At 35.5% G+C, this 288358-nt stretch overlaps 1 protein-coding gene, 4 long non-coding RNA genes and 1 pseudogene across 6 annotated transcripts, besides 3 other annotated features; 3 read left to right on the plus strand and 3 right to left on the minus strand.

Moving 5' to 3' along the window:
- Positions 1294-76765, minus strand: MEOX2 (mesenchyme homeobox 2). The gene is made up of 3 exons (NM_005924.5): positions 75968-76765; positions 16828-17000; positions 1294-2693 (listed from the first exon to the last, which is right to left on the minus strand). The coding sequence occupies exons 1-3, from the start codon at positions 76482-76484 to the stop codon at positions 2469-2471; spliced, it is 915 nt and encodes a 304-aa protein (NP_005915.2). The 5' UTR covers positions 76485-76765; the 3' UTR covers positions 1294-2468.
- On the plus strand, positions 58029-72062 carry LOC105375166 (uncharacterized). The gene is made up of 4 exons (NR_134258.1): positions 58029-58378; positions 66102-66242; positions 67545-67729; positions 68996-72062. It is a non-coding gene; the product is annotated as an uncharacterized LOC105375166 (long non-coding RNA).
- Positions 75129-75961: an enhancer, noted in NCBI's record as "H3K4me1 hESC enhancer chr7:15724672-15725504 (GRCh37/hg19 assembly coordinates)". NCBI's record gives its function as "activates a minimal SCP1, AML or CMV promoter by ChIP-STARR-seq in naive H9 embryonic stem cells {active_cell/tissue: H9 hESC(naive)}" and the evidence as "EXISTENCE:reporter gene assay evidence [ECO:0000049][PMID:30033119]".
- LINC02587 (long intergenic non-protein coding RNA 2587) lies at positions 78460-86974 on the plus strand. Its single transcript, NR_110094.1, has 2 exons — positions 78460-78534; positions 84952-86974. It is a non-coding gene; the product is annotated as a long intergenic non-protein coding RNA 2587 (long non-coding RNA).
- RPL36AP26 (ribosomal protein L36a pseudogene 26) lies at positions 91467-91863 on the minus strand (annotated as a pseudogene).
- On the plus strand, positions 92165-118135 carry LOC101927558 (uncharacterized). Of its 2 annotated transcripts, XR_927057.3 has the most exons (4): positions 92165-92868; positions 105607-105657; positions 107794-107892; positions 115096-118135. It is a non-coding gene; the product is annotated as an uncharacterized LOC101927558 (long non-coding RNA). The 2 variants fall into 2 exon arrangements; XR_001745101.2 differs by lacking the exons at positions 92165-92868; positions 115096-118135 and adding an exon at positions 111950-112102 and having other exon boundaries at positions 104898-105657.
- A 7120-nt stretch (positions 118136-125255) lies between these two features.
- Positions 125256-193243, minus strand: LOC105375167 (uncharacterized). The gene is made up of 3 exons (XR_927058.2): positions 193006-193243; positions 183462-183610; positions 125256-126851 (listed from the first exon to the last, which is right to left on the minus strand). It is a non-coding gene; the product is annotated as an uncharacterized LOC105375167 (long non-coding RNA).
- Positions 171838-172584: an enhancer, noted in NCBI's record as "OCT4-NANOG hESC enhancer chr7:15821381-15822127 (GRCh37/hg19 assembly coordinates)". NCBI's record gives its function as "activates a minimal SCP1, AML or CMV promoter by ChIP-STARR-seq in naive H9 embryonic stem cells {active_cell/tissue: H9 hESC(naive)}" and the evidence as "EXISTENCE:reporter gene assay evidence [ECO:0000049][PMID:30033119]".
- Positions 223166-223460: a silencer, noted in NCBI's record as "tiled region #14985; HepG2 Repressive non-DNase unmatched - State 24:Quies". NCBI's record gives its function as "represses a minimal TATA promoter and a strong SV40 promoter by Sharpr-MPRA in HepG2 cells {active_cell/tissue: HepG2}" and the evidence as "EXISTENCE:reporter gene assay evidence [ECO:0000049][PMID:27701403]".

Consider the following 288358-nt stretch of genomic DNA (forward strand, 5'->3'; position numbering starts at 1 on the left):
AATTCTCTAATAAAGATATGGCCATGATACAAAAACCTCCCATTTCCCGAATGTTATATCTATTCGGAATCCCTTTTTCCTATTTCATTTTCTTACTACATTGGAATTCTTACGTCTATTTGGCTACAACCATTAGCTCTCCTTTTAGCTACTTCTAAGGGGTCCTTTTCTCTTATTTCTGGAAATTATTTTCCTGCCCAAATGAATTATCCTCCACTTTGTCCCTATTGAACTCAATTTGATTCATATCTTCCCACTTCACTAATTTGTCAAGATGTTTTGAATTTAAATCCTCTTCTACAGTAAGAAAGTCAGTCCACCCAAGTAGATGTCATCAGCACAAGCAGACTTTGTATTAATTCAGGTGATTAATGGAAAAGTGTCTGTTTCATGCCTGGGAGACCTCAATTCGAATGGTCTATTCTCAGTTAATTTTAAAATACTGACAACTACTGAGGTAAAATGTATTACATGAAAGGAAAATGTGATACAAAAAAATTATTTATTTCTGGGATACTCTCTATATATCACGCTAGATTAAGTTAAAATATATCAAATTAATTTTTGTCAGTCTGATCATTCTAAAGCAAGTGTAATCAATTAACTGATGGGTTTTTGGAAATTTTTACTGATTGTTTTTCTGTATTTGTTTCGGATTGAGGCAGGGGAGGAAGGCTGGCAATGTTTCCAAGCATTTCTGCTTAGAATATGAAACAAATGAAAAACAATGTGATAAAGCTATAAGTAGGACTAAGGCACCCCATGCGTGTGCAATCATGCATGATGCAAAATACATTATGTTAATAGCATCCTTTACTTCTTGCATTAGTCCCATTAGAACTGAGGACTCTGATTAGCTTCTTTAGCTTATATTTCACATCAGAGACTCTGCATATTCAGACTATAAAACCACTGTTGGATTAACTTACATATATCAGACATAACTTTAAAAATGTATGACTATTTTATTTTCCTCACTGTGGTGAATACTATTATTTAATACTTTTTTCCTACTTTTATCTGTGGCTTCATAAAACACACAAAAAAATCCATTCACTGTATTCTTCAAATTAGAGAAATAGCTTAATATATGCCCATTCTTAGGCGCCCTTTGATTACACAAGGATTTATTTTTTTCCTGCCATAATAAAAAAATTCAGAAATGAAAAAATGTAAATAATCCACTAATTATAATCATCTGGATTTGCACAAGTGCAGATAGATTTGAGACTTTGTTAATCATTGATATTGAAATCTATAAAAATTAAGAAAATTAATGTAGGGAGACCAAAGTTATTTACAAAGGATCATTTATTAAACACATTTTAAAAACAAAATACAAAGATAGTTGTTCTGCATGAATACATCACATATGAAAAAATAATGTGTTTTTACCGAATTTAATTTGAAGATATTCAGAATTTTGTTTTCTATCAACTTGAGCAACCAGTTTCGCTTTGCACCTTGTCTAACACTGTTGTCAATCAGGAAGAAATGTTTTCTTGTTAATTAAATCATATTCATACAGCTAATATTTTACAGAAATAAAATAAGACAATGTCTGTCATACAAAGCTCTTTCTGCAAGGTAACTGATTTGCCTATGATCCTAATTGTTTTAAGCTATAAGATAGGAAGAATTCAGGAGCTAGGTAAGTTTTATAATAACGTATTAGCAGCAGTTGATAGTAAATGCAACATAAGATTTGTTTTGTCTGTGGTACAAGAATATGTCCTATCAGACTCTACTGTATTTTTCTCTACTTGAACACAGGTAAGCACATACTGATTGTCTCTGGGATGACAAAATGTATAAAAAAGACAAGAAACTGGCTCTGGTTGTCATTGTGAGTGCCTATTTTCATCAGCTAATATGAATGCATTGCTAAATTAGTGAAGACAGGAAAATGACTTAAGGGTAATATATACAGAGTTAAAATACACTTTTTATCCACTTGAGTGAATTCAGGCACTGTGGCTGTTCAGGATAAAATGTTTCATGGTTTATTCTTGATAGCAATTTAATTTTCAGTGCAAGCAAAAGCAAATACCTGCCCACTGTAATACACATGATCTCACACATCTGGAATGTTCAATGCAAGTTCATCCTCGGCATCTTCACTCTGGAGACATCTTGAATAAAAAACCGTTCATAGTTTGCTCTTGATAGCAATTTAATTTTCAGTGCAAGCAAAAGCAAACACATACCTGCTCACTGCCATACGCACGACCAAACACATCTGGAATATTCAAAGCAAGTTCACCTTCTCCATCTTCACTGTGGAAGCTCTTTAATAAGTGGCACTTTGTGTAAACCCTCTATAAATCATGAAAAACAGATTCGAAATGCCTGGATTTAATAATATTAAACATCACTGCCATAGTCATCTCTCTGTGTAAACGATATTTGGGTAAGGCTTGCCATCACAACATTTCTTTCCTGAGAATGGAGCTGGTCCTCTGTTTATATCATAAGTGCGCATGCTCTGAGCTGTGGTCACTGTCGTGACTGTCTTCATTTGCTATAGAGTCCCCTGTTTGCTGGAGGGTGGCTGCACCAATTCCCGACAGCTCTGATGGGAGAAGTGTTCCCTTTTTCACATTCACCAGTTCCTTTTCCCGAGCCGCAGCTCCTTGCTGTCCACCCTTTACCCTCTTCCACTTCATCCGCCTGTTTTGGAACCAGACTTTCACCTTCAACCAAGAAAGGGAACAAACAAACAGAAAAAAAGAGATAATTAAAGTGACATTTTTTTCTCCTTAGTGTCATCAATGAAAAGAAGTTCCTCAAAGGCTTATACAAAGACACCATGAAGGAGTGAATAGAAAAATAAATCCACGTTGAATTTAATCAGGTTACATGTTCATGATAATAATTTTTAAAGTTTCAAAAGGTGCATACAAAGTACTATATTTGTATTTTACAGCATACAATGTAAAATATGGAACTAAACAAAAACTTTGTCATTTAAGGCACTCAAAGCACTTGCGTCTATAAAGAGCTTCTGTGAATTGGAGCTAACATAATATTTGTGTTGGTCAAAGCCCCCCACTCCTAAGTTCTTCTTTGATTTGACATCCAGCTGTCATTTCCTGAACCAATTTAAAACATGCTCCTGCAGCTACTGATTAAGCGGCATCTGAAAGGCCATACTCTGCCATCAGAAACTACTGCTGCTTTCACAAATCTTTATTTGACCATTCCACCTCACACTGAGCCTATCTTCTTTTGAACTCTTCTTTTTATTTTCTACCTTAATTCATTTATTTTACTTTGCAAATATTTGATCTAGTGATTTCTTTAAAATATGGTCACAATAAAAAATTCTCAACATTTGTTAAATGCTAACACCAAGATTATATACTACATCATTCACATCAGCTTTGTACAGGTATTTTCTTTTTAAAAGCTTCATTGAATTTGCCTAATACATTTAAATAAATATATATATTTAAATAACATATATGTATTAAAAACAAAAAAAACAGCAAACAGACATTAAAGGTCTATACATTATCAGAACTAGAATATAATTGGCATTATTGCATCTTGTTTAGGAGGAAATCTGTTTCTTTCACATTGCATTTCTCATAATTATAGCTTCTAGCAAGCAAAGTGTTCTTTTTACATTGTATTTCTCTGTCTACCCCACCTAAAAGTACCACAAGCCTGAATTTTGTGTGTCACCTCCAAGTCTTTCTTAAAAAAGAAAACAAATTTTTTTCATAACAAGTAATATTAAAACTATACTCTTTAATTTTATTTGTTTGTTAGGTTTATCAATGGAATGTTCCTAAGTGTAGGCTTTTTGCCACATCTTTGTTGATTCAAAAGACTCTATTTATTTATTTTTTATCATTGTATAATATTCCAAATTCTGTCAATATAGCACCATTTTTCTGTTCTACCATCCATGGATATTTGAATTCTTTTTTTTCTATATGTAATGCTGCTATAGACATTCTTGCATTTGTGTCCTGATAAGCATATCATGGGAACTTCCCTGGAGACTGCAGTTATATGGCTGCTGCTATCTATCTTCTCTCAATGTATGCTGTTTCTTTTTCCTTTTCTTAGAGTGTCTTTTGATGATTAGAAACTCTTAATATTAATTAATATGTTTAAATTTATCTATTGTTTCTTTTATGACTAGTGTTTTGTGTTTTCTTTTTCTAAAAAAATCTATTTTCTGAAGCCAGTAAGATATTCTATTGTGTCTTCTTCTAAGAGTTTTAAAGGTTGCCTTTTCCAACACAGTGGGACCCTGTCTCTACAAATAAATAGATAAAATAAAATAAAATAAAATAAAATAAAATAAAATAAAATAAAATAAAATAAAATAAAATTAGGTGGGTGGGATGGCATAGTGCCTGTAGTCCCAGCTTCTCAGGAGGCTAGGGTTGGAGGATTGCTTGAGCCCAAGTGGTTGAGGTTGCAGTCAGTGGTTGTTGCACCACTGCACTCCAGCCTGGGCAACAGAGCAAGATCCTGTCTCAAAAAGAAAAAAAAAGTTTGCCTTTCAAACTGAGGTACTTAATCAATGAAGTACTGATTTTAGTATATAGTCTGAAGAATAGGCTTAACTTTACTTTATTTTAAATGGATAACACATTGTCCCAGGTCCATTTATTAAATAACCCAGCTTTTTTCCAGTGATCACTGTTTCATCTGTGTTCATAAATCAAGTTTCCATATATGCATAGCTTTATTGCTGTATTCTGTTCTGTTCCTTTATTAATTTTTCTATAGTTTTGATAAAACCACATTATCTTATTAATTATAATTTTATAATAAACCTTTATATTTGCTAGGGATAGTTCTGTTTCATTCTTCTACGTTAGAAATATTTTGAATATTCTCTATTTTCAGTTTAGAAATAATTTCAATTTCTGTAAATAGTGCTATGGAGACAGTGAAGAAAAATATATTAAATTTCCAAAGACATAATTATATCAGTGATCTTCAAATCACGATGCTTCATCAGCATGCTTTCACAGTGAAATATTTAAACTGAGATATTTCTCTATTCTGGATTTTTCTTGGTCTCACTTAGAGCCATAGTTGAAATCATGTATCATATATTGCCCAAACATGTATTAATCAATTTGACAATAAAAAATAAGAAAAAATAGTACAAAAAAGATTCACTAAAAAGTAGTTGACGGGTGTTCACATATTATTATTACTTACTAAACAAAATAATCAGTAATTCCCTTTTATTATATACCTATGTAGGGATAGACAGCTATACTATTGGTGCTGTTTATACAGTATTCTAATACAGTTTTCCAGATATTATTACCATTATTCTTATGTTATAGATGATAAAGTTGAGGTAAAGGTTAAGTGACTTACCTAAGATTACACAGAAAGGAAACCCTGGTGCCAGGATTTAAACGTGAGGGCTGGGGTTTGTTTGATTCCAGATTCTGGGTTTTGTTTTTGGTTTTTTTGTTTGTTTGTTTTGGTTCCTGTTATATTTCAATCTCCTATTTTTAAAGCATTTGTAATAAAAAAAAAGCATATAGAGTATGTGGACGCCATCCATGTGATTACTATCATTCAGGTAATTCTCCCACTTGATATAATTAGGTTTGTAAATATGACACTATTTTCCTGTATTATAATTTAGGTAATTACGCTACTGAGTTTAATTACCTTTGCAAGCTTGACATTGTATTTTGCATTAGATCTATTCCACATGAGTTGGGTTCTACTCTTGGCTTTACTTCTCCATTTTGTGTGAATTTGAGAAAATTTTACTTCTCTCTACCTCAATTTTCATATTTCTAATATTGGAATCATAAGCCTTTCAAGATTCCCTATAGGGATATTTTCTCATGGACAATTCCAGATGGAAGAAATACATATGTCATGATCATCATCATTGTCACCAAGAGCTGAAACATTCAGTCTAAATAATCCTGGCAGAAAAAGAGGAGAAATATACTTTTAAAAATCCACATATATTTCTTTTTCTAGGAGAAGGGATATAGTAATTATATAATATCAGTATAAAACCTGTTATGGGCAATTCTAAATAAGATAATTCTAAATGTAAGAATATGGTATTGATTTTAGATATATTATGGCCTATTTTGTGTTGTTTTCTATGTCTATCGTTGAAATTTTACCATTTTATTTTTTAAAATAGATTGAAAAAAGACTGAATAGTTAATTGCCAACAGTAGCTACATGTATATACATATGAATAGATATAAACATATAAGAATATGCATTTGATTATATAGAATAACTCTAATACCTTATATACTATTTTATTTAAAACCTAGATTATATATTTGATACTGAAATTCTGTGATCTTAGCAAGGAAACAAAAAATTGCAACAAATACATAATGGGCATATCTTATAGAAAATAGAAGGAAGAATATAGAACTCTAAAAGTCAATATGTTCAGATTTATTTTCAAATATACTATAAAATATTGGAGTGAATTAAAATAAATGGAGAAGGATTTTTGGAAAAACACACATTTTTCTATTAGCATCACGGTATTAGCAATCCCCCCAACAAAATCTGCAAATTTAATTCCAGGTTATAAATCAATATTGTCATTAATGTAGGACAGTAGTCAATTTATAAATAGAGACTTCATAGTATAATTTAGTATCACTTTATTAACCCAGCTTTATTGACTGTAATGAAAAAAACTTTTAGTTTTTGTTTTTAAGACAGCTAAATTATCATCATCCAAATGCCTAAAATTTTATTTACTAAAAAATAAGTATTTGAATTATTTTTATTTAAATTTATAAGCACATTTTATATAATAAGATTAATTTATAAACTACACAGAGTACAAGAATTCTCACATTTCCTTGGTGACTTGGGATCTCTATTCATTCATTCATACATTTAAAAATATTACCAAATGTCCAGTAACCTGTACTGTGTTAGATCAAAGATGGGAGGTGTTGAAGCACAAATAAAACATAGTCCCTGCCCTTAAGGTATTCACGGTCAAGAAAATGGAGGAAATGTAAATGTAACTTATTTGGCCATCACATTACACCCTTTACCATGTAAGTTCACACCTGTCCTTTTAGGTTTCACAATATATTACCAGACAAAAGAAGTGACTTATGAATCTGTATTGTCACACAATTTCCTAAGGTGTCCTGAGGCAAATAGGTTGATAGAAAGTTGAATCTATATAATGCAATAACCCATATTTATGTAACACCATAAATGTCTGTGTTTTGAAGAAAAAAGCCATAACATCAAACATCTGGATGAAAACTAAAAATTTCAGTGACATAGCCAGATGCCTCTAAACATCTGGGATTTGTAGATTTAATATTCCAACTGTTTCCATTTTTATCTGGGCACTTGGAATATTGTAGACATTGTCTAACAAATATTTATTTATATCTTTGAGATGTGAAAACATGCAAAGGATAATTGTACAAATAAAATTTTCAGATTTGATCACATCCCTAGTGATTAAATTTGATCATGGCAGTGTATCTAGTAAATCCAAAGACTAGCCTAAGTAATTCATTAACAAAGTAGCTGAACTACAACTGATTTAGTAGTATTAGAATTAGAAGCAAGAATGCTTAAAAGTAAAGGTGAAAAATGGGGAAAAGAAAGCTTTTTTAACTCTTCCTGAATAGATGGATTTATATCTGATTAAGAGAAGGAATTCTTCAGCTATTTCCAAAAGCTTATTGGAGCCACTAATTGACTCTGTTGTTTCTACCACAATTAAAGGGTGTTTGTGTGTGTTGGGGAGGCTGTGGAGGGTTAGGATATACTTCATAACTGAAGGCTTAAGTCCTGTTTACAGGGCTGCCTCTCACCTTTATCCACTGATTTAGCACATTGGGAATCATTTTCCTACCTCTGTAATTTTTAGTTCTGAAGCCTCTTCTTTTTCTATTTCCAAGTCTTGTGGATCAGGCTCATTAATGTAATCATAACATTTAAAATTACACATTTCATATGTTTTTAAAACAAAATGAATACACATTAGCTATAGACAGCCATGGACAAATAACATATTGAACAAGGATTAACCCTTTCTTGGGGCAACAGATTAAATTCCCCACGACAGATTTGAATCTCACAGGCACAATTATGAGCCAACCTTATACTCTCACTCTTCTTTCCAAAAATGAACCGAAAGCAACCATTCACATGATAAAGCAAAGTGGTTCTATGATTGATTCCTTTTAACTTGGCCTTTAGTAAACCATTGTTTTCCTTTATACCTGGTAAAATTCAACTCGAATGGCTTCTTTCACCATATTTACAGTAAAAATTCACTATTCTTAATCCCATTTTTACAGGAGATAAAAAATAGACACACCTTTTAGTTATTTTAAGTAAAATATTGTTTACTCAAGTATTTCATGAATAAAAGACTATATCAAATTTAATGAAAATATCAAAACTAAATTAGGCACTTTTTTTCTTTATTGTGTTATAAAATTACTGAATAGCAATACCTGAAGACATGGAATTTGTATATTCTGAGCCACTACTTCATGCTTATCTTGTTCAAACTACTGAGACCAACTAGAATGATGGTCTTTGATCTCAACATCTTGCCCAATCTCTTGGCTCATGTTTAACAATAATTGGCAACATAATACCATCAATATTTTGGCTAACAGCTTCTAAGTATAACTTATCGAATATAAATATTTAGCTGAAACAACGGAACTAATCCTTTATATAAGAAGAGTAGAATACTGAAATATTACTATGATTCAATCTAAATTTATATTCTGATTTTTATTAATATTAAATTAATATTTTGATTATTTATGATTGTTTAAATTCTTTATCAGAATCTATGTGACACTTTACTGCCCTGGTTATTTCATTTATCAGATTTAGAGACTATCACCTTAGATCCAAGTTTATTATATAAACTTATAAAATTATTAGTTCTGTGTGAGTATACACTGACCCATAGAAAAGTCAATAATTTTAATAACTTCAAAACCGTCAAAAATTTAAAAATATACGTTCATCATAAAAAATTGGAAGTGACAAAGGGATCTGAAGTTCAAAGTCTATTCTAAACTGAATGCATCTCTGAGTTTTTCATGAGGAGACATAGAAATATGGAGAATAATTGGTACAAAGTCGTTTATAGTCAAAGTCTCTAGAAAATTGTCAGTTCTCTTAGGCCTGGGTTTATTATTGTATAGATGTCACAGAACATATGTATGTACTCTTCTATATAAAGATGTAGATAGTAGAAAATTTTCTTAAAATTGACAATGCCAACACAAAACTTGCACGAGCTTCTCAAAATATCTAGAAGCATCTCAGTTTTAGAATTTTTTTTAACATGAATAAAACTTATGGATGCAAGAATAGTGTAGAAAAGGAATGCTGGGAGTGATCTTTCATAGCAGAAGTCTCTTTCTTTAGCAGTACACTCTAAGTGATGATGCTGTGATGTAATGTATGATATGTTCCCTAACATTATTGTTAATTTGTTGATTACATATAAATTAATATTTTTGCTTCCCTAGTGAGGAAACTGAGAAACAAAAAGTGGAAAATTCTTAGACTCCTGGGAAGAATTATCTTTATCCTTTTATTATACCAGCTTGATGAACGTTTACAGCAAGAATCAGAGGAGCAAATTTCAGTAAAATCTCTAAAATAAAGGCTCATTTTATTTGTGTGTGTGTGTATATATACACATATGCAAACACATACACACATATACACAGATATGTGTGTGTGTATATATATCTATAGATAGATACATCTCCTTACCTCTAACTATACATATGTCTACCTATCTACATCAAAAGAAAGATAGCATTTTAAAAGAAAACAGATTATATATTCTTAAGGCCAGTTCAATAAAGGTAACGTTTATTTTTCTTTGGTTTTTAAAATATTATTTGAAATTTAAATATTTACATTTATTAGGGATGAGTTACTTATTTCTTAGTCTTTTACTTTATACAGGTAATATTTCTGAAAATTAATTTTAGGTTAAAACATTGTTTGCACCGAATAGATCTTGCTTTATTATTGATCTTAAGTTACTTTTCATGTATCATAACCTTTTTTGTGTGGAAGCTGAAGTAGTTTTGAGTCTAGTTTTTGATGCTTACCAATACTGTCAATATGTATTTATTTATTTAAATAAAAGCATTATCAGGAATGTCTCTTTATATTTAATATTAAAATCCCCTCTCATATCCCATCGTCAACTCTTTTACCCTTTACTCTCCCCATTTTACCAGTTGTAGTCAAATTATTCTTAATAATTGTCATATCATGAGTTAAGCAAATAAAACATCTTACTGTTTCTCTAGATGACTCCTATATACTGCTGTAAAGAAATAAAGAAATATTCTAAAGTGTGGCTACATAGGTAGACTTGAATTAACATGAATAGACAATAAGTCAACTCATGGAGACATAATTAGCTAAGTAACTAAATGTATACATTTGTAGAAATAAAACTATGAAGCAGAGAGATTGTGTAAAATAGCTGAGCAAAACGGGCGTGGTAGCGGGCTCCTGTAGTCCCAACTACTCTACTCGGGAGGCTGAGGCAGGAGAATGGCCTGAACTCAGGAGGCGGAGCTTGCAGTGAGCCGAGATCAAGCCACTGCACTCCAGCCTGGGTGACAAACAACAACAACAACAACAAAAAAGCAAAACAAAAAAAACAGCTGAGCAAAAGACAAAACCACTCTTTATTTGGCACACAAAATATTTCTCTTTAGTAGTCATCAAAAAAATGATAGCTATTTTGAAAATACTTGGCATTGGGCCATTTGATGATTTATGAGTAAAAAACAAAACATAATCCCTCTCATTTCCACCAATGGAGTATGATCTCGTTAGGTGGGATTTTCCATTTATCTTGGCAGAAGTATCATTAATTTAGTCTGTTTATTCCAGTAATCTTAACTAGTTTACAAGTCTACAACATTACACCTTTGATTAGCTCTGTGAAAAAGATGTTTTGAAGTGAAAGGATCTCCCATTCTGTCTATATTTGGCAGCCTTAACTCTATAAAAATGTCCATTTTACCACTTCTTTTATATGCTCCTGCAGCTGCTTTCTCTCGTCTTCCCACTGTGAGATATTAAAAATCTGGTGGGAGTTTTCTCCAAGTTTATCTGGATGGAGAAAAAAACGCCAGAATAAGCTTGTCCAAATTAAAAATACCTTGAAACTGGAGAGCCTTTAGACTGAGTTCTCTGCAAATCATTCGGGGTGACTCTGACAATTGAAGATTATTATCTGTTGATCTTGAAGGTTATATGAGAATATGTTGTAAACTAGAAGCTGTAAGTTAGAAGCTAGAAGATTTACTGGAGTGATCTGTAACTGTTCAACAAACAACATTATATAATTAAAATATTTGAAGCTCAGCTTCATTCTAGTTTCTGCATTTTTATTTAACATAAAATGATTTTCTTTAACACTTGTGTGCTAACATGGAATTACTTTGCAGAATGAGCCTCTTTTTTTCCTTCTTTGGCCAGATGAAGTTCAAACAGAATTATAGACTACCCTGACATTGCATTATGGAAGATGCAAATGTAAGAGTGTGACATCTTTGTGTGATTCCATGACTATTCTTCAGAATGGAATTTGGAAATTCAAGTCCTGAGTGATATTTAAGGATTTAATATACCTTATGTTTTTCTAAAAGGAAACCTAATTATTATTGCAAATCTTCATGACACATATATGAGTCATCATAAAATTTGTGTTGGATATACTGATCGGTGATATAAGTAAGGTAGGGGTAGCCACAAATAACATCAGTGATAGACATGCACATTTTATTGTCAATCATGTACAATTTCCACATGACAATATGTCTAAAGACTAGTTCTGATTGTAAAGTAAGTTTTCATTTAGGAGAAAATTATTTCTCAAAAACAATTCTGTTACAGGCCAGGTGCCATGGCTCAAGCCCGTAATCTCAGCACTTTGGGAGGCCGAGGCTGGTGGATCACGAGGTCAGGAGTTCAAGACCAGCCTGGCCAAGATGGTGAAACCCCGTCCCTACTAAAAATACAAAAAATTAGCCGGGCATGGTAGCAGGTGCCTGTAATCCCAGCTACCAGAGAGACTGAGGAAGAGAATTGCTTGAACCCAGGAGGCGGAGGTTGCAGTGAGCCGAGACTGCACCACTGCACTCCAGCCTTGGTGACAGAGCGAGACTCTGTCTCAAAAAACAAACACACAAACAAAAGCAATCTTATTATATAATTTAATATTTGTTTTCCCTGTTTGCATGATATCTTTCTTTTGATGTAGATAGATATACATATAGTTAGAAGTATGGAGATGTGTATATATTTATATGCATACACATACATATATATCTGTGTATATGTGTGTGTATGTGTTTGCATATGTGTATATTTACACACACACACATAAAATGAGCCTATGAGTCCTGTCTCTGCTTTTGAATCACACACCCATATAAAATGAGCCTATAAGTCCTGTCTTTGCATTTGAATTTCAAAAGACCTTGACAATGTTAAGGAAACTATTTTATATTCAAATAATTCTATTAAAGCTAAGGAAAATATTGAACAATATGAGGTTAGATGTAATATTCCTTGGTGTATATGTTTATTTTACTGAATCTCAGGTTATTTTAACATATGAAAAAAATAAGTCTTAAAGAATGAATATGAAAAGACAACATATCTATAATTAGATATTTTACATGTGGAAATCCTAGGGAAGGATGTTGTTTAAGATTATATAGGGTCAAGATATAGATTACATGGCTAAACATAGCATTTATGAGATTAATATAAAATCTAAGTAATGGAATAGCCATGCTATGGTCTAAATATTTATGTCTCCTCCAAATTCTTATGTTAAAATCCTAACCCTCAAGGTGACGGCATTAGGAGATGGGGCCCTTGGAATGAGATTAGGTCGTAAGAACAGATCTAGCATTACTCAGATTAGTGCCCTTATTAAAGAGGTCCCAGAGAGCTACCTAGCCTCTTCAGCCATCATATCAAGGTAGAATGGAAAAATGGAAGTCTATGAAGAAGTGTGTGCTCACCAGACACCGAATCTGCTGATGCCTTGATCTTGGACTTCCCATCCTCCAGAACTGTGAGAAATAAATGTGTGTTGTTTATAAGCCACCCAGTCTATGGTATTTCATTATAGCAGCCCCAATAGACTACAAGCTGCATTGCAAATTACAGAAGATGGATTTTAAAGTGTTCTGTTTGTAATTCTGTTAATAACTTTAAAACCCCAACCTCCAGAAAATAAACTGAAAATATTTCACTGGGATGAGAGCCCTGGCATTTTGAAAGAATATGCCATCTGACCTTCAAGAATAGCAAAGTTGACAACTGACATCATAGTATATTTTTTCTGATAAATTCAGCACAGTAAAATTCAGCCCAGAAAATACAATATAACTTAAAATAGACACATAATTTAAGTATGTGATTTTTTTTTATATACAGAGTCTCACTTTGTCACCCAGGCAGGAGTGCAGTGGTGCAAACTCAACTCACTGCAACTTCTGCCTCCCAGGCTTAAATGTTTCTCCTGCCTCAGCCTCCCATGTACCTAGGATTATAGGTGCCTGCCACCACGCCTGGCTCATTTTTGTATTTGTAGTAGAGACGGGGTTTCACCATGTTGGCCAGGCTGGTCTTGAACCCCTGACCTCAAGTGACCTGCCTGCCTTGGCTTCCCAAAGTGCTGGGACAAGTACAGGCTTGAGCTACCACTCCCAGCTTGATTGTTAATTTAAGATATTTTGTGCACAGATTCTTAATTTAAGAAACTTAAGATAATATGTGTGCATAGAAATGTTGGAATGAAATGGTGCAACCAGAAACATTATCCAATACAATTACATCATTCCTCTCCTGTGACATTCTACACTCATAACAATTGTGAATATTTGTTCAATTTTTACCTCTTCTATGAATTCTAACAGGTATTTCTTTAGCTTAAGATTTTACTTCCAGCACTTAGCTCAACAAATATTTGTGTTACAAAATGATTAATTCAACATGCTTTGCATAGCAAAGGTTTTTCCCACCTGGGTGATAATTCTGTTTTATAGTTTACACTAAAAATTATTTCATACCCATTATGATATACAAATCTACATAGAAGAAAGAGCAGGTTTTAATTTCCATTTTATGCCTTGGGGAGATTGTTACTTACTTAAGAACACACAATTCTAATCAGCAAACCTTGGATTTTTATTCAGATTTTTTTCATAACAATTAAATTCTTTTTGACTAACCCAGGGAGGCCCTCTAAAGCCTTAGTTTTGATTAGGAATTTAAATTCTGCATGTATACATCTTTTCACATTAACTTGCAAAACTGCACGTAGAGATTTATGGAATAAAAATATATTGTGCACAATAACAAATTTTCAATTCAATGAAAACTGAACTATCTCTCATGTTCTGTGTTAATTTCCCCCCTGTGATGCTGTGGTTAGATTATTTCAGGAATGACTTCCAATGAAGCGATCTTGTCCTACACTGACACTGAGTTTGGTCACATGGCTTGCTTTGGACAATGGGACACTAGCAAATATGACGTAAGAGGCCTGAAAAGCCCTTGCTCACCGGAGTTTTCCCCCTCAGTGCTCCTGGGAATGCTTCTATCACCATTGGAAGGATCCCAAGCTAGCCTATAAGAAGATGAAACCACAGCTGAGGCCCAACCATCTCTTTCTTAGTCAGCCCACCAGCTGACTGGAGCTCCATGAGGGTTCCATGTAGGGCCAGCAGTATTACTGTCCAACTAAGCCCAGTCAAAATCTCTAACCTACAAAACCTAAAGCAAATAAAACTTTGGTTATTATTTGAAGCCATTAAGATTTGGAGTGGTTTGTTACACAGCAAAGGGTAACTAACACAAAATGTTAAAAGAATCTTTAAAACAACATTAAAATAGTATGTATAGGTATATATAATTCTTGCATGTAATTCTTTACCAAGCTCCTGAAGTCAGTTAGAAAGAAGAAATATCCAAGACACCTTCAACGTTTTCAAACCAGATTTACAAAACTGCTTCTAAAGATAAATGATTCTGCTCCGTGGTCAAACAATGACAGATAACCGTAGACCACCCCCAAAATGTCAAGTACAGAATCTTGTTTTTCCTCTTGGCTGAGAGCACAGTACTGGATCCTGTCATTTCTACAGATTGGAAGCAAATCCTAGTTTCCTAGTTCCTTCATCTACTATATAAAACACGGTTGCATTTCCTAGAATTCACCATCTCTATATAAGAACATTAGTGTGTAATTCTCCCTCCACATACACCTTTTTATTTTCCGTTCCCTGTTTAAAAAAAATAATAAAATAGAGGTCTGATGATGTAGACTTTGGATCCTGCTTTCCAGCATGCCAAATGTTGAACCCATAGAGGGAATTTTGTATGTGAAGTCTAAGGGAAGGAAAATGCTGTGCTCCATAACATAGGTACTAGTCATAATATGTAATAAAATACAAACTGCCAATAAATAAAACCACAGAAAAGTGTTCCTCTGTATATTTCTACTACCCATAAATAACCTACCAAAGCTGAAATGTAAAAATTAACAGAAGGAAAGCAGGTCATTTAAGAAATTGGATAAAATAACTTGCTCTCTTAAGACATGCATTCATTTGTCCACACCCTGTTGATATTTCTTTGGTTCCAATGGGATCCTGGAGGAGGTACACACAGTGAAAGAGGAAATGAGACTCTAGCCCTAAGAGTGCCAATCATAACTGCACTGTCCATAAAGATGTTTGCATTTGCCTTTCAGGAATGTTTTTGTAAAGATTAGCAACTGTTAACCGGCAGTAGGCTAGATTCTCCTCAGGGAAACAAGAATCTGTACAAGGAATTCACTGGGAACACTGTTAGAACAAATCATTTGTCATTCAAAAAAAATGCAAGAAAGGGACCTAAAAAGCAATTAATTTAAAAATATTATTTAGGTCTCATTAATTGGAGTCCAAAAACATTAATAATTTCAAAGTATTCTCTGAGTGGGTAGCAGAATTTTGAATTACTGACACCGATACAATTTCAAAAATATTTTGGGTAAAGGGGCAGAAATATTTACCAATGATCTATGTGTCCTTGCCTTTCATCATTTCCCAGCCATCTTGCACCTAAGCCGCACCATTTGACTATTCTAGACATTAGTGTGTAAATAGAAGTGACATGGCTAATTTCCAGGTGAAAACATTTAAAGGTCAGTGCATAAACTTCCAATTCTTTCTTATTTCTTGTAGTTACCATGGACACCACATGTTGAGATGCTAAAGAGTCAGAATGGGTCTGTGAGTGATTATCTGGAATGCTGGACATGTAGAGTTTGTATGGAGAGTGAGTAAGTAATGAACATTTTTATGTTATGCCATTGAGATTTGAGGGTGAATGTGTTACTGCAACTTATCATGACCTATCCTGAGCAATACAGAAAACTAATCTGGGTTTACCAACTTTCTAATATGCCAAATAAGGAGATTTTAACATATAAGCATGCACAACTCCTCACTGTATGCCATCATTATGTAAAAGAAATAATATTTTAAAACCCAAAAATACAGAAGGATAATAATCATAGGAGGATTCTTTCTTCAACTCAATAAGTATGGTTTTCTTTCAAATATCACTATATTATTTTTAATTTTGTTATTTTGCTGGCAAAATTTTATCATGGAATAGTATAACTGTCTTCCAAATGGTATTCAAGAATTCTGGATCTAGGTATTTCAAATATGGCAAAGAAGACTGTGGACCCAGGGCAATTAAAAAAGATCATATAATGATAATGCCCAGCTTTACCTGTCTTTCAGTGAGATCCAGATTCACTGCTATCTCGTATCGCCTCAGTCTGGTGAGATAATTATGATGGGCAAATTCTGCTTCAAGTTCTCTGATTTGCTCTTTGGTAAATGCTGTCCTTTCTTTCCTGGGTTTGCTGTTGACTTCTGACTTGTAATTTCCTTCCTGGGAGTCTGAAAAAAAAGGGAGACAGAATTGGTAATAACTCATTTATTCAAACACATGCAATCATATTATTCACAGTTATTGAATTACTACTTTTCCAGGTACTGCGCTAGACATGGAACAAATAGAGACCAAAGACAGCAAGACTGACGGCAGCTCAACGGGGGGAGATATAATTCTTATTTTTTTCATCTTCCTTCAGGTAACTCACAGTCCATTTGGGAAAGCATGTAATTTTCTTCTTATAAAATATTAACAAAACCTTTAACTGCTTGTAGTATGATATTAAGATAAACCAAAACCTCTCTAGAAAACACTTTTAGATATGAAGTTCTGTTTCATAAGTTGTTGAACATACGTACTTGAGGTCTAAGTAAGATTGAACATAGTAATCCTTTAAAAAGTGGCATCTCAATATAGGAGTATTTGAGAAATTCAAACGTTTAGCAACTGGACCATAAAAAATTTTATGCTCAGACTGAGCGTATGTAAAAGTATGTGTGTACTTATTGGCTTTTTTATCTGTATTTAAGTAAAATTCTTGAGGGCAATAGCAATGTTCTTTTATTTTATATTATACTTAGTCCAACATGGAATCTATAAATGAAATTGTGTTCATATGACTTAAACTATGAACAGAGTTTTTAAATGTGTTTTTCATTATATATAAGATAAACATAAGGTGCACAACATGTAACATCAGTGATCCACAACATCAAATCTTATAATGCAGTGTAAAATACCAATAGCAATTTTGAGTATATCATTCCATTTTTCCTCTTAAGGGTTCAATACATAACTAACGTATAGAATTTCTTTTATCCTCATAAATACCCCTGAAATGTAGGTCAGAAGACATTCTTAATATACTAAAAAGCAGAACGTGAATCAATAGTAAACACACACACACACACACGTCAAGTAAAAAGTAATCATACCCAGCTCTAATAACTTAGGGCAAATTTATCCTCAGTGAAATATCAACATAATCAAGAAAAAAGGGCACATTAATGCTCTCCTGAAAATTATTTCTGGTATCTAATTATTTTTGCACATGTACAAACAAGCTGTGATATCTTTAAAAAGTGTGAATACACTTAACTCTTCTAGGAACCCAAATGATAGAAAATTGATGTAGAAAGATGATCATTAACCAAAGGTTTCAAAGAGTGACATTTTAATTGTTTTTTTAATTGACAAATATAATAAGGCATGGCTTATGCAGGATCTTTTTAGATTATGTTTTTTTTCATGCAATGATGCTTAAATATGCTAAGAAGTACAAAAATGAATTTTTTAGTGTTCTATTTCTTTCTGTCTGCCTGAGGGATGTTTAACTGAACTAAAGAGGACCCTGCATAATGGAAATTCACTAGACAAGGCACTTTAATGTAAAGACTTTTACTTTGATTCTTAGCAGTATCTAAGTGAGCCAGATGTAAAGTTTTCTAGGTCTAGTAGCAGCAGCAGCAGCAATAAGTTGCCTCAACACCTTGGCACACTGACCATTACTTATCCTCTGATGGATCACAGACTGTTTCACTCACTGGTGCACTGGCACTATCTAAAACTCTTCATTCACTGACCACGTTTCTGGGCTTGTCACTTATCCCTGTATCAGCTAGCTTCTCACCTTAGCAGGGTATGTGGGGCTTTATCCAGCACCAAAGTAGTTTGTGACATGTCATGCACAGGTTGATTGCACTTTATAGAAAGCCACTGGGACCAGGTGAGTGACATAAGAGATGATGTGTGTGCTCTCAGGTAGGCCATGTTTACATGGTGCCAACTTACCTGGCTGCAAGGATGGAAACTGCAGTCCATCATCCAATTGCCTCTAGCTACAGATATGTCAGCATCCACATTGGTGGAGCATTTAGCTATTCTGGCATTGTGTGAACAACATTTCCAAATGATTGATTTTTTTAAACTTTTCCGTGGGCTGTTCTTGCAGCCTGCAAACTCAGTCACAGTACAGAATATTCAGATAGCAAGACCTTCTCACAAGCATCCACGTTCTCAGGTGAATTGAAAGAACTTTTGCCAATTTGGATCCCTGCTTTGCCTAAAATCTGTGGCTGATTATTCTTTATGTGGAGACAATGCTCTTTTCCTTTCAGTCAAGCAACTCTGGAAACTGACAGTAAAGCCAGCACACTTTTTCTCATGAGCAGTTCAATTTGAATGATTCATGGTTAGCACATTCCCTTATGTAAGCATGAATGAACAAATTCAAATTCAGGAAAGGCTTTGACTTGTATTTATTTGAGTTTCTTTGAAAGTGATCTTCTTTAACTTTTGCAATATTCAAAAGTACTTCATAAATACCACACAGTCACACAAACAAAAACACAAAACATGGGCCAATTCTCAGAAGGACACTCACAGGTAATGGGTCTATATACACACTCATTGTAACTAGAAATATACAACAGGAGGTTTATACAGCCAGTGACTGGATTTAAGCTAAAATCTGGCTGTAGTTCAATATTTAAATCCATAAATTATTTACTGAATGCTTGAATACCAAACCAAAAATTGCTCACAAAGTGAAATCCAATGACTAAAATGAAGTAACTTGTGCACACTCATATTTATAACCACACAAAGAACCATTGAATTGTAATTAAATTACATTAAATTAGATGACAGAGTGGATGTATGCTTCTTGATATCACCTCCTATGAGAGAGAACGTTCATGTAGTTGAAGTGGCACCAGTGTTGATTAATCCAGCCACTACTTTTACCCTTGTAGTGTGGTTTCCATCACAACCCTCATTCTCTTTTATTAAAAACATGCTTCTTGGAATTGCATTTCTGGATTTGTATTTCCTACAGTCTTGGTTTTTTAAAATATTTTTACCTCTTTCTTTACAGTTTCCAAACCCTATCACTTGCTGACCCTAAGGCCTCTACTGCCATTACCCAGCTAGACTTTCTTTGGTAGAAAATGGATGGAAGATTTGCACCATGCATTTGACAATTTTTGCATCAGTTTCCATCTGTTTCCCAGCTGTTCTAAGTGAGGCAAAAGTCCCTCCCTTTTCTTCAACCTCCCATATCCTATGCCAAATGGTAGGTGCTGAGGGGGGAATCTGGACACTGCCTTCCTTTCTTCTCTACAACCACAAACAAAATGTCACCATCTGTACAGTATATTCCAATGTAAAATACTACAATTGTTGTTTTTCGTCTCAGATACTTTAATGCACCTGTGGGTCCATTCACACACTCTCTCAGCGCTTCGAGGAAATGTTGACTTATGTGTTCAGGTATGGTTGGCAGTCCCAGTTCCCTAACCTTTTGCTCCCTGGGACTACGCTAATGGAAGAAGTCTGCAATACTTCCGTGGAGGATAAAAATTGCCCTCCAAGGATCATTTCTGTCTAGCATTTAGAACTTCTCCACATGTGACTTTTTATTTCCCCTAGTGCAAGAGAATGCCAAAAGATAATAATGTTTTATTGAAGACAAGTAATGGGAGGGCTTGGTCTGTTCACTAGTGGCACAGAGTGCTATTTAGCAAAAGAGAAATAAAAGTACGATTGAGAATATTTTTGGCTACTCTGGGTAAACGTATTAGCTCGTTTAAATGAAGAACATAATTTACCTATGTCTGTAAAATATCAAAATGGAATGGAATGTCTGTATAGCTTGGACTAATATAAATTCTAGTTCCATATCCTGAAGAAAAATGAATACTAAGCCTCAGCATATTGCTGTAACTTTTGTATCAATGTTTTGTAAACTATTCAAAATGAGAGATATTTCATTATTTATTAACAAAACTGCACAAACCCATAGTTATGGAAAGCTAATAATTTTTACGTAGGCATAGGGATTGTGGATGGAGTCAGAAAAATTTATGAAATCATTCTATTGGTGCTAGTAATTTTCACATTTAAAGGGGAAATTGCCTTCTTTATGGGCACTTATCCAACTTGCTACTCCAGCTCATTAATGAGTGAGCATTTCAGCTTCTCAGTGTTTCTTCTTTTTTCAAAGTAAACAACCTTCTCCAGGAGTTCTTAAATCCTCTTGCCAATCCACTTTCCAGATTTGAGAACCACAGTCATAGCGAGCTACTATGATTCATGAATGTGTCGATTATACACTAAGGTGTGTGAGGAGTTAAAAATTGGATCGAGCACCACTATGTTAGATCCAGAATAGGATAGCCAGAAAACATCTATTATTTCTTGTACCTCTTTGATAGCTATAATAATACATTCTCTTACAAAGCAAACCCAAATTTTACATACCAAAAAAGGAATTTCCATCGAGTTATAATTATTATTGTGATAGTTTTCTTCAAAATGCAAAAAAAAAAAATCATTGTACCTGCTGAGCAGTGATTATCAATTGGCAGATGTACTCTTTTTCACTATCTGTCCTCTCTGCTCAATATCTTGATTATTCTTGGGTTTGTCTAATATGCTTTCGGGGAGGAAATAAATCAGATAAATCCCAATTTAGTATTATTGAAGATAGATTATTTTTTATTATATTTATGTAGCCAATTATATGTCTTGAACAAATAATTTATAGAGGATATCCTATTTATTCCTGTTAAAGGCATTTAAGTTCATATATAATGGTCTATATTGAAAGAGTAACTGTATAGCTAAAAGTTTTATGTAATAGTTTTTCAATTTAAGTTTATAGACTTGACTTTTTCTCAATATATTTAGGCTTATGTTTACACCACTCATTCTTAAAATGAGATTGATGAAAATTTTATTCACATGATTGCATCAGTATTTAGCAATAGCTACTTACATAAGAAAACATTACAATTGCTAACTTATAATTTATGCTGTACAAAGCAATGATATAAATGGGAAAGTATGAAGATTTGAGATGCTTTATAAAATCTATATATTTTACATATTATTTTAATATGAAAGAGAATTTTAATTTTTGGAAATATCATAAATTTATCACAGGCTATAAAATTTTACCAAAAAGAAAAGAGCAAGTTAAGCCAAGGTTAAATGTGTGTGTGTGTGTGTGTGTGTGTGGAGAGAAAGAGAGAGAGAGAGGAGAAAATAGCACAAGATTATTCTTAAATTGGTAGAAATTTAGCAACTTAGCATGGATATGGATTTGAAAAATTTGCAAACACATATCTCAGAATTTATACAAAAATAAAATACTTAGGTCTCTAAAGTCCTCCATACCTTAGATGTAGACGTTTCCTTGAAGTAGGTAATAAAATTTCCTTGGCATTGCATTGCATTGCTGGAATAAACTGGCTAGTATTAGAACAAAGTCTTTCTTTTTGCTTCCTCCTCTCTTCTCTACAGTTTTGAGGTGATGGAAGTTACAGAAATTTTAGCCATTTTAAAATAGGTGCATAGTACATAACTCATTTTAATTCCTTATTTTTTGTGCCCATCAATATATGAATTCAGTTTTACCTTACAGCCTGTTTAGTGAAGACCCTTATTTTTAAATGATGAGATTTTAATGTGTCATTTTGTTTTAATTTTATCTTTCCTTTCCTAGAATTTATTATTATGTAATGCTTCCTCATAGTAAGAATATGCCAACCCAATGGTTCTTCTTCCATGACCTAAGTACAAATTCACAAAGAACTAAAAATGGTGATGAAATTAATGTCATGATTAATGTGCAATTCGAAAACAAAACAAATTTTAACAAAATTAACAAAAACAAAGTATTTTTGTTAAAAAATATTTTTAAAGGCCAGAGACACATAAAATAGGAATATAATGCAATTTACTTGCGTCAAATTTGACACAGATTTGATTCTTCTAACTACCAACTTCAAAGCACTTAACACAAAAACAAAACCGGGACAAGTCTTCTGGGTAAAAATAAACTTTGTAGATTTTGCTACACATTTCTAGGCTTAGAAAGAGTTTACAGAGCCCAGAATTGACTTTATGGCTCTTGCTATAGTCCAGAGAGAAAACATAAACTAAAGAAAGATCATGGCTATCCATCCAACAAAACAAGGCACTTGTGCCTGGATCTGTCTAATAGCAAAGGACTTCTCAAAGGTCATCATTTGCACCTACAGTGGGACTAAAGGCCCTAATTAAGACTTTTTGACATAAAGCATTCCATTCCATTTTCCCTGATTATATTAGTTTAAAGAGGGTACCACTTCTGTCAGCTCCCTTCAAACTCCTTTTGTTCCTTTCTTACAATGCTTACCACATTATGTCACTGTACGGATGCTTTCTCTCCTATACTAGAACGTAAGTGTTTGAGGCCAATTCTTGTTCTAGTTTATTCAGACACTGGAGGTCAATAAAAATAATACTTGTTTTCACACTTAATTTTAATACACGCAGAAGCAATAGGCAAGATAGTGAAGAGAACTCAAGCTTCCACATGTGTCCCCCATTCACCTCCTACTCAGCTCTTATGTCAGCAAATGGCCTGGAATTACATGGTATTACTGCATATTTGAGAAGATGGGGAGGGAAAGAAACTATTTTCACAAATTAAGGACAATAGTAACTTGGCAAAGGCAGAAAGAATTGTGACATTTCTAATTTACAGCTGTCAACAGGGCAAAAAGGATTGAGCCCTCTTATGGCATCAGATAACACCATACAGATTTGCAGTGTGATGCCAGAAAATTCAGCACCAATTCTGCCGGTAGTGCAGTAAAACCCTTGGACATGCAACAGGAAAACTTCCATGGAGTTTTTTATTTATATTATGAAAGACAAGTCCACACCTTCTCAGAGTGTAAGGACTAGCATTTATGCTGTAATTCTGAGCCATTTCTTTAGCAAGTCATCATAGTCGCTTTAATGTATTTTTAAGCAGTGATGTAGAAATTATTGAACTTTTCATTTATTTTCATGTCTGCTTTGCTTCTCTGGACTCTAGACTCTGGGTAACTTATGAGTATGAATTTTGTCTTCCTCATCTTTGTATTTCTAATACTAAATACCTACTATTCTGCTGTATCTTTGACTTTACGATCTGATTATAGATTATAATTACAAAGATAACCCTAAGGAGCCTTGTTCTGGCATAGAAATTTAACTGACCTTCAGCTTAGAAAAAGGAAAAGTATCATTTATTATTGCTTTCTATTAACTTTTAAGACATGTTTACACATATCTCGTGTAACTAATGGCAGACAAGTAATGTTATCTTCATTCTATATTTATAACGATATCTCCAAACATGTTTACATAGAAAAGTACCAAATCAGTCTCCCTATTATAAAATTTGAAACCAAAATCATTGAATGTTATACGAAGTGAAGGAACATATTGCCCAGAGATTATAGTTCTGAACCTCAGCACTATTGACATTTTGGATTGGATAATTCTTGTTACATTTGTATTCAATGAAACATAAACATATTCAAAATAAAGATGTCCTGTGTGAGGTGGGGACAGTTCTGGGCTTTGTAGAATGTTTAGAACATCCCTGGCTTCTACTCACTGGATGCTTGTAGCAAACCTCAACCCTAATTTTAGTGTTGTCAGATAAAATATGGTTCTCCCAGTCCAATTTGAATTTCAGACAAACAATAAATAAAGTTTTAGTATGTTACAAATATTACACAAAGCATACTTGTATTTTAAAATGTTTATTGTTGTATGAAAATTCTAATTCAACCAGATATCTGTAGTTTAATTGGTTAAATCTGGCAATCCTAAATTGCCAATGTACTCCATGGGGAAAAATTGCTCCCAGTAGAGAATCATTGCATATAGATAATATTTGGATGAAGACATCAATAACTTTCAGTTATACAACTCTTTTTAGGAATGACCAACATGATTCATAAGTTGCACGCATTATTTATGTGTAAATAATCCCACCTTTATACTGTGGTCACGCCTTGTCTCCTCCAAGCCAATGACGAGATTATTTGCAGATAAAATTGTTCAAGAAGAGATTTTGTCAGTGCTAATTCACCCAAAATATAACTGCAGAATAAGTGACTCTAACTTCAGAGGATTATCCACATGGAACAGTAAAATGACACATATGGCATCACCATAGAAATTACCATGTTCCTAAGCCATCCCTTAGAGGTGTGAGAGTTTCAGTAAATTTCAGAGGGAAGTATTATGTTTCTACAATGCATCAAAGCACATAAGCACTAATAATAAATCAACTATTTGATTACATCCATATCATTTAATTAAATACTGACTGAATTAATAAATATTAACTTTGTAGGCATGCATTTTAGAAATTGAGGAGATTCTTACAAACCGTCTATTTCCACCTGCTCTCTACCTGAGAAAAGTGAGGCTCAAAGTGGCTGAAGGGCTCACCAATGGTCACAGATAGTCACAGAATGTTCCTAGGCCTAAGTGTCATTCAGCTTCAGAAACCAACAGGAATACATTTTATGAACTCCTGAAATATCCTTTACCTACTGCATGGCCTTTTCACAACAAGGATTTGAGGACCACTGCCATTTAATTGTGATACTAAATATGGTTATGAAACCTAAAATACTCAAACAGAATCTTGAGTACCAAACATTCCAAATACACAGATATTAAGAGCATCCTCTCTGCTCCTTATCTGCTTATTCAACCCCTATTGTCTCCCCTGTGCTCATCTTTAACACAGACTTTAAGTGAAGAGGGTTAAATTAAGCAAATCATGTAGAACAATGCCTACATATTACGGGCACTCAATAATCAATTGTAAACTCTAGCCGTTATTAGGAGAGGACTGTGGTCCAAGGCCTTAGCAATTGAAAATTATGCATTTGATAAAATCATGTGTTATAATTAGTTTTTTTAAAATGTAGGAAAATTTTGTTTTTAAAATGGACCTCAATCTAAAAATCTAAGAATTTAGGAATTTACACAGTGACTAGCAGAGTTCCACTTTACATTGAAAAATGGTTGGGCCCCTAAAAGTATCTATGTGTTATTTTTGGCTAATGTACAAACGAAGCTGAAAGTTTAATTACAATTTTCCAAGGAACCTGGGGAGGTGACACTTTACAAGGCTTAGTGGTATCAGTGTATGAAATTGTATTTCCTCTGCAAGTTTTATTTGGAAATTCAGTGAAACATAACCAAACCTGGCATACCCAATAAAACGGAGTCAGATAGTGTGCTTGTGTTTGTGTGGGTATGTGTGTTTCTTCTCTTTTAGAGTCCTGTCAAACAGGTACATAAATGTAGGAAGATAGGAGTCACATTCTGCCTAGTGGTTAAAGTATTAAAAAAAGTTTAATTAATACTTCTAAATGGATTTTTAGAAGACCAAGATAAGAAGTATTTACTGAAAACACTTACAAGCCGATTCTCTTAAATGTTGTGCTGTTATTTACTTAGAAATTTTCTCTAATTATGAGTTTCTTCATATAGAGGGTTTGAGAAAAAAAATCCCTTAGATATTTTTTCTGAAATAATCATATCGGAAGATTAATGACCAAGAATTTATAAATTGATTTTGCTTTGGTTTCAAAGTATAATAAACAAATTATAAACAATAATAAATAATGCATAAAGGTAATGAAATAAAACTTATTATAAAATACCAAACAACATAGGGTTCTAGCTCAGGCATCAGTTTCCTTTTGACTGCGCTAGTGAAGTTAAATTCTTGTGATCTGTTACATGATTGTAGCTGTATTGGCAAGAAGGAAAACAATCTCAGGCTGACGAATCTGCATTATAATCAAATTGTGATTGTTTTTTGCAAAGATTTTCCCAATTAGAGAGCATCTGAATCATTTCTTTGGAGATCTTAAATTCAATTATACATGCCATATAGAAATTTAAGAACATAAATGTAATTATTATCTGCCTCAGTCCATTTTGTGCTGCTATAACAGAATACCTGAGTGAATAATTTATTTTAAAAAACCAGAAATTTATTTCCTACAATCCTAGAGGCTGAGAAGAAGTGCACGATCAAGGCAGCAACATCTGGTGAGTGCTTTCTGGCTGCATCCTTAATGGCAAAAGGCAGAAGGGCAAAAGAGCGTGATCCCATTCATATAAGCCCTTTTCATAGTGGCATTAATCCATTCATGGGAGTGAAATCCTCATGACCTAAACACCTCCCAAAAGGCCTCACCTGCCAGCACTGTTGCCCTGGGGATCAAGTTTTCAACACGTGAATTTTGGGAAACACATTCAGACCATAGAATTATCCATTTATTTATGATATTTTAGAGACTAACTTTAATATTCTGTTGGGTAAATTATACTAGGAAAATAATTTCACTGAAGTCTGAAATGTTTTTTAAAATCATACTTAATTTCATATTAGTTTAAATGTGAAAAATGTCCTACACCTATTTCTGATCTCTGCCAAGATAGTATATAATGATACGGCATTAAGTTTCTGTGAATGTGAAGCTTTCATCTAGGTCTTACAGATAATCCTTGGGTTGTAATTGCATAACAAATTCAGGCACTCAAAACTCACATACGTCATAGGTTACATCTTATAATTTCTGAAATGATTCATAAGTTTCTTCCAGTTAGATATTAGATAGCATTCAGTATTCCATTACATGGTGGAGAGAAAGGGACTTGAAGCATACACATTTTTGTTTTACTGAACACGTGTGCTACCACCCACAAAAAGAGGATGTGCTTACTCCTAAAATGTAATTTTCCAATACACACACACACACACGCACACACACACGCACACACACACATAAAACATACCATCTGCTAATCTTGCAATACTTCTCAATAAGCAGAAAAATCTTAGTAGTATCCAGTTTTTAAAGTTTTTCATTGATTAAACAGAATTGTAGTTATAATTATAGCTCTATAACTTGTACAGTTCTGTTTACAACTCTAGTTATTTAGAAGGAAAGAGTGGCTGGGGAACATATCGGGGCTTTGAAGCCAGCAGACTTGGGTTGGATATCAGTTGTTGCTACTTACTGTGTGGTCTTCTGAGGCTGGTTTTTGAAATTCAGATTCCCCATCTAAGAATCCACAGGATTGTTGAAAATAGGAGAATTAGAGAATTTAAAGTGTGTATATCTGAGATATAGTATCAATTCAATAATACAAACCTACTATTAGTAATATTAAACTTAAAATGTACCAGGAGTAGGATGGTACTGTTACATTTATTAGCCTTTTCTAAGTCAAATTTATTAGTTTACATATTTCATTTGAATCATTTAACTTTCATTTGACACGTAACATTTAGTGAAATACACCTTTATTTCATTTTTAGTGATCTTGAACTTAGTAAAAAGATGATTTTTATTTTCTAGCTCTTTCCACCCCTGTGTATTTTAAAAGATCCACAATCCTCATAATTTCTTTAAGCAATCAGCAAGAGTTGTGTATGATTACTTTTTAAAAAGTTAATAGGTTGTGAAAGTCTGTATGCTTTTATTTCTTTCATGTTTTATAGCTTTGCTGCTAAAAATTGCAGTCTAGTTTAAAGCATAAATTATTTTTCTGAGTGCAATTAAATGGCATTATCTTTTATTTATGTACGTTTGTATGTGCATGGGCATATATATTTACAGTTAACACACTTAAAATACTTTGTTTTATTTAGTCTTCATTGGTCTCATATGCATTTAGTCTAATTCATGCAAATTTTGTGCATATGTAAAACATTTCTAGATCTTCTTTATTTTTTAGGTTCAGAGGCGTACATGTGATGGTCTGTTACGTAGGTATATTGCATAATCGTAAGGTTTGGGCTTCTAGTGAACCCATCACCTAAATAGTGAACATGGTAGTATTTTTTACCCTCTCCTCCTTCTCTCTCTCCCCTTTTGGAATCCCCAGGGTCTATTATTTCCATCTTTGTGTCCATGTGTGCCTATCGTTTAGCTTCCACTTGTAAGTGAGAACATGTGTATTTCATTTCTTTCTGAGTTATTTCACTTAAGATAAAGGCCTCCAACTCCATCTCTACTGCTGTAGAGGACAGGATTTGATACCTTTTTTATGGCTCCATAATATTCCATGGTGCATATATATCACAATTTCTTTACGCGATCAACTGTTGATGGACATTTAGGTTGATTCCATAAATTTGCTATTGTGAATAGTGCTGTGATAAACATGATAAAAACAGGTGACTTTTTGATACAATTATTCCTTTCCCTTTGGGTAGATACCCGGTAGTGGAATTGCTGGGTGAAATTATAGTTCTTTTTATAGCTGAGAAATCTCCATACTGTTTTCTATAGGATATAAGCTAATTTACATTCCCACCAACGGTGTAAAAGTATTCACTTTTCTCCACATCCTCACCATCTGTTATTTTTTTGACTTTTTAATAATAGCCATTCTGACTGGTATGAGATGGTATCTCATAGGGGTTTTTATTTGTATTTCACTGATGATTTGTGATGTTGAGCATGTTTTCATATGTTTATTAGCAACTTGTATGTCTTCTTTTGAGAAGTATGTGTTCATGTCCTTTTTCTACTTTATAATGGGGTTGTCTGTCATTTTCTTGTGGATTTGTTTAAGTTCTTTATATATTCTGGATATTAGTCTTTTGTTGGATGCAGAGTTTTTGAATATTTTCTTCCAGTTTCTAGGTTTTCTGATTATTCAATTGATTGTGTCTTTTGCTGTGCAGAAGCTCTTTAGTTTAATAAGTCCCATTTGTCTGCTTTTGTTTTTGGTGCATTTTCTTTTGAGGTCTTAATCTAAAGGCCAGTTTCTAAAAAAGTTCTTCCTAGATTTTCCTCTTTTTTTTATAGTTTTGGGTCTTATGTTTAGATCTTTGGTACATCTTCAGTTAATTTTTGTATATAGTGAGAGATAAGGTTCCAGTTTCATTCTTCTGCATGTAGCTAGCCAGTTTTCCCGGAACCATTTATTAAAAACGGTGTCTTTTCTCCATGTTTATTTTTGTTGACTTTGTTGGAGATCAGCTAGCATTAGGAGTGTGGCTTTATTTCTAGGCTCTCTATTCTGTTCCATTGATCTATGTGTCTATTGTACCAGTACCAAACTGTTTTGGTTACTAAAGCCTTCTAGTACCCTTTGAAGTCAGGTAATGTCATATCCCCAGTTTTGTTTGCTTTTGTTTTTTGTTTGTTTGTTTTGCTTACGATTGCTTTGGCTATTTGAGCTCTCTTTTTTGGTTCCATGTGGATTTTAGAATTGTTTTTCTAATTCTGTGAAAAATGACATTAGTAGTTTAATAGGAATTGTGTTGAATCTGTAGATCACTTTGGGCAAATATAGTCATTTTAATGATATTGATTCTTCCTATCCATGGGATGTTTTTCCATTTGTTTGTATTATCTATGATTCTATAATCAGTGCTTTGTAGTTCTCCTTGTAGAATTCTTTCACCTCCTTAGTTAGGTCTGTTCTAGGTTTGTTGTTGTTGCTGTTTGGGGGTTGTGTGTGTGTGTTTGTGTGTGTGTGTGTGTGTGTGTGTGTTTCTGGCTACCGTGAAGGAGACTGGGTCATTGATTCAGTTCTGAGATTGAGCACTGTTGTTGTATACAATGAAATTGATTTTTATACATTAATTTTGAATCCTGAAACTTTATTGAAGTTATTTTTCACATCTGGGAGTTTTTTGAAGGAATGTTTAGAGTTTTCCAGATATAAGATCATGACATCAGTAAACAGAGGTAAATTGACTTCCTTGTTTCAAATTTGAATGCCTTTTGTTTCTTTCGCTTGCCCTGCTAGGACTTTCAGTACTATGTTGAATGTTGAATAGCAATGGTGAGAGTGGGCATACTTTTCTTCTTTCAGTTATTAAAGGGAATGTTTTCAAATTTTCCCCATTCCGTATGATGTTAGTTGTGGGTTTGTCATACATGGCTCTTAGTATTTTGAAGTATGTTCCTTCAATGCCTGGTTTGTTGAGGGTTTTTATCATGAAGGATGCTGGATTTTAACAAATGCTTTTTCTGCATCTACTGAGATTATCATATGGTTTTTGTTTTTAATTCTGTTTACATAGTGAATCATATTTATTGAGTTGTGTATGTTGAACTATCCTTGCTTCCCTGGAATTAAACTAACTTGAACGTGATGAATTATCTTTTTTGATATGTTGCCAGATTTGGCTTCTTAGGATTTTCTTGAGAATTTTTGCATCTATGTTCATCAGAGATATTGGCTTATGATTTTATTTTTGTTGTTGTTGTTGTGGGTTTGCCATATTTTGATATCGTGGTAGGATGAGTTAGGAAGGAAACTCTCCTCCTTGATTTCTTGGAATAATTTCAGTAAGTTGGTACCACTTCTGTCTTGTATGTCTGGTAGAATTTGGCTATGAATCCATTTGGCCCTGGGCTTTTTTTAATTGGTAGATGTTTTTTATTACTGATTCAATTTCATAACTCATTATTTGTCTGTTCAGAATTTCAATGTCTTCCTGGTTCTCTCTTGGGAGATTGTATGTTTCAGAAATGTATTCATTTGGGTTGCATATATGTTTAGGGTAGTTAAATCTTACTGAATTGAGTTGAACCCTTTATTATAATTCAATGTTCTTCCTTGTTTTTTGTTTGTTTGTTTGTTTGTTTGTTTTAACTGTTGTTGGTTTGAAGTCTGTTTTATCAAACACAAGAATAGCAACCTCTGCTCTCTTTCCTTTTCTGTTTGCATCGTAGATCTTTCTCCACTCCTTTACTTTGAGCCTGTGTCATTACATGTGAAGTGGGTCCCATGAAGGCAGTAAATGGTTGGATCTTGTTTTTTACATCCAGTTTGCCAATCTGTATCTTTTAAGTGGGGCAGTTAGGCTATTTACAATCAAGGTTCATATTGATATGGGAGGTTTTGTTCCTCTAATAGTGTTGTTAGATAGTTGCTTTGTAGTCCCAATTGTGTAATTGCTTCATAGCATCTATAAACTTTGTATTTTCATTTGCTTTTGTCCTAGTAAGTTTTGTCCTTTTATTTCCATTTTTAGAACTCCCTTGAGCATTTCTTGAAGGTCTAGTCTCATGGTGATAAATTCTACTAGTGTTTGCTTGTTTGAAAAAAATATTTTATTTCTCCTTCATTTATGAAGCTCAGTTTGACAGGATACAAAATTTTTTGTTGCCATTCGAAAAAAAAGGCTAAAAATGAGCCCCCAATCTCTTCTGGCCTGTAAAATCTCTGCTGAGAAATCTTCTGTTAGTCTGATGAGATTGCCTTTATAGGTGATTTGACTATTTTCTTTATCGGTCTTTAAGATTTTTCCTTCATGTTGACATTGGATAGCCTGAAGACTATATGCCTTGTTGATGTTCATCTTGTATGGCATCTTGCAGGTATTCCCTGCATTTCTAATTTCTGGATATTTACCTCTCTAGCAATATTAGGGAAATTTTCTTGAATTATCCCTTCAAACATGTTTTCCAAGTTAGTTACTTTTTTGTCTTCTCTCTCTGGAGAGCCTTCAAGTCACAGGTTTGTTTGCATCACATAATCCCATATTTCTGGAAGTCTTTGTTCATTTTTTAAAATTATTTTTTCTTTATTTTTGTCTGACTGAGATAATTCAAAAGTACAGTCTTCAAGCTCTGAATTTCATTTTTTTCTGTTTGTTCTACTCTACTGCTAAGTTTGCCACAGTGTTTTGAATTTCCTTTAGTGCATTTTTCATTTCCAAAGTTTCTATTTTGCTTTTCTTTAATATATCTATCTTGCCTTTTGTCTTCTAAATTGATTTTCTGGTTTCTTTGTGATTATTTTCAACTTCCTTTTGGATCTTATTGATCTTGCTTACAATCCATATTTTGAATTCCTTGTCTCTCATTTCAAAGTTTTCATTTTGGTTAGGAGCAATTGCTAAAGAACTAACATGGTCCTTTGAGGGTGTCAGAGCATTCTGTTTCTTCATGGTGCTAGAATTATTTATGCTGGTTCCTTCTTATCTGCAGAAGCTATTACTTCTTATTTTTGAACTTACTTTCATTTGAGTGGAGGTTTCCCCCTCTTGAGGGTGTAACTATTGCATATGCTGGGTAGGTCCCTTTAGCTTTGTTTCTTTGTGCTTTTAGGGGGCCAAGGCTCTATATGATTTCCTTGGCTGTAGAGAACCTTAGTTTAGTGGTTTTCTTAAGCGCTATTTGTTTGTACGTTGTAGTAGTGATGTGCAGTGCTTGTGGTCAAACTCACTGTCTCCTACAAGGATAAAGTGTTGGAGGTCTAGAGAGGCTTATCTTGTTCCTCCCTGTGCAGTTCTGTCAACAATTATATTGGGTCATGCAGTTTATGCTACAGGTCAATAGGTAGCTCTTGCAAGTAAGAGCCAGTTGAGTTCCCTACAATCATGCCAGAAGTTGTGATGGGACATGCAGTTTGACCTCCCAGCCAGTAGGTGATGCTTGCAGGTGAGAGGCAGTTGCACTGTTGGCAGTGGGATTTTTGCTTGGCCTTTGTTGATCAAAGGAAGTATTGGTATGTCCCTGGTGAAGGGTGGGGCTGGGGCTCCTGGGGGTATGTTCTGCACTCTGCTGCCAAGGTAGCTGGAGGTGGCAAAGCTGGGTGACGCTGGGTCAGGCAACTCAGCCACCAGGCTCTCCAAGGCAGGTACAAGCACTGACCTTGGTCAAGGTCTAGGGGCAGCTCTCAGGCCACTGGGCCAACCCTTCAGTGGTGTCCCTCCTGTGCCACAGAGCTCCCATAGGGGAACAGGGGTGGGGGAGGGGGCTGCGGTTTGCAGCCCAGCAGACAGACATGAGTCATGCCCAGGGGAGTCTTCCTCCCATGTCCAGCCCAGCAACAGGCCTGAGCTCATCCCAAGGTGTCTGTTCCAGGTCACTGAGCCATTTTAGGCTTTCCAGACTGTGGGACTCCCAGAGGGAAAAACTGCGGCTGTCAGGCCACACACCCTTCACATTACAGTTTCATGAAGGGAGGGGTGCCCAGCCGCTGTGCCCCTAAACAAACCTGTGCCACACTCTTCTCTGTTTTCTAACAATGGGGGCTCCTCCTGTAGTCAAGATCAAGCCATAAATCCCATTTTCATGCCCCTATGCAGTGTGCTTGTGTCCTGGGGCACTGGGACCAGACCAGCAGTTTTGTCCTCTGGCCCTCGGGGTCAAGCATCACCTGTGATGGGGTTGGTGAGCTGCTCCCAGGCCACCAACAAAACAAGACAATGCTGTGGCCCCACTGCAGGAACAGTCAGGCAGGCAGTCTTGGTTGCAGGGGTGGCTGGAAGGCAAGGCAATATGTGTTTAAGATGCATCTTGCTCCCCTGACAATGGCTGTGGACCTGTCTTGGGTGCATGAGAGTGTCTGGGCTCTGTTTTCTCCTAGCCTAGCAGACAGCAGGAGCTGCAGCTGTTCAGTGCAGGATGAGGGCCTTGGGCGATGAGCACTCAGAGTCACATTTTCATTGTAGCTGCCCAGCCCAGTAAAGCCTTCTGGGCCTACCTAGGTTCAAGCAGTGCCTCTATATGTTCTCCATTTGGCTCCCTCTGCCAATCCAAAGGTCTGTAGGGGTTGTGGAAATTCCTGTTCCTGTAGCTAGGATCTCAGAGTTCTGTGGCTAAATATGGTGCCTGGAGTTTCCCTCTTTTACCCCTTATGATAGAATTTCAGTGTTTTCTCTCAAAATATTTGTTCAAAGTGTTTCACAAGGAATCTAAAAGAGCAAAATCCTTATATGCCTGAAACAGAGGAGGATGGAGAAGAACATAGACCCAAGAAAGTTCTCCAAGAAAAGGTGAATCTGCTCCTGCACCTTGGACAGATCTGCAGCACAGCCTTTCCTGAGATGTCACTTTCTGCAGCTCATCTCCTTGCTCCAGGATTTGAGGGAGGTGCTCTGGACATGATTTGGATAGTGGCAGAACCCAGAAGGATGAGAATGCAAACCCGGCCTTGAAAAGAAAATCCAGATTTTTTCTATTGTCAATTACTTATGCAATATATGAATCTTTTTCTGGAGTAATGTACAGTGAATTATACCCAGTTGTGTGCTGGTAGGAGGGAAGAAATGCTCGTTTTGTACAATTTGCCACTTCCCATGAAGTAAATACACCCACCAAAGGGGATTCCAAGCCAGTAAGCTAAGGTGACTTCAAGAGGGTTACAAACTTCCTGAAAATTTAACGGTCAGCTTCCTAGAGCCTCTACTCACTGGCCCCAGAACGCCCACTGCTGTAATACCTTACTAGTTCACAAACTGAATCCTGGTATTCAGAAGCTGTCATAAAATAATAGATAACAATCTCCTTAGTGATAACCTAATAAAGAAAGAAGATTAAGGTAAGGAGGTATGATTAGCTAATTTGAAAGTTCTCTCAATGACTAGACAGCAGTATTGAAAGTGATATTCTAAAAGCTCATCTATAAAACTGATAATATTTTTCTGATTCATTAATAACCTTTCTTGTAGTGTTAATCTGACAATCAATTCACCAAAACAGGTAAATCACAGGGGCTATGCAAATGTCATTGTAAGGAAGGAAATTGCTAGGAGTAGCCATAAATAAGTACAAAAGATTTCTTTTTAATCATGTGCATTACATAGTAAGCAGTGTTCTTTAAATGAAATAACAGCTATGACAAATCTAAAGCATTGAGAAAAGATATCAAGGAGAAACCAAACACCCTTTTATATCCAAATACCGAAATGTAAAAGTATAGACATGGGCTCATACCAGTGAAAAGAAACACCAAATTCGCCATGACTGCAATAATATTTTTCTTTTAAGATGGATGTTGGAATTATTTTTTATTGAAAATATTTCTACATTGAAATTACTTAAGGAATTTACAGCTTAAAGCAAACAGAAATGTAAAGAATTGGTTGGTAAAAAACACCCTTGGTAGTTATTGAGTACCTGAATTATCTGGGGACTATTAACAAAGAAAGAAGCATTTCTCAAGTGGTATCTTGGCTGTCATGCTATTTTTAAGTACTGGACAATGAAAGTAAAATATGCAGAGTGCCTGACCTCTAGAGAGAGTTGGCTTACCAATAGTAAACAGAAGGGAAATGATCACGGAAATATATATATACCTTGTATTCTGAGAAATGTGTATGAATATTTTTGTGCCACAAGCATTTGTGTGTGCATATGTGTATGTCCTTGTGGCAGTACTAAAGGAAAGTGTTTCTGGTTTATATCTTCTCTTTAAGTACAGGATCAAAGGAAATCTTTCATAAGTAGATGCCTAATACTCAAAATTAAGAAGAATGTTTATGTGATAATATGTAAGTTAGTAGCCACACAATAAATGCTAATTACTCTGCATTAAAACCCTATATTTTGTGGTGGTAGCTATGAAAATAAGAATAGCAACAAACTTGGCATAAAAACCTCTGTTCTAGTCCCTGTTTATTTATCTGATAGTTTTAACATCTCTCTACTCTTAGTTTACTCCCTGACTTCCAAATTTTTGTAAATGAACAAATGGGATAATATACGTGAAAGTATTTTATAAACTCCCCCATAAATAAACATAAATTTTCTTCTTTGGAAACTTCCTATAGCACTTATATCTTCACAATATAATTGTGTTTTTTCCTTCCCAAACCTCAGTTGAAATGACATTGGCTTTCTATTATTCTACTATCATCTCTCACATAGCTACACAGCTACTTCTTCCTGCTCTGGAATATATGATTTCTCAACTGAGGGAGATCCTCTTTGTAACATACAAAAGTTCAAAATTTGAGTTTGACAAAGTATAGTCAGTAAAATCCATGATATTAAAACTCTGGGTTACTGAAAATATTAGTTGTTTGATTATATTTTAAATCCTTATTATTTTACAAACAGAGCTCTATCATACTTATCTATGAAAATGTCTTCTTAAAAGAAAGTACTTCAAGGAACATAAGAAGGTTTTCATAATGGAAGAAGTCTCCATAATTCGTAATTACATTTAATCACATATTTGAAAAGAGCACCAATATTTGTCACTTAAAAAATCACACTGACATAAAACTAATGTTCAGAATATGAAAGATTGATATACTAATTAATGAATGAGCATTTACTCTTCTTCTCTAAGGTGACAGTTGATTTTAATTAATGTTTTCTATTTATTAATATTCTGTTATCTTCAAGACACTATATTGGCTGTGTTTAAGTGCTTATGTCAAAATATATTTGCTACATTAAAGGCAATTTATATACAGTATTATCTACACATCCAGTGCATTTATATATCTGGACATACTCCCCCAAGAAACAAATATAGTAAGTATATATTTATTATGTTAAACTATAGCTAAAGCTTGCATTTTGTTTGATGCTCATAAGACTCATATATTAGAAATATTCCTTAATTTAGTTATTTCAGTACTTCTACAGGAAGAAAGTTTTTATTAGCTAAGTACATTTGTTTTTGATAGATATCATGCCTTAAAAATATTAAAGTTTCTGTTGAGAAAAAGGTAATCATCCAATTCCCAGAAATCTATGATACTCAAACATACATAAAATGAGTGTTGGAAGAACATCACAATTGCTTATTTTTACCAATAATCCAAGTTTGCCTCATGAACCCACCATAGCAGTATCTCAGAGAGGTTCCCATGCTTTCAGCATTAAATGGTAAGATATTTCCAGACATATGGCTGCAAGCTACATTTTAGTAAATTCTCTAGCTAAGCTCAACAAGCATTAAGATTCTGCTTATTATGCAAGAGTCTACTTTGATGGTTCAATTTCTTTGTCTTCTCATATTACAGTATTTCCTTTTCTTAGCAATCTTATGCATTAGCATAGACATTCTCAAGGATAATGATCTAGGTTCTAAAATGTAAAGACAGGAAGCTCAATTTTATGGAACATGAAACTAAAGCTGCTGTGAACAGTCGCTGTATAATAATGGCAATGCTAGATGGCTGAAACTTTATAATTATTTGTAACAGCCAACAACAAAAACAAATCATGAAAAGTTTTATTTCAATTTTCTTGAAATTACTAAAACGTAGTTTCTCATTTTAAAAGATAATCATTTAATAAAAGAGTAGGACTTTTAAAATTTAATTGACCTTAAAAAATGATCACTGTTTCTAGGATTACCATGGAGGCATTAGCTCATCTTCTAATAAAGAAATGACTTCAGAACTCTCCTTTATTTTTAAACTTCTCAATTTACAGACCATGTTTTGGATCACTTGTAAGAAAAATTCAAATAATGGAAACATAATAGTTTCAGAAGCATTTCTTTTACTCATTGAAGTTGGGGAATCTGGCCTTCAATATGCTGAATATTAAGATGTTGATACTATCAGGCTAGAGATAGTCCCATAGCATGCAAATACGTCCTTAATGACATATATTTTTAATTAACAGGTATTTAAAAAAAATCAAAAATAGACAAGCTTTACGTGTTTTACATTTTTAAGTTTTTAAGATTTAATGTAATGTTTGCTTCTCTGAATTATTATGAACAGCATGAATAAATATTTACAGATAAAACACAGCTATTTAAAGAAGTAAAACTGAATGAGCATTATTTAAATGAATAAAAAGCAATTTTAACCCTACAATCGTAATAAACGAGATTGCTTTTTCCTTAAAATTGTAACCAACTATACATAAAAAATAATTTTATGCCGGTGCGGATGAAGGAATAAAAAGAAAGCGTAAATTACATCCCAGAGTATACAAAAGAGAGATTGTATCTGGAAAGTTTAAGATGGCTCTCTTTTGGAAACTGTATAATCACTGCTGGGATACAGAGGAAAGGATAGCAGGCCGGAGAAAGGGATCTGGGTCCTTTATTGTTACCATTAAAGTCTTACATAAAACTGTCTCCACATTCCATAAAAATGCCATGGTGCTTCAGGAAAAATACGGACCTGAGACAATAGTTTATTTTGGCTGGGACTGAGGTTCCAGAACTGAAGAGTTACTGCCAGAAATAGAAACCAGCTTTGAGAAAAAGTTAACTGAACTAGGATGTAGCGAAAGTGCTGCAGCATCAATAACCTAGCGCTTCAGAATCTGAATCAAGGGTTCTTTGTTTAGAACCTTGTAACATAATTAATCACCCAGAGGAAGTAAAGAGATTTGAGGTTGGAGTTTAGTTACCCAGGGAATTCCCTCTTCCTTTGGCACCCACTTGCCAGCACGACTATAAAACAGGAGCAGAAATGCCTCACTCCATAAATGATTAATAATAGCTGATTTACATGAAATTAAGTTGTTCCCTTGCTGAGACACAGTTGACCTGAATTCTGGGAGGCCCTCCCACAACTCCCTGAGTAACAAAGCAAGTCACCATCTCCAGGATTCCTCATCTCTGTTTCCATTACTCTTTCTTCCCAAAATGGGAAATTCTGCAATAGCCATGCATATGCTGATCTTTTCTATAAATAATTTCCATATCTTAAACATTTCACGGTTTTTAAATTGTTAACTACCACATGAATTCCACTCAACAAATACAGTATTTATTGAATGCTTACAATGCAAGGTATTGTTTTAATAACTAGGAAACAAATTGTAAGTAATATATTATGTAACTTCATTAAGGAGCTTATAAAAATAGTGTGCAGTAAGGGTGGGGGGAGACATCAGAAATGGACAAAAATAATTTCAAAAATAGCTAAAACATCGAAGAACATACTTTGTACTAGAAAAGAGATAGAAGCATCTATGGATGATGAAAGATGGAAAAATCACATAAATTGAAGAATCATGAAGTTTCACAAGCAAATTACATTTATGATAGTTCTTCTAGAAAGGACAGAGTTTCTGCTATGGCAGAAAAGAGCTTTCCAGATGACAAGAAAAATAAGAACAAAGACTTTAGGTTAGGGACTGACTAGTCAGTGCAGGAAACAGTGAGTATCTGGAATATAAATGGGAGAGATGGCAAAGCTCATTTCAGAAACATGGTTAATGCCATGTCGATGCCATGAATGAATGACAAGCTGAGGGACGAAGTTGAACATTTTTGAGCAGAAAAACTGTTCTGTGACAGCAATGAGTATGGGGTATTGCAAAAGTACAGATGTCCAGGCAATGGTATCATGGGGCTGAGTAGATCAGGACACTATGCTGCTGATAAGCCATCAGGAACTCAGGACAGGGGTCTTGCCCTGCAGAGAGCTTATATTTTTGGATAAGCAAGGCAGAGGTCTCCATATTAAGCCAACGCTGTAGAAATTAAGCAGAGTGCTAGAACCATATTAAATTGCCACAAAGCAATTTGGTCCAAACTCACAAAGTTGGTGACCAGATAGGCCCAAGCCTATAGATCAAATGTTTTAAGGATCAGTAATAAATAGAGGTGGATCTCAGGAGAGTTCTCACCAGTCCAGCTCTTCTAATTGCCTACTGGGAAATTCCACTTGGATGTTTGGCCATGCCTTACAAGTCAACTGGTTTAGAGTTAAATTCCTCTTCACAAAAACTATACTTGCTTCCTTTTCCAACCTCTCTGTAAATTGCACCACAATTTTCCCAATTGTGGGCTCAAAATCATTAAAGAGTTCTACTGCTTTCCACTTTTCTCCATACCCCATAACTTAGTTGCAATGTTCTGTGTAATTTTCCTTTGAGATGGCAAGCAACACCTGCACCAGATTCAGCATCTTGTGCTAAGATTACTGCAATAATATCTTAGTGCAATTCACACTTAATTTTTTACCTACCTTCTAGGTACCTTTCAATTTGCTTTTACTGTTCCTTTGAAAATTGTTTCTATTTTACCTTTGTATGTTTCATACGTGCAAATAATGCTGATCTCATTACATATTTCAGACTAATGCCATATCTTGTGAATATATTATTTATAAATGTTTACTGAATGCTTCCTATGTGCCAGTAACTGTGCAGGGCACAAAGATAAATGAGAAATTGTTCCTTCCCTTAAGGATCATATCATTGTATACAGGAGAGAGAAGAAATAGAGGGAAAAAAATTGAGTTTTTTTGGGGGGGAGACTTCTCCATACTTTTAAAATTTTGAATTATAAAAACAATTAAACAAAAAAAGTCAATGCAATGAAAGAGTTGCTATTAGCATGGAGGGATTTCCACAGTGATTTAAAAAGAACAGGCAAGAAGACAACAGAGGCACTCGATCTGCCTGCCTTTTATTAAAAGGGACTCCCAGAGAAGGTAAATATGAATCAGGACTTGGAAACAGAGAGGAGTTTGTCTAAAAGAGAAATGAGGGCAGATTGCATTTACACAAGTGAACAGAAGACTGAGATAGAGCATGCGGAATGTACTGGGAACACTTACTTTCTGAAAGTGCTGGAAACAAGGACGTGGAGCAAAGAGGAGAGATGAGGCTTGGACCAGCCTGTGAAAGTCCTCGATTTTCATACTGAGTATTTTCTCTTGTTAATAGGAAGCCATTGGTGATTTTTAAAATTGAGAGGGAGTGGGGAATAAAATAGGTTTGAATGTCTAACTTTGGTATGTATAAATGAAATGTGATATACTTTCCCTCAATACTGCTATGAAAATATCCACGCTCCTTGGATATTCTGAGAATTTCTCCTGCCCATAGTAATTAATATATATATCCAGTATTGTCGCATTGTAGGTATTGAATAAAAAATAATCAGTTAACTCTGGCATGTTCTTAATGGTCTAAAAATTGTAAGAAATTTTCTCTGATAAAATTGCAATGCAATACTATTTCTAATCACTCAAAATAAAAGAAATTATTTTAGAATATAATGTAATTTCTACAGGGTTCTTGATATTGACATAATAATATCTAACCTCTAGAGTGCTGATTATGCACCAGGCTGTATTCTAAGCACCTACATTTATTTACACAATCCTTCATTTCAAGAATGAGGAAACTGAGGCACAAGAAGTCCAGTAGCACATGCCAGGTCACACAGCCAGCAAAGGCGGGGATTTAATTCTGAGAAATCTTGCACTAGACTCTGTACTCTTGATCAGTGCTCAAGAGCCCCTTGTCCAAGTGTTCTATTTTGAATTCATAGTAAGAAAGACTCTACTGAAAAAAAGGAAAAATAAGGAGGAAAAAATATGAACAACATTTAATGGCTTCTACCTTCCCTACTGAAAAACTTCAAAGCCATACATGATTTCAACAATCTCAGGGTCGTCAATTACACAGGTGACCACATCATTAACAGACTGACATGATTACTTAGTAATTTCACTTCCCCAACATAAGACAACTGAATGTTAACAAGCATATCCTGAAAAGGAATGATCTAGAACCATTCAATGATTAACTCATCTTCTTCCCAGTCTTAGACTCTACCAACAAAGGATCTGAACAGCTTACAAAATACCATCTTTAAAAGAAATAATCTTTTAAGATAATAGGGATTTAAGACTCAATTGCTTTGAACCTATAGGCTTCTCAGCAATTAATTCATTTTCGTTTGACTTTTCTGAAAATGTGTTTTCAAATGCAGTAACATGCTTTTACTGTTCAAAAGAACTATTAGGTAAATTAGTTGTGACTGATTTATAGGATATTTTGAGATGCCTCTTTAGAACCCTGTCATAAAGTAGAAAATGCATATGTAATTACTCATGCATTTTGAATACTCTCATTAAGTAATCTATAATATTTTTAACAAAATGTACGTGGCATAAAAGCATGTAATATATGTCACAATATCTTTTGTAAACACCAGTCATATAAGCAGGTCTTCTATTCTCAGCCAGAAGTATTTTCCATTTTGAAAGCAGCAATAACACTGCCACATTGGAAAAGAAAATATCTAAGAAGAGTATAAAGCATATCATGGCCCATTATAAATAGTAAACATATAAATAAATAAACATATAGTACAAATAAAGATATTCTAAAAAACTAAGCCACTATCTTTTTAATTAGGTTAATCTTTTTATTTTGAGATAGTTGTTGATTCACATGCAATCTCTATTTCTGCAAGTTCTCTATGTCTGTAATTTTTGTCCTCTAGAGAATGCTATTTATATGGAATAATACATTGTTAGTCTTTGGGGAATGACTTTTTTCACTCACCATAATTCTTTAAAGATTCATCCAAGTTGCTATAAATACATCAACAGCTCCCTCCTCTTTAATTGCTGAGTGGTTTTCCATGTTATGGATGTACCACTGTTTGTTTAACCATTTGCCTGTTGAAGAGCATTTGCACTGTTCCAGTTTTTGTTTATTATGATTAAAACTTCTGTGGATATTCATGCACAGATATTTGTATAAACATGTTTTCATCTCTCTGAAATAAATACTCAAAAGTGCAACTGGTGAGTCATATGATAGTTGCATGTTTTGTTTTTTTAAGAAACTGTCAAACTTTTTTCCAGAGTGGCTGGGCCATTTTACATTCCCACTAGCGGTGGTGTCTGGATGATCCAGTTTTTCCACATGCTTGCCATCATGTGTTAGAATCACCATTTTTCAATTTTAGCTCGTATGATGGCTGTGTAGTGTCATAACAGTGTGGTTTTAATTTGCTCTTTCCAAATAGCAGATAATAATGTTTAACACTTGTCATGTATTTATTTGCCATCTTCATATTCTGTTTGATAAAAAATCTCTTTCTATCCTTGGCCCACTTTCGTATTTGATTTTTTTATTGTTGAGACTTGAGAGTTCTTTATGTATTTTTGATGTTCGTCCTTTATCAGATATGTGGTTTGGTAACATGTTCCCCCATTGTGCAGCTGGTCTTTTCATCCTCTTAACAGGGTCTTTCACGGAGCAAAAACTTGTAATTTTGATGAAGTCTGCTCTATCAATTTTTCCTTTTATGGATCATGCTTTTGATGTCAAGTCTAACAACTCTTCACCAAGCTCTATGGATTCAAAAGATTTTCTCATACATTTTATTCTAAGTATCATAAGTGAATGTTTTGCATTTACATCCATCATTCCTTTTGATTTAATTTTTGTATAAGGTCTGAGGTTTAGATCAAGATTGTTTTTTACCTATGGTTGTCCAACTGCCTTGGCACCATTTGTTGAAAAGAGTATGCTTTCTCCACTGTTGATTTTCTATTTTTTCCATTAATATATGTTTCTGTGTCTCCACCAATACCACACAGTTTTGATTAATGTAGGTATGTAATACATCAAAATAGAATCCGCTACTTCTTATCACTTCATTCTCCCTGTTCAAAATCGTTTAGCTATTCTAGTGTCTCTGCTTTTCATATACATTTTAGAAAATCCCATGTCTACAGAAATTCTTGTTGGGAATTTGATAGACTGACATAAAACTTACAGCAAATTGGGGGAAATTGACATCTTTACTATGTTAAATTTTCCAGTCCATAAACACAATATGTCTCTCCATCTATTTAGATCTTCTTTGATTTCCTTCAGCATTTTGTAGTTTTCTGCATGCAGATCCTGTGAATGTTTTGTTAGATTTATACCTAAGATATTTCTGGTTGAGCTATTGGAGCTCGAATTGTGTTTTAATTTTAGAGTACATGTGTTAATTGCCAGTTAACAGAAATAAAATTATGTAATTTTTGTATGTTTATCTTTATTCCACTACTTTTCTGTACTCACATATAAGTTCTAATATTTGGGGGATTTTGTTGGTAAATTCCATGGTTTTTCCTTGAAAACACATGTATCATCTGCAAATAAGAACAGGCTTTTTTTTCTTCCTTTCTGATCTGTATGCATTTTATTTCCTTTTCTGGCCTTATTGAATTGGCTATACCTTTCAGTCTTATGTTGAATAAGAGTGGTGAGGGAGGACATTCCTGATCTTAAGGGTAAAACATTCAGTCTTTCATCATTAGTATGTTAATTGTAGGCTGCCAGTAAATTTATTTTTATCAAGTTGAGGAAGTTTGCCTCCATTTCTAGTTTTCTGAGAGGTTCTATGGTAAATGCATCTTGAAATTTGTCAAATATTTCTTCCGCCACCAACTGGTTTAATCATGAGAATATTTTTGCTTTTAATATGGTGAATTACATGGATTTTTAAATATTTAATCAGCCTTGCAACCCTACAGTAAACACTACTTGATCATAGTATATAATTATTTTTATATACTACTGAATTTTATTTGCTATTATTTTAAGAATTTTACATCTATTTTAATGAGCAATATAACTCTGTGGTTTTCTTCTGTTATACTGACTGTCTGCTTTTGATATTACAATAATACTATCTTTATGAAGTAAATTGGAAAGTACTCTCTCCTCTGCTATTTTCTGGAAGAGATTGTATAGAATTATGTTAATTCTTATTTCAGTTTGGTAGAATTCTCAAATGACATCATATGGGCCTGTATATATTTTTTTTGACATTTTTAAATCATAAATTCAATTTCCTAAATAAATTTAGAACTATTCAAAAATTTTTTTCATATTGGGTGAATTGCACTAGTTTGTGCTTTTTAAAAAGTGGGTCCATTTCCTCTACATTGTCAAATTTATTTGAGTGGAATTAATCATGGTATTTTCTTTTTGTCCTTTTGATGTCTACAGTATTTGTAGCAATATCTCTTATATAATAACTAATGCTGGCATTTTTGTGGCTTCTCTGTTTTTCATTATCTGTCTTCCTAGAAGATTATCAGTTTTAAAAATCATTTCAAAGAACGAGCTTTTTATTTCACTTATTTTCTTTATTACTTTTATATATTTTCAACATCATTGATTTCTGCTCTTATCTTTTCTATTTCCTTCCTTTTGCTTGCTTTGAGTTTATTTTGCTCTTTTTGTCTAGACGAGAGATTAGACAATTGTTCTGAAACCTTTTCTGTTTCCCAATGTTCATTTACTGTTATAAATTTCCATCTTGGGGCTGCTTTAATTAGATCCCACAAAATTAACAATGTTGTATTTTCATTTTCTTGCAGATCAATGTATTTTTTATTTCTACCAAGATTTCCTTTTTGACCCATAATATTTAGAAGTGTGTGTAATTTCTGTGTTTGGAAATTTTCTTGTTATTAATTTCTAGTTTAATTTCAATTTGGTTAGAAAACACATTTTGTAAGATTCCAATTCTTTTAAGTTTGTTAAGATTTGTTTTATAGTTCAGGTTATGGTGTACCTTGATATATACTTAGTGAGCTTTAAAAATATGTGTATTCTGCTGTTTCAGGATAGAATATTCTATACATGTCCATTAGGTCTTGTTGGTTTATGGTGTTGTTAAGTTTTTTTATATCCTTGCTACTTTTCTGTCTAGCTGTTTTATCGATTGAGAGAGGGATATTAAAATCTCCAACTATAATAATGGGCTTATCAATTTCTCCTATTAGTTCTATCAGTTTTTGTTTTATGTATTTTGAAGCTCTGCTTTTGGTGAATATACATTTAGGATACCTACATCTTCTCAATGAATTGACTTTTATCATTTTTAATATCTCTCTCTGTCTCTGGTAATTTTTTTCTCTAAAGTCTACTTTATCTCATATTAATATACCCACTCCTTCCTTCTTTTGATTAAAGTTTGCCTGGTAAATCCTTTTTTATTTTAATTTTCTTTGCTCCCAACCTAGATTTATGATTGTATTTAGAGTGAGTTTCTTGTACACAATAAATGGTTGGTTCATGAAGTTTTTTAAACCACTCTATCAATCTCTGACTTTTAATTGCTATGTTTTTAGGCCACTAACACTTAATATAATTATTGTATGCTAGAGCTTACATCTGCCCTTTTACTTTTTGTTTTTTCATTGTTTCCTTGGTTTTTCATGTTTTTCTTTTTTTTTTTCCTGCCATTCCCTTGGTTAAACATTTGTTTAGAATACAGTTTTGATTTGTCTCATGTTTTTGAGTGTATCTCTTTGATGTTGTGCTGGATATAAATAATCACAGTCTACTGGTGTCTTCATTTTATCAGTTTGAGTGAAGTGTAGAAACCTGACCTCCCTTTATTCCTCTTTAACCTCCCCTATTTATAAAACCATTATCTTAAATATTTCCTTTATATTCATTTTAAAACCACATCAGACAACATTATAACTTTTGCTTTATGTAACAATAATAACATAAAACTCAAAAGAGAAAGACAATGTATTGTATTTACCTATAATTTTACCCTTGCCATTGTTCTTTTTCCTTTTGATGTTCTAAGATTACTTCCTTTATCATTTCTTTTTTGTCCAAAAAAAAAATTCTTTAGTCATTCTTTCTGGGTAGTCCTGCTAGGAAAATTCTCTTAGTCTTCCTTCACTTGAGAATGTCATGATCTCCCTGTCATTCCTGAGAATATTTTTTCTGAGTACCAAATCCTGAGTTGACTGTTCTTTTCTTTCTGCACTTGGAAAATGTTGTACTACTTCTTTCTGACCTCCATGGTTTTTAATGTGAAATTTACTATCATTGAAAAATTGCTCTTCATTGGTATTGTTTCTCTTTCACTGATTTAGACTTAATTTTATTTTCTTTGTCTTTAGTTTTCAGAAGTTTGACTGTGATGCGTTTAGTGTAAATTTATTTGTGTTTATCCTTTTTAGGATTCTCGCAGCTGCTTGTTTTTGCAGGTTTATGTCTTTTGCTAAATTTGGAAAATTTCAGCCATTATTTCAACAATTTCTCTGTCAGTTTCACCCTCTTTCTCCTCCCCGTCAGGAATTCCAATTACACAAATATTAGATTGCTTTTGGTCACAGTCTCACAGATCCATATGGTAAAAATTTTTTTTCAATTTTCTTTTTATCATTCATTATGGATAATTTCTATGGTTCCATCTTCACATTCTCCAGTTTTTCCCTTTGTACTGTCCATCCTGCTATTAAGCTCATCCATTGAGATTTTATTTTGGCTAGTATATTTTTAGTTTTATAATTTCCACTTGGTTCTCCTTTATGTCTTCTAGAGCATTGTTGAATTTTTTGCTTCTTTGCTGAGATGTTCTATTTTTTCATTTGTTCCAAGCATGTTTGTACTTAATCATTGAAAAGATTTTATGATTATTGATTTAAAACATTTTTAGCCAATTATGACATCTAACTTCTCTATTATCTCAATTTTAAGATGCAATGATGGTCACTCTTCATTCAACTTTAGATTTACCTAGTTATTGGTCAGGATCTGATGAGTGATTTTTTAACTGAAACCTGGATAGTTTTAGTATTATGTATGGTACTCTTATTTAAACCTTCTGTTTCAGCAGCTTCTTTTGACACTGCTGTGATAGTGAGGGAATGAGGGGCAAGGCAGGTGGAGCAGGCTCCTTAGTGCTACCTGAAGTAGAAGTTCCCCACTGAGCCTCAGTTTACATCAAAAGTGGAGAAGGTTCCTGATTACTGCCAGCTGGAGGTAGGATTTCTAGCTCCCCACTCGGCCTCTGATAATGCCACCTTAGCTGGCAAGGATAAGACTAACTTTTTACTAATACCACGGAGTGGGTAGGTGGAGTCGTCCTCGTTAACACTGTGTGGTTCTGAAAGTAGAGACTTTCTACGAGGCCTCCTTTGAAACCATCCTTTTGGGGAACAGGATGAGTAACTCATTACTGCCAGTTGGCTCTGGGTCCTTATTCAGGTTTCTCTGACTTCAGCCTGCAGGGGAGGTGGGAGGAAGATTGGGGTTCTCATTAAAGCCTGGTGAGGGTGGAAGTCTAGGCTGTTCACTCAGCCTTCACTAGTGTGGATGCAGAAGCAGCCATGGGATTTTTTCCTACGGTGTTTGACTGGAGTAGAGGGGTTGCTGTCTTAAATTGTTATGCTTTGTGAGGCTCCTCCTTTCCTGGATCTTTGTCTAAAAACAGCAAACATCTGTTAGACATTTTTTGTGTGTATATATTGGTGTGTTGGATTTCTGGCTTCTTCAATTCTGGTATTAATGAGGCAAAAAAGCAAAAAGAGAACTCACGATCTCAAAATCCTTAGCTGTTATGGACCAAAAGTTTGTATCTTCCCCCAGTACGTATGTTGAAATCTCTAATCCCCAATGTGATGGTATTTTGAGTTGGGGCTTTTGGGAGGTAATAGGTCACAAGACTGGAGCCCTGAGGAACAGGATTTGCACCCTTATAAGAAAAGATGCAAGAGAAATGGTCTCTCTGCATGTGAGGACATAGTGAGAAGAAACCATATGCAAATCAGGAAAAGGATCATCATAAGACACTGAATCTGCCACCCTGAACTTAGTCTTCCCAGCCTCCAGAACTGTGAGAAATAAATATTTATTTTTTAAGACAACCAGTCTGTAATGTTTTGTTACAGTAACCTGAATTGACTAAGACACTAGCTATTCTGCCTCATCTTTCTATCTTTCAGAAATTCCTTATGTTCGTTTTACATATAATGTCCAATGAGCCAGTACTTTCTTTTTGTAAGACAGGGTCTCTCTCTGGCACCCAGGGTGGAGTGCAGTGGCATGATTATGGCTCATTACAGCCTTGATCTCCTGGGCTCAATCAATCCTCCTACCTGAGCTTCCCAGGTAGCTAGGACTACAGGCACATGCCAGCATGTCTGGCTATTTTTTATTTTATTTATTGTTTTTGTAGAGATGAAGCAGAAGTCCAAAAATTTACTTTAATATATAACTTATTTATAAACTAGGCAATGTTATTTTAAAATATGAAAGGTGTGGAAACCATAATGTTGCATCTTTTTTGCAACCAATTTTCATATATTTATATGTAAGCACAGGAATTAGTGGTAGTAAAAAAACAAATGCTTTTGCAGTCGGGTGTGTGCATATAAAATGAAAATTTTATATCTGTGTCTGCTATGTGTCAAAGTATCTGTAATGTCTAAACCCAGAATTTTAAGCACTTGAAAGCAAAGAGGGCCCGGCGCGGTGGCTCACGCCTGTAATCCCAGCACTTTGGGAGGCTGAGGCGGGTGGATCACAAGGTCAGGAGATCGAGACTATCCTAGCTAACATGGTGAAACCCTGTCTCTACTACGAATACAAAAAATTAGCTGGGCGTGGTGGCGGACACCTGTAGTCCCAGCTTCTCAGGGGGCTGAGGCAGGAGAATGGCGTGAACCCGGGAGGCGGAGGTTGTAGTGAGCCGAGATCGCGTCACTGCACTCCAGCCTGGGTGACAGAGCGAGACTGCTCTCAAAAAAAAAAAAAAAAAAAAAAAGCAAAGAGGATCCAGCTTAATGATTTTTAGCAGTTTTATGCGATATAGATTCTTTATTCGCTTTCCACAATTATTCAAATATTTATTTTATTCTTTTATCAAGTACTTGAGTAATACTCTGTACCAGTCATTGTCTTAAGCACACAGAACTACAGACTTTGTCTCTGTAATCAGGTTTAGGAGACAGAAGTTAATAAATGATTACAATGCAAAGTGACTTATTCAAAAATAAAAGCATGTGCAATGATCTATAATATCATTGAGAGGAAAAGTGAACACCTTTCCTTCTTGAATGAGCTAAGGATGGCTTCTAGGAGGAAGTGACTCCTGAACTAGATCTTAAAGAATGAGTGAGATTTCTGTAGATGCAAAAATAAGGGTATTCCACCCAAAGGAAATAGCAAGAACACAATCTAGAAACACAAAAGAGCACAGAATGTCCTATGGAAAATCATACTCTTCTGGGACTAAAACTAGCCCATGGAGAACACCGGAGAATGGTAGAAAAAATTAGCAGGAGAGTGTAGGCTGTGAGCAACAGGGAGTATAAATAAAAATCAAGAATTTTACTCAGCACAGTATTAGATGAGTATGCCTGAAGAATAGAAACCTGACCTTATTCTTTAAATCCTGTCCACCCTACTCTCTCGAGGATTTTTCAGCTTTGGCACTATGGACCTTCTGGATGAGGTAATTCCTGATGGTGGCGCACTGTCATTTGCATCGTAAGATATTTAGCAGCTTCTGTGGTCCCTAATCACTAGATGCCAGTAGAACTATTCCCGCCTCCGACTTGTGACAATTATTTGTCTCTAGAGATTACCAAACACCTCCTGAGGAACAAAATCACTCTGATTTGAGAACCACTGATCCCATATTAAAGGTCCATGCCTGTCATATAGTGCTCAACGAACAATGGTTAAATCCACGGTCACCATTGCTTTAAAAATGAGAAAGGAGCCAGGCGTGGTGGCTCATGCCTCTAATCCCAACACTTTGGGAGGCCGAGGCAGGCAGATCACCTGAGGTCAGGAGTTCAAGACCAACCTGGCCAACATGGTGAAATCCTACCTCTACAAAAATCAGCCAGGCATGATGGCGGGTGTCTGTAATCCCAGCTACTCGGGAGGCTGAGGTGGGAGGATCACTTGAACTCGGGAGGTGGATGTTGCAGTGAGCCGAGATCATGCCATTGCACTCCAGCCTTGGCAACAGAGCGAGACTCAGTCTCAAAAAAAAAAAAAAAAAAAAAAAAAAAAAGAGAAAGAGAGAGAAAGGAAGCATTAGGATACACTGAAGAGGGGTTGTTGTAATGTCACAGGTGAATAATAGCATTTCTAAATTAAGAAACTGGGTTAAGGGAAATATTAAACAGTTGCCCAGAATGTAAAATTGGTAGGCTTTGATAACTAAAAACATAAATAGCTTTTCTGTTGATAAGTGGCTATCTTTTTTCCTTACCAAATCTGCCATGACCTATAGCTGAGCTACTTCACATAATAAACTAAGAACCGTATTCACTCACATCTCTAATTTTTCTTAGCGCTAAGCTAATTATGGTTTAAGAGAGGGATATTCAAAGTTTCTCAATTTTCTTTATGATTGGTTAATATATTAGCATATTCATGAAAATGACTTGATCAAATAGCTACCTACATAAACTATGGGGCCTGAATTTTGGAATGCGTTTTGCTTTTAAAATCAACCACATATGTTTTTAGAAGTTCATCACTTTGCCAATGGGAGGGACTCAATATGCACTTTATAAGTGACTGAATGACTGAAGGAGTGGGGAGATGAATCAATCATCCTAAAAAATATGATCAGCCATTTCAAAGTGGCATTCTTGATGCGTTTTCCTTTTATGGCAAGGCAAACACACAAAGTTCCCTGTGTAAGACAGAATGCATTTATTATATGGCTGGTAACGATTAGGGCAGTGCTATATAGCCACGAAAGAAAATCATTCTCTGAGAGAAGCGAACGTTCAAAACCTAAGCCTGTGGTTTTGACATTATTAGTACCACTCTACCTGCTTAAGCATTGACAAATTATTCAGTAACAGATAATGACTGGCTGGGGTGGCAAACATAGATGCTACTACCTCCATAATTGCACAACTACATACTGTAAAATTGCATTATGCAATGGAGTCAAGTTAAATAGGGTATAATAAAATAAACTTGTTTTGTATTTAGACAGAACTTTGCAAAGTTAACAATTTCATTTTCATCTGAAGCAAGTCCATCCTTACACCCTGGAATTAAAATGAAAAAGATCAGTGTTCCCCCACCCCCCACCCTACCAATTCCATTTATTCTCTTTACTGGTGTTGACTAGGAAAATCTCGAACAGAAAATTAGCACTACTACTGCTAGTTACATTTCAGTTAATTTTTGAGAAGGAAAAATAAAATCAGTCAAAGTCCATTATCTAGAGAATTCTAATTTAGCAACTTTGAGGTCTTCAAATAAGAATGTAATATTAATGTCATACATAATATATTTTCTTTAGGGATGTGTATTAGTTATAGGGGTTTTCAGTTCTCCATTTTCTTAAACTAAAAGCAATTAAGTAGATAGGGAAGGAAAGATTGAGACAATTCTACTTATAGTTAATTTTAAAAATCTGTATACCAAACTGCTCCAATAGCATGAATATCAGCTGCACAATAGTCTAATGAGATTTGAACTGTCAGCAGAACAGAACTTTTGAATGATACTAGATTCAAAATAAAAGAATAGAGACAAAAGGACTGGGAAAATTAAACATATTTTGTAGTTGCCAGGCAATATAATTTTTCAAGGTTGAGTAATGCATTCATCCCCTATAGGAATAAGCAGACTTTTAGTTTCCATAGTGTTATAAGCCAAATTTTGATATTTTTGGCTTAGAACAATGGAGCAGGCCCCCATTCCTTCAAAGTTTTTCCACATCCTCTTTAAAAGTGCAGTGACTGGGAGTATTTTTGGTAATTTATTTGTATTTCGTACTGAGATTTATAAAAAATGAAACCACTCCAAAAGATTCATGACTGAATGCAGGACATATGAAAATTTAAAAGCACAGTTCATTAAACCAATCAATGATTCCCATGATTAGAAAATAATCTAACAGACAGTGCATTTTGTTCTGGAGGTCAAAGTCTAAGTTATTACCAATACCCTGGGAACAGAAGCCCCACAATTAAGAGGCCTCCATACCATTTTATCAAATAATTCAAGGATGTAAGTAGCATGAAATATACTAACATAGTGGTCATTCTCACATCTATAAATAACCAATCTGTAAATCTATTCTACAGATAGAACACTAGCGTCCCTACTGAAGTTCCCAGTGACTGAGGCCACACAGAACACACAGACATGACACTCTTTCACAGCCACAAATAACATTTTATTTTAAAAATATCAGAGATTTCTGAAAATCAATATAATTATAAATTCATTATTGAAAATTAATGAGTAAGAAGACAAAATTTTCCAAAAAGATGTAAGAACTCATCTTGTGGCCAACTGTGTTAATGTCAAGCAAGAGAAATTTCTGTAGTAATCTTTTTTTTTTTTTTTGAGACGGAGTCTCACTCAGTCACCCAAGCTGGAACGCAGTGGCACGATCTCAGCTCACTGAAACCTCCTCCTCCCGGGTTTAAGCAAGTCTCCTGCCTCAGCCTCCTGAGTAGTTGGGGTTACAGGCGCATGCCACCACACCCGGCTAATTTTTGTATTTTTTTTTTTTCAGTAGAGATGGGGCTTCACCATGTTGGTCAGGCTGGTCTCGAACTCCTGACCTCGTGATCCACTCACCTTGGACTCCCAAAGTGCTGGGATTACAGGCGTGAGCCACCGCGCCCAGCCAATAATCTTTAATATATAAAAATGACATAGCACTAAACTTATTTTTTGAAAGACAAAAATAACATGCAAGCTTTCTGAAGGTTGGGACTATTATAAATTAAATTAAACGCACTGTGGCAGGCATTTAAAGAGAGAGATGGGCATAAGGCTGGCAGTAAGAAGCAAATCATAGCTCGTAGTAATAGCATCATTCCAATCACTAAGCTGCTGGAAGAGACAAAATAACTTGTTATTTGATCTCCTAATTAGGCTCTTGCTCTGTTCAATACTATCTGTTTGAAAATGTATAGATAGATATAGATAGACAGACAGATAGATGATAGATAACTGATTTGAGAAGTTTATCAAATCTTGAGAGAAAGAAAATTTTGAGTTCAAATAAAAATTTTAGTTCAGATCAAGTTTTGTTTTTGTTTTTATTTTCTTTTAGCATCATGATTGTTAAAGCAAATATGAACTACAGTTGGCTGTACTTAAAGACCCAATATATGTGAAGGAGATAGGTTAAGAGGGATTTACTCTGCTATTGAGACACATAAATTCATTAATAAGAAATAAGGGATTAAACAAAAATATGCTTTTAAATTTAATTTTGGGATATGCTTTTGGTCTTCCTCTTAACGTCTGTTTCTTCCCTTTGTGTTGTATTTGCTTTTTGATCTTTCTAGTTGTTGTGGCATTTGGCTTCTCTTTTTCTTACATCTTACCTGACCTTGTATTTCCCTATTAAATTGCTAGTGAGAATATATGTGCAGTTACTTTGGAGGTACTCATTTATTTTGATTGAGGTAAACAACAATGAGTCATAGTTCTGAAATTTTCCAACATCAAATATGCCAGCAAACAAACAACAAAAACTCTCAGCAATAGATGCTTGATGTTTACTCCTCAAGCAAGACCCCACCTTTCTAGTAAAAGCTCCTATATAGGGATCAACTACCATTTGATTTAAAGTAGAATATGAAATAATTTAAAAATAAAAATACTTCAGGGCTAATTCATTGGGTGGGGGACACAACCCTCCAGCTATAATTCCTAACATTTTCTCTTCAAACGTCCTATGTTCCCACAAATCAGTCTTTCTAATTAAGAAGTTTGCAAGGGCTGTACAGATTTATTTCTTGGCTTAGTCTCTGCTCTTTTGCTAAATGTCAAGGTTTGAGATTTGTTAGAATTCGTGCTCTGTGGATATCTGCTGGACTTTCTAGCAGGTGTGAAGACCCCACCACTCCTTCTGTTGCATCTCATTTCCACTTATTAAATACTTTATCTTGGAGGATGAAGCAAAAGTGACTTTTGTGTTTCCTGGCAGTCTCCTGTTTCAAAGGACTTAATAGTGATTTGTTTATTTCAGAGGAAATGAACACCAGTCAGTGATGACAGATTTATTATTAAGTGGACATCACACACACACACACACACACACACACACACACACACACACACAAAGCCTCTACTTTTCTTACAGTTCAGGGTTCCTTCTAACCACACTCTAAATGGTCAAGACAATGTTACACATTTTGGCAAACCAGAGCCATGTGATTCAATATCATCAAATCTGTGAATCTATATGATTTCCTCCAGATACATTGCCAGAATAACCCAGGGAAAATGAAATGAGCAAAGAAAACTAAGTTTACCTTAAAGTATGAAAAAAAAGCACCTTAATCAATCAGCAGCCCTAATTATCTTTTGGAAAATACTTGAAGGAATATTCAAAGCAAAAAGAGATTAATTTCAGGAATTCAAGTAAGATGTCTGTTATTTAGAAAGAGAATACAAGAAAACCCTGAAACTCCAGATCCTGAAGTAGTTTTAAGTACAACAGCACTATAGATTTACTTGTCATTTTAGTCACTAATGAAATATATTAATGTTAAGTTGAATTTTCAAAATAAATTTGAAGAATAAATATCAACTCCAGAATGGTCCAAATTATTCTTCCCCCAAAATGACCAATTTTACCATGTAGTAAATATCATGCAGGTCAGATACTGAGATCTCATCAATAAGAATTACATCCCTTTTAGATTCCATTTTAAAAATACTGGCAAAGTAATTTGTAGTATTCATTCAGATCAAGTGGACATCAGTAATGTAACATTAATTTTGCTAGACTAGGAAAGTAGATTTATATGCTATCTTTACCCTTATTGCTGAAAGCGCGCAGCTGAATAATCCTCAAAGGTAAAATTTCAGCTACTTGACACCTTAATAAACAAAGAAATTAAATGTTCAAACAGCAGATTATAGAAGATACTCAATGGGATGCTATTATTCCCACCTCTGCATATATGGTTTTAGGGGTGCCACTTTCTGAGCCTCAATTTTCTCAAATTTAAGATTGAGAGGGTGGTTTTGATGGATTCTAGAACCCCTTCCAATTCTAACATTCTGAGAATGTGTTCAAATGTAGACTGCAGGAAGGTATTAACAGCTCTCAAGATAAAGATGGAAATAAAGGAAGAAATGCCAAGACCAATGGAGGGAAACTCAGAAAGGGCTAAAAGTCACATAACTTGTTTCATAATTGTCATCTAAAGTCAGTCCTCGAAACATGGGAGAGCCAATACAATGTCATGCCTATAAATGTAATTCTCAATGACTTCCATAGGCCTAATCCTCCCTTACCTTATCAAAATGGCATTGATTTCATGCCAAAAATAATAAAGCTTATATATATTTAACCAGCTATGAAAATCTCCTGCCTTTCACTGTGACTTTATCTAATGATGTCCTAGGAATTGTATTTTTGAAATACAAAGTTTAGTAACCTTGGATCAATTACTGCTTCACAAACCTTGGTGCATGAGACAAAGAAATATTCAAATGGGGCCGGCTGAGGTGGCTCATGCCTGTAATCCCAGCACTTTGGGAGGCCAAGGCGGGCAGATCATAAGGTCAGGAGTTCATGACCAGCCTGGGCAACACGGTGAAACCCTGTCTCTACTAAAATACAAAAAATTAGCCGGGCGTTGTGGTATGTGCCTATAGTCCCAGCTATTTGTGAGGCTGAGGCAGGAGAATTGCTTGAACCTGGGAGGCGGAGGTTGCAGTGAGCCGAGATCGTGCCACTGCACTCCAGCGTGGGCAACAGAGCAAGACTCTGTCTCAAAAAAAAAAAAAAAAAAAAAAAAAAAAATATATATATATATATATATATATATATTCAAATGGTAAAAATTGAGGATATGAACAAGAATATCCTAGGAATAGATTTTGCACAGGATTCCAGGAACCCAAAAGCCACACTGAATTAAATATCCTTATTACTTGACAAGGTCCCTTATGTTTTTCTTCAAAATGATTAGATTCTGGCCACCATCTACTAGATATTCATGTACTCATCAGCTTTTAGAAGTAGGAAATAAGGCTGGGTGCAGTGGCTCACACCTGTAATCCCAGCACTTTGGGAAGCCGAGGAGGACAGATCACAAAGTCAAGAGATCTAGACCATCCTGGCCAACAGGGTGAAACCCCGTCTCTACTAAAAATACAAAAAATTAGCTGGGTGTGGTGGCACACGCCTGTTGTCCCAGCTACTTGGGAAGCTGAGGCAAGAGGATTGGTTGAATCCAGGAGGCAGAGGTTGCAGTGAGCCAAGATTGCACCACTGCACTCCAGCCTGGCAACAGAGTGAGACTCTGTCTCAAAAAAAAAAAAAAAAAAAAAAAGTAGGAAATAAGAGGTGAGAGGAGTTGAGGCAGCTGCCACCCTTTTCCTGGAAACTCCCTGGATTTCTCTGAATATTTGCATCATGTTTGCTGCATTATTATACCCTCTGTCACAGATTGTCACCATTTGTTTCCATCTTTGGCTTCCCTATTGTACTGCGGACGCTTCCAGAAACCTCAAGGTGTTCTGTTCGTCTTAGTGTACCCAAAGCGTAGGGCCAAGTCCCTGGAACTTAGGGAATTATGTACAAGTTTATTAATTATGATGCTGCTGAAACACCTATTGCATTGGTGTGTGTGTTGGGGGACCTAGGGGAGGTAGGCTACAATTTGAAATGAATAACCATTTATGAAAATCATCCTTTTCTGAGCTCCTCCCTTTAAATAATTCATCTTGGGCTAAAATACTAATGTGCTTCCTAAGGTTAATAAGTGATTTTAAATGAAGTATATTTTCATTAAGAGATGTAAAAGGAGAAAGTTTTTACAAGGTATTAGAAGTGTAGAGAAAATGTGAGGAAGTATTTATATCTGACCTGAGAATAGCTCAGCTACTTAATGAGGAAAATCCCTTAATCACATTGTGTGTGTGCCTCTTGTGTTAAGCAGTCCCTCCCTAGTTCAGCACCTCTTTAGGACACAGTTAAACAACAGATCCACTTTATTCCATCCCCTTGGAATAACATATTTAAATTTCTTATTGGTTTAATTCGTTTTTCTCACATCCCGAGTTTTCAAGGTAAAGCCAAGTAATGTGGAAACTACCTATTTCTACTGTGTACTAACATGCATTTAACTACAGTTGACCTTTGAACAACAGGGGGTGGAAACTGTGTAGGTCTACTTATGCATGGATTTTCTTCCGCCTCTCCTACCTGAGACAGAAGACCTTTGCCTTCTCTTGCTCCTTCTGCTCAGCCTGCTCAACCTGACGGTGATGAAAACTGAAGCCCTTGATGATGATCCACTTCCGCTTAATGAATAGTAAATATATTTTCTCTTCCTTATGATTTTCTCAATAACATTTCTTTTCTCTGGCTTTACTTTATTGTAAGAATACAGTATATAATACATATAACATTAAAAATGTGTGTTAATCTACTGTTTATGTTATTGATAAGACTTCTGGGCAATAGTAGGCTAGTAGTAGTAGTTAAGTTTGTTTTTGTTTTTGTTTTTTTTCTTTTGAGACAGAGTTTTGCTCTGTCGCCCAGGCTGGAATGCAGTGGCGCTATCTCGGCTCACTGCAACATCCGCCTCCTGGGTTCAAGCGATTCTCCTGCCTCAGCTTCCTGAGTAGCTAGGATTACAGGCACCCACCACCACGCTAATTTTGTATTTTTAGTAGAGATGGGGTTTCACCATGTTGGTCAGGCTCGTCTCGAACTCCTGATCTCAGATGATCCGCTCGCCTCAGCCTCCCAAAGTGCTGAGATTACAGGCATGAGCCACCACACCTGGCCAGTAGTTACGTTTTAGGAGACTTGAAAGTTATACATGGATTTTCAACTGCACATGGGGATCTGCACCCCTAACTTCCACATTATTCAAGGGTCAACTCTACTGCAGTTAATTAACATAAATTTAATTAGTGTCTCTAATAGGGATGCTATACATACGCAAACTATTTCTTCTAAGTGGTTTCTATTTAAAACATCATCTCTTACCTCTCCTTACTATGTCCACGGAAAAAACAATAGCACCATTTCTTAATTTGCAAAAAGTCAGATTTATTAATCTAAAGTAAAAAACAATTGGTATTAATAACACAATTACCACATCCACACATTTACACACCAATGACACCAATATCGTACGAGTAAAGTTTCAATATAAAAGTAAACTCATAAATGTCACTCAATGAAAACTACTGAAAGGTTTTCTCTACACTTCTTCTATACCGCCAGTAAAACTTTACTACAAATTGTATTTGGTCTAGACTTATTTCTGTTCCAAAACCCCTTGTGAATAATGAGAGTTGCCTGGGCACTTATTTATATTTGGCTCAAGTGCTATAATATGTATATTTGTTTTTTGTGTTTCTAAGATATCCTGATTGCAATCATTAACACTTTTTCTACATTTTCATACTTTAACGCACACTCTCAACTCATAAATTCTAACGTGAATATGTCCAGTAATATCTTTGCCTAATGTGTAGCGTTAATACTACCTTTTCTATCACAAATCACTAGCAGGTTAATCCTCAATTAATTCCCAATTAATCTTTATTAAAAATGAATTCACTGGTGAATAGTCCTCCTGCTTCCCACATAGTCAAAACTCTGCAGTCGTGGCAGCTGAATTGCGTAATGTATGGCCACGGCCAAACAGGCCCAGATGTTTCACGGTATAGACAAGAGACTCCCTATACGTCACTCTTTTCTTTTGCATTTGCTCTTTTCTAATGCCAGGATGAATACTTTATTCTCCTTCTAAAAAGTTAAAAACTCCTCTAGTAGCTTCTGTTTCTCAGCTACCTGACTTGCGATTCTGGAATTCAGACCACGGATTTCTAAAGACTACATCTATTGAGAGGCTTTAAAGGTTAATGATTCTAGGTCATTAGTTGCCACTGCCTGATTCGATTAAGTTTTCATACTTTCCCCCTGGAAAATCTAGCCTAGTTCCTGGCGTGTTCCCCATCCTTTCCCAGAAAAATGTCTCCTCCCCATTCCTCAAGAGGCCTGGAAGAATCTCCCTAGTTGACCTTACATTCTTGAATATGCTTTTATTGTTTGCTTTCCTGCTTCCAAAATTCTACTTTTTTTCTTACATTAACTTCCATTGTTATGTTGTGCTTTACCTCATTTTAATTGGGTATCTACAATTCAATGATTTCATATTTCTGATTTTGCTTTTATTTTGATAAGTCCCCATATCTTACACATGTGCATTATGTTTAATAATTATTTTAGGATGCACTTTGTCCTCTTCAAAACAATGAATGCATTTTATTTTCATAAATATTTGGTTGATAGATGCAAGAATTTATCCATGAAGGCATTTGGTAAAATACTACTCTTTACATTTCACCTTCAGATATGCTTCAACTTTTCATTGTAATTGGCTTGTTGTGGTATTTGAATCTGATAATCTCTTTGTCCATTGAGGTGGGAGAGGGATCCCATCCTTGATGCCTCCTTCAGTAGCTGAAGGGTAAGAAAATTTGTCTCGTTGTTTAGAATGACTGTCCAGCTGGAGTTACTGACATATGAAAATGTTCTATATTTGTGCTGCCTGATACATTCACTAGTAGCCACATATATCTATTGAGTACTTGGAACGTGCTTAGTGGAGCCAAACAATTGAATTTTTAATTTTATTTAGTTAAAATTTAAATTTACATAGCAACATGTGGCTTTACATACCATACTACATGACATAAAACAGTGTTAAAATAATTGATGCTGAGCATATATGTACAAATGGTCATTTCTAGCACATCTGTAATATTTGTTGAGCAACCCTGTCTGACATTGCTCTCCAGGTGCAGAAAAAGATCATATTTAGACTACGGGGTCCTTGACTCTCAGAACTTTTCAACTGAGAAACAAGACTATTCTAAACTGGTAATTCTCAACTTTGTCTATATATTGCAGTCACCTGGAAGCTTTTTTAAAAATACTAATGTCCAGATAAAATAATAAGATATCTGAGATGTTTTCAAAATAATTGGGACACTATGAGGCAGTAGTGGGTTGGCACAAATAAATAAGATTTGCCATGTGTTGATAAACATTGAACATAATGGACACAGGGAAGTCCATTACACAATTCTCTCTATTTTTTAAATGCTGTAATTTTCCAATATAAAAATTTTTAAATGCCAGCTCCATTCTAGATGAACTTAATCATATTCTATGAGATATCAGTATTTCTTAAAAATGCCCATATCACTCCAATGTAACATCAGTGTTGAGAATTACTAGTCAGAAAAAAAGTAATTTTATGATAAATTAAAGAAGCATGGAGAGTCTGACAGTAATCTGTTCTTATGAACTAAAGAAATTGCTAAAATGGAATCAGTATCAGAGTCATTGGTAACCAAACTGATCAGATTTAACAGATTTTTTTAAACCTATCAAAATGTGTTGCAATATGGATTGATTTTTACTTCCTTACAGAAATAAATGCTAACTCAATTGCACAAGTAAACTTATTGCACACTTTCCTTTTATTAGACAGTTTACGTGACTAAGCCCAGACCCAGAGCTGAAATGACTTTATTAGCTTGCCCACCCCTCACTATCATTTCTCCTTCCTTACAAGCCAGGCCACAGTGTGGTTACTTATCAGTGTCTCATAACTACACAAACAAACAGCATTGAGGAATATGGTTAACCAGTCATACTCAAATCAGAGTGACATGACACAGGTATTACAGTTTAAATCAGTATCATTGTATCAAGGTCCTCATAAAGGAGATTTTTCATTTCTTTTTTAAAAATTGGTCAATTTGGGCTGGGCATGATGGCTCACACCTGTAATCCCAGTGCTTTGGGAGACCACGAAGTGCTTATCACTTGAGGTCAGGAGTTCAAGACCAGCCTGGCCAATATGGTCTCTAATAATTGTACATCTCTATTAATAATACTAATCTCTACTAATCTCTACTAATAATACAAAAATTAGCCAGGCATGCTCGTGCATGCCTGTGATCCCAGCTGCGTGGGTGGCTGAGGAAGGAGAATCACTTGAACCCAGGAGGCGGGGGTTGCAATGAGCCAAGATCGTACCACTACACTCCAACCTGGGTGACAGAGCAAGACTCCGTTTAAAAAAAAACAAAAAAAACAAAAAAACAAAGTGATCAATTGAAAAATTTGAAATTAATCTATTTTTTATTTTCAAATCACCAACTATTTTCGCCATTATCCATTACTACAATGCAGATTGCTTGATATTCCTTATGTTTCTCAGTTGTCCAATGATTCCATGTTTTATTTAATGTTTTGTCTCTATTAGACTGGCATATTAAATACTATGTTTCTTGACTGTATGTAATGCTCAGAAGCTCAACAATGTATAGCATAACTGCACAGAATGTATATAGAATCTTATGTCTTACTTAAAAATAATGTAATGAGGCATTCTCACATGTTAGAAAATTAGGCTTGACAGTTTCCAAATTCTTAAAAATATAGACATCTTACCTTTGAAATTATAGATTGTTTTGCTGGTTTATGCTAAACTTTTAAAAATGCATACTTATTTTTGTCCTGATTAATCCAATAATAGCAAATATATCACATACAATCAAAGGTATTTCACTTTAGAAAGTATCCGTAAATATTGGGCAGGTCGCGGTGGCTCACACCCATAATCCCAACACTTTGGGAGGCCAAGGTGGGCGGATCATGAGGTCAGGAGATCAAGACCATCCTGGCTAAAATGGTGAAACCCCATCTCTACTAAAAATACAAAAAATTAGCCGGGTATGGTGGCACGTGCCTGTAGTCCCAGCTACTTGGGAGGCTGAGGCAGGAGAATTGCTTTAACCTGGGAGGCAGAGGTTGCAGTGAGCCGAGATCGTGCCACCGCACTCCAGCCTGGGCAACAGAGCGAGATTCTGTCTTGAAAAAAAAAAAAAGAAAAAGAAAAAAGAAAGTATCCATAAATATCAATTAGACACAAACACAGATAATTAAACTTAACCTGGACAGTCATTCAACTCTCCTACAGATTGCCCAAGCATCTTCGAAATTTGCCCTATTCTAAAAGCCTGGAACCAAGACCTTCAAAACACCCCTAACAAGGAGAAATCATTCATTATAAGGGAAGCATTTCCTATGCCAGAAATAGGATTTACCAAGAACTGTGCACCTAAGCCTATGCTGGAAAACACACTAAAAGAAAAAGAAAACACTAATTTTTCCTTAGGGAGTGCATATTTCTGATCCAAGTAAAAAACCAGAGACATGTGAACTAGGCCACAAGGGGAAATGTAAGTGTAGTCTTCTGCACTTTATAGATATTATATGGCAAGGGAAAAGTAATGATTAGTGTAGGGAGGTAGTGATCTTAAAAGGTGTAACCATCCACATTTTAATGAAAATGATGCATATAGATTGGGAAAATATATTACAGGCTATGGGATAGAAATAAAAAATAAATCTGGCAGGCGTCATAGAACTAAATACACACACAGAAGTGCATATAAAACAGTGAAATCTGAATAAGGGCTCCTTCTGTATTACTTCTTACAACTGAAGGTGAATTTACAATTACCTCAAAATAAAGATTTTTTTTTTTAGATGAGGAATAGACATAAACAAGTCTATCAAAAAAAAAAAAAAAAAAAAAGATTGGTCAGAACAAAAGCAAAACCAACATCAACAAAAACGGTCCTAGCTGGTCAATAAAGGTTGTACCGATTAAGATGAGAGATTGTAGACAGAAATCCATTAAAATATAGTCTAAATTCTTTTCTGAGGAGATTCGATAGTAAGGCATAACATGTCACTGGGGATTCTTGACTAACTAAGAGATGTGGAAAATCCTGTAGAAAACTTGAATGTAGCTAAACTATAAACATTTAGATATTCACATTAGAAAATATCAGAACATTGTCTTAAACTCCTAACATTAAGCATCATATTCCAAAGACTAAGTGAAAAGTTCACTTTGCCACAAAAGCAGTGCTCTAAATACACACACATACGCATATATGTGTATGTGTATATAGATAGATAGATGATAGACAGATAGATATAATAATACATACATATCTATAGATAGATATAATATTAAACAAAATTTGGTTACACACAAAAGCCAGTACAAGTAATATCTAATAACATATTATTGATTGACATTAGCCGGTCCCTGTGTCATGTGTTTCAAAGCCAATAATTCAACATTTGTATTTTAAGTGTAGAATAATTTCAGGTTATCATAGAATTCCACAAACAGAAATGATACGGTCAAAATAATACTACATGTTGTATTATTCTGCAGCATTTAATTAGAGAAGAATGACAAGAGATAAAGATGTTCAGAGAATACTCACTTTGGGAGTCCTGGGGGAAAGAACTAAATTAAGTGCAAGAGACCTGAAAGTAGGCAAAGGGGAAAAATATAGAAGAATATGGAATAGAACGGATTTGAACCATGCTCTGGTAGGATGAAGCAATGGAACTCAGTCTTAAATATAAGTCTAATAGAAAAGAAGAAATCATCAGCTGAGACTATAAATGTGAAAGCATTTGGCAGTAAATTAAAATTAATTAGATAAAAGATTCTGTGTGTGTGTGTGTGTGTGTGTGTGTGCATGTTTAGAAATGGTGTTGTCTTTAGAAAACAAAAGGAAAAAAGTTATGGAATAATTAACTGTATTTTTGATATTTAATTCTGTGTTTTGAGAGTCTTGTAAGAACTAAGGATCTGAAATAGACAAGAATGGTCAATGTTAGACTGCTCCAGAGGTTACACAGTTCATTGTATTAGAGAGGAACAGATGGGTCTGGTGTTTACACATTGTGGGGAAGATGGGTGTGAACAGGAGAGGAGGAGAAACAAGGAAAGCATGCCTGGTTAGCATAAGAAAAATGACCAATCATTAATATTTTTCAGCATCTTCTGTGCAAAAAGACTATATTAAATTTTTTAAAATCAATGGTTTTCTAAAACTGGGGATAAAGTTAAGGACTTGAGATAAGGGAAGGTTTCCTGGTGTTCTGCTTGTAGTAATGTTTTTTATTATTTTATCCAAACACAAAAAAAGGCAAATACAATATAGGTAATGCTCAACTTAACAAAATTTACTTGGATTAAATGTTAAATTTTTAAACAAAAAACAGATACTTCAATTCACAAATAACTGCCTAAAATATGATTCTGTTCACATAAATATCTACTATTTACAGCAAAGCCCATCTGCACATTGCCAGCTATTAAACTGTGTCAAATATATTCAGGTACTTTGGTAATTGACCACAAGAGCTACATCATTAAAAAAATTAAAAATTGAAGCTAAGAAAGTTGATCACTGTTTACATTCATAAAACAAAGCTGAAAAATGTCTGAGGTAATCATGAAATCAGATTCTGGGAGAGGTAATTTACACTCAAGCAAAGCACTTTGTCAAATTCCATTTTGTTCACTTAAAAGCAGTAGTCAACATTTTAAGTGATGCTGAAATTTATTTTTATTGGGAAGACTAAAAACTTAAGGCTTCAAAATATTTTACGAGATTTTCCTTTTAAGGGCACTAGGCTGAAGTCAGGATATGGAAGCTCAGCTGCCACTACTTGGCTGAATGGACAGACATTACTTAACTTCTCTGGGCACATTCCCTCATCTAGGAAATACATTCATTGAACTGGGTAGTGCCTTGAGGCTCTTCTAGTGTCTTGATTATTTTGATTCTAATCATCTGTTTAAATATTACAGGTTACAATTCATTAAGAAAACTTTGACAAATCAAGCCTCCTCTAAAATCAAAGAGTCAACGCACTGGTTGATGCCGTTGGACCCTTCTTGTCCCTGCTGTGTATTATCGGACATTTAATATTTTGCTCTTCTTCCTGTACTCTTCTACCTACATCCTCCCAGTTCTTCTATTATCTAACAGAGAAACACTCTCTGTTCCTTTAAACTTCTCTTGTTTTAGGGATCAAATTGCTATGGATCTGAAAATGCTTAAAAAGTTAACTCTGCATTTGTGATTTTAATATAATGCTTGATTCTATTATTTATTCAAAAGGCACTGTAGAAGTCTCGCATATATGATCATTTAAAATTTCGCTGAAGTCATGTCTGAATTCTGCACACTGCCTTATGGATGTGGGAGAGGTGACTAAACTGAGTCAACGCAGTCAACCACCCAGGACTTGCAATTCCAGGGGTTTGTTGTTCTCTTTTATCTCTATCTAAGTGATATTTCTCAATAACGTATTAAATATGCAAATGTGAACAAACAAATAATTAAAATATGTTCTTTGTAAAAAGAAATTATATCACCAAAATAAAATTCTGTTCATGCATTTTGTGTGGGACATACATGTTTTCAGCTTTTAGTAATATTTGCACATTTGCCATTCCTAAGGGTCTGCAACTGGAACTGCTAAAAATAACAGAGCAACAATAAGAAAATTCTCTCTGCAATAAAGTTTCTAACATAGCAGGAAAATGTCATTCCCACCCTCCTAGTTAACAGCTAAAACAGAGACCCAAAATTTCATTGTCATATTTGAATTCCTTTTATTTAAATTCTGTTTCCTCTTGACTAAATGCCCTGCCCCTCTGTACACTCCTTTTAAAAAGTTAAGTTCTGGCCGGGCGCGGTGGCTCACACCTGTAATCCCAGCACTTTGAGAGGCCGAGGTGGGCAGATCACTTGAGGTAGGTAGTTCGAGACCAGCCTGGCCAACATGGTGAAACCGCGTCTCTACTAAAAATATAAAAATTAGCGGGCGCCTGTAGTCCCAGCTACTCAGGAGGCTGAGGCAGGAGAATCACTTGAACCCGGACAGCAGAGGTTGCAGTGAGTCAAGATTGCGCCACTGCACTCCAGCCTGGGCAACAGAACAAAACTCGGTCTCAAAAAAAAAAAAAGAGTCCTCATTTTATTCTTTATTTTGCTCAATATGCACTCTTCCTGAAAACAGCTTTTCAATGGAGAAGTAGCAGGAGACCCAAGAGAAGAGGAAGTTAGGAGAGGTCCAAGTAAAAGAGGCTGTGGAATGGAAATCTTAAGGGTGGGAAAGGCAACTTGAGCCTCTTACATAACTTGGCTAGAATTCACCTTACATTTCAGGGAAATTTCATGCCGTTTACAATTCTAAGGACAATGATTATTTTAAATCTTTAGTAATTACTTAGGCAAGTTACATTTCCTATAGCAGTATTTGTAATAAAATGCAAACAGGTAGCATAAAATAGATTATTTTCAGATGGTGCATATGCATTACATAATTGTACATTCATTGATAGATGATAAAAATAATAACTGACACTTTACTAAGCCAGACATTGTTCTAATTGCTTTGTGTATATTAACTCAATTTCCTTTTCAGAAACGATGGTAGAGAAAAGTTAAATTTGTGGCCAAGAGGTGACAATAGTAAGAGACACAGCGGGGGTTTAGCCCTAACTATTGTGTTCTCCCAGATATGCTTGCCTCATTTCTTCTTCGGTTGACTCTTAGGGTTGCATCCACCTAACCCTCCGGGGTTCTGGCTTCGGATAGTGTTTGATCAATGGAAGCAACAAAAGAAGATTGGAGGACATGAAGACAGGTTACTGGATGATATTCGACATGAGCTGCAATCCTCCATCTGAGGTCCCAACTTTTCCAGAAGGCTTCTGTCCTGTTGCGCTCATTGGATTCTGGTAAGAGGTCCCTGCATTTACCCTCTCAGGTTAGGGGTGCTAATATATTCCAACTGTGGACAGACCCTGGGGGATTCATCATTTCCTGTGGTTTCCCTACATTCTACTCACCATCAAATTGCCATCATCAAACTCTCTTCAATTATCCCTTTGAGTGTGACATCTATTTCCTTGTCTAATATGATAATTAAGAAATAGGATAAATCTTTTATGATTTATCAACTAATGGCTAAATATGCAAAAGTGTTGCCACTTACTTATACTTTCCTAAACATCTGGGTATTCTAGAAAATAAATTATACAGCTCTACTTCCAGGAGCAAAGAATAGTTCTGGAGGAAAAATTATTTATAATTCCCTGAATTTTGAGTGTGGACATTCACAAGACTGTAATCTTAGAAACATGGGTGGCAGCAAGCCTCCAAATAGGGATGCCTAAACTCTGACTTTCCTGTCATTTTAATATGTCTCAATCATTTTTACATCTACATTCTGTCTAGTTTAATGCATCCAGATCTGTTTATACTTCAAATAAGAAAAAGAAATTCCCACGTAAGCATAGCCTATAGGTGAGAAAATTTTAATTGTTAAAGGCACTACACATACTAAGACCTCATTTTATCTTTGAATAATATTAAATAAGACATCACTTGATTCCAACCTATGCAGTGAGTGCTAAAGCATTATTTATATGGTTCTTTAAATGTGAAAGTTATTTGCTAAATTGCTGTTGTTCTACAAAACCAAGCTAGTCCCCATTACGTTTCGGATAACACATATTTATTTTTCTGAATAGTTTCCTGTTTGTGTTACCTACCAACATAAATCAATGATTTGCAAAATTTGCTTTGCATTCATTGTTAATTTGATAAGAGGCATGCCCATTTAATCTTTTCAACTAATAAGAATACACCTCAGTTTAGTTTGCTAGTTTTTTGGGTGGCTAAGAATAACCATCCAAATGTTTACTGTGCAGTCCAGACAGTGGACAAGCTACCTCAACAGACTCTGAATATATTTCACTACTGCATTTGCAAATAACTATCACTTTGCAAAAATAAGTTTTCATTTGGGTGTCATTTCTGGCAAAAATTTAAGGCTATATTTTCAAAGAGTAAAATTCTAGGCCTTTAAAATTCTACTGGCATCTGCCAACCTAAGCTGGACCCTCCTCTAGGTTTTGCGGAGCCTGACAGATGATTTCACCTTAGTCATTTTCTTGCCCACAGTCACGTAAGATAACTGCGAATTTGTTTTTTCCTTGTAGCATTATGGGATTCTCTTGAAGTGTGTGAAGAATAATGAGCTAAATAAAGAGGAAAAACAAAAGAAAACAAAAACTGCAGGGACTTTTATAACTATCATTGATTGCCAGCTTAAGCCTGCTGGACTCTTCACAAAACTATATATGCTTCAAGCTTAATATTTAATTTTGTAATTGGAACATTTATAATCATATTATGCATTTAATAAGGATGCTCTAATTCAGATTTACTATTATCAGGAAATTAAATTTGGAGTTACAGTAATGCATGCATATATATGTGTGGGTGTGAGTGTGCATATACCTATATATGTATATACATATATAAAGTAAACGCCTTCTTTTAACGTGTGTTTTAAGTATAGCTTCCATGTCCTAGTTAATTCAGCACCCTCCCTTTTATCCTTTCCTTGCCATTGTCCTCTCTACTAGACTACAATAAAAACAAAAAACTATGAAAGTAAGCAGCTTATAATCATAATTTTAATCAATGTAGCCTATGCAAGCTTTAAGAAACATACGTCTAACATCTTAGAAAGAAAGCTTATGAACACAAACAGCAGAATACTTAAATACATTTGAAACATTCACATTGAATTGATTCTACAAAATTTTGAAGAGCAACAGCTTTTGAATTTAGAGCTATAATCAGTACCCTAAAGTTTTTACCACTGAGTTACTACCTAGTAAAAATATGTTATATTTGCAATAAAAGTACACATTGTAAGGACATAAGAATTGTCATCAAGGTACACAAACATTTTAGAATTATTAAACATTTAAATAAATGGAAATTTTAAAAATAAAATAACAATATTATCATACAAGTTAATGATCCAGTTTATTAATTTCTAATTCTATTGATAAAACAAGGGATTATTTTTGAAAGGGTTTTTCTATCTTTCATACAAACCCTTTCCAAAAATGTATAGATACAGTACGGATTCTACCTGATCATTCTTGTGCATATGGTGATGTAAGAAACCAAAAAAATGTAAATTATTTTCATAACACTGTGAAAACCAATATTTAAAAATACAGTGCACAATTAGTAGTGAGTAACATATATAAATTTAGAAATATTATATTTCTGTACACAAAGTAACATTATAAATGAAAGCTTCAGGAATAATGAGCTACTTATTATTCCGGAAATTATATATCAAAAATTTCAAATATAGAGGAAAATTAAAAACCCACTCATGACCCATGAAAATTAATAACCCATTCGATCATACACTTACCATGTAACTTTCTGTTAATTTGGTAATAAATAATGTCAAGAGATTTTAAATGAAAATACTTATTCTGAAACATAAAAACAACATCTGAGATGAGCACAAATGGATCAATAGATACATTATTGATTATTTTGTATCATAAAATACTATCTAGTACAACATTCTTTAAAAAATTCAATATTTTTATAATGTAAGTAAAACGGGAAGAACTGTTAGAGAAATGGGCATCAGATTTAGATTAATTCTGCCTCTAACGCAAATTGTAGGCTGAGCCCTATATGTTCTTGACCATTCTAAGTTTTACTACATTAAAACACATAAAATATTCTGCGAGGTTTTCTCCAATGGGATTTTGAATCTCACTGATGACTGTGATTTAGGAGTAATGTAGAGAGTTTTGCAACTAACTTTACTTTACACCGTTACTCCTTTTCTACTTGGGGGTTCAGTTCAACACGCTAGTAAAAGAAATAGTCATGAGAGCATCCTAAGGAAAGTAGGCAAAATGTTAGTGCCTCATTATATTTACAATCTTTACAAAACATGTATGTCAGTAAACCATATTAACATCTAAAGCACATGATATGTAGAAACAAATTGTGACTACAAAATGTGTCTTGTTTCTTAAATATGCTAAATAGGAAATAAATCACATCTACTTCAATTTTTAATCTGTGGACTTTGGCCTTAGTTTGTGTTTTATTTTATTTTTTTGCTTTTGATTTTAACCACTGAAATCATTTACCAATACTATAAGCCAGGAAATACAATGTAACTGGCCAGTTGAGAATTAAGCCTTCTCTTTTTATTATTACAATCAAGGGGGGAAATGCTTATATATCTTCCTGCACAAAATGTTTCATTTATCAAAAAAAAAAGTGAGAAAAATAAAGAAAATTTGGGTGAGATAAATAATCCACAACTATTAATTCAACAGATATTATTTAAGAAATTCCTACCTGTAATTTATTTTCTAATATTTCTGCATCCTTAGTATTTATCGCTCAAAGATATTTGCAGCCCTCATAGCAGTGCTTGGAAAAGAGATTTGCTCTGAAAATTTAGAAATAAATTCCTGAGGTGAATACAGTTCAAAACTAAAATATATTGCTGTATTATATTGGTTTTTCTCATTTGAAATTAAAATCTAAAAAACCTTCATATTAGGTTGTGTGTGTCAAGCTGCCATTATAAAAACACTAAATGAATAAAATTTCGCAAGCAAGGCAGCATTATCAGGCTAAGTACATGTAGTGGGCTTATATATGGTGATGTTTTACATAATTCAGCTATTAATTCATCTATAGATTTACATTTCTTAAGTGCAAAAAAAAATGTAATTATTTCATTACATATGGAATTCACCTCCCAAATTTCTCAGAATCTAAGAGAAAGGATTGACATTTTCTGATATTTCATTTTTGCTTAAAATTAAGTTCTTAGGATGTTTAGATTTTATTATAAATATTACAACTTAAATTCCAGAGTTATAATGAACGGTCTATGTTTTGAAACACAGAGGGAGAATGGGGTAATGACTGAAGTACTGTTTTTTCAGTTTATTAGTAAAGATCAGCTTATAAGATGTCATTGTAAAGGTTTCTATTGATAATTACCATAAACAAAGATTAAAACTTTAAATACTAAGTTCTGGATTTCTAAGCCCGGTGAAAGTTTGTGCAATACCATGCCTTGCATTTATGATTTTTCTTTTAAAATGAACTATAAATGAAGAAATTTACACAGAATTGGAAACTATTCCTACTTTTATTTGCATTCTTCCTTCCATTCATTGCTAATGTTCAACAATAAAGCATTTTAATTCTAAAGGAATTGTTGCTTTTAACTTGAGTGTGATTATTTTAGATCACATTTTAGAGCCCTCATGTAGGTCAATGATACTTAGAATTTTTTATGTCAGATTACCATTTTTAAATGTTCACACCTAAAATTAGTCTACCAGTCCAAGATAAAGAATGGAAGTTTTTTTTTGTACTCCATTTGATTTGTTCAATACTTCACTTTAATCTTCAAGATCCAGTATATTATTTTTTAAATTCTAAAGCAAATGCTGAAAAGCCACAATCCAGTAACACAGAAATGAATAATAACACTAATTTATTCCTTTCAGAAAACACAATGATTGAAATATCTTGGAAATATTACAATATCATACTGAATGAGGTTGATAAGGTATTACTCTGAGTTTAAGTTCCAACTTATTAAATGTAATATTTGCTAGTCATTCTGCATAGTCAAGCATATAGACAGACATAATTTGACAGCAAAGGTTTTATGACATAGTAGCTATAAATAAAATATTTGTAATTTTACAAGAATCTAATATGATTCAAAACCTAGTAAAGTCTACCTCCCCAAATCGCTCTTTTCTTTTTTGATGTAATTTCTATTTTTTATAAAATATGTATCATAAATTTGAATAGAAAATATCTAGATATGTACACTGTATAACCATGCACAAAAGCTAAAGTTCGATCAATGAATTAATTTTAGTTATTTTAACTAAAACTGGGCAGTTTATTCCTACTACTAGATTGCTCAAAGAGCAACCAAATGTAATTGAAGCCAAGCAATTCACACTATTTATAGACATTTTTCAGAATCACCTGCTTTGTAGTGATTTTTTTCAGCAGTTGTAAAGTTTTGATTTTTAAGAGTCCCTTTGAAGACGTGGCAGATGTTGGCTTTGCTAATAATGCTGGAAAGCGTAGCAGGTTCAAAGTTACAAAAATGTTTAACACATATAAAATATAATGGTGTGTTTTTCTATTAAATTTGGTTATTTTCAATTGTCAATAAACTTACATAAAGGAAGCCTAAAGTCCATAAATATTTGCTTCCAAAACATGAAGCTGCTAGAGTTTGCATATGTGTGTGTCCATGTGCATTTGTGGAGGGAAAGTGCATAAAATATATGCTAGAGAAGCTTACGTATTATAGTTTTAAATCGTTACTATGAATAAAATTGTAAGGTTTATAAATATTTAAGCTGTTTTTCAATACTTTCTGGTGCTTAAAATTCTATTAGAATTTAACACGGTAATTAGAATTAGCACATACACATACAGTCTAAGTATTAGATGCAGGGATACAGAATTTTGGTCCTGACTTTACCCTGGATTTATGTACTGAATTTTCTCTCAACCATAAATGCAAAGTAATTATAAACTACCTAACAAAATACAAATGATCTCACTATATAGGATGACATTTTTATCTAATACAATTTTAAATTTCAGGAGTTCCGAAATCACTTCAATTTTATATTTTAGAAATATTGAAATACTAAAATGTGCTATAAGCAATGAGAGATATACGTATTAATAGCATACCAGGATCATAATCATTTTCAATATTGTTTTAGTTTGTGCTAGATCAAGATGTCTATGAAATAAAATATCTTTGAAGATAATTTATGGAACACCTAATGCAATTGTTACACGAGAAAGATATCTTTAATTTAAATCTATCTCAATATCTGACAAATATACCTTCAGCTGAAATTGGCAAATAAAATTTTATTTTCAATAAGTGTACATAGATTTAAACAGAAACTATTGTGATTTTCCTTTTAGTCAATATTTCTTCAACATATCAAAGGAAAGAAAAGCTCATTCTAAATCCCCAGTATTTTTATCCTTGGTGATGACTAATTGTACTTTCCACTGAAGTTTTAATCTGTTAATAATTTATGTAGCTGACACAAACACTTATATTTGCTTGTTTTTCCAGTACCCTCATTATCAGCTTCAAAATGTAGAAATGAATTTAATTTTGTTAAATGGTTATTTCCCACTAAGTTGGGGGGGAGAGATAAATTAGTTTTGTTAAATTATTCCATTTTTTAAAAAAATTATTAAAATAAATTAAGGGAATCAGTTATTGAATTCCGTTTTCTCAGTTTTCCCCAAACAAAATAACATGTGCTTGTATGAAAATTGTTTGCCCTGAGAAACTTAAGGGCAATGGCTCAGTTCAGGAAGCATGAAGAACAATCTATCATGTAGGTTTCTCATTGCAAGAAATAAAATGAACCGTAAGAGCTTATGGGAATTGCAAGAGTACGCTCATCAACCCGAACTGGGATCTGCTTCCAAAGTTACACTGATATCAAATGTTCAGTTTATGAAATTGTCACTGCATTCTAAAATCGACTGTTTTTCTAATAAAAATTGAAACCTTTTTGCTATGATTAACCTTTCAACTCACTATCTAAAGAGAGTTTCACTTATAGTTAGGAAAATACATTAAATATCAGTGACACTACTGGTAATTTTCTTATAAAAACTAATTTGTGATGGAACATTAAAAGTTCACCCCCTGACCTTGGAAAATAAAAGTTAGCTTTTGAGACCGTGAGAGAAGAATCCATCCTATAGTAACGCTGAAGAACAATTGATATTGCTGTGAATGGTGAAGGAATATTAAATATGCGGCCAATCATTTTCATTTATGTGGCATCTTACCTAAAGCTTTACACACGATCAACATTTTTCCAATCCTTCAAACCAACATATGGGATTACCTTCTAGGACTATTATTAACCCAATTCCACAGAGGAAGAAAAATATGCAAATATTATATTAAACAAATGACACCTTCCAAAAGTATTTAATCCAGGTTGCACTATACCCACGAAAGAAAACTCACAAGTCTCTTAATTTTAAAGTATCTTTTAACAATTTTATAAAAATACAGGTAGGTAAGAGCTTTGAAAACTTGTCTGGAAACTTTGAGTTTCTCTGGATTGCTACAATTTATTCGGCACGTTGTGCCTTCAAGCACCAGAGGTCAGGAAGGTTCCCCTTTTGCATGGCTGCTCAAATTATCCCCACTGAAATCAGCGCCTCCTGCGCGCACCCTTGCATACCCCTTTAGACACGTATCTAACTAACAGTACCCGAGTTGCTGTTGCTTCGCAGTATTTGTCTCTACTAATACCCACTTGGTAGAGGGATTTATTTTCCACTTTTGAAACTTAGGTTCTGTAATTAGCTTACACCACATGGACATGTACTATTAAGGTTCGTCTTTCTTCCAGTGTGAGCATCTATTTATTTACAATTCTCTGACACATTCCTTAAAATCTGAATTCCTAGATAATGTCTTCTTCCCCAATAAAGGGAAAATTTTACCATTTGAAATAGGGTGCTATTTAAAGAACGCTGAAATAAGAATGTTAAAAAAAAAAAACTGAAACTTTTTTTTCTCATGCGCTCTGCCAAGTTCCATTGCAAGTTCCAAACATTGTGCAATAATTTGGAAATCCAGTTAACGATGGGAAAAATCGAGCCACTCAGAGTCGGCAACTTGCAAGAGAAAAGTCAAGAAGCGGCACCCGCACGCACGCCTGCCCAACGGACGCTGCATCCCTGGGCGCACGCCCCTCCCTCCCCAGCGCTGGGATGGAAGGTCACGCTTCACAATCGATTTCACAGCCACTTGTCCTTTTTTATCAACCTTCTGGTAAACTAGTTTAGGACTTTGGAGGGCTTAGAGCTGCTGGCTGTATACGCATTGCTCTCGAATAAACACGTGTCCCCAAATATCAGGACCAAAGCTTCACCGCCGAATTTGGCCGCAGGAAGCCACAGAGGGCAACACATTCCCATCTTCCCTGCTGCCACCCTCCAGTGCGAGAATCTCCCCTAGTATCTCTCCGCCCCTTTTCCAGCCCGGCGCGCACTCTCGAGGGTGCCTGGCGCGCCCTTACCTGAGCTGTCGCTTTTCCTCTTGCCGCCGCTTCGCTTCTCCGCCTCCGCAGGTGACAGTGCCTGGCGGCCGTAGTCCCCCGGCGCGCACGCGGCCCCAGTCGGGGTGCTGGAGCCCAAGCTGGAAGAGTTGGAGCACAGGACGGGCGGGCTGCTCCCCAACTCTGGGGGCCCTCCAGAGTCGGGCTGGAGGCAGAGGCTGTGCCGAGCCGCACTCGGTGGGGAAGACATCTGCGGGAGGTGCCAGTTGGTTTGCAGAGCCTGGTGCTGCTGCTGCTGATGGTGGTGATGGTGGTGGTGGTGGTGGTGGTGGTGGTGCCCCCTGTGATGCTGGCTGGCAAACATGCCCTCTTCGTTGGGGTATCCCGCGATTATGCAAGATGAGGAAGAAGTAGAGAGCTCGGGGTAAGACATATGGTCAGATCTTCCATGGAGGGCGAGAGAGGATTGGGAGAACGGGTGCAAGCCTTGCGCCGTGGCGTGAGGGCTGCGCAGGCAGCCAAAGAGCGGGTGTTCCATAGCATGCAAGTTTCGGGTTCCAGGCAGAAGACTTCACGGCGGTTCCAAAGGCCACCACCCTCTGTCACTTTTTCACTGGAAACCGTGTGATTTTTTTTTTAACCTCCCAAAGCAATAGCGGTGCACTTCTGCAGAGCTCGGATAATCCCGGTCCTGAGCCCCAGCGGCCAGTCTCCTTTACATATGAACAGTCGGACCTGGAAGAGCTTCCCTGAGCTACTCAGATGTCAAGAGTGGGAGAGGTTGAAGCCAAAAGAAGGTGGTCCCAGAGAACTGCTTTCAGGGGGAAATGGCTCTGAGAAGTTATAAATAGAGTGTAACGTGAGCTGGGGGCTGGCTTAGGAGCCCAGAGTTGACCACATGCAAACTCCCTCCAAAACTCCCGCTCAGCCTGCGCCACGCGCTCCCAGTTCCACTTCCTATCTCCTGCTGGACGGACGTAGAGCGTCCACGCCCGCCCAGCACTGCCGGCTGCCAGGACTACAAGCGGCACGCCAACGTCTAAGTCCCGCCCGGGAGGGCAGCAGCTCTGCCCTCCAGACTCTGGAGGCCTGGGCGCGGCGCACACCACCCCCAACCTAGCACCCTGATTCCTACCTACTCACTTTCCTCTCGGGGAAACGTGACTTGTCAGTGTCATTTGGGAACTGTCACCTGCAGAAAAGCTAGGGATACGCCTATCCTTTCAGGAACACGAAAGAAGTAATAGGGTTAAAGGAAAAGACCAGAGCTAGTTTGGCGCACCCTCGAAGTTTTTCAAACTTTGCATCTTCCCGTGCCCCGGGCGCCGCAGCGCGCCTAGGTTTTCGCAGCTGGTTTCTGTCGGTGGGTTGTTAATAGGCTGGGACGCCAGATCTGAGGTTGCGGGGATGAGCACCATGGCCTGGAAAAGGCGGTTCTCAGTGCAGAAAGAAGACGGACCTGGTTGGGTGGGTGGGAGGAAGGCGTGAGTCTGAAAGGGTTGCAGATGCCTGCTCCCTGGCATCCTCACGTGCGATGCCAGGTGGAGGCTCCCTTCCCCCTCTTTCCCGGTCCCGCTCAATTTCCTAGCCACTTGTCCACCAAGAAGAACTTTTCCTGGGTCAAGAATATTTCCAAGCGATTGTGTCCCGGTCATATGAGATGTGTAGATTGCACGCGCATTTCTAGCCTTTCCCCTCAGGAGCTAGCCCAGATCTCCTCGGTTTCCTCCAGAAATCCACTCTCTTCTGCTCAAAAATAAATCCGCTAATGCATTCCTTACCACCAGGGTTCCATTTACTGAGAATTCTTACATTTCGATAGCTCCCAAAATTCACTCACCGTGGGCACTTGGTTACAATTTTGCACCCCTGAAAATAAAATAGAAAACTCGCCTCTAGTAAGCATGCGAGAGCGAGGGCAGGGCTTTGAAGCTGCTACTTGCTTGGCGGGCGACAGGGTCCGCTGGGGGCAGAGTCGTTTACACACAAGTGAGTGGCGCTGTAATGAGCAGGAGGAACAGTCATGTCCCATCTGCGACCTGTCGCATCAGGAGAATATCTGTAGTCACCTATTCTGCCCGGGGCCCCAAATGCGCCACCAGCAGTGTCGCCCCGTTTTTTCATTGTCTCAGGTGTCCAGAGGATGATGACCAGGTCTTTGAAGTTGTTAGTGGGATTAATGGGTACAGCAAACTGGGCTAGACATCTGGTTTGAATTAGGAAAAAGCATTGATTAATCTTTGAGAGGTGTCCCCAAAGCAGAACCTTTCCCCTCCTCTTCCAGTCCCCTTGCTTAAGCCTCACTATCTTCTTTTCTTTTAAGTCACACTGCAGAATAGTGGCTTCGCAATAACATCCGTGTGAAAGATCGAATTGTTTTCTATTGCTCAGAGGTGGGGTGGAGTGGGGGTTGATCAGGAATTCTGAGATTTGTAAGCGCTGCTTTCTTTAACGGAAATTGAGCTCTATTTTGAGGGAAATTAGTTTTGCAGACTTCGTTTAAAAAAAAAAAAAAACTAAATCTTTTGTTCACCAGCTGCTCAGCTTTTCAGTCTGGGTCTGAGCTGAAACCTGCTGCAAGTCTGACGGTAAGACTTTCTTTGCCGATATTTTGGGAATCTAATATTGTTTTAGACTTCGAAAAGGGGTGTTGTTCAGGTTGCACGTTTCTAGGGGCTTTAAGCACTCGCAGGATGGCGTCCAGGACTTAGATCTTGAGAATATCTCTTCCTGCCACTCCCCACGCCCTTGGCTCTTTAAGAATAAAAAGAGGTGGGGGAGTTATAGTCCTCCAATATCGTCGGAATATTTTTTTGTATTTTCATTGTGTTTATGGTTTCAATATGTGCTCTGATATTAAAAGTTAAAGTACAAAGAGCAACACTAAACTTCCCCAACTCATGTAGCTTCTCTATGGATTCTGGGTGAAAGCATTAAAGGCTTTATTTAAAGTGAGATTTAGGCAACCACCTCAATAAACCTAACCAGAAATATTTACATAATATAATGCTGTCAACTAAAAGCATTGTGGAAAATGTCAGACAAGACAGACTAAAATTACTCATGATCTGCAGACATCAGTACAAAACATCCACAACGGTCCTTTTGGTTTGCATTACATTGGTTTAGAGGAAGCTAAGCAATTACTAAATGAATGGATTTGAATTTAACCAGTGTGTTGCAGGTAACCAGCAACAAGCACACACAAACCTTTCATCTCCCGAGGCTGCCACTTCTTCTTAAACCTGCCCAGTGACTGTGCTGGATTTTTTCTCACTCACTGTGTCAGATGTTAACAACCTGTCCAGAAGTTTCTCTACAACCTGCCCCAGTCAGTCAGCCTCTAGAACTGTGGGGCCAGAAACCTGGGAAGAAAAATTTAAGAAAGGTTAGAAAAGGAGGAAGTCATTCCAAAGGCATGCAATGAAAACAAAGCTAGCAAGAAAGGTCTTTTTAATTGAAGACACAGAACATTTAATATCAGCAAAAATTATGATGTCCAGTTTTCTTATAGAAAACAGAATATAAGGAAAATATTTGGAAGGAAAAAATGAAGGACTAAAAAGGACGTCTTGGTGAATTCCAGAATTAAATATAACTTTAATTTTCTCTGGATTTCTAAATATGTATTAATCATTACATAAAGATTTTTAAATTTTATTAGAATATTTGGAATAAGATAGAATATTGAATTTTATGTTCTAGGTTATAGAGAAATTTTTAAAATGTAGTAACAACGGGAAAAAAATCCCTAGCATTTCCTATAATAGCTACTTCAGTGTTCACATCCATAAAATCCAATATTGAAAAGATGCCTTTTTACCTAATGATATCAAGAAGAATGGTAAAAATTATAAAATTTATTATAAAATTTCTATATAACAATCATTTACAACTATGTATGATATAGTATTTATCCTACATTTATAATATACTTGAGTTTTCCTGAAGATAAGTTATATTAATGCCAACATTTCATGTAAGGTTTCAATATCAAGTAACACATTATAAAGAGGTTGATTCTGTGAAAAGGTAAGCTACTTAGCTCTTGCAGGGTCCACAGCTATAATTATTTTAAACGTAGGCTAGGTTCTTTAAACTTGATAAGTGTGTATATCTATTGTTTCCTCGGCTTAAATAAAATGACATTCAAGAGTAAAGGCAGAGATTTCTTTTTATTAGGACTATTTTATTTTAAGGGGACTAGAGCTCATATTAAGCAATACAACAAAATTGTATTTAAATTTTACTTTAAGATTCACAACGATTCTTTTAAAAGTTGCCATTCTTCTGCACACGTGTGACATGAGTTGTCATGGAACTTCAAATATTTAAAATTAAATAGGAAACTCTACTTTGAATTTTACCTAATAGATAAATTTTCCTTGGTAACATATACTCATAATATATGAACTAAAGGGTGGATAATTAAATTAATGTTGTAATTTGTTTCTGAAAACTTTATTGGGTATAGAAATATTATTTCTGCTATATTTTGCCAAAAAGTAGCAGTTATGTCCTTCAGTTGGTTCTTCTGAAATAAAGAATTTTGAAAATGTATCCAAATATGCTAAATACCCAATGGTAATTTATGTGATTTATGATGTACATTATTTTATAAAACTAAGGAACTGATTCTCCCCAGGAACTATGCATTATAAAGTTTATGGAACAATTTTGCTATGGCTAATGCATGTTATTTAGTGATTCTGTATACTTTTACACATTTTTAAAATGTTATTATTTTTATATAACATTAATTGGTACATTCACAGTAAAAATTGTTACATTCATTTTACATGTACCAAAAGAAATGAATACTTAAAACCTTACTTCTAAACTGTAAAACAATCCAACGTACTTTGTTTTTCTAGTTTCTAGGTCTTCCTGCATTTAAATTTATTTCTTTCAGGAATTAGTGTTTTTCTTCCATTCAATTCCGGTATAGTATAATCAATGAAATTGTTCTCAACGCTAAATATAACTCTGCCTAAAGCAATAAGAGAGGAAACAAAATATATCAAAATTAGAACTATTTAACGGATGATCTTTAGAAAGCCAGCATGCAATATAGATTATGACTAATAAAATTAAATCTAAAAGATTGAATTAAAAATTCAAAATATATGCATTCTTTCATAATATGTATTCACACTTAATAAAATTCTAATGATCTCTTGTCTTTCTTTTTCTTTTTTTATTTTGTGAGGCGTCTTATGATTGGGAAGACATAGATTGCCTCTCAAATTTCAAACACTTCCATCTGGACTTCCTTTTGTTCACCTGTTTTAAATCCATAATTATTTGATAGTTAACTCATAATAATGCTAATAGACAATAATTAATTTCTACATTTTCATTTGCATTCACGTTGTATGTTATTTTTATTGATAAATGTAGGCCTTTTCAAAATTTTGTCATTGAAAATTATATCCTTTCCATAACAGGGAGAGGTACAGGCAAACTAATTCAAGAGAATTCTATAATGAAATGCTCTATATTATGTTATATTTTCTATAGCATCCAACTCATAACCATTACATTTCTATCCACAATTTAAGGGAACTACACCGTTTATTTCTCCCATGTCTTAAAAAGCAAGGCTATCCTTTTATATGAATTGAATTTAGAAAAGTTCACAAACCTCAGAGAAGAAAAATTGAATCGAAAATACAGACAGGAATTATAAGTAAAACCTTAGTCTTCTGTTTTAAGTTTTCCAACTTGAAGAGTTCAACATAACCAATGTAACTTTGGCACTATGATAAGTTTTTCTTGTGTGTTTTTATTTTTCATACTTCATCAATTTGTAGCAAGTTTTATTCTTAAAGTGGCTTTTCCATTTTGAGCTCAGGTTTATGATTTGGATTACTAAAAACCTCTGTGTTTTAGCTGTTAGTATAGTTCTCCAAAATATTTAATTGCACACTCATATTTTATATGATTCAGACTCAACAAAGAAATACCAGCTGCCTTTTATGTCAACTTTTTTTTTTAGGAATAAAGGAAAAATGTTGTATATTTGTATACCAAACAAAATGAAAAGTTAAGGCCAAATACAAGATCTCTTATAAAAGCATATTTTTAAGAGTTTAACATTATAATAGTACTTTGATGGAGCACAGGTTTTTTTTTTTTTTGGAAGATTTTGAGAGTGATATGGAGTATTTCATACAAGGCAATGGCTTTATGGAAATGGATCAAAACAAGGATGAAATGATTAAATGACAACTGTCTGCCCATGTCTTAATTAACATAAGAAACAAGAAAGGTAACAGAAGGTCAGAATGGGCCAAAAAAAAAAAAAAAATCAGAAGAGTATTTAGCAGGTGAAAAGACAGAAAGTGAGACAAGCTTAAAGATATTAAAAATAATTTTAAATTTGTTAATACATAAATTGTAAGCCACATATGATCATGGTAAAAAGATTCCAGGTTCATATCTCGGTTTAATTGGAATTTTAAAAATAAGTAATCAGAAAGGTTCATATTTAACTGCACGGCATATATACTGTTGATAGAAGTAATAATGAAATATTACTATTCTGAGAAACAGTTTCAAATAATTAATGTGAAATGTGGATATAGATGTGATCAATGCTTAGACATGTGTAGGCTATTGAATATCTGAAGTTCTGAATAATCACTACCTTTTCGTCTTACAAATTTGTTACCTGAAACTCATTGTAAGCAAAAGGTTTTTCTAAATTTCATCTATTTTTAGAGGATGATTTCTGCTAAGTTGGGGTCATAGTATATGGGAAGGGAATAAGCTGGTTTTCAACAGCTGTTAGTGTCTGAGGAAAAAAAAGAAGTCCTGGGCCAACTGCACTGTAAAGCACTTCAAAGCACAAGTAAGGAAATTCTGTACCAAACACCAACCAGAACCCAGGAGGAATACCAGCTCTGAGCTCTAAGGCCCAAGACAAGGCAATTTCTCATACCACCAGCTAACAGTTGTTTTCATCCACAAAAGGGCCTGTGATCAAAACAAAGCTGTCTCTATATTATATAAGATTGTATAAATACTAGATGCAACCTCTTCAACCCTTAGAGTGACTAGAAAAGATTCTTTTTTCCCCACCGGACACGCATTTTGCATGACCTTTGTCCTATAAGCTCAAAGTTGCGGGACTCTACGTTGGTCCAATTCCACTTCTAACAATTCATTCTTGAGGGTATAAAAAAACTAATGGGTAGAAAAAGAGCACAGTGACTGAAAAGGTCAAAATAATCTTGTAATACTTCATGATAAAATAGAATCAAACTGACAACTGATGTTGAAAATGGACTTTATGAGTAAAAGAAAACTGACAGGTTTTTCCTCTAATTTAGGACATCTGTAGTAATCTGAAGCAGCATTTCTGCAAATAACTTATTAAAGATGATTAAGTGTGCTGGTTAAAGTGATGGTAATGTTTCTCTGAAGATATACTCAAGGTCAAATTAAATAGACTTGACCCATAATCAAATATAATAATACCTCTATTTATTGCAAACAATTTTAAGAACATTCCTTTGCTATAGTAACTATAGAGCAATAAAAATAGCACATTTATGACCTTCCATGTTAATTACTTTATTCATCATAATTATCATCTGTGGGCCAGTAGTACCTGTCAATAGCTTGTGAAATGTTTGAATTTCTACACATTTTGTTCTTGGTTACCTCTGATATCCTACCTCTTACAGTTAATGATGCGATTTGATCAAAGTTGAAAGCTGAGTCATTTTGGGTTTTAAGATCTGATCATACCTTCATCAGATAGACTCCACCAGGCAAAGGTCTCAGGCCCAGGTAGCACCACTTGGAATCCTTCCAGAACCAAAGACAAGCACATAAGTTTTAAAACTGCAAAAATGTTCACTGTTGCACATGTGGTGATAAAGCCTATTTTTAGAGAAGTGTGTATTTTTAGAGAAGAAAGATATAAAGAATCACATAGAAGCTTGTAAATATTATGCACTGTAAATCTAAGGTTATTGAATTAGCTATTTCTCTTTCTGTAGCAGTATTAAAGGCTTGCTAATCTATGTCTAGTTCTGTTATGTGAACAATATTTTTCTTAAGAAGCAATTGTTAGATCACTGTAATCTGGCATTTGTGTCAAATATAGCAATGGCTAGAACCAAAAAAAGTGGGTTATTTTCCTTGTACTGTACTAGCAATTCCAGTGATCAAACATTGCTAAATCTCAATTTTCAGTGAGCAAGTCCCATGTCAGTCTCTCTCTAAACAGCCTTATTGACAAGTCAGTTGCTTAAGTCAGAATTAGGAACCCACAATTGCCAAGCCCCTCCTTCCTTCTCCTTTTCCCCCATGCAATCAATCATCAAGTGAAGTATTCCCAATTATACTTATTTAATGTTCATTAACTCCATAATCCTCTCCACCACCAGTCAGTACCTTATTTGGGGGCCTCACTCATCTTGTTTAAATTATAGAGGGGTCCCATGATCCTGTAGTTCCCTAGAGCATTCCTCCATCTTCAGAGCCAGGGTGGAGAATTGATTTGGATCTTAGCTCTGTCAGTTTCTAATTCTGTGGATATATTCATTTGTTAACTCAAGAGAATATTACAATAAACAATTTCGACAATGCTGTGAACATACTTACCATCATGACTGGCATAAGCTCCACAAATGTTTAACAAATTTAAGTTACATCTAGACCTCACTGTGGAATGCAGATTCGTGTGGTTGTTGAGCACTTGAAATGTGGCTTTTCCAAATTGAGATTCATTTTAAGATTAAAATGTATACCAGATCTCAAAGACTTCTTGTGAAATTAATGAAGGTTTTCATTGACTACATGTTAAAATAACCGTGGTTGTATACATTGGGCTAAATAAAATATACTATTAAAATTAACTTTCTTTCTTTTTTACTTTTTTAATGCAGATGCTAGAAAACTTAAAATGACCTATGTGGTTTACATTGGACAGTGCTAAGCTAGAGGGTGTCATTTAACTTTTTCTTTCTTTTATTCCCTCCCCTTGCAAATAGGTACCAAATTACATATATATCTGTCAAAATGATGTAGGACCTAAAGTCTCTCTGTAAGTTGATCCTTTTGACCCCATGATTAGGAGCTTCACAATGTGGTACCACACCTGGAAACCTCCAGAACAAGATCTCAAGGAAACACAGGAAATTCCTGAAACAGCAAAACCCCCTATGTGAAGACGTCTGTTATTCCTTTGTGTATCAGGAGCATCACTGTTAATTAACTGTTGATACACTTAAAACAGCTTGGTTGGCAATGTCCTTTTTGAATAAAGAAGAGCCAGGTGTGTTTTTCAGGATGAACTAGACAATGCTGTCACAAGTTTACCTCTACATCTTATTGCCTTGGAAAAATTTCCTGCATATCGTGGCACAAGATGGTTGGCTCTCCAGGCAGCAGTTGGCGTTGTGAATCAGTCATCTCAGCATGTGTCTCCAAGATCCCACAGCAGGGGGAAAAAGAGGTGGAGGGTCACATGCCTGGTGTTACATACTTTGAGGCAGAGGTGGTAGGTGCCATTTCTGCTCACAGCTCATGGACCAGAACAAAGCCATGCATACCTGAGAGAGGACCAGAAAATATTCTGAAGCAGATGGCTATTTGGTGAGCAGTAAATGTTTCTGTTACAACAGGTCTTGACAAACTTCAAATGTACTCCTACTAGGCCTACTTCACACCACTAAACTCTGTACTTCCTGTTGCTTGATGGCATCTTATGCTGATGTTTTCTATCATAGTGTCCGGCACAAAACAAGAGCTCAATACATATACTTAATAGCGCATTTAGATCTAAGAGTTTCACTTTATCAAAAGATTTTAGTACCTACGTAGCTATTGGGCCACATCAGGAAAATGTAACTGCTTCTACAACTGCAAAGAAAATTTAACTAATTGTATGCTCATCCCAGCTTCAGGTTTTTGTTTTGTTTTGTTTGCTAGCTTCTTTTTATTTCATAATTTTTGCTTTGTTTTCTGCCCTTGAGCAGAGGTTCATTTCTAGTTTTCACTGGAATTAGAACAACAGTTGTGTCCATATGCAATAACAGTGTTTCAAATTCTTTGGGGATTTGCCCACAGTGTCTGCAGTCATATTGTGACACCAGTTGTGATGCCAGTCTCTGTAAATCAGACTTATTCCCAGTGAGACATTATATATTTTTGCAGCCAATACGATCTATTTTATAGCGATTTATAGCATTGTCTCTGAAAAGGATACTTTGATTTGTGTCTTGTTTTTGTCAGTTTTCAACACTTTGATTGTGGCCCAGGTTAATTAATATTTTGTGTCTAGGTTTCCTCATCTCTAAAATAAAGATGTTTATTTCTATAGCTTCATGTTGACAATTAAATTATATAATTTATGTTACTCAACTAGCAAGTAAATTGATGTACAGTGTATTTATAAATGATAGATACTATCTTTATGTTAATTTTTATTATTGTCATCATTATCATCAATTTTCAGGTCCGTGTTCTGACTAAAAGGAAGCCACACTCTGTCGAAAACAAGCTTTGTAAGAAAATTTTGAAGTATTTACTTATATCTAACCATTCATTCCACCTTTTCTCCCAAATAACACTCTAATATCTTGAGACATCTTGTCTAGGGCCAGATTTCATAAATGCTTGTGAGGCAGGAGAATAAGTTCCAGAGGCAGTTCACACTGCCTAAAGCCAATTCACACTGACTTCCTATAACTAAATCTAAAGGAAAATCTCAACTTTCCTCGCCCAAGTAACAAAAGAATCAGAGGTTATACTCCCTTTGCAACCTGCCCCTTTTCTGCCTGGCAGATGAAAAATGAAAAGTACCTATGACTGGTCCCCTCCCACGACCAGCCAGACTGGTCACGGATCACTACTTCATTTACATAGGGCGTAAACCGAGTAACCAATGGGAAACCTCTAGAGGGTATTTAAACCCCAGAAAATTCTGTAACCGGTGGTCTCCAGCAGGTTGCTCAATCTTGCTGCCACTCTGTGGGATGTACTTTTGTTTCAATAAATCTGTGCTCTTCCTTCGTGGTTTTGTTTGTGCTTTTTGTCCAACTCTTTGTTCAAAATGCCAGGAACATGGACACCCTCCACAGGTAACACTTGTTGATCAAATAAATAATATGCTAATGATAAATGTAACTTTAGTTATCAACATTTTTAATTAAATGATTATACATTTAGGTTGTACATATTTCACTTGGCTTTTCCACTTCCTTCAAAGTAATAGTAAAACAAAGACTCTTGGCATATAAAACCCGGAATTTGAGATGCCTGACAAAAATGCTTCATATGGCCAAAAGAACTATTAAATTCTAAAGAAAAAGCCATATGTCATTTCTTACCTAAAGCACTTTGGATAAATTTACAGTGGAATTTGATTTTAGGTTGTACAGGATCTAGCCATTAGTTCAAAAGTAATGAACTGTCCTGTAACAACAGAGGTTTAGTGAGATTATAACTACGGGACTAACCCTAACCTCAATTATAGTGTAATATGCAACTCACTTAACTCCAAATAAATAAGCATACTAACAATGAAATAAAATACTCATAAAATGAATAACATAGAACTTAAGATTTTACATCTATTTACATCATTTATGCTTGACTCATATAGTGAGTATATATAAGCTATGCCGAAAATAAGCTCAATGTACTGCTTAGTGCCAACTAAAATGTACATTCTTTTATAATTGAATTCCTATTTCCAGAAATGTTTTGTGGTGATTTACAGTACAATTTGGTAAAACAAAATGTAAATGTAGAATAAAGACTATAGATTAAATAAACACTAAAAGTCAATACATTATAGACTAAAGTGTAATATAAAATAAAGACATGAGAACCTTCTGAAGGAGAAGTTTCCAAACCTTAAATATCAGAAGAAACCTCTGGCTTTTGTTTGTTTGTTTGTTTTTAGGAAACACATTGTAGCACACAGCTACGTAAGGACAGTGAGAACCAGAGCTATCAGGATGGACACAGGTCAGGGGCACCAAGCACCACTTGCTCAGTGTATTTTCCCCTCCCCTTACAGCCCACGGGCTCATGAGTGGCACCTACAAAGAAACAAATGGATCTTGAGACACAACCTAAAAACCAAGCACTAATTTCTCCAATATATGTAATACAGCCGGTGAAATGGCCCCTCAAATGCCATACCTGTGTTTTCTTGGTCTATTAATTCATTTGATAGGTACATTCTTGGGGTAAATATTTGAGCAACTTTTTTTTCTTTTTTTTCGGAGACAAGATCTTCCTCTGTCAGGGGTGAAGTGGTGCAATCATAGCTCACTGCAGCGTCAAACTCCTGAGCTCAAGTGATCCTCCTGCCTCAGCCTCCCTGGTAGCTGGGCCTACAGGTGTGTATCACCACATTCAGCTAATTTTTTAAAATGTTTTATAGAGATGGGTCTTACCATGTTGCTCAGGTTGGTCTCAAACTCCTGGCCTCAAGCCATCCTCTCACCTTGGCCTCCCAAAGTGCTGGGGTTACAGGTGTAGGCCACCACACCTTATTTTCCTTAATTTTTGTCTTCAGCTATTTAGTTATTAATTCCTTCCAGTTTTCTAAGTTTTGTTTAATATATAAATATAGATTTCCTACAACTATAAATGTAGAAATACTTCTAATGCAGAAAATTTAATCTAATACCCTTGTATTTATCAAGAGTCAATTTTCTTTTAAAAAAAGGGACATCTCTGTAAGGCCTGAACAGCAAAATGTTACTTAGTGGAATCTAGAAAAATCAAATCCCCATAGAATTCAGTGCTAGAAAAACAGAGCCTAACAAAAAGGGAACAAAGGACATGAATTACTGCATTATCAAAGTAGAACTATTTATGATCAAGAAATATTAAACTACTGGAAACTTACTTGTAATAAAAATGAAAGTTAAAAAAGATAGCATTTTCCACCTATCAAATTGATAACCATTAAAAAACAAATAGGTTATGATGAAAAGGATTTTGGAAAATAATAAATGTTTTACACTTCTGGGAAGAGTGTAATTAGGACAGATTATCTAGTGGAAATTTTAGGAGTAAGTAAAATGCTAACTTTAATCCAATAATTGCAGATGAATTAATATAGTGAAAGGAAATAATTAGATATATCAAATGACGTACATACAATTGTATCTCTGAAGTGATACTTATTATATTGAAATATGTCAAACAATAAAAATGGATTAAATAAATTATGGTAAATCATGATAAGTACAGCCTATTAAAAATCATTTTCTAAAATAATAGAGAATATGAAAAATCAATCATGATATAATGCTGAGAAAGAAAGCAGGTTACAACCATCTGATTCAAACACACTCACACCATACATGTTTTGTTGTATTTATTATATATATATTTGATTTCAAAGACACACTCAAAATGACAACAATTTGAGCTTATTAATACTATCTCTAGTTGGTGAGATTAGTGGATATTTGTATTGTTTCTAACAGTTTCAAAATAGTTTTATAATTGTTTATAGTGAATGTGTACACTTTATTATCAGGAAAATGACTTTGTTATTTCTAAATATTTAAAAGACGTCCTATATATTAGAAAAAAATCTGTAGTGGCTGAAGTCAACTTTTCACATGTTAAATAAGTCCATTACGTATAGACACCATCATCACGTAATTATTCATTGGCCAGCAGCTGTGTTAAAGGCATTGATTCTCTTTAATGAATCTTTGCCTTTGAAACTATTGTTTCTCTTTCTAAATAACATCCATTACTCTAAAATTGTATTGTTGTGCTACCTCCAGTTTGGCACTAATCTGAACCAACTCAAATGTGAAGGATTCAATGGTCTGCCTCTGCAGTAAGGTGAAGCATATGGCGTGCATTACACTTAAGGTCAAGAGTTTATACTGGCTGGTTGGTAGTATCTGGGGGTATAAACCAGGGTGTTATCTTGGACAAATATAGTTATTTAATAGTTTGAATTATGGTAAATTGAAACCAATTCTTCTCCCATGTGTAAAAGTTGAGACTGGGGCAGGGACATTTTTGGGTTTTTTGCTATGATAGGGTCTAATCTTTAGTGGGAGTCAGAATGGCAGCAAGTGTTCTCAAATGAAGGGATGACAAGGAAAAGTTCAGAGTATCACATGACACCTTCTATTACCTATGAGGCACGGGCTGCTGCAGTGCTAAAGCACAAGTTTACAGAGTTTCAGGGTCTTGAGATTTTTACACCAAATTTCAAACAAGACTCATAGTGTTACTTTTGCTCCTGAGTTGATACCATTTTGCAAAATACAAATATTTAACTAACAATCCAAAAATAAGCACATTCAAATTTCTAATACATAACCAAAGAAATAGTTTTTCATTAATACTAAAAATATTGCATGAAAAAAACACAGTTTAACATCCGTTTGTAGTAAATATCCTCTTCCTCTCCCTATCCCTATCCTTATCTTCCACCCTCTTATTCACTTACCTCTTCTCTCTCTCTCTTTCTCTGGCAAATGACTTAGATACTGTTATTGATGTCTCTAATATGAAAATACTCTTGGCATAATGAGAGCTTAAACTGTACTTAAAGTCCACTGAAATGTAAAGTTAAAAACAAATCTTAGACTCAGATGGAAGCGACTTTAGAGATCAACTGATTCAATCCTCTTTATTTAAAAAGAAGAATTCAGGGGCTATTTGTAGCATATGAATGATCTATAAAGTCACAAGTTAAATTAGAAATTAGTAGTAATTTGTTAAGAGGCTGTGACAAAATTTAAATTTCACATAGTCAACAAAACTGATATAATTACAAAGTTAATTTAGCTGTTAATATTTTGACCCAAAATTTCTAAGTGACCTCAGTTAATACATATTTATATCTAGGAAGAACTAATTTGAAGATTGAGAAAAATGGAGTACCCTAATTCATATCAAAATATTTATATCAATATTAATATTTTATTGTTCCATTAACTGTTTTTCTTTTTTTCTTTTTCTTTCTTTTTTTTTTTTTTTGAGTCATGGTCTTGCTCCATCACCCAGGCTGAAGTGGTGCAGTCTCAGCTCACTGCAGCCTCAAACTCCTGGGCTAAAGCAATTCTCCCACCTCAGCCTCCAGAGTAGCTGGGACTACGGCCACATGCCATCACACCTGGCTAATTTTTCAAATGTTTTGTAGAGAGCAGGTCTCATTATGTTGCCCAGGCTGGTCTCGAACTCTTGGGCTCAACTAATCACCTCAGCTTCCCAAAGTGCTGGGATTATAGGTGTGAGCCGCCATGCCTGGCCAATAATTTTCATTTAAGGAAAGTAAACAGCAAATATTTTAAATTGGCTATAAATTATTATATTATCTCAAAGTCCCATAATTCACTAAGGCATCAGTCATTCTTATACTTTAGAATAACTTTTTAGTTCATGCCATGAGAAACCAAATATAAAAAACATTTTCTCATAAAATAATTAGCCTATACACTAGGAAGAATTTGATCAATGATGTTCATTGAATATATATAGTTTTTTCTTTTTTCTTTTCTTTTCTTTTTTTTGAACATAAACTCAAGATTTTATTGTCTTCATAATAAAAGATGACGCTTAGAACTGGATCACTTGGCCCTTTCTCTTATTATCTCCTCCCAGTTCAAAATGCTTGCATCTTTTAATAGGCAGCATTCTCTTAGATCTGCAGTTGGGCTCAAGGCACTCAAGCCTTAGGACAATCTTCTTTGTAGCTTTAGCCTTTTTCTGGAAAATCAGCTTGGTTTGCCCACCATAGCCACTCTGCTTCCTGTCATAACGCCGCTTTCCATGGGCATACAGATAATCCTTGCCCTTCTTGTACTGTGTCACTTTATGGGGTTGGTGCTTGCCACACTTCTTACAGAAAGTCCGGCGGGTTTTAGGAACGTTAACCAGGCTTCCGTGAGTGCTATCGGCACGGAAAGCTTTTATTTTTTTATTATTTTTTTAATTTTTTATTTTTTAGATGGTGTCTCACTCTGTAACCCAAGCTGGAGTGCAGTGGCGCGATCTCAACTCACTGCACCCTCTGTCTGCCAGGCTCAAGCAATTCTCACGCCTCAGCCTCTCGAGTAGCTGAAACTAAAGGCACACGCCACCACACCCAGTTAATTTCTTTTGTATTTTAGTAGAGACGGGATTTCACCATATTGCCCGGGGTGGTCTTGAACTCCTGAGCTCAGGCGATCTGCCCACCTCGGCCTCCCAAAGTGCTGGGATTACAGGCGTGAGCCACTGCACCCAGCTGGATATATATTTTTCGTTGCAAAATGATAATGGAACTGAAAGTTTTGTGGCAAAAATTGCAGTTATAAGGAAAAGAGGTTAATGTTTCCACAGGTAGAAAAATGGGCTACCAAGTAACTATGTGACCTTAGCTACCCGTCATGAACTGGGTGTTATCTGACCCATCAACCCATCAAGTTGGTGTGCGAAATAACACTCCATCATCAAATGGAAGTGGCATATTTGTGATCTGGCCCTAGCAGGCTGTGAAGGCACAAGTCAGTTACATGAAGAAGTGGCCCAAATGCCTCTGGTCTCCACTTCTACTACCCTAGCTTCTCTCTTGCAGCCTGCACCTGTGGTCTCACGGAGTTCCCTATGATCACTTGACAGAAGAAGAGAAGACTAGGGCCTGGTTAACAGATGTTCTGCATAATACTCAGGCATCACCCTAAAGGGGACAGCTGCAGGAAAAATAGAACAAAAAGGCTTAGAAAGGGCACATTTGCTCACTGAGCTGGGATATGTATTGTCTCCTGCGCTTGGACATCAGCACTCCTGGTTCGCAGGCCTTTGGACTTTGACGAGGATTTCCATCATGACTTCTCCTGGTTCTCAGGCCTTTTGACTCAGACGTCTTATGCCATTGGCTTTCCTGCTTCTCCAGCTGGCAGATCCTGGGACTTCTTGGCCTCCATAATCACGTGAGCAAATTTCCATAATAAACTTCCCTGTATTTGTTTACGTGTGCGTTTGTGTTTGTGTGTGTGTATTCTGTTGGCTCTGTTTCTCTAGATAATCCTGACTAATTCAGATGGAGGAAAACATCATTTTATCTGATAGTCAATAGTGTATCTCTCTTTTGAACTTGACTTCTTTTGTCTCTATTAAAAACTTTTATTGTATTTGATACATTGCAGCTGTAATAATAGGAGCTTTTTAATATGTATTAACATAGTGATCAGAATATTTGACTCTAAAGTGGGCCATATATTTAACTTTTAATAGGACAGATATGGCTTGGCTTTAAAGGTTAGTACAATAAATTTACACTTTAAAATTTCTCATCAACATTTCCGAAGAAGATATCAAGAATACGAATATGTACTTGTGTACATTTTTTTCAGTTAAACTTATGTTGATATTTGACAATAGTTTTCATGAAACACTTGAATAATTGTGACATTTAAGTAGCAGTTACGAGACAAGATGGCAACACTTCCTGGGGAGACCAACCAGCTTCCTGATGGCAGGTTGATTCCACTGAATCACTTTCATTATGAAAGTGTCCACATTTTGTCCTTATTGGACAAAACTTAACTCTAGATATGGATTTTCCTTCCTTGCAGGCAATGATTTTGCCAAAACTACCACTGGTAGACGTATAGAATGCCTTATCCACTGTCATGATATGCCATACAGCATTGCTTCTGATAAAGAAATTCACTTCACAGCAAAAAAGGTGTGGCAATGGGCTCATGCTCATGGAATTCACTAGTTTCACCAGGTCTCCAACCATCCTAAAACAGCTGCCTTAATAGAATGGTGGTTTGGCCTTTTGAAGGCTCAGTTACAGTGCTAGTTAGGTGACAATACCACTTGACCAAGTTCTCCAGGAGGCTATACATGCTCTGAATCAGCACCCAATAAATGTTTTTTTTTTTTCTATAGTAAGGATTCACAGGCCCAGGAATTAAGAAGTAGAAATGAGAGTGGTACCACTCACAATTACCCCTAGTGACCTATTAGCAAAATATTTTTTTTGTTACCGTGACTTTGTGCTGTGCTTGCCCCAGAGGGAGCAATGCTTAATCCCAGAGGGAGGAATGCTTCCACTAGGAGACACAACAGTGATTCTATTGAACTGCAAGTTAAGACTGCCTCCTTAACACTTTGGGCAACTCATGCCTCTGAGTCAACAAGAAGGGAGTTTTGGTGTTGACTAGGGAAATTGAACTGGACTACCAAAAGGAAATTGGCCTACTCCACAATGGAGGTAAGAATGAGCATATCTTAAATATAGAGGCTTCCTTAGGACTTCTGCTAGTATTACCATGCCTGTGATCAAGGTTAACGGAAAACTACAACAACTTCATCTGAACAGGACTACTAATGGCCCAAACTCTTCAGGAATGGTTTGGGTCACCCCACCAGGTAAAGAACCATGACCAGATAAGGTTCGTGAAGAAGCAAAGAACATACATAATGGGTAGTAGAAGAAGGTAGTTATAAACACCAGCTATGACAACAAGACCAGTTACAGAAACTAAAACTTTGTCATGAGTATTTCCTCCTTATTTTGTTATGAATATGTTTTGCTTACATATATATTAAGCAAATATCCTTGTTTTCTTTTTTCTCTTATTCTGCTATTATGTAACATAAGATATGTGACTCTATATCAGTATTTAGTATCGTTAATTTTACATCATTGTATTTGAGTTATAAAATATTAGAAGGATAAATATTACTTAAGGACTGTATCCTCTGGAAGGGATTAGTGGATTTTCCATTTTATGCAAGATAGTTGTATTACATAAGGCAGAATTATGGCCTTGTTATTGTCTTTATTTGGAAACTAAGTACGGTTAAAGGACATGCATATGGGTGCCCAGGAGACAAGGGTGAATTGTGATGGTGAATGTTATATATCAACTTGACTCAGCTAAGGAATGGCCAGATAGCTGGTAAAACATTATTAACGGGTATGTTGATGAGGGTGTTGCTGGAAGACATTAACATTTGAATCAGTAAAAAGAGTAAAGAAGACTGCCTTCATCAATGTGTGTAGGTTTGAAATAATACAGTTTATAGGAGGATGTGTTAAGCACAAATGCCCACAATTGTTTTCTTAACATGATAGGTTTTAACAATTATATGACCTGCAAATAACACTAACCATATGCCATAAAAGACATTATATTTTTAGTCAAAATATGTCTAGGCCAGAGTTATTAAATAAAATAAAAATCATTCTATATTTCTTGAAGACAAGTATTACTGATTTATCTGAGAGATAATTTACATATAAAGCACGTATATTCCACTACTATGTTTAGTGCAAATAAAAATTATGAAATCAATTTAATAATTTATTTCTATAGTGAAAATCCCAGGGTAAAAATCAACAAATATACTTTGAAAGATAAAATGTATTTCTATACATTTGTGAAACAGGGACCAGTGCTTACTTCAGTAGGCAATAAAGCATACACAGATTATTACACTCACCAGCATTTGGTTATATTGGTTCTTGTTTGAAATAAGTGACAACTGTTTATCAAAACATATTTTTCTGGTTCAACTTTTCCCATATAGACTTCATAATTTTATTTTAAGTACATATAAATTATATATAAATGATTACCAAAACATTTCAGGTTTGTATGTTAGGTTTAATTACTAAACACTAATCTAGCTGTGCAAGAAAATTGTTAATCATCTAATAATTCAAGTAAAATAAAACTAGATAAATTCCCACTGGAAGATCTAATGAGGTGCTCAGTCATAAAGGTATAGACAGATTTTAAAAGTATAGGCAGATTCCTCTCCCGAGAAAACTTGTTGGATTTCTAGGAAGACAAGATTTACACATATATACAAGAATATATATAGTTTTCTGTAATTCATAAATTGAGGGAGGGAGGAGAGTATAAAGAGCCAGAAAGAGAGAAATAGAGACTTTACATGTTAGAGTGGCCTGCAAAAGGTGTATGGGAAGATAAAACAACACAAATTAGAAAAGCGTTTGAAATTTCATTTGGAGAGGATGCTTGTGTGTTGTTTGAGGCAGAAAGTTAGGTAAGAATTATCAGTTGATTGTATTTTAGGATTGAAAAAGTAGTTATTGGTGGCCATGCAGTCCATGCCCCTGGGAGTAGGAGATGTTGTTGTATTTGACAGAATTAGAAATATCAAAAAGGATCTAGCTAGAGAGGAAAGTGGTGAGTGCTTATGTATTATGTATTTAATACATACAATTCAAGTGGATGGTTGCATATTGAATATATTCCTTTATTTGATGAGTTGGAATTTGCATTAGAAGTAAGGATAAAATTAAGGCTTGATTGTCAAATGATGATTAAGACTATGATTTTAAATAAGCTTTCTGAGATGGCACAGAGTGACAGTACAAAAATAATGCTCCTCCTGGAGGTAGTCTCACTCTCAGGAAGAAAGAAAAGGATGAAACCTCATAAGGAAGGTTTGTCAGAGAAATGATTAGAGAAGCAAGGAGCAAGCAAGCACAATATCCAGAAAGCCACGAGGAGAGAAAAATTCTGGAAATGGGTAATGAAGAGATTCAAGTAGAGATATTGTGGAAGATAATATTTGGGAAAGGCCTCAGGGAAGGATGTGGATAACAGTATAGAGAATGTTTCATTAGAGCAGCAGAGGACCCAGAAAACAGCAAGAAAAGAGAAGATAGATGCAGGGCTTATCAGAAATCTAGATACGAACAGGAAAAAAAGTAATGCAGCTATCTAAAAGAGAACCAACGACAATGAAAATGTTTTTGCTATTGTTTATTTGCTTTGTCTTAAGAAATAATGCTTAAGATAATTAAGTTGAAGAAAAGAAAGTGATTATGTTGTCATCACTTGGTACATGTCTGGGCTCAGTATATATTGAGTGGATAATTGAGAAATAGTTGGAAATGGCAAAAATTATGAAAACGGTTATATTTTTGGAAGTTACAGAGGGTGAATACAAGTGGAGAATTTCCTTTAAATGAAAAGAGAGAGAGAGAGACATGCTACTTTAAAAATAATGTGGCCAGGTGCGGTGGCTCACACCTGTAATCCCAGCACTTTGGGAGGCTGAGGCAGGCGGATCATAAGGTCAGGAGTTCAAGACCAGCCTGGCCAACATGGTGAAACCCTTTCACTATTAAAAATACAAAAATTATCTCGGCTTGGTGGCGGGCGCCTGTAATCCCAGCTACTCAGGAGGCTGAGGCAGGTGAATCCTTTGAACCTGGGAGGCGGAGGTTGCAGTGAGCCGAGATGGCACCATTGTACTCCAGCCTGGGTGACAGGGTGAGACTTTTTCTCAAAAAAAAAAAAAAAAAAGAAAAGTAAAAATCTTGATTTTTTTTTTCCCTATGCTGGGATGGGATTATAGAGTTTTGAAAAAATTATCACTTTGGTATTAAATAATAATATGTTGCTTGGCAGTCTTGGTTTCTCTGATCCATGTATATTTCTCTTTTTGACCTTACTATTTTAAAGATGCTTGAATTTGGTACATATAGCATTCTCCTTATGTATCTGTAATTAAATCTAAAATAAATAATAAAATCAATAATACATAACCCAATAGCTAAATTTTCTGCTATGTAATTCTGTAATAGAAATATGCACATCAAGTTTCTGACCAATAAGAACTTGGTAAAGAAAGCTAACTAAATATTTATCTCATTAGGATTTCAGGAAATTGTTACACATCCAATTTTAGGTACATATCAGAATACAGTGCTAAGCACTACAAGTCATGAATTTTACAAAAGATTTACTCTTTCATACAAATATGTAATTTACTTTGTTAACTTTAAACCACTTCAGCGTCTTTCTAAGAATGTATTCATTTGGAATTGACCAGTGAGTTCTGTCAAGCAACATTCATATTTGTTCAAACATTAGGACAATGCATTTTCCCAATATTATCTTACAGGAAACAGGATGCCATAGTTTGAATCATTGAATCTTTACATAGTCTGATATGGCTCATTCTCTCAGTTACTTTATTTTTAGCTTTAAACCACTATTCAGAGAGACATGTTAATCTGAAACAATGTCAATTAATGCTTTTAATGTTTATGATTATTATACATTTATGATTAAAAAGGAGAAACAAATTTTAATAAATTTTTAAAAATTTTCCCCAGGAAATTACCTCAGAATAACAAGTGTTAGTTTAGGATGCTGTAAAGAAATCTTATAAAGATTACTTAAAAATAGGGAATGGTGAAGTTGTGAGATCAAGCATATATAAATTTCAGGAAAAACGAAATGTTAATATTTTGTAAATTGGTATAAGAATTGAGACAAAATATTGAGTGAGATAATTATGCAGCTCTGTGTCTCTTTTAAAAGGAGGTGAGGTTTATGTACTCTTGAAAACTGCCTTGGAACACTCAAGACATGACTCCAGTATGGACCGTGAATGAATCAACTGATGTTGAAGATGCATATTAAGGGAGTAAATTGTTTCCTATGACTTCTATAACAAATGACAGCAAACTGTGTAACTTAATAGGATTTGATTCTGTGACAGTTCTTGAGGCTAGAAGTCTGAAATCAAGGTGTTGGCAGAGTCATGCTCCCTTTGTTGGCAGAGGGGAAATATCCTTGGTTGCGTCTTCCTGGCTTCTGGGGGTTGCTAGAAATCCCTGGTGTTCTTTGATAGCAGCTACATCCCCCTGCCTCCATGGTTACATAGCCTTGATTACTGTGTTTCTCTTCTTATAACGACACCAGTCATACTGAATTTAGAGCCCACTCTAATCTTATATGGCCTCAACTTAACTAATTATCTCTGTAAATACAATATAAAGCTATGAAAACTAATATATGAGAAGGAATCAATAGAACACCAATGAAGCATGCTATACCTACTTCATCAACTGAAGGTAATGAAAATTCCTATGGAAGGAAAATTACTACTATAATGAAAATTACATGAGAAATTGAAAGCCAAGGGACTGAGGTCATTGAAAACCCTGACCAATGTTTTACAACCTTTGAAATAAAAATCTAACTATAATACATGATATAGGAGGATTCTCCACTAGAGTTCACACACTTAAAGTAAGTAAAATAGATACAAGGCATTTGACTTTTATTCACCACACCTGCTCAATAGGAAAATTTCAGGGTCTGCCGCTGCTGGAATTTCTATGAGATTTTTAAAAAATGTATTTGCTTTGGGCATAAAATCTTCAGATTTAACAAGTTATAATTATTTACACTCACTTTATGCGCAGAATAATTTGAAAGCTTGAGTAACTTTTTTAGTGCAGAATTTGCTCTGCCCAAGTTAAGTTCCTGCCCCAAAACCAGGGTTAATCAGCCAATGTTTCACATTCAGTTTAGTCCATTCTTACTGAGACATACACAGGTAGTTCTAACAAACAGTTTATTCTAGAATCTTCCATTTCTCTTAGCCATAAAATTCTACCATTTGTCAAATTTTAGAAAGTTCATCTCGTAAATATATCTTGGCTCTTTCTTTTTTCTGTTCATAGTTATCTCTATAGCTGAGTCTGTAAAATAACTTCTATATTCTTTTGTTTCTAGCTTAGGATTCTTCAAATCCAACCTACATGTTACTACCAGAAGAATAAAACCCAAATCTGGTTATGATTTCTTATACATATATAAAATGCACACACACTGCCTGGCATATATAAAGATCCTACTTTAAGGTAGCAGAATGTTTCTGTCTTTTAAAATCCACTTCCTAAATTGCTGCAATGCCTCCTCAATACCTTGACAATGAAAATTCTTTGCCTGATGAATTGATTGGGTGAATTCACTGCTAAGAAACCCAGACTCAAAGTGGCTTAACAAGAAGAACATTTTAAATCTCACCTCACATGAAGCTTAGAACAAGCGTTGGGTTCTAGTTTCTAATACCTCAAGTTTCCAGCCCTGCTTCTCAGGTTTACTTGACTCTGCCTGTAACCCAGTATCAGCTAATTATTCTCAGTCTGGCTTCTCTTATGGAGCAGCAACCATGAAACATACCTCTCACCATCCATCTGGTTGCAGAAAAGATTTTTCTCTTTTCCATGGAGTTGAAGAAAGTTTCTCCTTGATTTAAATTTGCTTAGATTCATCTACTCCTGAGCCAATCATAAAAGAAGGAATAAAATTACTATGATAGTTTTATTAATATCTGGAGAATAATTATCTAGTACATAATGAATATTGAAGAGTCAATTGCATATTTCATGTAACATATTCGATTTTTGCATGTTATTACTCCAGATTTGCCTACACATATTCTAAATACTAATCACAACAACCACTTCCTGTTCCTTAAATGTGTCATGTTCTTCCTCCCCTTTAGTCATTATTTCCTTTTTGCCAAGAATGACCTTCACCATGTCTTCATCTGACTGATCTCAAGCATTCTTGAAAGCTTAGTTTAAGCATCACCTTTCCTAGATATATTGCCCTGTTTCTACCAGATGGAATCAAGAGCGCCTTTCTTATCATCTTGCTTGCCTCAAGCACAGTCCTTCTCAACCTCCTGAAAATTAGGATTACCCCGTAGACCATTTCAAAATTCTGATGCCCTGGAACCGCATCCAAACATCTGATTCAACTGGTTTGCAGAAGAGCCTGGATGTGAGATTTATTTGCTTTTAACTTCTCAGCTGGTTCTAATGGGAAGTCAAGATTTAGAACCCTGCTCTCGATCACTTGCCATATCCAATTATTAGGAAACATTTCTCTTTCTCCTCTACTAGGGTTTTAGTTTTTGAGGATATGACTATGTTTTTTTCCTTGGTAGCCTAAGTACCTAAAAGAACGTCTGATATAATGTTGGTGCTCAAAAGTTTGTTGATTGAAAATAAACACTGAGTTTCAAAAGACAGTTTTTTAAAATTCAATTTAACAGTTGTAAGCTAAATGTCTTCTGTGTACTAAACTCTATATAAGCTGTTGGTATACATGGTGGATAATGTACAGTCAGGTTTTAGTACAATTAATTTTCAGTTAGGTGCTAACAAGTTGGCAATTATGATCACAGTGTTAGTAGCATCAGGCCACTACATCTTAAATTACTCTTCCAGAACTGCGACCTTCAATCTAATACAGCAAGTCATTATTTCCTTAAATAATATTCCATTATCTTAAGTAATAGGTTGCATAATTAAAAAAAAATTAGGTCTTACAAGTATGTACTTCTGAGTATGTAAAGTCTAACTACAAATAAGTCCATCCTTTTTCTTTTATCCAAATATTTAATTTTTTTTTGTTTTTACCTAGGTTCCAAACAAAATCTAAAAGGTTTTGCATTGATTTAATATCCAGTGAAAGGCAGGTGTTCACTAAATGGAATGAGAAAAAATAAAAGCAGCCTAACTGCAGAAGTGTCTTTGAACCACAAATTTAAATTTTTAGTGGTTTTACAATCTTTTCAAGCTGTCAACGGAAAAACATGGCTTGACATTGAACACATACCAAGTCAGTAGCATAACTATTTTATAATGTCTGATTGGTCACTGAAAAAAACAGTTTAAAATTCAATCCATGTGATACAAATGCCACTTAGAAAAAGACCATTCATCCTGCAGTGCTGTAGGAAACCTGTGGTATAACAGTTCCCATTTCATCCAGCAGCAGAAGGGGTTTTAAAGAATTACAAATGGAATGGTTCCTAGAATCCTACATGTTGGGTATTATTAATATAAATTTTATCATCACAAAATTCACTATTAGAAGAAAAAAACATAATATTATTTTTTCACTCTCATGCATTAAAAAACTTCATTTTAAATGACGATTTTTAGGTTTATTTATGGGAATCCTTTGGGAATGTCCATTCCTAATTTCATTAGGTCATTCATTCATTAACTGAAATATGTTGAACACTTGCTATATTGTTTCTCATAGTGGAAAGGGTTGGCCTAGTCATCTGTCCAACTGGCATTTATATTAGTCATGAATTTTGTATTCTATTTGGAAAGTCTGTGTGTAGCTATTAATGGTTAGAGATTGCAGAATTACAGATTACCTGAAACAGAACTGGTTGTTTCAAAGCGTTTATAAGCCATATAACAAAACCTAAGTAATCAAAATAAAGCAAATGGTGAATTTTTTTAGATTAGAAACTATTCTGGAAAATTATGAAAAGCGAAGTGGACTTCATCCACATTTGGAAATCAGATTTGTCGCACATATCTCAGTATCAGACAAGTTTTGAGGACTGTAAATTTTGAATTTCTAAACTTCTGCTAACTTCAGCTAAATTTGAATTGTCTAATTTTGAGAAATCCAAACTCAGTGATTTTCTCGTATGCCTATTTGTCGATCTTACTTGTAGACTTTTCATTATTAATTAGCAGTTTCAAAGGGTAGAGACAAGGGGGAAAAAGCATGGACAAGAAAAGACAGCAGGGACAAGAAAAAAAGCATTACACAAATTAACCCATTTATGCCTGAGGTTGCAGTTTCTTGAATTTTTGCAATCAGGCTTTGGCGATGATCTTGAGCAGTAAGATATAAATAACTCCCACATGCTTAGCATTCCAATAATGGAACAATAGGCATAAATTGGACAGAATTTGCCCAATCTTGGTTATCACCTCTAAAAAATGATTTAATAGAAAATAAGTTTGAAATTAGTGTGAAAGCTTCAGATAATATGTGAATTGCAAGATCTGCTTTATTCCTTTCCCCCAATCATTGCTAAAAGTTAAGAATTAGTCCTACATGTAATGGTATGAAATTCATTCATGTTCTCATCTGTAAAGTAAAAGTTAAGCATTATAATTGACTTTAATAGTTATTATGGTGACGACTAATAAAAATTCCTGCAAGTATTGACAAGCCTTCAAGGATATAGCAGTTACGAGTTGCTAGCTAAAAAGTACTTTGAGACCTGGGCAGGAAGGTGCTTTATGGCTACTTTATTTTTTTAATGTAATTTGATTTACTTCATTCCTTAAGAGAAAACATTTTATTAAGGCTTTTCGTTCGTGTGTTTTTTAGTTGTTTTTTTGTTTTTGCAATAGACTTTATCTTTTAGAGCAATTTTAAGTTCCCAACAAATTTGATGAGAAAGTATAGAAAATTCCTGTATTCTCCTTCCCCACACCTCCAGATACAGCCTCCTCCACTACTAAACATCCAGCATGAGAGTGGTACGTTTGTTACACAATAAACCTACATTGATACAGTATTTTCACCAAAGTCTTACTTTACATTTGGATTCACTCTCCGTGTTTTATATTCTAAAGGTTTAGATAAATGTATAATGACAGGTATCCATCATACAGAATAGTTTCACTGCCCTAGCATACCTCTGTGTTCTGCTTATTCATCCCTTATTTTATCCAAATCCCAGACAATCACTGATCTTTTTACTGGCCCCATAGTTTTGCTTTTTACAGAATGTTATATTGTTGGAATTATGCAGTATGTAGCCTTGAAAAATTGGCTTATTCCACTTAGTAATATGCATTTAAGTTTCCTCCATATCTTTTCATGACTCAATAGCTCATTTCTTTTCAGGGCTAAATAATATTCCATTGTCTGGCTGTACCACAGTTTATTTATCTGTTCATGTACTCAAGGATACTGGTTTGCTTTCAAGCTTTGGCAATTATGAATAAAGCTTCTATAAACATTTGTGGTTTTTAGCGTCTTCAGGTAGATATCAAAGAGTGTGATAGCTGGGTCATATGATAAGAGTAAGTTTAGCTTTGTCAGAAACTGCCAAACTATATTTCAAAGTTTCTGTAGTATTTTGCATTCCCACCAGCAAGGAATGAAAGTTTCTGTTGCTCCATATTCCCTCCATCATTCAATATTGTCAGTGTTTTGGATTTGGGCAATTTTAGTAGGTGTGTCAAAATATCTCATAGTTGTTTTAATTTGTACTTCCCCAGTGTCATGAGATGTAGTACATCTTTTAATATGCTATTTTAATTTGTGTATCTTCTTTGGTGAAGTGTTCAGAACTTTGGCTTATTTATTAAATTAGGTTGTTCATTTTCTTATTGTTGAGTTGTAAGAGTTATTTTTGTATTTTGGATAACAGTCCATCAGTTAAGTCTTGGACAAATGTTTTCTCCCAATCTGTGGTTATCTTTTCCTTCTCTTGACAGTATGTTTCACAGAATAGAAGTTTTTTATTTTAATAGAGCCCTGTTTATCAGTTCTTTCTTTCATAGATCTTGCCTTTGGTGTTGTATTTAAAAAGTTGTGATCATGCCCAAGATCATCTAGAAGTTCTATGTTATTTGCTAGTAGTTTTATAGTTTTGTATTTTAAATGTATGTCAGTGGTCAGTTTTGAGTTAACTTTTGTGAAGGGTATAAGGTCTCATTCTAAATTCTTTTTTTTTTTTTTTTTTTTTTGCATGTGACTGTCCAGACATAGTAAGGTGGAACTTTTTTGTTTTGGGTGTTTTTGTTCATTAGTTTATTTTAGAGAGATGAGGTCTTACTTTGTTGTGCAGGCTGGGCTCCACGGATTCCCAAATAGCTGGACTACAGGCACGAACTCTGGTGCCCAGCTTAGTACTAAAGTTTTAAGCTTTGTTGGTTTGGCCTGTCTTTTTGTGATTAAGAACTTTATAAATTATATTATATTTATTTTAGAAATGTAATGCAAATGCAAATTTAACCTTAGCTGTAACTACTAAGGCCAAATAATCAAGAATTATAGGTACCACAATGTCTATGAAAAGAAAACCCTATATAAAGGCATTTGATAAGCATACAAAACTTTCACAAAAGTCAAAAGAAAACACACTGAAAACATTTCCCTATCACATTTTAAATTATATCTTACAGGAATTTTATTGAATAGTAATTTTACTATTGACTCAGGTAGTATTAGTGATTAATTATTAGACAAATATATACCTAAACCTAAATTTAAAAATGATGTCTCTAAACAGAATGGCATAATTTCCATAATAAAATCCAAGTCATTGCTTTTATGAAATGATGAGAGAAAGGAGGAGAAGGAGGGAAGATAAACATCAAACATGTTCAGCCTCTAATTTTAACAATGTCTGTATCAGTCACTGTATACTCACTAAAAACACTACTGCCAAAATATTCTAAATCTAGGGGCTTACTTTAGAAGGTTACTATGTATCGTTTCAATGTAAAAAATACCCACTTATCTTAAAAGGAAGTGTGATGGGAAGAGCTTTTAAGAGTTATTGTTTGATACTGTGATAGGCAAATAATGTCCTTTTCACTGTGCATTCTTAGGATGGAAAGTCAAGATTTGTGGCATGTGTGTGCATGTGTGCATACATACGCTTTTTTAGGTATGCGTATGATGGGAGGTGAGTAGATAATTTTTCTCCAGGATTTTAAAAGCTGCGTATTTACATCTCTTCCTAAATCAAGCACAACAAGAAGGTGTTAAAAGTGGTGAAATATAATAATTAACGAGGGGAATGGAAATCAAATGACAATAAAATTACATCATACACAGACGAGAGTTAAGTACTTGTGTAGAGGAATTAAACCGATTAAGGTTTTCCTGCATATAGCTCCATACACACATTACTTCCATAACTTTAAATAATATATTTTGTTTTTTTGTCCTGGGTGTATTATTGAAATAAGTACATTCCCTCTTACTCGTTCTTCTCAACCCCAGATCCATTTTCCAATCCCCCACTGATCCCATGTCAGCATGCTCTGTTTTTGACTAGACAAATAATACACAGATTTATTTCTACAGGAAAAACCTCTGGTAAAGTCATGGAGTGCCTACTTGAACGATATTCAAAAGGTAACTGCATGCTTTTGCTGGCCAGAAATAACTCACAGCAAATGAATTCACAGAGCAGTCAATGGAATTCTGTAACCCTCTTAGGGGAGCCATTGTACTATAAGAGAAACTTGAAGCAGTGAAGCAGCCTTTATATCTATATATATCTGTATATAGCTATATACACATAATACAGTGTATGTGTGTGTTCATATACATACACACATACATGCATACATATGTATGTACACACATACATACTGTATTATGTACGATAGAAATTATGGTAAGAATAAGTTAGACTATTGATCTGTGACAAATTTCCACTTGAAGTCATATGGTGTTGGCTTAATATTCCTTTCATTTACATTGTATTATTGTGATAATTTATTTAGAATGATTTTTATTTATTACTGTTGCAAGACTAGCAGTAGATTGAATGGCAGTAATTCTAAGACAAGAATAGACTGACGTTACTTCTTAGATGTAAATCTACAGATTGAAAGATTGGTACTATGAGATTTTTTGTTTTGTTTTGTTTTGTTTTGTTTTTGTTTTGAGATGAAGTCTTACTCCGTCACCCAGACTGGAGTGCAGTGGTGTGATCTCGGTTCACTGCAAACTCTGCCTCCTGGGTTCAAGCAATTCTCCTGCCTCAGTCTCCCCTAGTAGCTGGGATTACAGGCATGTGCCATCACACCCAGCTAGTTTTTGTATTTTAGTAGAGACGGGGTTTCACCATGTTGGCCAGGGTAGCCTCGAACTCCTGGCCTCAAGCAATCCACCCACCTCAGCCTCCCAAAGTGCTGGGATTACAGGTCCTGAACCACTGCACCTGGCCCAAGATTTGTATTTCTTAAACTGAATTCCAGAATTTATTTGAGAGAAAACACACACACACACACACACATACACACACACTTTCAGTGCATGAATAGCATTCTGTATTACTGGGATTAACTATAAGAGTTCATTTAACAAATTTCTTTTACAGAAGTCAGTTTAGAATTGGGGGCAGTGTTAGGGCTGAAAGTATGGAAAAGTAAAGACGGAAATAAAATTTTTTAGAAATAAAACTCAAATTTATGACATGGGAGAAATCATGAATTTTTCAAGTTAACAATGTTTGGCTATTGTTATATATATCATGGTTTAGCCAATCTGCACATCCATTGTTTTATGTTGACATGTCGTGTTACAAGTTTTGTGTTATTCTTGGCAGCTAGCACACTTCTGAAACTTTTGGTGACCATTCTGGCAGAGTATCTAATGCATCTGAAAACAAACAAACAAACAAAAGTAATTATTTGAAGGAAATCAAGGCACAATTAAAAGTGGAGACACATTGTCAGTTTGCATCAATCTAACTTAAATATGTCTCCTAAATCTAAATGTCACTAAGAATTACTAGTTTTTTGGGGTTTATTTTTTTTTTCAGCCTAGGAATTTGGAAAATCTTCCCTCCTTCCAAAATGATATTTCAGGGGATTTCCAGACCTTTCCCCCCTATTACATTTGATTGCTTTCTATCTCATTATTTCAAAATCTGATGTTTTCTAGAATATCTACACACTTACACACACACACACACACACACACACGCAAACAAAGTACATTTACATTGCATTCCCTTTAGCCCTAGTCATTTTTTTTAGGTCATCTAAATTTTGGGCTGGCCACTTTCTCACTTCATCTAATTTCTGGGATGGTCACATTTTTTACTTCATCTTAATTCTGGTCAAGGGCAGGATTTACTGTGTCTGGACAGATAGTGAGATAAAAAGGGCATGACAAAGGTGAAGAGAACACACTCCTGCCTCCCACCTCCCCTGAGAATATGTATCTCAGTCTATCATTCTTCCTTCAGAGTGATGCTCCTGGATATAAAAGGAAATGATCAGAGACTTGCTGCTGGCTGAGTGCGTTTGAGTATATAGGATTCCTCACAGGAATTGAACTGCAAGTTTCTGCATGTCTCATAATTATTATTCCTGTGTACTTTTGTGTCTGTAGATTATCAAAGGAGAAGGCAAAGGGGGAAAAGGGGAAAAACAGAGAAAGATATAAGTGGAGCCCTCTTCACAGCTTTTCTTTCTATTTGTTAACGGCTATGAAGATTCCTTAAAACTTGAGTGGGTTTCTGCGTTCTCCCTTCAGGAAAAGAAGAGATGGAAGGAAACTGTTGCTTCATTTTCTGTTCATGGAAGGGGAGAGAGAATATCTGAGTTTGGTGGGAGCAGGCACAGACAGCAGAAGGTAATTATGCAGCCAAATTCAGACTTGGGAGAAACACAACAACTGTGATAGGTGATTCCAGGACAGGGAAGTGTGCTCCTGACGGAACATTTTTTTTCAATCTGCATTTTTTTTTTTTTTTTCTCCTGGCCACCCAGACCACTTGTCCAGACGTGGAACTCCCAACAGTAGCTTAGAGCTCATACAATACCAAGCACTGCAACCGCGCAGAGTTTTCTCAGTTTGAAGTCACGGCTGAGGTGTGAAGGTGTCATCTGGATTTGGGATTTTGTCTGAATTTATCTTACGTTTAATAATTTTTTGGCAATGCTAGGCCAGAGTTATTCTTTATGCACAATCCATAGCTTAAACAGAACGTTGTGGGTCAGGTCAGAAATACAACCACCAGTGACAACATTGATTTTGTCTGCTCAACAAATATTTATTAAGCACTATGAGGATGTATTCCAATTTTCAAGCAAAAGTAGCAAGACATAGGCTTTTACAATTAGTGATTATCTGAATATGAGTGGCATTAAAAATGTGTATTGAAATTATTATTTTTTCAAGATATATAAAGGCTTAATCTCTTCCAGAAGATGGCAAAGAATGAATTTCAATTATTATGATCACCACTATTGATTTAATATGACTTCTTCAATTGGATGTGCTATCTTCTGCCATAAATATAATAAATAGAAAATTATATAATCTGAAGAGTATTTTTTCTCGTTCAATTTCTATAACATTTATTTTAAATTCACACTATGCCTTCTTAACTTGAAGAAAGCAAGCCTGCATTTGAAAAACACTATAACAAAATTTACTTCTGAGTCCAGCTTCACGTACTAAGAAATGTTGTTATTGTCTTATTGTAATGTTATTATTATGTATAAATTTTCACATCTATAATTACTATGCCATGTAATTTAAATATCTCTACATTGTCACAGAAATATAATAGTATAATATTGACCATTTGTAGATATGTATTTTAATTTAAATGACTCATGAAATTTGAGTTTATTTTAAGAAAAAAAGGAATGGATTGAGGCAAAATAATATTGATAAGTTGAAGAAATACCAGTGGGCAGTTAGAAGCACTAAGCTGAATTTCTGACTTCTTGTCATATTCTAATTATTTGTTTTGATTTTAAATTTGGAATATTTTAAAATACAATATTTTAGTATAAGAAAGTTTGGTTCAAAGATATTTGGGCATTTCCCATTACCCCTTAACAGTGTAATATTAATATTTTCAATATTATACTTGATACACTAAACCATAAAAAAGATTTTCTTGAACTAATCAGAACATAAAAACTCTTATTTTAAGCAAATAATATTCCAAACAGTAAGTCTCCTTTTATAAAGACAAATGACGGTAAACAGACCAAATCAGAGAGTTTGTAAAATTCTTATTATTATGATTGAAGGAGAAAAGCTCATTCGGGTTTTGGTATTGAGGCTGATACAGATACGAACGTTCTCAACGTGCATGATTTACAACTGCCATTATACCGTGATGGCAAATCTTCAAACAGAGTTGAAACAATTTTGATCATCCTCCCTCCCCATGAAAACAAAAAATGCTATCACAATAGAAAAAGAAGAAAAAGAAACATAATGGGTAACTGAAAGTCATTGACTTGATTTAAAATCTGGTCAAAAGATTGTGGCTCTCTGTAAACAAAGAAGCATAGACTGTCTCATTCTTTCCCACAGTAGTGTTCTGATGCAAGAGGATATATATTTGGGTTCCCAAATTCTTGCCTCCCTAAGGGAATTTAACTTCTATACAATTCTCAGCAATAAATATGAACCACCATTTCACACTGTAAAACATTTCTGTCAACATAGCAGATGCTAAAGATGATAGATTTGACTAAGAACACATCCAGATAATACAATGTATTTTGAGTGATTTGGAAAGAAAAGTAATCTCTGCAGGTGAAGAGAATATTCTAATGATATACTTAATTTAGACAACGTAATTTTTTAAATGTTTCTACCTTTTTTCTTTTCTTAATTTTAGCAAGGAAAAAATATTTAGAATGCTCCCAGAATTGAACTTTAAAGTAAAAGTCACAATGTTCAGCTATCTATTTTTGTTTTATATTACAGATTTATGCATGGCCTGCGTTAAATACCATGTGAGTTTTATAGAGAAAAGAGAGGACATAGACATTACCTTTAAGAATATCCCTTATTTGCTTTTAACATAAAATGTCAATCTAAAAACTAAACATTTTAGATGGCCTTTGTGGAAATTTTCAGCTATAACCATCAGAAAAAATGGGCCTGAGAAACACTGTCAATTTTTTTAATCCATTGAACCAAATCATTTTGCAAAATATTGTATTTGTACATTTTTAAAACTATTATAGTTTACATTTAGAATATAAAACAGCAGGGCATAACTCTTTCAAGTAACTTTCAATTTTTAATAAGAGAGTAGATCTAGGAACAAACGTCTAAGGAGTGTTTTATTGTTGTTGTTGTTGTTATTCAAGATATGACCCATAATACGTAGATGTGGAAAATCCCTGTTTTTCCAGTGGTCAGATGTTTTGAACTTGTGTTGACTGAACCATAAAAATGGCTGACTCCACCACTACAACACTAAGGAAATTGAACCTGAAAGATACATTTCCTTGTTTTGTTCCTGGGTTTTTTTCCTTCTGAATTACTTGATTTTCCTAGGAACTTCAGAATCTCTTTTACTATTGTTTTGAAATTATTAATTAACCTCTCAAGCAAGTGAATAAAATCGATGTCACCATTTAAGGTGAGAAAAAGAAATGCTCTGCCGCACAATTTATTATCCTTTTTTAGCACTGCATGATTTTAAATCAAGGTTTAGATATTCTGGAATGGAAAAATTGCACTAGAAAAGAATAAATTTATAGCTACAGACTCAAAGGGCCTTGTTCCCTAAAGAACCTCTGCTTCCAAGATCTTTCTGATTCATCACAAAGACCTAAATGTGGGGAGAAATATTTTTAAAAAGTTAAAAAAAGAATAATTGGAAAATATGCTTAAGTGTTGGAGAAGTGAGAGTCTGTCAGGAACAGAAATAGACAACTTAATTATCTAGAACAATAAACACCCAAGAGTAATTTCCAAAATATATTGACGTTTCTGAGAATTTTCTAGAAAATTAATTCTCGGTATGTTTTCTAGCTAAGAACATTCCCCACCAGACTGCAAATATGAAACTTGTTTTTGAATTTCTGAGAAAAGAAGAAGGAATGTTTTTATACGTAACAATGAATCACATCCTGACAGCGCCATCTACCAGTCACAGTTCAAACTGCAAGGGAAAACCGAGTTCTAAAACAAAGCTTCTGATTTTAAGTAACCAAAACAATTTCTGAAACAATATATAATGGTGTCTAATATATGAAACATTTTATTTTGAATTCTTCATTTAATACTTTTATTATGTCCTCATAATAAATTATATAGGGGATTTCTAGTTAACCAAAAGAATATAATCCCATAGTCCTTGAATCATTATTTTTAGATCCCTGTGGCATAGAAAAATATAGCTTCCTAAGCTAATTACTATCTCAAAGTTCATTTTCCTTTCATCACTACAAATATGTTCTCCAGGAAAATATAGTGCCCATAGTTTGTCTATGTCCTTCTAACTGTGTTGGTATCTCATGCAGTGGATACTTTTATGACTTCCTGTTTCACTGGCGTTCTCATGGTATCCTAAGGTCCAGAAAAATTCTATCTTTTATCCTAGCACTGATTTGAGCTTGCAATTTAAAACACTAGGGGTTAGTCTGTATTTTTCTCTTGCAGAAATGGAAATAATTGAAACGACACGTTACTAAATCATTAAAGCATTACCACAAGCTGTTTTGGTGTAGTCGTTTGGTTTGGAGCCTGTGGAATGAAAAATGCACTATTCTGTTTTACCTTGAAGCCCTGCTTTAGTTAAAAGACATTACAGTCTCTCATGAGTATGTGGTATAAGCTTCTCTGTCCAAAACCAACAGTCAGTTGGCTCCACACTCACTCATTTCCTTCTCTCCTCTTCTTCCTCTTCCTCCTTCTCTTCTGACAGAAGCAGAAAAATTACTTGAGCATTTTGAAATAAATGTCCTTTTGAGGCCCAAGATGTCTACCACCCAATTGGAAAAGCAGGAAAGACCATGTAAACTTGAGAACCAGTGCAACTGGTGAGGCTGAGGAGCAAGCATGTTTCCAAGATGAAGCACAAATGCTTTTATGGGTAACTGAATTGGCTGTGGCATTAGGATCTACTCTAAGGATTCAAAAAAAATTATTTATAAGCATAAATAGTAAAAATATGTAAACATTATGTACCTCAAGGTATTTTTTTTTACATGTAACCTCCATTATAGATTGCAAATGAAACAAAAATTATATTTGTTAAATCATAAAGCCTTATTTGGTCGATTTCTTCTTTTAAAACTTCAGGAAGTATTTTAAAGAACCAGAAATTATATTCCTCTTTTTTTTATCTTTTAGGGAGAAAGAATATTTAGTTTGTACTTGTTTGGATATCAGCAACATAAAGAGCTTTTTCTTTTTTGGAGAGAAAAATTTTTATACCCTTAGCTGACTTCACACACACACAAAAATCTGGTACACAAATGTAGGCAATTTAAACTAGTCACTTGGGTGAAAATCTCTCCGTCTTCATCTCATTCAAAATATTACCTAAATGTAATCTGAACCATTTAGAGTAGCTCTACTTAAATCCTGTTATGTTTTCACTAGTAAAGACTGATAACCTGATAGTTCCCAAGGCTTTGATGCTTACAGTTTGAATACCAAGTTGACATTACATGCTCTTTTCTAAAAATCCCCAGGGCTATATTAGAGATGAGATAAGTAAAGATGTATAGAACTGTGTAGAAATCTGTGAGTATCTTCGAACACAGTACTCTAAGTGAATATCCCTATAGGTTTAGTCATTCTCACATTAATATAATCTTGTTACTGGTGGTTAATGAAAGACAATGAAAACTTGGCCTCAAAGTTTTAAATACTTATACATTTCTTTCGAAGTAGAATTACTATGAAAATAGCATTTATTATACATTTAAAAATACTTCAAAGGTGTTAATTTTTAGAGGTTATGAGTTCATTTTTTCACTCATCCTTGCTCTCTAACGTATACTTAGAATAGTATGCCCCTAAAAGGCTCTATTTAGGCCATCATAATTTCTTCTCTGGGCTATTACTTTACTCCCTAACTTAATACCTAACTTCAGTGTCGCCATTCTTCTTCCTTTGCACAGTAGATTGGTTTTTCTAATCTCCTTATCCTATCATCAGTGCATAAAAATACACACAGGCCTTCAACAATGTTCCCTTATGATGGCACTTCATCCCTCCACTTCTCCATCTCCAACCTGAAATCCAGCCACACTGGATTCATGACAGTTCTTTTAAAGGCTTTGCTCTCTCGCTTCCTGTTCCCCACTCCTACCCACCCATCTCATATGTTTAGGACATCTTCATTCGTGTTTTAATGCCTACTAAAATAAAACTCCACAGAGAATCTTTCCTGACCTCTTGAACCCTTCTCTTTAACTCCCCACGTTTCCAATTCACACTGTACTGCAACCCCGTACTTGCAATTCAATAGACTGTAGGACATTTATGGGCAGAAAGCACGTGTGATCCATTTAGAAGGATAGCGCTGAAGGCAAGGCCTGGTAAGAGAGAGTTCTCACTGTCAGTTCACTGGATAAATGAAAGGATGTTTGAGTGGACAGTCAGATCAACTCAGTAACTTTAGAAACAAAGAAATTGAGAGGTAGTTTGATTAAAAGGCTTGTCTAAGGCCACTTTTTGAAGGAATGGCACCATGACGCCAGGTGACAATGATCATTCAGGGCTCCTTCCCCTTATAGCTCGACAACAGTTCCTGAAAAATGTCAGTCTCAATAGCATTAATTTAGGACTAAATCTTAGCTATGTACAATGTCCCAGTAAGAATAATATTCCATGTTTGTCCTTTGTGTTTAAACAAAGTGTGTGATCAATTTGAATTTAGTGTCCTCTGCCCCATGCCTGAGGTGGGGAGCACAACTTTAGAAACTGTGAGTGGCAGCCCTTCTATGAGCAAGAAGCTTGCACACTTAGCTCTCTTTTCCATGGTTTCTTCAATACTTAGGATTTTCCTGACTTCCTCCAGTTGTGTTTTTTTTCTTTTGCATTTTTCTTTTTTAAGTTTGGAGAAGTACAGCCAGCTGGCTGGAGTCTGCCTCCCATGTGTTCTTAATAACTATTATTTCCCCAAGGGCTAGCTTATGCTTCTCAAACCTGGCTACAGATTAGAATCTCCAGGGTAACTTTTGAAAAAAATACCAATGTGTGGACCCACAACCAATAATTCTGATTAAATTGGTTGGGGGTAGATCTTGGGCAACAGTAGGCTATCAAAAACTCTCATCTGATTCTAATGTGTGGCTAGACCTCGCCATCTCCACTCTTGACTTTTTCAAGAGAAATAATGAAATGGCCTGGCATTCTATTTAATTTGTATATCGCTTCTGTCCACAGCTTCCAGGGCAGGGGATGTTGCATGCTCAATGTATATATTCTATTCAAATGTGGAATGAATAATGAAAAGATGGTTCTTTCCTTGTATGTTATTTTGGATATGTGGCTGGTCAAAGACTCCTATAAGGACCAATAAAAAGGAAGGATCATTGGATTCTATACTGTCAATGTCTGACTTTGTCTTGGAAAAATTGCACTGAAGTCCTATTCAGAGTTGGCTTTGGAAAGCCCCTCCTTCCCCCAGGAGGGTGAGGCAAGTGGTGACAGAAGTTGATTACAGAACAAAGAACCATTTTCCCAATTTCTCTTTAATTCTGAGTATTTTCTTATCAAATTCCCATTCCTCTACACTTATTCTTCCCTTGCATTGAATATGTGATCTGAATAGGTACTAGATCAGTGTTATTATAATTTCTAATTAAGTTGTTAAGCTGTTGATATTAACATAGTAGAAGACTAATGAAAAGTGAACAACGAGCTGTTCTTGGCATAACAATAGAAAAGCGGATAGCACTCTGGCACCTTATAACTACCTAATCAGTTACTGTCATTTATGGAGAGACTGATGGTTCTCTTGAGATATTAATTTGGGTTTGGGGGGCGGTTAGGGAAAGAACATGTTGCTAATGTGTGCTAGTCAATTCATTTATATTTTCTATGCTTCTTTTTCAGAGTTCATCTGTTCCACAGTATCAGCTTACTGAGCAACGTTATCCAGGGAGCCCTATACCTCTGGCCATTGCTGATTAGACAAGAATAAGCATTTGGTTATTTGTGACAAACCTGATTTTTTTCCAGTGATTCATACTAATAGTGCCAGAGATATTCCGAGGTATTCAGAGATATTGACACCTTAAGGTTATATATTCTAAGGCCAGTGGCCAATTTCATCTATGTTTAAGTTAATAATTAAACAGGGAAATCTGGTGCTATTGTGTGGTCTAATAAATAAAATATTCTGAGTATTTGGCTTAATGAGCATGCCTTGGAATGAGTGGCAGATAGAGAAAGGAGACCAGCTACCTGCTTACTTTTTAGTTCCTGGGAGTCCCGGCTACTCTTTCTTTCAGTCAGTTGGTGAGATTCCCTTGTGTTCATCGGATACATTCATTTTTTCTTAGCTAATTTATGTTCATTAAAATAACACTATCCTTAACCAGGAAGAATAATAAAGTGTTCCGTAACATACATATTTAGATTAGTCTTCACTCTGAATTTCTTTTGTTTAAAGTGATTCAAAGAAACCATTTAGCTTTAGATTGACACATTTCCAGGGGAGGATTTTCACCTAAAAGAACAGACTGTGGAAAGACCTACGGGCTTATGTGATGAAGGAAAAACAAAGAGAACTCAAAAGATGAGGAAAGAACTTGAAAGTTAAATTCTGTTACTTCATATCAGTAAGTGATTTCTTCTATATAATTTACACTGTAATATTCTTTAAATGAACAAAAATATGTATATTTGTAAAAGGCCCTATGCATACACTAGTAAGAAATGTGTTAAAAATGAAAGAAAAATGCTGACATGCCTAGGAATGATTATGATAATGATAACGATTGTAAATATTATGGGCCAGACACTCTACCAATACAACAAAAATAACAGCAATAAACTTTACATGGATGATAACATTGAATTCTAACAACAGTTTTATGAATTTAGAAATGTTATGTCTATTTTATGAATAAGGAAACCTAGACTTAGAGCGGTTAAATCACAGTCCAAAGTTATACAGCTGTAATATGGTGGATTCAAATTGCAAAATCAACTGAGTATTGTTTTAGAGTCCGTGATCTTAAGCACTCTGCTTTAATATACTTAGAGGAAAACTTTCCTCAATTTCTGGAGATGAAGAAATGGAAAATTATCCAACCTAGTGGCAATGCAAACCATCTGAGAAAGGAGAGTCTGGGAGTGTGGCTGTCTGAGACACATCATTTCATCCCAGCCGGTGCTCTTGGGAAGAATTAGGACTTTGTAAGAAATACTTAATTTGAAAAGGATTATCTTGACACTTCTGTGGAAGGTCGACCAGAAAAAAGAAGATACATCATAAGACTATTTTAGTAATTCAAATGAAATGAAAATGTCCAGTTTGGGGTTATAATTATCAAGGTTTATAGAAGCTGGTAAAGGAGAAAAATTGTTACAGATAATTTAAAATTTTGAGTCTGGTGGACTGAAAAAATAATGATGCCATTGGGAGCAAAAGTAAAATTATAAAGTGTCTGTTTTTTGATGAGGGAAAAAATATATTTCACTCAAGCTGTGAGCAAAGATGTGAGATAGATCTTTTCTTATTCAAGTGAATTATCTTCCTGTTCTGTTCTAGTCAGGCTTTCTGAGTGTGCAGGTCAGCATCTCAACCTCAAATTATTCTTTTAGCTCGTCTTATTGTGGTGTTTGTCTTGTTCTTTGAGACTGTGTCTTCTTATCTCATATCCATTCTTCATTAGCTGGATAGTACACTATCTTATATGCTGATATCCTGTCTTGTATCTCAAAAAGATCCACGGTTATGGAGGCCAGTAGCTTAACCCAGTGGTTGGAGATTCTAACTAGTAGTAGCTCTTCGGTGCCAACTTTATACATACTTGGATTTTGACTTACTGACTGATACGCACAATTCTTGTAGTGTCATATTGTTTACCTTCCAATATGTCAGCTTGATAACTTGCCTCAGATAACCTTGATTCTCAAAGGAACATCATCATAGATGTCTACCAAGTTTCCAAAGATCAGCCATTTCCAGTGGAGCAGATTGTACTCGGGCCATAGTCCAAATACTTATTTTCTTTAATTTCCCTGTATATTCATTATGCCTTGATGTTACTTAATAGATCAGATATATTTATTACACATTTGCCTATATATTAATACACATGTGCACTCTGATCTATTTATTATGTTTATTAATTACTTTCTTTGTTTTCCAAAATTGGAATCATGCTACAAATATTGGTTTGTTTTTTAAATGTTTATCCACTTACTCAATTATCATATTTACCATTTTAGATTAGTACCTCATTATTTTTAATAGTTTTATAGTAATTTTTAAATATAGGTACTATAATTCTTTATCTCATTTTATTGTTTACTGATATTAAGCCTGCAAATAACATTTATAATGAATATCGTTTATGCATAAGTGTCTCTGATTGCATGTGTATGTGCTGTAGAGGTTAGACTAATGTAACTGAAGAATAGATTCTTAGATTTTTGATTTCTGGGAGAAAGAGAGGACAATCTTAAAATTATATACATATTCCCAGGTTACTCTCCAAAACCCATATCTACTCACACCAAATATTTATGACTATACACTCTGCCCACCTTTGCCCACACTGAATATTGTCGAATCTTTTTATTTAAGTAGCTAGGTAAAAAGTATAACTTTATTTTATTAGATTAATGAAGTTGAACATCTTTTTATGTGTTTCCTTCTATTTATATGTCATTTATATGTCTTCTAATGTCAAGTTGCTTCTATTTATAGGCCATTTATATGTCTTCTAATGTCAAGTTGCACTCTTATTTTCTTTATTTTGTTATTGAGGTATATATCTTTTCATTTCATATGAGCTCCCAAATTTTACTAAATTTGAATGCAGAAGTTACTCTTTATTAATGTGCTAATTAAATGTATTTCTCTGTTTAAATGTATTTTAAACTATATTTTAAATAAAGGTACTCAGAATACAGCACATTGAAGCAACCTTGGAGTGATTTATTTTAGGATTGTTCATTAAGTAAGAGCTACATGGAGAAACAGACTTAATCTATCTAACGGCACATAGAAGTACAACAAACTCACAGCACACACCTTCTAGACTTTAAGATCATGTAAAAGATGTCAACTTTGTACTGTCTGTTCTTAATCATTGCAGTATGTTGAAAGTGATTTTAAAAATATTTAGCAGACATAATTGAAGTATTTACAAAGAATAAATGAAATGAGATTATGCTTGCCAGAAGTCCTATGTTGTATACATTTCTTCATATGTTCTATTTTTAAGGCACAGTCAACTTTCAACATATTCATGAGAGGCGTGTATAAACAAATATACTATGTTATCTCCCAACAAAATATTGTTTCACAATTTCATATTGATTTTCAATATAATAGAATTTGTGCTGGGAGTTTAAGACTAGATTTACAGGCAAGAATGAGATTTCAATGACTATGTTTTTAATGATAAAGATTGAGGAGTTGGAAACGAAATAGAAAATGAGAAAGTATAGCTGGAGAGAGATGCTCAAGGAACAAATCCTAAATTGCCATGGGACTCAAGATAAATTGACTTATGCAAAGCAAATTCTTCACTCATTTCTCACCTTTCTGTCAGCCCAATATCGCTTAATTCCTCTGGAAATCAGTAGAGTTGAGTATGCCTGCAGACATATATTAATAAAAATCTCTATCTTTGTTTTCTTTTTCTTTTTTTTTTTTCCACGTTAGTCAAGTGGATCAGCTAGAAACTTTCCTCAACACTTCTGTGTATCTGGGGTCATGAAAAATATATTTCTGGCCCGGCGTGGTGGCTCACGCCTGTAATCCTAGCACTTTGGGAGGCCAAGGCGGGTGGATCACGAGGTCAGGAGATCAAGACCATCCCGGCTAACACGGTGAAACCCCGTCTCTACTAAAAATACAAAAATTAGCCGGGTGTGGTGGCGGGCGCCTGTAGTCCCAGCTACTCGGCAGGCTGAGCCAGGAGAATGGCATGAACCTGGGAGGCGGAGCTTGCAGTGAGCGAGATCTCACCACTGCACTCCAGCCTGGGTGACAGAGCAAGACTCTGTCTCAAAAAAAAAAAAAAAAAGAAAAATATATTTTTAAGAGAGCTTCAGTGGAGGTAAATTCTTGCTGCTAAAGAATTGTAGCCAATACACATGTCCATTGCCTTCTAAGTGAATAGTTGGTAAGCATTCAGGGTAAACATTATGTGTATTAAAATCAATCAATATGTATAAACTTATGAATGAATATTCAATATTTATTGTGTATTTATGGTATGTTAAAGAACATATTGACGAACAAAACCAGAAAGCTTCTTTCATGAAACTCAAATATATTTTAATAGAAATATGCTCAATTGGTTTTACAGTAATATATTAAAAATATGATGGCATAGTATAAATCATGGGCATTGGGGTCTCACATATCTAGATTCTTGTACCAGCACTGCCACTTACTGGCTACGTGACCTTGGGCAATTTATCTGACCTCTTTAAGTGGTCTTAATTGTGTTGTCAGAGATTATTTCCTCCTGTCATTTAGAAGGTGTAATGGAAAAAACCACTGGATTAGAGGTAGAATCCTGGCTTAAGGTTTCCACTCCTGGGTCCAGCACCACCCTGCTCTGGGTCTCAGTTTCCTTATGTATGAAATAAAGCTTTGGATAATGTAATTTGCTAAGCCTCTTTCATATTTTAGGGCACAAAGAACCTTTACTTTCACACTTAATTTCACATTCATGAGGGAAAATTAGCTTCCTTAATGTTTCCCCTTCTTTTATTTTTTAGATCCTACTGCAAGGCTGTAGCTTCAAATCTAGGAGCAAAATATGTTGAAAGCTTTAGAGTTTCAAAATCATTTATTTACCAGAGAAGACCTTTGCCATTGGATTTCAAACAATGGTAGGAGTGGTTTTAAGAAACACAGTCTACACTACAATTTTTTTCCCAAGGGCTTTGAAAGAAAGGCCTCTCCTTCTAAAACTTACATTTTTGAGAAAGGTGGAGCTGAACCCTCATCTGTAGAAAACATCAGTCAGAATCTATGATTCACTGCCAGAAGCCTTATTTTGGAATCTTTTCTTAATAACAGCCCTGTATAACAAAAAGATGCTTTGTATTTCAGCAATGCCTTTATTTAGACCACCTTTCCAATGTATTTATAAACATGTCTAAGAAACACAGGCTATGTCTAGACTATCGAAGCAAAAAGGCACCAAAATCAAACAGAAACAAAAGTAGAGCATTGGTGAACTGGTATGTTCAGTAGTCTGAACATCCATATTAGTTTATTCCACTGTTAACTCTAATAAAGATTGTAGAGAAAAGTATAACTTTTATGGCAGCAGATTTTTATTTAAGTCATTCCCTATCAGTTTGGACATTTTCAAAACATATTTATTAACTGTGATTGGTGCTGATAGCTTAAAGAAATGTAGGTTATTCAGGGCTTACCCACATGAAAAGCTAAAAATCAAAATAAGAGTGTCTGTTCAAATCTTTTGCCCATTTTTAAATTATGTTGTTTATTTTCTTATTATTGAGTTAGAAGAATTCTTTATATATTCTAAACACAAGTTATTTCTCAGATACATGTCCTGCAAATATTTTTTTCTCAGGTTTTTGCTTGCCTTTTTGTTTTTATAACAGTGCCTTTTGAAAACCTAACAATTTTAATTTTGATAATGTCAAATGTACTGAGTCTGTTCTTGCTTTTTGTGTTATAGTTTAAAAAATATTTGCCAAGCTCAAGGTCACTAAGATTTTCTTTTTGTCTTCCAAAACTTTTATAGTTTTAGGTTTTTGATCCATTTTGAGTTATTTTTACGTATGACATAAAATAAGGCTTCTTTTTTTGCCTATGGCTATAAAATTTTTCCAGTAGCGTATGTTGAAATGCTTATCCTTCCCAGTTGAAATTCTTGGGGACCTTTGGCAAAAATTGATTGACCATAAATGCATGAATTTATATTTAATGTCTATAATCAATTGATCTGTTTTCCTATGATTACAGCAATACTCACTTTCTTGATTACTAAACTTGTATAATAAGTCTTCAAATCAGATAGTGAAAAGTCCTTCAAAATTATTTTTCTTTTTCAATGATGTTTTCATTATTCTAAGTTCTTTGTATTTCCATATAAATTTTAAAACAAACAATTTCTACAGCAAAGTCTACTGAGATTTTGACTGGGCTCGCATTGAATGAATTTGCAGGGAATTGATGTTTTAACAATACTGAGTCATCACACTCTGAATGCACCATATTTCTCCACATATTCAATCTTTAATTTATGCTAGGTATCTTTTGTAGTTTCCAGTGTCTAGAACTTATACCTCTTTGTCAAATTTATCCATAAGTAGTTTATATTTTTATACCATTATAAATAATATCATTTTATAAGTTCATTTTTCTAATTGCTCATGGCTAGTATAATAGAAATATAATTAATTTTGTAAATTGATCTTGTATCCTGAAACCTTGCTAAACTCATTTACTAATTCTGATAGTTTCTTTGTAGATTTTTTAGAATTTTTTACATAAGTGATTGCCTTTTATTTCTTTTTCAACCTGATTACACAGGCTGGAATCTCCAGTAAAATGTTGAATAGAAATAATAAAGAGTGTACCACTTTGACCACTTTGCTTTGTTCCTGAATTTACAGGTATAGTATTCCGTCTTCACCATTAAGTACGATTTGAGTTGTTAGTTTTTCATAGATTCCATTTAGGGATATTTAAGGAGTCATCAGACTCTATGGAACACACACATGTAAGATTATTATTAAAAGGCAACGGATTAGATACAGAAAGAGAAAGAGAATTGAGGCAAGCATCAGATACCAAAGAGACATTCCACAAGAAGTTTCCCCGGGACCACTATTCATATTCATGTCCCACATATGTAACAATCTGTATCTCCAGCCATGCTGGACAAAATGGTTAGGCCAGTTGCAAATATCAGTAAAGAAACTGATTTTGAAGGCCATTAGGAGAGTTTTGGACCTTAAACAGCATAACATAAATGCCATTACTCTTATCCTGACCAAGAGTCACAAATGAGGCATCCTCAGAGATTAAAAAAAAAAAAACAAACAACAAAAACAAAACAAAACAAAACAAAACACAACTTTTTCAGTCTAGTTGTAAAACAACTCAATCTCCTCACCTTCTCAGTTTGAGGAAGTTCACTTCTATTCTTGGTTTCTTCAGAGCTTTTATTAGAAACGGATGGTGTGTTTTATCAAATAACTTTTCTCCAGCTATACAGATTACCTTTTTCAGCTGTTATTAAAAAGAATCACATTGGTTGAATTGAAAATCTTAAACCAGGCAGGCATTCCTAGAATAAAGCCCCATTTTGTCATGAGATTATATATGAGACATGACATATATATGACATATTATATATGTCATGAGATGCGTGTGTGTGTGTGACATAAACATTTGGTAAAACCTTGGTAGAAATTTTTGCGTCGATGTTCATGATGGATTTTCATCTCCAGTTTTCTCTTATTTGGCTTTGGTATCAGGATCATAATGGCCTTATAGGATTGAAAAACATTCTGTCCTCTTCAATTTTCTAAGAGTTTGTGCAGAATTATTATTCTTTCCTTGACACTTTGGTGGAATTTCCCCATGAAGCTATCTGATCCACAATTTTTCCTCATGGAAAAGTTTAACTATAAGCTCAATTTATTTAAAAGAGTTACGGCTTTTTGAGTTATATTTATTTTTTAGTGAGCTTTGTTGGTTTGTGTCTTTCAAGGAATTTTTTCATTGAAATTGAAATTGTTAAATTTGTCATAAAATGTATTATATCTGCTTATTATCCTTCTAATGTGTGCAAAATTACCAGTGATGTCACCTCTCTCATTACTAGTTCGGTAATTTGTGCCTTCATTTTTATTTTTTTAAATCAATCTAGCTAGAAATGTATTTGTCTTCTCAAAGAAGCAGCTTTCACTTTTATTGATTTTTCTCTGTTTTCTCTTTTTACCTTTACATTTAGTATTTCATTTCTTCTGCTCTATTTGGGATTGATATTTTTCAAATTGTGTTAGTTTCTTAACATGAAAGTTTAAATCACTGATTTGATACCTTTTCTCTTTTTTAAACATAGGTATTTAGTGTTATAAATTTGTCTTTAAGTACAGTTTTAGTTACAAGCTAAACTTTTGGTATGTTTTCGTTTTTATTCAGTTCAAAAAACTTTCTAATTTTTTTTTATGTCTTCTTTGATCCATAGTTTACTTAGAAGTTTATCTTGTAGTTTCTGGATGTTTGAAGATTTTTCTAATATATTAGTTATTGGTTGTTAATTTAATTTTATGTTGGTCAGATAACATGCTCTGTATAATTTGAGACCTTCCTAGAAATATAGAGAACTTTTTTATGGCCCAGAATATAACATTTTATGGTAAACGTTCTGTGTGCACTTAAAATGAATATGTACTTTGTTGTTGTTGAATAGATTGTTTATAAATATAAATGAAGTCTAGTTGGTTGACTTCTTTAAAGAAGAATGCAATCTTATCCTACATGTGTGAATTTCTCTGTTTTTCTTGCAGTACCATCATTGCTTTCTTTCTGTATTTTGAAGCTGTGTTACTTGGCATACACATATTTTGAACTGTTATTTTCTATCAGTTGACCTCCTATATCATTATGCAGTGGTCTTCGTTAGCTCTTTTAATACATTTTCTAAAAGTTAAAAAGAAGATTCTTACTATGAATCAGTGCTTCTATTACCCTTCTGAGGAAAGTTATAATGTGATATAAAGGCTACATTGAAAGTTCTTCTTTAAATTAACTATACTTTATTCCTAAAATTACAAAGAATCAAGGTATTTAACAAGTCAAGTGCAATAAATTAAAATGTTCTTTTAGCATAAAGCAACACTAGAAAAAATAAACATTATAGATGGAAGTTAAATAGTTTTCAGTGGCTCCTTTGAATATTTTTTATCTCTGAAACCCACTCTGTCTAAAATTACTGTAGTCATTTTAGCATTTTTTCATTAATATTAGTATATATTTTCCCATTCAGTTATTTCTACCCCATTGCTATCTATATACTCAAATTAGGTTTTTTAAGGCAGTGATAAGCAATTCTTGCTACTTTATCTAGCAATATCTGCCTTTTGAGTATTTAGACTATTTATATGTAATGTGGTTATTGATATTATTAATTAATACTGTCTCCTTACCCATTGTTTTCTATTTGTCCCATTTTTTTTTCTTCTTCCTCTTTCCTTTCTTTTTTTTTTTCTTTAGGGCTAATTTAGTATTTTTATGATTTCATTTTGTTTATTTTTATTAGCTGTAATCCAGCAATTTATGGCAAATCAGCATATGAAAAGATGTGCAACATCATGAGTAAGTAAATTCAAATTAACACTACAGTGAGATATTACTACTCACTAGAATCAGTAAATTTCATTTGGATAATAACAATAATTCAGATAATAGTTAAATTAGATAACAAGTATTGGTAAGAGAGTTAAACAACTGAAATTCTCATACACTACTGGTAGAAATGTAAAAATTGTACAGGCAATTGAAAAAACTGTTCAGAAATTTCTTAGAAAGTTTAACATATAATTACCTTATAATCCTGCCGTTTAACATCTAGGCATTTATTCATGAGAAATAAAAACAGATGTTCAGATAAAGATTGTACACCAATGTTTACAGCACCTTTATTTATAACAGTAGTTTGAAAACTGTCTGGGTGCCTTGGCTCATGCCTGTAATCCCAGCAGTTTGGTAGGCTGAGGCAGGTGAATCACCTGAGGTCAGGGGCTCGAGATCAGCCTGGCCAACATGGCGAAACTCCGTCTCTACTAAAAATTCAAAAATTAGCTAGGCATGGTGGCAGGTGCCTGTAATTTCCACTACTTGGGAGGCCAAGGCAGGAGAATCGCTTGAACCTAGGAGACAGAGGTTTCAGTGAGCTGAGATCGTGCCATTGCACTTTAGCCTGGGCCACAAGAGTGAAACTCCATCTCAAAAAAAAAAAAAAAAAAAAAAAAGAAAAGAAAACAACTTAAGTCTTGTAGACTTGAAATCATGAGATCCATATATTTGGAGAGGAGAGCTTTGTTTCTTATAAAGGGTTTCCGCCTGCAGGCTGGCCACCCTGCAGACTGGGAAGCATAGCCTCCAGCAGAAATCAAAAGCAGGTACTTCAATGGAAGAAGGATGAGACAGGAATTTATACTGGACAGGATGGCTAAGTATACATATCAACAAGTTATAAAAAGAGTTATGAATATTCACAAGGGACACACATATGCTAGTAAGCAAACATACATATTACATATGTCACATGTTCACTTTAGGATGGAGAATTAACATTTAAATGTATTAAAATTAGGCTGTATACATTAAAAGATGACAGACATCTTGTGGGCAGCCTCTGTATCTGGCCAGAACCAGTCCATGGCTGGTAGTAAAAAATCAGAAAGGAATGTGCTATGAAACTGGTGAGCTGCTGTGTAGAAACTACAAGAAGGGAGAGGATTCCAGCTGCAGTGTCCAGCAGTTGGCTGAAATCAGCAAAGGAGTGAGTTTTCATTTCTTTATTTTTCCAGGGCCAGTTTCTGTTTAACCCTTAGAAAATAATCTAGTAAAGATTGGCAAGGAATGAGGTACACCAAGAGGTACTCAACCTCCCACCTTGTCATGACCAGGAAACTCAATTTTTCAAAGTTTTTCTGGAGTCTTCTTGGGCAACAGGTGTCTGCTCAGTCAGTTGCAGGGCTTAGGATTTTATTTTTATTTCACAATCTTTACAAAAATGTAAATTGATAAATAAGATAGAATATCTATGTAACGAAATTATACTCTGCAACACGGAAACATATGAAAATAATTATGCTGAATATAAGACGTCAGATGAAAAAGAGTTCATAGTGAATGATTCCATTGTATATAAAATTTCAGAAAATATAAATGAATCTATAGTGACTGAAAGCAGATTAGTGGTTTATTGGGTTTGGGGGATGCTGGGGAGTGTTGAGAGGGAAGAATTACAAAGCCTGATGAGAAAATATTTGGGAATCATGTCTGAGCTCATTATCTTGAGTGTAATGATAAATTCTCATCAGATGATTGATAGATGACAGATACATAGATAGATAACTAAATATGTTATGTCAACTATAGCTCGTTAAAATTATTTTGAATACAACAAGATAGTTTGAACAGAATTCTAAGTACAAGGTAGAAAAGAAATTTATGTTATTGGAGGACAAAGGAATTGGTGATCACTGAGAACTGGAGCAGGTACCGGAGATATTTTAGAAAGTATGAGACTTAGGCTGTATGTTGAAGGCAATGGGTGTGTTCATGAAGATAATTTATGATTCAAAAAATGGGCCCTGTTTTTGGATGATGTCAAACACCACCAGTTTCCTATCACTGTACATAGAAAGAATACGCCTCTATATGGTGCAAGCAAAAAACAATTGTATTCAATTTCCCTTTTGCCCATTCAAAACTTTCTCACGAGGCTAGTTATTTTCTGTTCCTGGGTGACATCTACAGCAGTCCGCATGTTGTAGCCTAGTCGTAGTTCAGGAATTAAAATGTCCAGATAATTTAATTGTCTAAACTCCCAATTTTATTTCTGGTCAGTGATCTTTCTTCATCCCTCCTTGTTGTACCTTTTCAGGTACGGAGCCTGCAATGAAAAAGGGAATGTGTCTCCATCATTTCTATTTTGTAACTATTGCTTCTTTTTGTCCCCAGGTTTCTATCCTCTATAGCATAAGAAGAATTAGAAAAAAGAGCAGTGAGCGAAGAAACATTATGACTTGTCTGTTACTGTTGTGATCCTGCTTTAGGAAACGTTTACATCTGACTCTTTCACGAAGTCCTACTGCACTTCCCCTGACTTGGATAATAAATTGTATTATTTTTCCCTTCCCACTCAGTCTTAGATTTCTGAAGATATATCCCTTTGGTTGAGATCATATCAAACCTGCAGATGGTCCTCTTCATCACAGTTGAAATCAATCTCTGACCCGTTATTTCTCACTTGGCACAATCCCTGTATCACAAAAAACACATTGCAGGGAAGTCTGTGATGGCTGCTTTGCCGCTCTCTTTTCCTGTTTCTCTCAGAGATTGCTCAGGAACCTGTATGTTCTGTTTTTTGACTTCAGGAGCTGTATATATATATATATATATATATATATCTCCAGGAGACATATGTATTGTATATATATGTATATACATGTACATGAATGTATATATAGATACATTTATATCTTATATATACATTCATATACAGATACAGATATACAGATACATATATCTATACATTCATATCCACATACAGATATACAGATACATATACATATGTATATATCTCAAGCTCTCTAGGTGATTAGATTAAAGATCCCATAGCTGACTTCAGTTAAGGCTAGGGCACCCTCCATTCTTTTTTGCCTCTTTGAATAGAGACAAAAAAAAAATCCATAGCAGTTCAGCAACTGTATAAAAAAAAATCCTCTTAGCTCTTTAACCTGAAAAATGTTGTGCTATAAAGGATATGTAGCTAGAGTTCAAGAAACTGTTTGCATTTTTGTTTCTGCACTGTTTCCTTTGCTAGTCATATATAGGCAGTAGTATATCACCTCAGTGTGGAATGTGGAAGCACTTGCCTGCTATTGTTTTCGTCTTGGAATTTGAAGTCTCCACCAAAACTAAAAAGAAAGGTTTCCATTTGAACATCCTGTTACAAGAATGTATACTGCCAAGGATGTGATGTAATTGAATTTGACTATCAAATCTGTAGTTCTCAGAACATAGAATTGCAAGAGGCATCACTTATGAGCAACTTGCAAGAACGTGTGATTAGTTTGGGTATTTAATTTTTTGTTTATTTGCATTTATTTCAGACTCTGTGCCAATATGCTGTTAAGATTTATATTGAATAACAAAACAAGATTATGAATAATTCTATAAATGTCAAAATACTAGCAAGCAATCTTATTAGTATTTTTCCGTGAAAGCTATCAAAATAACGATGTTTTGAAAAATAATTCCTTCCTATAATATCACAGATTTATCTAAATTGACATTCAAATCAAAGCTTGTTTCTTGCAACTAATAACGCATGATTGGTTATTTGGGGCATGGGATAATATGACTAAATGCCAAAATGTCTTATTATGTCTTGAAATTATTAGTGAGAGTTTAATGTAGAAAAGTTCATTACAATTCACAACACATTAAAATAACAAAGCCTTTAAAACTTTTTCTTAAAGCTAAGGAGAATATGTATAAGTTTGTTAGAAGGGGGTGTCAAAGACAAAAATTCAAACAAGTAAACTGATTTTATTCAGTCTATTACAATAGGGAGAACACTCCAGATCTGAATATCAGAGTTTCTCAGCAGGGTGATTTTACTTTGGCATTTATAAATAGGAATAAACAAGTTACAGGTGGACAATCATCCAGTTGGGCTTATTTCTATAATCAGGGAGTGTCTCAATCAGCTGAATAAGAAATGTTTATTTCTGTGTCTAGTTAATATCACGGGACAAACATTTCACCTAATCATTGGTGAGCCAAAGAATGGGAATTTAGAGCTTTTGTATCTGGCCTTGTCATAGGTAAACAAGGAGCTCATCTGTCAGTCTTAGGAGAGTCACAATAAATAGTGGACATCAAATCTTATCTGAGTCATATGGGGAAAGGTGGTTCTTTGCAGTAAACAATTTCCTGGAACATAAAATGGTGGGGGTTCTGAAAAACACAAGAGTGGGGAATGATCCTTAACCACAACTGTGTTCTGGAGCAAAGCGCCCAGGTTCAACATTGTAAATCTTACCTCTGGACAGGTATTAGGAAATTGATTTAGCAAACCTTCCTTTATGTGTTAAAGAAAAAACTAATGAAATTGTTGTGATTTTAATTTTTATCATTGGTACTTTGCAAATAAAAAAAAATTTTGACTTTCAGTCCAACATGTAAAGACTTTAAACTCATCAATCCCATCCTCATAACCAAAGAAAGCTGAACAAATTGAAAGTTAACAATGCTACTGAATTCCATCAGAGAATTAAAGTCCTGAAGAAAACGAGGAATACAGAGAGTCACAATTTGGCAGGAACAGAAGCAGTCAGAAGACATGATCTGGTAGGAACACTTACAGGGAATTGACAAACTGTTGAAGACTGACATGGACTGGCTCAAGGGGTAAAACCTCCTGGGGCCAGCCTTGAAGAAGCTGTCATATGTTCTGGAGGTTCTGGAGTGTTTACCTCCAGGGGCCCACCAGGTTCTCAGCGTGAAGATCACAGGAAATACTATCAAGATTCTGGCAGAGGAAAAGGAAAAGCAACCATTTTTAAACATCCCCATAGTCTTCTGTTCTTCCTAACAAAGTCCTGCTCTATTTTATCAGAACTTAAACAATTTGGGTTTTTCCAGAGACTGAAGGACCTTGGGGAAGGGAAATACCCAGTTCCAGCCTTCTCTAGCCTTCCTGTCTCACCTAAAGAGGAAAACAAGGCTGACAAGCACCTTTGAAGGTCAGGGACCAAGGGCAGAAGCCCACTAAAATATTAATCACAGGAGTGTAGAACACTTCCCCTCCTCCCACACATTTCCAATTAGACTACTGAATAGTAATAAGGGATTACAGCTGAAATAAGTGCAAAGCTCAGACTCTACTTAAGAAAGAGTCTAAAAGGAAATCCAAAGACAAAAGGAGGTGCAATAACAAAGATACTAGAAGAAAATTTTAGCCTCTGACACCTGTAGATACAGCCTAACCCCAGCCAGATAATACAAAACTTCATACTAATGGCCTATTTATTTCAACACCTTGTACCTGATATGTCACTTCTGGCTTTGAACAGCAACAGCAAAATCACAAGGCATGCTAAAAGGTAAAAAATAATAATCTAAACATACAAATTCAGCATCACAATTAGATTTAGAGGTGGCAGAAATTGGAATTTTCAGTCTGAAAATAGAAAATAACTATTAAATATCCTAAGTGCTCTCTTGAAAAAGTAGACCCCATATAAGAAAAGATGGATGCCATAAACAGAGAAGACACAGAAATTCTAAGAAATAATACAAAGTATATGCTAAAAATAAAAAATTATATATTGCAAGAAAAAGAAAAAAAAAATTCTTTCAGTGGCCTGATAGGCAGACTGGAGGCTGAGGAAAGAATCAGAGACCTGGAGACATATCAATAGAAACTTCCCAAACTGAAAAGCAAGGAGAAAAAAATGAAAAAATAAACAAAATATCTAAGACTGTTGGACAGTTACAAAATGTGTAACAAACATGTAACTGGAATACTGCAAGAAGAGAGAAAGGAATAGAAAAAAACATTTGAAGTACTTAATGGCTAAGAATTTTCCAAAATTAATGACAGACGCCAAAACACAACACTAGGAATCTCAGAGAACACCAAATAAGATAAACACAAAAAATACATACCTAGGTATATAATAGCCACACTGCAGAAAATCAGAGATAAAGGGAATATCTTGATAGAAGCCAAGGATGGGGAAACCCAAAACATCTTAACTATAGATGAACAAGGATAGGAATTATATCAGATTTTTCTATAGAAATCATGCCAGTTAAAAGAAAGTGGAGTAAAATATTTCGTATTGAAAGAAGAAAAGCACCAACCAAGAATTCTATAAAGAATAAAATTATCATTAAAAAGTGAAAGAAAAATAAAGACTTTCTCAGACAAAAATTGAAGGAATTTGTTGCCGGTAGACCTGCCTTGCAAGAAATATTAAATTATTTAGGTCAGAAACTCTAACTATACAAATGAAGGAATCGCATCAGAAAAGGAATTAAACAAAGGTAAAATAAAATTATTTATTTTTACCATTCTTAATTGATAAATGGATTTGTTTAAAATTCTAATAGCAGCAATATATTTGGTGATTATAGCTTATGAGTAAGTGAAATCAGTAACAGAAATATTACAAGGCATGGGAGGGAGTAATTGAGAATGCTTTGTAATAAGGTACCTGTACTACACATGAAGCAGCACAGTGTTACTTGAAAATGAACTTAGATTACTTGTAAATGTATATTGCAAACTCTAGGGCAAACACTAATTTTTTTCTGGGCCACGTAATGCACTGTAAAATAGAAGGAATAACAATCACACAAAATAAGCTCTCAGTTCACAATAAAATTAAACTAAAACAACAGAATGATAGTTGGAAATTCCCCAAATATTTGGAGATTATAAAACAGAGTATTAAATAACAGACCAGTCAAATAAGAAGTATCAGGAGAAATTAGATATATTTGAACTAAATTAAAATGGAGAAAAAAATCAAAATTTGTAGGATACAGTGAAAGCAGCATTTCAAAGGAAACTTATAGTATTGAATGTGTATATTAGAAAAAAAAAACCTGAACTCAAAAAATCTAAGCTTCCACATTAGGAAACTAGAAAAAGAAGAGCAAATTAAATCCAAAGTAAGAAGAAGATACAAAATTACAAAAACTAGAGCAGAAATCAGTGATCTTGAAAACACGAGATCAATACATAAAATCAATGAATCCAAGAGCTGTTTTTTTTTAAAGATAAGTAAAATTTATAGACTTCTACCCAGGTTAATACCCCTGCCCCCAAAAGAAAAGAGAGAAGACACAAATGACTAATATCAGGAATGAAAGAGGGGTCATCACTACTGATCCTTTGGATATTAAAAGGATAATAAATAAATATTATACATAACTCTTTGCCCACAAATAAACCAGATAAAATGAATCAATTTCTTGAAAGATACTGCTCTTCTGGGGACACAATTTGAGAAACCTTGCTTTAAATGAACTCAGATTGCCATGATGTTTAAATTTTTCTGTCAGTTTTTTTTAACAATCTTCATCCTTAATATTGAAATTCCATTTGTCATTTCTCCTTTATCTTAAAGGAATAACAAAAGCAGACACCTACAACTGTATATCCATTTATTCATCCTTTAAACTTGTCTATCTGTGTCTCACTGAACACTGTGTAAGATGCAGAGGATTGTGTTGGCTAGGGATCATTTGGTAGCAGTGAGAAAAAAGTTTTAGTCAGCTGAAGTGGAAGAAGGAGTTTACTGGTGGGAATCAATCCATCTCACAGAATTTACAAGTAGCGAGTACTGCTGGGTCTAAGGAGGTGCTAAAACCAGGAGCTAAAAAGTTATTATGAATCTAGGTGTATTTGTGCTTATTGCTGTCCCTCTCCCTTTCTCTCTCTCTCTCTCTGGCACCACAGGTCCATATTACATCTCCTTCCTATTCAAGTCCCCAGTTGAGCTGACTGGAGTTATTTTCTACCAATTACAAGTGTCAGGGAGAGATAGTAAAATGCTCAATTTTGTCATCTGCGACCCAAACATCTGTGTTTTAGTCAGCCTCCAGGTAATTCAGATACATGCTAGAGTGTGAGAAACCTTGGGCCAGAGCAATTATCCAGGAAGGAGGCTTCTGAGAGTTGTTGGCAGCCAACATTGACTGCTACAGCTCGGAGATGAGTGCACCATGGGTGCAGTCAATGGAAGACATCAATGGCTTCCACTACAGGTGCTAAGTGCCAGCTCCTCTCTTTTTATATTCACTTAGAAAATTTTACTCTAGGACACAAAAAATTCTAAGAGCAGAGGAGACAAGTGTCCTCTAATGTGTCCTAAAATTGATAATAACCGTAAAAAGTTATAGGTCAAATAGGAAAAGGAGCACTGTAGAAGCAGAGCATCTTACAGTATCTTAAGCATATTACAATTTACAATGGAAAACTGCAGAGTACATTGGTCTTTGAACAGAGCAGTCAGAGAAATTCTACCACTGAATAGCATGGCCTCATGGGCTGAGTGCTTGTTAGATATGTGACCCCGTTGAAGCACTTCTATTGAATGTGTTTGCAGAACAAGATAGATGGACACTGTCAAGACCCACATGCCCTCTCAAGGGGAACTTCAGAGTTCTGGGATAGGAAGCTCTTCATTCATGGATGAGGAAATCCATTTACACACAAAACCTCAGCACAAGGTTCATCAACAATTCTCTGACACAAGAGAGATAACATTTCTTGGAAGATTTGGAAAAACAAATATCCTAAAATAATTTATTAAAGAAAATAGAAGATTTTTTGAGAAAATTTACTTAGTGTTCTATCTTACAAAAGATAGAGGAAAATATTGCCTTAATTCTTTCTAAAAAACTGACTCGAATATGTCACATGATATGAATTATAAATGAAGACTCAAACTATGTTTTATTGGACTCTCCTATGTAAACAATAGGATGAAATGTAATTCACTGGAGACCTATCAGTAATCTTCATGGGGGCAAGTATGGTGGAAGGAATGGGCACATCATTGAACCTACTTTGATGTGCAGAATCATTCTATCCTTTTATAGTGTGATCTAGCTCATGGGCCAAAGGAAACAATTTGCTTTTCTCTGTTATTATTCACAAGTCCTACAGCAGGGTTTGCTACCAGATTCTGAAGTCTAATAAAATATTATCATGACTGGTTAAAAATAAATGACTGATGTCTACTGTAAAAAATTAGCTCATATAGTACCATTCTAGGAGGTACTATTAACAAAGTATAATTTAGTAAGTCCTATATATTATGATATAATTTACAAATTTGTACTCTAGTCACCACTAAATAAGCCTAATAACCAAACTTTCATAAAAGTAATGTATAATTTTCTCTGATTAAATACATTATTACAGAAGGCAAAAGCAGATTTTGCCAAAGTATATTCCTTTGACACTCTGAGTTGCATATGATTTTCATAAATACTTTTATGCATTATATTGAGTTCAAAATCCATGGCATATGTTTAACATTACATGTTGAAGAAATTCCAAGTTTACATTCAATAGTTAAAGTAAACAAATGCTTAGAAACACATAAAATTTTTATAAACTGTCACTACCTAACTGTCACCTGTCAGTGTAAACATTTTAAAATTAACAGACATGTAATCACTGGCTGGAGTGATCACATGAAAACCATGGCCAGATAAACTTTGGGAAAATGAACATAAATGTTTCATGCAGATAAAAGAAGACAAAAAAGAAGATGGTCCATTACAATTTGGAGAGATCACAGCTGACCCCCTTCCTGCTTTGTGTGCTGCCTGGGCAGAAAAAAACAGAGCCTTTCTGGAATCTGAAGAGGGAGAGGGGGTAGAATGGGTGTTCTGCCTGCGGTGGTCATCCTATGGTAATCTAAGAAGGTCTATGTGTCTGAATTGGCCAATATGTGTGACATACTCCACGCGTACATTATGCTGGCATGCCCAGAGTTGTCATGACCTAAGAGCCATCAATGTGTCTTGACTCTTGAGTATCATATCAGTCATCCCAGACTGCTAGTTCATCCAGAAGGAAAAAGATGGTCAAATAGGTGTTTGATAAGTGTATCAGTAATGCCTTTTTTCCAGCATCCTTTCGTACCTTGGAGTGGTTCTGCCCTTGCAGCCAGAATGTTGCCAAAAGCAGATGGCTGCTAGGTGAGATGTTTTAGTAGCTCATCTTAGAATTCAAACTCCTGTTAATCAAGCAATATCCTTCTGTCTGGGTACATTTGAACTGTCTGCCGTTCTCTTCTCCAGGCTAGTAGGCAGGGAATGGATATATGGAATGTAGTGTAAGCCCTAAGTAATCTGGATAATAGGAATCTCTTTATCCTCAAACTGTCTTTCCCAAATTATCTATCTTAAAATTAGGGGCATGTGGATATTCTGTCCCCAGTAGTTACTCTTTGTCTCCTCTAGAATCTGAGTAAATCCAAGTCATGGTTTTACCAGTTGTTGGTTGAACAACTCTTTTAACCCCTCTATGCCTTAAATAAATCATGTAAAGCAAGGACAGCAATAGGGATTTAACAGCAAAAAAATTTACAAGCCCAGCTTCACTATTTTCTAGCTGAGTGACCATGGGGAAGTTATTTAACTCCTCTGTGGCTCAATTTCTTTCTGTGTAAAGCATGGATCATAATAGTTTCTATTTCATAGATTTGATATGAAAATTAAATGAATTAACGCATGTATGTTACATAGAACAGACCTTGGCACACTGTAGACACTATATAAGTGCTTGCTGTCCTTACCGATACTATCATTATCATCATCATCATCATCATTATCATTGCATTTTCCATACCCAACTGAAGAATTTTTCGTGTCATCAGTAGATATCTCTGCCCTTATTTGTCAATATGATCATGTAAAAATTATACCTAGGTTAAACTTTTTTTCTTATGGAATCTCACTATGTCACCCAGGCTGGAGTGCAACGGTGCAGTATCAGCTCACTGCAACTTCCGCCTCCTAGGTTCAAGCAGTTCTCCTGCCTCAGCTTCCTGAGTAGCTGGGACTACAGGCACCTACCACCACACCCAGCTAATTTTGTATTTTTAGTACAGACGGGGTTTCATCATGTTGGCCAGGCTGGTCTTGAACTCCTGACCGCAAGCGATCTGCCTGGCTCAGCCTCCCAAAGTGCTGGGACTACAGGTCCAGGTTAAACTTACTTTTAAAAACTTACATAGATATAGAGATAAATAATAAAATATATAAGTAATATTTGAATTGTGTTTCAGTGGGCTATTTTTTTCTCCCTTAAAATGTATGTGTTTTTAAAAAGTATAAGAGTATCATTGTTAATAAAAATATAAACTTAAAAAATGCTCATAGCTGACAAAGAGTAATAATGAACATCTGGAAAAGAGAAGTATTATTTAATCTGTGATAGTTGGACAATTGGCTAGCTTCTGTCAAAATAAATATCTAAAGAAAAAAATTTGGCCAGGCGTGGTGGCTCACACCTGTAATCCCAGCACTTTGGGAGGCCGAGGTGGGTGGATCACAAGGTCAGGAGATTGAGACCATCCTGGCTAACAGGGTGAAACCCCATCTCTACTAAAAATACAAAAAATTAGTCGGGCGTGGTGACACATGCCTGTAGTCCCAGCTACTTGGGAGTCTGAAGCAGGAGAATCGCTTGAGCCCGGGAGGCGGTGGTTGCTGTGAGCTGAGATCAGGCCATTGCACTCCAGCCTGGGCGACAGAGTGAGACTCCATCTCAGAAAAAAAAAAAAAAAAGGAAAAAAATTTAAATGTTTAGATATCAAATAACAAGAAAATAAAGGAGAGACTTAACAAATTTCTGAATAAGGATAAATTTTAGAAGGTTAAAGTAACAGAAGAACTCATAACAACAATACTTCAGACAAGGTGAGACTATTAGAATGGTGGATTGAGGAACTTGGTAGATCCTCTCTTTAATAAACACAACAAAATATCAGCAAAATCAACATTTTTGGAACTCCAGAAATTAATCAAAGGCTTACAATACTCTGAAGAGCAATTATATTCCAGAAAAACGACTGAACTTTGTGATGTCTTAACTTGGCTTACTCCCATCCCCTTGTCCACAGAAATGCAGTTTAAAACCACAATAAGATACCACTCACGCTTACTAGATTGATTGTGATAATAATTAAGACAGACAATAACAAATATCAGTGAGGATGTGGAGAAACAGGCCTGGTGGGAATGTAAATTGGTGCAGCCACTTTGGACTATGGCTTGACAGTTTCTCAGAAAGATAAACATAAAATTATCTTTTGACTCAGCAATTCCACTCCTAAGCACCTACCAAAGAGAACGTATTTCCACACAAAAACATATGTTGATAGTACCTTATTCATCATATCCAAAACCTGAAAAACTGCTAATCAACTAGATAGACAAAAAAGGATGGAGAGACAAAATATGGCATATTCATACAATAAAATATTATTCAGTAATAAAAACAATTGAAACATGTTATGTCATGGATGAACTTCAAACATGATGCTACATGAAACAAGCCAAACAAAAGATACCACATATTGCATGATCCCATTTATAAGAGATATTCATAAAAGGCAAATTGTTAGAGAGGGAAAGTAGATTAATTATTGCCTGAGCTGGGAATGGGGAGGGGGATTAAGTGTACATAAGGAATGATCCTATTGGAAGGCTAAAAATCAGTTATAAAACTGTTTTATGTGATGTTTACACCACTCATTAAAGCTACCAGTGATCATCAAACTGTGTATTTGAAAAAGGTGAATTTTACGATATGTAAAATACACTTCAATAAAGTTAACAACAACAAGAAAATGTTTTAAGCTAATTCCCTGTCCCATAAACCAGGGGATATTTTGCTGGGTGCATTCTGGGACCAATGGCCTAGAGTCCTGGTTACGCAAAGAGGCAGGATTTCAGTTGCCAATAATGTGCTGTGCCTGGCATGGACAGAGGAAAGAATTCATACATCAGTGTCTGGTGGAGTCTTTGAATAAAAAGCCCATTAAAAATGGCCTTTCTTTAAAAACAGAGTTCTGGGTGTAAAGTCAAATTACTGGATGACAGAGAGCCAAATATGTGTAAGAAGATTTAAAGCCAAATTTAGGAGGCAGAACAGGGACAAATTCTTAAAATAGCAGAGAGATAGCTGAGCGGCCTTGGACAGCTCCACATGCACTCTAGAAGAGTGTTATGTTCACTGCCAGGCATAGTTCTTCTCTTAGATCTTAAGTAAGAATGTAAATGTTCAAGGACCAATAACCAAGTGAAAAACAAAGTAGAACTTCGTTATTCTAGACAAAAACCTTTTGTCACTGAAGCTATACTTGAGAAAAATTCAGATTATAAAACAGTTTTGTTTCTTCAATTGAATCCTTCATATTTTATCTTTCTCCTTCAACAAAGGGTAGGATATTCGCTGTACAGTTCACAACCATTCATTAAGAATTATCAAGCAAGTATTATGCGTTAAGTACTTGCACTTGGGATATGACAGTAATAAAACAGACCATAACTTTTTCCCTCGTTGAGCTTGCATCCTCACAGAGAGAGGGTAACAAGAACATACAAATAGATATAGATATCAAGTTAAGTCATATAGAGATTCTACACAAAAATATAAATAGGGAAGGGGTGTGAGCAGCAAAACAGGAAAGGCATTGTGATTTTAGGGTGGTCAAGGAAATGTCAAAGAGAAGGTGGGACACTCTGGGAAGGGTCATCCCACTGAGTGAGGCAATCTCTGCAGTGGTTGACAACTGAACATGGCTCACCAAGAGCACTCCCAGCCACACTGGCAATGTCTTTCGTTAAAGAGAAATCCAAGTCCACCATGTGCTCCAATATTCTCAAACAATGAAATGACCAGAATGAGTTATTTACCTGTGATTTAGTTATTAATCTCCACGTATAGGTGGTTACACCCCATGATAGCAAACCCAGATGAGGGAGTAACAGGAGTGTAATACGTGATTGCTAAATTATTAGGTGTAGAAGATAGTATAGGAATCCAAAAAATGTAAGAAGAATGTAGAAGGAGAAATCATCAAAACGTAGACAGATTGCAACATGGGCATTTGCCATCTCTTTAATTGTTAGGACTCATAAAATATAGATAATATTATTGGCATACTGTCTCTTTTTATTCTCAAGTACTTTAGGGTACAAGTGAAAAATTGCAGTCATATATATATTTTTAAAGTTCTATTTACTTCAAGTCAGTGCCAAATTCTCATTATTTAGCATTTATTCACATTCTAATGCAAGACAATTTAAGCTGAATCACTATTATCACAAAGACTTTTCAAGAGTGTATATCTTCAGAAATAATAATAACTAACATTTATTGAGCAATTTCTACATGTCAGGCATTATGTGGAACACTAAATAATTTATCTCTAATAAACCCATATAACAACTCACCAAGAATAGTCTAGCATTAATTATCCTTATTAACATATGAGGAACCTGAGGGTAAGGGGGCCTAAATGACCTAAGTTTACACAGCTACTAGATTGCACATCTAGAATCCAGTCTCAGCCGTGGAATTAGATGTAAAACTCTTAAGAGCTTTATTGCAAAGAATCCAGTTTTGTTTTGTTTTTTTTTAGATGGAGTCTCGCTGTGTCTCCCAGGCTGGAGTCCAGTGGCGCGATCTTGGCTCACTGCAAGCTTCACCTCCTGGGTTCACGCCATTCTCCTGCCTCAGCCTCCCGAGCAGCTGGGACTACAGGTGCCCGCCACCAGGCCCAGCTAATTTTTTGTATTTTTTAGTAGAGACGGGGTTTCACCGTGTTAGCCAGGATGGTCTCGATCTCCTGACCTCATGATCCGCCCGCCTCAGCCTCCCAAAGTGCTGGGATTACAGGTGTGAGCCACCGTGCCGGGCCAAAGAATCCTGTTTGATGGCAACAAGAGATACACTCCTGATAAGGGCTGATTAACAGAGATGACAGTCATATGTCAATGATCTGAGGAGCACTCCCCAGTCTAGCCTCAAGCCTCAACTGCAGTTCTTTACCTCAGATATTGAATGGGACAGTCACCCACAATGAGATCATCCACTTTGGTGATGGGAATTTAGAGAGCCAGGAAACTAAAGACTTAAACAGTAACACAAGAGGTGATAATAATTTGGTGAAAACTAACAAGGCAATTCAGTTGCATATAATTTCACAGAAAAAAATTATGATCTTTAAGACATGCTGTACGATAGGGTTAATTCTCTGAAGATATATACAAAAATCAGTCCAGCATTGGAGGAATGGAATGCAATGTTTAACAAAAGTAAATTGCTGAAAAGTTGTCATTACAAAGAAACTCTGAAGTGTGCAATTGCTTTAGCTAAAGCAGATGGAGTTAATCATGCCATGTTCAAGATTTTTTTTCACCTCCCCTTGAAATAATTAGCCACAAGACTATAAGTACATTTTTCATGTCAAATGGACAGTGGCTTCAAAGAAATTGGAGGACAGAACTCTAGGAGAGAGTGAGAAAAGAAGATTGACTGGATGCACGAAAGACAAAATATCAACGTTTTTTGTGTAATCACTGAACATGTGTCAGCAAGTATGAGGTCACTTTTTAACTGGGAACAATACAACTAAAATAGGTAGTTTGTTAAATAAGAGAAGCAATGAAGTGGAGCTCATCTTGCTGATCAACTCAAAGCCTTGCAGAATTTTGGGGGCAACATGGAATTTTAGTTAAATCTAAACTCAAACAACATGAGTTAAAGTAATGAAACTGCTAGAAAACTAATATTAAATACGATGCCTGAAAATGAAGAGCAAAAAACCTAATTCAAACCCTACTCAAATCAAACTTGATGACATGTCTTTTGGTCTGAACTGCACACTTGGCCTAATAGTGGCAAGGTTAGGTGTGTCAGGAGAACGTTTATATTATGGAGGGCCTAGTAGAAGCTCTCTTATTGAAGGCTATCAGCCTGGTATTAGTTTAGTTCATCAAAATGTCCATTATATGACTTCTGCCATGGTCATTTGAATCCAAATCTTTAGTAAGGAATGGTTAGTGAGTTTTATCCAATTCAGTTTGGTTGCTCTCAGATTCTAGTTACATAAGCAGAAAAATAGGCATACTTCTGAGTTCGCCTTGCTAGAACTACTTACTGTCAAAACCTGTGCAGGGTATCACCAACCAGAAATAATCATCATCATCATTATTTTCTGGTCAAAGCGCTTTATATAGTAACTCTTGTAATTGTAATAATAGTACGCTGTGAGGTAGGTCCAATGAGTATAGCCTCATTTTACTAATGAGCAAGCAGAGGTGCAGAGAGGTTAAGTGACTTCACTACATCACACACTAGTGAGTAGCAGAGTTGAGACTGAAATCCAGTTATTGCATCTTCAGAGTCTGTGCACTTAACCACAATAATATACCGTTGTGACAGCTACGTGGAAACCACTTTACTCTAATATGTGCATATTCTCCCTCCTGGCTCTAACCACAGGCTTCTTACCCACTATTGCTGACAATTCTGTGGAGTATCTCTTTTTGCTTCTTCTCTAGGGTGATCCAAGTCAACGTTTATGAGAATGCCATAACTTACATGTAGCCTCAATGGAATCAAGTTTCTTTTCTTCAGTATTAGAGAACAGGATCCTGGAAAGCCTAAATATAAAGTCAATGGAAATTTACCCCATTCAAAAATACAGCATCCTATATATCATAACATAAAAATGCTCAAAGGGGCTATATCTAAGGTCTACTCATATAACTTGAAAGTAATGATTCAAAAATGTTTTGTAAAAACTCACAAAAAAATGTTCTAAGCAGTTTTGGAATGCATAATTGATGTTTGTGGTACCCAGGGACAAATTAGTCATTCAGAATTTCAGAAAGGAAGAAAAGCCCCATGGGTGTTTCTCCAAATATTATTTTACTCCTTTCTTTCCTATTGTCCCTGTTTATTATAATGACCTGTCAGAATTTTTTGGATAGCACCAGCCTTTCGTCACATAGCTAAGACCACTTGAGAAACACCCGAATGTTCTGGTGTTCCCTCGGTATCTATATCCAACCCTGAGCCTGGTCAGCAATGATACAAGGAGTTGTAAATCAGAGAAGTTAACTCAGTTCTGCTGTAATCTAGGGCTTCTCTCTTTCTGTATCCAGCAATAATACTCTAGACACATGCTCGTAAGTCTTAGTCTGACTTTACAAGCTTAGTCACTGCTGTAGTGGCTTCTAGGGAAGTCATATGTCTTCCCTTGCTTGCCCCTTTCCCAAAACGAAAACCAACCAGGGTTCTACCTTTTGAATTTGAGTCTTGTAACCTAAGGATTTAAACTCCTGCCTATCCCAAACATTGATGAGCCCCAGAGAAACTGTGTTTCTAAACTCCATTTTGATAACTTTTTGCATTTTACTTCTTGGCAGAATATCCTGATGCTTACTATTGCTTCAACCACTACTTGCTTCCTATTGTCATTTATTTTTAAAAAATGCATAACCTTGCTATATTGGAGTTCTTCTGATCCATAACCTGGTAGATGCCATCCTCCCCAGCCATCCTGTCATGTCCCCTACTCTATGGTAGGGCAGCTATTTATTTTTATCATGGTCTTCATGTTCCTTGACAGTAACATTAGAGTTACCAAATCTATTTTAAGTCAAAATAGACTTTAAATTCCAAAGGGGCAGGGAGGTTTACTTTCTCTTTTTCTTTCTTTCTTTTTTAATTTTTGTCTTATCATTTGTTAAATTCTTGTTGTACAGCACACTGGTAAATTACCTGGCATGTAGTGGACTCTCAGAAATGTCTGTTGAATAATGAAAGGAAGGAAATGAAGAGGGAAGAAAGGATAGCTGTGAAGCTTTAAAAACTAGAACTCATTCAAGAAGTGGTAATGAAAGATAAAGTCCTATTACAATTCCTGGTTTCTGAATTAAAAAAAAGTACTACATTTTGGCAGACAACTTAATCTGTTAGTGATGACATTGAGGTCAATGGTCATTGACAATGTAATAATAATTAAGATTTAAATATTTTGGTGCTACTAATTTTATTTAGAAACTAATAGTAACACTTAGATCTCTGATACTAAGAATAATAAATGCTGCACGGTGAGCAGGAAGAACATGAAGTCATACATTTTTCTGTTCCAACTCAGCTTAAGCTCTTTCTAGTTGTGTGAACATGGATAAGTAAATTAAGCTCTGGAAAATCTACTTTCCCCATTATAAAAGGGGACTAGTACTTCTTAAGTAGGTTTGAATATGTTACCAATATTTGCCTCTAGGGGCAAGGTAGAATATTTTATTTAAGTGTTAGAGGGGAAAAAAAAGGAATAATGTTATTAAGAAAGTTTAGTCACTTGAAAAGATGTAAAAGTTTGTATAACATCATTTTTGTATGTTAATTTATAAATGAAAAAATAATAAAAGTATATTTTTCCACAAAAGCTACCTTGAATTATTTCTGTGTTGTGGGCTTATCACATTTTCGTTGTTAAACACTTGTATTTATCAATATGTATGAAACTCACAAATTGAAAACACATAGATATAAGGAAAAAGGGAATTTAATATGTGTTAGATCAATGTTTTTAGCACATTTGTTTTCCTGAATAGGAATAACTGATAGATAAAAACTTGCCCAAATTAGCATATTTGTTTTAATGTTATTTTAAAATCAATTAGTAGTATTTTAAATGAAATGTGACAGAAGATAGTTTTCACTATCTGTATTTTCTAATTCTGGATTTTAAACTAATCAATAATATTGATAATGAAGCACATACATTTTTCTTTTTTTTTTTTTTTAAACGGAGTCTTACTCTGTCGCCCCGGTTGGAGTGCAGTGGCGCGATCTCGGCTCACTGCAAGCTCCGCCTCCTGAGTTCATGCCACTCTCCTGCCTCAGCCTCCCGAGTAGCTGGGATTACAGGTGCCTGCCACCACGCCTGGCTAATTTTTTTTTTTTTTTTTTTTTTTTTTTGTATTTTTAGTAGAGACGGGGTTTCACCGTGTTAGCCAGGATGGTGTCGATCTCCTGACCTCGTGATCCGCCCATCTCGGCCTCCCAAAGTGCTGGGATTACAGGCGTGAGCCACTATATTTTTCTTTTGGTAAGAGAAAATATACTACTTTACTAAGTATAGAAGATAAAACAGACTTTGAGTGTAGTTTTGGTTGCTTTGAAGAACTAGTTGTTGATTACAACAGTGGTTCATAAAAAGAAACATGGATGCAATGTAGCTTATATTTTCATGATTCAAGATCTCCCTAAAATATTGTGTAGTTTGGCCTGCTAGTTGCACTGGTCTATTTCACTTATCCTCATGGCAAGCAAGGTAATGAAATGGGATATTACTTAAGCTAAGTGATTTTATTGGAAATACTACAGTTCAATTGTTGTTGTTGAATCTTTCCAGGACAAGTCAAAATACACCTTAACTTACAAATATCCAAAGTTCTGACCTTTTGATTTTTCATAAATTTTTCTTTACTGACATGAGTTATTCTTCCCACCCTTTTCCAGTTAGTAATTTGGATTCTTTCCTGAAGAGGATTTTTCCATGCACACCACATAAAGCTATCCATCAACTTCTTCCCATGCTTAAGTTTTTATTCATCTTAACCAACACCAATTTTTGTTGGCAACAAATCAGAAAGTTAGGGAAACTACAAATGGAAAAGATACAACATGTCAACCAGTATAACATCGTACAAACAAAATTCCTTCTTAAAATTTACTTATACTTTATTTTATTATACCTGACATCACCACAGTAGCATCATTATTCTTTAATCACAGAGTAAGAATATTTGCCTTGCTTAATGTTTAATATAATATTCAGTTTTATGTTTTCTTCCTTCCCAGAGTTGGAGGAAAAAATGAAGAGAAATATTTTGGCTGCATAATTCTCCTCCCATCCCTGCCTATGCCAAGTCTTTTCTTTTTAGTTCTGAACTATTAACTCTTAGTGCAGAGAGCATTACTAAGCTAAAAGGGACTTTCCTCAACAAGGAAGAAAAAGGAACAAAATATTTTGTCATTCACTGGAAAGGGGATAAAGGAAAGTTACCCAAACTGTGTTCTTCTCTCCTTAAAGATGGCCAGCACCATGATCCTCCTTATTATCCTTTACCTCCCTACAAACTTTCTTGTCAATGACTGTCACTTCTCAATGATTTAGCAAATACACAAGCAGCTCATAGTATATAAACAAGCAGTATAGTATATGAACAAGCAGTTCACAGTATATAGTCTATTGTTCTAAGAGCAGGATTTACAAAATTAAAATTCTGTAATCTCAATCCTACAGTTGTTGCGGACACAAATGAGAAACAGGTACTATGTAAAAAGCATTTTGAAGAACAATGCACACGGTGCAATGGACATATGAAAAGGCTGGGTGTGGTGGCTGTAATCCCAGCAGATTGGGAGGCCAAGGCGGGTGGATCACCTGAGGTCAGGAGTTCGAGACCAGCCTGGCCAACATGGTAAAAACCCATCTCTACTAAAAATACAAAATTTGCTGGACGTGGAGGTGTGCGCCTGTAATCCCAGCTACTCTGAAGGCTGAGGGAGGAGAATCGCTTAGAACCTGGGTGGCAGAGGTTGCAGTGAGCCGATATTGTGCCACTGAACTCCAGCCTAGGAGACAGAGCAAGACTCTGTCTCCAAAAAAAAAAAAAAGAAGAAGAATAAGAAGAAGAAAAAACATTAATTCTCTGAGAGTATAAAAAGGATGCAGTAAAAGAGGACTTGAGGTTTGGCATGAGTTATGACTTGAAAAAAATGACTAGAAGGAACTCGTCAGTGGAGCTGCCAAACCAATGAACGCAGTATGCAAAAACTAGATGGTGTGAGTGAGTGTGGCATGTTTGGCAAGCAGTGCTAAGCCATAAAATGAATACCATAAGATCTTTGATTCATATTCAGAAAAAATTAATCTGGAACTATGGAGAGCTAAAGTAATAAATGCAACCTCAATAAAGTTTACATTTCTAAAAGTTTATTCATCTTATTGTTTCAGATCTTCAGCAAAGATAGAATCTAAAATATTTAATTAACTCTAGATGATTGGTGACCATATCTAATATGAAAAACAAAGGCAAGAGAAGCACTTCTGAAATGGTGCTTCTGAAATGGTGCTTCTGAAATGGTGCTCTAAATGGTGCTTCTGAAATGGAGCACTTCTGAAATGGTGTTCTAAAAATTCTTTATTTCATAAAACAAATTACAACAAAGACAATCAAAATAAACTTTTACAGAATTCTGGAAATTAACCAAAGGCTTACAACAATACCACTAGGGGAACTTATTTAAGGAAAATGGCTGAATCTCATTAAGAACAAAGAACTCTGACATTTTAGCCTATCGTCATCCCTCTTTCTCCAACTCTGTGGTAGCCTTAAAAACCAATACCCTTGTAACCATGGTACCTGTGAAAACCAGCAGTCTACCAGCCAATGTAGATAACAGAAATGGTTGGAAGCACCCCAAATAACCTGTACCACTAAAAATTGCCACTATTTGACTAGTCTGGCAGCCTCCTAGAAGAGCTTTGATCTTAGGGCTTGTGTTTACTCGAGATGACTAAAAGATTGCTATGTGTGAACAGTTTTATTGCCAAGTTGTCTGTTGGAAACAATCGGTGACAAATGTTTAATATTGTATTGGCCTGAGCTTGTCATACCAGTTGGGTTACCAAAGGCTGATGAAAATACTTAGAAGAAATTTGGAATGAAATGTCCATGGGGGCTTTGAAAGTTCCAACATATTCCTGGGAATCTAGAAGGCCATGTCCATGTGCAGGGCTACGTGCATGCCCAGAAAAGACCTTAGAGGCCTTATCCTCTCACTTCTTATTTTGAGGCTTTACAAATCAGGAAATAAAGACTTAGGCAGAGTTATAAAATGCCTGTCAAGACATTAAGAGCATGTCCCAACACACACACACACACACACACACACCCTTGGCAAAGGCTGAGAGATTCATTTGTTTCATGCATTTAATGAAATCCCTGTCCAACCATGAGCTGACTAGTGCACTAACTTAGCAGAGACTTCAGTGGCCACATATGACAAAGAATACAGGCTTTACAGAATTAGTTCAGGAAAGCCAATAAATAAATAGCAACAAAAACAAACCAGGGACAGGGGTAGGAGTTGGTTTTAAGAGAGCTCACATTATATTATCTACGATACTCAATTAATAACATAAAAGAAAATGAGACATGCAACAAAGCAGGAAATTATTGTCTTCACATAGGAAAAAAAAAAAGCAGCCTATAGAAAGTGTCCCTGAGGAAACCATAAACATGAGACTTACTAGGCAAGAACTTTAAAGAAGCTGTTATAAATATACTAAACAACTAAAAAATCTGTGTCTAAAGAACTAAAAGAAAATGTGAAAATGATAACTCATCAAAAAGAATATCAACAAAGCGTTAGAATTTAGTTTTAAAAATTAAGAAAAATTATGCAATTGAACAGTACGACAAATGCACTGAAAAATTCACTAGAGCCCAAAAGAAAATTTAAATTTACAGAAGAAAGAATCAAAAAGCTTGGAGAATGTCAGTTGAGATTATCCAGTGTGAGGAACAGACAGAAAAAAAGGAGGAAAATGAACAGAGCCTCAGCATCCTGTGGGACACCATCAAGCAAAGGAATGTACTCATTGTATTCATTTTCTGTTGCTGCTATGATAAATTATGTCAAATTTAGTGACTTCAAACCACACAAATTTATTATTTTACAGTTGTAGGGGTCAGAAGTCTCACTGGGCTATAGCCAAGGAGTCTATTGGACGGTATTCCTCATGCAGACTTTAGGGTAGAATCTGTTTTTTGTCTTTTCCAGATTTTAGAGGCTGCCTGAAATCTCTGGCTAGTGGGTAAACATCAGCTTGACCTCGGCTTCTGTCATAACATCTCTGACTCTGACCCTTCTGTTTCCCTTTTACACTTTCAAAGACTCTTGTGGTTATATGGTGCTCACATAAATAATTCAGAATAGCCACCACATTTTAAGACTCTTAACTTAATCTTATTTGTAAAGCACCTTTTGCCATGTTAATTAACATATACACACCCTCTGGGTATTACAACATGAAAGTTTTTTGAGGAGTCATTATTCTGTCTACTTCATACATAATGTTCCTAAAAGAGTGCAGAGAGAGTAAAGGGCAGAAAGGATATTTGAAAAAATTGTGGTTGTATGCGTCCCAAGTTCAAAGAAAAATGTTAATATGCAATTAAATAATCTTATTAAACTTGAAGTAATATGTATATGTAGACACATGGTAGTCAAAAGAGAGACTTTCAAAAGCTGCAAAAGAAAAGTGACTCATGATGTACAAGAAAACCTCAGTAAGTTTAATGGCTGGCATTTTATCAGAAACCATGAAGACTAAAAGGCAATGAAATGACTTCTTCAAGGTGCTGAAAGAAAAAAACACTGTTAAACAAGATTTATTTATATACCAAAAGCATCCTTCAAAAACAAAGAAAAAATTAACACATTCTCAAATACCAAAATGAGGAGACTTCATCATTAGTAGACTTGCCCTACAAGAAATACTAAAGAGAGTTTGTGAGGCTGAAATAAAAGGACGCTAGACAATGAAGTGCTTCAACATGAATAAACTAAAGCACTGGCAAAGGTGACTACATAGATTAAATAAAAGTGACAGTGTACGCTTTTTTTATTTGTAAATCTTTTCTTCTATTGGATTTAAAAGATAAGGGCATAAATTAATAATTATAAAACTGTGTTGATAAGGTTATAATGTATAAAGACGTAATTTTTAAGACAATTGTAGCACAAAGGCAGGGGAAAACATACAGCTATATGAGAGCAAAGCTTTTATATAATATTAAAATTAAATTAATATTAATCTGAATTATATAATTTAAGATGTTAATGTTTATCTTTAGGGCAGTCACTCAGGGAATAAGTCCAAAAATAACAATAAAATAAGATTTTTAAAATTATATATTAGAAAATATCTCATTAACAAAAAAGAAAGCAGTTATAGAGAAACAGAGGAACAAAAACAAAAACACAAAAAACTACATAAGACATACAGAAAACAAATAACAAAATGATAGATTTAAATTTAATTCATCACTGATTATATTAAATATAGACTAAGCTCTCCAACAGAAAAATAGAAATTTATAGAATGGATTTTTAAAAAATATTTTCTACAAAAGACACATCGTATATTCAAAGATCAAAAATAGGTTGAAAGTAAAGTGATCAAAAAAATACCACATAAACAGTTAACACAAAAGAGCTCAAAGAATTATTTTAAAATCAGACAAAATATTATTTAAGAAAAAAAGTTACTAAAGACATACCAAAGTACTGTATACCGATGAAAGAGTCAATTCATCAGGATAAAACAATTACAAACATATTTCCATTTAAGAAAAAGATCCCAAGTATATGAAACAAAAACTCACAAAATGAAAGGAAAACAATTTGACAATAATACATAGATACTGCGATACCACTTTTAAAAAGGGATAGATTAGTAGGCAGAGCACCCAAAAATAAAAAAAAAGACTTGAACAAGACTATAAACCAACCAGACATAACAGACATCTATTAAATATTCAGATCAGTAACGTCAGAATACACATTTTCTCTATTGCACATGCAGAATGGACAATATGTTAGGTCCTTAAAAAGTCTTCATAAACTTAATGATTGAAACTAGACAAATGAACAAAATTATGTATGAATAACTTAAAGAGTTTTTGAAAATGTACGAAGTTGGGAAAATTATACAACATACTCCTAAATAACCCAAGAATCATAGAAGTCAGAAGCAAAAATAGAAAATACTTCGAGATTAATGAAAAGGAAAACACAATACACCAAAACTTATAAGATGTATGTAAAACAGTTTATATAGGTAAATTTATACCAGTAAAAGTCTATACCAAAAAGAAAAAAATTCTAAAATCAAGAACCTAAACTTCCAGCTAAAGGAAATAGAAGAAGGAATCAAACTAAATTTAATGCCCATAGAAAGAAGAAAATAATATAGATTAGAGCAGAAATAAATGATATTGGTAAAAGAAAAAAGTAGAGAAAATCAACAAAGCCAAAAATTGATTCTTTGAAAAAATAAAAGTATTGACAACCTAGATGGATGAAGAAAAAAAAAAAGATGAGTCAAATTGTTAAAATCAGGAATAAAAGTCCACATCACTAGTGACCTCACAAACCAAAAGAAGACTAAATAAGGAAGACAAAATGACAAGGCAAAGGTATAATAAGGAAAGAAAACTAGATACTACCATCTCTTATGAATGAAGATGTAAAAATCCTAAATACAAATCCATCAACAATAAAAATGAGTATACACCATGACCAAGTGCGATTTATCCCAAAATGGAAGGTTGACTTAACACATGAAAATAATTCAGTTTAATATATCATATTAAAAGGACAAAGAATAAAAACTACATGGTCATCTCAATAGACACAGAGCAGAAAAGGCATTTCACAAAATCTAAAACTCTTTCATGATGAAAAAAAATTACAAAACACAGGGAATAGAAGAGACCTACTACAATGTGGTAAAAAGTATCTATTACAAATGCATTTATTCTTGCCACTTCTATTCAACATTTTACTGAAGGTTCTACACAGGGAAATTAGGCAGGAAAAAAAATAAAATTGGCTGGGCGCAATGGCTCACACCTATAATCCAAGCACTTTGAGAGGCCGAGGCGGGCGAATCACTTGTGGTCAAGAGTTTGAGACCAGCCTGACCAACACAGTAAAAACCCGTCTCAACTAAAAATATCAGAATTAGCTGGGCTGGGCGTGATGGTGGATGCCTGTAACCCCAGCTACGTGGGAGGCTGACGCAGGAGAATTGCTTGAACCTGGGAGGCAGAGGTTGCAGTAAGCCGAGATCATGCCACTGCATTTTAGTCTGGGTGACAGAGTGAGACTCTGTCTCAAAAAGATATATACATACATACATAAAATAGAATAATAAAATAAAATTCATCTTGATTGGAAGGGAAGAACTAAACTACCTCTATTTGGAGATCTCATGATCTTGAATGTTAAAACTCATAAGCAATTTCCTGTCTCTCCCTAAAAAAACTTTTGGAACTAATGAACAAGTTCAACAAGATTGCAGGATATAAGAACAATATAGAAAGAATCAATTGTTTTCCTATATACTGCCAAAGGACACCCAAAAATGAAATTAATAAAACAATTTTATTTACATTTAGTATCAAAATAATAATACTTGGCAATTGTCTGAATCAGTTTGGTGTTACTATAACAGAAAAATGAGGCCCCGCATACTTTATTAAAGAGTTTTGCCGGGCGCGGTGGTTCACGCCTGTAAACCCAGCACTTTGGAAGGCTGAGGTGAGTGGATCACGAGGTCAGGAATTCAAGACCAGCCTGGCCAACACGGTGAAACCCCGTCTCTACTAAAAATACAAAAATTAGCTGGGCATGGTGGTGCGTGCCTGTAATCCCAGCTACTTGGAAGGCTGAGGCAGGATAATTGCTTGAACCAGGACCCAGGAGGCGAAGGTAGCAGTGAGCAGAGATTGCACCACTGCACTCCAGCCTGGGCTACAGAGCAAGACTCTGTCCCACCTCACAAAAAAAAAAAAAAAAAAAAAAAAAAAAGTTTCATTTGGCTCATGATCCTAGTGGCTAGTGGCTGGAAGGTTCAAGATTGGGCTTCTATATCTGGTTAGTGACTCGGGCCGTTTCAACCCATACTGGAAAGTGGAAGGGACATTTGTAAAGAGAATGCCTTGTGAGAGAGGAAGCAAAAGAAAGAAACTGAGGAAGCCAGAGTGCTTTTGAAAACCTGCTCTCATACAAATTAACACATCCCTGAGAGTGAGAACACATTCTATGGGAGGGCATTAATCTATATATGAGGGATCTCCCCATAACCCAAACTCCTCCCACTAGACTTCACCTCTAAATCTGCCACATTCACATTTCAACATGAGTTTTGGTTGAGATAAACAATATCCAAATCATAGCAGTAATAAAATTTCACAAAAGAAGTTCAATTCTTGTACACTGAATACTGCAAAGCATTGCTGAAAGAAACCAAAGAATTCCTAAGTAAATAGAAATAAAAATTAATGCATTGGAAAAAATTAATATTGCCAAAATGACAGTGTTTCTCAAATTAATCTACAAATTCAACATAATCCCCATACAAATTCCAGTTGCTTTTTTTTAAATAAATTGACAAACTGATCCCAAAATGTCTATGAAAAGGCATGGACCCAGTGAACTAAAACAATCTTGAAATTCAAAAACAAAGTTGCAGGACTCATACTTCCTGATTGCAAAACTTAACATCTGTAAGATTTAAGACTATGTGGTACTAACATAAGTCTAGACATGTAGATAAATGGAATATAATTAAAAGTCCAGAAATAAGCCCTTACACTTATTGTCAGTTTATTTTAGACAAAGGTGCCAATATGGAGGGAAAACAGCCTTTTTAAATTTTCCATCATTTTTTGCAAGTGCATAGATTTTTGCAAAAGAGTAAATTTAGACTCCTTCCTCACATCATATGCAAAACTTAACTCGAAATGGACAATAGACCTAAATGTAAAGGCTAAAACAACAAAACATTTAGAAGATAACACAGGACTCAATTTTTGTCACCTTGAATTAAACAGTAGTTTCTTAAATATAACAATAGGCTGGGCATGGTGGCTCATGCCTGTAACCCCAGCACTTCGGAAGGCCAAGATGGGCAGATTCTTTTGAGCTCAGGAGCTTGAGACCAGCCTGAGCAACATGGTGAAACCCTGTCTCTACAAAAAATACAAAAATCAGCTGGGCGTGGTGGCTCACTCCTGTAATCCCAACACTGTGGGAGGCTGAGGCAGGCAGATCACCTGTCAGGAGCTCAAGACCAGCCTGGACAAATGGTGAAACCCACTCTCTACTAAAAATACAAAAAATTAGCTGGGCATGGTGGTGTGCACCTGTAGTCCCAGCTACTCAGGAGACTGAGGCAGGAGAATTGCTTGAACCAGGGGGCAAGAGGTTGCAGTCAACCGAGATCGCACCACTGCACTCCAGCCTGAGCAACAGAGCAAGACCCGGTCTCAAACAAACAAACAAACAAACAAAAACTATGATGAAGGTAAGTGTGCTCTGGAGTTACTTTAAAATGTCAAGCCTCAGAAATACCAAGCACAACATTGCTGAAGATGTGGAGAAATTGGAACCCTCATTTATTGTTGGGAATATAAAATAGCTCAGATATTTTGGAAAAACAATGGCAGTTCCTAAAAAGGTTAAGCAAACTTACCACATGACCCAGCAATTCCAATCCTAGATGTGTGCCTGTTACGGAGTGAGTTGTAAATAATTCACTGCCACCAGAAGCCCAGAGTGCACAAACCTGAGGAGCAAAGCAATCTCTTCCTTGGCTCCACAGGTTGCAACACCTCTTTGGTTCTGCAGGCAAGGCTGCCTAGCACAGGACTTCAGGGGACAATCTGCAGGTTATGGAAGGTGAGATTACCACCTAGAGTTGAGGGTATGGGACTGTCACCCCTTTGGGCCCTGAAGGTGGGGTTGCCATTCCAGTGGGCCTGCAAATTTGGCCCAGATGGCACAGCATTTAGACAAAGAGAATTATTCTCCAGCCTTAAGATCTAATGGAATTTGTTTAGCTAAATTTTGGATTTGCTTGGGATTCACTACCTCTTTCATCTTTACAATGTCTTCCTTTTGGAATGGTTTTTCTATTCTTTTTCACCAAGCATTTTGGCCGCACATAACTCTTCTGGATTTGCAGATTCAGAACTGGAGAAAAAATTCATCTCAGGAAGAATCTGTCTTGAGTCTCACTCATACCTGATTTAGACAATGTTTAAATGAGACTTTGGACTTGGAGTTGATGCTGAAATAAGGTAGGACTTTGGGGGCTGTTGGGCTGGGATGAATATAACTTTACATGTGAGAAGGAAATAAATGTGGGGGGCAAAGGGCAGAATGTATGGACTGAATTGTATCTCCTTTCAAATCCTCTATGGATTTGCCTGTTCTAGACATTTCATGTAAATGACATCATATAATACATGATGTTTTCTGATTGACATCATTTAGAACAATGTGTTCAAGATTCATCCATATTGAAACATGTATCAGTACTTTATGCATTTTTGCTGAGATATTCCATTGAGTAAATATATCACTTTTGTCCATTCATCAGTTAATGAACAATTGGGTTGTTTCTACTTTTTTGGCTATTTTGAATAATGCTGTTATAAACATTAGTGTACAAGTTATTATCAGACATATATTTTTATTTTTAGGGGAAATATAATTAGGAGTGGAATTTTTGGTCATACAGTAACTCCAGATTTAGATTTTTGAGAAACCACAAAACTATTTTCTAAAGTGTATCTACAGCTTTTCATCATCCCATGAGAAATGTATGAGCTGCAATTTGTTATTGTCCATCCTCTTTATTTAGCCATGATAGTAGTATTAAGTGGTATCTCCTTATGCTTTTGATTTGCATTTTCCTAAAACTAATAATGTTGAGTGTCTTTTCATGTAGAGACAGGGTTTCACCATATTGGCCAGGCTGGTCTTGAACTCCTGACCTCATGATCTTCCCTCCTCGGCCTCCCAAGTGCTGGGATTACAGGCTTGAGCCACCACGCCCAGCCCTCATCATAGTTTTAATCACAACTTCTTTCATTCTTTCTTCTGACCCGTGATGATTCCTTTGCTTTTCTCTATCATTCCATCTTATCAAACTCCTGCCAGCACATTCCCAGAAGGCAACACACAAAAAGGAACTTGTGAGGCTTTTTAGGATTTTTTTTTAATACTTTGTTTTAGTACTATGACATTTGCCATCACTTAGTCAATTTGGTTTTGCAAGGCAAGCTCTCTGAAGCTGGTTAATTTTGCTTAGATACCCTTTCTACAGTTTTCTTCCAGGCAGTTTCTGGGTGCCTGGAGTTCAGCTGGAGTGAGTCTCAGGCAAGGACTGTCTAGTGGCAGAACATTTACACATGAGGATAAAACTAAATTAAAAAAAAACAATATAACTAATTAATGTAACAGCATAAATTATATATGCTCTTGGTAATTAGTTATGTTTACATAGCAAATTAACTCATGATCTTAAAACAAATTTGTGCCCTTCCAATAACCTCTCCAATGTGGGAGAAGTCTAAATACTGATGGAAAAATAAATGAGGTAAAATAAATATTTTTTATTCAGTTAACTGTGAATTTTCTTAATAGCCCAAGTAAAACTAGTGCTTCTGGTTTCCAGCTGTGTAGTTCCTGTCTGCAATTTTTTTTTAAATGACCTTTTTCGTTCACAGTGGTCACATAAACCTGGGATATCCTCTTTAACTTTAAATTACAGATTATCAGTATCAGGCTGGAATTAAGTCATAAAAGATTATTGACTGATTCATTAGGGCTGATGCTGTAATGTTTCTTCAACTCATAAAATGCATTTACTATGAAGCCAGAGATTCAGAGATTTTTTTGATACACAGATTTTTCCATGGTAACAGAGATGATCTTGTCATTTTGTAATTTACTAGACTGAAGTAAGGCCCAGGCCAAGCACGTGTTCAAAAAAATTGGCGGATGCTCACAGCTTGCAGAACAAATTCCAGCCCAAAAGTAAAGGCATTACAAATGCCTAAAATTACAATCTTTATCTCTAAGGCAGGTGTTTCAAAACTGGAGTCGTCCCAATTTTTTTTTTCCTTCTTGGTTATTGTTTTACTACAAGAATTTGAAAAGGATATTGAAGATAAAGCAGGTGTTAGATAAGATTCCTCACCAGGAATGACTCATCAAGAGCCAATCAGGGGTTTTCTATCTGTGAACATGACCAGGGTGGTGGCTTGGGTATGGCTATAAAAATTCCCTTCACAAAAGAAACAAATATTTTTAAACAAAAATTTGAAATAATCCCCACTTTAAGGAAAAAAAGAATCTCCATAGTCACTTGCACTAATTAGATTCCAATGAATCTGTTACCATGTGAACATAAAGTGAGCAGTTCTGACTTTGTCTATTACATTAAGGTGTATTAGATCCTTAAAATTTTAAATTTGATTAGATGATACACTAAATATCTTAGTACATTTAAATAAAACATATCAAAATGAATTGTTAAAACAAAATATATTAACCAAAAGAATGAATCAGTAGCAAAAGGGAACAAACATAGAGTTTAAGATGTTCAACACTGGAGTCTTCCAGAACTATGCTAAGTTATTTTTCCTTGGAATAAAACTGATTAATAGATAATATCAAGACAGAGGTTCATTGGCCCCTTTGTCATTCACCTCCGCTGGGAATTATGGCAAAGAACAGTTGCCCTTGTTAACCTGTGAACATTTTTCACTCTCTTAGGTCATTGACTCTAGCTCAGGGGTCCAATTTTCCTTTCATTCATTAAGCACATTAGGAAGCAGAGTTCCTAACCCTTTCCAGTCTAAATGTGGAACAATCACATCCCCTCACAATCCACTGCCAGCGTGCTGGGACCTTTACGTTTCACTGTGCTCTCGCAGTGACGCAAGTTTCTAACAATTGAAGGATATTAACTCAAAAACTTGTTTTCTAATTGGAGGAGCTCAAGGGATTTCAAATAAATGAACTTGTATAAACTGGAAGCTGATACATGTGCCTTTCCAATTATTTTTTTGTTCAAATTAGAGGAGAGGGCACTGCTAATCTCAGAAAGCAGATTTCAGAAATTATTTTAGCTATGAAGCCAACTCTGAATAACAAAACTGAGCAGTTATGAATTGTTTAGATAACTGAAAAGATATAATCATGTCTTTCATCTTAGTAAAGATACCATATATTCAGAACAATGTCATTTTATTACTTAAATATGTGCATGTTATTAATCCATTGGATTACTTTTATTTCACCAATAAGAAGCAAAGGAAATGTCCAATTGAATATTAGATGTTTGCTAGACCTTTCTACTTTCCTCTAATTTATATAAGCTAATTGTGAATTTTTTGAAACACAAAGTGTTTATTTGTAATTATGATCAAAATATTGTCTCTATTAGTAAACAATTTACTAATAAATCTATATTGTTAGCATCATCATGGAACAACTTCCCACACTATTTAAGTTAAGCACATCACCTTCAAGAGACTGAAATGAATGTGTCCAGCAGGCTTTCAAGGAACTTTCAAACTGTGCACTGCCATGTTGAGTTAAAAAAATTTGATTTAGAAGAACGATAGGGAAATCTTCAGTGTTCTTTTTCATTTTCTATATCTCACAGGAGGGATAGAGAGAGAATATGTATTTGAGAAAAAGAGAGAGAGAGAATAAGTATCTGAGATAGAGAGAGAGAGACAAAGAGAGAGAGAGAATATGTATCTGAGAGAGAGAGAGAGAAAGAGACAGAGACAAAGACAGAGAAGGTAGGGGCTCATATAATTAAATCTCTATTCAGATAATATTAGATACTTCTTATAAAGAATGAGATTTAGGCCTCTTCTTAAAATCTATAATTGATCTTCACAAGGGGAAATTTTCATTAAGAAAATATTTTATTTTATTTTTAATGTAAAATTATATGTTAATATATAAATCTATCAGAAAATTTGATATTAAAAAGCTGCCAGTTCTCACCAGCACACACACACACACACACACACACAAAATATCTCCAATGGCAAAATAATGTTTTATACTTAAAAATTTTTTTCACTCACCTCCTAAAATTAAGACACTCACTGGTCCAGTTGGTAAAGTGTGCATATTTGGGTATAAGATTGTAATCATTAGCTACTCATTTAAACATGTTGTTCAAGTTACAGAAGTGATTCATGAAGACACACGTGTTGTATAATATTTATACAATACATAACACAACGAGGCCACTAGTTCTGCAATATATATTACCAGTAGCAAAAATTTTTGAAAACAGTGACTCTATATTTTTTATTCTCTTATGTGTTCTACAAATATTTATTTTGTAGTGTATGACAAATGACCAATTTACAATTTCAATGAAACCATATGAGATCCCCATTTTCCAATAACTGTAATAAGATGCAATGTTATCCTTCAAATCAAATTTTTAAAATATTATGGATAACACATAATATTTTCTTGCTTTTTTATTTGCCTTTCTGTTGATATTAATTTGAGCATATTTCAATACATTTTCAAACTACTTATGTTACTACTACTTACATTATTTTAAACTACTTTTAAATGCCTCTGTATGTTTTACTTGTATATTTTAGGTTATTTTTATTTTTATATTTTGTTTTACCAGAACTTTTTATATAGTCTCTGCAGGGTAGTTACATTGAATGTTTTATTTGGTCAAGTTATATTTACTAAAGATGCTTCTTGTAACTAAAGCTAGTTATTATTTTTTGTCCTAGGAAAAGAATAATAAGACATCCCATTAAGGGGCAACAGAATTAGAATAAGTAAATGAATTAATATAGAAGACAATTTCTGTAAAAAACAGAGATTATAAACAAATTATAATAGGAAGTCTTAGTCATTACTAAGGGTCATACAAAATGGTACAGCCACTTTGGGAGATGGTTTGGTAATTTCATACAAAACTAAACATACTCTTACCATACAATCAAGCAATCGTCCTCCTTGTGATTTGTCCCCAGGCTCTGAGCTCACCCCTATGGCCCCAGGCTCCAGGACTGCCCAGCACACCCAGGTTCCAGACACACTGCAGCACCAGACCAGCCCTCATGGCTCCAGGCTCCAGGCCAATCTCAGCACCAGGCTGATGACGGCCCTAGACTAGCAAACCCATGATCCAGGCCTGTCTCCGTAAACTTTGGCACTTGCCAGCCACCATGGATCTAGGCTACACATCCTGCCCCTACAGTCTCAGATTCCAGGCCAGCCTTTATGGAAGCAAGACCCTGTAACCTTCCCCCATGGTCCAAGGCTATAAGCTCACCTAATAGGAACCCAGACTGGCCCCCCCATGGACACAGGATCAGGCTTGTTTCCATGGATCTGGTGCTAAGCTCACTCTGATTCCAGGCTGGTGATTGCAGACTCAAGCTCAAAGCTTATTCCATTGCCAGGTCTCCCACGATGGACCCAGGCTTCAGGCTAGCCATTCAGTAGTCAGACCCACTGTATTAGTCCATTTTTACACTGCTCTAAAGAACTGCCCAAAACTGGGTAATTTATAAAAGAAAGAGTTTTAATTGACTCACAATTCCGCATGGCTTAGGGAGGCTTTGGGATACTTAAAATCATGGCAGAAGGGGAAGCAGGAATGTCTTATATGGTGGCATGTGAGAGAGCATGTGAAGGACGAACTGTCAAATACTTATAAAACCTTCAGATTTCATAAGAACTCATTCACTATCATGAAAACAGCATGGGGGAAACTGGCCCCACGATCCATTTACTTCCCACCAGGTACCTCCCTTGACACATAGGGATTATGGGTATTACCATTCAAGATGAGATATGGATGGAGACACAGAGCCAAGCCATATCACCCACCATATGAAACCTAGTGAAAGGCCGTCCCCTGTAGACCCAGGATCTAGCCCAATACCCACAGATGTAGACACCAGGACCACCTACATTGACCCAAAATCCAGGCCCATGGAGTGGACCCAGGACCTGGCTCAACCCTGGAGACCCAAGCTCCAGAGAAACCTGCTCACTGACCCAAGCACCAGGCCAGTCTACCTGAAGACTTCAGCAGCAGTCTCTGGACAGGCTGCCTGATAAGGGCTTTTCCTGCTAAATCCAGTCTGTAAAGACTGGAAAATGTGCCTACTTCAAATGCACAGAACCAGTGCAAGAGCACAAGGATCACAAATAATCAGGAAAACATAACACCACCAAAGAAACAAAATAAAGCACCAATAACTGAACCTAAAAAATATCTGACAAAGGATTCAAAATAATCATTTTAAAACAGCTCAGTGAGCTACAAGAGAATACATATAGATATATAAACAAAAAAATTAGGAACACAAAACATGAACAAAATGAGAAGCTGAACAAAGAGAGAGAAACCATAAAAAAGAATGAAACAAATTCTGGAGCTGAAGCACACAATGATTAAAGTAAAAAATTCCATAGAGATTCACTCAAGTAGAAGAATCAGTGAGCTGCCAGACATGTTCTTTGCAACTACCCACATATAGAAACAAAAAGAAAAAAGAATGAAAAAGAATGAAAAAGACTATAAACTTATGGGGCACCATCAAACGAATATTCTCATTGTGGGAGTTTTAAGAAGTAAGAGAGAAAGACAAAAGGGCAGAAGACTTATTTAAATAAATAATAATAGAAAATTTTCCAAATCTGGAAAGGGAAATTAGTATTTAGATTAAATGTAAAGAAATTTTCAGTTAGATACATTATAATGAAATTTTCAAAAGTCAAAGGAAGAGAGAATTTTGGAAGCAGAAAAAAAAAAGTGAAAAGAACCTTGTTGACTGCAAGAAAATCTTAAAATGGCCATCAGAGGACTGCTCAGTAGAAACTGAAGAGTAGGAGAAAGTGAGATGGCTTATTCACAGTGCTGAAAGGATAAAACTGCCAAACAAAAGTAGTATATCTAGCCAAGATTTTCTTCAAAAATGAGGAAGAGATACAGGCTATTCCAGACAAGTAAAAGTGGAGGAGTTCACGACCACTAGACCTGCCTTAAAAGAAGAGTTGAAGGAAATTATCAAAGTTGAAAAAGGACACTAATTAACTACATGAAAGTATAAAACTCACTGTAAAGGTTGGAATACAGTCAAATTTACAATATCTGATACTGTGTAATGGTGGTGTGTAAATCAATTTTAACTCTATTTTAAACTTAAAAGACAAAAGTAATAAAACCAACTACAGATACAATACTTTGTTAGTTGATACAAAATATAAAAAGATGTAAATTGACACAAATAACATAAAATCTTGGGGGAAGAGATGATAAATTGTAGAATTTTTGTGTCAAGTTAAGTTGTTATTAAAATAGACTGTTACAAGATGCTTCGTGAACACCTTATGGTAAACACACACAAAAAAATATGTATCAGCTATACAAAAGATAAAGAGAAAAAATCACAACATACAACTACAAAAGTCATGAAGTCATACAGGAAGACAAAAAGAGAGAAAGAAGAAAGAAAATAAAGGGAGAAAGAAGAAAGAAAACAAGAAAGAAAGAAAAAGAAAGGAAAGAAAGAAAGAAAAAGAAAGAAGGAAGGAAGGAAAAGAAACTTCAAAACATTCAGAAAAAAATAACAAAATGGCAATTGAAGGTACTCATCTGTGAAGAATTATTTTAAATGTAATGTTATTCTTCCTTTTTTAATTTTTTTTTTTTTTTTGAGATTGAATCTTCCTCTTGTCACCCAGGCTGGAGTACAGTGGTGTGATCTGGGCTCACTGCAACCTCCGCCTCCTGGGTTCAAACAATTCTCCTGCCTCAGCCTCCCGAGTAGCTGGGATTACATGTGCTGCCACCATGACCAGCTAATTTTTGTAGTTTTAGTAGAGAAGGGCTTTCACCATGTTGGCCAGGCTGGTCTTGAACTCCTGACCTCAAGTGATCTGCTTGTCTCAGCCTCCCAAAGTGCTGGGATTACAGGCGTGACCATGCCTGGCCTAAATTCTTCAATCAAAAGGCATAAAGTGGTTAAATTGATTATAAAGAAATTTTAAAAGACACAAATAAATGAAAGGATATCTCATATTTCTGGATTGGAAAGATTCTTATTGTTAAAATGTTCATACTACTCAAAGTGATCTAGACTTAATACAGTTGCCATCAAAATCCCAATGAAATTATTTTGCAGATATAGGAAAAACAATCCTACAATTCATGTGGAATCATAAAGCATCCATAATACCTAAAGAAACCTTGAGAAGAACAAATCTGGAGGCATCTGAATTCAAAATAAACTACAAAGCTACAGAAATAAAAATAGTATAGTATCGGCATTAAAGCAAGTACATAGACCAATGGAAAAGAATAGAGAGCCCAGAAATAAGCCCAAACTGAAAAAGTCAACTAATTTTTGTCAAGGGTATTAATAACACACAATGGGGGAAAAAAGTCTCTTCCATAAATAGTGTTAGAAAATCTGGATATCCATATGCAGAAGAATGAAATAAGACCCTTATCTCACACAATATTAAAAAAAATCAACTCAAAATGGTTTGAAGACTTAAAAGTAATGGCTGAAACTGTTCAAATTACTGGAAGAAAATGTAGGGAGAAAGCTTCATGACATTGGTCTGGGTAATTACTTTTTTGGATAAGACCCCAAAACCACAAGCAACAAAAGCAAAAAATAGACAAATGGGATTGCATCAACCAAAAAGCTCTGCACTACAAAGGATATAATCAACAGAGTAAACAGACAACCTAAAAGATGAGAGAAAAAATATTTGTAAACCACATGTCTGATAAGGAATGAATATCCAAAATATATAGTGAACTCAAACAACTCAATCGCAAAAAACCCTCCCCAATAGCTCGTTAAAAAATGAGTGAAGAACCTCAGTAGACATTTCTCAAGAGAAGATATCCAAATGGCCAACAGGTATATGAAGAAATGTTCAGCATCACTAAGCATCAGGGAAATGCAAATCCAAACCACAATGAGTTATCACCTTACACCTGGTAAAATGGCTACTACTATTTTTAAAAAGATAGCATATATTGGGGAGGATATGAAGACTAGGGAACCCTTGTACACTGCTGGTGGGAATGTGAATTGGCACAGTCACTATGGAAAGTATAGAAGTTCCTAAAAAATTTAAAAATAAAAGTACCATATAAGCTAGTCATTCCTCTTCTGGGTAAATATCCAAAGGAAATTAAATCAGCATCTCAAAAAGATGTTTGCACTCCATATTCATTACAGCATTATTCACAATAGCCAAAATATGGAATCAACTGGAGCTGATTAAATCTATTTGGAATTAATTTAAGACTGAAGATTTTAATATTATATATATATATATATATGTATATATATATACACACACACACAAAATCTGATATTACTGAGCCTTAAAAAAAGAAGGAAATCCTGCCATATGTGACAATATGGATGAACCTATAGAACATTATGCAATGTGAAATAAGCCAGTCACAAAAAAGAAAATACTTCATGATCTTACTTATAAGTTTAATCTAAAAAAGTTGAACTCATAAAAGCATAGGGTAGAATGCTGATTGTCAGGAGGAGGTGGGGAGAAAGGGCAATTGGGAGATGTTGGGCAAACAGTACAGAATTTCAGTTATGTGTCATGAATAAATTTTGGAAATCTAATATATAATATGTTGACTATAGTTAATAATACTGTACTGTGTACTTGAAATTTGCTAAGGGAGTAGATCTTAAATGTTCTTACCACAAAATCTATGGCAACTAGTGAAATGATGGATATGTTATTTTGCTCGATTGTAGAAATCATTTCACAATGTATGCACATATAAAAACATCACATTGTATACCTTAAATGTATACCATTTTTATTTGTCAATTGTATCTCCATAAAGCTGACAAACAAAGTCATTGAATGTGCAACACCAAGAATGAACCCTAATGTAAACTGAACTTTGGGTGTAATGATGAATCACAGTAAGCTCATCCTCTGTAACATATGTATCACTATGGCTGGGAATATTGATAATGAAGGAGGCTATGCATAAGGAGGGGCAGGAGGTATATGGGAAATCTCTGTATCTTTTGCTGTGAACCAAGAAGATGTTTTTGGTTTGTTTCAAGATTATGCTAGTATTGTAAAATGAACAGGAAAACTTTACATCTATTTACATCTATTTGTACTCTTTAAAACAGTGTATAAAAGATTAGAATAATCTATTTGAATAGAACTCATTCATAAAATTATCTTATCATAGAACTCATAAAATTATCTGATCTGGGTGTCTTTAATATATTGACTTTCAGCAGTCTTGTATTTCTTCAATGGCTGTTGGTATGTTGAAATTTTCTACCCTATTTCTTCTCTAATTACTGAGCCAATTACAAGGATGATTTAGATGACACTTAAGTATTCACAGATATCTATTTTGCATATATTTTCAAATATATTGGCATACAAACAGGGTATATTCATTTGCTAGGGTTGTCATAACAAAGTATCATAAATGAAATGGCTTAAATAACAAAAATTTATAAACTCCTAGTTCTGGAGTCTAGAAGTCCAAAATCAAGATGGTGGCAGGACTGATTTCTTCTGAAGGCTCTAAGGAAAGAGTCTATTGTAGGCCTCTTTCCTTGTATGTAGATTGCAATCTTCTCCATGTGTCTCTTCATATCATTTTCCTTTTACATGTGTCTGTTTCTGTCCTAATTTCCTCTTTTTGTATGGATACCAGCCATATTAGATTTAAGTCTAATCACCTCATTTTTACCTTGATTATCTCTGAAAAGAACCTATATCTCCAAATAAGGTCACATTAGATTAGGTACTGAGGTTTGGACATTAAAATATTAATTTTGGGGTACACAATTAAATCCATACCACATTTCATCATTTTTTAAAAATTTAATATCACTTAATATCTGTAATTATGCTTAACTTCTCATTTCTAATAGTACTTAGTGCTGCTTTTCTTTTATTTTATTTTGTTATTAGTCTTGCCACCATGTGTCTATTTAGTATTCTAGAAAATTGTGTTCTTATTTATTCCTTTCTTCTGCTTTATATGTTTTTTATTTTACTTTCTCAATATTGATAGAGGCAGGAGGCAAAGAAATTCTGGGGAGACAAGGGCAAGTCCCTGGCATAACCCTACCTTCGAGCTGAAAAGCCGGAAACCCACCGCCCAAAGTGAGAACTTCTATTTCTGTTTGCCCACTCTCTCCCAATTGGTTCTTTCTGAATAATGTCTTTTTACCAATCAAATGTTGCATTTTCCAAAACTACCTATGCCTACCCTGGCCCCCACCCTGTGCCTATAAAGACCCCAGACTCAGCCAGTAGGGAGAGAAACCTGGCTTGACTAGAGAGAGGTGACTTGACTTCAGAGGGATGGCTGGACTTCAGAGGAGAGCCTTCATTTGAAGAGCCAGCTAGAGCCAGCCAGACTTCAGGGAAAATTATCTGCCCATTCCCGTCCCCTCTCCAGCTTTTCTCTCCACTGAGAGCCATTTTCATCACTAAATAAAATTCTCCATCTCCACCATCCTTCAAGTGTCTGTGCAACCTCATTCTTCTTGGATGCTGGACAAGAGCTCAGAACTCACTGAGTGCATGTGCCCAGAAAAGGCTGTCACACTGGCCCTTTGCCCTCGCTGGTGGAGGGCAGCCGCCACATGTGAGGAGGCAAGGGGCCCACTGAGCAGATAACATAGCACTGTTCATGGATGGCAGAGCTAGAGAGCATTGTAACATGCCCTCTGGGGCTTCGGGTGTCACAGACCCCCCCACCTGGTCACCGCAGTAAAGCCCATACAAAGCCTGCTCCTACAGGTGCCCAAAGCAGTCAGCTGCATCCTGCACTCAATTGCTCATGTGCTGCCTCCTGCAAGAGGTTGAGTATGATGGACTGAGTAGATGGGGCACCCCTGTCGCAAGTCCAATGAAGGGGTCAAGAAAAACTCCTGCATCAATATGAAACTTGGATAACTCATTTTTACATTTGCTTTTGTTGTTGTTGTTGTTTTGAGAGTTTTTTGTCCTTTTTTTTTTTTTTTGAGACAGTCTTGCTCTGTTACCCAATCTGGGATGCAGTGGCAAGATCATGGCTCATTGCAGCCTCAACCTCCTGGGCTCAAGCTATCCTTCCACCTCAGCCCCATAGAGTAGCTAGAACTACAGGCATGCACCACCACATCCAGATAATTTTTTTATTTTTGCAGAGATGGTGTCTCAATATGTTGCCCTGGTTAGTCTCAAATTCCTGGGCTCAAGTAATCCTCCTGCCTTGGCCTCCTGAAGTTTTGGGATAACAGGTTGAGCCACCTTGCCTGGCCTACATTTTTGCGTTTTTTAATAAACTCATTCATAGGTAAACACATTTTGTTATGAGAATTATTTAAGTCACTTCCCAAAGATTTTAATACATAGTAGTCCATCTTTGGTCATTGCCAAAGAGTTTCTTATTTTTCTTTTGATTTCTTCTTTATCCCAATTTATAAAATAACATTTTAAGATTAATGAGTAGATAATTTGAGATTAAAGAAAAATAATGTAGGCTGCATGGTTCCTGACTTTAAAAATCTATGGAGATTTATTTGGTCTATGATTTAGTGCCTCACTAATTGGTGAATTCCTCACGTTTTCTAAAGCAGAGTTTTATTTTAAGAATACAGAGTGTGTATGTGTATGTGTGTATACATGTATATGTATTTGTAGAATGATGTTTGTCATTTGCTTTACATTTCCCCAGACATTTTTATTTGTTAAATCTCCTTGAATTTTTCAAAACTATATTAGGTTAATTCCTTGGACATCTTGGTGAGGTACATCTTTTATCAGAAATAATTTCCCTTTTTCCATTTAATAATTTCCCAATGAAATAAATGTATTTTTATTGCTCTGCCTACTTTCTTTTGTACTCACCTGCAAATTTACTTCTTATTTCAAAACTTTATAGTATCAGTAGGTAGATGTTGTGTAAGTATATATTCTTAGGATAATATTCAGAAAATTTGTGAATCTGAAATTTTTAATAGGTTTAATTTCACCAATGTAAGTTTTAACTATTTATATGTTTGCAAATATTTCTGTAATTGTATATTGTATTTCTTATTTACTGTGCTCTTGATAGATTTTAGTCCATTCTTCCTTTTGTTGTTTTATTTTTCCTTATTTTTTTTCAAGTTATTATGAGGGCTTCCATCTATATCTTGTGTGCTAATGAACATTATGCTTTTTATTCTGTAAATCTGCCCTTAAATTATTCTACCAAAGTCTAGGATTAAGCAATATCCTCTCCCTCAAACCAATTTTCTCTTTCTCAAAATTTTGCATATTTTTATTTCTCCACTTCTGCATTTCTCTTCACTTCCTCAGGTTCCATTAATCTGGATTTTATTTCCACGTGTTATTATATTTTACATTAGAAACTAACAGCTACATACAGTTAAAATTTAGTGTTTTTCCTTACCATATGTCTATTACCACTTTTAGCCTTGTTTATTGGACCTATTTTGAATTTTGCTAGAAATAATTCCCTAAAAAAATTTAACAACTTTTTTGTTCGTTTTTGGAATGTCTGTGTTTGGGAAAATTTATAAGTATTTATATGTTTTATGATGTCTTTATTTTGCCCTTTTCATTTATTGATGGTTTGACTAGATAGAAGACTAAGATTTAAACTCACAATCATATTTCCTGAATTTGTTAAATACTACTTTGTGTGCTCTAGCATCTGCTGCTGACAAGGAAGCTTTATTCTAATATAATTCTTGTTCTATTGTAGTAACTCATTTTTGTCTCTTTAGAAGATTTAACTTTACTCTTTATCCTCAGAGTTCTGCATTTTACTATGGCATTTCAATATGTAGTTCTTTCTTTATTCATTTGTCTTACGACTTTGTCGTATGTGTATTCATGTATGATGCCAATTTTTATTATGGAAATTTCCTTCTATGTTATGATGATTATGGGATTTTTTTTTCTGTATTTAGTGATTTATTATCCTGTGATCATTGTTGTATTTGAAAACACCTGTTCAAGTTTTATTAGAACTGTTTCTGATTATAGGAATTTGCATGGTTGATTATGGAAAATGAATATAATATACTTGGATGAGGTGTAACTGTAGTTTGTCTTCTGCATATGGAAGCTCAATCTCCTTTTAAAGAGTTGCCACCTACCTCGGACATTGTCCATATAACTTTGTTTCCTCTAACTTGGCCAATCTAAGACACAGGAGAGGGTCTAGTCAGCCAGTAATTCCTGCAAAGTTTACAATTAATCATCTCAGCAGATCCCAGGGGTATCAGGCTGCTCCTTACATTTAATTACTTTGCTTTATCTTCCTCTATAGATAGGCTGTCTTAAAGTATTTTATGCCACGTTATGCTGAAGTTTCTTGTCAATCTGATTATATCTGCTTTGTATCTTGCAGAAAGTCCTCTCTCATCTACAAGCGCAGGATGCTGTATTATGTGTATGACCTTTTCAGTCATGTCCTGCATAGTTGCTTCTGTTTGTGTCAGGTCAGGCAGGAATTAAAGGCATTTGTTTTCATTTTCCAATACTATTGAGAATAATTTTCAATTTTAAAATAGTTTTTCTTCTTTTTAAATAGATTTAATTGGGAATCAAGCCAGAAATATTTTATTAACATGACGTTTGGTGACCAATCTTTTTATTGTCTGTCACTGTGATCTGTTCATGTAATCAAAAATTCCATTTTTTTAAAAAGGATATAGTAAAATCTTGCTGTAACATAAAAATAAGACTATTACTATAAGAAATCATATAATATAAATTTCCATTTTTGTTTTTTTCTTGGTATGTCATGGCAGTTTACTGTTTCTGAGGAAATTTGGAGTATGTTGGCTCTAAGAAAATAATTATGTTCTTTTAGCTCTCTGTAAAAATTTAGAATTAAAATTATGACAGCTAATGATTCAAGAGAAGGCAAAAAAGAAAAGGAATTCATTCTTTCACTGTCTTTTACATAGAGCTATGACTTGTCAAACTGATGTCTGAAACAATGAGTTTAACATCAAATATTTATCTGGTTTAGGTACTAGAGATGGTTGGACTCTGACTACAATGTTTTAGGAAACATAAACATGGCTTTCTAGGTAATTAGGAAAAAAAAACTTACAGGAAATAAAAGTTGTGTCTTCGTAGCCCCTACACTTCCCATCACAGAAAAAAGCCTTTAGAATTGTTTCTTTTTACCTAAGCTAACTCCACACAATGAATGACTGAACTGAACTTCCTCCCAGGCACAGCCCATTATTCTGCACCACTTCACTCACTAACCAACCCAGCTGGAACTTTATCTAGTCACTTGCCAAAATCCCCCTCCTTCTTAAAGATGTTCTGACCCACCTCTGAGTTTTAATTTCCTCCCACTCTACCCTAGCGATGAGCTCTAACCTCTTCCTTCCAGCTGTCAAACCCACCTACTCCCTGGAGGTAAAATATCTGCAACAATCTTGCTTCTCTGCCAACCATTCACTAAGTTTAAAAATGAATTTTCATATTTCTCTCTCAAGTGTCAAAAAGTACATATCAAAATAAAAAATTATACTCACCTTTAAAACATATCACCAGTCTATCAGATATCTCAATCCAGATGTAAGAAATCATTTTACTTTATTCTTACAATTCCACCAGTGAACACACAAGTGCACACATGACATTAATGAAATACGGTATCTAAAAACCCATTTCTAAATATTAATTCATGAAAAGTAATTATACCATCTTGCTCCTCAGTTATTTGGAAGTGGAATTACTAGGTATTTCTCATACATATTTTTTAAATCCTCTTTTTATAATGTATTACATTACTGGCTGCTTATAGCAATCATAGAAGTATAGAATTTTAATAGAAGGGAACATAGAAATCATGTAATATAGCTTTTTATTCCCAGCATGGAACTTAAATGTATCTAATTTTAGGTGCTTACTATTTTGTGAGGAATTTTGTTTATTATTCATTTATTTATTCAATAAATACTTATTGAGAGTTTTATTATGCCCCAAACTTAATCTAGTGGCTGGGCATAAATCCAGGAATAAGATATGGTTCTGCACTTTCAAGGAAGTTACATTTTAGTGGGAAAATAACAAGCAATATTTATAAGTGATCAACATAATAAATTTTAAAGTAGTAAGTAATAAACATAATAATTAAGTCAATAATGAAATGTGATGAGGTAACCTGGAATTTTACTTACTTGTAAGTTAATAAATTAGACACCCTATAACCTGTTACTGTTTGATAGTTGCTGGCAGAAGACGTGAGACTCCTCAGCCAGGGACAAGGTTATCTTTTACTCACAGCACAGTGGGCAGATTATTAGCAATTTTGCTTAGGCATTATGCAAACTCCCCCATCACCCCACAGGAATTATGCAGATGGGATCAAATGGATTCTGTACATACAGTAAGGTTGTAGCACAACTGAAGAACCCTGACTATTGGAAAATCATGTTCTTAATCTTCCTTAACATTGTAATTTTTACCTGCATTTTTCTATCAGTTTCTAAAAGCAGATATCAAGAATCTACCAAAATAAATGTGCATAATTTATTTTTAAAATTGTGCAGAATTTAGAATTGCATATCTTCTTGTTGGATTGATAACTTCATCAGAAAATTGCTGTCTCTGTGTCTAGTAATATCTCCTACTTTAAAGTTGTTTTATCAGATATCAGTAGAGCCACACTAGTTTTATTTTGTTTAGAGTACACGTAGTACATGTCCAGTAATTTTACTTTTTTTTTTTTTTTTTGAGATGGATTTTCACTCTTGTTGCCCAGGCTGGAGTGCAATGGCACGATCTCGGCCCACTGCAACCTCCACCTCCCGGGTTCAAGTGATTCTCCTTCCTCAGCCTCCTAAGTAGCTGGGATTACAGGCACCTACCACAACGCCTGGCTAATTTTGTATTTTTTTAGTAGAGATGAGGTTTCACCATGTTGGTCAGGATGGTCTTGAACTCCTGACCTCCAGTGATCCACCTGCTTTGGCCTCCCAAAGTGCTGGGATTAGAGGAGTAAGCCACCATGCCTGGCCCAATAATTTTACTTTTAAACATTCAAGGACTGTATCTCAGACAGCATATAGTAGTTGACTTCAGTTGTTTTATACAGTCTGACAATGTTGAGTTTCAGCTGGAAGATTTAATTAATTTACAATTATTATTATTATTTTATTTGTGACAGAATCTTACTCTGTCGCCCAGGCTGAAGTGCAGTGGCACAATCTCAGCTCACTGCAGCCTCCGTTTCCTGCACTCCAGTGATCCTCCTGCCTCAGCTTCCTGAGTAGCTGGGACTACAGGAATGTGTCAACATGCCTGGCTAATTTTTGTGGGTTTGTTTTGTTTTGTTTTGTTTCTGTAGAGACAGGGTTTTGCCATGTTGCTCAGGCTGATCTCAAACTCCTGTGCTCATGCAATCCTCCCACCTCAGTCTCCTGAAGCACTGAGATTACAGACATGAACCACTGCCCCCAGCCTAGTTAATTTACATTTAAAGTTTTGTTGATATATTGGTATTTCAATCCAGCATTTTACTCTAGCTTTTAAATTTTACTAGTACTTTTGTTCTTTTCTCTCCTCTTTATTTCTCTTTAATCTATATATGTTCTTATTTTATTTCCCCTCTGTTTGTTATGCATTCCTCATTTTTGTGGTTACCCCAGAGATTGCCAGATTTACCATTTATTAAACTATATTTCAAATTAGCATGTTTGCCACATTCTCAGAAATACTAGCTTTATGTACTCTCTTGCCAACGCATATTTGTCTAAAAAAAATCTATGTATTTTGCCTTTGTTTGCAAAGATTACTTTTGCTTATAGACTGCTTGGTTGCTACTACTGTTTTAGCATTTTAAAGATGTCATTCTACTATCTTTTGTCAGCTGAACAGTGACTCTCAGTCTTACTACTGCACCTATGATAGTAATATGATTGTTTTATCTGTCTGCTTTGAAAAAGATCTCTTAGATCCTGGTTTTGAAAAGTTTTTCTAACCCATAATGAGATGTGACTTTTATTGCATTATTCTGTGTAGAGTTTCTATTACTTAGTGCCTCATTCTAATTATTGGAGTTTTCAGTTGTCAAATTTTCACTTGATTCTATTTTATAGATTTCTCTTGTATAATGAAATTCTCCATTTGTACCTATTTTTGAACATTTTAATCATATTTTAAAATTTACGTTTGATAAATTCATTATCTAAATTACCTGTGTTACTGTTTCTATTTTTTGTTTTTGTTTTCGTTGTTGTCGTTGTTGTCCTGGTTTTCAATAATTTGGTTCTATTTTCTAACATGCCTGGTAATTTTTTTGTTGCATGCTAAACATTCTATATAAAAATGTGTGGACTCTTTATGTGTCAGAGACTTAATTTTTTTCTGGCAATGAATTATAATATGCGTGAGTTAGGTTATTTCAATTAAAATTTGAAATAATTTTAGTTTACATTTCAATGTCATTGAGCCATCTGGATTATTTCTGGTATGTTCTTAAATGTAGGAAAGATCTTTTTGCAGGGCCTCAATTTATACGTGTTCTTTCTTCTTCATAAACACTAAATTCTATTTTTTCTAGCTCTAACATTGTGGGACAGATAAAATGTATGTTTCACTTTTTAGCTCCTTATTGTAACCATCTGAGGAGTTCTACCTCCCACAAAGAAAAACAACAACATTGCAGTAAATAAAAGCATTTAATAGACATGAAGCCAGCCATGTCACCTCAAATCAGTCTCCTTGAAGGCATGTAGTTAGCGGTTTTACAAAGGGCACTTGCTGCTGATAGGTAGGATGGAGACAAAATCATAAGTTGTTCTCTTGAGTATAGTTGTTTCTGGGTGGGGCCACGGCAATGGGAGTCAGCAAGTACAGATGGAGTCACTGTGTCCACATACCACCATGAGTGTCAAACATGCAAAAAAGTTGTGTATCTAATGACTAGTCTACACATTAGCTCCTCTCCCTAGCTTGATGGCCTTCCATTAGCTTTAGAAAGGCAGTTGACTTTTGGCGAATGGCTATTATCATTTAAACTGTAACCTAAAAGCCTCTCAAAGTCAGCTTGGCCTGAAAGCCCAGGAATAATTAAGGAGAAGGTGAGATAAGGAAAGGGTTAAATCAGAATCCTTTCACTGCCATAATTTTCTCACAGATACAATTTTTGCAAAGGTGGTTTCATTATCAGCTAATCTCTATTTTTTAAAAAAATATTTTAAATATGGCCCATACAAGAGTAGTTTAGGAGTTAGGAAATCCCTCAAGGGGAAATTGAACACAGAATGTTAGGTCCATTTCTCTGTGATTTTCTTTATTATCTGGGACGTCAGCCCCTCAAATCTTGGCTGGCTCCATGGTCTTAAATTGCAATATTTTACCTCCCAAACACAGATTGATCACAAAAATCTTTAACCTTATTTTTCTGGTAACCTCTACGCTCAGTGCTTTGAATTATCAAATGTTGCAATGTGTAATTGCAGTGACAAATGTATGCCTTATTTTGACGCATCTTCTTCTCTCCTAGGTTTCATTGGTTGCTCTCTAATCCCTTCAACTGGCTGTTTCTGTTTTTGTGTTTTGCATTTTATTCAGCTTTTTTACAGTAGTTGAACTAATCAGCAACATGAGTATGATACATATTTCTGGTTACTTTGACATAACTAGAAGCAGAAGTCTGTGAAATATCTTTTGTATATTATAATTTAGAAGTTGGATTACAGGTTTATGAGTCAGATTATTGTGCTTTGAAAACAAATTTACTGCTTTTCCGATGCCTGAATATAAGCAAAGTAGTTACTCACTCTAGGCCTTAGTTCCTTATATGTAAAATAGAAATAACAGAGTTCCAAAATTACAGAATTGTTGTGAGAAGGTATTATAAGGGTTTTATGTGTAATGTGCTATGCATAGAGTTTGGCACTTCTGAAGCACAAAGAAAAGTTACAAATATGAATATCAGTAATGTTCTACTCTAAAGATACTCACCCAACAGAGAATAGAGACATTGCCCTATTTTTAACATGAGCCTTGCCAATGCTTAGCAATTAAAATTATTCTAAATAATCAAAAAATTTTAATAATCTGCACAAGAATTTAGTCAGTACTTTTTGTCAAACTTACAAAACTGTATGCTTTAATTATTCCTTTTAAAATATGGCATTTTTCTATCCACTGTCCTCTATCACCTCAATTGTTCTGCAAAATTTCTCTAATACTACCTGAAATAATATACTATATCTGCTTCCTTCCACTCAGTTTGGCATGCAGTTTTATACTGTTGTCTATTTATGTTTTTATTTTCCCTCCAACAAAATTCTGTATGCCTAGTGAAAGCCATAATTTTTGTTATTGCTGATAATTTTCCTATGAGCAGAGTGCTGAGTACATAGTTTCTATTCAATGTTTATTTGTTGACTTTAATAGGGGCATGAATTTAAAAAAATAAATAAGAAAAAGATTCTCACTCTAGTTTAAAAAGTTGAAAAGATACATAGGGATTCACACCTCTTAAAATTGTGCTTTAAAGAAAATATTTTATGACTGTTTCCATGGATCACCAGAAGATGTAAAATATTAAGTCTAGTAAAATACATGATTTACTTCATATATTTTAAAAGGCAAAATACTTTTAAATTACATATTTATTAATTTTTAAAACCAATTATGGCATATAACAGAAAACATTAGCTTGAGCTGTACTTAAAGTTTTTAGGCTCTTCAGTAAGAGAGGTAACTCAAGGAGTTAAAAAAAAAAAAAAAGTGAGCTTAGGGAGGAGAGGAGCAAGAAGGCTGAATAGAAGGCTCCACTGGTTGTTCCCCTGGCAAGGACACCAATTTAACAGCTAGCTACACAACAAAAGCACCTTCATAAGAAGCAAAAAACAGTGAGCACTCATAGTACTTGCTTTAACTTTATATTACTGAGTCTTGAATAGCTGGCACTACTTCTTCCCCATCCCCCAGCAGTGGCCATGTAGTACAGAGAGTGTTTCTGTACCCTTGGGGGAGGGAGAGTGCAGCAATTGTGAGACACTTCATTGAATTTATCCTCCTGTCACAGAAGAAAGCAAAACCAGGCTGAACGCAGCTGACACACATATTTAAAACAGCCCTAGCCAGAGGGGAATCACCCTGCAAGCAGTTAAAATTTGAGTTTCAGCAAGCCTGACCACCACAAGCTAAAGTGTTCTGGGGCTCTAAATAATCTTAAAAGGCTGTCTAGGCCACAAGGACTGCAACTTGTAGGTGAGTCTTACTGCTCAGAGCCAGTGAACTTGGGAGGCTTGTGACCCTACTGAGACACCAGCCAGAGTGGCTAAGGGAGTGCTTGCACCACACCTTCCTCAACCCTAGGTGTCACAGCTCACAGCTCCAAAAATGACCCCTTCCTTCTGCTTGGGAGAAGAGAGGGAAGAATAAAGAGGACTTTCTCTTCCTTCTTAGATACCAGCTCAGCCACAATAGGATAGGGAACCAGTAGGAGTTCCCCTTTCCAGGCCCCCTTAGCTCCCAGATGACATTTCTAGACACAGCTTGAGCCAGAAGGGAACCCACTGCCTTGAAGGGAAGAACTCAGTCCTGGCAGGACCTATCACATGATGACTACAGAGCCCTTAGGTCCTAAATACTCAGCAGCAATACCCAGGTAGTAGTACGCCATGGGCCTTGGGTGAGCCTCTGAGGCTTGCTGACTTCAGGTGAGATTCAGCACATTCCCACCTGGGGTAGCTATGGAGCGAGACTAATTCTGCTTGAAAAAAGCATGGGAAAAAGTAAAGGGGACTTTGTCTTGCACCTTAGGTACTAGCTTAGCTATAGGAGGATAGCACATCAAACAGGCTCCTGGGGTTCACGATTCCAGGACTTCCCTCTTGGACAGCATTTCTGGACCTCTCCTGAGACAGAGGGCATCCCCACTTCACTGAGAGTGAGTCTGAGGCCACACAGTATTCAACTCAAGCTGCCTAAAGAGCCCTTGAAACATAAGGGAACATCGGTGGTACCCTGGAAGTAGTCTCCATGGACCTGTGATGGTGGTGGCCATGGAATCCTTTTCTGCCTGTGGAAAAGGGAGGGAAGTCTGAGAAGAGCTGTGACTCATGATTTGAGTGCCAGCTCAGCTGCAGTAAAAGAGAACTCTAGGTAGACTTCTAAGGTTTTTGACTCCAGTCCCGAGCTCCCAGATGGCACCTCTGGACCCATCTGGGGCCAGAGGGAACTTGCCACCCTAAAGGGAAGGACACTAGCCTGGCTGGCTTCACCCCCTGCTGATTGTAGAGCCCCAGGGCCTTGAGAGAACATAGGAGCTAGCCAAATAGTGGTTACAGTGGGCCTTGGGTGAGAGTCAGTGCTGTGCTGGCTTCAGGTCTGACCCAGCACAGTCCCAGTGATGGTGGCCACAGGGGTACTTGTATCACTCCACCCTTATCTCCAGGTGGCTCAGAACAGAGAGAGAGAGAATCCATTTGTTTGGGAGAAAGTAAGGGAAGACACTCAGAGACTCTGCCTGGTAATCCAGAGAATTCTTCCAGAACTTATCAAAGACCATCAAGCAGTACCTCCACAAGTCTGAAAGAACCATAGTGTTATTGGGTTTGGGATGCCTCCTAATGCAGATAAAGTTTACATCACAGCACCCAAGTCCTTTGGAATACCTGAAAGCCTTACCAAGAAGGATGACTACAAATAAGCCCAGACAGCAAAGACTACAAAATATCCTAACTCTTCAAAGCCAAGACAAAGATGAACATCCACAAGCATCAGGATTATCCAGGAAAACATTACCTAACCAAATGAACTAAATAAGGCACCAGGGATTAATCATGGAGAAACAGAGATATGTGACCTTCCAGACAGTGAATACAAAATAGCTGTTTTGAGGAAACTCAAAGACATTCATGATAATACAGAGGAGGAATTCATAATACATTTAACAAAGAAATTGAAATTGTTAAAAAGAATCAAGTAGAAATTCTGGAGTGAAAACATGCAATTGAGATACTGAAGAATGCATCAGAGTCTTTTATAGCACAATTAATCAAGTAGAAAAAATCATTAGTGAGCTTGAAGATAGGTTTTTTTGAAAATACATAGTCAGAGGAGACAAAAGAAAAAAGAAGTAAAGACAATGAAGCATATCTATAGGATCTAGAAAATAGCCTCCAAAGGGCAAATCTAAGACTTACTGGCCTTAAAGATGTAGAGAGAAAGATAGGGGTAGAACAATTTTTCAAAGGGATAATAACCATGAACTTTCCAAACCTAGAGAAAGATATCAATATCCATATACATGAAGATGATAGAACACCCAGTAGATTTAAACCAAACACGATTACCTCAAGACATCTAATAATCAAACACTCAAAGGTGAAGAAAGTATCCTAAAAGGAGCAAGAAAAAGGGACAGATAATATACAATGGAACCTCAATACCGCTGGCAGCAGACTTTTCAGTGCAAAACACCAGGCCAGGAGAGAGTAGTATGACATATTTAAAGTGCTGGGAAACTTTTTTTTTTTTTGAGGCAAGATTCACTCTTGTTGCCCAGGCTGGAGTACAAATGGCACATTCTTGGCTCACTGCAACCTCTGCCTCCTGGGTTCAAGCGATTCTCCTGCCTCAGCCTACTGAGTAGCTAGGATTACAGGCACCTACAAACATGTCCAGCTAATTTTTTGTATTTCTAGTAGAGGTGGAGTTACACCATGTTGGTCAGGCTGGTCTCGAATTCCTGACCTCAGGTGATTCACCAGCTTTGGCCTCCCAAAGTGCTGGGATTAGAGGTGTGAGCCACTGCGCCTAGCCAAAAAAAATTTTTTTGACCCTAGAATAATATATCTGTTGAAAATATTCTTCAAACATGAAGGAGAATTAAAGACTTTCTCAGGAAAACAAAAGCTTAAGAGTTTTATTAACACCAGACCTGCCCTATAAGAAATGCTACATGGTGTACTTCAGATAGAAAGAAAAGGACATTAATGAGCAATAAGAAATCATCTGAAGGTACAAAATTCACTGCTAATAGTAAGCACACAGAAAAATTTAGAATACTACAATACTGTAGCTATGGGGTGTAAACTGTTCTTATCTTAAATAGAAAGGCTAAAAAATAAATAAAAATAAATAAATAAATAAATAAATAATATATTATATATTATATTATATATAATGAATAAATAAATAATTATATTATATATAATATATAATATATTATCATTAAATAATATAATATATAATATATTATCATTAAATAATATAATATATAATATATTATCATTAAATAATATAATATATAATATAAAAAGTAAATAAATAATAAGGCAACAAGAAATAAAAACTAAAACAACTTTCTGAGACATAAACAGTATAACAAGATATAAATAGAAACAACAAAAGGTTAAAAAGCAGGGAGATGAAGTTAAGGTGTAGAATTTCCATTAATTTTGTTTTTTCTTAGTTTGTTTATTTGATTATGCAATCAATGTTAAGTCATTATCAGCTTAAGATAATGGGTTATAGGATAGTATTTGCAAGCCTCATGGTATCCTCAAGTCAAAAACCATACAATGGATACACAAAATGTAAAAAGCAAGAAATGAAATACCACCAGAGAAAATCACCTTCACTAAAAAAAAGACAGGAAGGGAAGAAAGAAGGAAGAGAAGACCACAAAACAACCAGAAAACAAATAACAAAATGGCAGGAGTAGGTCCTACTTCTCAATAATTACATTGGACGTAAATGAAGTAACTGTCCAGTCAAAAGACATAGAGTGGCTGAATGGATTAAACAGCAACCACCACCAAGACCCAATGATCTCGGGCCTACAAGAAACATACTTGACCTATAGAAACACACAAAGACTGAAAATAAATAAATGGAAGAAGATATTTCATCCCAATGGAAACCAAAATAGAGTAGGAGTAGCTATAATTATGTCAGACAAAATAGATTTCAAGACAAAGACTATAAGAAGATACAAAGAAGGTCACTATATAATGATAAAAGAGTTGATTAAGGAAGAAGATATAACAATTTTAATCCTATTCCTATTTAGAAAAAAAAAACGCAGCTCATTGCCAGCACTCATGTAATTTTACATAAACACGCTCTTCGAGGCTGAAGCAAATCTGACTGATTTTCAATGTAAAAATAAAATATAAAAACTGCTTTTGGAGTTATTTCTAAACAGAACTAACATCAGAATCATCAGAATCATTCCTTTCGGAAAAATCAGATTGATCAAATGAATCTTTGTCAACAACTGTTCAAGAATGATGCTAACGTCACATGAAATGTCACATTTTCCAGGGTCTGACATTTTCAGCAATCAAGAATTACTATATTTTGTAAATGGAAATACCACTATGTATTATTTCATTCTCACACTGCTATAAAGAAATACCTGAAACTGAGTAATTTATAAAGGAAAGAGGTTTAATTGACTCACAGCTCCACATGTATTGGGAGGTCTCAGGAGACTTACAGTCATGGCAGAAGGTGAAAGGGAAGCAAGGGCTTCTTCATATGGCAGCAGGAGAGAGAAGAGTGAGCAGGGGAAATGCCAGACATTTATAACACCATCAGAGCTCATGAGGACTCACTCACTTTCACCAGAACAGCATGGAGGAAACTGCCCCCATGATCCAATTGCCTCCCACTGGGTCCTTCCCTCAACAGATGGGGAATACAGGGATAACAACTCAAGATGAGATTTGGATGGGGACACAAAGCCAAACCATATCATGCTACTAAAAACAGAATGCTATAAATAAAATGATGTCTGTGTCCAATGTTGATATACTAGAGCAATACAAAAATAATAATAAAAGCGAGGTAATTTCATGTCCAAGTTATCTTCGGGTAAACATGGCAGCCGCATGTTTTCTTGCTGACAAGTATTCTTGGGGCAGATGGGAAAAGGGTTAAATATATATCTACTGAACACTGGAGCATCCAGATTTATAAAGCAAATATTATTAAAGCTAAGGAGAGCGATAGACTCCAATACATAACAACTGGAGAGTTTAACAACCTGCTTTCAGCATTAGACAGACCATTCAGACAGAAAATCAACAAAGAAACATGGGACATAATCTGCACTATAGAACAAATGGGCCTGATGGATCTTTGCAGAACATTTTATCTAATGATTGCAGAATACACATTTTTTTCCTCAGCACATGGACCATTCTCAAGGATAAATCATATGTTAGGTCAAAAAACAAGTCTTAAAACATCCAAAAGAATTAAAATAATATCAAGAATCTTCTCCGACAACAATGGAATAAAACTAAAAATAAATAACAAGAGAAATTTTGGAAACTATACAAACACATGGAAATTAAATAATATGCTCCTGAATGACCACTGGGTCCATGAAGAAATTAAGAAGGAAATTAAAAATTTTTGGAAACAAATAATAATGGAAACACAACATACCAAAACCTATGGGACACAGCAAAAGCAGAACCTAAGAGAGAAGTTTATAGCTCCAAGTGCCTAGATCAAAAAAAGAAGAAAAACTTCAAATAAACAATCTAACTATGTATTTTAAAGAATTAAAAAAAGGCAAGCGCAAACCCACCCAAAATTAGTAGAAAAAAATAAATAATAAATATCAGAGCAAAAATAAATGAACTTGAAATGAAGAAAACAATACAAAAGAACAATGAACCAAAAAGTTGGTATTTTGAAAAGATAAACAATTGTGAAACCTTTAGCCAGATTAAGGAAAAAAAGAAATACCTAAATAAATAAAATCAAAGATAAAAAATGAGAAATTATAACTGATACCACCAAAATTCAAAGGATCATTAGCGGCCATTATAAGCAACTATATGCCAATTAATTGAAAACTCTAGAACTGGGTAAATTCCCAGGCATAAATCTACCAAGATTGAACCACAAATAAATTCAAAACTTGAACATACCAATAACAGGTCATGAGATCAAAGCCATAATAAAAATTCTCCCAGGGAAAAAAAAATCTCAGGACCCAGTGACTTCATTGCTGAATTCTACCAAACATTTAAGGAAGAACTAATACTAATACCAACTCTACTCAAACTATTTCAAAAAAACAGAGGAGAAGGAAACATTTCCAAACCCATTCTATGAGGCTAATATTACCCTGATACCAAAACCAGATAAAGATACATCAAAAAGAAAATTATAGGACAAAATCTCTTATGAATATTGATACAAAATCCTCAACAAAACACCGGCAAATTAAATTTAGCAATATATTGAAAGATTATTCATCATTACAAAGTGCAGTTTATCCCTGGGAAGCAAGGATGGTTCAACATAAGCAAATCAATGTGATACATCACAGTAGCAGAATGAACGATAAAAACCACATGATCTTATCATTTGATTCTGAAAACTCGTGATAAAATTTAACATTGCTTCACAATAAAAACCCTCAAAAAACTGGGAATAGAAGGAACATAACTCAACATAATAAAAGCTGTATACAACAGACCCACAGCTAGTATCATACTGAATCGGAAAAAAACTGAAACCCTTTCCTCTAAGATCTGCAATGCAACAAGGATGCCTAATTTCATTCCTGTTATTCAACATAGTACTGGAAATCCTAGCTAGAGCAATCAGAAAAGAGAAAGAATTAAAGGGCATCCATATTGGAATGAAAGAAGTCAAACTATATTTGTTTGCAGATAATATGACTTGATATTCGGAAAAACCTGAAGACTTCACAAAGAGACTATTAGAACTGATAAACAAATTCAGTATCCTGGCTAACACGTCGAAACCCCGTTTCTATTAAAAATACAAAAAATTAGCCGGGCGTGGTGGCGGGCGCCTGTAGTCCCAGCTACTCGGGAGGCTGAGGCAGGAGAATGGCGTGAACCTACGAGGCGGAGCTTGCAGTCAGCCGAGATCGCGCCACTGGACTCCAGCCTGGGCGACAGAGCTAGACTCCGTCTCAAAAAAAAAAAAAAAAAAAAAAAAAAAAATTCTATGAAGTTGCAGGATACAAAATCAACCTACAAAAATCAGTATCATTTCTATATGCCAACACCAAACACTCTGAGAAAGGAATTAAGAAAGTAATCCCCATCTGCAATAGCTACAAATAAAATGAAATATCTAGGAATTAACTTTAACCAAAGAGGTGAGGGATCTCTACAATGAAAACTATAAAACACTGATGCAAGAAATTAAAGAAGACACACAAAAATGGAAAGACAATCTATAATCACGGATAGGAAGAATCAATATTACCAAAATCTCCACATTACCAAAAGCAATCTACAGATTTATTGCAATCCTTATCAAAATATCAATGACAGTCCTCACAGAAATATAAAAAGTAGCCCTAACATTTATGTAGAAACATAAAAGACCCAGAACAGCCAAAGCTCTCCTGAGCAAAAAGAATGAAACTGGAGGAATCACATTACCTGAGTTTATACTATGGAGTCATAGTAGCCAAAACGACATAGTACTGGCATAAAAACAGACACATAGATAAGTGGAACAGAAAAGGGAACCCAGAGATAAATCCATATACAGTAAATTCATTTTTGACAAAGGTACAAGAATCTACACTAGAGAAAGAAAATTCTCTTCAATACATTGTGCTGGGAAAACTGAATCTCCATATGCAAAAGAATGAAACTAGAACCCTATCTCTCACCATATACAAAAAAATCAAAATGGATTAAAGATTTAAATACAAGACCTCAAATTATAAAACTACTAAAAGAAAACATAAGGGAAACTGTGCAGGACATTGGACTGGGCAAATATTTCTGGAGTAATAACCCACAAACACAGACAATCAAAGCAAAAATGGACAAATGTAATCACATCAAATGAAAAGCTTCTGCATAGGAAAGGAACCAATTGACAAAGTGAACAGACAGTCCACAGAATGGGAGAAAATATATTAAAACTACCCATCTGACAAATTAATAACCAGAATATATAAGGAGCTCAAATAACACTACAGGAAAAAAACTAATTATTTGATTTTAAAAATGGGCAAAAATCTAAACACATACTTCTCAAAAGAAGACTTACAAATGGCAAACAGGTATATAAAAAGGTGCTCAACATCATTGATCATCAGAGAAATGCAATTCAAAACTACATTGAGATGCATCATCTCACCCCATTTATAATGGCTTTTATCCCAATGTCAGGCAATAACCAATGCTGACAAGGATATGGTGAAAGGGGAACCCTATTATACTGTTGGTAGGAATGTAAATCGGTACAACCACTATGGAAAACATTTTGGAAGTTCTTCAAAAAACTGAAAATAGAGCTACCATTTGATCTAGCAATCCCACTTTTAGCTATATGCTCCAAATAAAGAAATTCAGTATATCAAAGAGCTGTCTGCACTCCTATGTTTATTGCAGCACTATTCATAATAGCCAAGAGTTGGGAGCAAGCTACATGTCAATCGTCAATCAACAGATGAATTGATAAAGGAAATGTGGTACATATACACACTGGAGTACTTTTCAGTCATAAAAATGAATGAGATCCTGTTATTTGCAACAACATGGATGGAACTGGAGGTCATTATATTAAGTAATATAAGTCCAGCCCAGAAAGACAAGCTCCACACATTCTCACTTATTTGTGGAAGCTAATAATGAAAATAATTCAACTCATGAACATAGAGAGAAGGATGATTACCAGAGGCTGGGCAGGGTAGTGGAGGACTGGAGGAAGCACAGATGGTTAATTAATACAAAAAAATAGTTAGAAAAATGAATAAGATGTATTATTTGCTAGCACAACACGGTGACTACAGTCAAAAATGATTTAATTGTACGTTTTAAAATAACAAAAAGAGTATAATTGGATTGTTTGTAACACAAAGGATAAATCCTTCAGGTGATAGATACCCCATTTACCCTTATGTTATTATCATGCATTGCATGCTTCTATCAAAATATCTTATGTAACTCATAAATATATACACCTACTATATATCCACAAAAATATAGAAAATTTAAAAATATATCAGCTTAGTTTTCTTTACCCAGATCAAAGTAAACATTGTTGTCTGTCAACAACATGGTAAATATAAATATATTTCAGTAGCAATAGCATTTGTAATATGTTTAAATATGGCATCCTTAAATTTTATTAATCAAAATATTGGAAACAATGAAGAAAGTCCCATTTACTACCTAACAAACTATTTATGGTACTATTACTAAAAATTATAAAAATTCTTACTGTTTGTTTTGAATTTCTCTTCTGCTATAATCATTCCAAAGAAGTGTCTGTACTTGGGTCTGAACATATCATTATGGATCTCTGAATAACACGCTTGTTATTTGATGAAATCCTTCTGGAAGTCCTCCCAGTATTGAATTGCAATTGTTCTGCAATAAGGAATATACAGAAAAGCAAATTAGCTTGCCAGGCTCCACCAGCATTTTAAAGATGGTATTTAAGAGAGACCCATGACTACTTTGATTTTACAAATTTCACTAGGTGATAATTTCCAAGTCATCAGAATTAATAAAAATTCAGGAAATGTCAAACTTCAGGGAATATAAAACCTCACCTAAGTACACTTTAGAAGGGTCCAGTAACCATCCCAAGTGACAAATCAGGCCTTCTTTTATGTACATTACAAGGAGAAGAGAAGGTAGAAGGGTAGCATAGGGGTGGAGGGCAAAGCTAGATCTACAGCTTCCTGCAGATGTATTTTGATCCTCCACTTCCCTGGACAGGGGTCAGTCTCATTTAGTTAACTAATTCTTTTCACATGTTCTGTAAGAATGGACTATGTGCTATATCTGTTATAGGATGTAGTAATTGGAAGGGTGGATGGAAATACAGAGAGAAGAATTGACAGTGAAACTTGCCAATTTCATAGTCTAAGGTAATGCAGATATCCATCGGAGACCCTTCAGAAACCCTAATTCCAGAAGGCACTGACTACTCTTTAAGGAATTCAGGTCTCACTGCATTATTCATCAGAACCAGTGTCTGTGTAGATAACTGAAATAGCATATTAGATTTCTTTTTATAAAATGGAGAAAAAAATACCTCTAGATTATATAGATGGAATTTTAGCATGCAACTCTTAGCTAAAGAGAGACACACTCTCCTCTGCAGCCATCAACTGTAGGGCTTTTCATGAGGTTTCTTAGGAATACTATGAAGATCTTCCAGGGTCATCTCTGTGTTTCTGGCGTAATCCTTTGCATGTACCTTACCCTTCCTTGTGCCTTCAATCAGAAAACAACAAATTCTAGATAGTTGAGTGTATTAGTCCATTCTCACACTGCTATGAAGAAATACCCGAGACTGGGTAATTCTTAAAGAAAAGAGGTTTAATTGACTCACAGTTCAGCATGGCTGGGAAAGCCTCAGGAAACTTACAGTCATGGTGGGAGGCACCTCTTCACAGGGTGGCAGGAGAGAGAATGAGTGCTGAACGAAGGGGGAAGCCCCTTATAAAACCATCAGATCTCCTAAGAACTTCCTCACCATCATGAGAATAGCATGGGGGAAACTGCCCCCATGTCTCAATTATCTCCACCTGGTCCCACCCTTGACACATGGAGATTATTACAATTCAAGGTGAGATTTGCGAGGGGATATAGAACCAAACCATATCAGTGAGTGAAGTATTTATAAGCAATGGTGCTTTGTGTGGATCACTCTTTGAAAAGCAGTGCAGTCATTTGTGTCATTACATATATCCCTCAGTATGTTTATAAATTTCTGCTCCATGACCTATGGGTCTCAACAATAAATTGTGCTATATGACTTCTTCCATTTTTCACACTGCACTCAGAAACACAAGCCTAAAATAAATACACTGTGAATCAGGGCCATGGGAGTCTCTTCTTTTACAAGGGTTGTCCTTTGGAAGCACCTTCTCCTTCCCTAAAGAGCTTATGTTTTTACACTTAAAAATGGGTCTTTTCCATGTCCATTTCCTGAATATTTTGTTATTGATCCAAACTATTTTTTCTCTGCCTTTCATGTTATTATAAAAGAAACCTCATTGTGCCCTAGTGCATATATTAAAATATAACATAAAAGAAGATTAAAGGTATAAAACGGAAAAGTCAGCAAGCAACTAAAAATCCTAACACTTAAAAAAGAAAGAAAGAAAATGGGTTAAAAGGTTACAAAGGAAAAGAATATGGGTTTCTGGAAGAGGCTAAAATATAAACAGCCCCCTGACCTTGGGTTCAAATAAGGAATGAATAGAAGGGTTGGACATATTTATTAAGGCAGACAATTTGAAAAATTTAATCCTCAGCTAAACTAAAAAACATCCAAGGAAGGCAGTATTTGAATGTCTACCCTCAAGTCCAAGAGGAAGAATCTCTAGGGATTTTCTGGAGAGAAGAAACTCTATTACAACATTTTCCTGGCCTGAAAGCCTAGTTAGGAGGAAGTGAACAGAACCCAGCCCCAAGGCCAAATTTCAGATCAAGTGGATGGACTGCCAGGACATCCTACACACCGGACAAAGACAGTGAAGCCAAGACTACCCACATTCCCATGCTTTTAGAACCGGGGAACCTCAAGGGGGTACTTGATTTATGTGGAATAACTGGTCTGCCTAAATTCATTTAAGAAAGAAAACCTTTTCCAGCACCCTCACCTGGGATTGAGGATTTTAGAAAATGGAAATGGAAGATGGAAATATATTAAATTGCTCCTTGGCTAATATATTAGGACCCTGAAAAAAAGAGCCTAAGGTTCAAATAGTAACAATAGACAGCAGTTATTAAACACTGATTGTTCCACGCCATGTTGTTTTATATGTCGAATCTCCTTCTATCGTCACAAAAATCCTATGAGGCATATATCATCACACCAGTTTTTATAGACGAGGAAGCCTGAGCCTAGGTTCGTTCATTAGCCGATGAACATATTATAAACATGTAATGAAGAGCTATAATAGTTAATGGTAGAGACAGGATTCAACCCCCAGGTCTACCTGACTCAGGGCCTATATTCTTGACAACCTACAGTGTAGAATGAACGAACCACTGCAATAAATATAATCATGAATTAATAAGCAAACAATATGCATATGATACTCTACTTATATTAATAAATCTTACGAGCAAAGGATGTCAAAGACGACTATTTACAACTCACCTATACAACAATAAGAGCTTAGAGGGCCTAATGTTGCAAGATACAATTTGTGTATTTACTCAGGCTCTAACATTTGGAATTTCCATGAATTGATCCTAGTCCTTCATCAACTGTTATTAATCTAATTTATTAATCTTAAAATAATAAAATAAAAATTTAAAATTAAGTTACTATAAGATGTCATATCCTGTGCTGTTGCTATGCGTTCATAGAAATTTTCTCTTTTCATCTAATACCCTCTTCAGTGGTTAGTATAAAATATGCATTCAGTAAGTATTTTTAAAACAGTGTAATTAGTATTTCCCTCATTTCCCTGATGTGACAATTGACACTCAGAGAAAACTTACCAAGGACCAGAAGTCCTCATGTAGGATTCAAATTTAGTTTTTCTAACTTCAAGGCCCATGTATTTGGTACAATATCAAAAGCTACAAAATTACGAAATTAAATTGTTATAGAAACGAATAAAATGAGTTAAAAGAAGATTACACTTGGCCGGGCGCGGTGGCTCACGCCTGTAATCCCAGCACTTTGGGAGGCTGAGACTGAGACGGGCGGATCACGAGGTCAGGAGATCGAGACCATCCTGGCTAACAAGGTGAAACCCCATCTCTACTAAAAATCCAAAAAGTTAGCCGGGCGTGGTGGCGGGCGCCTGTAGTCCCAGCTACTCGGGAGGCTGAGGCAGGAGAATGGCGTGAACCTGGGAGGTGGAGCTTGCAGTGAGCCAAGATTGCAGATCGCGCCACTGCACTCCAGCCTGGGCGAAAGAGCGAGACTCCGTCTCAAAAAAAAAAAAAAAAAAAAAAAAAAAAGAAGATTACACTTGAGGAATGTCTTAAATAATGACCAAAATCTTTCATGGAACAAAACTTGATTGTATATGGGGATCAGATATTCTTGGCCACTGCTTCCAAATTTGTTCATATCATGGCACATACGTTAATATTTTTACGGCACACTTCTGGAAATGAGAAAATGATTCTCAGCTGGAAGCAACTTTCTCGTGTTCTCTGGCCACCCTGGCTCTGACCAGCTATCCTATGAACTGTGGAATCAATATCACACATTTAGTCCACTGGTTGCATGCAAATATTCAAGATTTACCAGTTGAGAAGCTTAGTTGTATGTATATAAAATAGCATGCAAAAACATAGATTTGAGGAAATGCATAAAATATTTTTGAAACCTTGAGAAGTTCAGTTTGGTTTAGGAAATATGGTGGAAAATAATATTGGAGAAGAGTTTAGAGTCAGATTATAAAATTTCTTATATGCCATGCATTTGAACTGTAAAATTACATTAAATAGGCAAAAATTGCATAATAATGTATAGATTTTCCTTTTTCAATTTTTCTCTTCAGCATTATTTCATTTACTTCAACTGCATTTATTACTCTGGATTCCTTTCTGCTGTGCAGTATTTGGTATAATACAAATACTTTCAATGAGATCAACTATGAAAGCTGCATAAAATAAATGAAGCAGAAAACAACTACTTAAAATTATTGGAGATTAACTAAGTCAACAAGAAATGGAGGAACTGAGTTCCTGAAGAGAATGGAAGTACATTAGGATGAATGTTCATTTGCCTTCACTTTTTTGCATTAGCAAGCAATTCTCAGCTCTAAGCACAGAAACTGATCATGAAGCAATAGTCTAAAAATGTGAGGGGCCGAAATCAGTGAGCTTCAGAAAAGTGACTTTGACGTTCTACGCAGTTTCTACTCTTAGCATTTACGAACTCTAAGACACTGAGAAACTCTGATTCTGTGCTTAGAAACTAAAAAATAGCTTAGCAATGATTTTGATACTTTTATTGTGCTAGAAAGACAGAAAGTAGTGTTCAGATACCCCAAATAAGAATGATCCTATTTAAACACCAAAGCTCTTTTTTAGTTGAGATTCCTACAAACATTGCATAGCAATGACTGAGAACAAACTAAAAATAGGCCAGTTTTGCCTAGATGAAAATGATTTGTCTGTACTTGGGACTGGAAAAAACAAAACACATGAAATCGTCTTTGGAGGAAGATATCATCCAAATGTTCTACATTTTTTTCCTACATACTGTCCAGCATTTAATAAAAACTTAGAAAACATGTCAATAAACACAGTCACTAACCAAACCCAAAGAGAAAACAGATAGGAACAGGTGTCCAAGTAATCTAAATTTTGTTGGAGATACACACAGATTTAAAATAACTGAGTTCAATGTATATAATAAGATAGAGTACAATTTAAAAATTTCCCAAACATCAACTCTTAAAAAAGAAGTTAAGAATTGAAGGATGAATCTAATGGCACCTTAGAAACTGCAGAAGACGGGATTAGTGTTTGGCCTATAGATTAGTAGAAAATAATTTGTAATGAAGCACAAAGAAAGGACTGAAAATGCCATATCTATAGATAAATTAATGGAATTAATACAAATGGAAGTGTTGCTGAGTATAATTTCTATATGAATTAATTACATTCCTATATTAGCAACAAACATTTAAAAGTGAAAGTTGAAAGCTAAATCAATTTACAATAGTTTGAAAGCCACCAAATACCTAGGAATAAGTCTAATAAAAAGTTGCAATACTGCTACATAGAAATCTAGAAAATGCTACAAGAGAAATCAAAGAAAATACATCAAAGGGAGGAAAATATCAAGGTAAGAAATATAGGAAGAACTGATATCTTAATAATATTGAATCTTCTAATCTCTGATTTACACCAAAATTGTTTTTGAAAAAAGACAACTGTGAGATTCAAACAACTCCAAAATTGCTTTTGAGAAAAATATACATTACTTAGCTTGATTGTGAATATTTCACAATGTGCAAATATATATACAATTTTTAATTTTCAACTGTACCTCAACAAAACTGAAAAGATGCAACAAGGAAAAGGTTGTCTTTTCAGTAAATGGTGCTAGGTCAATTGAATTTTTATTAAAAAGGTGGTAATTTATTTCTACTTCATACCTCACACATGAAATTCAGTTGCAATGGAATGTTAATGTAAATGCTTATTGCTCAAGCCTCCGCCTCAAGCCTTCTTTCTTCCAACAAGCATCACCTTACTGCTCTAACAGTCACTTAGGTACTTATTTTCTAAATACTTTTTACAGGTAGAAATTGTATCATATTATGCTGTCATACATTTTCTTTAGCTATGACCATTTTATCGACCCAATAAGGTATAAGCTCTTTAAAGAGAAGAAATATGGGTTTCTATTCCATATCATTAATTTGACAGGTACAGTTCCCTGATGTAAAACACTTCATTATCTGTATGTGATTCATCTACTCAAATACCCTGTTAGATTCTGGAGGCCAAGCTTCTAACTGTATTTTTTATTTTCTCACACATTGAGCCCAACGCCTTGCACAATGAAAACCTCCAATATATACTTATGGATTGAATTTTCCAAGAATTAGGCCTTTATAATACTAGAGACTAACAGCACAAAAGTTTTCTTTACTTTAATTCTAAGGGCATCACACTCAGCATAAAATCCTAATGACTCGCCATGCACCACAGGTCTTATGGGTCTAGCTCTGTCCCAGTTCCCTGGGGCTCTATTCCTTACCTCTCTCCCCTTGCTCCCTCTCAGTCTACTCTTATTCTTCTCTCTGCCTGGAATGCTTTCCCAGGTCTTCACAGTACTTGACTCTTGTTATATTTTCAGTCTTTCTTCCAACGTTGCCTCCATAGAGAGGTCATTATCCATCTTGTCACTCCCTGTCCAATATTCACTTCTGTTTTTCTTCATAGCTTCACCCACTCTTACCTAAAAATAAGCTACCCAAGGGCAGGGATTTTGTGTTTCTTATTTTTGGTGTATCTCCAAGTCTTGCACATACATTGTGTTCAGTAAACATGTATTGAAAATATAAATAAGTGAACAAATTCAGTAAACCCTTGCAATAATGTTTGATGAATAGAAAAACTTCTAATTCATAGCATTAGTTCAGAGTGAATGAAAACAAAATCCTGAGAAACAGAGTAATATAGCAATGATACAGGAAGAAGGCACAACCTCAGAATCTGTGGTTATAATTAATTAAAAAAATAGGGTGAATGTGACTTGTGGGCAAATTACTTTTACAAAATGATAAGATGTGATCGTGCTTTAAAACTTCTAAATTCAGCCGACATTGAATATTGAGCTATATGGTAAATAATGAATAAAGCTCATTATTTCTCTATGTCTAACCTTATTCTAAAAAGCAGTGCATCTGGGGGCCAGATGACTTTAGAAACACGTTATTAAAAATAACTCCTTAATTCTTCAACATAAGTGGAGACAGACTTCATTATCTCATTTAGCAGAGGCAGCTCACGATTGTAATCCCAGCATTTTGGGAGACTGAGACAGGAGGATCACCTGAGGTTGGGAGTTCAAGACCAGCCTGACCAACATGGAGAAACCCCATCTCTACTAAAAATACAAAAAAAAAAAATAGCCAGATGTGGTGGTGCATGCCTGTAACCCCAGATACCCAGGAGGCTGAGGCAGGAGAATCGCTTGAGCCCGGGAAACGGAGGTTGTGTTGAGCCAAGATAATGGCATTGCACTCCAGCCTGGGCAACAAGAGTGAAACTCCATCTCAAAAAAAAAAAAAGTTGAGGCAGTAAAAATAAATGGTTTGTCTAATGTTTCAACATTAATTTGATAGTGTCATGTTGAATATCAATTTGTAGCCACATGTTTGTTCCTGAATTTGTGACATCATTTATGACATAATTTATATTATGAACATAACTTTCAACAGAGTGAGAGAAGCATCACTCTCTGTGCTTTAGAACAGATTTCTCTTCTATAATCATTCAATTATGGGTAACCAGAAAGGCAATGAATATAACATGAGGTCTTAAATGTGGACATTTCCCCCATTAACTCATTCAAAATGTGTTGTCAGGGAGTTGGTTCAGGTTCAAGAGTGAGCTGACTTATGGAAAGACATGAATTGAAACCCAAATTAGAATCTAAAAGGAAGTATGGTACTATAAAGCAGAGAAAGTGGGTTTGTGGTGGCACAGTGGTGGTGCATACCAATTTGATGACTCTTGACAAATCACAAAGAAGTAGTTTCTTTAAAAAATTAAAATTAAACAAATTAGGGGTAATATTGGGATAGACAATTATTTTTCCTCTTGTGCACCATATCCTATAGATGTATCCCTTTATTTTTATCTATTTTTTATTCATTGATATTCAAAAGCCCATTCTCCCAACCAAAAAGTTCCAGCCTCAAACTTGTTAAAGTCAAAACAATTGTTAAAATGGAAAATAGAAGCAATTTTTATCATTGGCCCACCACAGTTTGGCTCAATTCTTCCAGTCTCTGCTCTAGTGAGAACGAAGCCAGACCACACACTGAGGCTGAATTACAACACTTCAAAAAGAAGAAAAACACTAATGGAAAAAGTCAAATGGGTTTCCAAATAGGAGGTGGTAGACAGTACAGAAACCTCTTAGCACAGCTCTTACAAGGCTGAACTCCGAATCCCAGGCCCCAACAGGCAATCATTAGCTTGCCTTCCCATTCTTCTGTGGTTGTAGGACAGGAAATGTCCATTCAGCTGCACATTGTTCTAGAGTGCATCAGCTTAAGTGGAAATGCATTTTTAGAGCCTCTTAACCCAATCCCCACTTTTGTAAAACGGATCCTGTCATTTATAAAAATAAAAATGAGAGCTGCATGAGATATTTTCTTCCTTAAAATTATTTCAGCAAGTGAATGAAAAAATAAAGGAGTAAATTATTTCAGCAAGTGAATGAAAAGTTTAAAGGAGTAAATGTTTGGAAGGAAGTCTTTAAGTTGATAGTGATAGAGAAACCTAATTTTGTTATCTTGGACACAAATGCAGCTTCCTAACTCTTAGAAGACAAGTGAACGTTGATAACGCAAACTATGGAAAGGGGAGGGGTGCAGACAGGTTTCAGGGAAAATTCAGGGAAGGTATTTTATTTCTTCTGGAATGTTGGCTATCTCTTTTCTCTGGCCACAGCACTTAGGTCACAGCGGTAAGCAGAAGAAAATACTGTCCCTTCTTTCAGGAAGACAGATCAAAATTTAAAAGCAGTCCCACAGATGCAAAATTAGAATTTGTCCTGAGTGCTAGAAAAGAGAGGTACATGTTAATATGAGTATAAAATGTGTAAATTGACTAGGGGAGGCTTTTCTGAAGAAATATCACGAAGCTGACCTATACTATGAGGAAATAAATCTCAAAATCATGAAGCAGTTTGTCTCCTGAACACAGCCATGCTGAGAAGTTCTAAACTATAGCTTGGTTAGACCTGGGAAGGTTAAGGTCATTTGGCCAGACATATATGTTTCCATGGCTCTTTCACAAACATTATGCAAACTTCTGAAAATCTGGACTTAACTTGACATTTAAGGAGTCCTTTGGGGAAGAGCACAAATAGGAGCTTGAGAGATGCTTTAAATCTAGTCAGCAGAAATAAAAGGATAAAAATAAAGAAGCAACAGGGAAGAAAACTGACATTTTTAAGTGGCAAGTAGAAGCTAGATGCTCTATATCAATTACCTCAATGAATCTCCCCAAATACTACAGCCATTGGGTGTAGTTATCCCCGTTTTATACTGGTGGAAACTGAGGCTCCTAAGATTTAAGTAGCTTACCGATGACGACAAATTCAGATAGTAGGTATGCTAGGATTTGAACACAGGACTTGCTTTGACTTCTTACTTTGCTCTTCATTTTTCCTTACACAGTACATATCTAGAGAAACATCAGCAGGCTTTAGGAGTGGATAAGAGACGTCATTTTTAACTCTATCGCTTTCGGATTTAAATATAGAAAAACAGTCCTGAAAATTAAAACTGATTGTCATTATCCTTTTTTTTTTGCTTTGTTTTGTTTTTTTGTTTTTGTTTGTTTGTTTTTTGAGACAAGGTCTCACTTTGTCGCTCAGGCTAGAGAACAGTAGTGCAGTCACAGCTCAATGTATCCTCGACCTCTTGGGCTCAAGTGATTCTCCCACCTCAGCCTTCTGAGTAGCTGGGACTACAAGCATGCAACACTGAAACCAGCTAACTTTTTTTCCTTTTTTGTAGAGATAAGGACCTCACTATGTTGCCCAGGCTATATCATTATCCTAAGAGACAGATTCCAGAGATTTGCCTTAACTCTGTGTGTCTTGATAACTATTTTTTCTGTCAATTTAGTCATGCTCTATCCTTCTTTTGTGAAAATAGAAGGGGCTCTTCCCTGACCACAGAGACAGACCCATAACTCAGGCCAGGACAATAACACTTTCCTATTCTCCTGTCATAATATCAGTCAGTGTGGCAGCCATTGTAGTTTGGCTCACTCAATACTCAAATATAATCACATTCTCCCCTACTTGACTCTATCACAGAGACTGAAAAAGACAAAATAATTGATTTCTCAGACTCTTCTGTGGATAAGAGTAGCCATGTGGTCCATTTCTAGTCTATAAGATGTAAGTGAAAGTTTGCTGAATAGGATTTCTGGGAAAGATTTTACTTCCTTCCCTGATAATAAAGAACCGACTCACTTGGCTTGTCCTTTTGCCCATTTGTTCTCTCTCCAGCCTGAAATTCAGATGTAATAGCTAGAGGCACAGCATCCATTCTATAACCACGAAGCAATAAGCCTGAGGGCATAAGTCAACACTAAAGATGTTGGTTCAAGATGATGGAAAGCGCCTGGGTCCTTCAGTCACTTTTCTGGCCACAAACTGTCTACCTTTGGTTTTGTCATAGGAAAAAAAAATTATCCAATTGTTTAAGCCACTATTGGGAGGTTATCTTCTGTTTTATTGCCAAAAGCACTCCTGACAGATAGCCAGAGTTGGGCACACAAAACAAGACAGGCCAATTGACATTCTTACTCAAGATCTTTCTGATTGAGTGAGAAGGGTAACACTGTTTTCAATATTTTGCCTCAAGGCAATGGTCATGTTCCCTGCAATTGTGTCCACTCTGCAGAAACAGGATGGACCCCCAATAAAATTTGGTTTGGATGTCTAGATTGATGATGTCCCATGCAAACCAAAAGGGTATGTAGAGGTTAGGGATAAATCCAAAAACAGATATACTAGACCTATATCAAACAAATTCACAAAACAATGTTGGTAGAAATTTTAAAAACCTAAATAAATTGGTAAACTTACCTTGCATACAGGTTAGAGAACTCAATATTTTAATATGTAAATCGCCCCAACTTAATTTGTATGTCACATTAACTACAATCAAAATCTCAGCAAGCTATTTTTTGGGGAAAGTAAAATGATTTTAAAATTTATGTAGAAATGAACAACAATAGTCAAAGCAACTATTGAAAAAGGATAAAATAATTGAAAAAAACTAACATTTGATCTCAAGAATGATTATGAAGCTATAATAGTCAAGATTGTCTGGTAATGGCATCAAAATAAAAAAAAATAGATCTATGAAATACAATAGAAATTCCAGAAATAGAACTACATATATATGAACGACTGATTTTTGGCAAAAATGCCCAGTCAATTCAATGGCAAAAGGAGAAAAGAGATGGTGCTGGAACAATTGGCTACTGTGAAAAATAAAAGCTTCAATCTATACTCCACGCCATATATAAAAATTAACTCAACATGAAGCATAGCCCTAAATGTAAACCTAAAATACAAAACTTTGAGAATAAAACATAGAAGAAAAGCTTTATCTTATTGGGTCAGGCAGTGATTTCTTAAATATGGCACTATTACAATGGATGAGAAATAGAAATTTTACTGTGATTTTGATTTGCATTTACCTAATTAATTATGATGTTGAGTTTCTTTTCTTGTGCTTGTAATTTTTATATCTTCTTTGATGAAATGTCTGTTCAAATCTTCAGCCTATTTTTATATTTCTTTCTCTCATTGACTTGTGTGCTCTTTGTATATTCTAGATACAAGACAGTTATCAGATGGTTGTTTTGTAAATATTTTTCCCAGTTTGTGGCTTGCCTTTTAATTTGTAAATAATTTCTTTTGAAAAGTAAATGTTTTTAATTTAATGAAGCTCATTTTTTAACATTTTAAATGAATTTAGCTTTATATACCTGATCAATCTTTGCTTATGCCAAGATTATAATGATTTTCTCTGCTTTCTTCTAGTTGTATCATTTTAGCTTCCCCAGTTAGGTCTCTAATCTACTGGAAGTGTGTGGTGATGCTGAGGTTCTTTTTTCTTTTCTCGTGTAGGTATTCAGTTCTTCCATCACATGTGTTGAGATGGCTATACTTTATGCATACTTATCTTCATACTTTTAACAACATCATTGTTCATATTTATTTAAGGACTGGATATATTTCTAAACTCCCTATTCGGTTGGATTTGTATATTTTTAAGACCATTATGACCATGTCTTGATTACTGTAGTTTTGTTAAATTCTTAATTCAGAGAATGTGCTAACTTTGACCTCTACTTCTATTGCTTTTAGGTTGGTGCAAAAGCAGTTGCAGTTTTTGCCATTACTTTCGATGTTAATAAGCATAGTCTATGTCCTTTGAATTTCCATATCGATTTTTACAATCAGTCTGCCTATTTCTAAAGAAAAGTCTCTCCCTTCGTAGCTTCTTCCTCCTCTTAACTATTCTGACTCACAAATTCCAGCATGTTGTCCTCTTCAAACTCTATCTTTTTAAACCCTGAATCTACAAGGACACCAGGCTCCATTTGGGATCATCCATCCTACCCTGAGGCCTGGAAATTGCTTCCAGGAAGCACTGGAGCATTTAGAGCGCTGACCCCATTTGTTTTCCTTCTCTTAGAGATTATAATCCTCTGGTGTCTGTCGTTCAATATCTGGAAACAGTTGTTTCCATTATTTTGTCCAGTTTTCTGTTTACATTGAGGAGACATTCTCTGCAACAGTAAATCCTTTATGGACAGAAGCAGAATGCCTGCCAGACATTTTAATATTAGCCCTTCCAGTGGATGTGCAGTGCATTTTATTGTGATTTTAATTTGCATTTTCTGAATGACTTATGATATTGAGCATCCTGCATGTGCTTATTAGTCTTTTACATATTTTCTTTTATGAAAGATTTATCAAGTATTTTGCTTTTTTTGATTTTTTTGGCTTCTTTACATTTGTAGGAATTCTTATGTATTCTAGAAACCAGACCTTTGTCAGAAATATTAATATGTGCTGTGAACATTTGCTCCCACTCCATATGTCTTCTTTTCATTCTTGATAGTATATTTTTGTAGAGCAGAAGTTGCTAATATAATAAGACTCAATTGTTGACTTTTAAAATTTTATGATTTACACTTTTCGTGTCCCAAGATACCTTTGCCTGCCCCCAAAGTTACAAAGGTTTTCTCCTATCTTATTTTACTGGACATTTTATAAGTTTTAACTTTTATGTTTATATCTGATCCACTTGAAACTAATTTTGCATGTATAGGTTAAGGTAATGGTTGAGGAACATGTTTTTCAAGTATATGTCTAATTATACCGGAACCATTTTTGGAAATAAATATCTTCCTCATTTAATTATCTTGGTACACTTGTTAAACATGATCTCCCTTTATATTTCCTTTTAATTTGTCTTTATTTTTGAGAGATGTTTCTATTGTGTTTACACTATTTTTTCAGTGCTTTAACAACACCATTTCATTATGTACCATCTTACAAAGCTTCTTAAAATAATTCTGCTGTCACACTTATTTTATTCCTTTGTATATAATGTGCACTTTTTTCCTCTCTACTTTTGAGATTTTTTTCTGTATTGTTAGTTTTCTGCAATTTAATTATGATGTGCCTAGGTATTTGTGGTAGGCAGAATAATGGCACTCCAAAGATAAACACACTCTAATACTTGGAACTTGTGAATATACTACTTTTTGTGGCAAAGGGAGATTAAGGTTGTAGATGGAATTAAGGTTGCTAATTAACTGACCTTAAAATAGAGTCTTAATTGTGTATGTAGATTCAGTGTATTCACAGGGAGTCAAAACTGGAAGAGAGACTCAGAAAGACAGAAGAAGATGTGACTATGTAAGAAGTTCACAAGGAGGTGCAATGTCGCTATCCTTCGAGATGAAGAAATGGGATTATTGTGGGTGGCTCTAGAAGCTGGAAAGGTCTTGGATTCATACTATTTGTGGGTTATTAATCCTTATGTATCAGTGGAGTCATATTTTTATTAAATTTGGAAAATGTTCAGCTATTATTTCTTCATATGCATGTGTGTATATATATATACACACACATATATTTAGACAGAGTCTCACTCAGTCGCCCAGGCTGGAGTGTAGTGGCACAATCTTGGCTCACTGCAACCTCCACCTCCTGGCTTCAAGCAATTCTCCTGCCTCAACCTTCCAAGTAGGTGGGATTACAGGTGACCGTCACTACACCAGGATAATTTTTGTATTTTTAGCAGAGATGGGGTTTTAGCTTGTTGGCCAGGCTGAACTCAAACTCCTGACCTTATGTGATCTGCCCACCTAGGCCTTCCAAAGTGCTGGGATTACAGGGGTGAGCCGCTGCGTCCAGCACCTCGTCTAATATTTTTAATGATTCTCACTTCAGGATTTAACACTATCTGATATTTATCACAAGCCCCTGAGTATCTATTTTTTTTTCCATTCTTTTTCTTTTTTCTCTCTCTGCACTTCATTCTGTAGTTTGAACTACTGCATATTCAACTTTACTGATCTTTTTTAACATTGTGTTTAATCTGTTAATCTCATCCAGTAAAACTTATTTTAGTTCTCTTTGGTTCTTTTTCATTGCATCTATTTCTTTCCTCACATTTTGTTTTAAATACTTGAAGATACCTGTGATTGCCCTTTTAAAATCATTGTCTGTTTATTTTACCTCTTCTTCCATTTTTTGGGTTTGCTTCTATTTCTGCTTATAGGTAACAATTTCCTGTTTCTTATTTCTAATCATTCTTATTCAGTGCTGGGCACTTGTGAGTTTTATATTTTTGAGTACTAATTTAAAAATTGTTTAAAGGCTATTAAACTTTGGTCTGTCAGATAGTTATTTGTAGATAAATTAAATTTTTTGAGGTTTATTTTTAAGTTTTAGTAGAGCACGTTTGGGGTAGTTTTGCACTAGGAATTTTTTTTTTCAGTCCTACTACTCTTTCTGCTGTGTATATTGAATGTCCTGAGTGTGCAACGTAAACTCTCCATTCTAGCTGGTCAAAACTCAAATCTCCTAGCCTTGTAAACTCTGTACTTCTTTAGCTTTCAGGTCTCAAGTCTTTCTTTTCCTTGACTAGTGGATTGTTTCCTATGCATGGGCAATTTCAAATTTAGAAACAGACTCAAGGGTACCCTATGCAGATTTCTGAGGCTTTCACTCTCCAGCTCCCTCTTTTCTGGCACTCTACAATTTTCAGCTTTCTCCACCTCCCTGAAATCTAGTCTCTGCCTCTTCAGAGAGATCACCATTCTATACTTGGGAATCCCCCACCACCTACACCATGGGCTGGAGAATGCCTCTAGAGAAAAAGTCACAAAAATCATAGGGCTCATCACACTTGGTTATCTTTTCTCAATATCAGGATTATTAATATCTTCATGGTCTATAATGACAGTTGTCCAATGTCTGCAAACCATTGCTTCATATATGTATTAGTCCATTTTCACACTGCTGATACAGACATACCTGAAACTGGGCAATTTGCAAAAGAAAGAGGTTTATTGGACTTATAGCTCCACATGGCTGGGGAGGCCTCACAATCATGGCGGAAGGCAAGGAGGAGCAAGTCACATCTTACGTGGATGGCAGCGGGCAAAAAGAGAGCTTGTGCAGAGAAACTCCCATTTTTAAAACCATCAGATCTCGTGAGACCCATTCACTATCACGAGAACAGTGCAGGAAAGACCCGCCCCCCTGATTCAATCATCTCCAACTGGGTCCCTTCCATAACATGTGGGAATTATGGGAGCTACAGGATGAAATTTGGATGAGGACACAGAGCCAAACCATATCATTCTGCCCCTGCCTCCTCCCAAATCTCATATTTTCACATTTCAAAACCAATCACGCCTTGCCAAGAGTCCACCAAAATCTCAATTCATTTCAGCATTACCTCAAAAGTCCACAATCCAATATCTCATCTGAGACAAGGCAAGCGCCTTCTGCCTATGAGCCTGTAAGATCAAAAACAAGTTAGTTACTTCTTAGATACAATGCGGGTACAGGCGTTGGATAAATACAGCCATTCCAAATGAGAGAAATTGTACAAAACAAAGGGGCTACAGTCCCCATGCAAGTCCAAAATCCAGTGGGGCAGTCAAATCTTAAAGCTCCAAAATGATCTCCTTTGACTCCACATCTCACATTTAGGTCACACTGATGCAAGAGGTGGGTTCCCATAGTCTTGGGCAGCTCCTCCCCTGTGGCTTTGCAGGGTACAACCTCCCTTCCAGCTGGCTTCATAGGTCGGCGTTGAGTGTCTGCAGCTTTTCCAGGCACACAGTGCAAGCAGTCACCCCAGCATCTATCATTCTGGGGTCTGGAGGACAGTGGCCCTCTTCTCACAGCTCCACTAGGCAATGCCCCAGTAGGGACTCTGTGTGGGTGTGCCCACCCCACATTTCCTTTCTGCACTGCCCTAGCAGAGGTTCTCCATGAGGACCCTGTCCCTACTGCCTGGGCATCCAGGCATTTCCATACATCTTCTGAAATCTAGGCAGAGGTTCCAAAACCTCAATTATTGACTTCTGTGCACTCACAGGCTCAACACCACATGGAAGCTGACAAGGCTAAAGGCTTGCACCCTCTGAAGCCATGGCCCTAGCTCTACTTTGGCCCCTTTCAGCCAAGGCTGGAGCAGCTGGCATGCAGGGCACCAAGCAGCATGGGGAGCCTGGGCCTGGCCCACAAAACCACTTTTTCCTCCTAGGCGTCTGGGCCTGTGATGGGAGGGGCTGCTGCAAAGGTCTCTGTCATGCCCTGGAGACATTTTCCCCATTGTCTTGGTGACTAACATTCAGCTCCTTGTTACTTATGCAAATTTCTGCAGCCAGCTTGGGCTTGGATTTCTCCTCAGAAAATGAGATTTTCTTTTCTATTGCATTGTCAGTCTGCAAATTTTCCAAACTTTTATGTTCTGTTCGCCTTTTGAAACTGAATGCCTAAACAGCACCCAATTCACTTCTTGAATGCTTTGCTGCTTAGAAATTTCTTCCACCAGATACCCTAAATCATCTCTTTCAAGTTCAAAGTTCCACAAATCTCTAGGGCAGAGGCAAAACGCCACCAGCCTCTTTGCTAAACCATAACAAGAGTCACCTTTGCTCCAGTTCCCAATAAGTTCCTCATCTCCACATGAGGAGATAAGTTCCTCATCTCCACATGAGGAGATAAGTTCCTCATCTCCACATGAGTTCCCAATAAGTTCCTCAGCTCCACCTCAGTCTGGACCTTATTGTTTATATCAGTATCAGCATTTTTGTCAAAGCCATTCAACAAGTCTCTAGGAAGTTCCAAATTTTCCCATATTTTCCTGTCTTCTCCTGAGCCCTCCAAACTGTTCCAAACTCTGCCTGATACTCAGTTCCAAAGAGGCTTCCATATTTTCAGCTATCTTTTTGGCAATGCCCCACTCTACTGGTGCCAATTTACCATATTAGTCCATTTTCACACTGCTGATAAAGACATAACTGAGACTGAGCAATTTACAAAAGAAAGAGGTTTATTGGACTTACAGTTCCACATGGCTGGGAAGGCATCGCAATCATGGTGGAAGGCAAGGAGAAGCAAGTCACATCTTGGATGGCAGCAGGCAAAGAGAGAGCTTGTGCAAGAAACTCCCATTTTTAAATCCATCAGATCAGAATAGGGCATGTCAGACCTATTCACTATCACGAGAACAGCACAATAAAGACCCACCCCATGATTCAATCTTCTCCCACCAGGTCCTTCCCACAACACGTGGGAATTATGGGAGCTACAAGATGTGATTTGGGTGGGGACACAGAGCCAAATAATATCAATATACCAATTTTCTAGTTGTTTATGGCAGGAAGGTAAGTCTTATATCAATTTCTGTAGCAGGTAAGGAAACATAATTGCTTTCTTTAGTTTTTATTGAAAATTTATATGTTGAAAGATTATAAGTATGACTTACCAAAACAAAAGATTTTTTTCTTTCTTGTGTGTTCTTTCATGTATACTAGAGTGTCACCTAATTGCAAGGATTAATTTGTAAGAAAAAGATAGTTGGAATTCAAATGGTGTGCCTTAATCATTTTTGCTTCAATTCCCAAAAGGAATTTTTAAAAATTACTTTCTTCCATGCATATTTTCAAGTAAATGTATACATATTTTATCAAATGTTTACATACGTTTGGAAGAGATACGATTTCCAGAATATTATACAAATTGGCATTAAATCAACCTCCTCACTATTTGCTGTTTGTTTACTGTTTATTTGTTCAATGTTTATTTTTATTGTTTATTGTTTTAATAAACGTCATAGCAACTTGATATCATCTATAATCTCTTTTATAATGTATGTGTTGGCTCCTTTATAACCTCATTTCCAGCAAAGACTATTTTGACAAAATGTACTATATTTTTAGTCTTAAATTATCTTATTGCTTATGTATTACACTTCTCTGCCACAATAATGAGGATTGAAAGGGAAAGTTAACTTTTTTCTCATTTTCTGAAATTACAATTCTCTAAATATTAAAAAGTGCTTTTTTCTGCATTTTATTGTAATTATTTCTATTGTCATAAAATTGATCCAAGTAAGATATAACTCACATTTTGTTAAGTAATTATTAAACTTTCAAAGTGAAGATTTTTTTTAAGAAATGCATTTCTTAATGAGATAGATAGGCATTTTTTTTGTCCAGTTAGGTTTTAAATCCTTGGATGAAAGAAGAAGTAAGATATATTGCTCGAATTAGATGGGTTCCAACATCAATTTGATCCTCATTTTTCATTTTTATAGATCGAAGCCCTGAGGAAGCATGTAGTCATAAACTTAAAAAATTGAATGAAGGAAGTATTATTTTAGCTATTTCATTCAATTCTTTGAACAATTTCTGAGTTATATGACAGTGTAATTTAGTGCTAAAAATTATTTTTTATAATCACTATGTAGATAACTAGATCATAGTCTAATATGGTATTTCTGATTGCAAAGAATTTGAAGCCATCTGATGTACAAAGAAAAAGTTCATTAATCAGTAATTAGAAATTAGTGCCATTCATTTTCATTGGTGTCATAATACCAATATTTAGATTTTTTATAATTTGAATTTTTATGTTAGATTCAGGGGGTATACGTGTAGGTCTATTACCTAAGTATACTGGATGATTCTGACGTTTGGGGTACAAATGATCCCCTCACCCAAGTACTGAGCATGGTACTCAATAGTTTTTCGAACTTTCCCCTTCCTCGCTCCCCTGCTCTGGTAGTCCCCAGTGTCTCTTGTTGCCATCTTTATGTCCATGAGAATCCAATATTTAGCTCCCACTTATAAGTGAGAACATGCAGTATTTGGTTTTCTGTTTCTGCATTAATTTGCTTAGGATAATAGTCTCTAGCTGCTTCCATGTTGCTGCAAAGGACATAATTTTGTTCTTTTTTTATGACTGCATATTATTCATAGCATTCCATGGCACATATGCACCATATTTTCTTTATCCAATCCACTGTTGATAGGCACATAGTTTGATTCCATGTCTTTTTTATTTTGAGTAGTGCCATGATTAAAATATGAGTGCATGTGTCTCGATATTTTGAATTGTCCCTTTTCTCAGCTGCCTGCAGACTTGAACACCATGAGTCACAAATAAAATAAGATTAAAACTTTCTGTTGTAAAACAGAAAAAAAGAACTATTAATTTCTTGACTATAGGCACTTTCTTAGGTAGATGACTCTTAGGAAAGTATAGGCATGCCTTATTTTATTGTACTTCACTTTATTGTCTTTCATAGATACTATGTTTTATAACCAATTGAAGGTTGGTGGCAACACTGCATCAAGCAAGTCTATGGGACCATTTTTCCAACAGCATGTGCTCACTTTACGTCTCGGCGTCACATTTTGGTAATTCTCACAATATTTTAAACTCTTTCCTATTATTACATCAGTTATAGTAATCTGTGATCAATGATCTTCGATGTCATTATTGTAATTGCATTGGGGCACCACAAAGGATGCCCACATATAAGACAGTGAAGTTAATCAATAAATGTGTGTGTTTTGACTGCTCTATTAACTGGATATTTCCTCATCTCTTTTTTTTCTCATCAGGCCTCCCTATTTACTAAGATAAAACACTATTAGACTTAAGTCAATTAATAACCTCACAATGGCCTCTAAATATTCAAGTGAAAGAAAGAGTTGCACATCTCTCACTTTCAGTTAAAAGCCGGAAATGACTAGGCTCAATGATGAAGGCATGTCAAAAGCCAGCTAAAAGCTAAACCTCTTGTACCAGTTAGCCAAGTTGTAAATACAAAATATATATATATAAAATATATATATTATATATATATTATATATATATAATATATATAATATATATTATATATATATAATATATATAATATATATTATATATATAATATATATTATATATATATGGAAATTAGAGATGCTACTCCAGTGAACACATGAATGATACTAAAACAAAACAGCCTTATTGCTGACATGGAGGAAATTGTAATGGTCTGTATAGAAGATCAAAAAAGCCATACTTCCTTATTAAGCCAAACCCTAATCTAGAGCAAGGCCTCAACTCTATTCAATTCTGTGAAGGCTGAAAGAGATGAGGAAGCTGCAAAAGGAAAGTGTGAAACTAGCAGAGTTTGCTTCATGAGGCTTAAAGAAAGAAGCCATCTCTATGACAGAAAAGTGCAAGGTGAAGCAGCAAGTGCTGATGGAGAAGCTGCAGGAAGTTATCCAGAAGATCTAGCTACAATCATTTATAAAGGTGGCTACACTAAACAACAGGTTTTCAGTGTAAATGAAATAGCCTTTTATTGGGAGAAGATGGCATCTAGGACTTTCATAGCTAGAAGAAAGACAATGCCTGGCTTGAAAACTTCAAACAACAGGCTGAATCTCTTCTTAGAGGGCTAATGCAGATGGTGACTTTAACTTGAAAGCAATGCTTATGTACCATTTCAAAAATCCTAGGGCCCTTAAGAATTATGCTAAATCTACTCTGCCTATGCTTTATATATGGAACAACAAAGTCTGCAAGACAGCACATCTGTTACAGTAGGGTTTACTGAATATTTTGAGCTCACTGTTGAAACCCATTACTCAAAAAAATATTTTTTTCTTCAAAATATTACTGCTCAATAGCAATGCACCCAGGCACCCAAGAGATATGATGGACATGTACAGGGAGATTAATTTGGTTTTCATGCCTGCTAACACAACATCTATCTTGTAGCCCATGGATCAAGGAGTCATTTCAATTTTCAAGTCTTGTCGTTTGAGACATACATTTCATAAGTCTGTAGCAGCTATAGATAGTTATTTCTCTGACAGATCTGGGAAAAGTAAATTGAAAACCTTCTGGAAAGGATTCAGTATTCTAGATGCCATTAATCACATTTTTGATCCATGAAATTAGGTCAAAATATCAATACTTAGAGGAGTTTGAAAGAAGTTGATTTTAGTCTTTGTGGATGACTTTGAGGAGTCTGAGACTTCAGTGGAGAAAGTAATTGCAGATATGGTAGAAATAGCAAGAGAACTAAAATTAGAAGTGGAACCTGAAGATGTGACTGCTGCAGTCTCACAGTAAAACTGAAATGGAGTTTGGGCACAGTGGCTCATGCCTGTAATCCCAGCAGGCATGAACCACAGGTAGGCTGAGGCAGGCAAATCACCTGAGGTCAGGACTTCAAGACCAGCCTGACCAACATGGTGAAACCCCATCTCTACTAAAAATACAACAATTAGCCAGGAGTGGTGGCGCACGCCTGTAATCCCAGCTACTCAGGAGGCTGAGGCAGGAGAATTGCTTGAACCCAGGAGTCAGAGGTTGCAGTGAGCCAAGATCACACCACTGCACTCCAGCCTGGGCGACAAAGCAAGACTGTCTCAAAAAACAAAAACAACAACAAACTCCAATGGATGAGGAGTTGCTTCTTAAAGAACTCAAATGGATGAGGAGTTGTTTCTATCTTGAGATAGAAACAACTCCTTGTAAATATGCTATGACACTATTAAAAAGACAATAAAGCATTTAGAATATTCTATAAACTTAGTTGATAAAGCAGTGGCAGAGTTTGAGAGGACTGACCCCATTTTTGAAAGATGTTCTACTGTGGGTAAAATGCTATCGAACAGCATTGCATGGTACAGAAAAATCTTTCTTAAAAGGAAGAGTCATTCAATGTGGCAAACTTCACTGGTGTCTTATTTTTAAAAAGTGCCACAGCCACCCTAACCTTCAGCAACTACCAGCCATATCAGGCAGCAGCCATCAACATCAATGCAAGACCTTCTACCAACAAAAAGATGACGACTCACTGACACCTCAGATGATCATTAGCATTTTTAACAATAAATTGTTTTAATTAACATATTGTTTTTTAGACATAACGCCATTGTACACTTAATAGACTGCAGTATAGTGTAAACATAACTTTTATATCCACTGGGAAACAAAACATTTGTGTGACCCACTTCATTTCAACAATCACTTCGTTGCAGTGGTTTAAACCAAACCTGCAATATCTCTGAGGTATGCCTGTACATAGATGTAAGTTGAGGATCTGGAAATTTGCCCCGTATTTTAAGCTCTTCTTGTCCGTACATTACTTGGAAAATCTTTATGTACACCCACAGATCTCGCGCATGTGTGTGTGTGTGTATGCTGTATTCTGAACACCTCTAGGCATTGTGCAACCTAGAATAAAAGACGTGGATTCTGCTTTCTATACGACTACACTTTGGCCAGCTGCAGTGGCTCACGCCTGTAATGCTAAGCACTTTGGGAGGCTGAGGCAGGTGGATCATCTGAGGTCAGGAGTTTGAGGCCAGCCTGACCAACGGGGCAAAACCCCATCTCTACTAAAAATACAAAAATTAGCTGGGCATGGTGCGGGCGCCTGTAATCCCAGCTACTCAGGAGGCTGAGGCAGGAGAATCACTTGAACCTGGAGGCGGAGGTTGCAGTGACCCAAGATCGCACCACTGCACTCCAGCCTGGGCGACAAGAGCGAGACTCCATATCAAAAAAAATAAAAAAGACTACACTTTATTTGGAAACACAAGACTACACACTTACACTGTGTTACTCTATTTATGTAGATGAGGCAAATGGAGCTCAGGAAGATGAGAAAGCATGTCCAGTTTCACAGGCAGTAAGTGATGGCCTTGGAGCTCAAACCTTGGCTCTGTTAATTGAAAGTCCATGCTCTTTTTCCTAATACCATCTTCCAAATGGCCAGAAAAACAGTATAATTTGACTAACTTTATAAATGGAAGCTATTATGTGAATATGTATTATTTGGAAGTTTACATGAAGAGAGAGGAAAAAAAAATAACTTGGCCTTGAGGAATGGGGGAGATTTCTGTAGATAAAAACAAAAAGCCAGATAAGCTGAGGCATAGTATAAAGAAGTTGGGAATGTGTAAGGCACATTGTAGAAGAAAGGGAAAATAAAAACAGTCAGAGACGGAGTTTATTTGGAAAGCAGAGAAAGTTGGCAAGTTGTTGTGGAGTCAAGCATGGAAAATCTTAAAATGAAAATGATTTTCTTGAGAATTAGGAGGCACTGATGGGTTTTGAACAGGGGACATGGTCAAAGCCATGTTTTAGGAAGAATTATCTGGTAGCAGCCTGCAGTATGGTTTGAAAACGGCTTTGACAAGACTACCTAAGTAGGCTGTTGTAATAATCCAGATGTGAGGTTATAATGGAATAGACTAGAGTGTGAGCTGTGGGAATATAAAGGAGAAGACAAATACCAGAGACAGTAAGAAGGAAATCGCAGGCTGGGTTAAATAATGCATGTGGGGAATGGTGAAATATTAGGCAAGAGAGACTACCTTGGATTACACAGAGCCTTTAATGCAAGTTCAGGGCCTGTGTATTTTAAATAGCAAGGAGCCAAAAAAAAGTTTTGAGCATAAAAGGAAGAGTGGTTGAAGACTATTAATAGTGAAATAAATATTTTTATCTTATTCTACAGCAATGAAATTAAAATATAATTCTAAAAACCCAGGAATCTAAAGTCTCAATTCCATAAATCAGGAATTCCTTTCCTCAAAGTGTAACACAAAGTTGTTTATTTGTCATATTCGATCACAGCCAGATTAGCTTGTTTCTGCCATTGCGTGTTTAAAAGGAAGTGTACGTAAATGATTACTGAGACTTTTGGATTGCTCTGGAATTGTTTTCCATCAGGGGACAAAGAAGATGTAAACAATTTGGGCTCAGCTACCCTCTCCAGATAGTAAAGCTTGTGCGATCAGTGGCTGCTACTCCCAACTTCACCAAAACACCACTCAAGACAGCTGGCTGCTTGGTAAGAGTTTCTATGACCAGGAGCTGGAGCTGACGGGAACACTGAAAACAGGTAATTGGAAGTGAATCTCCCATGTCATGAAAAGTGCAGGGAGACTTTCAGCAGGGTTTGGAAAGTATTTATCTATTAAGTCCCGTGAGAGAATCATAAGTCAGAGGAAGGGTTGCCCTGGCAAAATCATGCAAGACTGACTGTTTTCTTCAGTGTCCATTTGACTTGCTAAGCATAGAGGTTTCTTCCTCCTTCTCTGTCTTTCTCTCTCTCTCCTGCTCTCGCACTCCATCCTACTCTCTCCTACTCTGCAATTCCCTTTCCCAGATATCTAACTGGATGAGAGATACCAGTCTCCACTTTGTCTCAATTTTTCTAAGTGACTGTTAAGGAACCACTCACAAGATTGGAAGTAGGCAGCACTACCTTCACCACTCACACTGTAGGGAAAGGGAAAAAAGTGTTGAAAATTTCCCACTGACCCGGTGAGTTGTTACTTCATTGACTCATTCTCTTATCTTTCCACTCATAAAGATTGATTGGGAGGCAGTAATGAAAGGGTGTTTGGGAATAGCACAGTTAATTTGGTATCTTCCTAAGAAGATTCTAACGGGGTCTGATCCCCACATTTTTAAAGTTTTTTTATTTTCAATATTATTTATTTAGATATAATTCCACATTGCCTGAAGATTTTAAAGAATATCACAAAGAAACTCATCTACCTAGATTCATCAATTTTATATATATTTTATCATCCTACCCATGTATCTATCTATCTATCTACCTACCTACCTACCCATCTATTTTCTGAAACTTGGAGACAGTAAGTCTCTTTAAATACTGCACTGTGTATTTTCTTAGGTGTCCAGTTCTTTTTAGAATGTGGCAGAATCAGAAATTTGTCCCTAGCTTTTGAATCTAGTGACAAAACCCAGAGCAACTAAGAGTCTAACTCAGCCATACTATTACAAAAACATTCTATAAAGTATAATTTTCCTAAAAAGCAAACTGATAAACAGTAGTCTGACAGAAATTTATTATTATATATCAACTACTTATTCAGGTTTTAAAATATACCAAGCAATGTATTTGTAGTTTTACATACTATTTATTGTTCTTATCATATTTTTCAAATCATGCTATTCTTTACAATAAATTTATGATGGAGGCCTTATTTGAATAAATTAGCCATAAAATATTAGTTCACTAAGTAAGGAAACCTAAAAAGTATTACTAGTTAATGTTGTATTAATTACTAATGTATGTACCTTTATATCAGAAGGGATGAATATTATATTCTATTAATACAAAACATCATTAAGTGGCTAGGAATATGCACTAATTCTAGAAAATTGTACCGATATAGAGCTTACAGCTCTTACTGAATGTGTTTGCTTTAGACAGGGAGTTTGGTTAGTTTAATTTCGTACAGGCTTTACTTCACCCTTTTTCAAGGGGTAGCCCAGTAGTTCTTTGTTCTTGATTCTCAGAGTTGACTACTTGTTCACTTTTCTCCTGATGTCTCAATGTTCCTTTCCATTCCGTTCTACCCTTTTTATTTTCCTAGTCATATCTATGAAAGACTTTGGACCTAGGTGACCTAGGAGAATAAAAAGCAACAGAAAGCCAAATATCTACAAAAAATTCCATCTCTTAGATAGTCCAGGGTAAAACCATTCTAAGCATAACTTCAATGCTAAGATCTTCCTTTTCCCTCGTCATCTATAAGTGACACAATTTGCAATTAAAAAATAGTTGATTTAGCACCTTCTACGTAGCATGCATTACTCAGTCACTTTATACATAACACAATTTAATCTTCAAAACAATCCTATGTGTAACTAATGACTGAGAAGAAATCATTATTGAAAAATATGTGACCAGAATATAAATATTATATACTAGAATATAATCATAATAGAATATAAATATAATAAGATACTAAATACTTAAATATAAATAAAATGACATGATACACACATAATAATATCTCACTATTCAGGGTCATTCTTTTAAAATCATATTTCTTTTCTCATACTATTGGGTGTCATTTGGAGAAAAAAAATTAAGAAGTTGCTTCAGAAGTTCTCCTTTCTTAAACCTCACCTGGTGTCTTCTTTTTCTGCTACCTGTAACAGATAGTATGGCTGGAGCTCCAGTGATTAACTTGGACCAAAAAGTGACTTTGAGAATAGAAATCTTGTGCTAAGCATGGCAGAGCAAAGGAGACTGAATTTTTTAATGACATTGTGAAACCTCCATAACAGCCTAAGTCAGCCTGCCTCCAGACTTTTTATATATGACACAGAAATATAATTTTCTCATTTTATAGGCTACTCTAGTATCATTTTGGATTTTTCTATTAAATCCAAATAAACCCAAAGCTCCTAACTACAAGTAGTTAACTATGTTATATATTTAGGTGCTTGCACTTTATTTCATCATAAGCTCTGCAGAGACATTAACGATTATTAAACAGAAATCAGAGTGTGATCAGAATTTTTTGTTTCAGATATTTCTGACTAAAATATATTCGATACATTTTTTGAAAACACAATATTGGAGCAGAAAACCATTTAGGAGGTTGTTACAGTGATTCAATAAAAAGATGATGAAAGCCCAATCTAGGAAAGCTATACTTAGGATGGGGCAGGGGAAAGAATAAATAAATACTTCGCATCTAAAACTGTCAAGAGTAGACGGAACTAAGACGAGAGAGAGAATGAGGAAGTTCTAGAAACTCTCGAGTTTCCAAAACTGTGTGGTGCAATCAATAGTGTTAGTGAACATTGAGAGAAGAGTCAGTGGGAAAGTTCAACTTTGCACATGGTGAATTTGAGTTATTATGGGAAAGCCAAATGGATATATACAGAATGCAGCTGGATAAAAGAAGACTTGCTGTTGCTTACCAGAGAAATTCTGAATCCTACTTACAGAATGTGTGTGTGTGTGTGTGTGTGTGTGTGTGTGTGTGTTTTATGAGAATAAAAATTATCAACCAGAGAGGTAATGAAGAGTGGAAAAATTCATAAATTCAAGACAAGGCCATGGGGAACCTTAAATTTGGGGGTTGGTGGAGGAAGACAGATGGTCAAAAAGGAGACAGAGAAGAAAGAGTGATTGAGGAACAAAGGTGTTCAAGAATCGTTTCAATAAATGTCATTTCAAGTGACAAAATAAAATGTGCTCAATGCAAGATCACCCTTGGATTGGGCAATGAAGAAGTCATTATTGTTAATGAGAAAAATTTCTGTTGAGTTGTTGAGTTGGGAAAATACTACAGTAAGTTAGGAGCTAATGATAAAGGAGGATGGTTGACCATTCTTTGGGGAAGTTTAGATGAAAAGTAAAAACAAATAGTAATAGGGAGAGCAAAATCTAGACTAGAAGATGATTCCATGACAGCTAATTTAAAAACAAGAGTTTTGAAGTTGTCATTATTAAATACTATTTGACTGATAGCTTTTGGAATAACACCTGTATCAAAATGATGCCCCACATCCTAGGTTTAGAGAAATTTGGTTTCAGTTTTAAATATTCTAAAGGTAGAGGAGCGACTCAATACAAATTCCAAGTTCTGTGTAATTATGGATAAGGTGATAGAGACAGAAAATTATAAATAATTAGTTTGACCGAATTTTGATATCAATAGGAAAAATAAAATAAATCAGGAGAAGAGTGAGAACAATGTGACCATATTAATTGGTCCACTAATATGTTTTTACATGTCTCTTGGCAGTTAGGAAAATAATACACCAACCACATCTGTACTTTTTCAGTCAGCATACAGATCCAGGAATAGACTCTAAATTAGTTAGCATGAAGCCAACAAGCTCATGCAAATGTCAGAACTCACGTTTCTGAATTTCACCATTTCCCAAAGCAAGTTGACCCAATGATCTATATTTGGTGGTGATTTTTATTCCCAGATGTTGAGAACAGCTTTTTTGCTGGCAGTAGGTCCTTGAGGATGCATGTTCCCTAAGCTTTAAATAGCATGCCCTAAGGAATTAGTATTACCCAAGATATAAAAAGATTAATAAGGATTTAAAATTGAATAACTCCAGTAATTCCTTTAATGGATGTGCATTCAAATTATTTCCTTGGTCAGTATCATAACTGCTTGCTTATCACTGCATTCCTAAGAGATAACTCTCTTAATTTAGTGCCCATAGGGTTTCAGTCACAATGCAGTGCTGAGGCGGCCTGCCTTATTTCTTGGCACATAAGCAACCTTGCATAAGTCCATGTGTGAGACTTTGGAGAGCCTATTTCCTTCGATCCCCTGTGTAGCTTCTTTTTAAAGACCTCTGAATTTCTCCTGTTTCTTTCTGGCTTTCATTGAAGATGTTTATTCAACGCAATGTGAGATAATTGAATTCTCAACAAGGAGCTTGATGAATTTTCTAATTCAAACTGGGTACCAAGAGGTGGCCTGTCATCTTTTTCCTTTTGTTGTACTGGGAGAAAAAAAAAGCAAATGAGTCTCCTTGAGAGCAGTTCTCATTTCTGTTTCAAGTTCCCCCAACAAGTCATTAAACATTCTCTGGGTTTTGTCAACAGCCTGGTAAACATCCAGAGAAAGAATCAAAATAAGATTGTTTATTTAACATTCTTCAGCTCCAACTGCTGATTAGGGTAAATAGTTTGGATAAAACTCCTATATGATCCAAAAATCACAAAAAGAAAACATTAGCTATTGGGCAAGTTTAGAATGAGTTAGAAATTCTTTAAACAGCACAGACATTTTTACACACTTTGATATTTTCTTCATCTTCTACTCATCTTGTGAAGGCAATGTCAGAGCTAAACATGAATGTTGAACAACCACTGAGAAAGCTCCTTGGAATCTAAGTGAAAATGCAGAGAGTGATTTCCAGAACAAGCTATAGGCTGGAACACCTAAAACTCAGTGCTGCTCTTTAAGTAACTGAAAGAAGTTGAGTCAAAATAGCACTTTCCAAGGGCTGCCTTTTCAGACTTTGGGCAAAATTTGTACTGATTCTACTTATCTCCAGAGAACCCAATAATTTAGCCAAAAGAGAAAAAATGTTTCTAATCATCAGGAAGACTTTTAGGTTTATAGGAGATCAGTCAATAATATGATGCCTCATTTTATATAGCTGTGCAAGCTTTTTAAAGAAAAGATCTATCATAATCCTGAATAAAGATCTAGTGAAATATGCTGCTAATATATTTTTTAAAATGTTATTTTCTTCTTATGACCTCTAATCCAGATTTCGGTACATTAATTGTGGTTCAATAAGTGCGATATTTAGCAGATCAATTTTTTTTTTTTTTTTTTTTTTGAGACAAAGTCTCACTCTGTCGCCCAGGCTGGGGTGCAGTGGTGTGATCTTGGCTCACTGCAATCTCTGCCTCCCAGGCTGAGGCAATTCTAATGGTTCAGCCCCTCAAGTAGCTGGGACTACAGGTGTGTGCCACTGCACCCAGCTAATTTTTGTATTTTCATTTTAGTAGAGACAAAGTTTTCCATACTGGCCAGGCTGGTCTAAACTCCTGGCCTCAAGTGATTTGCCAGCCTTGACCTCCCAATAGATCATTTTTTAACATGAACTTTAACATAAATTTAAGATTCTGAACAGGCCACAAAATTTCCTCTACCAGCCTTGCTCTTTTTATCTGTCCTGCTCCAAATTAACTAATATAGTTACAAGGGCCATAGGATAACACTCACGCCGATGCATTCATGTCTTTCCTTAGAAAGTTCTCTTTTCCTTTTTCAAGGCTGATTATAATCCTTAGAATGACTTCAAATGACACCATGAAATATTATTTTACTCGAAATAATGATTGAAAGACAAACTATCATTCTGCAGATTGGATATTGGACAGTTCCTCAAAAATGAATAAAATGAGCCTGGCACTTTGAGAAACGCAAGTGACAATAATTGTGATAAAATTTGAGTTGTCAAAAGAAAATGAAAATTTTGGAAAATGTTTATCTACCACCATGAGTTTGGTAGTTTCCTGATACTTAAAAATATGACTTTTCAATAATGTATATCAACCTTTGGAGATCTACATAAGCCAATAATCTATTATTTTACAAATGAGTAATGTATTAAGTTACAAAATCATATATGAGAAAAAAGCCATCTAAAGTATAAGATAAACCAGTAGATTTTGCTCTAGAGGGTAAGAAAAGTTTGTTGATATAATTTCGGATTCTTACATTCCAACTAACTTGAAAGAAAATACTACTTGTCAGGTGTTAATTTAATAACAAAGAAGAGTTATCTGCAATTATTTCCATTCTCCTCCTCTTTTCAATTATGTATCTGTGTAAAAGGAGATTTTCTTCATATACTTCAAGAAGAAAAAAATATATTGCTACAGAGTAATTCCAGGAAAAATATAAGAACCCAACTGTCTTTGATTAAGATATCAAAGAGATTTCCAAAAATGTAAAATAATACCATTCTTCTGGCCAAATTTTTGAATATATTGGTTATTTTTCAAAATGACTAATATTAAGGACAATTTAAAGTTGCAAGTATAAATTTATCCATGAAAAATATTTCCAAGGAAATGCAACTTTATAAACTCTAGCTCATTTTATTTTTTAATTTTTATAAAATTTGGTTCCATTTATTTTTTGAATCCAAGCAAGTTATTTGCCTAAAGAAAAAATATATCTAATCTCATTTAAATTGAAGGATTTCTTAATGATTTTACATTTGATGCAAATCCTTTTAATCGCTTTCTTCCCACCTAAATTTGGTGAAAGGAGGATAATTTGAGATGGGGTTGTGCAGGTGCTATGAATCTCAGTGGAGCAAGGGAGTATTAACTTCTCAACCTTGATCTCAGATCACTTCGTTTACCGTATATGGAGTAATTTGTCATCTGGTTCTCTACCTTGCTGGTACTCAGGGATTCCTCAGTGTTGCCCAATGGGTACTGGAGAACAAGTTAAGTAACCTTATGTGAGAAGAGGGATGAAAAGCATATTGATTAGAAATTTGAAATACTATCATTACCATGTTGATAAATATAGAGAGAGCTGGGTACAATGGCTAGCACCTGTAGTCCCAGTTACTCAGGAGGCTGAGGTGGGAAGATGGCTTGAGCCCAGGAGTTCAAGGCCAAGGTGGGCAATACAGTGAGACCTTGTCTTAAAATATATATACATATTTCATCTTTTCTTGTTTTCTTGTTACATCTGCTTTATAAATAATATATTGGGGACATTTTTTCTTATTATTACATATTCCTCTAAATTATAATTTATAAATGTTGCATCATATTTTATCCTGACATACTTGATCTAAGAAATTTCATTTACATATTTCCATGTCATCATTATTATAAACAATTAGCTTAAGTGAACATCTGTTCAACTCTTCACCCAAATCTTTGTATTCATTCATGATTATTTCATTAAGACAAATTCCTAGCAAAAAATTATTGGGTCAAAAGCTCTATATATTATTACAGATCTGGGGGATTTTTCAAGATTATTCTCTAGAACAGATGTACAATTTAGAATTCACCAAGAACTGTATAAATATACCTAACTTAGTAGGAGTGAACATTATTTCAGATATGAAATGGCCGTTTCAATATTTTTGTGAACATTCTATTTATATTTATTGTCCATTTTATTGTTTGTATGTTAGGCCTTTTTCTTATTGATTTAATTATTTGTACTATAATTCTTTGAGTGATCTTAATGATGCCAGCCTATTCTTTCTTTTGGTTGTTTTACTTGTCCATTCTTTTATTTTTAAACCGTATCTATCATTCTTTTATGAGTATATTTTTTAAAAAGCAAATGGGCCTGGTGCAGTGGCTGATGCCTATAATCCCAGCACTTTGAGAGACCAGGTGTGAGGATCGCCTGTGCCCAGGGGTTCATGACCACTGGAGCAATACAATGAGACAGCGTCTCTACAGAAAAAAATAAATAAAACAATTAACCACATGTGGTGGTTGTGCATGCCTGTAGTCCCAGCTACTCCAGAAGCTGAGGCAGGAAGCTCACTTGAGCCCAGGAGTTTGAGGCTGCAGTGAGCTACGATCACACATCTGCACTCCAGCCTTAGCAACAGAGTGAGACACTGTCTCTAAAAAAATAAATAAATAATACGTAAAATAAAAAATGCTAGATTTGTATGTTTTGTCAAATTTATATAGAGAAATTTAACATATTCATATATTTTATTTTATTTTATTTTTTTATTTATTTTGAGATGGAGTCGCGCTCTGTCACCCAGGCTGGAGTGCAGTGGTGGGAACTCGGCTCACTGCAAGCTCTGCCTCCCGGGTTCACGCCATTCTCCTGCCTCAGCCTCCCGAGTAGCTGGTACTAGAGCTGCCCACCACCACGCCTGGCTAATTTTTTGTATTTTTAGTAGAGACGGGGTTTCACCGTGTTAGCCAGGATGGTCTGGATCTCCTGACCTCGTGATCCACCCGCCTTGGCCTCCCAGAGTGCTGGGATTACAGGCGTGAGCCACCGCGCCCGGCCCATAAATTTAGTTTCAACGCTGTCATCCTCATTGCTTTCTCGGTTTTTGTTTGTTGTGCTTTTCAGTGTGCTTTTTCTTCTTCTACCTTTTGCTTTTAGATCATGTTTTCCTCGCAATTTTTGTTAGTAATTTGGATACTTTGCATTCTTCTTATAAAAGTTGTCATTACTTGGCCGGGCGCGGTGGCTCACGCCTGTAATCCCAGCACTTTGGGAGGCTGAGACGGGTGGATCACGAGGTCAGGAAATCGAGACCACGGTGAAACCCCGTCTCTACTAAAAATACAAAAAATTAGCCAGGGGCAGTGGCGGGTGCCTGTAGTCCCAGCTACTCCGGAGGCTGAGGCAGGAGAATGGCGTGAACCCGGGAGGCAGAGCTTGCAGTGAGCCGAGATTGCGCCACTGCACTCCAGGCTGGGCGGCAGAGCGAGACTCCTTATAAAAAAAAAAAAAAAAAAAAAAAAAAAAAGTTGTCATTACTTTTTAGTTATTAAATACATCGTAACAACAGCAAAAAAAAAAAAAAATTACTTAGCATCTGTTTTGTAATTAGAATAATATCACTTGAATTATTTCTGTGTCTCATTACTGATCCAGGGGTTGAATTCTACAGGGGAAGAACTCTTTGGGTGAGTTTTTTGTGACAATTTTTGTTATTTTAATAGGATAATTTAACATACTCAAAATAAAAACAGCTCAATGAAGCTCCATGTACACATTATGCAGATTCAAGTAAGGCTTTGCTACAGCTGTGTCATTTATTATCTTTGCCTAAATTATATTTAAACCAATGTTTCTTCTAATTACCAATGTCAGTCATGAAAAATAATCTATGTAATATCTCTTGTAAAAATAACTCCAGCTCGTTTTCTTCCTATTTTTCTGTTTTTGTTGACATGTGCCTTATTAATTTTTAAACTATTTATACGATGTGGTAAGAATCTTTTGAATACATATATTATTGTATATCCTCTGAAGTCAATTATTTAGACTTAATTGTATGTCTACTGGTTTCGTAATACACCACAGTTTCTTTCATGCCATTATTTTCCAGACTCTTGAAATTTTGCGTTATTCTCCAATCTACTCTAGCATGTATTTGAGTCATCCTTACCAGGGAAGTTTGTGGGTGACATCCTTTCTAAGCCCTTGCATGCCTGATAATGTCAATCCGTTCCTCTCGCACATAAGTATATTTGGCTGGTCATAGAATTTTGCCGCTCACTTTTAACATGACTCCACTGTTTTCTGGCAGTTAAAATGCCTATATGAGAAAATCAAAACATTTCAATTTATTATCCGTGGCTGGGCACAGTATAATCTTTAAATAGTCTTTCTTGTTCCAGCTCCCAAGTCTTCTGAACACAGTTTTTTGTTCAAATGAGATTGTTCCCTCATTTTTTCCCAAATAAGCCATGTTTAATTGTACTTGCACACTTTCCTTCATGGTATATCATTGGTCTGGAATGCTTTCTATGTTATAGGCAAATTATCTCTACTATTTTATTCCTAGCTCAAGAATTACTTTTTTCACTGAGCCATCTAAAGTTATCCCAGTTTACACAGTATTTTCTTTCTTGTGACACTCAGGTTAGTAGTTAATTATATGATGTTGCATATTTTTTTCATACATTGAATAAGGAGTTGTCTCATCTCTTCTACTTAGATAATACCTTAAGGTAAGTGGCAGTTAGCAGTAACAGTTTTTGATCTGCATTTTACCTTCAACATTGTATACACGGTAGCTTTCAATAAGTACCTGCTCAATAAATAAATGTGTGAATAAACAGAGAAAAAAAAAAACAAAGAGGCCTAAAAATTGGTTTTCACTTTAAGGCACTTTATACATTCTTGGAAAAAAGTCTAAATTGCTCATTGAAAAATTCAGTTGAGTTAAACAGAGCCGGGAACGGTGGCTCACGCCCATAATCCCAGCATTTTGGGAGCCCAGGGAGCGTGGATCACCTGAGGTTCAGGAGTTCAAGACCAGCCTGGCCAACATGGTGAAACCCTGACTGTATTAAAAATACAAAAATTAGCCGAGCATGGTGGCGTATGCCTGTAATCCCATGGAGACTGAGACAGGAGAATCGCTTGAACCCAGGAGGCAGAGGTTGCAGTGAGCTGAGATTGCGCCACTGCACTCCAGCCTGGGCCACAGAGTGAGACTCCCTCTCAAAAAAAAAAAGTCCTAATTATTATAAATGGAAATTATACCATGTTCACAGGGTACCTGAAGTGAACCTCAAGGTATCCTTTGTAGGAAGAGAAGATAATTGCCTCATTATGCAGGCAGAATGGTGAAATGAGCTTTGAAGTGAGGTCACTTTGAGTTCAACTCTCAGCTCTGAGTTCTGCGGCTTTTTAATGATACCTTCTTGGACAAGTTTCTAATCCCACTTTGTCCTGTTCCTTCATCCATAAAATGGGAATATTAATGGCCTATGAATGATATGTCAGACTAAACGTTTAACATATCTCTGGAAGCACAGTGTCTAGTAGAGCAGAGAATAATAATCACATCTAGCAAACGTATCTTTAACCCCTTAAAATGTGTTCATTCATCTGTCGCAGCTTGATGAGTTGGGTAGTATTATTACTTCAATTAAAGATGATGAAACCGACAGATAAAATAAGTAATTTTCCAAAGCTAGATAGTTAAAAAACAAACAAACAAACAAACAAACAAACAAACAGATAAGTAGCAGAACCAAACAATTGGTTTTGTGTACGTCTAGAGCACACATTCCTGGCCATGAGGCTATCCTGCTACCCAGAGCCACAGGTATTCTTGGCCTACTCTTATTCATCTTGACTGGCACTGGCAGTCAGACCTTGTGGGAGTTACCCGTCCTCTTGTGGAGTTGGTGTAAGCCTGTTGGGATGTTAATGGGAAATGATAATCCTCCATTTCCCTTGAGGTATGAACAGGAGACAGGAAGGATTTAAGAAAATAGATCACTTTACAGAAAGTCACAAAATCTCTTTTCTGGAGATTTTCAACAATATTATTTGAAATGGTTTAGGAATTTCTGAATGAATGTTACAAATTCTCATGGTGCCCTTTGAGGCCTATATTACAAAATTTGATTTTTTAATTCATTGATGTATGATTCAGATGTGTTTCCCTTCATGCAGAAAATGAAATAGCTGGTATCCTAAGTGGGAAAGAACCCAGAATTTCTAAATTAGGCTTCTATTTATATTCATATATTTTGAAAAAGTTTTTAAAATTTTGTTCTATAGGCATTTAAATGAGACTATGCCTTTTATAGTTAATGAGGGGGCTGTGCTGGAACAAAGTTTGAAATATCTCATTTTTAAAGCCCTTTCTGTGACTTTAACACATTCTGCAAATTTTGGTTAAAGTAATTAAATGTCTATCCTAACACTCATAGCATAGACATATTGAGAGATATTGAAGCATGACAGGGAAAAAAAAGGAAAGAAAGTGACAGGTCAGCAAAGGAGGAACAACTTACTAGGCTTGAGGCACTGCTCAGTATGTATTATCTGATCCCCAGTATCCACACTGGAATATGATGACAACTCTATAAAGGCAGCTCCCAGGATCAGACTTGGGTGTGGGTGGAGTGAACATGAATAAGTGTGTGAAAGTTTTTTCCTGGCTGGACAGACATTTTGCCATTTTGCCAAAGCCATGTTCTGTGTCGAAAAGATGAACTCCCTGTTCCTGATGCCGTCACATACACCAGGAAGAAGTAGGAACACCCTGGAGCCAACGCTTTTGCAAAACCAGACAAACTCTTGGAAAAATGCCTCTAAATCCTGAGTTCATCCTTGTGTATAAAATCATTCTTCTGGGGTTTTGTATCAAGTTATTTAAATATCCTGAAACTGAGATAGGGAGATAGCACATTATAAAAATAGAAGGGGACTGGCCTTAAATGCTCATGTGGATCTAGTCTTGTGATGCTGTCATAAAATCAGTGACATGCAGTCATGCAAGAAGATGAGCCATCAAACTTCCTTAGCACAAAGAAAAATATCACAGTTTTCCCTTAAGAGGCCACCCCTACATCTCATCACCTTACAGTAATTAAATGTCTCTTTACAGAAAGTAAATGTTGATGACGACAGGTATGGGATATGCAAGAGAGAAAGAAAATGAAAACAATATTGCTCAAGTAGTTTAGCATCAGACATATCGAACATTCTCAACGAGTATCTTCCCCTTTACAAAAATCAGTTTTACAAAAATCTTAGTTCCTTTCCCTTTATAAAAATCCTCTCAATAGCCCTTAAATGTTATCACGCCCATTTTTCAGACACTGAGGCCTAACTACTTATAAATGATGAAGATGGACTTGATCTGTTTGACCACAACCCCACATATGAGCTTTCCACAACATCAGGATGATTCCTCAGATTGTACTAGCTTTTCCAGAACGAAAGCAAAAAGCCCTTTTTCCTGCTTTTAATTGGTGTAGTTTCTTATTGAGATATCTGATTTAATGGCTATACGTTCCTCTCACAAGGCATTACAAAGTAGCACTTAAAAGTTTGGGCCTCTGGAGTTAGAGCTGGAATCCAAGATCTGCTAACTCCTACTGGAAGTTACTTTAAACATCTCATGCTAGGAACAGTAAGAAGACATTAAGAAGTAATGAAATCTAAAAAAGTATGGAGTTCAGTTAATAATAATATATTAATATTGGTTTCTTATTTGTAACCATACTAATGTAAGGTGTTAATAATAATGTTACCTTGGATATGTGGCATATGTGAATTCTCTGTACTGTCTTTGCATTTTTCTGTAAATTTAAAATTGCTCTAAAAAATTTACCTAAAAAAACAAAAATAAAACTCTGTGTTTCAGTGCTCTCACAGTTTTCTTGTTAAAACTGAATGAATTAATAGCTATTGAGTACTTAGTTTCTGATAAATGTAAAATGTGCAATAATTGTTAGCTATTTTTAAAGTATTAGCTATTTTGGAGGATGTTTGGAAAGAGGAGAGGGTTTGAGAAAGAAAGAAACTCTCATTTATTGGGAACGTACTCCAAGTGGCAATGGATTAGTAGTCAAACTAGAGTCCCTGCCTTCCTATGCACCAAAGGTTTGTGCAGCGAAAGTCTTACCAGGAATGTGCTTTTTAAGGTTAACAAGTATCCTTAGTTCTTCTAGGGAAAGTTTATCTGCCTGCTTCTCTCCAACCTGTCCCAAGTTACAAAGAAGGGTAAGGTGAGATTGAGGAGAAACACAAGAGGAATTAAACTAAGCCCGGAAGAGAGGTAGACGAATCACGCATACACACATAAGTTAAAGATGTTTTGCTTAGACTCAATGTGACCCTGGTTGCTGCACTATGAAGCATGTTGGAAACTCAATATTCTGTTGCCTAAGACTCTCAGTCACCAGTTGCCAATCACCAAATTCCCTCATCCCTCAATATTTGCCTCTCTTGCCTTTGGTTGCAATTTTCTTACATAGGATGAAAAATTCAGTGTAGTGCCAAAGAAAGAAAGCATATGTGAAAAGATAGCACGTTCATTAGGAAATGAAACTAGGTGTCAGATGAAAAGAATTAACGACTGAAATGAAGACCTATGAATCATCTTGGGAAAGCTTCCATTTGGATGACCTCCACACATTGGGGAAATGTCCTCCATCCCTCTCTTAACTCCATGTTTGGTTCATTTTCTGATGTACTATTGGATCAAAAAACAATGATCTACTAACTTCAGAAGATTTTCCAATAGCTGAAATTGTATATCGATCCCTTCCAAACTTGAAAGTGCATGCAAACCTCCCTAGAGAGTCTTGTTAAAAGGCGCATTTTAAATTCGATGATTCTGTCATGTGGCCTGAGTTTCTGCATTTCTAACAAGCTCCCAGACTTGTGAACCACACATTGTTAAGTCAGGTTACAAAGAGTTACCTTAACATGCACTACATTGTCTGCACATGAAGACCTTAATGTCATCTGGTGAGTTTAAACTCAATATGGATGAGCAGTCCTATCTATTTTTAGGTAAATAAACTCCTAAATTTTGAAATTCTAAAGATACAATATAACTTTACATTTTTTTAAATAGAAATATTCACTTAGCTCAACAATTCTCAACCCTGGCAGCACCACAGAACTCTTGAAAACTGCCATACCTCATCTACAGAGATTTGATGCAATTGATCTGGTGCAGACCTGAGAATCAGTATTTTTTAAAGCTTGCCATATAATACTATCATGCAACCAAGACTGAGAACCACTATAGAAGAAAGATGAGATTAATGAATGTCTTTCCAGTCTGGTTTATTCATTGATTAGCTTCCTTATGACACCCAAGTAAAACATTAAATAAGTCACCAATGGCCTCTAGAATTCAGAGATCAAATATACAGTGATTGTATATTTCTGTATACAGAATGTATATTCTGTATAAATACATTTCTTATCCTTTTCTTAGAGATTCACAATACATATGTTCAAGCTATATATATATAGATTATCAGGATTTCTGTTGAATATGAGAGGAAAGTCAGAACTCTGGAGCTCTGTCATCCAGCTAATTGAAGATGGACTTTGGGCAGACATTTGTGTAGATATTACACATCTGTGTAGTGTGTCTAAAGTCAGCCCTATCCAAAACCAATTGATCTCTAGAGATGACTGTGAGAATAACACCAGTGACAGAGAGTCTCTCTGGCCTAATTAAGAACATGGATATCAAGTTAGTATCAAGGAAGTACACTCTAATAACACATTAATTGTAAGATCTTTAAACAGGGCTATCCTAGCCCTTGTTCCTCCTGCTGCTTATCTGAGAGGAGAAGAAAATTTAAAAGGTGTTTCAAACAGTAGGGAAAAGGCCTTGCCTTCCAAAGGAAATGTGGTATCTTCTGTGCTCAGCATAGGATCCTGAATACAATCGGGACCAGCTGCTGGCCAAATTCTCCTTCACTCCACCCTTGGAACCAGGCCAGAGCTGGGCTTCAAAGTATATTTCAGTGAAAGTTCATTTCAGCTTCATCAACAAACATGAGTGCAGCCAAGTAATGCTGAATTACCCTTATGTAAACAATGTTTATCTGTTGTTTCCCTTTGAAAATAACTATTGTGTTATTTGAATAAGCCAATAAAACATTGTTTTCCTTTGTGATTCCTATGTTTTATTTTTCCTACAAATTCCACCCATAAAACCTACTTTTAAAGGTTCCCAAAATTTAAAAACATTTAGTATTTTGCTCATGAATTAGAGTACAAACACAAAGAGGGATATTCTGTATTGTTGAATATTCAAGAGTGTTATGATAAGAAATGTTACCACAAACATTTTCCCCCTCTCAAACTTCAGTTTCCTCATCTGTAGAATGGGGTGAAATCCATCTACCTGAGAGGATAATGAAGATTAAGTGAGAAAATAGTCACAGTATTTAATAGGGCTAATGATTTCTCTGTCAAGGGTTACTTACATGATGCACAACAAACTCAAATTAAGAGTATTGTGTGCTCATTTTGTGCCTGACCCAGTGGTGGGGACGGTAGCATACTGAAAAAGAAATTTGTCATGCAAGTCAGGTTAACTCAGGAAACTTCTAGAGTCTGCATCCGACTCAAAGACAGAAAGATAACCTCTCATCTCCTACTCTCAATCTCAGTGATACTCATTTTGCTTTTAATCAGTGCAAGCAGACACAAGGGTTGGTTGCATTTACATTTCCTTGATGGTCTTTACTTTTTTAGAATCAATGTTTTCCAAATGGGTTCTCATGGAGCCAAAAAACTTACTTGGAGGCGTTGGGTTGTGAGACATGAGTTCAAACAGGTGAGGCTGTGCTTCCACCACCACCAGAACAGCTTTATGCCTACTCACTTTTACTTACTGCTTTGGAATAAGGTTTCTACGGTGGAAAAGGGTTTTATAACTAACTTAAGAGTGATAACAATTGCTTTAAAGAACCACGAGCAATGAAGCACAGCCTACAACTTATATGAGTCCTCAATCATCAAAATAATAAATGTTTAAATTACCTTACATCTTCCTACAAGCTCATTTAATATTCCTTCGAAGTGGTATGTTAAGTGGCAATTCGTACGTTAAATTTCATTTCCACCTTGACTTTCTATGTGCTTTCAGATCTTTGCTTTCACTTAAAAAGTTGTTTCCTGCTGTCTCATTGAAAGGCTTAATCAATAAAAATGCTTTTGCCAAGTTGGTTAAAATCCATATATTTTAACCTAATTTTATTGGGACATGCTAACTGAGCCATCATTCTGAGCATCCAACTGTTTAAAATGCACAGAAATTAAATCAAGAACAGAAATGGCCACATGCAGATGCTTTCAAGGGCTGTACAAGGATCTCTAACATGTGCTCCAAAGTTTCCCTTAAATTGCTAAGTTTTTAAAGATATTTGCTGATCTCTGCACAGCAGCTTTTGTGTGTTGGCTGGCAGGATGACTTCAAATATAAAGAAATAGGCACTGGATAAACAAATTAAATTACAGTAACACTTCATTAAATGCAAGGATGTGAGAGTTCATTCAATAAATATGGATACAACAGACAGACCTGTTAATGGAATTGATGGGTTAAGCATGTACCTTATTAAAAGATTTGTGAATCTCAAATACTATTTCTTAAATATAAAATTCAAAATGTGCTAATGCTATGAAACAACTTTTTTAAAAACATTCAATTATTCTCTAAATTTGATTCAGACCATTGTATACATTTGGACTGATTTTTTTAAATGATCACAGGGGAACAATACTGTGTTTTTGGTCAAGTTCACCTAAGTAGGTTAGAGGGGGAGGTACAATTTATTTCTCTTGTTTGTTTTAGAAAAAGCAAAGAAGAGAAAATATTTTTATTTTTTCTTTCTTTTTCTTTTCTTTTTGTTTAAATCAGGTTCTGACTCTAGAAAGTGCTACAGGGGAGAATGGGTGAATTCTATTAATACCAATTATTTCAAGGAGTAAGCTACATTTTCCATAAGGTTATCATAAATCGACTTTTCAGTGTTTCTAAGAGACACAGAAAATTTGAAACCCCAATAGATTTCTCTTTGTTAAAGTTTGTTTTTATATGCCTGGAAATTGATGTGTGCAGGTCCATCAGGAGATATGTAAGAGGATGTTCATCTTAGCATCTTTTTTGCTGGTGAGGAATTGGAGGGAACCTGGAAACCCCTTCATCTCTTGGAGAACAAATAGGTACAATGTAAAGGATGCGCTTTATGGAGATTGTGGAGCAGGTAGATGCTGCAGATTCAATTATGCATTGCAATGTAAATTGATTTTAAAGTCATAATGGTCAATGGAAAGTACAGAACAGAATGTGATATATAATACCATGCTATGTATGTAAACTAAAAATGTGTGCATTCTAAAAGAATACATATTTTGCTAGAGTACCTATATACTAAAAAATGCATGCAATGATTGAAGAGACAGCTTATTTCAACCCCAAGCAATCAGAGGCCACTACACACAGGTGTCTAATGTTAGTCCTCAACCATATGTTGTTTAAGAAAATCAAAGACACAAAACAGACAACTCACTGCTTTATCATCCCCTTTCCCTTTTCTGATATTTACTTTAAAAAAAAAGAATTAATACTGAACATATACAGGATTCATGGAATAAAGGTCAAAGTTGGAAGTGACCTTGAAGCTAACTTAATTTAATCATCCCTCTGATATTTAAAATTTTTTATAACATTTTCTCCAGTTGCTTGTCAAGTCAACACAGGAATACTTGCATTGAAGAGGGCTCCATGGTCTTTGAAAGGAGCACACATTTTCTATGAGTGTGTGAAGATACTCCCTAACAAGGAAACGAACTGGGGCATGAATAAGTCTAACTCCCTTTGTCCAAGACATTTTTTCATAAGATCTAAAGCAGTGTTTTCTCAAAATTGAGAAAAGGACCAATGGCATCAGTGGGAAAAGGAGAAAGTTATATTTTAAATTTACATTCCTGGGCCGCATTCCAGACCTACTGAGTCTCTGCATCAAGAAACTTGGATATTTAACAAGTCACTCACCACCACTAAGTGATGATTGTGTTCATGAAAGTTAAAGAACTACTAGTTACTAAAAATATAAAAATTAGCTGGGCATGGTGGTGCATGCTTGTAATCCCACCTACTCAGGAAGCTGAGGCAGGAGGATCACTTGAAACGAGGAGGCGGAGCTTGCAGTGAACTGAGATCACACCACTGCACTCTGGCTTGGCGACAGAGCAAGACTCTGTCGCAAAAAAAAAAAAAAAAAAAAAAAATTAAGGTGTTCTGGTGGTGAATTATTTTTCCTGTAATTACAGTTCTTTCTTTTCAATCACTGCTCTAAAACATTGGATACACACTGAAATTTAAATTGAAGAAACATAAATCTATTAGCTTATTTTAAGTTTAAAAGTTTTTGTTGTCGAAGAATGCCAAAAAATCAGGAATAAACTTAAAACATTATGGTTATAATTATGTACTTCCATTATAGCAATAAAACATTATTCCTTTAGTAAATTTCCTTATAGTTATCTAATTCAAAAAATTCCTTTTCCTTTCAATACTGTTGAAGAAAAAACAAAACAAACACTCACTCACTGGCAGAGTTGAGAGAAGGCATTAGGGATAAAATGTTCAAGTCTGGCACTGATGTTAATACTTGTCACATATATATGTATGTGTGTGTGTATGTGGGGGAGGGGCTGTATACACCCACACGTATATGTAGGTATTTTACAAAAAAAGGACTTTACATGAAAATTCTGAACAAGGATAACCCTCTTTTAAAATGTAAGTTTCAAAGCCAAAATTCATTGCTCTGAGCTAATGAGAGGATTACTTTCCCTGTTGGTCATTCCTTCTCACCCTTAAAATTTGAAAATTTATAATTACGCTAAGCGAAACAAAATAGGATAAAATATACTTTTTCTAACAACATCCAGTGGAAAGGGGCATTTAGTAACCAAGTCATTGTGTTTTGTAAGGCTGTTATCTTCCTCATTCATTCAGCTTTGCAATTTTTGGAATTCTGACAATGATGCTACAATCTGGGACTTGGGATTTGTAATATTTTTCTTTCTCTAAAAGTTCAAAGAAAACTACTCACAATCAACCCACACACATTGACTACACACTCACAAATACAGGTGAATGTATGTACATATACCCAAACACAGCCTGTCCTTCTGAAGATAGAAATCTGGCCCTTTGGTGCATTACAAAGAACACTAAGGACCAAACTTTTTAGGGCTGGAAAATAGCTAATGTTCTTGCCAGAGAGTTAAAGACGGAATATCCCCTTTGTCATAGCCAAATTTATGACATGGATCAAAAACTATAAAAAGCTACGTTGCATCCTGCCATTAAGGAGAATTAATATTTTCAGTGGTATGTTAACCAACATTTCTCCAGTGTCTCTCGTTAAAAGCAGATTGTTGACTTTTTATCGTGGTGTGCCAAACATTTTCATTGAAACCCTAACAAGACTTTCATCTTAGAACCATTATTTCTTAATGGACTTGGATAAGGGCAACGTAAAGGAATGGCTTTGCTTTGCAGCATTGTGGCATGTGGCAATGGCCTGTCATTAGCACATTGGGCCTTGCTGAATCATTACACATGTAGACACTTAAGGCATTTCCAGTGTGATTTGATTGTTTTCCCTGAAGCACACTTCATGTTTTATCTATTACACTTATGCAACAGAGGTTCTTTTTCCACTTTCATGTATCTTTATTATGATTCTTTCTATTCAGCTGTTCAGTAAAAACCATAATAGATGAAATCATTCACACTCACACACACACACACACACACACAGAGAACTTATTTTGCTTTTTTGTTTTTTACTGAGGATATCTATGAAATTTTTATCTGTGCTTAGGAAATCAATGCAACTTTTTAAAACCCCTGGGCTTCAACAACTTAGCAATAAACTACATGACATCAGTTGTTCAGATTCCTCAAATATATATATTTTCAAATAGCATTGTCTCCATGCAAACTGGAATCAGTTGTACTATAGCAAAAGAAGCCTGTAGTCTGGGAGACAAAAGGTGCTGTGTAAACAGCATGCCTCCTTTTTCTGGACCCTTCGATTTGGCTGAATTTGATACACCTGATGTGAAAATGATTGTGATATAGCTAGTGAGCTGATGTCGACAGGCTCTAATTTGCCCAATAGGCCTTCTTTTTCCTCAAATACATATTTAGAGTCAATGACAATTAAATCTAGAGATGGAAACTTTGGCTTTTGGCCTGGGCTCTCACTTGAATGTGTTGGCCAATATTTCTATTGAGTGTTTTATGATGTGGTTGATCAAATTGTGGGGTATGACTACAGGCCCTACCACTGATTCTGAAACTGGCAAGCTGAGAGTCACCTGAAGTTAGCTATCAGAGTCAGATAAACTGAAATTTAAGAATGCATGGAGGAAGACTGGTTATCAAAGAAATAATACTTAATTCTAGAATCTAGATTTCATGGGGTTTAATATGCCTCCCAAGAAGTTTTATGATTTGGAAACCTGCATGAACTAAATACATATCACAAAATCCCTTACTTGGAATATAAGTAAAGACATTCCATTTTTATTCCTAGGAAATAAAAGTCATCCCACTTCCTCTAAAGGTATTATTTCAGTTCAGATGCTTCTGACTGCAAGTAACAGATTTTCAAAACAAAAGTGGCTTTTAAAAAGAAAATTATCAATATGGCTCACATAAGAAATTCAGAGGTTTTCCTTTCCAGGTGGGTTAATTGAGCAACTCAAGTTTGCAGGGTCCTGGATCAGCACCTCTGCCATTTTCTTTCCCTCACAATTGCGAGGTATTTATAAAATTTATACCACCAGGGGAAAAACTATGAGAAAAACAAAATATTCAAAATGTGATTTTTTTAAAAAAATGGAGAGAACACTATTAATACTATATTTGATGTGCTAAAATAATTTTAATTATTTTCGAATTCAAACCTGCTTTCTCTCACTTGAAATTGTTGCATAACTCAAAAGCACTATTATAATTCAACCCAAATGGTACGGTACTTCAATGAGCTGGTGAAATTGATTCAGGACATTAAAGAGATGTCGGCAAAGTTATAAATCGCTACTCTAATCGGGAGTGAAGAGGTTAATTCAAGATTCCACTAAAAACAGACTGGCAGAAATGTTTCCAGGGACATGCGTATTTTTTTTTTCTTTTCTCTCTCTCTCTTTTTTTTACTCAGTAGGGGTTTGGAGAAGAGGTTTGGAAGGGAAGGAGAGGGCTGGTTCCAGGCCCCTTGCATTCCCCAGAGCCCCGTTAAGGAAGGGGGAGGGCTTCCTGCCCAGGCAGCCATCTGTAACATTCTATGAACAGCAGGAACCCGCGCTGCTCCAGTCCGTAAACCCGGGTGAGGATTCTGTCTGCATTCAAAGAAAAAACCAGAGGAGTTTTCCCTCTTATTTCTGCGTTCTATCTTTTTTTTCCCCACTATTATCTCTTGCGGGTGAGCAATGTAGTTGGGAGTCTCGGAAGTTGCTTGTATAAACAAACTATCATCTCAACGATATCAGAACAGTACTATTGAGAACTGGCCCAACTGGTACCAAAATGCCGGGCCTGCCTTCTGGAATGTGCTGGCAGCAAGCTGGGAATGTCATCATCCCCGCTAATGTCACACCGTGGAACGCTTTCTGGGATCAGTGGACGTGTGTCTGATGTTCCCTTAAGTTAACTGCTTTCTAGGCTTGACTCAATTAGAGCTGGCTTTTTGGAAAGTGGTGTCATTTAAAACCTATTTTATGAAAGTTATTTTTGTGCCTATAATTTTGGGGCTCACACGTCTGTTATTTCCTCCAGTTCTTGGCTTGCACAATATGCTGCCTATGGAAAGTAGTAAAGAGTGACAATGGAAAAAATAACAAGCACTTGTTTTTTTTACTTCCAACATCTGGAGAAAACACATTTAAGGAAATGTTAACAAATAGGTACAGGGATTGATAACATTAAAAAATATATATACTTCCTTATAGAGGGAAAAACAATCAGAATAGATAGAATCTTTTAGATCAATTTTACACAAAGAATACCAAAAAATTTAACAACAAAAATGATCTCATTCAAGAGGATTCAGTTCACATCCTTTCCTAGGGTCAACCAAATGACTAATGTCAAATCCCCAAAGCACATAGGTAAAAAAATCTTTTCTCCAAAAAGAACAAAGACATAGAATTTCAATTTCGAAAAATTTCCTATTTTCTACTTTTCAATAAAGTTTTACTGTTACATTTAACTTCCCAGCAGCACAGTAGAGAAGTAAACACATTCTCATGTAGAATATGAAACTTAAAAATAAAAAAGAAAAATTCAAGAAGCAATTCAATGCAGAGATAAATATTAGAACGAACAATGCAGCAATAGTTTTATTGGAAAAAAAAGCACAAATGTGAATGTACTCTGTTCTTACACACCGAAATAACTTAAAGACAAAATATGCTTCAAGGGAAAATAAATCATAATGAATACCTACTACTGTATTACCAAAAGAGTGGTGGATACATTTCAGCCCAGTTTTTCTACTTTCATTTACTCACATTTTTATACCTTAAAGTAAGCATTGGTAAATATTCCACACGGGCCTAAGTTTTTTCCTTTTTTAACTCAGTTTTACACTATCAGTATAGGCTAATTTATAAAGTCATTGCATCAAAATTTGAAGACACGAAGTACCAAATATAGTTTTTTTTCCTGGAATTTCTCAGTGTTCAGATGAGAAAAAAATCCAAGCCAGTATTTGGAAATAAATAAAAAATCTTGATAAAATACTTTAAGAAACATATCAAAAATTGAAAAATCAGGTTTGTAGAAAGTTTTAAAGTTTTAGAAAATAAATGGATTGTTCCCAGGTGCATGGGGATGTGGCCAGTGCTTATGGCCACGTAAGTGCTCTTGATGGAGTATGGGGGAGATACTTCCTGAGGTGACATTAATTTTCTTCTTGTATCCAGTCATCTTGGTGTCATGTTTGAGGTCAAGAATAGAGTTAACATCTCAGAAACTTCATTTCATTTTAATCTTGCAAAAGCAAAGGCAGTGCCATCAACAGGATCAAATACTTCCATATAATACCAGAAGAGCAAATTGTTAATTTACAATAACAAATAATTATTGTAAAAAGCAAGTTGCTCTCATCCACACAGCCAGCCTCTTCCTTACCTGCAGTCAAGTCACAAAGGAAACCAAATTATATTTCAACCAGTTTATTATTTTGCTGTGAGAACTTACTGTCCATGATGAGAATGGTCCAAATTCTATGACCCACATGATTTCTCCATGAGGGTACATATTCTTTCTTTAAACAACTTAATACATTGAAGAATGTTACAGTCCAGATAGGAGGGTCTGGGATCCATTTTGACTTTTTAAGGAAAATGTAAATATGTTAGATGATGTAGAATTCTAAAGCAAAAGTATCAGCAAACAATTTTATCCTTCATTGTTTACATTTTCTCAGGTGTTTTTTGTTTTACTTAATTGCTAAGTATTGACAGCAGAGTTTACTATATATATTGACTTTTTTCAATGACTGTTCAAGAGAAATGGTTATTGTGACAAACTCCAAATTAATGGAAGGAAGCCTCCATTTTGGAGGCTTGAAATTTATTACGGGATGTCTAAACTCAGTTAACCACATTAAACTGCCAATCTGGTTAATCTACAAAACTCTAGGTAAGAAAATTACCTCTATTTTTCTGGTAAGAAAATTCAACTTAGATAAGATTTTCTAGTCATTCGCCTGGTAAAGACAGAGAAGGCATTTGAATTAGACCTCTCTGACTGCTCAGTACGACCACCTGACTCTTCTCTATGTTGATTTATATTTCACTAAATAAAAATAATGCCTCCTAAATTAGAGATAAATAGAGAATAGGAACTATGGCATATGACTTACACATTCCCAGAAACTAGCACAGTGAAACAAATATCAAACACCCAGTATTTTCTGAAAGAAAGAAAGAAAAAATAAATGAATGAATGAATGGTATAAACTCAACAACATGTTCAACTGCTGCTTTGGAAAGCTGTAGGCTGAATATCAAATAAACTGACTTGTATTTCATTAAGCTGTTTCTTTTAAATTTATACTGATCATTTAAAATATATACACTTGTACTATTAAAATTCATACTCACAACTTCGGAATTTTCTTTTTATTTAGCTCTTTTTTCTTTGAATTGTCAAATGGAAGGGAAAAGGGTTTCATATCTACACAATAAAAAAATATATAATCAGAGAAAAATACATTGGTCCACACATATAAATTCCTTTTTGAACCCTATTCAACATTGCCCCCTCTCCCAATATTTGGTTTGTTACTTTAATATAATTTATAATCACCCAATTGTTCTTTTTATTCTGAAGGAGAACATAGTGATCTGTGGATGCTGGTAAATTACTTAAGTGAATCTAACATCTTTCAAGTTGAAATAACCTCTTTGATCCCAGAGATGCCTGAAAGGCCCATTCTTAGACATCATAGGAAATATTGCTGCGAAGCCTTAAGAAAATCAAGAATTATAAGAAAATTCAGGTTTAAAAAAAAAACAATATCACCAGTACCACCATAGTATGAATTATTCGTTAGCAACAAAATGTAATTTATTAACACTTAGGCATAAAGAGACAGCAGCAGCTAATTAGCATTGTTTCCTGTCCCACACTCTATGGATTCTACAAATTGATTTGTGAATTCTAGCCTCTGATCAAAGATGTATCTGTGGGCCATATGTTTATTTAGTCAGCAATCAATTAAAATATGTATTTTTAAAAAAATTTATTTAGCAAATATTATTGATCACACACTCTAGACTAGCCCTGAGTAGAAGAAATACAATAAATATGGTTGACATGGATATATTGAAATGTGTGTTTCTCTAAAGAAACAACTCTTAAATAGAAATAATTACTGTATATTATACATTTTTCTTTTAAAAGTGTATATAACTTAAATTTCCAAGATTGAATTAGAATGGCTAAAATATAGCCCTATAATTGATTGGAAAAGTTTTAACCATCATATCTTTCTATTAGAGTTTACAAAGAGTGGTGATCAAATTCATACATTTATGGTTAAATAGATCTTTCATGATTTTTGTTTTTATCCTGTTTAATAAGGTCAAGAATGATGTACTGCATACTATTATTTCTCTTATGCCTAATTTTATCTTTTGTGGCCAATTATCAACACTCAAATATTTAAGAATTCAACTCGCTGGGCGCGGTGGCTCACGCCTGTAATCCCAGCACTTTGGGAGGCCGAGGCGGGCGGATCACGAGGTCAGGCGATCAAGACCATCCTGGCTAACATGGTGAAACCCCATCTCTACTAAAAATACAAAAAAGCCGGGCGTGGTGGCGGGCGCCTGTAGTCCCAGCTACTCGGAAGGCTGAGGCAGGAGAATGGCGTGAACCCGGGAGGCGGAGCTTGCAGTGAGCTGAGATCGCGCCACTGCACTCCAGCCTGGGCAACACAGCGAGACTCCGTCTCAAAAAAAAACAAAAAAAAGAATTCAACTAAAAGAACCATTAAGGAGGTAGACATATGCAGAAAGGCTCTGAATATTGATTCAAGTCAACAAATACGCTTTTTGGCCACAGAACCCATTGTTACATGCTATTAAAAGAGTTAAGTAAAAGAAGGGGATGTGGTATGCTCCCTTCTTTTATTCAGGAGGGTGTCAATGCCAGCAACCTTCTTTAGGTGGTTTGAGACCACTTGGCTTTCAAAGGGAAACTTGAGGTGAATTAACTGAAGTAGTTAAATTTTTGCACACAAATCAAGTAGCCAGGAACTCCAAGAGAGAGACAGGTAATCATCACGGTATGTGGACGAACTCTTTTCATTACAGGAGTTCAACAGGTAACAGCAGAAGATACTTTTGATACCAGGGAAGCATAAAGCAGAGAAGGTTGAGAACCTAAGTAGCAGGATTCACCCACTTTGAGATTCACAGCATGGGCTTCTGAGCACATGTGTTTGGTAAAAGGTAGCAGCAAGTAGTTTGTGGAGGGAAAAAAAAAAGAGTGAAATTAGGTATTAATAAAAGCAGTCATTAAAAGCTTTTAAAAAGTAGAGATGCCAGGTTTTCATTTTGTAATGCTCAGTTCTGGAAAGATCTTTGTAGAAAAACAATTTCTACATTCACAGGGAACATGAAGATGGAAGGGAGATATAATTGGGTATGGTGATTTCCACTGCTGCCAACCCAGATCCATCTTATCATCTCAGCAGTGGTTTTATCCTGGCCAGACAGGAGATCAAGAAGTAGTACCGTAGAGGCAAGTAGAGAGCAAATGACAACTTCCCCCCGCAATAATAGCATTCTAATTTTTTTTTTAATTCTAAAGCAGAGGAGTTGAAACTGGAAGACTATCATCTATTGTGGTAGTGGTAGATTTCTCCAAAATATGGCACTCATATTTTATCTGTTTTAATTAATGATCAACTTAATATTTGCAATGTTTGGACTATTGCAAAATAAGTTAGACTGTACGTATATGTCACAATTTACATAATTGGTTTCACATGCAATTTGTATTTCATACATTATAACATGTGAACAAATAGTTTCTTCCCCCATGCAGGAGTATTGGATTATAACTTTGTTACCTGGAAGGCGGCAGGTGTCTTGGTTGATGGTGGTGGTAAGTTTATGATTACAATTATGGAGTAACATGGAAGAGAGACAATGTGAGTACTATGAGAAGGTAATTTTCACATTTGCCTAGTGAAAGCCAAGGGGACTACAAAATTTGTGACAAATGAAAATAGTAATATTGAATGCAGTAACTTCTGAAGATGTGAATTTAACAGTGACCACTCTGTGCTCTTTCCCACTGTTTCTTTATGTACTTACATGGTTATCTCATTTGATCCTCATACGCATTCTATATTTACTCCATTTCAGATAAGGCTGAGGCAATATGACCAAGTAGAAGTGGGGGAAATAAGGCTGGGATGGGGGCTCTAAGAGTCTGTGTAAGGCTTACCAAGCATGCTCTGGATAAACACATTCACCAACAGAGACCGAGGATGACTTCCCTGAATGTCATTGTTTTCCTAAAAGACCTTTCAGCAGGAATTGCACTCAAAAATAAATTGGGACATAGTAATTTGATGCTCCTGTATTGCTGTCTACTCATTGTCTCTCTTTTAAATAAGAACACATTGCACATCCATTTCTCAATAGCATCAATGAATACAACTATCTAATTTAAGCTTCATTCAGGAAATAAATAGCAGGTTCTAATATGGGCTCCAGAGGCGTAAATACATGTGTATACATACCAGCATGAATGTACATAAGTGCATTTGCTCTGCCCGGTCACAGCAATTACTACAAAAGCTTCAGTAACTTCATTTTGGCAACAGAATGACAGATCTGCACACCAAATGTTATCCTTAAGTGTGTTTTTCTCTTAGATCATTAGGTTTCCTTTTTTTCTGTGCTTAACAGATGTGTGGAAATTAAATGGATCTGGAGTCATTAATATTTTATGAATATGAAAAGCACTGTCCTTTGAGTAAAACCATTATCCAGTTAATTGATCTAAATAAAATATTTCCCTGCATTAAAAAGAATTTCTGTGCTCTAACTCCATTTCTTATCCTCTTTGCTTCTGGAAACATAAACAAACAAACAAACAAACAAACAAAAACTACCAGGCTGTGGAATGGAATAAATCCCTTACTTTTGCATTCTTCCTCACTTGCCTGTTAAACTCAATCATGTCCTTTAGAAACAGCAGTGAGTGTCATGAAAGTCCCCTGGCCCCGAAACTGTAAATAACGCTAAAGCATGTGCTATGTCATCACACAGGAATCACTGTAAGGAATAACAGGAAGGGACTTCAAAGATTATCTGGTTTAATTCACCCACTTTATAGATGAGGAAACCAGGGTCTAGAGAGGGAAGTCCCCTGAACAAGGTCACATGTATAATTAGTGGGAGACCATGTTTGTTTATAATAATACGATTCCACCTTCACTGTTCTCCAAACAGCTGGTGGCCCTACAACAGGGGGAAAAAAACAAAGTATAATACTGTTTCTGTATGAACAATGAATGAATAAACATTCATTTATTCAATCAATTTAGTCAGTCAACATTTAACAAACAGGTACTGAGCCTTCCCTTAGGCAAGGCAGTGTGCTAAAAGTTGGGGACCCAGAGTTGGACATATTAGGTGGAATCCCAGCAGGAAAGAGCTGCTCTGTGTTTCCATAGGCAACAATCAGAATGAGCTGGTCCTTAACAAGCAAAGGCCATTGAGGATTCTTCATGGCCTATGGGCATGGCACCAAGATAATGTCTCCTGCTACATGGAGTGAAAAAAAATCAAAGGGTCCTACATTGATATTTTCAAAATCAGGCCGGGCACGGTGGCTCACACCTGTAATCCTAGCACTTAGGGAGGCTGAGGCAGGCGGATCACGAGGTCAGGAGATCGAGACCAGTCTGGCTAACACGGTGAAACCCCATCTCTACTAAAAATACAAAAAAAAAAAAAAAAAAAAAAAAAATTAGCCGGGCGTGGTGGCAGGCGCCTGTAGTCCCAGCTACTCCGGAGGCTGACTGATTTTCAAAATCAGTCACAGGTGCCACTGACGTTAGTAACACACTCGTGAAAGGCGGCATGTAAGTGAGAATGGAGCTTATGCTAGGACATTGATTCGCATCCTTCACTGATTCTTGAATTGCAGTTTTCCTTATACTTCCTACTCTCTAAAAACATTACTTTAAAAATTTTATTTATTTATTTATTTATTTATTTATTTATTTATTTATTTATTTATTTTTGCAACAGAATCTCGCTCTGTCGCCCAGGCTGGAGTGCAGTGGCGTGATCTCGGCTCACTACAAGCTCCGCCCTTCCAGGTTTAAGCAATTCTCTGCCTCAGCCTCCGGAGTAGCTGGGATTACAGGCGCGTGCCACCACGCCCGGCTAATATTTTGTATTTTTAGCAGAGATGGGGTTTCACCATCTTGGCCAGGCTGGTCTTGAACTCCTGACCTCGTGATCCACACGCCTTGGCCTCCCAAAGTGCTGGGATTACAGGCGTGAACCACCGTACCCGGCCAAAAATTTATTCTTTAGGTACAGGAATAAGGGTCAGGAGATTAGAGGACTTTTCCATCAGGTAGATATTCTCAAGGTGTTAAAAAACAAAATAACCTTGCAGTTATTTAAGAATATCAGGTTAGATAAATGCCAGTGTTCCCTTTAGGTAACAATTATATTTCAGTAAATACTTTACAACATGTTTTTGTAGAAAGTATATATTTATTATTGAAGTATTTTTAAATAGAAACATATCCTATGAGTGAATATTTAGAATCAGAAATAAGCACCTAGGATATCCTTGTATATACAGGTCATAAGAGACCACTGAAAAATAGTGAACCCGCAGAGACTTTTGACAAATCTCACAGGAAGGATCCAAAATCCTAACGCTAAAGTTAAAAACTAATAGAAAATTGGCCGGGTGCGGTGGCTTATGCCTGCAATCCCAGCACTTTGGGAGGCTGAGGCGGGCAGATTCCTTGAGGTCAGTAGTTTGAGACCAGCCTGGCAAACATGGTGAAACTCTGTCTCTACCCAAAAAATACAAAAATTAGCTGGATATGGTGTGGGTGTCTGTACTCCCAGCTACTCGGGAGGTGAGATAGGAGAATCTCTTGAACCTGGGAAGTGGAGGTTGCAGTGAGCTGAGATCCTGCCACTCCAGCCTGGGTGACAGAGGGAGATCATGTCTCAAAAAAAAAAAGAAAGAAAGAAAAAGAAAATATGGTTAACTTCAAATAGGAAATTGCCTTACTCATGATACAACTAGTTCACTAACAAATAGAGAGACTTTGATTTCTAATTCTAACAGTGTGTTGATTAAGAACCTTGACCCTGGGAAAGACAGATCCGGTTTGAAATACTGGCTCTGTCACAATAGTTTCAGTAAGATTCCGTAACATTGATGACTATTAAGATAAAGTAGTAGAGTATTATATTTTATTTTCTTATGTCCAAAAAATTTGAAAGTGAAAATTTTTTATTTAGTATTCCAAGCAACATTTCAGAAATGTGTACAGATCGTATCCCATATCTCCTTTAGTCCAGTAACACGCATATTTCACCAAACACTGCAAATCCCTTTCTGGTTATCTCACACTGAGATCTTCTACAGCCGGTTGTTATCTCTTACGGACATTTAACCACAACCAGATTAAAAACTGAAGTTAAAGAAGTGACTGAAAACCAAAAAGGATTACTTAATTGCCTATTTTATGTAAAAACAGGCCTTAGGCCCTAAAGAGGAAAGTGAGTCTGTTTCTTAACAGTTAATTACTGGGAGGATAGTTTCAGTGACCACTCCACTGCCAGAAGAGTCAGCAAATTGGCAGCTTGTTCTCTCCTTCTCTCTTCTTGGTATTTCACCAAGATAAGGTGGTATGAGATCAGTTTCCCCCACTTTCTCCCTCCCTAGGCTTTCCATATTTCTTTAGAAATCAGGAACAGTTCCTTTCCTTTTTTCAATGCCAGTCCCCCACCCCGCTTAGAAATCAATGGAATTTGCCTTGGTTTAGGAAAGTTCCAAAATACTTCCTAGGCAGAATCATGGAAATTAAAGATGTGGAAGACCTCACTGGATCATCTAGTTCATCTATTTCCTATTAAAGAGTTTTCCAGATGGAAGATTTTTGTATGTTGGATGCCTCCTCTCATTTCTGCAGGGCCTGAAGTCAGATTTTGAGCATCCAAGTCTAATGTAGAGAGGTGAATAAGGCCTGCATTCAATAATTTCATAGACAGAAAAGTGCCTTATCCCAAAGGTGTTATCATATTACAACAGCTTTTGGATGGAAATAGGCGACACCTCATCAGAACAGTTATGTGAGAGTGCTGGATGGTTCTCCAAGCACCATGGGCTTGACATTTCTTTTGCAGAGAGCAGTGTTTTGTTGCTGTGTCCTGAGCACAATGGAGCCCATTGGGAGCTCAGCTTTTTCTTTCCTTTTTTTTTTCTTTTTAAAAAAATTGCTCTAGGTTTCTACATATAGGAACTGCTGTTTTGGTGACTTTTCCAGAAGGCTTTTGGAAGAGGGAGTGTTGTCCAACGGTACATAGATAGAATTGCAGAAGGCCATAGGCCAGTAACAGACACTTGTTTTACTAGCAATTTATTTATGAATCTCCCCATTCATATATTTTCATCAGCATCACGCAATGCTTCCAAAAAATGATACGAGTTTCTTCCTTAGTGTTATATTCAAGAGCCATCTTAAGTGAGTGCCATTGTGTTTACCTGGTTATGGTCACACTGGGGTCAAGAACAACCTTCAGTTTTATCGCAATATAGAAACATACTTTAAAATCAGGTGAGGTGGAATCCTGGCTGGCTTGTTGTATTAACTCTATAAATTTGTATAGATTATTTACCCTGAGTCTCAATGTACTCACTGAGGCAAAATGAATGTTAAAATATCTAGCCCATGCTCAATGCAAAATGAATAATAGTTTCTTTTCTTCCCCTTTAAAATATGACAATTAATTTGAGAGCCTTAGAAGAATCCCGAGCATGGGAAATAAATATTATATTTTCCCCTGTGTCACTTTACAAAAAAGACCAAATTAATTCTACATTTTTCTGGCAATAATGGTTTGCTTTTGAATGCATAGCTCCTTGATATTTCTTTTTAAAAAAAGAGAGAGGAGATGAAAAGAAAACCTTACATCTAGTATACAGTTGATAAGAGCAATTGAAAGAATTTTAGATACTGAGCTTACTAGATCCTTCAGTACTCCATTTGCCCTTCCACTAATAAATTAAAATTATGTCCTTTAAAAAATTATCTAATGCATAGGAATCATCAGACGGTTCACACTCGGGGGGTCAAAATTATTAAGTTTCTTATTTACCAGTAGCAGGAAACAACTTGAACTAACAAGCACAAAGGGCAACATATAGGAATGATTTTGAGAGTCTTTACTTAGAATCCTCTTCCCTCAGATACGTCTCAGTTTTTCTTGTTTTTCCTTAAAATTGTTATTCAAATGTAACTTTCTTAGTGAGTTCTTACATGACCTCTTTTAATAAAATTATAATCCCCTATAGATTCTCAACTCCTTTTACTTAACATATTGCATATTGACTTATTTATATTGTTTATTTTCCGTCTACTCTCACTAAATATAAGATCCATGAGGGCAGAGATTTTATACAATTTTAAGATTTATATATAGACCAATTGCTTTGGCCTCAGCAACTAAAACGAATGACTGGCACACAATGAGCATTCAAATATTTGTTGAATAAATGATTGAAATTGAATTTTATAAAATCTGAGAAAAAATAAATTTTGACTTCAGAAAGAACCAGGGCCATGTCCTTTCAAAACAATACTCTTTAGATTTTTTCCCCTGGAGACCTACCATTAACATGGAAGCCCATTTTTATGGATAGAATGTGTCTAAAGTCCCGTTCGATGTTCATTCTCTGTTAGCATACCCAAACAGTTAGTTTGGAGGAAGATACAACTAACTTGCCTATCATCATCATTAAATAGCACCTCAAACATTTCTGTGCTTAGATTCTGGAGCAGTGACCAACACTGAAATGCCTACTTACCATGTTCATATAAAGACATGAGGCGGTCTAGGTGTAATTCAGTGGGAGAAGTGTACCCTGTGTAGTGTACCCTGGTGACAATGTGCTGAAGTAGAAAAAAAAAATTCCTCTTTGAAAGAGTGAAGCTCCTATTCAATTTTGGCTGAGTGTTCTATTGGGTCAAAGCACATGTTGTTCAGAGCTTCTGATTTTAAAAAGAAGCTGCATATATGGATCTTTTTATAAAACCTCTCAATTTCAAAATTATATCAGCCACTTAAAATATTGTGTTAAAATATACTGCAAAGGTCATGCAAAGTATATCTAAAAGACTGGTGTGACTGACAGACCATATATTTATAATTTCTGGTCTAGCTTCCAATTCTAATTATCTGAGTAAATACGTGAGCCTCCTGTCCGCTCAGTGGCGGCATTAGATTCTCATAGGAGCACAAGCAATTGTGAACTGCACATGTGAGGGATCTAGGTTGCGTGCTCCTTAAGAGAATCTGACTAATGCCTGATGATCTGAGTCTGAGGTGGAACTGTTTCATGCTGAAAACATTGATCCCCGTCACCATCTGTGAACAAAATGTCTTCCTCGAAATTAGTCCTTGGTGCCAAAAAGGCTGGGGACTGCTGTTCTAAGCCATCTTAACTTTATTTGTGACATTTATACAATTATTAACAAAATCAACTGCTTTTCAAACTAGATTTCTAATACATATATATTTTTTTAAGTTTTTCTTTCTATAGAATCCCCTTTGCTCTCTTGATTATTTTAGCATGCTCTTTAGGATTTTTCTAGTTCTTTATATCCGTGTCTTCCTTGAGTGCTAAGTAGCATAGATTAAAAAACACTGAATTTGCCTACAGAAAACCTAGATTCTATCCCTGGATTGATCTATCTCTTACTAGCTATGCAAGTTTGAAATAAGCTATTTAAACCACTTAGATCTATGCAATTCTACTTTTAAAATGAATATAACAGCCCTGTTCTTTTTTACCTGATGTGAAGTCACCTACATGAAAGAATTTGCAAACAATAAAAAGCTTTAAATGTTAAGTCTTATTCAAGTGGAGGAGCACTGTGGCTTTACACAACAGCTGGGTCTCTCTGAATGCTTTATTTCTAATAAAATGCTTTATTGCCAATAACACTCTTTATTTTCAATAACATTTAGAATGCAAAATTGCATAGTTTTGTTGTTGCTGCCGTTACCATTGCAACAATATTCTAAGGTGTCTTCTAGACTCCGTGATTTTTTTCCTAGGTCATGATTTATAATTAAGAGTGTAGTAACTTATATATTTATTTGCCCCATCCTAACTTATCCTTTTTTCTCCCTTCACATCAACTTTCTATCTTATTTTTTTGTTGTTAACGATCTCCTTTCAGTCACACTGAATTTTACTTAGGAAATCATATTCAATCTTTTCTTATTATTTATTTTTATTTTAAGTCACTTCCTCTACTTTTACCTTCAAAAATCATATTCACACATCAATAGCTGCTCAAATAACATGGTTTTTATGAAGCTCCGATTCTTCCACTAAAATTTTTCTCAATATTTTGAAACATCTATATAACTTTATAACTTTGAGGCTTAATGCATTTTGGGTAAAATTTGCATTCATGTTTCAAGATACAATGGCTCAGACTTGTTCACTTGTGTAACCCTGCAGCTATTAAAATAGGACTCTGTATTATGTATAATAAGTACTCAAAATGAGTTGAATTAATGGGTCTTCTTTAACTCTGTTACCTTTATTTTCCTACATCAAAGTCAAATGTCATTATTCTTTATTTTCATTGCTTTCATTGGATTCTTGCCTGCTATGTCTACCAACTCGGTATTTCACTACACAGAAGACCTTATAATAAGAGAGAAAAAACTTAAAATTTTTTTTTGTCTTTATTCTAAGCAATATATTTAACATATTGGTTGAGACTGTGTTCCAGCCTCAGTCCCTAGGGAACCTTGACACTAACACTTCTCTAAGTAGAGAAATGATCATTTATTCCTACACATTGCTTCCTGTCATTAAGCCATTTCCGCACTTAAAGACAAAACACTTTCCATAATAACAAGGAAATTGGTTTTTTAAAATTGTTGTTTGACCACCTATAGGATACACACTTTCAATCTCTTTGAAAGTGGAAATAAAATTACCTTCTTTTTTGTCCATATCACCTCTGAGAAATCTAGACTCGTTTATTCAATAAATCTGTACTGAGAACCTTCTATGTGCCAGGTACTGTAAGGGACTCTAAAGATACATATAAGAAAAGCCCATTTTGCTTTCAAAAAGCTTTGCTGTCTGCAGTCTGCTAAGAGCTGTAATGAGGGTAGAGAGGCAAACCTCTAACTCTACCTTCATGGAGGTCTACGGAGATTTAACTGAGGTGAACATTTAAGTCGAGTCTTCAAAGACAACTCACTTGGTGCCCGAGGGACAGGAGGTGCATTCTGAGAAAAAGGAAGAGCATATACTGAGGTATGAAGGCAGGCACCAGCATCATGATGTGGTGGAGGGCATGCAGGCTAGCAGGTGTTTCAGGAGAGGAGCTATGGAGGAAGATGAGATGGGAAGAGGCCCTACTGCAGAAGGCCTTCTGAGCTATGGTGGAGAGTTCCTACAGTCTGGCCAATTAAATATTTGCAGGCAGGGGTGGGTACAAATAAGAGATGTGCTAGAGAGTTTACTCTGATGGTGGAATAAAGAATATACTATGGAAGGCAAGGCTGGAGGCAGGCAGGAATGTTTGTAAGTTATCTGAAAAATCTAGTCCAATGCTCTGCACCATTAAAGAGCAGCAGCAGTAAGGAAAGGAAGGGACAAGATGTATTTTTAGAAGATTTAATAGGGATTTCCAATTGTGATTGAGTTAATTAATGAGACATTATTTTCCCCTTATAGAAGCTATGTTACATATCTCCCCAGAAGTTATACTGTTCTAGGAATTCATGATGCCATCATTCTTTCCAGCTGCTGCCCTCCTGACAAGTATGGGGATACGAATCACCACTCTGAAGTTCCCAGGTTTGCTTCCAGTTTCCTCCCAATGGACACTGTGCACTGAAAACCATTAGTCTTTGCTACCACAAGTCAGCTTAGCATGACAGCTTGCACATTCTAGCCAAAAGTTTCACCAGAATCCCTGATGACTTATTTATACTAGTCTGTCAATTAAATATAGAGCATAACTCTTTATTTACCCAGTACAACTTTGTTTTACTGTTTTAACCTGCCATAGTTTGTGCATCTCTTGATTTCCTTTAAAGATGATCTTATCCCTTCTCTCAACCATCTCTGATCATTCCTCATTTCCCATTTTAGCTTGCCAACGTGAGCTACAGTCAAGTTATTTTTTATATGTGACACATATTTTTCCTTGGGTTTCTGATAAGGTCATTGTAGGAGACTCCAGGCTTCCTGTGCTCTAATTCCTCTCTAAATGATTCCTGTTTCCTTTTACCAGTTTATGTCAATAAGTGAAGATAAAGAATTATGGGCAAAATGGAATTCTGATACATTATAGTTTATATACTATAAAATTAAAACTGTTGAGTCTACCCTTAATTTTGCAATGTTGTTATTTATTAAGAACCAGAAATATAATTAAAGTACATTGCACTTGTTCCAGTAATTCCATATATTAATTCTAGCATTGTTTTTAAGCACAGAAAATATTTAAAAATAACCTAAATGCTCTAAGATGGTATATTTAGTGACAGTCACAGTGTACACAGATAATATGCTAAGCAGCTATTAAAAATTACTTTAGTATTTTGAAATGAAAAGCTATTCGTTATATGTAATAAAAGAAAAGCATGTACATAATTAGATATAAAGTATGAACTTATATTGTGATAGTTTTTTTTTCCATAATTCTATTTGAATAATAGAATTTCAGATGACTTTGATTTTTACAATTTTTTACCTTCTGGCAAAGAAAGCTGCTCATTGAAAATCCAGAATCCTTGCTCTGTTTATTTGGGAATACTTATCCTGGGTTTGAGCTCTGCCAACATTTTCAACAAGATATTAGTAATGCAAATGACCAACGTTCCATTGTAAGAATGTTTTCAAGAGATATTGCAAAACAAAACAAAAGTAAACCAAAAGCCTTCCATCATTTCCTCATAGTTTGGAGCCCTTGTCGGACCAAAGAGAGATACCAGGCCTCACCTGTGCCTGAGCCTAGTCAGGGTTTATTTCACAAACAGTAATGCCATGATGACTAAATCAAATTGGCAACTCCAGATTAAATGGAGATAACACATTGTGACCAGTTTAATCAATACAGTTTTCTTACTTTCTATTTTAAGGTTTATTTTGAAACTTTACGTATATTTTGTAAAATAGCAAACAGTGTTTCTTCCCTTTTTCTATACTCTTTCTTTTGAAAGAATCCGCACCCACACCACCCTTCAGTCCAGTGACCAACAGCAGCATTTCTCATTGTTATTCCTATACTAAGAAAAAGAAAGGACAGCTCCTGGGCCAGCTGACATTCTAATCTATGATCTCTATTTTCTTGGTGACTCACATTCTGCCATTTCACACTTGATAACTAGCATGGGTATATTGCATGCATTTTTCTTACTTTGTTCCCCTTTACTTTGGCAAGTCTCATGGAAAGGGGAGGTGACTCCTTCCAATATCTAGTGGTCTTTTTTCCCTCACAATCTTGGAAATTACATTCTAAAATGTGAAACTCAATACCATGCCACCAACGCATTTTGTATGTTAATTCGCCAAGAAGATAAATCGCATTTTCTCATGTTTCCAGAATCTCTAGGATTTTACGGCATCCCACACTTGCTCCCAGGATGCTCTACCCTGGAGCCCCATCTGGTTTTCTTTTCTAACCATGTTCCCCTGAGATCTTCTTTAATTTGAATTGTATTAAATTCATCAAACTCTTTAATGAGCCTTGGGCATTGTTCGACTTGTGTGGTGGCCTCTCCTGGATAGTAGCAGAGGGGAATCTTAACTGCCTTCAGTGTATATACTTCTGGGCGTTCCCATCAGGTCTAAGCACTGTTTCACATTATGTGAATGTCATAAATAACTTGGTTGAAAGGGTCAATGTTTTCTTATCTTGAAGAGAGTCAAAGGGCAGTTTGCATTTATCTAGGAAATGCACCTCACAGATGCTAGTCTTAAAAGCTCCTCAGGGGATGGGTGGGGAAGTACTATTATCCTTACATAATTCTAAAAATCTGGGGGGTAGTAAACCAACTGCATAAATCCTTCCCTTTCCTTTTAATCAAGGCTATAGCAAAAAAAAGAATAAGAAAAAAAATACTGCTCCTAATCACAAGTAATTTTATTTTTCTTACAATATACTGTTTTTCTCAGTAGTATATGCTTTCTTTGTCCCCTCTTGGCTTGTTTTTTAGGATCTCTTTTACTTGTATACAAAGTGGGTTGTAAGAGGCTTACTTCAATAGTATCCTTGAAACTGTCTTAAGTACACCTCCCCATATTAAAAGAGAAGGAGCCAAAGAATTTTTGTTTGCTTTGTTTTTGCTGTGATGAACTGGGATCTGATTTAAGAATTTAACACAAACCAAGTTAAAATAAAATAGAGTTTTGCAACTGTATTTTAAAGGCCCCCTACACAGTCTACAGCTGTCTGGATCTGTTCCTGGATGGAAATCATAGATGAAGTCTGTGATATCTCCCTATTGAATTCTTAGTCCACCACCCATTTTCAGTTCATGCAGTCTGCCCCTTGCCAAATTCCACTTCCTTTAGGCTGAATCTATGTCCATTCATTTATGTTTAATGTCTGGGAAAATCAGCTTCTAAATTCCACATAAGTGGAATTTTACCAGTCACTTTAAAGAATTGATAACACATTCCTGGAAAATTCTTTTTTAAAAGAAATATTGTAAAATCAATTCTACTTTATTGTTGAGTTCTACAATTGAACTAGTGAATCTTTTTTTGTTGTTTAACGAACTTTGTTGAGGTGTATTACAATGTACGTCAACAATACAATATATAATAAAATGGACTTAAGTATACAGTTTGATGAATTTTCACAAACACATTTATATCTATCTGTGTAACAACCAATTCAGTCAAGATACAGAATATTTTCATTCCCCTAAAAAATTCCCTTTTGCCTCTTCCAGAGAGCACAACCAGTGCAAAATTTCTAAGGTGGGACTGAGTGTGGCAGGTTAAGGAAACTGACAGAAAGCTAGCGTCGCTGTGGCATAGTGAAGAGGCAGGGAAGAATGACATGAAAAGAGGTCAGAGAGGCAGGTGGGGCCTGATCTTGCATAACCTTTTATTTTGTGGAGAGAAGTTTGGCTTCCACTCCGAATTCAATATAAAAAAAACCACTGGCTCTTGATTGGGACCTTGTACATAGAAGAACATTATGGTGTGATTTTTCTTCCATCTCCAGCTGTTTAGCCCTGCATTTTCCTCCTGGCATAGGTCCTCTGCTTCATGCTTCCCTGTCACATCCACAGCTGCATCAAACAGTTTCCCCTGAACTCTCTTTTTATTTTTGAGACAGTCTTGCTCTATTGCCCAGGATGGAGTTCAGTGGCACAATCTGGGCTCACTACAATCTCTGCCTCCCAAGTTCAAGTGATTCTAGTGCCTTAGCCTCCCGAGTAGCTGGGATTACAGGCACGCACCACCATGCAGAACTAATTCCTTCCCCTGAACTTTCATACTACATTGTGCCTTCCGTTACTTACATTGTTGATTCCCTTCCATCTTTGAGCATTTAAAAGGAATGGAAGGAATAAAAGAGAAAGAAGGAAAAGGAGGAAAGAAGCAAGGAAGGGCTGGGAGCTCTTTCTTGGCAAATGCCTTGCACATAAATGTTCATCTCAGGATCTGCTTGTGAGGAACCATACTTAAGGCAGCTTTCCTTGGACGTCAATGGCAGTCATAAATGTAATAAAGAAACTAAAGAGCTCTGCAGAATGGAAACCCACTTCAAGTTGTTTAACCAGCATGTCCCTAATTTATGGAACCATGCTTAACGTTGAGTAGACAATGAAAGTAGTTAAGAAAAACCATTTTTAACCTTTGATAGAGTACTCAAACTCTTAAAAAGCCTACTCTAAGTTTAAAAACTATTTTATATTATAATTATGTCCTAAGGGGATTATAAGCACATAATTAGTCATTATTTTTATTCTGATGTTTTTACCCCCAGACTCTCCTAAATTGCACTGCCAACCCCTCACTTCATGTGGATATAGTTAAGATGACCGTTCATGCCCACATTCATTTGCAAAAGTGTTAAAATTTGGGTGATCAATTATATAAATCCCTAGTTATAGTGAAATCATAATTTTAAAACATTGTCACACTGGCTATGACACTAAATTATATATTTGTTCAGTAATATAGCATTTCCCTAATTGGGAATTTACTGCTTGCTATGGTTTGGCTCTGTGTCCCCACCCAAATCTCACCTTGAATTGTACTCCCATAATTCCCTCATGCTGTGGGAGGGACCCAGTGGGAGATAATTTGAATCATGGGGGCAGTTTTCCCCATACTGTTCTCATGGTAGTGAATAAGTCTCATAAGATCTGATGGTTTTATCAGGGGTTTCCACTTTTGAATCTTCCTCATTTTTTCTCTTGCCGCTGCCATGTAAGAAGTGCCTTTCACCTCCCGCCATGATTCTGAGGCCACCCCAGCGATGTGGAACTGTAAGTCCAATTAAACCTCTTTTTCTTCCCAGTCTCAGGTATGTCTTTATCAGAAGCATGAAAACGGACTAAGACACTGCCATATAAGTGGTTATATGAAAAGTGAGACAAAGTAAACAATCTCAAGGAAAACTTATATTTTATATTTCATGGAAAATGAGTCTCAAAGAAGTTAAGAAGCTTACTCAAACTTGCACAGCTCACTGGGGCAGAGCTGGTACTTGATTCAGCTGTGACCGGTTCTGATACCTATGTTCTTTGCACCTAATATTAGAAAGTACGGCTATAAAGAAGAGTCAACATGTATCTCTTCGGCTGTAGCTGACACAGTTGTCTTCTTTGATTACAACAGATAAATACATAAATAAGAGTTGGACATGAAACATTTAACATGAGATTACATTAGTCTATATTTAAATTTTTAACTACTTTCAACTATTATTATTTAGTTGGGTTCTTTAAAAGCATATATACAAAGGACTCATGAAGTAATGGTTTGACTCAGGCCAAGGACACATTATGGCTTTGATGTTCTATGTTTGTAAGAAAGCATCCCTTAACATCTCCAATCCTAATGCATTCTTCTGTACCTGGTAGGATATTTGGTGGATTGGTGTAACCTTCAGATGAATCTGATATTACAAATATTGATAGACAGCCAGGGATTCCATGAGAGATTCTCTCTAATCTTTCCCTGTGTTCTAGGCAGCATTTCCAAAGGATTGTGAATAGAAGTGATGTACAAAAGCTGTTCTGTCTTCTCTTAAGACACAAAGTCAAGAGACTGCTGCCTACCCTCCAAGTTTTTCTCTCCCCAACCCCCAAACCACTAGAAAAGATATTTAGAAAATTCCAGTGTATCTTACGGACAACAGATTCTGATGAGTTTCTGACTTTTTCTAGGGTCTTTTAAACAAATCACCTTTTAATAGATCCCAAAAGAAAGAAATATCTAGGGCATATGATTTGGAGTTTATTATTCACACCAGTTTTGAAACGTGGATGTCTTAATTACAAGTGTATGTTAATTGCAGCACTATTCACAATAGCAAAGACATGGAATCAACCGAAATGCCCATTAATGATAGACTGGATAAATAAAATGTGGTACATATATGGTACATAGAATACTATGCAGCCATAAAAAAGAACAAGATTATGTCCTTCACAGGGACATGGATGGAGCTGAAGGCCATTATCCTTAGCAAACTAATGCATTATCCTCAGAAAACCAAATGCCACCTATTCTCACTTATAAGTAGGAGCAAAATAATGACAACACATGGACACAAAGAGGGGGACAACACACACTAGGCCTATCAGAGGGAGAGGATCAGGAAAAATAACTAATGGATATTAGGCTTAATACCTGAGTGAGAAAATAATCTGTACAACAGACCCCATTACACAAGTTTACCTATGTAACACACTTGCACATATACCCCTGAGCTTAAAATGAAAGTTTAAAAAAAGTGGATATTTTGCAGTGGTACTGATATCTTAAACTACCCAGGCAATCCCAGCTGAATGTTTGTTCTGAAAGTATTCAGGAGAAAACTAGAGAAAACTTCACCATGATCACCTCAGCATGCTACAAATCTATTTCTGCACAAAGAGAATTTCTTCACTAAGATGTATCATTTGGTGCCAGGGCTACCACTGTTTATTCATGTATTTATTTTCAAATCTGAAAATCCCAATTAGCAACTCAGATATACTAGTTTGAACTGAAAACCATTTTAATAGCTAGTTTGGTTCTGTGCCATCTAATGATATATTCACAAAGAGGAGATATGGATATGGAATGCATTTGTGATTGTTATACTACCTTTATAATGATCTAGTTCTTGTTTGTGAGATCCTAATCTAATTATCACATTATAAATTATACAAGTCAGCATATTCTAAGAGTCTTCATGTTAAATATTAACTTCCTTTAATGTTTTAGAATATATTTTATATGCTAATCAATTTGGGCCATTTAATATTTTATTCAGAATTATTGGGATTTTTGCCAAGTAGTAACTTAATTGAAAAAAGGGAAACAAGGGTGCTTATTTTTTTAATGGTTTCAAAATTATTTCTAGATATAATCAGTGAAAAGTCACTAATCCAAAACTGTAGTTCTCCTTCCTAGGACAACGGAGAAGAGCAAAGTAAATCAGTAACCAAATAAATGCACATCCTGATTGGTCAATCAGATAAACAGTCCAAAGGGATCTTTTTAACTTTGGTAATGAAAGGGGCTGGCTTTCAGTGAAAACACCTGCATTGTTAAAGATAAAATTTAGAAATATATGTCAAGGAATTTATTGCATAAAGCAAATCTGGAACAGAATCCTTTTTATTAAAACTATTATGCCAAAGGCTTTTGTGACTTCCAGTTCTTTTATCACCTTGCAGTCTTCCTGCTGATCAATTGCCTGCTCAAATGCTCCTCGGTGTTTCCCCCAGAGAAGGCAACTTCATTTCTCTTGGAAACAGCTCTATTTCCTGTTCTGTGGCTGGGGGCTCTGAAGTGTAGACCTTCTCATGCTTCCATCAAAAGGTGTCATTAATTCTAGGGCACTTGACAACCATGTTCTCTTTCAAAGACACGGAGGAAGTGGAAGGGAGATCACTGACCCTCACTGCCAGTGCAAGATTTTTCAATTTCATCTACTGATTAAAGTTTCTTTAGAATACGAATATTATGTACTTTTTGATTAGCTCCAGAAAGATTATGCCAACTTTTCCTTTCACACTCTACTTGTGACATTTTTTGGACCTCAGTGGATATAGATCCGACAGTGGAGAGATGTCAGGTATTGATATGTTAAAAGAAAAAACCACAAAAATGGAAATAATCACATTTTAAAAAACCACCTTGGAGTTTGCCATCCTACTTGCTCAGTCACTTTAGGACTACTCAGAGAATTGTATAGAAAAGGTAAATAGAAACTGATTTTTCTTTCAGTTAATATGCCCACTTTGAAGGTGTAAATATGAAGATTCATATTTGTAATGAAAGCAATCCCCACAGAGGTAATGCCTCAAATATAAACACTCACTTAATTTTTCATTGCTGGCTGTTTTCTTCAACTGATTCCTCTAAATATGTTTAAAACAACAAAAATAATAACAACAACCCTTACAAAAGGCATTGTTATGAAGGCCTTCCTGTTCTCCAGAGCATCAGCTGGAGTTGATGTGAGGCCAGAATAAGATGTAATGATGCTTATGTTTAAAGTTATCTTATAGGCGAATCTTCTGGTTTCTCAATATAATGTTTCTTCTTTTTGGAAATAACTAATCTCTTGAAAAAACACAAATTAAAGAGAATGTATTCAACTGTAATGGAGACTTTCTCTCTAATGATTTCTTTCATAAAGCATAGATCAAATCTAAGCTCATACTTTGAATATGAAAATTTTCTTAGTGATGAAAGCTATACTTAGCAAATGTGGAATGTGGGCTTCATACTTTAAGTGTTCTTGAAAATAATAACTATGCCAGTGAACTTCAAGATGATGAAGTTTAATGGGCCCTGGAGTCTGAACAGATCTCACTGCTTGGATCCAAATATGAGCTGACAACCAGAAGTGTGTAGAATCAGCACAAATCAGCAGAGAATCATGGCTCTGGTGGGAAAAGCACGTGTGCCCATCAGAGGAGCCCCTGGCTGGTGTAAGTGATTGAGGAATTGAGAACCTTGGCTCCACTGAAGTGTAACTGGGTGCTAGACAGGATTCCACTAGCAAACTTGCACGGAGATTATAGTGGTTTGTAAAGGATGCCAAGAAAAGCACAGTTGGTGCTGCTGGGGCAGACTGAGACATGAATAAAGAAATCATTAGACGTTATACAGGATTAGAAAATATGAAGAATTATCAAATAAAATGTGTTGTGTTTAGTCTTTGGATCTATGTTTTTGTTTGTTTTCTTTTCCCTTTTCCTCTACTTCAGTGGTTGACCTAGAGCTAGGTTCAGTTATTTGAATTCTCTGGCACTAGTGTCATCTGGCCTGGGAAATCCAATTAATTATTTTTGTGAAATAGCTACTATCTTAAAGCAATTCATTTATACTGGCAGAAGGTCAGAGCTAGTTCCAGAGTTTTGGGTGCCTAAAAAAACGGAAAATGTTCCCTTCTCATGCCCTGACAATGAAAGCCAGTAGGTAGTATTGAAGGGAATTGTGAGGCTTCTGGCATTATTGGCCTTTGCTTTGGTACCAGGAAGAAAAAGGAATGACTTAGAAACACATTTAGCCCTTACCTGGATGAATCATGTCAAGTTTTGGTTTCTCCATTTCTCTACATTTCATTTATTTGTTGGACAATGCTCTAATTTCACAAAGTGGTGGTGGAAACACTACTGACATGACAGCTGTTTATATCTGTGAGTCAGAATGGTCACTGAGAGGTTGGGCCCATAGTGAGTAAACAGGAAGACTCTGGGAAGAGGTAATGGGCACAGAGATATTCTTGTAAACTGCACAAGATATGACCCAACTTAATTATTTTCAATCAATATAGTTATAAACTATTTAAACTCTCAAACCCAGTGTGAGGAAAGAAGTAACACATGTAAATTAACAGAGGCACAATGGCTCACGCCTATAATCTCAATGCTTTGGGAGGTTGAGTTGGGGGGATCACTTGAGCCCAGGAGTTCAAGACTAGCTGGGCAACATGAAGAAACCCCATCTCTTCAAAAAATATAAAAATTAGCCTGGCATGGTGGCATGAACTTGTAGTCCCAGCTACTCAGGAGGCTGAGGTGGGAGGATCGCTTGAGCCTGGGAGGTCAAGGCTGCAGTGAGTCTTCATCGTGCCACTGCACTCCGGCCTGGATGACAGAGTGACACTCTGTCTCAGAAAGAAAAAAAAAACACAAACCATATTATACATACTAATTTTGAGTTTAAAAAATGTAACACAAGAAATATAAAAATCTCATATATACACAAGAAGGACATATTAATATATTTGAAATTTGGAATTAAATGCAGCATTATTGCCAAATAATGATTGAGTTATCTTATTTCCAATAAGGTTAAGGAAAGAAAATAAACCAATCAACTAAAAACATTTATTTAACTATTTTGTCAATAAAAATTTATGAATTGAACAAGTCTTGTGATCCATAATCTAGAAGAAAGAAAGCTTACCTATTTTTCTCTTACCATTATTTGATGAAAATCTGTAGACTTTTAGAAACTCACAGCTGTGTGCCTTACTGTAAAAGGAGGAAAGTCTGAGGCGAGTATTTAGAGATATCTACTTTATGCCAAATGTTTTATGCACACTATCTAACTCAATCTGAATTAAATGCCATTAAGGGAAGCATTATAGTTATCCATTTAGTGAATAAAAATATGAATCTCCAAAGGAGAAAATAACATCACCAAGGGCATGCTGTTGAAAGTGAAGTTGGATTTTGAGCCAAATCATTCTTATTCACAAATCCATATTTTATTTACTTCACTGACAAGCGAGAAATGGAAAGCAGCTAAACACAATTTTTGAACTGTACTTAGCACCAACGGAGTAAAAAAATAAATAAATGCTAAAGATTTGGCTTCATTCACACTTCATTCATTCGGCGAGACTCACTTGGAGCAGTGAACTGACCAAGGCCCAGGCAAAGAAACAACAAATGTGCCTGCAGCCTTCTCTACATATCCTTGCTCCCTGGGAAAACCAGACTGCCTGCCTCCCCTGTCATGGTTATTGCAGTCTCTTGGCTTTTTTGGCTTTCAAGTCACTGTCCCTTCAAGCCTTTGGTTTGAGAATATAGTAAATGTTCTTGGCAACCTGACTAGCAGGCACTCTTTTTTTTTTTTTATTTTTGCCTTCCAGAGAAGCCTGAGTCAGTTTGGTCAGGTTTCCAAACATCCTTCATGTAAATTATGTGCCTCAAAAGAAGGGTGACTTTATCAGTCTCTGCTTATGGGTGGGCATGATTCATCTAAGGTAGCCTCCTTGTTTTACTGGCAACTGAGTCAAGTATGAGTATGTGACTTCACTTTAGCCAAATAGATGTAAAGTGTTCTGGAGGTTCAAGAGAAGTTCTTTATGGATCTGCTGAGAGGGATAGAGGGAGCCTCTCTTTCATGTTAGAAATGGACTAGATCCTTTGTGACTTTAATGGCTCAGACAACTACTCCCTAAGCGCAATGAGAAACAGCCTCAGGATGAAGCCAGCACTGGGTAGGGCAGAGCAGATGGACAGAACTTGTAAACTCATAAAGGTTTGGTGGGGCCAGGGCTCCACCAATCCTAAAGCATGCGCTAACTCTGTCCTTTCATTGTTTAAGCCAAGGTAAATTGGATTTTCTATTGCACATATGGCTCCAAAAGTTTGCAAACTGATACAGGAGCTTTAAGACAAGTGGGAAAAGGCTGAGAGGATCCCTACCCCAATGTCAGCTCTGCTGGTTATCCAGGACCATGGATTAGAATCTCTACTAGTCCACTTTTGCCTTCAGAAGGTGTCATATTGAAGGGAATGAGAATGAAGGAAGGCATTTTCAGTGAACCTATGTCCTGGAATTGAATCATACAATAGGAAGTTAGTTCAGCAGTGTCAATCACTCCTCTAGGCTGGAGAGATACAGCAGAAAATCCAACAAGATTTCCAATGACAAGGAGTTTACTGTTTCAAAGGAGAAGAAAGGCAATAAACAAATGGACAGGTCTATAACCTGTCATGTGGGAATAAGTACTAAGAAGGAGAGTAAGAATAAGGGTGAGTAAGTGGTAGAGGATGATAGTAAGAGAGTGTGCTATTTTAAGGAAGGTGGTGAGAAAAGTACTTAAAACAAAGGGGAGGGGCATTTAAGCAGTAACTCAAAAAAAACGGAGAGAAGTCATCATGCAGCTGTCTGGAGGAAAAGTCTTCAGGCAGCAGGAATAGGCCATGCAAAGGTCCTGAGGTAGAAGAACACCTGATGTGTTATAAGCAAACCAAAAAGATCAGTGTGGCTGGAGTGGACTGAGTTAGCAGTTATGAAAAATAAGGACATGGAGAAGAGGACACAGACCTTGGAGCAGACATAGAGGTAAGAACTGTAGGTTTTAATAGACCATGATAAAGGCTTCAGACTTTCCTCTTCTCAACCGTTTTGAGCAAAGGTGTGACTTTTTTTTTTTTTTTTTTTTTTTTTTTGAGATGGAGTCTCACTCTGTCATCCAGGCTGGAGTGCAGTGGCGTGATCTTGGCTCACTGCAACCTCCACTTCTCAGGTTCAAGCGATTCTTCTGTCTCAGCCTCCCAAGTAGCTAGGATTATAGGCATCTGCCACCACGCCAGGCTAATTTTTGTATTTTTAGTAGAGATGGGGTTTCACCATGTTGACCAGGCTGGTCTCGATCTCCTGACCTCAAGTGATCTGCCTGTCTCGGCCTCCCAAAGTGCTGAAATTACAGGGTGAGCCACTGCCCCCTGACCAGGTGTGACATTCTTGATGAAGTGAGAAAACAGACTGTGAAAGGAGGCAAGGTTAGAGGCAGGAAGACGTGTTAGGAGGCAAATGCAATAGTCCAGAAAGGAGACAATGGTGGCTTGAACTCAGGAGACAACAGTGGAGGTGAAGGAAGTTGCCAGATTCTGAATATATTCTGAATGTTGCTGAAAGACAGGCTAAAGAATGTGAGAGAAAGAAAGACGTCAGGAATGACTCTATGGTTTTGCCCTGAATAAATAGAGTACTCTTTTTCTAAGATTCTCGCACCTGCAGATAGGCTATTTTGGAGGGAGAGAGAAATACAAGTTCAATATTGGAATTAGCAATTTTAACATTTGGAATTAGTGGGAAAAAATAAGATTTTTGTAGATATTCATTGAGAAGTGTTGAAATGGTTGGGTATACAACTCTAAAGTTCAGCAAAGAGGTTGAGATTAAGGATTTACATGTAAAAGTTACCAGCATGTAGATGTATTAAAAGTTATGGGATAAGAAAAAATTATTTGGAGTTGTGTGCAGACCAAGCAGAGGCTTAAGACTGACTCCTGGGCACACCAGGGTTTAGCAGTTGGACAATAAGTACATAAACTAGGGAAGGAGAACAGAAGTGGAGGCCAGTGAGTTAAAAAAAAAAAAAAAAAATCAAGCCGGGGTGTTCCAGAGGCCAAGTAAAGAACGTGTTTAAATGAGGAAAGAATGAACGAGTGTGTTTAATGCCACTGATTGGTAGAGTAAGATGAGAACTGAAAAACAACCACAATTTTATGAGAAAAAGACCAAATGCAAGCTGCTTGGCTTTTCTTTTCTGCAGGTATTGCCTTATCATATTTCTTCAGCATTTGGAATGCAGACTAATTAGACTATTTATTTTTGAGATTATATTTGACATCTTATCCTAGCTTAAAATGAGAGCCAATAAGTGGTGTAATATTTAGTATGATTAACAAGCTGAAAACCCCGCAATGGTGCTAGCTAGACTCCAACTCTGTGAGTGAATTAGGAGTACTCTGAGGGACAACAGGAGACACTTGAGAATATGCAAAAAAACCCTGCAGAAGTGTTACATCTTTCATTAAACATCAGTACACAGATCTACAAAACCAACAGGAAATAAATTTAAAACCAACCTGATTGGTTATACCAATAGTCAAAGGACAAGAAGAATAGAGAGCAATGCTCTTTGTGGACACAGTGAGATGCATGATTTGATTGAATGTTTGGCAAGCCTTTTGAAAATTTTTATTTAACTCTCATTTTATATAGGTGTTAAATTATCAGAGACCCTATGCCAATAAGATAGAGTTAGTCTTCCAAATCAAAACATTTACACATCTGTGAAACACCTGAATATATGTAAGTTTGTAAGTCTATGTACTTATAAATTTAATTAAGTTCTAAATGGTGTAATAGTGAACAACGCAGACTTCTAAAATTAATGTTATACCCAGACTTGAGCCTCTCTTCTGTGTATTCCTTCATCTTGATAATGAAATAGTCAAAGAAAATGTTTTGTGTTTTATTTTTGTCATTTAAAATTGTTTTTAGGCTGAAAGAAGCTAATGCAGTGCAGGGCAATAAAATGAAGGCCACATTGTTATTTAAATAATAAGTAGCTTTTACCCTTAAGCTTTTTCTTGGTTATTTTTATATAACAATAGGAGTAAAAAGGAAGAACTACCCATTTAAAATTTTTGGTTGTTAGTCCTACTTTTTGCCGAAAGATTATTTTTGTTTCCTAATGCATGATTCACAGATGTGTTAGTTTGCATTATGTTGACATTAGTGATTTTCTGTGATTAAAAATTTGAAAGATCCTCAGTGACACTGAATGAGTTAAACAGTCATAGTAGTCATGTATTGCAGACAATACATGTATTACTGATTAAGGATAAATATTACTCAGTTTTTAAAGAAGAATTAAATCAGCATTTTTGTAGGTAATTATAATACTAAACAATTATTTAATAGTTTTTCATGTTTCAGACATTGTACTTAACACTTGACATGTAATTAATTCTTCAGAAGAATTCTAAGGGATAGGACTATTTCACAGCGGAGCCCCATTTTAAACAATGGAGATTGGGATTTTGAAATTTAAGCAATTTGGTGAAAATAATAGTAATTTGGTGTGCCAGGGTCTTAATCAATATTCTGTACTGTGCTATATGCAAGTAAATTCTACAAGGCCAATAGTACAATACAAAGTCTTTTACCATTAAGAACATCTGTTCCCATAGGCGTATCATTTAAAGTTCCATCATTAGAATAATTTGTGAAGATTTTCTGGGCTTTTTTAATGTACTAAGACATGAGGTTTCCTCAGCCCTAGCTAATACAATAGCACAGATTGATTTCTCATTATTAGTCATTACTTTCATGAGTACCTAGAGACTTAAAATAGCATAAATCAGTAATCAATATTTTTTGCTACTGTGCCTCTAAAAGAAAGTTTTGAAAGGCAAGTTTAATGCCTTAAACACATTTAGGTGTGCATTTTTTTAGAATATCCTTTCAATTTGTACAATTTAAATTGTAATGTAAATACAATAGCCATTTGACATTCAACATCTATCAAAATATTCATGGCAAGCTCTTCTTTAGTATTTGGGAATTTCACTTCAGTTTATTTTTTTCCTTGAAATACTATTTCTGTCCTCTTTCGCCCCACTCAAATTGATCTCTAAGTAACATATTTTTGTATTCGAAAGTCTTTATATTAACCATCCTTTGTTTCACCCTTTGCTGTGACTACAATATATATATATTCATGTATATTTACATTGAAATTGAAATTTTTAAAATTTCCTGTGACGAGTTCTTAAGGCTCAAAACTTTTTTTCTGGATTTAACTTTTATTAAGATGATTATTGATATGCAAATGATCAAGTCATCATATTTTGAATTATTATAAATAATCATTCATCACCAGAACATAAAATTTATTTGTAAATGTATCTCTTCATGAAGTGGAAATTAATGTTTCTTTATTTAGTGCCCTGAGGTTTTACATATTGAAACAATATATTATAGTAAGATTTGACATGAAATAAGAGCTATACTTATTGAAAAAGTGTGATTATATGATTGCGATAAGGAAGATAGGAAAGAAGATTCATCTTCACATGACCTCAGGCATATTCTCAAGGCAGATTAGTTTTAGGAAAAGTGCATATGAAATTCAAGGATATGGCAACTGATTGCCATTGAACCATGTGTACCATAATACCACCTGTGACGAGAATTCCTAGAAATCTCTGGTACCGTTAGTTCTCCCGCAGGGAGGAGGCAGGGATGTTTCCACAGGTGAACCGTGGAAGTCAAACAGCCTGATGACACTGTGCCAAAGGGACAGAGGGACAGAGGAGAAAGAGAGGGAGAGGCATTGAAAAAGGGACTAAGACCTATAGAAGAAAATGAATAACCTACTACATACTATTTTATTTCAGACAGGACAGTGCTAAAAACAGGTAATTTCTTTTTACAAAACATTTGGATTTTACTGAATTAGTATTTTTATTAAAATATTAGCATAAATGATTTTTAACATATATTTTACAGTGCACACATGCATAAATGATATTCTCGGCTTAAACTGTATTAAATGGTTATTCGAGTTGTTAATTTTATCAAGGCATTAATCTTTTAATTTCTTCCATGGATATGAGTTGAAATGCTGACTCAAACATAATCATGGTAAAAAATTATAATCCACTCTCTGAGAATGTGTTCATTCAATCATTTTTTTTTCATTCAATAAACACTGAGTACCTTGTATGTGCCAGGCACTATTCTAATTTCTGGAGACAACAGTATTGACTAAAACCAGGTCATTGCCCTTATGAGGCTTCCATTCTAGAGGAAGATATAAACAATTAAAAAGATGAACATATGTAATTTTCTCACATTATCCCAAAGTTTCTCAAGATTTTATTTTTTCTGAATGGTAAATAAGCTTAACAGATACAAATTGTATGTCTTATTCTTTTTTAACACAAGACATATTTTATTTATTTTAATTGTTTGCTAATTAATAAACAAGGGATCATTAATAACTATTATTAAAACTATTATTAATAAATGAGCCAACCAGGACAATATTAGAACACGTTTAAAAGAAAACTAAATGAGTACAATATGAGCAATCAGGGATGCTGAAATTACTTTGTAAATAGATACAAAACTGATTTCTTGGAGGTACATTAGAAAAAATTGATTTATGCTTTTATGAATAAGAATCATTTTTATTGCTACCAATTCTCTACAAATTACAGTAAGAAAATAGCTCAAAAACAATGGAAGGCACATATAACCCAAAAGAGTATGCTAGACAGGACACCAAATAATCTTTGCCTGTTCAAAATCTTTCCCATTTTTTCTGACAGTCTCTCCCCCGTGATCATAATCTCAAAAGTTATTCTTGATTATAAAAGGCCTATTATATTGGACCTGATTATTTACATAGGTGCAGGAAGAGTATTTATTTACCACACAAGCTCCTTGAGTTTGTTTTGCAATTCCTGTGTCATACAATATTGAACAGCTACAAAGTCCATAAATGAACCTTTGCCTGGATTGTCATAAGCAATCTCAGATTGTACCTTTTAAAAGCCTCTATTTTTCTATTTCAAGGCCAGGAAGCTAAGCCTAAGAACCTCTCCCCCTCAGGTTCCACCAGCAGTGGGTTGTACAATGGAATGAATTATACTATCTTCTGGAAGTCCCCCATATTTTTTAATGTTCCTTGCCTGCCAAAAATTTTTCTTACTATTCTTAAGGGTAAGCCTGGCCCCCTGTACGCCAGGTATCACTGGGTCAGTTTCCTTGGGAGAAGTTTGGAGGCATTGGCACCTAAACAAAGCCCTTTTTCCCCCTTAAATAAAGACTTGTCATACCTGATTTAAAAAGCATTATTTTCAACTATGACACCTCAGGCAAAACATTAGAGGACAGATTCTATTTGTCCCTATGTAAATATTTCCATGAAAAGTTGGGAGGCTAAGTTTCTGAATTATGCAGATGGAGTGGTAGTGGGTTGAACTACGTCCCCCAAAATGCTATGTTCAGATTCTAATACTTGTGAATGAGATCTTATTTGGAAATAGGCCCTTTGCTGCTGTAATTAGGAATTTTGAGATAAGATCATCCTGGCTTTAAGGGGGATCTTGTATCCAAAGACTGGTGCCCTTATAAGAAAAATAAAAGAATGATTTGAGACATAGACACATTGGGGTAAGTCATGTAAAGACAGAGACAAGAGATTAAAGTTATATACCCACAAGTCAAGGAGCGCCAAGGATGCAACCACCATCAGAAGCTAGGAGAGAGGCAAGGGAAAGATCCCCTCTCAGAGTCTAAAGAAAATCAAGCTGTGATGACACCTTGAATTTTGGACTTGTGACCTCCAGAATTTTAAGAGAATAACTTTCTGTTGTTTAAGTCATCAAGTTTGTGGCAATTTGTTATGGCAACCCTAGATAACTCATATAGGTGGTTATTAAGAATCAAGTATTATCTTAAAATGCTTTAAGTTTAAAAAAACAGATTTTACTAAGTTATATGCAGTATAGACAGCTTAAGAAGAATAAGAGCTTCATATATTCAGAAAATGGAAACTTAAAACAACAGCAACAGTATGCCAAATTATGGTAAAATTTTCTGCTTTGGTTTTTTTATTCCCAGGAAATTAATTTTTGTTCTGCTGGTCCTTGGATTAGTAGTCTGCTTTCATGAGGCAGTCCACTAACATGGTTTGAAAGTTGTATAAGTGATGTTAGCTCTGAAGCCCGTACCTGAGTCTAGTCTTTGAAGTGCCAATCATTTAAAAACTCAGAGACTTTTGGCCAGGCGCGGTGGCTCATGCCTGTAATGCCAGCACTTTGGGAGGCTGAGGTGGGCGGATCACGAGGTCAGGAGATCGAGACCATCCTGGCTAACACGGTGAAACCCCGTCTCTACTAAAAATACAAAAAATTAGCCGGGCATTGTGGCGGGCGCCTGTAGTCCCAGCTAGTAGGGAGGCTGTGGCAGAAGAATGGCGTGAATCCAGGAGGCGGAGCTTGCAGTGAGCTGAGATTTTGCCACCGCACTCCAGCCTGGGTGACAGAGTGAGACTCTGTCTCAAAAAGAATAAATAAATAAAAAATAAACCTCAGAGACTTTCTTTGTTGGCTTATAGCTTATGACAGAGACTTCAGGCAAGCATCAGAATAAAACAAAATTGTGTATAGATGAAAGAGATTTGATGGCTGTTATTAATTTGTCACCACAATCAGAAATATTGTCATCACAATAAAAAGTATCCAAATAAAAAATAGTAAGATTTTCTACTGGGGTATAATACATAACCAACTTATAAGAGTTTTGAGCAGTTTTCCTCCTGGGGATAAAGCACATTAAATAGGGAAGACATTGACAAATTCTGATATGGACAGGAGACGGGAAAATACTGGGTAGAAGAGGGTAGTTCCCCAGCAAAGGCCCGACCCTCAAGCCTGGATACCCACGGCCCTATGTGAGAACAGGCCCCCAAATTTTTTAATGGTTTCACAGCTAAAAAGTTGCCTTTTGGCTCTCCACGCCCCCCTACCCTGTACCCATATAAACCCCAAACCCCAGGCTCCAGAAGCAGACAAGGAGATGAAGAGATGATCAGGCAAATGGCAGAATGGCATGGCAGAGAAGGAGGGAGGAGAAGGAGCGCTGGGAGGAGTTCAGCTGGGGACGGTCAGAGAATCAGCCACTGGAATGCCAAAATGCAGAGGAAGATCATCTTCCCACTCCATCCTCTGTCCAGCTCCCCATCCATCCTGCTGAGAGTCACCTCCACCACTCAATAAAACCTCCGCATTCATCCTTCAAGTCCGTGTGTGACCCAATTCTTCCACGATGCTGGACAAGAGATTGGGATACCGAAAGCTGTCACACTGGCCCTCTGTTCTTACAAAAAGGCAGAGAGTCCACTAAACTGGTTAACACTTAAACTGTCCACGGATGGCAAGACTAAAGGAGTACACTGTAACACATGCCCACTTGGGCTTTGGGAGTCACAGACACCCACCCCAAATGCTGCCGTGGGGCCAGAACCCAAAAGCACTTGCCTCAGTTCCCGCACCTGTCCATCTTCCTGCTCCCCCTCCCATAAAGGGTTTGAGCTGAACAGAGAGCCATACTCCTGTCACATGTCCTGCAAGGGGGGCCTGGAAACTCTCCCGTTTCAACTCCAGGATTTTCCATATTTCTGAATATTTGTATTAATATAATTTTACCTAGGTAATACACACACTATCCAGAAAAGGCTGTGTCTTTCCTGACCTGACAAATTTTCCCATGTAACTCCTGTAATAATATCACATCACATGAACATAAATTTGACTCATATCTTTCTTCCTATAAGGTAAAAGAACATATCTTTGTGATTTCTCATGGGGCCTCTGGGAAATCTCAAATATAGGTTTAGGTGAAAAATATGTCCTGAAAATGTTTTCATTATCTTCTAAATTCAGGGACCAGTTTAGGGAAGGCAAAGTCAAGAGTTGTCAGAGGCAATTTTGGAGGTTTAATAATATAGAACGGGTATCTAAGAAACAATTCCTAGTTGCCTATTTAATAAAACTGATGTTATTTTGAAAACAAACCTAGAGGACAGTATCATTATAAGAACGTTAGCTCTTGCATAAGTGAGGAAGTTTTGTTCTTTTTTGTTTATTTTTTTCTTAAATAATCAGGAACATAATAAAGTCAATATAAAGCATAGAAAATTGTTCTGGTGAGATAAAGCCTCTGCTATCTAGGCAGGTTGCATAGAAATAAAGAAAACCCTTTCATAAAGTAGGTTAACACAAATCAGTAAACTAAGGAAGTGAGCCCCTCAAAAGTGAGCAAATGTTACTAAAAATTTAACAGACTTCATAGCTTCTTTTCAGATGTAGGTACGTTAAACCAAGACTGACAAAATCCGCTTTCCAAGTTTTGCCCTTTATTATGCTCTTTCATATTTGCTACATGTTGAGCCTTTTTTTTTAGGACATCATATGGTCTGGGGGTCCTTGGAAAACCCTCGGAAGATCTGTGAGGTCAAAACTATTTTTATAATAATGTTAAAATGTCATTTGTCTTTTTTATTCTCATCCTCTCATAAATGTGCATTGGAGTTTTCCAGAAGCTATAGGAGTGATACTGCCATAGATTGGATGCAGAAGTAGGTTGAGAATCTACCTGTTCTCTACTAATTTATATTAAAGACATTTACAAAACTGTATAGCAATGCTACTCTTCTCACTAAGAACTTTTTTAAAACCATTGTTTTTATAAAAATGTTTTCTATTAACATGAAATTTGCTTACCACTTCTATCTCTAAATAAATCAATGAGCCAGTATTTAAACAGTAAACATTTATAATCTTTAATATGGCAAAATATTATAGTTCTAATCTGCAAAATTATGCGGTTTGAGATCTTCAGCAATTTCTAAGAGTGGAAAGGTATTCAGAGACCAAAAGGTTTGGGAAATGCAGCTTTAAGAAAGTTCTACTTTTTCCTTAAAAAGCAAACACACATACACAGTCATTTTTCTCTGTCACTATTACTCCCTGTTTAGTCTCAACCAACATATTAATCACAACTTTTAACCAGAGTAACCAACTTCTATTTCTAAAGTCATTGGAAGAAACTTATTTCTTAAAATGTAATTTTAAATGTATACATAGGCCATCCTTTTAGTTCTGAAATATACAGACAGAGAAAATAAGTAAGTGAAAAAAAGCTCAGGAAGATTAAAGGGACTAGACACAAAGGAGCACATGTTTTAGAGATTAAGAAAACTTCATTAAAATCACAAGTTATCACACAGGGAATTCAATATTCACCAAGAAACAGGCTCCCTATTTCATGAATGTTTCCAGAAAAATCTAACAAGAGGACAGGAAGGAGGCCTGTCAGAATCAGAGCCAAAGCAAATAGGCTTTAGTTAAAAAGACTTGGTAGGCTCACTGAACAGCAACACACTCCTGACTATCTTACTTCTCCCTAAAGGAATGGCAAAACCTGAACTATCTGAAAATTAACCAAAGGTCTAATGACAGAGAGGACCTCCCCAAGTGACTTTCTTTAGTAAAGATGATCATGTTAGCTATGGTAGTGTCTCTATCTGTTCAGGTTGCTATAATAAAAGTGCCATAGATGGGATGGTTTATAAATAACAGAAATTTATTTCTTACAATTCTGGGATGCTGGGAAGTCCAAGATCAAGGCCCCAGAAGTGCCTGGTGAGGGCCTGCATTCTGGTTCATAGATGGCATCTAAGCTGAGCTCTCACATGATGGAAAAAGTAACAGACCTCTCCTGGGCCTCTGCTATAAGGGTGCTTATGAAAGATAAATGATAAGCCCTCATGACCTAATTATCTTTCAAAGGCACCACCTTCTAAGTATCATCACACTGGCGATTAAGCTTCAACATATGAATTGTGAGGAGACATAAACATTCAATCCATAGCATGTTGGTTTTGCTTATTGTTTTCTGCAAAAACTAATATCAGTCATGTTACTAGATCTTAGTAGGAAATGGTGACCAAACAACAGAGTACAGAGTCTGGTGAAAGGGAAGAAACTACATATGAATGTGGAAAGTCAATTAGGCTTGAGGAATTTCTAGAAATTGCCCTGTGCAGTTAACACAGTGTTACACTGTTGCTAACAAAGCTGTCCATACACTTATTGGCTGAGAGAGATGGCACCATGTAGGCTTTAAAGAAGCATTGCATGAACAAAAAGCAATGCTGAGATAGCAAGTTTTTTGCTGTCACATTGGGAAGCATTATAGAGAATGATTATACTCACTATAGCCAATACATTGCACTAGAGGCACTCACATACACTGTTCAGCCATGTGACTTCACATCTTTTCTGGAGGACTATTGGCCACATAATTAAAGTGTTAAAATGATGACAATTCTTTTTTTTTTTTTTTTTTTTTGAGACAAAGTCTTGCTCTGTCACCAGGCTGGAGTGCAGTGGCGTGATCTCAGCTCACTTCAACCTCTGCCTCCCAGGTTCAAGTAATTCTCCTGCCTCAGCCTCCCGAGTAGCTGGGACTACAGGCACGCACCACCATGCGCAGCTAATTTTTCTATTTTTAGTAGAGATAGGGTTTCACCATGTTGGCCAGGATGGTCTCAATCTCTTGACCTCATGATCCGCCTACCTCAGTCTTCCAAAGTGCTGGGATTACAGGTGTGAGCCACTGCACCTGGCCAAATGATGACAATCCTTTTATGCAGCAACTTTACTAACAGAAACTTACCTTAAATGAATACTTACATGTTGTCAAGAAATGTTATTATAGTGTGTTAATAATAATACACAGGTTAGGTGAGAAATAACCTAAATACGCATCAATGCAGAATTGGTTCAAAATAGTAACAGTTCATCCATGTAATAAAACACTATTAGTAGTTACAAATAATAATGTGACTTCATTTAATTTGTTTATTCACTTGACAAATATTTAACTGCTCATAATATTCTAGGTACTATTCTATATTCTGGGTACACAGAAATGAATAAAACAGAAAAAGCTCTCCCTTCCTAGAGATTACATTCTAGCTACAGAGATAGACAAAACACAATATTAAGTAATGTACATAGTATATTATATTAGCACTAAGAAGAAAAATTAAGCAGTTAAATGGGATGGTAGGGTTTTTAATAATGTGGCTGAGAAAGGACCCTCTGAGACGGTGGAATTTGCAACAAGACCTAAAGCAGGTGAGCGAATAAGCCACCCGTGTGTGGAGGAATAGAACCTAACCCAGAGGGAATGGCAAATTCCAGTGCCCCTGAGGAACAGAAAGGAGCCCGCATGGACTGAAGGGGAATGAGCAAAAATGTGAGCAGTAGGAGATGAGGTCAAGGAGGAAAAGAGGTACTGTGATGGGCTTTGGAAAGGATGGAGGAGAGAAGAAATGTGATCTGCCCACATTGTAATAAGATCACTCTGGTTGCTGCATTTAGAACAGACTAGAATTACCTAAGGGTAGAAGGAAGGAGACCAATAGCAAAGTTTCTGCAATAATCTAAACAAGGGATAATGGGGGCTTGGACCTGGGCGTAGGAGGTAGTAAACAGTAAGATTCAGGGTATATTTATGTCAACAGAAAGTTTTTAAAAATCAGATCTGATGTAGGATATTAGTAAATAAGTTAAAAATTATTTCAAGGTTTTTTTCTTGAGTTACAGAAAGACGGAGTTGTCATTCACTGATGACAACTAGGGAAGAGGAGTAGGTTTGGCAGATAACATCAGAAAATCAGGTTTGAACTTGAACTTTGAAGTTTTTAATATTAAGTTTGAGATGCCTATGAAACCTCTAAATGAAGGTGTTACTCAGTTGTATGCAGCAGTAAGGAATTCAGAGAAGGTAGCAGAGTGGAGATATATATTTGGGAGATGCCACTATGCAAATGATATTTAAAGATATCAGACTGTATGTGTACTAAGAAAATGGTTGTGGAAATAGAGGGAAAGTGGTGTAAAGACTAAGCCCAATAATATTCCAATGTTTAGAGACAGTGGAATTGAGGAGAAGCCAGTCAAAATGACCAAGAGGCTGGGCACGGTGGCTCATGCCTGTAATCCCAGCACTTTGGGAGGCCGAGGCAGGCCGATGACCTGAAGTCAGGAGTTCAAGACCAGCCTGGCCAACGTGGTGAAAACCCATCCCTACAAAAATATAAAAATTAGCCGGGTGTGGTGATGGGCGCCTGTAATCCCAGCTACTTGGGAGGCTGAGGCAGGAGAATTGCTTGAACCCAGGAGGCGGAGGTTACAGTGAGCCAAGATCATGCCACTGTACTCCAGCCTGGGCAACAGAGCGAGACTTTGTCTCAAAAAAAAAAAAACAAAAAACAAAAAACAAAAAGCAAACAAGAAAGAGCAGCCAGAAAAGCAAAATCAGAAGAGCTCTGGAAGCCACATGAAGACAGTGGTTCAAGAAAAAAAAACAACAAGGATCCAGTGTCAAGTAAAGGTCAAGTAAAATGAAGAATGAAGACTGCACATTGAAATAGAAGTTAGTGGGAACTTACCATGGAACAGTTTCAATGGAATGGGTATAAAAGTCCAATTAAATCTATATTTATAGATACGTAACATTTCTAAATCCTGTTTAAGAGCAAAAGTAGCATATAAAACAATACATACTTGGAAAATTATATATACACATATATATGTTTATATGTGTGTGTGTTTATATGTGCATGCATGCATATGTTTGGTATTTAAATACATACATAGAAAAAATTTGAAAATCTCCCAAGATAGTAATAGAGGCTATTTGAGCAAGTTATACTTTAAAATATTTACTTTTTATGTTTCCTTTACAGCTTTTTTTTTTAGTTACTATCTATTACTCTTGAAATCAGAGAAAAAGGAAAATCCCAATAAAGCAATCTCCTAAAAAATAAGGACTAAAAATACATAAAGAAACAGTAAGGTAATCTGTATTATGGTAAAAATATTTTTAAGATAAAGGATAAGTTAAAGAGATTTTTAGTTCCTGTTAAATTAGGAAATGTTTCACAAAAGTTTAGTTGTAAAATATATTTGTATTTAAACATTTGAAGAAGTTCATAGAACCCTTTCTTCTTATACTGTATTATTCGGTAAAGTGTGTTCTTTCACTAAAAATACAAATCTGATTTCAATTTCTCTTAATGGTTTAAAAACAAGATGCTGAATTTACAAAACTCATAAGAATACGCTTTAGAAAGATGGAATTTCATTCCTTTTCGTTACAAATTTATTCCTCTTTATTTTTTCTACAGCTGAATAAGTGTTTAGTGTAGTAAGAACTCATATTTTGCACATTTTAATAGTGATATACTTCAGGGAGGCCTCAGTTTACCAAAAAAGATTATCAAACATAATCATGACCCAGGAAGCAGCTGTATCCCATTTCCAAAGAAAAAATGCACCATGCTGAACTGTTTAAAGGAAGTAATATAGTGGTGAATTTTTTTTTCGTGTGATTTAGTTTGAAATACTGTGCCTAAAATGCTGAGCTTGAAGTCCCATAAAGCTTGGTATGCTTTGCAAAAAGCACTCCCAGTTTAATTTAGGCCAGGCCTCCTTTTGCTTTGAAGAAACAAAAAAGAAACATTAGCTGTTCTTGGCCTTATCCTTGGGAATCAACTCAAGACTTCCCAGTGGTCATGGTGATATCCATTGCAAACAGATAATTCCTGAATGAATGAATGAATGAATGAAAAGAAAACAGTGAGTTACATTTTATCTTGATAGAATGTAAATGTAAATCCTTGAGTGGCTTATAGTCAAATATATTTCTCATTGATGTGAGGCAGTTTTCTTTCAAAACTATAACAGCTTTCTATAATAGCTTCAGACATGCACTACTATTTTTAGACCAAGTCTCATGGTGCTATATCACCTATCTAAAATATGTTTACAGAAAATATTTATATATTTACTCCTGAGTTCAAATAATATAAATGAGGCTCAGTCTATCTCAGATTTGTTATTCCCATCTTCCTGTCTTCCGTTATAAGAACTTCCTCTCTCATAGTCACTGTGAAAATACCTTGTCTTTCAATATCTCCGTAATTTGAGCTTAGAACACAAATAATATTTGTGTTAAATAACCAAAAACTTTTATCCTGATCTCACAGAGAGAAGTTTAAATGACAGAAGCATACGAAATGCACATTTTACTCTATAAAACAACAAAAAATAAAGCAATGAATTATAGATACAAGTTATTAAAGGGAATGATATGCAATATGTGAAAATATTTGATTGTTCCAATGGAATATAAGAAAGGAAGACTAATATATATATTAGTCTAATATAATAGATATAACTAATATATATAAATATATAATCAATATAAAAATATATAACATATATTAGTCTTATAAGTCTAATATATAAGAAAGGAACACTAATATATGTATTACTCTAATATATATTAGCTTAATATATTATATATAATTATATTTTATATATAATTATATTTTATATATAGGAAGACAAACTCAATAGTGCTAATAACTACATTAAATGTAAATGGACTAAACATTCCTATTAAGAGACAGAGAAGTCAGTATAAATTTTAAGAAATGAGCCAAGAATATGCTTCTTACAGGAGAAACACTTAAAATTTAAAGACACAAAGTTGAACGGAAAAAGTGTTACCATGCATTTACTAATCATAAAAAAGCTGTTATAACTATATTAATATCAGACAAAGCTGACTACAAACAAGGAATACTATCATACATAAAATGAAAGTTATATGATAAAGGGTCAATTCATCAAAAAGATGTAACAACATAAATATTAATTTAAAAAGAGTTTTACATACCTGTAATCCAAACCCTCTGGAAAGCCAAGGCAGGAAGACTATTTGAGCCCGGAGTTCAAGGTTATAGTGAACTGTGACTGTGCCACTGCACTTCAGCCTAGGTGACCGAGCAAGACCCTGTCTCTGAAAAAAAAAAAAAAATGTTTTAAATCAGGAAGAAAAATTGCCAGAACTAAAGAAAGAATAAGCCAAATTTGCAATAAAAGTAGGATTTTTATAGATGTTTATCACTCCTTTTTCACTAATTTATAAAACAAATGGGTAAAATATGCATATAGAACATTTGAACAGCACTATTGCCTTAGTACAAACTGCTATACAAAAGTATCATAGACTGGGTGGCTTAAAAGCAGCAGAAATTTTTTTCTTACAGTTCTGGAGGCTAAAAGTCTGATATCAGAGTATGTAAGTCTGAGATCAGGGCATGCTTGAGTTCTGGTGAGAGCCCTCTTCTAGGCTGCGGATTTCTAACTTCTCTTTGTATCCTCACATGGCAGAAAGAGAGCTAAAATCTTTCTGGGGTCTCCTTTATAAGGGCACTAATCTATTCAGGAGGGCTTCATCCTCATGACCTAATTACCTCCCAAAGGCCTCGTCTCTTATTACCATCATATTGGGGATTAGGATTTCAACATACTAATTTTGGGTAGACACAAACATTCATTCCATTGTAGATATCAACCTACTGAACATATATTGACCCAACAAACTGCAGAATATATATGCATTTCAAATGCAGATAAAACATTCAGCAAAGTAAATATGCTGTGACATAAAACCATAATAATTTCAGAAGCTTGGTGTCAAATAGGGTATAGTTAAAGACAGTGGAATTAAATTTAATCAATAACAAAAAAGTCTAGATAACTCATTTATTTTTTGTGCTGAATAGTATATTAACAAAATATAATTTAAATCAATTAAAGATCAATTCCATTAACAATAGCATAAAAACATAAAATGCCTAGAAATAAATATACCAAAAAATGTACAAGAACTCTGTTCCAAAAACCACAAAATATTGCTGGGAAAGATTAAGAAAACTTAAACACATGGAGAAGTATACAATGGTCATGGGTTGGGAGACTCAATAATGTAAAGATATTAATTCTTCCCTAAAGTTATCTATACATTCAATACAATTCCAATCAAAATTTCAGAACTTCCTATATAAATTGAAAACTGTTATAAAGATTTTGTATGAAAATACAACATAACCAGAATAGCCAAAACAATATTGATGAAGTTGAATAAACTTGGACTATTTATTTTTTGCTCATATTAAATTCTGGGATACAAATGCTGTATGCGCAGATTTGTTACATAGGTATACATGTGCCATGGTGGTTTGCTGCACCTATCAATCCATCATCTACGTTCTAAGCCCCAGATGCATTAGGTATTTGTCCTAATGCTCTCCCTTGCCTTGCCCCCCAACCCCCACAGGCCACAGTATGTGATGTTTCCCTCCCTGTGTCCATGTGTTATAATTGTTAAACTTCCACTTATGAAAGATAACATGTGTTGTTTAGTTTTCTCTTCCTGTGTTAGTTTGTTGAGGATGATAATTACCAGCTTCATCCATGTCCCTGCAAAGGACATGAACTGATTCTTTTTTATGGCTGCATAGTATTCCATGGTGTATATGTGCCACATTTTCTTATCCAGTCTATCATTGATGGGTTCCAAATCCTTGCTCTTGTAAATAGAGCTGCAATAAACATACATGTGCGTGTGTCTTTATACTAGAATGATTTATAATCCTATGGGCATATATCCAGTAATGGGATTGCTGGGTCAAATGGTATTTCTTGTTCTAGATACTTGAGGAATTGCCACACTGTCTTCCACAATGGTTGAACTAATTTACACTCCCACCAACAGTGTAACAGCATTCCTATTTCTCCACATCCTCACCAGCATCTGTTGTTTCCAGACTTTTTAATGATCACCATTCTATCTGGCATGAGACGGTATCTGATTTGCATTTCTCTAATGACCAGTGGTGTTGAGCTTTTGTTCATATGTTTCTTGGCTACATAAATGTCTTATTTTGAGAAGTATCTGTTCGTATCCTTCACCCACTTTTTGATGGGGTTGTTTGCTTTTTTCTTGTAAATTTGTTTAAGTTCTTCGTAGATTCTGGATATTAGCCCTTTGTCAGATGGATAGATTGCAAAAATTTTCTCGCATTCTGTAGTTTCCCTGTTCACTTTGATGATAGTTTCTTTTTCCTTTCTTTCAAGACAGAGTCTCACTCTGTCGCCCAGGCTGGAGTGCAGTAGCGGATCTCAGCTCACTTCAACCTCTGCCTCCCAGGTTCAAGAGATTCTCCTGCCTCAGCCTCCCAAGTAGCTGGGACTACAGGCGGGTGCCATCACGCCTGGCTAATTTTTTGTATTTTTAGTAGAGGCAGGTTTCACCGTGTTAGCCAGGATGGTCTCAATCTCCTGACCTCATGATCCACCTGCCTCAGGCTCCCTAAGTGCTGAGATTACAGGTGTGAGCCACTGTGCCCAGCCTCTGATGATAGTTTCTTTTGCTGAGCAGAAGCTCTTTAGTTTAGTTAGATCCCATTTGTCAATTCTGGCTTTTGTTGCAATTGCTTTTGGTGTTTTAGTCATGAAGTCTTTGCCCATGCCTATGTACTGAATGATAATGCCTAGGTTTTCTTCTAGGGTTTTTATGGTTTTATGTTTTACATTTAAGTCTTTAATCCATCTTGTGTTAATTTTTGTATAAGGCATAAGGAAGGGGTCCAGTTTCTGTTTTCTGTATATGGCTAGCCAGTTTTCTCAGCACCATTTATTAAATAGGGAATCCTTTCCCCCATTGCTCGTTTTTGTCAGGTTTGTTGAAAATCAGATGGTTGTAGATGTGTGGTGTTATTTCTGAGGCGTCTGTTCCGTCCAATTGGCCTATATAACCATTGGTCTATATATCTGTTTTGGTACCAGTATTTAACTAAGTTTACGCCTTCTTATAAAGATATACAGTATAGCATATAAGAGTGTGTTCCTTAGTACTGACTGGTGTAGAATAAATAAATAGGTCAGTGGAACAGAGTAGAGAGCCTAGAAATAGACCTAAATATATATAGTCAATTTAGTTTTGAAAAGATGGGCTGTGTGTGATGACTCTTGCCGCCTGTAATCCTGGCACTTTGGGAGGCAGAGGCAGGAGGATCATTTGAGCCCAGGAGTTCAAGACCAGCCTGGCCAATGTAGTGAAACCCTAGTCTCTACAAAAATAAAAATAAATTAACCAAGCATGGTGGCTTATAGCTATAGTCCCAGGTACTCCAGAGGCTGAAGTGGGAAGATTGTTTGAGCCCAGGAGGTTGAGATTGAGTGGGTGGTGATCACACCACTGTGCTCCATTCTGTGTGACACAGTGAGACTATCTCAAAAAAATTTTTTTTAAGGAAAAAGTCTTTTCAAAAATTGCATAAGCAAACTGAGTAAGCATGTGAAAAAAAAAAATAAACCTCAACCGAAACCTCACACTATACCTTCATGAGGTAAACTGTCAGCCTACTGTAAAAGCTAAGACTATAAAGCCCCCAGAAGGAAAAGACGGGGAAATATCTTTGTAAACATAGGAGACAAAGATTTTGTAGAAATAAAAAAAAATGATAAACTAGACTTAATCAAAATTTTTAAAAATTTGCTCAACAATATAAACTACTATAAACATAAAAAAATCAAGCCATAGGCTAGGAGAAAATATTTGCAATTAACATGTCAAAAAAGACTAAGACTTGTATCAATCAACAATATATAAAGAACTATAAAATAATAATCTAAAGACAAAAAACTCCATGTGTTCCCTTAAAATAAAGAACAATTAAAATGGGCAGGAGACTTCAAAAAGATGTGTGAATGATCAGAGGCATTTTTTAATCAAGGAAATGCAAATTAGCATCACAATGAGGTATTATTTAACAAACACCCACTGAAATTTCCAAGATTATATATGTAGGTATACACACACACACACACACACACACACGTATATATATACACATACACACACATACACATACACACATGCTCAAATAACTCCAAATGTTGGGCAGAATACAGAATACAATTGGAACTCCCTCATGTATTGCCTCTGAGTATTTAAATGGTTGCAACCGCCTTAGAAAGTGCTTTTTAAATTTTCGCTAAACAGTAAAGAGAAATCTACCTAATGATTCATCAGTTTTTCTCCTGCGTATTTAGAGGGGAGAAATTAAAGCATGCTCTACAAAAAGTCTTATACAATATTCATAGCAGCTTTTTCCCTAATAGCCTAAAACTAAAAACAATCCATGTATATGAACAAGTGAATGGATAAATAAATAATGATACATTTATCCTACTCAGAAATTAAGAAAAATAACTGATACAGGATGACTCTCAAAAACTATACTGAACAAGAGAATTCTAACAAAAGGGTATGCACAATGTATTTCCCATTTTTATGAAATTCTACAGCAGCAAAACTAAACTATGATAGAAATCAGAACAGTGGTTGTCCATTGTCAGAGAGGTGGGAAAAGGTCAGGAGGGAACTTTCTATGTTTGTGGAAATGTTTTATATTTTGATTAACCTAATGATTATCTGGGTGTATACATATACCTACAATCTGTGCCTTTTATCGTACTTAAGTTATATCTCAGTTTGAGAAATCTAATCATATGGAGCTCTGGCTTCTAGGATTTACCTACCGGAGTGAGGAACATCAAGAAAATACACTACCTTTGTTTTGTCCAGGAATCCCAAAAATAAGTTTACTCCATAGGATTTAATGTTAATAACCCTTTACAGCAATCCAGTACATAGAGTTTTAAAATATACATAATTCCCTTTTTTGCCTTAATATAAATCCTTGAAGTAAGCAAGCAGACATCATTATTCCACATCATAATTAAGGCAATTAAGGCTAATAAGCAGGACATAGAATTAGAAGGAGAACCTGTTTTCTGATCACTAACTGATCCAACTCTCATTTCACTGTATCTAAACAGAACAGTTGCCTCCTTAAGGTATTAATTAACCCTATTTAGTGATCGCCCACTGACCTGCTGGCTGAGCTCTTGGTTTATAAAGATAAACAACACAAGATATCTGTCTTCAAGGAAATTGTCATCTATATTGACTCTGCTATATAGTACACTGGAAGATACATGTTTTCAAAGCACTGTACAGAAATTCAGATGTAAAACCATTTTCTAAATTATCTAATGTGCTGAAAATTAAATTAGACATCTTGATCAATATATAATCTATCAAAATATTCCTCTAAGAAAAATCTTCAGACTTTTAATTCGCCACTCATCTAACTGCTCGAACCTTGAATAGTAGTTTTTACTCCAACAGACCAACACACTAAATGTGTGCCTTTATTTCTCAACTGGAAGTAGAGGCCTCAAAACCTCAGAAAGGAAACATTTGGTTTGGCCTTTTTTTAGCTGTCCTCATTGAGAATATACAGACAGCTATGAGAAGCAAGGATCCTGTTAAGTTTCCATAAAACCACCAACTCTGACACCAAAGAACAATTTGTTCCTTTTGTTGGTTTTCACAGTCCCTGAAACTTGAAGGTGATGACAGGAAGAAAGGCTCATCAATAAAGAAATGAGAAAGTTACCTTAGAATAATTAGAAGGTTGGTTCTCCTGTAGAATATTTTTTATCTAATAAAGAAAATAGTTTCAATTTCACTGTGAAAATTAAAACAATTTTAAGTCTTTTGAAATGAACTAATAATATCATTCAGCCATAATATTTATTTTTCATTACTGTATGTCCTAAAGTTTAGGACTACCATGCTTAATTTTGCATTTTAAATTAACAGAACAGGATAAATATACATATAGTAACCTTTTTTTCTTATTTGGACATATTAAAATTCATAGCTTTTAATCTAGGAAAAATAAAAGATGTTAATACTTGATATGGGCTTTGTGACAAATTACAAATTCCCCAAATTATTCTGTAAATAGTGAGATGTGGAGCAACTAAAATCCTCACTTGAAACTTTAATGATGTCAGCAGTAAGTCTTATTTAACATTTCAGATGAGGTTAATATATTTTAATCCATTTTTATATAAAATATAATTTGCAATTAGTCTGTAGAATAAAAAACATTTAAAGTCTAGAAATTTAATAATAAAAATAACAAAACATGAGAATAATAGGACATATTTACATAGTATTCAATAAGAAAAGCAACTGGTGTTTGAATTATAAATTTTAATCAGAAATGACTATAAATGTGTTGAATAACTTGTTAAATCTTGTAGCCAGCCTGAATGAGAAACTCTGATCAAAAGAAGAACCCAGTTTCCATTCCTGGTTTTACCACTAATTAGATGTGTGGTCTTGGGTAAAAATAGAGAACTTTAGAATGAGATGAGGACTCAAAGGCCTCAGTGAAGACATTTTCTCCAATAGAGAGGACCGTAACAGCTGATCTTACAGCCTCTGCTTTCACACTTATGTTGACAAAAACTCACTCCTTCATGAAGCAGACAGTGTTTTCTATAAATTACCTGTGATTACTTCAGTTTAAATACAGTCATATAAATGTGCCTGTCTCCTATGGATAATTAGTTAACTGGAAGAATCCTAATCAAGACCATACACCCTGGGCCAGGCACAGTGGTTTACTCCTATAATTCCAGCATTTTGTGGGGATGAGGCGGGAAGATAGCTTGAAGCCAGGAGGTCCAGATCCCCATCTCTACAAAGTTTTCTAAAAAAAAAAAAAAAAAAAAAAAAAAAAAATAGCTAGGCGTGATGGCATATAGCTGTAGCCCTAACTACTCTGGAGGCTGAGGCAGGAGGATCCCTTTGAGTGCAGGAGTTCGAGGCTGCAGTGAGCTAGGGTTGCACCACTCCAGCCTGAGTGACAGTGCAAGACTCTCTCTCTTACTGAAAAACAAACAAACAAACAAACAAAACTTCACACTCTACGGATGATTAACTACTACCTGGAAAATCCTAATCAGAATCTCACACTGTAGAATTATGGTCATAATCAATTCAATTGTCTTGAGTCATTATCCCTGCTCAGTGTAAGATGGTATGCTAATCAGTCTAAGGAAAGTTAGTAGTGCTTTTTCTGTGATAAAATGAGTATTGCCTCAGATGACATGGACTTATCACTTCTCCTACTGATTGAATAGGACATACCAACCTTGGTTGAATCCTTCAAAATAGTGTCTTACGTTTCAGGTTATAATCTCCCATGCTGACTAGCAAACTAACATAATTCTGCTACTGGAATATTGTCCCATTTACCACATGGTACTTTCATTTAAGCTCATTGTAAGAGTGCCCCCCCACGCAAAAAAAAAAAAAAACTTCATCAGGTTTGCTGATGAAGGTCGAATGCCTGATTTGTGTGTGCTTGCTAATAAATACATGTGTGGCAGAATTCAGCCTGGGAGTTGCTTTTATTGTAACACACCAAATGGTAGCAGGGTGCTGCAGGCTGTAGATATCTAACCAAAGGAACCCAATCTTTCTGAAATTCATTTAGGTAGATTCACAACAGCAGGCCATTCTGTTTTTATGTTTGTATTAATGTCTCGGAATACCATTTATTAATCTGCAAAGAGAATATCCAATTTGAAGTAGACTAGACCATGTAAATTAGCTGATGAACACATGAAATATCCTTTGTATTGAGCTGACACAAACTTCTATAAAACTTCTATGCATTTGTCATGGTTTTTGCCTTCTGGGCCACACACATGAACTTAATCCTTCTAAAGTAGGGCTAAATTTTTACATATAAACTCAAAGTAGAAGACCCAGAACATGACTTAATTTTCTATTCTGGCTTAGACTTCGCTTGCCAGAACAGCATAAAATTCCATCTCAGTCAGTTTGAGTGCTTGCCCTTTCCAAGTCTTGTGAAAACCCCAGAGTCTTACAAAAGCCTATTCAGGGAGTGCTTTCTGGTCTTTAGTTCATATTTGTCTCTTCTAATTTACTCACTATTTAAGACCAACCCATCCCTTGAAAGAGGCTACTCCTGTGCAAAGTGGAGAACCTGGCATCCTTGCCATAGCTCACAGGCCTGGTGCTTATATTGTAGGAGCTCTCTAGTTGCACCAGGTCATTTTACTCTGACATTCCGCCACTGCCCTGGAACGTCGCACCTTGGGAATCTCTGCTATTGACAGAGCCATGTCATGGCCCTCTTCCTACTATTGAGGAAGCAATCCCAGCTAGATTTCTGCTTCCCCACCTCCAACAAATGTGACCTTATATACAAGCACATGCACACCAATTATCTTCATGCCATGATGTTTCCTCACATTCTTTCCAATCAGTTCCTACTGCCATCCTCCAGAGGCAGTCACTGCTCTGATTTTTTTTTAATCATAGAATAGTTTTGCCTACTCCAAAATTTGTGTAAATACAACCGTGTACGTAGAATCATATGAAATGTACTGTATGTTTGTGGAAGGCTTCTTTCACTCAGCAACACGTCATGATTCATCCATACTATTTGCATCAGAAAGTCATTCCTTTTGATACTGCTATAGTGGTATTCCATGATATGCATATACCAAGTTTTAGTCATTCTCCTGTTAATTGACAATTAGGTGATCAGCAGTTTTAAACTACTATGAAAAGTGTATTTGTAAACTTAAATTGTTTTTTAGCTAAATGTATTGGGGTGGCATTGTAGGGTCACTGGGTAGGTACATGTTCAATTCTATAAGAAATTGCCAAAACATTTTCAAAAGCGGTTGCACCATTTTACATTCTGACTAAAAAATGAGTAGCTCCATATCTCCATCCACATCTGGTGTTGTCGGTCTATATAGCTTTAACCTTTATACTGGGTGTGTAAAGCATCTCATTGTGGCTTAAAGTCATTCTTGTCTCATATATTTCAGTGCTTCTTAGTATTATTAACTTCAACATTAAGCAATAATGAAACCATCTCTTGTGTATCCAAGTTTTAAATCAATAACTTGAAAGAAGCAATCAACTTGGGAAAAGATGCATATACATGCCTACTCCTACTGCTTGCAAGGGCTGGAAAAGGAGTATAAATGGAAATCAACATATGACAGTCTAATATTTAAAAGTTCTAACTTGAGCTGGCAAACTCTTATGTAACAGGTTTTATCCTCTTACCTTAATATATCTATCTGCAGAGTGATCTAGGAGGGCAAACTCACAGTTCACACCCGAGTGTAGATGTGTGAGGAGGCCAAGCCAAAGCCTTCTGACCTCCAGATTCCCAGTCTGGCTCCTCTCCACCCACCAGAAGGTTACCCAGTGCACACCCTTGTGGACTGTCCAGATAAGGCATCTGAGCTTTGTTCCTATTTCCATACGCAGCTTCCCCTGAGCCATCCTTGGGTCTAGTGAGGAACATGTCAGTGTGATCATCTGGAGGGTGAGCCAAAAGGTGGACTTTGGTGGGCGTGTTGTTTCAGCCCCACCCAAATCCTTGCTCTTTGGAAGAAATGTGGCCAGAGGCACAGACTCCTTTAAGTAAATCTGAGCATAGTAGAGTGGGCACACCCATTTTATTCGCTACTGAAGTTTCATTTCACTACTTGCCTTAGAGACATGAATTTTGTACGGGGCCACCATGGTTGCAATAGTGGCAGATCCTGAACGAACCTCTTATTTCCTCAGCCACCTTGTGTTCCCCCAGCACTTGGCTGAGATGAATGTGATATTTTCACAAGGAAACAAAAAAGGAACAACAAAACTAACAAACAGATTGCAAAAGCATAGAAATGGATGTTGATCTATCTCAGATAATGTTTTATGGCTAACGTGTAGAAATATATTAGTGAAACAGTCAAAACCTAAATAACAAGAGGAAAAGAACACATACTCCCACAAGCAGGCACACACACACACCCCTACCAAAATTATATACAGTTGAATTAGAAATGCTTCAGAAAACATTTATTCATAATGGTTAAATTTATAAAACACTATATCCAGTAGTCACTGCTCTAAGGGCTCTACATGAGTTATTTAATGCTTACATGTCATTTTCTTTTCTTTTTTTTTTCTTTTTTTGAGACAGAGTCTTGCTCTGTTACCCAGGCTGGAGTACAGTGGCGCTATCTCGGCTCACTGTAACCTCCACCTCCCAGGTTCAAGTGATTCTCGTGTCTCAGCCTCCCAAGTAGCTGGGATTGCAGGCATGCACCACCACACCTGGCTAGCTTTTTTTTTTTTTTTTTTTTTTTTTTTTGTATTTTTAGTAGAGATGGGGTTTCACCATACTGGCCAGGCTGGTCTCGAACTCCTGACCTCAGGTGATCCACCCGCCTTGGCCTCCCAAAGTGCTGTAATCCTCCAAAGGGATTACAGGAGTGAGCCACTGCGCCGGCCATTTTCATCTCCATTTTAGAGATGTGGAAACTGAGGATCAGAGAGATTAGGGTAAAAAGATTGTTACATTTACTTGCTAGGGAGTGGCATAGGCAACATTCAAATCCAGACAGTCTGGCAGTGGAGTCCACAGGCCTGGCCAGGAGGCTATGCTGGGTAGGTCTACTATGTGTTAGGCATTTTATGAGGTGTTTTATATAGATTAGCTAATTCAAACTGTGACATAGGTATAATTATCTCTGCTTGACAGATGAGAAAACAGAGGTTAACTAATTTGCCAAAATTATAAAACTAGTAAATGGCTAAGCTGGATTTTACTAACTTGCCAAAGTTATATAACTAATAAGTGGCTGAGCTCGGTTTTAAAACTTGATTAAATTATGTTCAGGACACATTGCCTATGAAGGCAACATGTAATATTTTAAAGAATTAAAAATAATTTTCTTTTCATTTTTGATTTACACATCAAGGAATAGGATTCAAGTATCTGAGCTTTTTTTTTTTTTTTTTTCCCATGGTGCTCCTTGTCCTTTAACAATGCCTGATAAATGAGTCATTACCATACCTCACTACACACAGGGGAGATGTGATTTAATTTCCAGTCTATAGCCAACACCAAACCTGGGGTTTTGAAGGGTGCATTACAACTGGCTTTAAATGTACTTGATTTTTCTCCAGGAGAAAAAAAATCTTCTTAGACATAGAAAGAAATATATCCATTAAGTATCAAACACTATTTCATTTCTATGTAAATCTATGGATAAGATAACTTAGTGATTTCATATTTCCCTGTGAATGCAATAAAATCTGATGGAAACCAAAGAAAAAATATCTACACCAAATCTTTCAATATGCATTCCTCAGTACATTCCAGAGCTTGGAGCACATGCAGGAAAGTATGGAAAAAATGACTGCCTGTGTTCTTCTACTTAGATTTAATTTTCCTTTTGAGCCTTTAGTGTGAGCATAGGTGTGGTGTTTTATTGTACATTTGTCACATGTTTCCAAGTTGCCACTGAATTAAGCATGTGCTTCTTGAATATAAGAGGAATTGAAACAGAAAAATTTCTTAAAGGAACCATTGCACTCTCTGTTCCTAAATAGAGAAATATCTGCACATTTAAGCATAAAATGGAGAGACTTTTATGCTTGCAACCATACTCACAATGCCCTACTTTTATAATAGTGGGTCTTACTCGAAGAAACATTCATTAACTAATTATTGTGGTTAAATTATGCTTCAGGGTCTTCACAAAAAAAAATCCACTTTTCACAGATCTTGAAATCCTGGAAGTTCTAAAAAGAAAGTAGTTCCACAAATGGGAATTGCCAGTAGCATTTAAGGGCTGGTGATTAGAAAAAGAAAAGCAAATACAATCATAGGTAACTCCATGACTCTTTTAAAATAGAAAAGTCTCTCTGGCAGGGCGCAGTGGCTCTCGCCTGTAATCCCAGAACTTTGAGAGGCCGAGGCGGGCGGATCACCAGAGGTCAGCACTTCAAGACTAGCCTGACCAACATGGCGAAACCCCGTGTCTACTAAAAATACAAAAAAATTAGCCGGACGTGGTGGCGCATGCCTGTAATTCCAGCTGTTTGGGAGGCTGAGAGAGGAGAATCGCTTGAACCACGGAGGCGGAGGTTGCAGTGAGCCGAAATTGTGCCACTGCACTCCAGCCTGGGCAACAAGAGCAAAACTCTGTTTCAAAAAAAAAAAAAAAAAAAGAAGAAGAAGAAGAAGAAATATTAAAATAGAAATGTCTGTAACATCTCTCCAATTGAGAATGCAGTATCAGTATGGGTCTACGTTTACTAAGCATGCCAACATTGTTGCTGTTCTGTGTGACTATTAATGGATGTGTTTCTCTCAACCGTATTATAAATGTCAATGTATATCGTCACAAGATTTATCTGTGCTGTTTGGTTAGCTTTTGGAACTTGACTTTCCAAGATTGCTTCAGCAATGAATGGGAGGCACATGGTGAGAATGGACCCCACACAGCTTTTGGTACCAAAGCCTGGGCACAGCCCACACATAGCAGGAAGCTACTCTCACATATTTGGCAGTCCTGCTGGGGCATGGAGCCATGGGCAACCTGGCTGCCCCAAGTCCTTCCCTAAATGAGAGGGTCTCCTTGGAAGTATGCAAGCCAACATCTCCAGTGGCAAAGCTTAGAAATAAATTCTTGGAGCAAAAGGAGATGAGAAGGAAAACAAACACATTGCAGTCTCTTAGCCGGCATCAACAGTGGGTGAAGAAATCCTTTAACTTGGTAGTTTGGAAACAGGGGCATTCAAGGTGAAGAATATTTTTCTATTGTTCAGTGATTGAATTCTGTCCTGCTTTGATTTGTGATTTATAGTGTACTGTGTTTTTTATTGCTGTTGTTTGTGGCTTTTTTTCTTTAAGAAACAAAACCACATCCAATAGGAAATGACAATAGACGATTACCTTCCAGATTTTAATAAAGTTATGCAGAGGGTATTTCTAATGAACTTTAAAACATTTTATGGAAGGACATACAATATCTTAAGAATCTGCTATGTGCTAGACAGTAGGTTAAGTGTTTAACAAATTATTTCATTTGGTTCTCATAATTAAACTGATAAAATATTTATTTTTATCTCTGTCTTGTTGATGTAGAATTTAAGGTACAATGAAGTAAACTGACAAGCTCATAGTCATCCAGCCACAAATGTGATTTTAGGAACTCAAACTTCAGCTCTACCTTTGTTTGACAAAGAAATCCATTCTGTGTTACCACACTATAAAGCAAATTGCATACATTTTCTCCTCATTTTTAATTACTAATTTTGTCACATAAGAATATCTTATACAAAATATGAATTTAGGTATTTTCCAGAAATCTCCATTGTCAATTGTATAATTTTATTTTAACAGGATTTCTTAGAGATATGTTTTCAACCTATCTGGTTACATGATTCAAATTGAACATTATTACACAGAATCAAAAAATAATTAAATTACAAGACTACCTAGGGAATGTCCTGTTCTGCAATGTCCATGGTCATCACTAGCCACATGTGGCCATTTAAATTTAAATGAATTAAAACTGACTTCTGGTTTCTGGTTCCACATGTAAGAAGCTTGGAAATTGCCACCCCATTCTAACAACACGTAAAAAGCTATACAATCAGAAAAATCAGTAACTCTTCTTGAATCCAAAAGAGAGAGGCAGGACACACAACAAACTGCTGCCCCAAGATTGGAAAGACAGTTGGAATACCAGCAGTCACAGCTTAGCACAACTGCCTCACAAGCAGAAACCTCCAAGGCAACCCAGGCTGGAGTAAGAAACCTAACTGTAATGAACAAATTGCTGAAGGCTTAGTGTGGAAAACTCCGAGAGCTAAAAACTCCAGGGGAACGCAGTGATTTGGGGGCCCTCACAATTTTGTAAGATTTACGTCCAGGAGATTGACCAGGTTCTCACAATAAATATCAGAGAAAAATCCCTTCATGGTTTCCATAGGAAGAGGAAAATAAACCATTCTGAAATTTGCCAAAGCATCCTGTCCTTAATAAGGCCTGCCCTCAGAAGAAACTAGTTAACCACAGCCTAACATGCTGGGTTTTTATTAAAACCTAACTAACCTGGAGGAAGAGAAACACTCAATTTCAGCCTACTGTAGCTATCCTGTCCTATCTAAAGTGGGTGGACTTAGTAGCACACATGAAGTTCATAGTTCGGAGACATAGACTAACTAGAAGACTGACAGCTAATAATAAGTAGAGAATGCTTCCCCTTCCCACACACCTTACCACCACATTTTTAAAGGGCTATTTACAGAAATTCCTTTTATCCAGCACATCACATCCCACTATCAAGAAAATAATTACAAAGCACACCAAAAGGCAAAAAACACCATTTGAAGAGATGAGCAAGCATCAGAACCAGATATGGCAGAGATATTGGAATTAACAGACTGATAATTCAAAACAACTGTGATTAACATACTGAGGGCTATAAGGTATAAAGTAGACAGCATGTAAGAACAGATGAGCAAAGTAAGCAGAGCAATGGAAATCATAAGAAAGAACCAAAAAAGAAATACTAGATGTCAAAAACACTGTAACAGATATGATGACTTTGATGGGTTTATTAATATGCTGGATACAAGTGGGGAAAGAATCTCTGAGTTTGAGGATATATCAATAGAAACCTCCAAAACTGAAAAGAGAACAAACACTAAATATTAAAAACAAATACAGAATATTCAAGGACTATGAAACAACTACAAAAGGTGTAACATATGCATAATGGGATAACAGAAGAAGAAGAGAAAGGGAAAGAAGGAGGAGAAGGTGGAGGAGGAGAAGGAATATTTTAAACAATAGTGAACTGAGGATTCCCCCAAATTAATGTCAAACAGAAAACCACAGACCCAGGAAATGTAGAGAACACCAAGCAAGATAAATACCAAAAAACAAAACAAAACAAAAAGAAACCCTACATCTAGGAATACAAAAAACTACAGAAAATCAAAAATGAAGAAAAAACTGCAGAAAATCAAAGATAAAGAAAAAATCCTGAAAGGAGCCTGAGGAGTAGGGGTGGAGATGAAACATCTTACTTATAAAGGAAAAAAGATAAAAATTACATCTTACTTCTCCTCAAAAAGCATTTAAGTAAAAAGAAATTAAGGTAAAATATTTAAAGTGTTGAGAGGAAAAAAACTCCATAAATCTAGAATTTTGTACCCTGCAAAATTATTCCTCTAAAGTGAAAGAGAAATGAAGACTTTCTCAGATGAACAAAAACTGAAGAAATCTGTTGCCAGTAGATCTGAAATGTTAAAACAAGTTATTTAGAAAGAAGGAAAAATAAATAGGTCAGAAACTTGTATTGATATAAAGAAAGGAAGAGCATTTAAAAAGAAATAAGTGAAGATAGGCCTGGCTTGGTGGCTCATGCCTGTAATCCCAGCGCTTTGGGAGGTCAAGGCGGGTGGATCAGTTGAGGGCAGGAGTTCAAGACCAGCCTGGCCAACATGATGAAACCCCATCTCTACTAAAAATCCCAAAATTAGTTGGGTGTGGTGATGTGCGCCTGTAATCCCAGCTACTCGGGAGGCTGAGGCAAGAGAATCACTTGAACCTGGAAGGCAGAGATAGAGTGTAGTGAGATGAGGTCACACCAGTGCACTCCAGCCTGGGCAACAGAATGAGACTTCATCTCAAAAAAAAAAAAAAAAAAAAAAAAAAAAAAAAAAATATATATATATATATATATATATATATATATACACACACACATATACAAATTTTTTTCTTACTCAATTAGTCTAACACTAAGAGGTTGTTGAAAATAATAATAGCAATAATGTGTTTGACTAGGTGTGCTTATGTAAATATTGTGGGCTGTTTGTGTGTGCATGTGTGTGTCTGTGTCTGTGTATATGCCTATGTATATTCACACATAAGTGAAATAACTGACAGCAATGATACAAAGGACAGGAGGAAGGAATTAGGATTATTTTGTTAGCCTATGAAGTAGTATAGTGTTATTAGAAAGTGGACTTGGATTAGTTGTAAATGTATATTGTAAACTCTAGGGCAAACACTAAAAAAGTTTTTTTTAATGATATACTAAGAAAGGAGAGAAAATGGAATCATTTAAAGTACTAAACTAAAACTATAAATGGCAGAAAAAGAATGAAAGACAAAAAGGGCAACAAATAGAAAACAGGAAGAAATATGGTAGATATTAATCAAATTACATCAATAATTATTCTAAACAATGATATTCTAAATGCACCCATTAAAAGACAGAGATTGTCAGGTTTCACCAAAAATAGACCCAAATTTATATTCTCTACAAAAAAACCCACTTTAAATATGAAGATATATATATAGAGAGATAGATCGACAGATAGATTAGAAATAAATGAATGGAGAAAATTACACCAGTCTAACATTAATCAAAATAAAGCAGGAGTAGATGTTATAATTTTAGAGTAAACAGGCCATAAAGAAGAACATTATATAATGATAAGGGGGTCAATTATCCAGGAAGACATAACAATCCTTAATGTGTATGTGCCTAACAGAGTATCAAACTACATGAGGCAAAACTGATAGAACTGTAAAAATTAATAGATTACTTTTCTGTCATAATTATAGACTTTAATACTTCTCTATTAATACTCCTCTATCTACATAAACAGCTCCAACAGGCAGAAAATCAGGAAAGACATTAATTGAAATAAATAATATCATCAATTAACTGGATATAACTAATATCTATAGATGGCTTCATCCAGCAACAAGAAAATGCACATTCTTCTGAAGCTCATATAGAACATGCACGAAGACAGACCACATTCTGGGTCATAAAACACACTTTAACAAATTTAAAAGATTAGAAAACATACAATGTCCACTCTCAGACCACAATGGAATTAACTTGAGATCAATAAGAGAAGGATAACTGAAGAATTCCAAAATACATGGAGATTAAAAAACACACTTCTAAATAACACATACATCAAAGAAGAAATCTCAAGGTAAATTGTTTTTAAAAATCAACTAAATGAAAATTAACATATAATTTATCAAAATCTTTGAGATGCATCAAAAGTAGTGCTTAAAGGAAAATTTATACCATTGACTGCGAATATTAGAAAGAAAGATCTAAAATCAATATTCTAAGTTTTATCTTAGGACACAAGAATAAAAAGCAAACAAAATAAATTATAAAAATTAGAGAAGAAATCAATAAAATGGAAATTGATAGTAAAAATCAACAAAACCAATAGTTGCTTCTTTAAAAAGACCAATAAAATCAATAAGTCTCTAGCCAGGCTAACTAAGAGAAAAGGAGAGAAGACATGAATTACTAATAGCAAAAATAAAAGAGGAGACATGATTACTAATCCACGGATATTAGAATGATAATAAACAAAAACTAGGGACAACACCATGCCCACAAATTTGATAAGCTAAATAAAATGGATCAATTCCTTGAAAAAGCAAAATTTGCTAAAACTCACGCAAGAAGCAATCCACAATATGAATAGGCCTGTTATCTAGTGAATAAATTTAATCAACAATTAATAACCTTCCAAAACAGAAAGCACCCACCAAGCCCAGATGGGTTCACTGGTGAATTTTCATAAACATTTAAGAAAGAAATTATATCAATTATCTGCAGTCTCTCTCTCAAAGGATAGAAGTAGAAAGAGTAGTTCCTAAATCATTCTAGAAGGCCAAAATCACCATAATACCAAAACTAGACAATGACAATATAAGAAAAGAAAACTGCAGACCAGTGTCTCTCATGAACACAGATGTAAAAATCCTCAAAAAAGTATTAGCAAATGAATCATACAATGTATAAAGAGAATTATACCTCATGACCAATTAGGACTTATCCAAGATATGCAAGACCGGTTTCACATATGAATATCAATTAATGTAATTTATCACATCAATAGGCTAAAAATGAAAGTCACATAATCATATAAATAGATACAAGAAAAGC

Source organism: Homo sapiens, chromosome 7, assembly GCF_000001405.40.
Source record: "Homo sapiens chromosome 7, GRCh38.p14 Primary Assembly".
Lineage (NCBI taxonomy): Eukaryota > Metazoa > Chordata > Mammalia > Primates > Hominidae > Homo > Homo sapiens.

Bases quoted from the DNA above. Each gene is read 5' to 3' on its own strand.
- MEOX2 (NM_005924.5), bottom strand. From the start codon at position 76,484: ATGGAACACCCGCTCTTTGGCTGCCTGCGCAGCCCTCACGCCACGGCG. The intron at 17,001-75,967 runs GTAAGGGCGCGC...CTTTTTTTTCAG, and splicing joins GAGGAAAAGCGACAGCTCAG to ACTCCCAGGAAGGAAATTAC. The intron at 2,694-16,827 runs GTAAAGCTGGGC...TCTTGGTTGAAG, and splicing joins TGGATCTCACTGAAAGACAG to GTGAAAGTCTGGTTCCAAAA.